Source organism: Phoxinus phoxinus (assembly GCF_949152265.1).
Source record: "Phoxinus phoxinus genome assembly, chromosome: 23".
NCBI classification, from domain to species: Eukaryota; Metazoa; Chordata; class Actinopteri; order Cypriniformes; family Leuciscidae; genus Phoxinus; species Phoxinus phoxinus.
This window is the reverse complement of record NC_136898.1, coordinates 8128914-8417271: the sequence shown is the minus strand read 5'-3', so window position 1 is coordinate 8417271 and position 288358 is coordinate 8128914. Positions and strand designations below refer to the sequence as shown.

Below are 288358 nucleotides of genomic sequence, written 5' to 3'. Positions count from 1 at the left end.
CCAAAAGGTGGCGGTGTCTCATAAATTTTTGAGTACCTTTAGGGCGTTGTACTGATGACCCATACTGAGTTTCGTAACGATACGTTCATGCGTTCATAAAATACAGCATTTTAGCACATAATTCAAAATGGCCGACAGCCAAAATGGCCGATATGGGAAAATTGGATATCAGTCAACTCAGCACGACGCCCTGAATCTAACGAGACCACTTTTGTGATTTTTGGACAAACCGTTCAGAAGTTATAAGCAAAAACATAAATTCTTCATATCTCCGGACCAGTAGGTGGCGCTGTGCCGAAACGCAGCATGTAGCCTCAAGTCATGCTTGTGATGACATGTACCAAATTTGGTCTGAATCCGATAAAGCGTTGTGGAGATACGGCCTTACGTCTGTTTTCGCAAGCGCTACGTAAAATTTATTTGCGCGGTATTCGAGAACGGTAATTCGAATCAACTTGAATTCCATAACTTTTGGTCGTCAAGGTCTGGAGATGATCTGGTTCATTTTTCGTGAAATTCGGAGCAACGGCCTAGGAGGAGTTCGAAAAAGTAGGTTTTTCGGAAAATTCAAAATGGCGGGAAAACTATTATGACGGAAAATGACGTCATAGGGTGCAGTCGAATCGTCGTGAGCTCAGGAATCAGAGGAAAAAATAATGTTGTTTCTAGCCCTTGTGGTTCAAAAGTTATTAGCATAAACATGAGTGAAACTTTGGACAGCTGGTGGCGCTAGAGGGAATGAGTTGGAGACTCCAAATTTGCTATGGTGATAGTTCAGACTGTCCTCTATCACTGTGCCAATTTGTATAAGTTTCCCGCAAACGGTTCTATAGGCTGCCATAGACGCCCAGTCGGAAGAAAAAGAAAAAGAAGAAGAATAAGAACGGGAACAGATACAATAGGTGCCCGCACCTTCAGTGCTTGGCCCCTAATAATAATAAGAACCGGAACGAAAACAATAGGTGCCTCCGCACTTTCAGTGCTTGGCCCCTAAAAAGAAGCAGAAATATAGCTGCAAGCAGCAATCACCGGGGCCAAGCGCAAGCAAGACGACAAGACATTTCAAAGTGGCTGGGAGTGTGAGACCCACTGCAGCAAGGAGCAATTAAAGACATTTGAAGATGAATTTTGGCAAAATGGTTGAAAAATCACATACAATAACTAAAAATATGATTATCACTTTCGACCAATAGGTGGCGCAGTTACGAAACTGATGTGATGTGGTCAGAGTGAAGTGACAATGACACATACAAAGTTTGGTGTCAATATGTCAAGGCATTGCAGATATAAAGCCTGAATAGTCATTTTGGCATCATGCCTCAACTTTGCCACTGCGGTATACGAAAACGGTTTTGTCTATCGACACGAAATCCATAACTTTTACTCGGCACAGTCTGGAGATGACACGATCCGATTTTGGTGAAAATCGGACGTTCGGTCTAGGAGGAGTTCGAAAAAGTAGGTTTTAAAAGAAAATAAAGATGGCGGACAGGAACTTTGATTGACTATGGCAAAATTGGTATCTATGTTTTCAGCATAACCCAAGGAATCTATTGAGATCAGTGTCATTACTATAGGCAAATTTATTCAAAAGTTATTAGCATTTTTGGAAATTTCATTATAACTTTTGACCAAAAGGTGGCGCTGTCTCATAAATTTTTGAGTACTTTTAGGGCGTTGTACTGATGACCCATACTGAGTTTCGTAACGATACGTTCATGCGTTCATAAAATACAGCATTTTAGCACATAATTCAAAATGGCCGACAGCCAAAATGGCCGATATGGGAAAATTGGATATCAGTCGACTCAGCACGATGCCCTGAATCTAACGAGACCACTTTTGTGATTTTTGGACAAACCGTTCAGAAGTTATAAGCAAAAATATAAATTCTTCATATCTCCGGACCAGTAGGTGGCGCTGCGCCGAAACGCAGCATGTAGCCTCAGGTCATGCTTGTGATGACATGTACCAAATTTGGTCTGAATCCGATAAAGCGTTGTGGAGATACGGCCTTACGTCTGTTTTTGCAAGCGCTACGTAAAATTTATTTGCGCGGTATTCGAGAACGGTAATTCGAATCAACTTGAATTCCATAACTTTTTGTCGTCATGGTCTGGAGTTGATCTGGTTCAATTTTCGTGAAATTCGGAGCAACAGCCTAGGAGGAGTTCGAAAAAGTAGGTTTTTTGGAAAATTCAAAATGGCGGGAAAACTATTATGACGGAAAATGACGTCATAGGGTGCAATCGAATCGTCGTGAGCTCAGGAATCAGAGGAAAAAAGAATTTTGATTCTAGCCCTTACGGTTCAAAAGTTATCAGCATAGACATGAGTGAAACTTTGGACTGTTGGTGGCGCTAGAGGGAATGAGTTGGAGACACCAAAATTGGTGTATTTAATGTTGGGACTGTCCTCTATCAGAATGTCAAATAAAATCAACTTTCCCGCAAGCGGTTCATAGGGCTGCCATAGACTTCAATGGCGGAAGAAACGGAAGAATAAATATAGCTGCAAGCAGCCATCACGGGGCCAAGCGCAAAAGCAGACGACGAGATATGCCTACATGGCTGAAAGTGTGAGACAAACTGCAGCAAGGAGCAATTAAAGACATTTGAAGATGAATTTTGGCAAAATGGTTGAAAAATCACATACATTAACTAAAAATATGATTATCACTTTCGACCAATAGGTGGCGCAGTTACGAAACTGATGTGATGTGGTCAGAGTGAAGTGACAATGACACATACAAAGTTTGGTGTCAATATGTCAAGGCATTGCAGATATAAAGCCTGAATAGTCATTTTGGCATCATGCCTCAACTTTGCCACTGCGGTATACGAAAACGGTTTCGTCTATCGACACGAAATCCATAACTTTTACTCGGCACGGTCTGGAGATGACACGATCCGATTTTGGTGAAAATCGGACGTTCGGTCTAGGAGGAGTTCGAAAAAGTAGGTTTTAAAAGAAAATAAATATGGCGGACAGGAACTTTGATTGACTATGGCAAAATTTGTATCTATGTTTTCAGCATAACCCAAGGAATCTCTTGAGATCAGTGTCATTACTATAGGCAAATTTATTCAAAAGTTATTAGCATTTTTGGAAATTTCATTATAACTTTTGACCAAAAGGTGGCGCTGTCTCATAAATTTTTGAGTACTTTTAGGGCGTTGTACTGATGACCCATACTGAGTTTCGTAACGATACGTTCATGCGTTCATAAAATACAGCATTTTAGCACATAATTCAAAATGGCCGACAGCCAAAATGGCCGATATGGGAAAATTGGATATCAGTCGACTCAGCACGATGCCCTGAATCTAACGAGACCACTTTTGTGATTTTTGGACAAACCGTTCAGAAGTTATAAGCAAAAATATAAATTCTTCATATCTCCGGACCAGTAGGTGGCGCTGTGCCGAAACGCAGCATGTAGCCTCAGGTCATGCTTGTGATGACATGTACCAAATTTGGTCTGAATCCGATAAAGCGTTGTGGAGATACGGCCTTACGTCTGTTTTTGCAAGCGCTACGTAAAATTTATTTGCGCGGTATTCGAGAACGGTAATTCGAATCAACTTGAATTCCATAACTTTTTGTCGTCATGGTCTGGAGTTGATCTGGTTCAATTTTCGTGAAATTCGGAGCAACGGCCTAGGAGGAGTTCGAAAAAGTAGGTTTTTCGGAAAATTCAAAATGGCGGGAAAACTATTATGACGGAAAATGACGTCATAGGGTGCAGTCGAACCGTCATGAGCTCAGGAATCAGAGGAAAAAAGAATTTTGTTTCTAGCCCTTGTGGTTCAAAAGTTATTAGCATAAACATGAGTGAAACTTTGGACAGCTGGTGGCGCTAGAGGGAATGAGTTGGAGACTCTAAATTCGCTATGGTGATAGTTCAGGCTGTCCTCTATCACTGTGCCAATTTGTATAAGTTTCCCGCAAACGGTTCTATAGGCTGCCATAGACGCCCAGTCGGAAGAAAAAGAAAAAGAAAAAGAAAAAGAAAAAGAAAAAGAAAAAGAAGAATAAGAACGGGAACAGATACAATAGGTGCCCGCACCTTCAGTGCTTGGCCCCTAATAAGAACGGGAACAGATACAATAGGTGCCCGCACCTTCAGTGCTTGGCCCCTAAAAAGAAGCAGAATAAGAACGGGAACAGATACAATAGGTGCCCGCACCTTCAGTGCTTGGCCCCTAATAATAATAAGAACCGGAACGAAAACAATAGGTGCCTCCGCACTTTCAGTGCTTGGCCCCTAAATACAGTTTTTACAGACAGTGACTTGAATATACTTATGATGACTTAATTAAAATTAGTAATTAATTTTGATATTTCAAAGTCAAATTTCAATCTTTAATTATTATTTATTTAAAATAGTGAAACGCTTTTGTTTTATTTATAAATGGTTCTGTTATTTGAAAATCAGTGCACTAAAGTTCAGCAAATTTCTCAAAAATATTAGGTAATTTCTAGCCTAGGAAAACCCTGACGAACTTCCGGCAAATTTGAGATTTGCAAGTCCGTCTGGCCAATTGTCCAATTTTTCCAAATCAAGGCACCAATCACAAACGTTGAGGCGGGCTTTACACGATGACGATCGCTCTGATTGGCTTTAGGTCTATCCAATTGCGCCCAGAGGCAATGGGCTGTGAATGAAACTTCCCCAGACCCAGAGTGGGTCTGGTGTCAACCAGGCTAGGTAATTTCAGTTCAGCAGGTTGTCAAATGGTAAAACTTTTGACCTTGCAAAATATGTTTGAAAATCCAAATGTTTAAAAATAATGATGAAATAAGATTTTGTTTGTTTTTTACAGGAATGTTGATCTAGGATGTGCGGCATCCTTTGTTTAAATCATTCTGAATTATTAACTCAAGCAATAGCTCAGCATTCTGGAAGGATAATGTTCCCATTCTCTGAAGATCATGTGACATGTCTTGTCTAAATGTATACCGGTACATAGCAAGTGGTCATACACTAATGGCTGACCTGAGCAGATTTGCACATATATCTCCCACACATTTGATTGCAGTGCAGGGGCTTCTGTAGCAGCAGAAATGCCCACCTGACTTAATATCAGGTGGATTTATCTGTCTCCTCAGGCATTTGTATTCATTCTGACATTGTCTACATAGATTAAAGCACAACTGAGCAGTAGTTTGTCCTCTAACACAGTATGTAATGCTTATAGCGCAATTCTACAAGATGACTTAAACAACAAAAGAGCATCTACATCGGCCCCAAACGTATTTTGAAAAAAATGTATGAATTTCATTGCATTAGATGGCAAAATATAAAACCAAGTGGGAATAAATGATGCCAGAGCTTTTGAATTCAAATTAAACTCACTTTCTAAACCATTTTAAAAATGACAATTTAATCATAGTAAAACATTTTTTTAATTTTTTTACTAATTTATTTTGTATTTATATTTCTATGCTGATTGTGGGGGGAAATTTGAGATTTTTCAGAGTGGATTTAAAAGTGGTAACGTGTTAAACGAACCTGAATCCTACACTTAGCTATTGGGTTGCTATCAGTCTCGAAGGCCTGGGAGGGCATTTCCACTTGGGTCTTTAATGATAGCTATCTAATCAGTCAAAATCTATGAAGTTACCAAGCATATACCACTAGTTTAACTACCACAAAGTGTCCAGATTTTCCCCCCAGAATTTTTCAACTATATACATACATTTTAATTAATTATTTTGGTAAAAAAAAGTCAACCATATTTTAGAAAGTATACTTTACCTTCTTTAAAATGTCTCTTGGTTTGCTATTTTTCTATCTAATGCACTCAAATCCGAATATTTTAAGTATGACTTAAGTGTTCAAAAACTTTTTGGAGCCACTGTATGGCCAAAAATTATGGCATCATTTTTTGATGTGCTCTTTAAATAAAAATGGATGCTTATATTGATAATGAAAAGCCATCGATCACGTCTCATATCACAGATCACTGGAGCATCCTGTGTGTGTGGTCTGTTCGCGAGCACATCACAGCCAGCGGAATCATTTGGCCAATTTTCCACAGCTGGTTTCCACCACGTAATTCCATCAGGTAACCAGACCTGATTATGTAAACTGTCTGCATGCAGGTTTTATGATATACTGACTCATGAAGGAGCCAGTCTCGCTAGGCTGAGAGAAACCTCTCGTTCTGACTGACAGCGGAGCTGTGAGAGAGTTGTCAGATCTATGTGTGTAAGAGTGCGTGTTTCGCTGATGTTAGGTTCTCAAACTGTCTGCAAAGCTGCTGAGGCGATGAGTGAGCCGTCCCACCAAGCACAACGCTCGACTGTCAATCAAAGGCAGAAATGTATAAGCCAAGGTCATTCCAGGCAGACAGCGAGAGTGAGAGAGCTATCGCCACCCTAACGTATTTTTCATAGGAAAACTGACTGGAAAACAGGATCCAACTATTAAGTTTGCAAATGACTTACAAAACCCTGATAAATCATGTACAGGGTACAATGTAACCAACAGGATCTGAAAACTGTCATCCTTTACTGACCTTCTGTATGGCGTTTTATGGTGTGTGTGTTTTTTGTTTTTGTTTTTTTGACTGCCTTAGTTATTCTGTATGTAAAATAATGGCCACTGCTTCAGCTTTTGTGTCCCATGTAAGAGAAAAAATATATATTATTTTGGGTAGAACTGTTCCTTTAAGCAAGTGTTCAGTTTTTGCAATTTTTGTAACTGAACTAACATATCAAATGACTGACTGTATATAATACAATCAATAACCATGACCATAATGCATCAGCTGAGGTTTCTCTATCCGGGCCTGCAATGCTGTGGTCATACACTGAGCGGAAGAAACTTTCATATTTGCTGATAAATGAGCAAATAGAAAGGAATACGATTACATGACCACAATTTGGATTATAGTGTGTGCGTGCATGTATGTATAATATATTTTTGTGTGTGTGTGTGTGTGTGTGTGTGTGTGTGTGTGTGTGTGTGTGTGTGTGTGTGTGTGTGTGTGTGTGTGTATAAACAAATATGAACAGTAAAAAAACATTAACATTGTATAATATTATTGCAAAAAATTAATTAATTTGAAATTGAAGCAGCCATTACTCCACTCTTCAGTGGCATGGTCCTTCAGAAATACATTTTTTATTATAATTATTAAAAATTAATATGTCCACCCTACAAGATAAATGTATAATTATTAAAAGAAAAAGCAGTAATAGGATATCATGACCTGCAGAGGTGCTAAATATTAACACATTGTTCATTACACTTTCTTTGACCTTATTTTTCATCTTATTTTAGCAGGCTCAGTGACACATAATGGCTGATAAAGCCGTTTTAATCTCCTCGCATGTGCATAATAAAGTCGTCATTACTCTCCTCATTAGAGTCATTATTTTAATGTATGAGCCAAACGCACTAATTGAAGGGTCTCTGGGCCATTAAACTTTAATAAGGCTACATTTTTACCAGCAAAGTGGGAAGATGTTGGCTTAGATTTGATAAGGTTTCAGTATTGTTAAATAAGGTACATCCATCCATCCTCCTTTTTTTTTTAAAAAACACACACGCTCTCCATCTCTATATAACACATTGAGCTATTTCAACCATCTCCCTGGGCAAGAGACCAGGTCAGCAGAAAAGAATGAGCGAGAGAATTAGAGAGGGCAAACTGAGTCAAGTTTATTTGAAAGGTGATGTAATTTCAGCTGCAGTTTTCTAAAATTGGAAGTTGAGGAAGGACAAAGCAAATCCTCGGAATGCCATGTGTGGACAACGGGAAAGATCTCCTGTAACAGAAACGCAGGCACCATAAAGTTCTAGTCTTTCAGGGACAATGGACCCTTTTCTCATTTCTGGGGTTTTCGGAGTTGGGTAAACTTATGTAATACATTAAATTTTGCATCCCCATTTGCTAAAACAGCAAAAGAAAAATCCATGAGAGTGTTTCTATGACAACAAAAGGGGAGAACAAAATTACTGAGAGATTGATTACATTGGTCAGAAGAGAGAATTTGTCACATTTTTTGTCACTCCCTCAGCTATTGTATCAGAAACACTTATGAAGCAGCATTTACCAGTTTTCTGTAATTTAATGGCAAGGTAATAAAACAAAGTATAGTGCTATGACGGTCTTTGAAAAAAGGGTTGATTTCTTTAAGCAATCAGGCTAACTTCATTATTTTGATTACATAATCGCTTTTTTAAACAGTCCTTGTGCACAATTAATGTTGGTGTGAATAACTTCGCTTCTCTTAATCTCTTTACTGTTGAACAGATGTCCTTTCATTCAGTCATAGTCCCTGGAGCTCTCCGAGATGGATGAGGCATTTCTTCTCAGCAAACAGTTGAGTTCTACACAGCCACACCATAAATAATTGAATTTGTGTGTAGACACTGCCCAGGCCACACATCAGTCCCTCCAAGGTCACTCCCAGAGGCAGAAAGCAAGCACAGCTGTTGTCTTCAGCTTCCAGGGGGGAAAACAGGGCAACCTTTTTTATTTTAAGGCCATTTCCAACAATGTTTTCTAGATTAAATGGTATATATACTGTATATATGGCAAATGGGTTTCCAAAGTTACTAGCCACCCAGCTTTTCACTGGCCACAATTTTGACATCGATGCCATGGGGAAAACCTGCCATATTTTAATATTATCTCTTTAGCAGGTGTATTAGGCCGCTGTCACTTTAAGATCTGACTCAAAGATCCATTATACTGTTACACATGCGTTTTCTTTCTCAACTCTTCACTTAAAACATAACTGACTTTAATCTCTATATTTTTAAGATCAAAAGTTGTATCTGTTAACGCTCTGTGAACTAAAAATACAACTGTGCAATTTTGTAACTATTTAACTCTGAATTTTGCTTGTTAAAACCACTTGATTAAATTAAGTTTAGTATAGGGAAGTAGATCCACACCAGCGTTGATATCTTGTTCATCAGCTGAGTGTTGCCAGGTAGTATCACAGGGAATTGATGCTGTTGTTCCAAAGGTGTTGATGTTCATTTAGAAGCCATTAATGTCAGAGGTTGAACGAGATTCATTATAAGATGGCCATGTTGGAACAAGCAACCAGATGATATCGTGCCACCCTTGTGCAGCTCCCGCTGCCGCCTGGACGAGGCTCGCTCCGTTACAACTGTGGATGACTAATTAATGCCTCTCTGACAGGTGACACCGTTTTATAAGTATCTGTTACTCTCCGGCCAATAGACGGGTATAACACATCCAGAGTGACCAAGCAAAGATGGAATCCACCTCCATTATTAATGCACATGGCTCAGGCGTAGTGTTTAAGTAGTGTGTCTCTGTGCACTCCTGCAGTGTTCATCAAAGACCCGGCTTGATTACAGCCTCAGGGGCCTCCGCCTCGCTGTAGACATATGGAGTCGAGTTGAGAAGGAATCCTTTTGAATTTTTATGACCTGGAAAGTGATTAGGAGGGTTTTTAGACCGTCTTCGGGACGGGGATGAATGAGTTGAGCGGAGCGATGATTGATTTTCCTTCTTAAAATCCATCTGCAAAAAAGCAGTTTGGAGGATCGTGTGTCTAATTCTTACTTCCGTTAATAGCGATTCCTGATCTGTAAGATTCGATGACCTTGAGGGTGAAGCAAAAGGACGCGTTTCCCGCTGAGGGTGAGATATAAATGACCTTGTTGTCTTTTGATTGATGAGGAACGTGTACCTGCGTCGGTGATCCATCAGGACAGATCCGTTTGTCACGCAGACGGCTGATTTAAGTGTACATGGTGGTGCGTGATGAATGAAAAACCTCTTGCTGAAGGTACAGCCTTGCATGTGTGCAAGAATAGTGTACCACAGTCCTTCAACTCCTTACCCTTTGCTTAGAGGCAGCTTTGAAGGACATCGAGCGATGGGAGGGACAGAATGAGCACTATTTACCCACAAATCCTTGCCATTTGGGACATAAGCGGTCCCCTGATGTGAAGCAAATGGAAGCACATTGTGAACACATGAGCTTTAATCTCCACTGACACATTGCTTTTGTAGGTCACTTTCATCGCTGATACTTTCTGCATGTAAACTTTTCATGGCCTCTGTAAGCCTCCAGAGATGTTTATAGAAGCTGGCTGACAGATTTGTGACAAGTCTTAAAAAATAAGCTGGAAACTTATCGGGCTTATCTATATCCACACAAAAAACCTGTCAAAATACAAACCTGCACAGCTCATAGTAATGAAAAGGATATGTATATATTTGATATATACAAATATTTATATGAAAAGCATATATATATATTAAAAGTATAAAAAGTATTAAAATAATACATGTTCTTAATACATGTTCTTCTTGGTATGGTGACAGTCCTTCATAGGCCGTTATTCAGTTTTGAATATAGTATTTGGAATGGTATTTTATTCTGGTATAAACATATATTGCTGAAATATAATGTGTGTGTGTGTGTGTGTGTGTGTGTGTGTGTGTGTGTGTGTGTGTGTGTGTGTGTGTGTGTGTGTGTGTGTGTGTGTGTGTGTGTGTGTGTGTGTGTGTGTGCGTGTGCGTGTGCGTGTGCGTCCGTGTTTCCGTGTTTCCATGACTTCTTTTGATTTAAGAAACACACAAACGTATTACAAACATTAGGTCCTGAATCTCTGTAGTTTAATTTGCCTGAAAAGTGCATGCTTGACTTGGTAAGGTTCTTCATGACTCTGTTTGCCAGAGGAGCAATAAACATGTAAAGGTAGGCTACTCACCAATCACATCTCATTTACATAAAATGCTAAAAAATATTACTTAGTAATATTGTTTTCCTACAGTCTGCATGAGTTCAGAATATATGAGCGTATCATAGTAAGCAGTTTTATAAGCGTATATATTGAATCTGAATGAACATGTCAGGGTTGGACGTCTTTTTAAGGCGAGACGTCTGTTGACATCCTAGTTTGATGTATCACGGCATTTGATGTGAGAGACCACAAAGTGATGAGTGAAATTCTGCTGACAGAACAAGGCAGAGATGTCAGATGCTCACATCTGCAATAACTGCAGTGTATGACACCCTTGTTTACGTCAAGCCTGTGGGTCAATGTGACGGCTGTAATATTATAATCACAATTCTTATCTGTGTTCGGTGTAGACACAGCTTGATGGCAGACATCCTGGTTGAGCACAGGTGCTTGGCGTCTTACAGGTCCTCACAGATGCCCCAGTGTAATGTCCTCATCCTCCGCTCAGCTGCGAGGGAAGCGCCTTGAGTTAATGAGAAATAAAAGCCTCTGTTAATGCTTATCAGAGCCAGCAGAAGAGCAGTCCAACCACAATCACCTCCTCCAGGCTCCACCATCCACACACCAACCCTTTTGTCTGGGTCACGGGGGGGGGGGACAAAACACACACTGGCAGCAGTTTACCTGCAGGCTTTGCCATTACAATGCAGCCCTTTACTATTAAGAAGTCTTTGAAAGGTGATGTTAACTGAACTGATACATTTTAAGTAAATCTGTCAATACTGCAAAACAGGCTGAATCTTATTATCTTTTTCAATAAATAAAAAGTGCATATATTGTTCGATTAAACTGAGAAGTAATATACTGAGCAACATATTGCACTCCTGAAAGTACTTAATTACTGTAATGCATCTGGATGTTTTGATTTTTAGATTTTAAAATCGATCATTTTTTTAATTATATATAATAGTATAATTATTGTATCTACACCAACATAAATATTGCAGTATTTATTATAAATGATTTATCAGTGCACATCATTCTTTTATTCATGTGCACTCATAATGTTTAATCAAACCTCCCCACAACCTCCCCTCCTCTCTTCTTTTCTCTGACAACCTGTCACATACAGTAAGATCGACCAATAGCAAACCACAAACATCCAATCAATTCCCAATGGACAAAATCAAGTCCCGCTCTACATTTTTTCCTTGTTCAAGAAACCGTTTCACTTGATACATCGCAACAGGAAAGAAAAGCCTATCACAACTTTCATGCCGACTTTAAATATTAAATTGAGAGAAATACTAACATGATATATAAATCCTTTACCATTTAAATAATATATAATAAAATATTGATCTCAAAATGATTTTAAAACACCACTATCGCTATAACATTTGAGCTGTATACACATTAGTAATTCAACAGTCTGGTTTTGATTGCTCTAATGTGTTGCAGGAGTGACTTGAGTATGCACTGGTTTGATTGAGTTCTCTTCTCTGACAATTAACAGTCACTCTGGGGTGGATGTTGGACATTTGCGGAAACGTGCGGTTAGGGTTAATGCCGAGCGTTTGTGGAGAGATCGGGTTGATCTGAAGTGAGCAGAATGGAGAATGAGCTATTAGAGAACCCAGAAAGAGGGCACAGTCACTACTGATCCATCAGGCAGAAAGCCATTCACATGCTGCCAATACACACACACTTTGTGTGACAGGCATAGAACAAACGCATAATTGATGCACTTTACAAACAATGCACATGTGATGCAAACTCTCACACACACACACACAAACAATTACCGGTACACAATTACAGAACTAGTGTGCATGTAAAAACACATGTCAATCTAAAAACAAGTTCAGGACACAAATTAGTTTTTTTTTGTTTGTTTTTTTTGCATTACATTAATGTGTGTTCTATTATTTCTATGCTACCGGTAAAATTATTGGAATAATTAGGATATTTGTTTTATGTTTTTGAAAATCTCTTATTCTCACCAAACTGCATTTATTTGATCAAATACACAGTAAAAACATCACTATTGTGAAATATTAAATACAAATATCTTATATAAAAATATAATATATTTTTAAAACTCTAATGTATTCTTGTGATGACAAAGCTGAATATTCAGTATCATTACTCCAGTCTTCGTTGTGAAAGTGTCTTTCAGAAATCATTCTAATCCGGTCATTTAGTGCATTTTTTTGTCAGGATTCTTTGAATGATTCTTGATGGATTATTTGTTCAAAACAACATTTATTTGAAATAGATTTTTTTTTTTTAACATTATAAAGGTCTTTACTGTCACTTTTGATCAATTTAACGCATCCTTGCTGAATAAAATTATTTACCCTAACATTTGAATGGTAGTGTATCATTCTTTCCACAAAAATATTAAGCATCAAAAACGGTTTCCAGCATTGATAGAAATATCTAATGGCTCACGTGACACTAAAGACTGCAGTAATGGCTGCTGAAAATTCAGCTTTGCATCACAGGAATAAGTTACATTTTAAAATATATTCAAATAGAAAACATGTTCTTTAAGATTGTTACAATATTTCACAATATTTCTGTATTTTTGGTCAAATAAATGCTGCCTTGATAAACATGAGTCTTTCAAAAACATTACATCTTAATTATTCCAAACTTTTGACCAGTATAGTGTATTGTTTTGTTTTGGTGGGGCAAATTGTCTATGCAAAAGCGTAATGGTCATAAATAAAGGATTTAGACAATGCTTTATTTCCATTACTAGCGAGTAATTCCAGACAATATTTGGTGTCCCATCACATTTATGCACAGCTAAAAAGCATCTCTCTTACTTTCTGGCTACAGCACGAGTGACAGAGACATGGTGACACTTTACCAACTGTGATACTCCAGACAGACAGCCTCAGGATAAAGTAATGTACCCGGCCAAGATGCCCATTTGGAACATGATAGCTCATATCTGTTATACACCACAAACCGGCTTATAGGTTGACAAGCACAATTAGGCCACTTTGTCAGGTACCCACTGAATAAAATAATCATGGTGCATCACTTGATAACAGCTATCACTTAGACTATAGCCCTTCTGATGCATGCATTTTTGATGATCATGATGCTGCTTCTCAGTCTAGAGTTGATGTAATGCTGAGTTAAGGCGGAAAGCAGAAGTTTAGATTTTAAAGTATAGTGATCAGTAATACATTTCATGTGGCTAAAGGGTGGAGGATGGGTTACTGTAATGAAATACCGCAAAATTGAATTATCTCCAAGCGTTAAAAGCTACATGCTCCACTTGACTGGAGAAAATGACTAAATGCTGAGTGCTCCCGTCTGAACTCGAGTAACCTTTGGTGGAAAAGGGACTTGTCCTGTGACCAGACACATCCCTTCAGCTTCGTCCCCAAAATGAATCCTTCTTTTATGTCCCTTAACACCTGAGAGTTTATAGAGCCTATTACTTGTCTCTATTTGTCTTTATGATTGTGCCAGTAAAGCTATTTTACCGTGTCATTGCAAACATGGTGCCTGGATATTTCCTCATCGCTATTAAACAATGACCCACTGTGGTTGAAATTGTTCTCCAAAAATACTGTTCAAGGACCAATTTTAAGACAGTCAGCAAAATTTGCAAGGGGTTGAAAAAGGCTTTACCTGACAACAGACCCCATAGACCGATAAGGATGGAGTAACGTTAGACCCTGTAGACAGCTGGAGTTCACAATATAGATTGGATTGCAGGGGCCACACTGTGAACAGATACAGCAAATCAAAGATGGCATTACAGAGCGCACATGCGGAGTTATCCTTCGGCTGTACAAGGCTACAAACAATTGACCCTTCGCAGGGAGCTTGATTGACACAGGGTTCCTACACATTTTCCATTTCAAAATTCCATACTTTTCCAGACTCAAATTTAAAATCTTCTCTGTAGATTTTCAGACCATATTCAAAGTGCCCCTATTATGCTTTTTCAAAGATTCCCTTTCATGCAATGTGTAATGCAGCTCTCTGCAAAGGTATGAAAATGAAAGAGCATGCAATAAATTAAGTTATTGTTTCTCAAAAGAAAGAATCGACTTTGAACCACCTAAACGAGTCATCAGGAATTTGAATCCCACTTCCGTGACGGCTACACGTCACTGGGTAACCCACCCGGTCACACTAAATGCGTCCCTAGCACCTATTGTGTTTATCGTGCAATTTATACGCGAGAATGAGTTTTTACGTGCATAGGATACACATAGGTTGGTTAGGGTAGGTTTAGTATTGGTGTGGGGTGCGTGTGTATTATATGTTTGGTTAGGATTAGTGGTGTGATGTGCGTGTGTATTACATGCAATTTTCGCGTATAAATTGCCCGATAAACACAATATGTGCTATAGAGACACATTTTCATGAGATCAGGCTGGGTAACACATTTCCCTAATGCCCACCTATGTTCTACGCTGTCCGCCCGCGAACAACTTGACCTGCCCTCAAACACTGTAGCTGGTTCTTGTTGTGTATGTCGAGAAGACGCGGTTTACTCCTCTGCAAAAGCAAATTATCTTTGTAAACACTTTCAAAGGATGAGGATGTGAAGAGTCTGGTTAAAATATAACCTTAAAAAGTATAACCTTTTGACCAATGCTTCTCAAATCTCCATGAAGTCTAAATTAGGTTTACAAAACACTTATCCATTAAAGATGGGACAGTACCCACTTTATCTGAAAGTATGATTATTGATGTATATATTTTCTATTGGATGTTCTACTAGCGTATCACGTTCTGCTAGCGTATCACTTTCTGCTCAAATCGTGCTTGCGATGGAGGTTCGGGTTGAATAACTAGTTCTTAGTTATTCATCGGACTCGAGCTCGGATTCATATGGCAAATTACTGTCTTTACAGTGTGTACAATCTATACAGGGGGTAATATGGGTGTTTAGCTTCTGAGAAGCACTGTAGACCAATCACAGCAGAGTAGGCTTGTGACAAGGAGAGATATAAAGACCGAATCATCGAACCTGTGTTTGAGAATCATGAAAAATGTGGTGATGTGCAATGTATATTATTAGAAAATGAAAGCGTTTTTTGTAGGAGACCTCCAAAGCAAAATTAGTATTTTCAGTCCCCCAAAAAATGGTTTTAAGCCAGTTATTTTATTCTGCTGTAGTGTCAGTAGACATAGGTTATATATAAAACTAGAAATTGTAATGCGCAAGCATGCAAATCAATTCCCGTGCACATGTGAATAGTTTCTCGAGGGAACATAAAAGTTTATCATATACACTACTGTGCAAAAGTCTTAGGCATGTCAGTATTTTCACCCCAAAAGTGGATTTAAGCCGGTATCACCCGTGTCCCATCATGGCAGTTTCAAAGCACATTTGAACTTGAAAAGTGGAGTGTACTGACGCCTTTCTGCGGTTAAAACAACATTCCTTCCTGTTCATTCATGTTTATTTGATGCAATAAATGAACTAGAAGGAAGAGATGATCGGTTCACGAGCAGCTTTAACTGATGCTCTACAGCGATCTGTCACAACACATTAAAGAGCCACAAAACGGTATTTATTGTTTACATTTTTTTTTTTTTTTAATGAACAAATTTGAAAGGTGAGACTTTGTTTAATATCAAAAGTAACTGAAAAGTAACCTGATCTGTCCTGTCTGTCAGCGTGTTGTCAGTGTCCTCTCTGCTCCGCAATGTATTTTTCACTGCGTGAGAACATGGTGTGGCGTGAGAGAGCGGCGTAGCTTGTCAGACATAGCGACAGTAACTAAGGGGGGCGGGTCTTTGCGAACGGTCAATTGGCCTTGTGCTCGTGTGTTGAATATTTCATCGTGAGACAATTGTTTTCCCCACTAATCATCAAACTCAATTCATTGGTTTATGTCAATAAAATACATCATAAATAAAAATAAAATTAAAATCTACATCCCAATTATAAATGTAAATGTTACTTGACACATAAGTCATTTCTAATGGATTAGTAAACTGTGCACTCAGGTTAGCAGTCCATGAGCATGCAAGTAAACTGTGAGCAGGGTTAATAAGGCATCAATGCATGGGGATTAGTAAAATCTGTATTCATGAATTAATAGTCTAAAGGAGTGGTCACAGTATATTAAGCATAAAAAATAAAAAAAACTTTAGATGCTGCAGCAACTTTATTGTTGTTGTGAACTAGAGTACAATAGGCAGGCAAGACAGCCAGAGGGTATAAAAGCAGAAATGTAAAGCTTGTATATTTGTTTTGTACATTCATAAATTTTTCAGTTTGTTATTTCAGATGTTATGTCCTCTGAATCGTCTTTCTAGGTGGAAGAATTCTTGTTATGTAAAACCTGTGGGTAGTTTGCTCAAAGTCAGCAGTGCTTCATGAATAGACGTATCTGGATCTTTCCATGTCCCCTGACTATACATATAAGTAAACATAATCAGATTTAAATAACCTTAAATTGTTTCAATAAATTATTAAAAACTCACCTTTTTAAATTTGTTTATAAGGTTTGATTGAGTTTATTCCGGTGTATTCCTGTGCATTATTCCAACAATATTTTTGAATTTACTGTACTGACACGGAGTTGGGCGATGACATCCCTGTAGTCTGCAGAATTGCTTAATAGATTCATTTAATTTAATAATTGATGATCTTTACAACAGAACTGAATCAACACTGAACTGACTTCAGCTGAACAATGACACTATTTTCTTTTAAAGCTGCCGTACAGCCGAAATTAACTGTTTGCATCATTGAATCCTGTTTATCACTGTAAAGCGGCTTTGAAACAATCAGTATTGTATAAAGTGCTGTATAAATAAAGGTGACTGGACTTTATCTTTTTTTAGATACTTTTAAATTGTATTTTGAGTGTGAGATTTTGTTTTTTACTTTATTCAATTAAATGTATTATTGTCATTAGTATAGATGTTTTCTTATTCTATCCATCCCCCCAAAAATGTATTACAGTTGGTGTCACATTTCAGTATACATAGAAAACAGCAGTCCCAAAAACGGGTATACCAGCCTTTCTACATAGCTACTCAAACACTTTTAGCACAGTAGTTTTTACACGTTTTAGTTCTAAAGCTAAAAACACTGACTTTTCAATAGCCTACTAATGTACATATGAGGATACCGCCCATATGATAGAAAATTTAAACGAGTACTATTTCTTTATTTTTACATCCCAGTTTAGGTGCCCCATAGACATGCAAGAGTTTCCTAAATGCTTTTGGACACTGTTTTCACATTAGGTTCATTCAGTCTCTGTATATGTCTCTCTCACTGAGGGAAGTGGGCGAGGTTTTGCTCACCTCAGGGATCCTGCTAGACAGACAGCACTTGATCGCATTTGTATTGTAGGCGTCGTCAGGGGAGCTGCTGGAAGAGAAAATGCTGCCGGGCTGAACACTCACTCTCTGGCCTCGCGGACTGCTTTCCTCGATGGCTGAAACGGTTTCCCGAAGCGAATCCGAACTACGAAGAGAATTTATGCGGCTATTAAACCTGACCGTTTCGGAATGACAGACTATTATCCGTTTAAGATTAAAATGGAAATCAACCGAAAACAACTTATATCAAAGCGATTTCATTTTACCTTGGGGCTGATGTGTTTGTTTGTTTTGTCTGCTGACGCTTATGAATGTCCAGATACCTGCAACTGTTCTGACATAACCACCGTGATCTGTGTGGACACGGAACAGATCAAACTACCTCTCGAAGTGCCGAGAAGGACCCAAACCTTAACTTTGAACAGAAACAATATCTCAGTTTTAACCGAGAGAGCGTTTTCAGCCAACGGGACAGATATGGAGTTGCTCGCGCTGTCACTGGAGCACAACAACATTCGGGAGATCAAAAGTTGTGCGTTTTGTGGACTCCCCCGACTTGTTTCCTTAGAATTGAGTTACAACCGTTTAATGGTTATGACTCCTGATGCATTTTGTGGATTGGGACAGCTGCGTAATCTTTACCTCAATAACACCTTAATGGCTTCGGGCGCGAGCCAATTACCAAGCGCGCTCTCCACGGACAGTTTGTGTAATCTTCAAACACTGGACCTGTCTGGAAACCGTTTGAAAGAAATTCCTCTTTCTGGGTTTGGTAACCTCAATTTAACCACATTAATACTAACAAATAATTCCATCGCCACTTTGAATAAACATGATTTACAAAAATTTAATGAATTCAAGGAAATAAGTGTTAACTTATCACAGAACCCGTTCGAGTGCAAATGTGACAAACTGAAGGAGTTTTATGATTGGCTTAAGAATAGCCGCCAATGCGTAGACTTGGAAACTCTGAAATGTGCGCAACCTGAAGAGAAGAAGGATATACCTCTGGTGAACGTATGCAAACCCCAAGACTTGGGTTCTTATGTGCTTCTCGGCATTGTGCTAGCCCTCATCGGAGTTGTGTTCCTCATGGTGTTGTACTTGAACAGGCGAGGCATTAAGAGGTGGCTCAATAACATCAGAGAGGCCTGCCGGGATCAAATGGAGGTGTATCATTACAGATATGAACAGGACTCCGATCCCAGACTAGCAAACGTTGCCGTTTAAGCGGAACCTCGTGACACCATTTCCTTGAACTCTACTGAGACACTATGGCAATGAAACTGGAGTTTTGTGGCTTTTTGTCTGTTAGCTTCGAGACAAGTGTACTCTTATAAGTTGACCAAATACACTTTCAGCAGATACACTTTTAAAATGAACTGTAGCCTATGTCTCGTTTCAAATGTTGCACCTTACGGAGGGCGCTGCCTTCGAAAATGAGACACAGCATGTTTTAGGATAATTGACCTGGATTTTCAATAACTCATCTTGGACTCATGGGCGTGTCCAATTTTTTTTTCCAATAGTATGTTGTTGGAATGAGAATCCCCTGCCCCCCAAACTGCCTGTAACTATCAATAAAGGGGGCTGGGTTTTTGCTGGTTAAAAATGCCATTGAGATGATTGGGAATGCTAACGGATGGCTTTCTTAGATATTATAGATATCATTGCAAGCATTAGAAAGTAGCAAATCATGGTTCAATACTGTGACAAACTGACCCCATTTTTTTTAAGGATCCTTAGCGAAAAATTTGTTCCAAGGAAATAGGTAAACACAGGAAAGAAAAGGCTTGATAAGTGATTTCATCGCTTTAAGTGTTCATTTGTATTAGGCTATGGAATGCAGGCGGTTTAACTGTAAATACATTTATCAGTTTCTAAAAATAATACTAAGACATAAATAACAATCCCAACTAATATAGGAAAGTGCAGTATAACCTTAATGCTTCCCTCAGTGCAGTTACTTACTGCATCAAACAGTATATGTAAACAGCATAAAAATACTAGAATTTCCCTTATAATACTAAAAAACAATAGGCATTAATGAAGTACAAATGCAAATTATCGGATTTTGTGACATAGTATGAGAATGTTTAAGTACATTGGTGAAAGTATATGCACAAAACAGTATATGCACTTCCTGGAGAACTGCTTGAATTTTTTATTTATTTATTTTTTACCCCACATAACCTTCTATACAGTGCCAATTTCAGACACTCTTGGTGTAGAGTGAGACATAATGACATGAGTCCTTTTTTTTTTTCTTGGCAATGTTTAATCTTTTTGTTTATGTGTATGGAGATTTGCAAAATATGTACGATTCTAACCTTCTTCAAATCTTTCAAATCATATTTTAAATTACTGTGATGCAGCCCAGATATCATTGTGATGAAATTACAATATAGAGCAGTGGCATAATACCATTTTATAAAGAAATTTCTTGCATCCTCAATAAAACTCAAGATATCCTCAATTAATGCTTTTTGTGTGTGTGTGGGGTTTTTTTATGGGTCTCGTGTGTTCCTTCATCCTTCATTTTGTTTTTACAACAAACATTCTGGATTTTCATCATTGAGAATATCAAATAATGTCAACTGATTAGAGAAAATACAATTTTCCAAATACAAACACATTTTGAGGCATCATTTGATTGCAGTTAAGCGATTGGCAGTTTCCTATACTGTAAATGGAATGTCATTAAGCACTTTTAAATGCAATACAATGTTTTTTATGTGTATCTCAATCCCTCTCTTTAAATAACCTACTATGAGGCTATCTCTCCCCAATACTGATGATAGTTGGAGATAATTTGCTGCTAATAAAAGAACAGAGGCACTGGCTGAAGACAAATCTTTGACATAATTATAGCTGGGATTAATCTCATCAGGGTCATAACTATAAGAGGCGGATGTCCTATAAATCCTGGGTCTCACCCCTGAGCTGCTTCATTTGCCCAGGTTTAATTAGGTTTCTTATGATTGGGTGTTTGATTTTAAACACAAGGTCAGTCATACACCAGCACAACCCCTGATACAAATCCTGTGGGTGAGTACTGAACAGAAAATGAATGTCCTGTGTAAATCCATTTCCCTCCAGTTAGCCTGCATGAAACATTTTTTAATATAAAGTTTGTGTTATTAATGTTCACTGCATTGCCTGATAGTCGTATGCTTCAATGGTTTCTGTATCCTGTGGAATACAGTTATTAGAGGTTGAGTGTAGGTATTTTAAGCATTAGTTATCAGCGTGTGGGAGACTTTTTTAGTTATTAATTATTGTTCACTCTCAACATTCAATTCGAATTTGAACATATATGACGATAGATGCGTGAGCCAATGAGGTTTGTATACAGTCTTTTCCTATGACGTGCTTAACAAACAAACATTTTTGTGTATGTTACTCGAATGGAAAGGACACAATTTTGAGTGGATACAAGTCACCATGATATCAAAATGGACAAATACTTTTCTTTCTTTGTTTTATTATTGCAATATTTAATATAAATGATTTATCCATGTACACTATACACTTTTTTAGTTCATGTGCCCTCGTGATCTTTAATTAAAGCTACACTGTGTAGGAATTACTCCCATCTAGCGGTGAAATTGTATATGTCAACTGAATATTACTTTCTAGCCCCTCCCATTCCGAGGGCGTTTTAATTCCTAGGGAGGCCGTATTATTTCAAATCTGCCGGCAGTTGTGAGTAATCTCCCCCTCGCATTCGTCATGGTGCCACTGAGTGTAAAAACGTGAAAGGCGAAGCTTAAATTTCCAGGTATGTCCCTCTTTGCCTAATGTATTTTCAAGATGGAGGTGCAACATGGCTTCCGCCATTCGAGCAGCTCACCCGTATGTATTATAAATGGCAGATTTACGCTTACGAGAATACTTGATAGAATAGTTGGTAGAAGTAATTATACATTAATGAGCACATATAATTTTAAAAGAACAAAGTGGTTTCTGCTAAGAATCAACTTAAAAAATTACACAGTGTATCTTTAAAACAATCTCTGATGACGTTTATTGGTTTGAGTAAATGGAAGGTTTTTTTTATTTTGAGTCGATTATTTCTTTTAAATTGCTCCTGCAAGATAGTCTTTTTTTTCAAAAAGTAACTTGAAAATAAGGATTTTAAGAAAAACATTAAATTGTATTATTTTAGCCCTAATATTTTGAGGAAATATATATAAGATATGTTTATGTTACTGTCCCTTTAGGGATTCATGTATTACATTATTTTCAGAAAATGTACTCAAAATAGTTTTAAGGGTTCTCAAAATATCACAAAACTAGTGGTGCTGATTCTGGCCAAGAAAGCTGCAGGTGTTAATATGTGCTGATGGCATACGTTTAAGATAATAAAAAAAGATTCTGCCTCAGCATCATTGAGAAGATAAATCTTCTTTCCCACCCTGATTTTATTTCGCACATATATTAATCTCACATGACCTACTCCAGACCCCAGTCTCTCAGCATCTTTGCAGAGTTAGTCACTCTCTCTGTGTAAAGAATTAGGCCTCTGACTCAGAGTCCATTCCCCCTGTAAGCCTGAGTGAAATTCGAAATTACTTTGTCCAATTCACTGACTTTCTAAAATTGAGGAAACAGTCAAATATTTATGCCAACCGCAGCAAAAAAAAAAAAAAAAACGTAAGAGATAAAGAATGAAGCCTGTTTAAATAGGTTATTTTCTCTTATAATGGCCAGCCATAGCCTTTTGTGCTCCGCTGGTCTCGTGTCAACTCATTTCTATAGTGCTGGGACAACCCATTACCATTCTATACTATCTTTTTATGTACAAGGAACACATTAGCATAGTGCCGGCCAAGCAACTATTTTCAGTAGACGTTTTTCAGGAGTTAACATTCAGGGACTCCTGAAATATTATAGCAATTGATCTATTTAGAGCAAATGATCTAATGTGTTTTTGCCTAAAAAAAGAACGAATACATTCTAAATGAATTTTTTAATTAAATGTGGAACTCAAATAATAACAATGTATAAAAGTGTCAGGGTGCGGTACAGGCAGAAGAAGACGAAGGAGAAGTAAAGTTCCAATACAAACTTTTACTCACAACAATATAACAAACTGGTACAGAACGGTGGGTAGAAGGCTCACACACACGACACCGCAGACACGACGCGAACGGTCTCTGGCTGGGCAAGCATGACGCGAACGGTCTCTGGCTCGGCAGGCACGACGCGAACGGTCTCTGACTCGGCAGGCACGACGCGAACGGTCTCTGACTCGGCAGGCACGACGCGGACGGTCTCTGGCTCGGCAGGCACGACGCGAACGGTCTCTGACTCGGCAGGCACGACGCGAACGGTCTCTGGCTCGGCAGGCACGGCGCGAACGGTCTCTGGCTCGACAGGCACGACGCGAACGGTCTCTGGCTGGGCAAGCACGACGCGAACGGTGAAGATCAGGCTAGTCAGGCACGACGTGAAGGTCAGGCACGACGTGAAGATCAGGCTGGTCAGGCATGACGTGAAGATCAGGCATGACGTGAGGATTCCCTGGGTCTGGCTGTGTTCTACATCAGGACGCGACGCTCTCCAAACACCTGGCGATGGCTTCCCTCCAGCTTAGTCCATCGGTGTTTGGGAGGTCGCTGGTGTGGTGGAAATTGGCCCCGATCTAAAAAAGCAGTTACAGGGTTTCATCGTCAAGAGGGCTTATGACGGCTTGACGGACAAAGTTCCCCACAAAGGCGAAAAATTCTGTGCTCTCTTGAGCAATTGCGACAAATAAAGCCCTGTCGTCCATATGGGCGGTCCGTCCGGCGAAGGAGAAGTAAAGTTCCAATACAAACTTTTCCTCAAAACAATATAACATAAACTGGTACAGAACAGGTAGAAGGCTCACACACTCCAAATACAACGTAAAACGGACCAAGACTGGCTGAACTGAAGTAACTAAATAGATTAACATTGATTATCAGAACACAGGTGAAACAGATTAATTGTCTCATTAAAATACTTAATGTGTTGACTAGTTTGAGGAAAGGGACTCTTGGAAAACATAACCCACAGAAAATGATGAAATATAAGTGTTTGTTTTTCATAAGAGGAATGGTATTCTGTTTTCTTTTTCATTTAAGTTTTGGGAGTCATTCCCTCTTACCCTCATGAGATGAGCAGCTTGGGGCTAATTAGGGCAGAAATCATTCACACAGACTAGACCTGATTTGTTTCTGTCTCAGAATTACTTTAAGATATACGAATGAGTCACTTTGTCGATGTTGTCATTATTTAAAGACATTTTTGGTTGAGAGTTGCAAAGAGATTTTCAGACTTTATTATAAATATGTAAAACTATGTTAAACCTAATGCTCAAAATAATTTATTGGTTTGAGTAGGGTAAACTGTCTTTTTTTCTTCTTTTTTTTTTTTTTTTTTTTTTTTTTGAGTTCACAAAACGATAAGCCGAATGGTCTCATTTTCAAATCTGGCAAATAAATGTATACATGGATTTTACAAAACACAAAAACCCTTTCAGCCACAAACATTTCACGTGCACATGCCATCCAGGTCTCTTTAGTCAATTCTCATCACATGAAGTCTCTATAAGCTTGCTATCCTATAATTTGATCACCGATTGGTGTAAAATATGACAAATTCACTCTATCTGAGCAGACTTGCGTAAAACATTAACTGTTTTGACCCGCCGTTTGGTCTGCGTGATGAGAAACGGCGTCAGTTGCTCCGAAACAATCACAGGATACAAGAGAGAATCTTTGAAGCTAAATACTACACAATGAATGAAGGTACTGTACATAGTTTATAAAGATAAATTGAATAATTGATACTAAATGACGGTACAGTGCAGGTTAATATACGAAAATTACAGGCCTACTTTTGGAGAGGCTGTGACGACTTGAAACACCTTGAATTGGATTTGCTCAATCCAATAACCTCTGGCCAAGCCAAATCCTTTGAGTGGAAGCTTTGATTGAAATGAATGAAGATTATATGTTATCAAAGTTAATTATAAATTTCAAGTAGTTAAAATGTTGATTATGAAGACAAAAACGATAAGGATGGTGAAAATGGCTTTTTACTTTACAAATTAAGACAGATATGGTGATGTTTTTAAGTGCTCATATTATGGTTTTTTCGAATATTCCCTTTCATGCAGTGTGGAATAGGCTATAGCTGTTTGTGAATGGCCTAAACATTCTGCAAATGTGTAAACTTGAAATTGCACAATAAATAAAGTTATTGTCGCCCAAAAGAAAGAATCTACTCAAAACCACATAAACTAATCGTTTATCCCACTGCGTAACGGTTCTACGTCGCTAGAAAATACATTTGTGATGCGATCTGGGAAAACCCGTCGGATGTCGCACTGGTTTTCAGTATAAAAAAAAATTTGATTGAATGTCAGAATGTCAAAATTGGGTTTTCATTCAATTATTATTCTATAACATCTTGTCTATCATCTCTGAATATATCTTGGAAAAATTAGTGCATTACAATAGCGATTTATAGTGGCAAGCAGAAAAGACTGTGTTTCTCTTTAAGAACATAGGTCTACAGCTCTTTCTGATTCTGATGAGTTATGGAGTTCTCAATGCTGTCTTCATAGTATCCCTCTGGGAGATTATATTGTTGTTACAAAAATGAACACAAAAACAAACAGACTAATTAGTGACACTTAAGGCAATTAGTCACACCATCAATAATCTCACATTAGTGAAGCAAAAACCACTAATGAATGTCTTTTCTCTCAAGACTGATACTGGAGGTTCTTTCCTGTTTAATGACACCTCTGGAGGACAAATTTGACAATATATTCCCCGTAAATGTTCACAAGTTTCATTACGGATCCGGAACTGTGAAGCAGAGGCAAAAACGTGTTGCCCACAAACCACCACAAGCACCTTTTCATGTATTATTAAGACAATGTAACATTTTCATTGTTAGATTTCTGGTTGAATGTTTTAATGACTTTTGCCATCAAATAACACAGATGTTAAAGGTGATTTGTAAAGCACAAGCTGTTCCTGTTTCTCGCAGGAATCTGGTTTCTCGTCCACTAAAAGCAAAGCACGCTGCAAGGAAGCTCGGTCGTAAAAGAAGGACGGCCATGCAGAACGGCAATTCTGCCCCCAACGACTCCATCATTCAGCCTGCAGGATTTTACATTGTTGGCATGATTTCAATGCCGTACAAGGAAATTTATGTCATGTTCCTCGCTGTGCTCTATGTGATCACAGTCATATGCAATATCTTTCTGATCGTCATCATTTTCTATGACCACCGACTGCATGTCCCAAAGTTCATGGCTGTTGGTAATCTGGCTTTGGTTGATCTTGTTCTCAGCACTTCTCTTGTGCCTGGCATGATGAAGACTTATATTTTTCTAGACAATTTTGTGCCATTCAAATTGTACCTTGTGCAAAACTTCACTTACTATACTTTTGTATCCCTCGAGTCATTTTCCTTATGTATTCTCTCTTATGACAGATTTGTTGCGATCTGCTTGCCTTTAAGACAGGAGTCTATAAACACAAACGCCAGAATGGCTTACATAATTGGTGCAATTTGGTTATTTTGTATTGTTGTAGTAATCGTTTCTACTACATCCATCCTGTCCCTCTCATTTTGTGGCTCTCTTAATGTCAACAGCTATTTTAGCGATTATGCTCCTGTTTTAGTACTTGCTTGCAACGATATAACGTATCAGTGGACTTTGGGCACTACTTTAGGTACAGTCTTCTTAGGTGTACCTTTTACTTTCATTTTCTTGACTTACATGGGTATATTGACCGCTGTATTCAGAATGAAAAATAAACAGAGCCGTTATAAGGTGCTGGCCACATGCATCGAACACCTCGTGTTAGTGGCCTTATTCTTCATTCCAATTTTAATTATCTTCAGTCTTGAATTTTTTGGAGTTATGTGGAACCCCAATGTAGGTCTGGTGTGCTTGTCTTTGTCATCCCTCATCACACCCTTCGTGAATCCCATCATTTACTCATTGAAAACTAAAGAGATTAGAAGCAGGATTTATTCTTTGTTAACCCGCAGACTGTCTGTTCGTCCTCTTAAAAATGCACATTAATGTATAGAACATAATTGCGGCTCAAGTGTAAAGTGCTGAGATTATTTATAATGCTATCTTGGAGGATTTCTGTGATGCTTTTAGTATTATTTTGTGTTCATATATCAAAATGCATTGGTTTCAATAAAATGTAAATCTCCAATTCCGCATTTGCTCTGCAGGTATCTTGTAAGAACCAGCATACTTTAATTTAATTAATTATTAATTAGATATTACATATCATTTGATAGAAAAACAAAGTGTTGCACATTTTATTGGTTCGAAGATGAGTATGCTGCAGTATGTGTATTTTGTACAACATTTGCAACTGCTTTGTATAACTTAATGAGAAGCACCACAATTGTTTAATTGTCTTCTGTTATATAGTGACTAAAGAGACATTTAGAAGTTTATTTGAAAATGCAATGTATTGAAAATTAAAATACATCTCTGTAAACACTTGCATTTTTGCTACAATATTCATTGGTTTCATAGACAAGGCTTAAGCCTAGTCCCAGACTTAAATGCATGATCTTTGTTTTAACTGAAAGCAACTTGCTCTAACATCTTAAAATATGTCAGTGCCATTGTTTTGCTTCAAGCTGCACACCAGTAAAAAAAAAAAATCTAAGGCACGATTATAAAAGTTGCTTAAATATCCTAAATAAACTAAGGCCTAAACCCTGTCTGTGAAACTGGGCCTACGTTTATTTGTTTATTTGGATCCCAATTAGTAGTGGCTACACTTCCTGGGGTCCCAACAAGTAAAAATACAAAACTACTTTGTTCAACAACAATAAAAGTTCAGTCAATAACACATACAAACCCCAAATTCATTCCAAATATCAAAATTAATAAGTGTGCTCAGGCTCAGTGAAACGGTCTAACGGCGCTTGTCAGTGTCGAAATGCCAATCAAATCAAAGGAGGCGGGCTTTACCGTTCATAAAATTTTGCGTTGCATTACCATTATGTGTGCATTATCTTTATAATGTTAATTTAATGACCCATCGTCCATTCTTCATTATAGGATGTTCCTTTGTGCAAGGAATAGTTGAGATGAGCAACTAAATGCCAATGAACATGTAAAAGACAGCCATTCTGGTCTATTCTTGGAAAGCTACAGGCCAGATGTATGTGTATACGATATGCTTAAGGAGACCTGCATGCACAAGCCAGCAGCTATCAACCTAAACATACATTAAAGCCAAACAGGTTTGATCCTGGTCAGTACCTGTGGATGGGAGACCTCCTGGGAGGCTAGGTGGCTAGTACTGGCTACTGGAATAGGTGTTAGCAGGGGTGGTCATCTGAGTGGGTCCTAAGGCCCCAGTATGGTGTTCAAATGTACTGTAAAAAGGTCTTTCTCAGAAAGACTATAGGGGTGTTACATAAAATAACACCCTCCCCCCAAACTATTGCAGGTAGTTAGTTAGTTTCACATCAAAAGTGATACATTTATATACTTTATTAAGTTCTTACAACTTGGAACTACTTGACACCACTTCTTTAAGTAAATCCAAAAATCCTTTTTTTAAGTGCAAGACAACATAATAGAAAAATGGCTTTAAGGTCATACACAATCAATCACACACATATTCTGAATATAGGCCATATTGTCATGTATTATTTGATCATCTCTGGTTAAGTTCTGTTACAATTACAAAGTATTGCTGCTGAACTATAAGGCCCTGGTTTAGCTCCTGTGTACTTAACTGATCTTCTATTACCTTACAATCCATCATGCTCTTCAAGATCACAAACCTATGGGCTTCTAGTACCTAGGATATCCAAGTCCACTAAAAGAGGGAGAGCGTTTTCACATTTGGCTCCTAAACTCTGGAGTAGCCTTCCTGATAATGTTCGGGGCTCAGGCTCACTCTCCCAGATTAAAGACACATCTCTTTAGCCAAGCATTCATATAATGCATCTCCTAACCTTATATTAGATACATATGATTATCCTTGCTATGGATTATGTTATGAACAGCAGCTACGCTAATTATTTTCTATTTGCTTCTCTGTTTTATCTCAAGATGCCCATCCTGAGGAAAATAGATGTCAACGTCAGTTTGGATCCAGCCTATTATGAAGACTTTAGATGACCAATACCTGTGAAGAGACGGCGCCAACTCCTGTGAAGACTTCAGATGACGCAAACTCTGAATCAACATGCACCAATTTTCTATATGTCATCATAATAATTTGTTAACAGACAAGTATTCATTTTACTTCAATGAGCTCATTGTTTCTGCCTTAAATTATTACATTGATTAAACATTTAGCTAACTGTGATTTGTGTATGTACATTTCTGAAACACATAACTAGACAGTTACCTCTGATAACAGATCACTCTAAATTGTAATGTGGAGTACATTTTCTGTAAAGCTGCTTTGAAGCTATGTGTATTGTGAAAAGCGCTATACAAATTTTTTTATTGAATTATTGAATCTGTGCCTTTCATATGAAACTGCTGAAACTCTAAATTATTTAAGACCTGTTGCTCTGACATCATTGGTGATGAAATGTTTTAAAGGTAAGTGATGTTGGGTGACGTCACTTCTTGTTGACGTTCAAAGTATTGTCAAACAAAACGGAGGCTAGCTAGACCCTCCCTCCTCCTCATCCGCGCACTAACCCCCCAAACCCCACCCCCAAATCCTTATTGTCGGTTATTGGCTAGAACACTGTTTGTTATGTTTCGTGGTGCATTTGTGGAGCTTTTTTACAGTGTGTTCAGGAGACAGACAGCTAGCGGATAGTGAGGAGATGTTTGCTGTATGTGACAAAAAAAAAAAATTGGCCTAAAAATCGTGTGACATCGCTTAGAGCACCTTTAAGAAATTTGTCAGGCATGTAGTTAATATTCTGTTATCTTGCATACATCAGTGCAGCCAACTCAATAATATAAATAATTGTAATAGGAGATAAACTCATCTATCCCTGATGAAAATTATCATTGTTAATGAACAAATAAATAACAAATCTAGGGTGGCGTCAGTTGACTTAAAGTCCGCGTGAACCAGAAGTTGCAAATGACAGTGTTGTGACGTATTTCCAAGTGAAAGGGAGTATTGAACAGAGGGCAGGGTTTTACTTTAGCGCTCCTCCTCTCCATCTCTGCTCATAGCAGAGTAACGGTTTGAGGGGAGTGGTTAAGCGGTTTCAACCCAAGCCGTCAAACTGACGTCATCAGAAAAGGAACGCCATTCCAGACCGGAAGCTTTCAGATTTTGATTAAAGATTACCACGCCAAACAAATGAACTTGCACGGACTAATTGTTCACCACAAGACTAGCAATATGCGCTAACAAAGTAAATAGGGTCCATTTTGATTTCATGTCGACTTTAAATTCCAGATCCAACAAACTGTTTACCGTTTATTTACACAACAACTGCGTTTCGGGAGCCTGCAAATGTAAACTTTTGATAATGGGTTTCAAAGTTGAAAAGTATAACATTATTGTCTCCTTATAAACTACAAACATGTGAATTTGTGAAAACGGTAACATTATGCACATGCGTGTTCAGTTTAGGTGCGTAGTGTTTCTTTACAAAGTGACATCACCAACTACTGGCCTGGCATTAGTACAGTTGCTTTTAGTCATTTTCGCAGATCTGTGTGAATGAGGACCACTTTAAAAATGGTGTTGTCTGTACGTGAAAAAAAATAGTTTTTAGTACATTGTTGTTGTTGAAACGTACACTCAATAAATCTTGTTAATAATCGGGGGCTTTGTCTCAAATTTTTAATTGTATTTTTTTTTTTTTTTTCATTTACGTTTTGAGAGTATTATGACGTCTTTTTGAGTTTGGGGAGATCAATTAGCTCGCTCTGAGGACAAACATGTTTACATTGTGTCTCCGCTAAGGTCATTACCTCTTACCCTCATGAGATGAGAGCAGCTTGGGGCTAATTAGGGCAGAAATCATTCAGACAGACTAGACCTGATTTGTTTCTCTCTCAAATTTGCCTTAATAAGACAGGCGAATTAGCCACTTTGTCAATGTTGTCTTTATTTAGAGACAATTAGATTGTTTGGGAGTCAATAAGTTGTTTATGAGTGTTTATTTCTCCCTTTGGGTTGTAATTTATTTATACAGTATGTGGCACAGATGCAGCATTTGCAAGGATATTTTCTGACTGTATTTTGTTATATTTGTAAAGCCAAATAATAGTCATTCTGTTAACTTCTTGTCTGACCAATGGCAGACTGGAAACATTCGCTTACAGGCTGTGACCACTCGAAACACCTTGAGTTAAGACATTTGATCAATCCAATAGCCTCTGACCAGCTGTAGTGGAAGTTTTGATTAAAATGAATTCTGATTAGCATGTGTTATCAAAGCAAATTATAAGTTGTCTTTATACAGTTAAAATGGATTATGAAGAGATAGATGACTGTGAAAATTATGTTTATTTTACTCTCCAATTGAAGACAGATGACTGCCTGGATGTTTGTTCATGAAGCAATAAGATTCTCAAAATGAAACAGTGCCTTCAGATGTCTCATTTTAATTCAATTTAAACTACTCAAAAATGACACCAACAGCTGGATATCTTTAAATGTAATTATTGAAAGAAAGTAAGTTTCACGGTTGTGTTCATACTTCAGCGAAGTGCAGTCATGCAGTTTCTCTTTTTCTCCGTCTTTCTCCATCACTTTCACGTCTGGTATTTCCTGAAGGATAGCGCATTGTCTTATATTCTATATATTTTAAAGTTAAATATGTACAGGTACAATACCAACAGTAAAGCATGGTGATGTACTGTGTGGCAAGTCTGAAAATGGCAGTCCACGGACAGTCATCACACCTGAATTTGAAGAGGATTTGCTTAGAAGAGTGTAAGAAACCCCTCAAATCCAGCTGTGCAAAGCTTATCACATTATATCCAGAAAGACTGAAGGCTGTAACACCATGTTTTTATGGAGATTTTGAAGTATTGCATAGAAACGAGTGATGGAAACACCAAATTTTGGATAAAAGTTACAAACGCCAAATATGCATACCATTTATTCTATCCGACTAATTTGTGACCTCGTAAATACTCTATATGGCACAGCTGATTGGTTCCCACTATATTGGTAGTCAATGAGCTTGCTGCTCGACATTTGAATTCTTGCCTATTGTTTGCTGTAGTTTGCAGCACGCTTTCAGAAGTCCTCCACCTTCCCCAGCTCCACCTGTATATCGGCTATGGAAGTGGTTCATGCTTGTACAGCAGCAGCATATCGTGCTTGCTCAAAGCAGCATGTCGAATGTATTGGCAGTGGCGAGTTCTGTGCCTGCTCAGCAGCAGCATAGATCTATTCCACCAAGATTAAACATATTAACATTGTCATACCTTACCATGCCAAACTCTCTGAGAGTTTTCATAACAGAACTGTTTTCTATTTTAATATATTTTAAAATGTAATTTATTACTGTGATTGCACAAATTACTGTAATTTTCAGCATCATTAATCCAGTTTGTTACGTGATCCTTCAGAAATCACTCTTATATGCTAATTTTGTGTTCAATATTTTCTGTGGAAACCATGATATAGTTTTTCTCAGGTTTCTTTAATGAACAGAAAGAATAAAAAAAAAACTTATTGAATAGGTTTATTTGTTTGTTTGTTTATTCATTTCATATAAATTAAATCAAAAAGTTACTTTAGAATATTTGTTTTAAGTAACTTTTACCCTTTAAATGTAAAGTTTTGTTATAATTTTCACACTTTTATATAATGCCATCTTTGCATTATCTCACATGAGAAATTTGTATTGTTGTCACAAAAAAATAACACAAAAACGGACTAATTAATGACACTTAAGCCAATTAGCTATACCATCATTTCCCATTAGTGAAGCAAAAACAACTAATGAATGTCTTTTCTCTCAAGGCTTAGATACCCGAGAATCTCTCCTGTTTAATGACACCTCTGGAGGACAAATTGGACAATATATTGCCCATAAAAGATTACCAAGTTAACATTCAGGATTCACAGTGATCCAGAACTGTGAAGCTGCGGCAAAAACTGCAGGGAAGACATTAGTGCGGTGTGCACTATCTACAAACAAACCATCACAACATCGTTGCATGTATGTACTGTATATGAATAAGACAATAATTGTAACGTGTTATGTTTATATTGTCATTCTTGTTGCTGAATTTGATAAAGGCTTACGTCATCAAATAACACAGATGTTAAAGGTGCATTGTAAAGCACAGGCTGTTTGTGACCGTTTCTCACAGGAATCTGCCTGGTTTCTCGTCCACAAAGCACGCCCCAGTCAAGCTAAAGGAAGGACGGCCATGCAGAATGCCAGCAATTCTGCCCCCAACAACTCCTTCATTCAGCCTGCAGGATTTTACATTGTTGCCTTGAGTTCAGTGCCTTACAATAACATATATGTCATGTTCCTCACTGTGCTCTATGTGATAACAGTCAAATGCAATGTCTTTCTGATCATCATCATTTTCTATGACCACCGACTGCATGTCCCAAAGTTCATGGCTGTTGGTAATCTGGCTTTGGTTGATCTTGTTCTCAGCACTTCTCTTGTGCCTGGCATGATAAAGACTTACCTTGTTCTAGACAATTTTGTGCCATTCAAACTGTGCCTTGTGCAAATGTACACTTACTACAGTTTTTTATCCCTCGAGTCATTTTCCATATGTATTCTCTCTTATGACAGATTCATTGCGATCTGCTTGCCTTTAAGACAGGAGTCTATAAACACAAACACTAGAATGGCTTACATAATTGGTGGAGTTTGGATCTTTGGTCTTACTACATTACTCTACGGCACTTCATCCATCCCAACCCTCTCATTTTGTGGCTCTCTTAAGGTCAACAGCTATTTTTGCGATTATACTCCTGTTTTAAGACTCGCTTGCAGCGATACGACGCACCAATGGGATTTTGCCACTGCTTTAACTATACTCTTCATGGTTGCACCATTGATTTTTATTTTCTTGACCTACATTGGTATATTAATTGCTGTATTTAGAATGAAAAATAATCAGAGCCGTTATAAGGCACTGGCCACGTGCACTGAACACCTCATGTTAGTGGCCATATTCTTCATCCCAATTTTTATTATCTTCAATATTGGATTTTCTGGAACTATTATAAACCCAAATGTAAGAACGGTGTGCTTGTCTTTGTCTTCCCTCATCACACCCTGCGTAAATCCCATAATTTACTCATTGAAAACTAAAGAGATTCGAAGCAGGATTCATTCTTTGTTAACCCGCAGACTGTCTGTTCATCCTTTAAAAAATGTAAAATAATGTAGAACATATTTGTGATTCAATTGAGATTATCCATGTTATTAATGTTATTTTGGAGGCTTTCTGTGATGCTTCATTGTATTATTTTGTGGTTTCAAATGTATTGTTTTGTATTTAAATCTCCCAATTCTACATTTGCTCTGCATGTAACAAATGAATTTGCTTGATTAACTTGCACCATTTAATAGTCAGAAAGAGGACATCTCCATGTTTTCTCTCATTAAGCTCTTACTTTACGCAGCCAGTTTTTGTTTTCGCTTTGCATTCAATAGCCCTTTAAATAATGCAAATTCTTGAAGTTCATGATGGATGGACAGAAAGAATATAAGTGTGATGATAACAATGTTTTATATTCACAAAATGTTTATACCTGTGAAAAAGCTGCCAATAATGTGAGTGCAATGCTGATCTGAATAAAACTGCGGCTTTTGATTGTTATTCTATTCCTCTGGAGCTTTATTCTAGATTTATATTGATATACATAAAATGTATAACATAAAGTCTTTCTTTTAACTGAAAACTTTCTTTACCCTGTATCCTTTCTGATGAAAATTAAAAGCTGCTTGGTCTTCCAAGTGCAAAGCTGGTGTCGGGTTTAACTAGCCTACTTCAAAAAGGTCAAAACTGTTGGCTCACTGACCAGCATTTGTTCAGAAAGTTAACCTATAGCCTAACACATTAAAGGGTTTTAGTTCACAAAAAAAAAAAAAAATGATGTCATCATTTACTCACCCTCAAGTTGTTCCAAAACCTGTATGATTTCTGTCTTCTGCTGAACACAAAAGAAGATGTGACTAAATAAGACATAACATATTCCCCCCCCCCCCCCCCCCCCCCACTATGGAAGTCAATGGGGTCCATCAACTGTTTGTTTACCCATATTCTTCAGAATATATTCTTTTATATTCAGCAGAAGAAATCCATACAGGTTTTGGAACAACTTGAGGGTGAATAAATGTTTACAGAATTTACATTTTTGGGTGAACTGTCCCTTTGAGACAACAATAAATCATATGCATGAAATGTGTAGAAAATCTATTTTGACTTTATTTCGTGAACAAACGCTTCAGCCCATTTCTGGTTTCTGATATAACGTTGACATCTAGTGGAAAACAATTGCAATTACATGTACTGTCACTTAACTTAAATAAGACTCGGACTTTTAAAAATGTAACACATTTCCTGTTCGTGAAAATGAAATGTGCCCGGCTAGACAAGTTATGAAACCTTTTTGAAGTAAACTCTTGATATAATTACGAACTGCAAAGGCAAGTTTATTTATTACACATTTAAGAGTTTTTTCTACACGCGAGTGTGGAAAAACACGAATACTGATATATACGACCGGTTTGTTTACATACATTTTCTTCGATCGATATAATAACACACACATCTTTAAATGATCATTTTTCTGACAGTATGGCATCGGCTCCTTCCCCATCTCCTCACGACCGGAGCAGGAGTGAGGATGAGGATGACCCAGTGGATGGGATGATCTCCAGGACAGGCTGTGCTGAGCTGCACTACGCTCTGCAGGACTGTATGGCTGAGCATCAGGACTGGAGGAAGTGTCAGACTGAGGTTCAGAAGTTTAAGGAGTGCATGACAACCCACCAGAATACTCGAAAAGAGCAGCTCCTGAAGCAAAGGACGTCAGCTACACAATCTGCCTGATGCAATGTCGTTTTCTTAACAAAATGCGTAGTGTCAAGAATGCAGAAATACTTCATGAAAGGTGTACATTTCCCAGTACATTTTAATGTATGTTTAATGTACATTATTTATTACACAATGACCAGAAAGATGTCAAATAAAGGCTTTTACTCTAGTCTCAAACATTTTGGACATGTCTCTTGTACGAGGTTAAATATTAAACTCCACAATTTTTTTAATACTTTGGTTTAAGCAGGTGTAGCCAATTTGCAATGTGCTCAGGTGCGACAACTTACAAACTGGACAATTGTGTTAAAAAATACAGTCCTGGTGTTTCTTTTTTTTTCACCTTCAAAATATGTTTAAATGGAATTGGTCTTTAGGTTTATTGTTCATCTTTCTATTGTTTATCCTTTGTGGTTTCCCTTTAACAAAAAAAAAAGAAAAAAGTTTCCTAATGACATCATCCTTCCGGTAGTGACATCATTTTGGAGGAAAAACAACAGCACATTAATAAATTTAGTTGTAGATTTGTCTGGTATTTATTCAGTAGCCTAAGTGCTGCTAGTTAGGATTGAAAAAATGTAATTGTGAGTTTATAACTCACATATCAGCCCCAATTTCTTCCAATGCCAGGCCTCAGTAAGATAGCAAAGCATAAAATGTGACAGAACCACTTCTGTATCTTATAGTTTGACTGAACATTTGGGGTTCATGGTATTATTAAATTACTGTCTTAGTCTTTATATCTTATCTTAGTCACCGTCTGTGACTAAGATAAGATATAAAGACTAAGACAGTAATTTGAGTTTAGTCTGATGACCACTAGATGGCACAATTTTGGTATTTAGGTGGATAGAGTACAGAAGTCAGTCAGGTCAATGCAATTTAATTCCATTTAAATTAATTGTAAAGTTATTTCTGTAGTAATTTATTATTTTTTACGTTTAAGAGTTTTGCCACTCAAAATCTAGTGTGAGGTCTTTCTTCAGTGTTAATTATTTATCTTATGCACACAATCCTGAATTTAATGTGCAATTGAAGACAATTTGTAACAGTATGGTGAGTAAAATGGGTCAAAATAGAAATTTTTGGATGAGGTAAACCATCTACTACTTTCATCTACTTTGTAATCTGTTATTTAATTGAAGGTATTTATAAAGTTGTAAACAATCAATTTCACTGTGTGATCAGCTAGCACACTGTAATGCTATAGCGTAACATAGATTTAGTTTAGATCTTATTTGACTGGATGCAGACAGTTTGTTGCTTTTTAGGGGAATTTATGGTCTGATATTGGACCAATACTGGCATCCCTCAGGGCTCAATTTTAGGACCCTTACTTTTTAGTCTTTATTTAGTATTAAAGGGACAATATGTAAGGATTTTGTAATAAAATATCCCAAAATCACTTGCAAAGTGTGATTTATTTCCTGCAGTTGTGTACTTACAATATCCCAAAAGTCTCCAAAGATATTTTATTTTAGAGAAATTATTTCTTTCAAACATTATAGACCATGGCAAGCAGACTTTGGGACAAAAAATGAGAACTAAAATGAGGATCAATATCGGCTTGGCGTCAAGAGCTCCGTGACTAACTTGGACTTGACAGAGCTTCACGAGTCATGACTTGACAGCGACACCGCTCTTGCACATACTTTATTAGACAGGTGAGTAAATGTACATAAAACAAATCAATGTTATATAGCTCAACATGATGAAATGTTAGAATATGATGTGTATGTTATTCTAATTTTGCTTACTGCTAGTTTCAAATAGCAAACAAAATAATACATAGAATAACATTATAACTTTCAACACACTCAAATGCTGTTTAGTATGATAGTGTAATGATAGACCAAGTGAAACAGCGCTGTGTTACCTCACAAGTTTAATTCGTCAAATAAACTGACCTGTGTGAGTAGTAATTCAGCACTTGCGGGTAGTTCGGTAGAATTAAATCTCCTTATTCCTTTATATCCGCGGGACTCGCGTGTGATATCTGTCTATTATTAGTAATCGTGACCTGCTTCATACCACTGAAATGTTAAAAAACATGAATGTTTTCACTCATCCATAAACATTATTAGATCCATCAGCTTAACAGCAAGTCCATCTTTCAGCTTATCACTGCGTCATAAACCTACGCCTTTGTTATTATAAGAGGTTAGCGACCCCTAGCGGCGAATTTTTTTTACATATTGTAGCTTTAAGAATCAATTTTATGCCGATGACACATCTATATTCAATGTAAACAATAACTGGCTAATAATTTTCTTTGTTTAAATGGTGATAAAACTCATGCTTATTGGTTCTCTTCATCAGCTCCATAAAGCTGGCCAAACACCTCTCATCATTGATGGTTCAGTGCTTGAGTTTCAAAAGAATTTAAGGAATCAAAGTGATCTCTGATTCCTCATTGACATTTGACCCTCATGTACAAAATGTTGTAAAGACTTATTTTTTATCTTGGAAATATTGCAATAATGATATCCCTTTTAGTTGTAGAAAAGTTAAGTAATATATACATTTATTCTCGTATTGATTAATGTAATGTGCTTTGTACTGGGATTTCGAAAGCATACTCTAAATAAGCCACAGTATGTTAAAAATTCTTAAGCTATAATTTTAACTTGGTCGAATACAAGAGATCATATGTTGAATGGGTGACAGACCTTTTCTACTGTATATCTGCTTCAGGTTGTGGAACCAGCTTCCAGTTGAAATTTGGGAAGCACAGTCTTTTGGAATTTTTAAAACATATTTGAAAACATTCGTATTTTTCTTGTATTTTTACCCTGTAAGCACTTTGAGAAGCTCCTTTAAAGGCGCTATAGAAAATAAAGTTATTATTTACCCTTTAATTTATTATTTCATTTATTCTTTCATTTCTTTATTGTTTTTGCTAACAAATGTCTGTGATGTAGCCGCCTAAATTACAAATCCAACTGAAATTTGAACTGAAGTGAAATTTTCTTGGTTATGTCACTGGAAGTTACAACAAAGGAGCCACCCAAATTCTGATCAAATATTTTTATTGTGACTTTAAATTCTAATCACACATGAGAAATTTGTACAATTATTTTATAATATCTAAACATCAAACCAGCCAATCCTGATAATTTGTTATATGATAATTTGATAAATGATTTTAATCAAATAATAGGTTGTCCAATATTTGTATGTAAGAAACAGTATCAGGTTTCTGTCACAATCATTATTATTAATAATAATAATAATAATAATGCAACAAGGACCTGTATTTATTTTCTCTGTTTCACATTTCTTTCTGAAATAGTGTTCACCTTGCGTCGTTTGTACATTTCTTTTATTGCATGACCTCCTCTGTCTTTAGGGTGTATATGATGGGATTCAGCATGGGTGGTATTAATTGTGTTAAGGAATTGTTAATTATCCGGGAGTTTGGATCAATAGATGTTGAAGTGGATTTAACATTTACACTTAAAATTGGAAGATACAAAATTGCCACTAACATGAGATGTGAGGTGCAGGTTTTCATGGCCTTGATGCGATCAGCGCCATGAGCAATCTTAAGCAAAGCCAGACCAATGCAACAATATGTGAGGGTTACCAGTATCACTGGCATGCAAATCAGAAGACCAATACAAATATATGCCAAGAGATAATTTATGAAATTACTATTACAGGAAAGGCTGATAACAGGACCGTGATCACAGAAATAACTATCAACCACATTAGTTCTACAAAAAGATAGTCTGTTGACTAAACCAACAAGTACAGCAAAAAAAGTCACAGAAAAAATCCACATACCGCCTATGATGAGTGACATGGATGTTTTGGTAATAACTGCATGGTACTTTAGAGGAAAACAAATAGCAACCAGTCTGTCATAAGCCAATGCAAGTAGTGTCAAAGACTGCAGATTCATGAAATGAAAGACAAAAAACATATTCATCAAACACGCTTCATATGAAATCTCCTGGTGCTCAAATAAAAACATGTCTATGAGTTTTGGAATCAAAGCCGAGCTTCCACACAGATCAGAAACGGCCAGATTAAAGACGGCGATGTATTTGGCTGTGTGAAGTCTGCGAGCAAAATAAATGACACACATGATAAATGAATTCCCTAAAACAGTCACAGCATATACAAAACACAAGAACACATAGTAGTATTTTGCATGTGGCATATTAGAAAAACCATTGATGAGAAATGTTGCAGGACGAACAAAGGTCTCATTTGCAGAGGAGTTGCCTGTTGTCTGGATTGTTGTGTTACCTGTGATAAAGAACTGTTTTTAGATCATAATGATTTCAGTGTCCGTATTGCTTGGCACCACGATTCATGGAATAACCCTGCTCTTTAGACCAGCCTTGCTAAACATTTTTAATGAAGAATTTAATGAATAGTGTGTCTACAGTACAATACAAATGAATAGGGTAAAAACTTATATATTTAGAAAATCAGACTGGCACAAGATTAAAGTTGCTGCCCTTACAATTTATGCTTCAATTAACACAAAACAAACACTGTTTCACATTTATTAATTCTATAACATTCTGTAATATACTGTGTACTTTAATGATAATTATTAAAAATGTACAGATGAGATGAATTCCATACTGTATAACTGGAACACACCCTTGATATCAATTTGACGTCAAAGTTAGTCAGGACTTGATCAAGATACTGCATTTCATTTTAAGGTCAGTTTGAAAGGCAATGTCTTCCAGTGGTAAAGGTGAAAAGAGAAAGTTAATACCCACACTGAAATTGGTTTATATGCAGGTCGATATGTTTGACATTCAGTTTACTTCAAATCAAATTTTTACGTCAATTTGATGTGCATATTTGACCTGGGTTTTTTTTTTTTTTACGTTGATTTTGACATAAATATGATCTTTTAAACATCAATTGCCCACTGGGCAGTTGGTATTCTTGATGAAAACATGATTCTATTTTTGATAAGCCTTTTCACAGATTCCATAAACTCCTTTGTCATAAATGTGTAGATAGGGTTAAGCATGGGAGGAAGTGCAGAGGTCAGAGAAAGAATAATTATTGTAGTGTTGATGCTTACAAGGACCTGAAAGACATATTTTAGGCAGATGGGCACATAAAATACAGCCACTAATATTAAATAAGCAGTACGTGTCTTTGTGGCTCTTTGTGGGGTTGTGATTCTGAACAATGTCACAGCTATGCATGTATATGAAAAGATAATACAAAATACTGGAAACATGATGATCACCTGAAACAGAACACTCATGATGACACAGATTGGGAAAAAAGACCCGTGATCACAGAAACGAAGGATTATGACGCTAGTTCTGCAGAAAGAAAGTCTAGTCATGAAAACTGATGCAGTTATTGTTTGCATCAGTGCCAATGTCCATAAAGCACCAATCATTACAAGCATTGATCTATGGCTCACAATCATATTATGATACCTCAGTGGTAAACAAATAGCTAATCCATACGAGATCAACTGATTCCCCAACAAAACTGCACCCATAAACTGAGGGATTACAGCGGTATTTTCACAAATGTCGGTCAGTGATAAATTAAAGACAGCGATATATTTAGGAGTGTGAAGATTTCTGTCCGTAATGATAACAAACATGAGGCAGGAGTTTCCTAGAAAAGAAATAAAGTAGGCAATAAATAGGAATATATAATAATATCTCATGTGAGGTATACCAGATAATCCAGCAGACAGGAAGGAAATATTCCTGTTTCCAGTGACCTCTTGAATCATGTTCAAATGCTTTTTGGTTTCATCCTGTCTGGGTAGAAAAGCAGGTTTGCAATTTATATAATAAGTAAATAAATAAATAAAAAAGAATGAATAATGAATATGATATACTCACAGTTAGGCCTTAGTGAGGTTTGCTCAGACTGCAGACTTTCCCTGATTTATTATATATACTGAATAAAGAAATGCCAGTCGCTTCAGCCTATCACTGACTCTGACCGTTTCCAGCAATGCCACACCTCTAGAGCTGTCATCTAGCCAATCAAAGCACAGCACTGACAGTAATGATAAGGAAAGTTCATGTATCCTTGTTTCTCCTGGATGTATTACCATTATTTATTGGCTTATATATTGAGCTGTAAATGTTAACACTGATGTATAGCCTATAAAAAGAATATTTGCTTTCTTTAATTATACTTTTATGGTTCTTTTCTGTCTTTTTTTTTTATCTTGACAGGCCTTGTAACAAAGCTTCTGTGGTTCAAATGACAAATGAGTAAATGATAACTTGATGGCTGTAATCACACCATACAGTGTTTTACATAGAGCCATTAACAAAATATGCATTCAAAAAATATGTATAAAGCAGTTGCCACATCAATCGATTGGCGAAACATAATTTCCAGAAGTAAATCACAATTAGGCTCAATCCATCATCCATGGACAGTTGGTTATGCCACAAGAGGGCAGATTTTTTTAAATTTATTAACCTGTACCACTTTGTTCATTTTCTCTGTCCTTTTTAATATCTCCTGTGAGAATTCCTTTATATTTTACTTCACATACTATTACTGCTGTCTGGGTCGTTTCCATGTGGGACTACATTTAAGTATAGGCCTACATGAAAAAGAATTCGCAAACATTAATTAACAGAGGCATCTGATGACAACATGTAAATAACAATTTTGATATTTATACCCTTTTGCATGGAGATGTGAAGTAAAAATTCTCTCATCATACTCAACTTCATATCATTTGAAAATGATGACTGTCTTCCTTCCGTTGAACCCCATTCACTTTCATTCACCTTTTTTCCATTTTTTGAAAATTAATTGTGGGACTGTTGTTATGGCTAATATGACCTTTTATGTTTCAGGAATAAAAAAAGAAAGTCAAATGGCTTTGGTGCAACATGAGGATGAGCAAATTATTTCTTATTTTTGGGTGAACTATATCCAAACCCATAATCAAATCTGCATGCATGGCATAGAAAGCTTTGTTGCACTACAAACAAACATTTCAATCATTTTCAACAAAACAAAATTAAGTGCATTTATTACTTTATTTCATTTTTGGCCTGCTTACAACACAAATTCTAAATTCTGACATCATAAATATTTTGAATAATTATATTTATCGCATATGAGAAGACGGTGAGATTATTTTTTACACACAGTTCAGTGACTTCTGGTAAATTATATATTTGTTGAATGCTCATAGCTTACAATATATCCAATCAGATATTGATGGTCAACACACAAATACATATTCATTCATGCAAATTAACAACATCAACTAACAGCAACCTGCATCACTCTTTGCATATAACCTTTCTTTCCTTAGTAGTGTTTACATTGTTTCGTTTGTACAGTTCTTTTATGGATTGCATGACCTCCTCTGTCTTTAGAGTGTATATGATGGGATTCAGCATAGGTGGCATTATCTGAGTCAAGGAATTGTTTATTATCCGGGCGTTTGGATGGATAAATGTTGTTAAAGCTGCAATATTAGTACCTATAAGTGGGACATAAAAAATTGCCACCAATATGAAATGTGAGGTGCAGGTTTTCATGGCTTTGATCCGTTCCGCACCATGAGCAATCTTAAGCAAAGCCAGAGCAATGCGGAAATATGAGAAGATTATTAATATCAGTGGCATACATACCAGGAGACCAAAGCAAATATTTGCCACGATAATATTTATGATATTATCATTACAAGCTAGTCTATAGATAGGGCCATGCTCACAAAAATAACTATTGACTACAATTGAACTACAAATAGAGAGTCTTGTTATCAAACTCACCATTAAAGCAATAAAAGTCACAGAAGAAGTCCACATAACCCCTATGATCAGAAACATGGCTGTTTTAGTTACAATAGCATGATACCGTAGAGGGAAACAAATAGCAACCAGTCTGTCATAAGCCAAAACAAGTAGTGTCAAAGATTGCAAATTCATGAAATGATACACAAAAAACATATATGCCAAACACGCTTCATATGAAATCTCCTGGTGCTCGAATAAAAATGTGTCTATGAGTTTTGGAATCAAAGCCGAGCTTCCACACAGATCAGAGAGAGCCAGATGGAAAACAGCGATGTATTTGGCTGTGTGAAGTCTGCGGGCCAAATAAATGACACACATGATAAATGAATTCCCTAAAACAGTCACAGCATACACAAAATACAAGAACACATAGTAGTATTTTGCATGTGGCATATTAGAAAAACCGTTGAGGAAAAATGTTGCAGGACGAACAAAGGTCTCATTTGCAGAGGAGTTTGACTGCATGGAGGTCAAGTTGCCTGATGTCTGGAATGCTGTGACACCTGTGATAAAGAACTGTTTTTAGATATGCACTCATCAACAAAACATCAAAATAAAAATTTCAGTGTATTTGACATTATTGCTCGGCATGGAATAACCCTTCCCTTGTGAAAGAAAACTATACCAAAATATATTTAAAATACATTTAGTTCATACTAAGTATACTACCAATCCATTAACAAATTTACTGGCATATCGCTTGAGACTTATTGAAATAAAAATTATAATTAAACTTTATTTGGAGTACTTCTTTATTGCACAATGCATAGTTTTAAATATCACTATTAGTAAGGATAGTATAATCTCTGTATAATATCAGTCTTTAAATGGAAGATATTTAAAATGTACCTAAAGTATACTTGCAATAGTTCCACTTTAGCACAATCAAATATACTTAAGTATATCTTTAGTTGGACCTCAGCACAATTTCTGGATAACAAAATTTGTTGTTCCAATTTAGCAGACTTTATGTGCTGTACATTAATGTAGTACCAAAAGCAATATTGCAGGGTATTTATATTAAGTACATTGATATTAATACAGATTAATAGAGGAAATCAAACTGGCACAAGATTAAAGATGCTGCAGTTACAATTTATGCTTCAAGTAACACAAAACAAACACTGTTTCACATTTAGTAATTCCATAACATCCTGTAATATACTGTGTACTTTAATAATAATTATCAAAAATGTACATATATGAATTCCATAGGCATACTATAACTGGAACACAGTTGGTATGGATCAAAACATGATTCTATTTTTGATAAGCCTTTTCACATATTCCATAAACTCCTTTGTCATAAATGTGTAGATAGGGTTAAGCATGGGAGGAAGTGCAGAGGTCATAGAAAGAATAATTATTGTAGTGTTGATGCTTACAAGGACCTGAAAGACATATTTTAGGCAGATGGGCACATAAAATATAGCCACTATTAAATGAGCAGTACGTGTCTTTGTGGCTCTTTGTGGGGTTGTGATTCTGAACAATGTCTATGCATGTATGAAAAGATAATACAAAATACTGGAAACATGATGATCACCTGAAACAGAACACTCATGATGACACAGATTGGGAAAAAAGACCCGTGATCACAGAAACGAAGGATTATGACGCTAGTTCTGCAGAAAGAAAGTCTAGTCATGAAAACTGCTGCAGTTATTGTTTGCATCAGTGCCAATGTCCATAAAGCACCAATCATTACAAGCATTGATCTATGGCTCACAATCATATTATGATACCTCAGTGGTAAACAAATAGCTAATCTGTCAAAAGACAGAACAGTGAGAGTCAGTGACTGCACTGAAACAAATAACATATTGGACATGCACAATCCATACGAGATCAACTGATTCCCAAACAAAACTGCATCCAGAAGCTGAGGGATTACAGCGGCATTTTCACAAATGTCGGTCAGTGATAAATTAAAGACAGCGATATATTTAGGAGTGTGAACATTTCTGTCCGTAATGATAACAAACATGAGGCAGGAGTTTCCTAGAAAATAAATAAAGTAGGCAATAAACAGGAATATATAATAATATCTCATGTGAGGTATACCAGATAATCCAGCAGACAGGAAGGAAAAATTCCTGTTTCCAGTGACCTCTTGAATCATGTTCAAATGCTTTTTTTCATCCTGTCTGGGCAGAAAAGCAATTTGACAATTTATTTAATAATAATAATAAAACATTATAAATAATGAATATGATATACTCACAGTTAGGCCTTAGTGAGGTTTGCTCAGGATGCAGACTTTCCCTGATTTATTATATATACGGAATAAAGAAATGCCAGTCGCTTCAGCCTATCACTGACTCTGACCGTTTCCAGCAATGCCACACCTCTAGAGCTGTCATCTAGCCAATCAAAGCACAGCACTGACAGTAATGATAAGGAAAGTTAGGCTCAATCCCAATTCACCCCTTGCCCCTACCCCTTGTTTTCGAGTGTACCCCTTGGCCCTTAAAACAGAGTTACAATGGCCAAGGGGTTGAAATATTCCCCTACGAAATGGAACAACCCTTCATAAACCCGATACGTCACCAGTCGTCGATGATGGCTCTGACGTTATGGAAGCGATGAGGTTTTACAGGATTTTTTCATAACAACGACTGACAATGATACCAATATTCCGTCCTCCACTGTGGCAATCTCTGTCGTATAGGCTACTGGTAGTGTAAAGTGAAAGTAAATGTTTCAATGTGAAATACATGGCCATAATTGAGTTATTGACTGTGTTGTGTTTACACGATAACCACGCGATGCCGGACTGAGTCACTCGTATGAGACTGAGAATGTGAGAACAAATGCTTTTTACTTTAGTTTAGCTTCATTAACGTTACCAGGTAACTAACGTTAGTAGCGAAGCAAGCAACACTGTCTGCCTGGTTACCGAGGCAACATGCTAGCGGCTGAATTAGCTATCTCCTTTTTATGATTGTTTTGAAGAAAACCACCATATTAGGAAATACTTACATTTGTGACTTTCTTTCACCGTTTGTGAATGCATTCAAGGAACTTTCTCGTACCCCTCTGTTTGGAGTGTGCCTCTGAAAAATCTCAGTTTCGAGGGCTATGTAGCCCTACCCCTTCGCCCTACCCCTCTATCGCAAAAAGAATCGGGACACCCTACCCCTAGACGTGAACGCGCAAAATGGAGGGTTAGGGCCAAGGGGTATGGGTAGATGGGGTGAATTGGGATTGAGCCTTAATGTATCCTTATTTCTCCTGGATGTATACAATTATTTCTTGGCCCATATCTTAAGCTATAAATGTAAACAATGATGTGTAACTAGCCTAAAGGATATTTGCGTAACAACCATTGAATATGTAGATATTGTGTGGCTTCAGAATTCTTGGAATTGGAACTCCTGGAGTCATTTTGACTTCTTTAATGATAAGAGTTTCATGAGTTCACACGTACATGGAATCTGATGTAGTATTTATGCGTATTTGGCCCGAACCCAGAGTATACTCCCCCTTATACTGGGGTAGACCCAGCCGAGTGTGAGGTGATGGGGTGGTGGAGGGATGCTGAGAGACTTGTCGTGAGACAGAAGGTGAGGAAAGGCTTTATTTATACCAGCTTCCTCTTGTGCTGATTGGTTGTGGTCGTTCAACCTCGCATATGGTATAGAAATATCTTATTTTAATTAAACTGTTTGAGATTGAATGAACGCTAGATGTTTTGATATAAATTACAGACAGTAAATCTGAGGACTATTTCTCATTTTTCTGAGTTATTTTGCTTTATTTCCAGATTCAATCAAAGGCTCGTTCTGACGTAGCACGTTCGCACATGCGCAGTCTTCAAAAACAGTGCTTTAAATCTCTTCACAAACTAAAAGACGTAAATTACATTTGTATGTATTCTAAATAAAAGACACAGGTTGTACTGAATGTCAGCTTGCTTATTTTGCTCAAGATAATGATTTATTAAGTCCACATGTCATGCAAACTACTGTAGAAACTATGCTTCTAACCACAGGTCAAGAGCTGTCATTCCAAACACACAACTTTGCGAATGTTCGTTGGAACGACCGCTCGACCGTCCTCCCGGAAACTCACTCCACCGCACCGCCTCGAGCGTCCATGGTGACAGACTTCACACAGCCATGCTCGATGGCACCGCGCATTGCCCTCAGCGGCAAGGGCTCGAACATTCACAACTTTAATATCAAAACAAACAAATACAAAACGAAAGTAAAAGACAGCAGCCCCTCACGGACGACTGCTGTCACATAACAACAAACAAACAAAACACAAGGCCAGGCCTGTCCTCTCTCGCTCTTCACTGTCGTCGCTCCTCCTTTTATGCTTCCACTACTCCGTGAGAGACGAGACCGGTGCGTAGTGCAAGTGTCACTCATCATTTAATCACGCCACTAGCCTCGTGCCTTTCTCTCACGGCCTTCGTCCTCGTCCTGCTCGCCACAGATGGTTTCGGGAAACTGGCTGCGTTAAAGCAGATCGGATCATAAGCCAATCATGAGCCGATAACGTTGCCAGCTGTGGTGGGTAAAATGCGCGTTCTTTACAGTAAATGAATGGTTCTGCAACTTTTGGGTGCGAACTGCGAAGGCAAACATTTCAGTATTTGCGATGTACTTCACACTCGACTGTATAGCAAAACCACACAGCTACGTGCAACAATTCCTGGAGAGAGGAGGGAGAATAATGACAGTGGGCGGGGTTTTGTGTGATGTCCACCTGTGAATGCAGACATGATGGCTGGATTGCGTTTACATTACACTGAGATCCGATAACAATGGATCCTCGACTACCTCCGAACCGGGACAAGCTGATCGGATAACATTCCAATCAGAAGCACGTTTACACTTGTTTTTTCATGTGTATGTGGACAACATCCGGATACAGGTCGCATGTTAATGCCAAGTGTAACACACGTTATTGTGGTGCAATGTGGGATAGAATGAGTGCACTCGATTTTCAGACACCACTAAAAATGGCTGTCCCCTCAAATAATGCCCTATTTGAGGGAATAGGGAGCGATTTCGTATTCAGCTCGAGAGAAATCAAAACCTGAGAGATCAAACCTGGCTTAAGACAATAAAGATAGTGACGTGCAGCCACCTACTGGCGGTTTTAGTTTCATATTTTAAAAAGTAGCCTATAAAACATCAACAATCTCTTAAAGTCCCCCTGTGGTGAAAATCAAGTTTTTAATGTTGGTTATCTATGTAGTGTTTTTAATGTGCTTTAGACAAAGATTGTACAAAATAGTCAGCACCATCTTCACTAAACCAAAGTCTCAAAATCGCGGTTTGAAATCGCTGGTGTTTCTGACGTCACAAACTACCTTGTAACCAATCAGGTCAACATGTGATCGTCAACGATTGGATCTCTGAGCTCACTGGATCACTGTGAGTGAGTGGAGGCGGGGCTAATTTGCATATTAAAAGAACCGTGTAGCCTATGTAGAGTTACATTCAAGCTATTTTAAGGCATTTTTTTTTCCAAGGAAAAAGCTTTTAAAGATGTCATTTTGGTGATCAAAGATGAGTTTTTTCTGTGTAAACTGATTCATGCCATCTGAGCTGCATTAAACAGTACAGTATGTGTAAATTTTATTGATACTGATTTAATTTCATTTGTAATAGCCATACAGTGTATTTTTATTCTGATTAGATTAAATTTAAGAATCTGACATAAGTGGACACAGATGACAACAATACAAAACATTTTAAAATACTACTGTTCATATGGCTTTTAATGTGTTATTTTAGGGGTTTGATCTTCTCTCAACTGAGTGAGCACATCCTGCATTTTTTGTATTCGAATGACTTAAATACATCTCAACTTTGATGTTGTAAATGAATTGTTATAAGAAGTATTTCAATTTTTGTGTATTTTTGTCTAGTTGAGGTCATTTGTAACGTAGGGCCCAAACATAAACTCAAGCACAGAAGCCCCCAGCACCCTAAGTCCTGCTCTGGTAATGCCTGATAAAGTGTTAAAAGCATGTGGTCATCGGGAAACAGTTTTGTTCTGTTCCACAAGCACCACCTAACCAGTTGCATAAACTTAGCCACTATATGTTAAGACTGTGGCTACTCCATGGGGAGTAGTAAACTTTACCATACCAGTCTTTTTATTTAATTAATTTGTGTTTTTAACAGTCAATGTTCCTGTTGCTATGTAATATCCTGTGTAAAACAAAGCTGATTTGCCAACCTTGGTTATCGCCACAGTTGCTACAGTTATTGTTAGCCTACCACTGTAAAATCATAATTATTCCATGAGGGATCTTTTTCTTTTGTGTAAAAACAAAGAATCTTTCTCACATTTAATTATATTTATCCAAAATAATAACCATGGTATTGTTTGTATATTAACGCCAGCGTCTTTTTTTGCGTCATTGCGAATGAATGGAAGATAAAGGATTCATGTGCCATATAGCTGACTAATTGTTTTTTATTTTAATGTACAATAATTTAAGGGATAAGTTCACTGAAGCACATGCCTACATTATCTTGGGCCACTCTCAAGAAAATAAATTCACCCCGCAAAAGCAACAAACACCTGCTAATGTCATTACACATAATGGTGGGAATAAGTGACTAATTATAAAAAGAAACATTGAAAAATATTATAAATTCACAGTGACAGGAGTGTTTCAAAAAAACGTTTGACAGTCAAAGAAAAAAAATTAATACAGAGGTTTGTTTATATATAGCATGTCTATTTTATACAAAATACAGAAGGACAAAGTCTCATTCAAGCAGATAATGAAAGCATTTCAACAGTAAAATAAGTTAAATATAATAATTAGAAACAAACCCTTTTAAATCATTTTTGATTTCTCCAATTGAATTTCATATTTCTTTCCTGAGTTGTGTTCACCTTGCTTCGCTTGTACAGTTCTTTTATGGATTGCATGACCTCCTCTGTCTTAAGAGTGTAAATGATGGGATTCAGCATAGGTGGTATTGTCTGCGCCAAAGAATTGTTAATTAACCTGGAGTTTGGATGGATAGGTGTTGTGGCAGCTGCAATGTTATTGATTAAAAGTGGTATATAGAAAACTGCCACCAATATGAGATGTGAAGTGCAGGTTTTTATGGCTTTGATTCGGTCAGCACCATGAGCAATCCTAAGCAAAGCCAGAGCAATGCAGAAATATGAAATGAAGATCAGTACTGGAGGTGTGCAAATCAGAAAACCAAAGCAAATTTTTCCCATCAGTAAATTTAAGGAATTATCATTACAAGCTAGTCTACATATAGGGCCATAATCACAGAAATAACTATTAACCACATTAGAACTACAAATAGAGAGTCTATTCAGCAAACCCACATGTACAGAAAAATAAGTCCCAGACAAAATCCAAATAACACCTATGATCAGAAACATGGCTGTTTTGGAAACAATAGCATGATACCGTAGAGGAAAACAAATAGCAATCAGTCTGTCATAAGCCAATACAAGTATGGTCAAAGACTGCAGATTCATAAAATGATATACAAAAAACATATTTACAAAGCAAACTTCATATGATACGTCATGGTGTTCAAACAAAAATGTGTCAATTATATTTGGAATCAAAGTCGAGCTTCCACACAGATCAGAAATGGCCAGATGGAAAACAACAATGTATTTGGCGGTGTGAAGTCTGCGGGCCAAATAAATGATACACATGATAAATGAATTCCCTAAAACAGTCACAAAATACACCAAAGACAAGAACACATAGTAGTATTTCACATGTGGAACATTAGAAAAGCCATTGAGGAAAAATGTCGCAGGACGAACAAAGGTCTCATTTGCAGAGGAGTTTGACTGCATGGAGCTCATGACAGCTGTTGTCTGGCTTTTTGTGTCACCTGTGATGAAGAACTGTTATAGAAATACACTCAAAAACAGAGAATATTCAAGTAATAATTTAATTTCTAGCCACAGTGCATTTCTGAACGAAAATGCTTGAATGTTCTTTAACATACTCATATTGAATTAATAATAAGTGTCATTTGCAAACTATAGAAGAGAAACAGAGGAAACACGTAGTTTACCTTCTCCTGGTGCCACCATCTCACTATTTCACCAGCCATCAGTCAAATATATAGTAGATTATTCTGTTGCACTTGAGACTTTAGTTCATGGATCCACCCTTCTCCCTACAGACTTGAGGAAAATGAGGCAGGAGTAAATCGATACAAGCATGTGACAACATAAAACACTTACCATAAAGATTAAGAATCTATTGCTAAATGGATACTATACAAACTTATTGTAACAGTAATAACTAATAATAATTACAGTAAAACTGCATAAAGAGATGACTTATGAAATTATTTTCCTCTGACTTGTATGGATAACCTAAATAGCCCTATGTATAGCATACGTATATATTTACTAAGCAGTTAAAATTCTGGGTGGAAAGTATTTTTTGAAAAAATAAGTTCCCTTTCAGTTCGGTCACGTTCAACGTAGTCGACATACCGACTGATTTGGATCACGCTTAGGGAGCCTGTCATCTTCGAGTATTGATAAAACAAGCCAATGCACATTGGCGTGCAAGCTTTGCATCTCACACTCCGCCCCGCAGCGCGGGTATAAATACGGAAGTGGATGCACGCACCAGTTGTCTTTCGATGAGAAGCCGATCTGTCTTCATGTCGATGTCTCTGAAGAGATATGTTGATATATTCAACGACCGAGTGTGTCAATGCTTCTTCTGGAAGTCTATCCCGGTGTTTCTACAGCGCAGGTGCAGCAGTGGTCGCAAGTTTTCTGAGCTCTCAACTGCTCTTTTAATAGCATTCCTTGTGTGTTTGTTTGTCTGACAGTCGGTTGAGGGCGAAGAGAGTGAATTCTTCAGTGGTACAGGCTGCACCATCCCCTGTCAGTGTTGCCGTGATCATTTCCCTGTGTGCTGCGGCACTGGTGAGAGTCCCATTTCCTGAAAGAGCAACACGGGTGCGTTTGCGTCTTTTTCAAGATGTCATTCCACCCGTGCGTTTCTGGATGCGGTCGTTCCCTGTCCCCATCTGACGGTCACAATAGTTGAATCGCGTGTTTGGGCATTCAGCACGCTGAAGCAGCTTTTGTGGATAGTTCATGTTCTCATTGCGGGAACATAACTATCGCGGTGTTAATGCGTGAAGGTGGAGTCCCCATTACCATGACCCGCTCTAGGGCTCCATGTTTGATGGGTGATATAAGGATTATAGTGACGGCTTCCCCACCCGGTAACCAATCCCTGTGGGCCCCTCACTCCTCTACCACACCGCAGCCGGTTGAGTTCCTCCACACCCCTCGGCAACGGACGTGGCGGAGCGTCTGTTGCCAGGCCTATCACTCGTATATGCACTGTGAAACCTGTGTTAGGCTGGGTCCCATATGTTGTGATCCCTACAACAATCCCATATGTGTATTCTTCGACGGTACGGCTTCCTGCGGCGAGCCCGTGTCTTTCCCTTGGAAGAGCCCGCTTTGGCATCTCTAATCGGTGTGTCTCCCCCCTGTTATATGACTGGTGCGTGCATCCACTTCCGTATTTATACCCGCGCTGCGGGGCAGAGCGTGAGATGCAAAGCTCGCACGCCAATGTGCATTGGCTCGTTTTATCAATACCCGAAGTTGACAGGCTCCCTAAGCAAACCAGGGTCTCCAGCATGGCAGACACGCTAACATGGAAGCTGAAGACTGCAGCCACTAGCGCGCCTCTTGAGGCCAGGGGAGTGAGGTTTACACACACAGATCTTACTGGCCTTCATCCGTTACACTCACCCACCTAAGCCTCACTTCCATCTGGGTCACTGCACAAGTGTAACCAAACCAACTTGACCCGCTCCGAGCGGGAATCAAACAGTGGTCTCCAGCGTGGGAGGGGGGGGGGGGGGGGGCTCATCATGGCTTGGCTTCGCAAGCGAAGATTTAGGAAGGACATCCACATCTTCTACAGGCACACTGTGGCTGATGAGGCCTATGCGGGACAGGCAGGGCAGGTCCTTTACTGGCCTACGTCTGTTACATAGACATGACCCCATAGACCTTAGTCAGGGTAGCGTCATATTTAATTTTTGACAAGAAAGAAAACGAGGCTGTGAAAAAATTTGTGAGTTGAAAAAATTACATGATCTAGGACCTTTATACAGTGCATGCCATTGTAACGACTTAGTCTATCCCTCACAGTCCCGTTTTCAATCATCTGCGTTAAATTCAATATGGCGTCTAACCTGACTGAGGTCTATAGCCATGTGTAAACGTGGTTTTCAACCATCAGGCCTACCGGTCGGTTACTGTTGCTGAATCATGTTGTTCTTAACTGACTCTGCATGGCTTGTGTAAAACTATTTGAAATTACCATAAAATAGAGTGTTCCAATAGAAATTTTACTGATACTGACATTGTGCAGAACAGTTCCGACTAAATGTAGAAAACATTTACTTCACATGCGAAGATGAGTGTGTGACATTTAAAAAAAAAAAATTATCTTTAACGTTTTATGTTCTTCTGGGCTTAAAACCAAGCACACCATTGACAATAATTAATATAATTTTTTTTGTCAGGACCAATAACTCTGACCAAAGCTAAAAACACATTTACACTTGCGTGTGTTAGGTTCAGAAATGTTATTATATATTTATTTTTTTACAGAATTATATATCTTAATATATTAGGGGGTACGTCATAAGGATTGCTACATATTGGCCTGTGTGCTGTATTCTGCATTTTTGGCATGTAAATACTGTAATCTCTGGTCTGGTATATCTCTGTGTTATATAATAGAATGGAAGTCTAATTTAAGGATTATGTTTATTAGTTTAGTTCACTGAAGCACATGACTGCATTACATGGTATGGGATCATAAGTGTCATATAGCACAAAATGGTGAGAATTAGTGACTGCATAGATTATTTTTCATGAATACAGCAAATAATTATTCAGAAAGACATTTATAAAACATTTGTTTTAAAGCAAATTTAATTGGGTTATTTTATTTTGACTTCCTGTTAACCTGACATCAATAAATGCAAAGTTACTGTTTGTTTTTGTTTTTAAGGAAATTACAAATCATCTGTACTTGGCTTTGAATATACTGTATATTTGAATATATAAATTATATATGTTTTTTCAACACAATTTCTATTACAACTACAAACAAAATTCATTTTTGTTGAATGATCACAGTTTAATCTCACAAGCAGTGAGATTAATAATTATTATTTTTAAATTCTCCTCCTACACCATTTCATATTTCTTTCCTGAGTTGTGTTCACCTTGCTTCGTTTGTACATTTCTTTTATGGATTGCATGACCTCCTCTGTTTTTAGAGTGTATATAATAGGATTCAGCATAGGTGGTATTATCTGAGTAAGAGAACTGTTAATCATCCGGACGTTTGCATGCAAAGGTGTGATTATAGTTGCAATATTATTGCTTAAAACCGGGATATAAAAAAATGCCACCAACATGAGATGTGAAGTGCAGGTTTTTATGGATTTTATCCGGTCAATGCCATGGGGAATCTTAAGCAAAACTATAGCAATGCATAAATATGAGATGAAGATCAAAATCAGTGGTGTAATAATCAAGAGACTATAGCCAATTTTACTCAACAAAACATTTAAAGAATTATCATTACAGGCTAATTTAAAGATAGGGCCATAGTCACAAAAATAACTATCTATCACATTAGATCCACAAAAAGAAAGTCTGTTCACAGAACCTACAAATGCAGAAAAAAATGTCGCAGAAAAAGTCCACATAACCCCTATGATCAGAAACATGGCTGTTTTAGTTACAATGACATGATACCGTAGAGGAAAACAAATAGCAACCAGTCTGTCATAAGCCAAGACAAGTAGTGTAAAAGACTGCAGATTCATGAAATGATACACAAAAAACATATATGCCACACACACTTCATATGAAATCTCCTGGTGGTCAAATAAAAATGTGTCTATGACTTTTGGAATCAAAGCCGAGCTTCCACACAGATCAGAAAGAGCCAGATGGAAAACAGCGATGTATTTGGCTGTGTGAAGTCTGCGGGCCAAATAAATGATACACATGATAAATGAATTCCCTAAAACAGTCACAACATACACCAAAGACAAGAACACATAGTAATATTTTGCATGTGGGACATTAAAAAAGCCATTGATGAAAAATGTTGCAGGACGAACAAAGGTCTCATTTGCAGAGGAGTTTGACTGCATGGAGCTCATGACAGCTGTTGTCTGGCTTTTTGTGTCACCTGTGATGAAGAACTTCTATAGAAATGCACACAATGAAAGAGAATATTCAAATAATGATTTAATTTCAGTCACAGTTCATTAAGGAATAGCCATAAAATATTTGGATATATGGTTCCTTGATATAACCACATTGAATTATTGTTAAAAGGGTTACAAATAAAGATAAGAAACTCAAGGTTTATACTCTACCTTCCTCAATTTGGCTCATGCATCTCATTCTACCAGGCATCGGACAAATTTATATTAGTTCATTCTCTTGAGCTCTTGGGACTTAATTTTGTTGGATCAACCCTTCTCCCTAGAGACTTGAGGATAAAGGCAGGAGTTTATTTTCTAAGTCTAATAGTTTTAGGTCTAATAAAAAGTACCATGGTTAAAAAGTACTGTGTTCAAAATGTTGCTGTTGTTGTAAGGATGTGTTTAATGTTAATGTTGCAATTTATTCATTTGGCGTTGGGGAACGGTACTATAAGCTACTTTTTCCACTGCAGTACTATTCCATTGTTTTTCTATGTGAACGTGCTAGACTGACGGAACATGCTTCCATCTGGGTCACTGCATCAAATGTAGCGTTCCTATTTGACCCGTTCTGAGAGGGATTCGAACCATAGTCTCCTGTGGGGGGTGTGGGGGGATGGGGGGGCTAACAAGGACGCTAAAGAGAGCAGCCGCTAACGCGCCTTTTGAGGCCAGGGGACTGAGGTTTACACACTCAGCTCTTACTGGCCTACACCCGTTTCGAAGACATGACCCCATATACCTTAGTCAGGGTAGCGTCATATTTAATTTATTGACAGGAATGAAAACGAGGCTGTGAGGGATCAAATACAGTGTGTTTAATGGATTGTACTGTTGTTTAAGAACAATCTTGATCAAAACGTCTTTACGAAAAAAAAACTTTTAGTAGACAAAATCTCCATAAAAGTTGTAAAAGTTGTGAGTTGTAAAAATGATGTGATCTAGAACCTTTATACAGTGCATGCCATTGTAACGACTAAGTCTATCCCTCACAGTCCCGTTTTCAATCATCTGCGTTAAATTCAATATGGCGTCTAACCTGACTGAGGTCTATAGCCATGAGTAAACTTGTAGTGGTTTTCAACCATCAGGCCTAACGGTCTGGCAAATCCGCCGTTATAATAGCAATCCGCCATGGAACAAGCGCACCTGCTCTTAAAGGGAATGTGAGAGGACGCTCTGATTGGTTTATTTCACGTTACGCCCAAACCACACCTGAATAATGAAGCTACTTCAGACCAACCCATTTTAGATTTGAGATACGCCCACAAAGTTACTTGCGTTTCGTGTTTGATACTTGCGTTTCAGATCGTGAATATAGGGCCCTGCATGTGTTAGGTTCAGAAATGTTATTTTAAAAAAAATCACAGAATTAGAATATCTTAGAAAACAAAATATTTTTGTTACATTGGGTGGTATGTCATGAGGATTGCTACATATTGGCCTGTGTGCTGTATTCTGCATTTTTGGCATGTAAAACTAAATACTGTAATCTCTGGTCTGGTATATCTCTGTGTTATTTAATAGAATGGAAGACTAATTTAAGGATTATGTTTAATTAGTTTAGTTCACTGAAGCACATGACTGCATTACGTGGTAGGGATCATAAGTGTCATATAGCACAAAATGGTGAGAATTAGTGACTGCATAAATAGTTTCCATGAATACAGTAAATAATTATTCAGAAAAACATTTATAAAACATTTGTTTTAAAGCAAATTTAATGGGTTATTTTCTTTTGACTTACTGTTAACCTGACATCATTAAATGCAAACTACTGTTTTTTTTTTTCAAAGGAAATCACAAAGCATCTGTACTTGGTTTTGAATATATTTGGACTGTTTTCAACACAATTTCTATTACAAAACGAAATCCATTTTTGTTGAATGATCACAGTTTAATCTCAGAAGCAGTGAGATTAACCTATAATTATTATTTTTAATTTCTCCTCCTACAGTTCACATTTCTTTCCTGTGTTGTGTTCACCTTGCTTCGTTTGTACATTTCTTTTATGGATTGCATGACCTCTTCTGTTTTTAGAGTGTATATAATAGGATTCAGCATAGGTGGTATTGTCTGAGTAAGAGAATTGTTAATTATCCGGGCGTCTGGATGCAAAGGTGTGATTATAGATGCAATATTATTGCTTAAAACTGGTATATAAAAAATTGCCACCAACATGAGATGTGAAGTGCAGGTTTTTATGGATTTTATCCGGTCAATGCCATGGGGAATTTTAAGCAAAACTAGAGCAATGCAGACATATGAGATGAAGATCAAAATCAGTGGTGTAAAAATCAAGAGACTATAGCAAATTTTACCCAACAAAACATTTACAGAATTATCATTAGAGGCTATTCTATAGATAGGGCCATAGTCACAAAAATAACTATCAAGCACATTAGATCCACAAAAAGAAAGTCTGTTCACAGAACCTACAAGTATAGAAAAAAATGTCACAGAAAAAATCCACATAACCCCTATGATCAGAAACATGGCTGTTTTAGTTACAATAGCATGATACCGTAGAGGAAAACAAATAGCAACCAGTCTGTCATAAGCCAAGACAAGTAGTGTCAAAGATTGCAGATTCATGAAATGATACACAAAAAACATATATGCCAAACACGCTTCATATGAAATGTCCTGGTGGTTAAATAAAAATGTGTCTATGACTTTTGGAATCAAAGCCGAGCTTCCACACAGATCAGAAAAGGCCAGATGGAAAACACTAATGTATTTGTCTGTGTGAAGTCTGCGGGCCAAATAAATGATACACATGATAAATGAATTCCCTAAAACAGTCACAACATACACCAAAGACAAGAACACATAGTAGTATTTGGCATGTGGGACATTAAAAAAGCCGTTTATGAAAAATGTTGCAGGACGAACAAAGGTCTCATTTGCAGAGGAGCATGGAGCATGCATGGAGCTCATGACAGCTGTTGTCTGGCTTTTTGTGTCACCTGTGATGAAGAACTGTTATTGAAATACACTCAAAAACAGAGAATATTTAAGTAGGCTAATAATTAAATTTCTAGTCACATTGCATTTCTGAACAAAAATGTTTAAATATTCTTTAACACATTTTTGTGACCTGTAATGAAGAACTACTAGAAAATGCGCACAATAAAAGAGAATATTCAAATAATGATTTAATTTCAGTCACAGCACATTAAAGGGATAGTTCACTTTGAAATTAAATTTTGATATGTTTTAGCTTACCTGAAGTGCATCCAAGATGTCGGTGTCTTTGTCTCCACAGGAGTTTCAATTTTGACATTTTTAGGTCAAACCGTTGTTGTCTGTCAGTCATATAATGGAGGTCTATGGGTACAGACTCCAAGAGCATGCACAGAGACGTCCAAATTAAACAATTCCCCATCGTTAGTGCACATTGATGGCCTAAGACACGAAACGAGCAGTTTGTGTGAGAAAACGAACAGTATTTATATAGTTTTAATCTATTTCAAGCAACCACGTCCTAGTGATCTGTTTACTTAGTCTGCGCAAGCGCCGTAGGGCGCCGGAATGCTCCGGAAGTGCTCTTAGTTCTTGATCTGTATATTCTGGTTCAAATAAATACGGCATACATGACTCCCGAATTTCAAAGCCCCTCCCGAAAATCTCCCGGACCGACCTTTCTCCCGAATTTCTCCCGATTTCCACCTGGACAACAATATTGCTACACCATCCGTCACTGGGCGCCGTTTCAGACCGAACAATAATAAAGGTTACACACCTAGAAGTCAAGCGCGGCAATCAGAACGGAAAAAGAAGCAGTCTATGCGCTGTCAGAGCCGTCTATGGGTTTGCGAGCCTCCGCTGCGCGCGCCTCTGCTGACTGCGCGCGCGCCTCCCCACGAGGCATTTATACTTCGCGCTCGCCGGTGTACTATTCTTTGAAAAGACAGGGTGCGACTCGGTGTAATTGTCCTCTAAACCATCAGGAATCAGCGGTGAGAAGAAGTCAGGTACACTCGTGAATGTTTATTTTAGTACACTTTAGTAGGCTACACCAAAACCACACTACAAAAGAATCGTGCAAAGCAGTAAAACAGATTATTCAAAAAAAAAAATGGATATGAGAATATAATCTACAACTAAATTAACGTTATCTTACATAATTTCTATGTTTTTATTTAACGTTAGTCTTGTCAACCTTTTTATAAAACATGGGCATCAAGGTCTCAAGGTTGGCAAGTATGAAATACGGTTGTGAAAAAAATTCAATGTTGTCTGTTGATGTCTCAAAATCGTCTTCCATTGCGATTTCTTTTCCGTCTAAATAACTTTAGATGTTCTCAGTGAAAGGTAATACTGCAGAAATCTCTGTGTACACAATGAGTGACGTACATGCGCGAGAGAGCACTTCCGGAGCATTCCGGCGCCTGCGCAGACTAAGTAAACAGATCACAGGGACGTGGTTGCTTGAAATAGATTAAAACTATATAAATACTGTTCGTTTTCTCACACAAACCGCTCGTTTCGTGTCTTAGGCCATCAATGTGCACTAACGATGGGGGATTGTTTAATTTGGACGTCTCTGTGCATGCTCTTGGAGTCTGTACCCATAGACCTCCATTATATGACTGACAGACAACAACGGTTTGACCTAAAAATATCAAAATTGAAACTACTGTGGAGACAAAGACACCGACATCTTGGATGCACTTCAGGTAAGCTAAAACATATCAAAATTTAATTTCAAAGTGAACTATCCCTTTAATGAATAGGCATACAATATTTGAATGTTCTTTGATATAATCATATTGAATTAATGGAAGAAGTTGTTAAAAGAGTTAGAAATAAAGAGAAGAAACTCAAGGTTTATACTCTACCTTCTTCAATTTGGCTCATGCACCTCATTACCAGCCATCAGACACATTTATATTAGTTCATTCTCTTGAGCTCTTGGGACTTTATCAACCCGTCTCCCTAGAGACTTGAGGATAAAGGCAGGAGTTTATTTTAATAAAAAGTCTAATAAAAAGTATCATGGTTAAAAAGTACTGTGTTCAAAATGTTGCTGTTGTTGTAGTTAAGGATATGTTTAATTTTAATGTTGCACTTTATTAATTTGACGTTGGGGAATGGTACTATACTTTTTGGTAAAGAGTAAATATAGATAATATTCATTCAGACATAGAACACTTTTTCCATTCCACTGCGGTACTTTTCTATTGTTCTTTAATGTAAAAATGCTAGACAGACATTTTTGACCGTTGTCTGATGTCCCAGTTATCAGTATCAGCTTACAGTCGTGTACAGCTGGAAATCACATCTTGATACTCAGCGCAATTGTGAGTATGATCATGCTTGAAAAGTCAATAAAAAAGTTAAGTTCTAGAGTGTAAGAGCACACAATGGGCTGTACTATTCCTGCTGCTGTGCCGTGCCCATTTCCCATTGGCGATTCAGCACCAGTGAGAGAGTGAATTCCCTAAAAGAGCATTACACGGGTGTGACACTGCGTCTTTTTCAAGATGTCATACCACCCGTGTGTTTCTGGGTGTGGTCATTACCTGGCTCTGGCTGAGAGTCTTGATCGTTGCCTCATGTGTCTGGGTCTTAAGCACGCTGAGGTGTCTTTCTTGGATGAGTCATCTACCCATTGCGGGAAGATGACCATCACAGTGTTGTGGTTTGAGACTCCAATACCTCAAGCCAGGTGGAATCCCTTCGCCTATCTCCCGATCTAGTTCCTCTTCTGGTGGCCATTACTACACTTTGCGTTCGAAGGGCGGACATATCAGTACAAATTCCTACCCTTCGGGCTGTCCCTGTCGCCTTGCGTCTTCACGAAGGTCGCGGAGGCAGCCATTGTTCCCCTGAGAGAACACAGCGTTCATATTCTCAAAATACCTCGACAACTGACTTATACTGGCTTATTCGCGAGAGCAGTTGTGCAAACACAGGGACATGGTGCTCAGTCACCTCAGCCAGTTGGGACTTCGGGTCAACTGGGAAAAGAGCAAACTCTCCCCTGTGCAGAGAATCTCTTTTCTTTGTATGGAGATGGACTCGGTCAACCAGACAGCTCGCCTCACAGAGGAATGTGTCTGGTCAGTGTTAAACTGCTTGAATTCGTTCAAGGGCAGGACAGCGGCCCCATTGAAATTATTTCAGAGGCTCCAGGGGCATATGACATCCGCAGCCGCAGTAACACTGGTCTACGCCGGTCTACACTCCCGCCGAATGTGGCAACTCGCCCCCCAATTACTCCTTTGGATTTAGAAGCATCTGAGGTCGTTTCGGGCCATTCACATCCCAGGCGTGGTCAATCATGCAGCCGACAAGCTCTCACGACAGCATGCGTTTCCGGGAAAGTGGCGACTCCATCCCCGGTCGGTCCAGCTGATTTGGAGACGCTTTGGAGCCGCACAGGTAGACCTGTTTGTCTCTCAGGACATGTCGCATTGCCTGTTGTTTTACTCCCTGACTGAGGGGATCCTCAGCACGAATGCACTGGCACACAGCTGGCCCTGGGGCATACGCAAGTATGCATTTCCCCCAGTGAGCCATGTAAAGTCAGGGAGGATGAGTAGCGGGTCTTGCTGGTTGCGTCGAATTGCCCCAAACGGACCTGGTTCCCAGAACTCATGCTCCTCACAACAGCCCTCATTGGCGCATTCTTCTGAGGAAGGATCTGCCATCTCAGAGGCGAGGCACTCAATAGAACCCGCGTCCAGACCTCTGGAATCTCCATGTTAGTTCTAGTTTCTCCATTCTAGTTGGACTACCACAAGCGGGGGTAGACACTCTCACTTCCGCTAGAGCCCCCTCTACAAGGAGCCTCTATGCGTTGAAGTGGAATCTATTCATTTAGTGGTGTTCTTCCCATGGGGATGACCCCCGGATATACCCGATTAGTGTTGTACTTTCCTTCCTGCAAGATGGGTTGGAGCGAAGGCTGTCTCCCTCCACTCTCAAAGTGTACGTTGCCGCTATTGCCGCACATCACGATGCAGTTGATGGTAAGTCCTTAGGAAAGCACGACCTGGTCATCAGGTTACTGAGGGGTGTGAGGAGGCTAAATCTGCCTCACCCTCGCTCTATAACCTTCTTGGGACTTGTCTCTGGTGATTATGGCATTACAGAGTTCCTCCACTGAACCTCTGCAGACAGTGGAGTTGTCTGTCCGTGAAGACAGACTGGTTGCTTTGGCTTCCATCAAGAGGGTAGGGGACCTGAAAGCATTTTCGGTTGACGAAGCGTTTGAGAATTATGCCTGGATATATGCCCAGGGTTCCTACCACTCCCTTCAGGGACTAGGTGGTGAACCTGCAATTGCTGCCTTTGGAGGACGCAGACCCAGCTTTGCGCTGTCCCATCCGTGCTTTGCGCCTGTACGTGGAGCAAACACAGAGCTTCAGGACATCAGACCAGCTCTTTGTCTGTTACCTAGGCTGTCTCCAAGCAGAGGTTAGCCCACTGGATAGTGGATGCTATTGTCTTGGTGTATCAATCCCATGGCGTGCCTTGCCCGCTCAGGTTGAGGGCACACTCGACAAGAAGTGTTGCTTCCTCCTGGGCGTTGGCACAAGGCGCCTTACTGGCAGATAAATGTAGAGCTGTGAGCTGGGCGACACCCAACACATTGGCTAGACTTTATAGCCTTCAGGAAACAAGGGTTACATACGTAACCGAGACGTTTTGCTCCGTCAACAAAAATATCTCCAAATGAAACCAAAGCAGGGTATATAATTGTTTATGAGCACTAGATATTAGTGTTTTTGATGCTCAATGAATCAGTGTTATTGAACTAATCTTTTGAGTAATGATTAAAAAATTACTAATTTATAAAGACAGTCTAGCTCGATCTACTGGCGTAGCTATGTAACATACAGAAAGTGTCACTGAAAAAAAATGACTGACAGACGGACGGACAGCGCTAAATTCTGAAATAATACACTGTATGAGGTAGGTATAAAAAGTATAAGAAGCTATGATAAATGTATTATATTTTTAATAACTGTGTTAGTAGCCTATAGCAAAGAAAATAAACTTTAGGTATTTCATTTTTAAGGTTACGTCATCACAAAAGTGTTGTCACATATTGACAGGCCTGTGTGTATCATGCTTCTTCTTATGTACATATCGTTTCATTCCGTCTGGTATTATTTTTAACGTGGATTTAGATGCAGAAGAGTAAAGTGTATATTATGTGATGGGGTTGTGTAATTGCTTGTCATTGACTACGTTTACATGCAGCCAATAACCCGTTCAAAACCGGGATATTAGCAATAACCCGGTCGAGCACGGCCATGTAAACACCGGCAAAAACCCGGATATGCTCATATATTATACCTGGGGTACCCCTTTTCTAACCCGAATATTTGGTCTTGTAAACGCGTTTCGGCATATCCCCATCAAAATGTGTGTTCTGCGCATGTTCTATTCGCAAGGAATCTTGGTCTTTTGAGTAGAGACGTCGCATAAAAAAACCCCGCGTGCAGTATAGCGGAAGTAAACAAGCCGAGGTTAACATGGCGAGACGCAGCACATCACCACACTTTTGGAGCGAGGAGGAGACCAATTTCTTTATATGTGTGGCACAGCTCTAGCTATACATTTCCCATCTCTTGCTCAATTTCTCTCCTTCTATTAATAAAGACCATGAGGCACAGTAGTGTCAAGTGCTGCTGGTGGATCAGTACCAGCGCCAAAGCGCAAACAAAGACTATCGCTATCTGCCCCAAACTATTCATTATCCACGCGCTGCTGCTGCTGTTGTTGTTGTTGTTGTCTTTGGATACAGGAAGAAGAATCGGAAATGACGCATATTGCGTCTTAATGTTGTCCGTACGTCCAGACGCTAACCGTGCGTCGCCGTTTACATCGGGATATTGGCGACTGATTACACATTCCATGTATACAGGAGTAACTCTCTCTGCTCACGCATGTAAACGGGTTATCCCGAATGTTTCAGAAACCCGAATAGTGACCTTAACCCAAATTTTAACAGCTTGTAAACGTAGTCACTGACTGTATTAATTTTGTTAAATTAACAGGGACAAATATTGCCTGATGATTTAGTTGCATATACCCACTGAAGCACATACCGATCATCCCATGTCGTTATATAGCAGTACTCCAGGAATTAATGCACATATTCCTCTATCTTCACTGAAGTGCCTTGAAACGCGCAGCTTTGTATGATGCGTTGACGTCTTTCCACTGAAACAGGAAGCATATCAAATGACTCCTCCCCACTTTCAAATATCCAATAGCGTTTAGTTTACCTCACAGATTGCAAGTCGTACTTGACAGCACCTTGGATAGTAGAGGTGTGAATATATTCTAGTCATTTCATTCCTAACCAATGTACAGTTGGGAATAAAAAAACTGAATAAAACTCGAGCAACCAAACACACCAACCAATAGCGTAATTTTGTTTTTAAAAGTGGGTGGCACAGGTGTGTGGGGTGTGAGGAGAGGTTGCTAGAATGTGTTCAATATATGTGTACAATAAAAATGTTCGGAATAAAATACATTGCGATGTCCAGAAATCAATTTCAATAGAACATTGGGTTTAGTTTGCCATTTAATGGACACATTAACATGTTTCAGCTCTAGAACGACTCTTATTTGACAAAAGAACGAAATGAATGCCCTGCTAGTTAACTGGAGATATTTGATTTTGTTGTATAATGTACATCCATGCCGCGAGTTGTTTCAAATAGTGGTCGGGAGAATATTGACCCTGGCAAAAACACATATTGCTTCGCAACGTGTCAGTGTCAACGAACGGTCGCTTTGACCAGAAGTTATTAATAGCATAGGGGGCTTTACATTCTAGAGATTATTTGTTTCGACAGAAGATGTGATGAGAAGCTGAAGTCTGTGGTGACGTCATAAAAATCTGTGATCCATTTTAGTGGAAGTGAGGGACTAAGTTTTGAATGCTTATCTCCTAAATGCAAATTTTGTCATTCATGGCCTTAATCCTAACATAGTCATACTAAAAGCTAAAAAAAACCTTTGTTTTATAGCTTTTAAACTCAAAGCTCCCACTGAGTCCATCCTTTGATTTGGTCTGGTCGTCTGTCATGAAACAGAAGAAAACAACACACAGGTATTATTACCTGTTTTGGCTGTTTATTGCAAGTATGTTAAGTCACCTTTATTTATATAGCGCTTTTTACAATACAGATTGTGTATTGTACAGCTTTATAGTGACAACAGGAAAATAGTGTAACAAAAGTTTGTTTCTAAATAATGAAAAAATAAGAAATGATGAAAATAGCATCATAGTCCAGCTTAAGTAAGCTCAGTGATGGTTCATTTTTGTTGTAAATTTTTGTTTTCATATATACATCTTGCCGCTCTGGAGAAAACCGTGATGTCATTTTCCAGCCCAGTTCTCATATAATGGTCCCCAACTAAGCGAGCCAAAAGCCAAAGGCAACAATGGCAAGGAACCAAAACTCCATCAGGTGACAGAATGGAGAAAAAACCTTGGGAGAACCCAGAGGTGCTGGTAAGGGTAAATCGCAGACAGGTGTGGTGATTGTGGAGTGTCAGCTGGTGTGAGCCAGGAGGGATTCTGGGAAACGTAGTGTGCTGAGGTGGCTGGACTGGTGAATGGAGATCGTGACAATATAGGCCTCCTCTCTTGTTGATTGGATAGGCAATGAGAATGTGTTCCTCCCAAACTTTGTTAATAAAACATCATTAAATGTAATGGAAATGTTTATTTAACTTACTGCTAACATAAAATCCATTACCTTCTAGAGAGAATAATGCTCTAACATTTCTTTTTAGAGTCTTGACTGAAATTATTTCTATATTGTTTTGAAAAAAAGAGAGGAATCACAAAGCAGCTTTAAAGGTTTTAGCCCAGATGTTTTAAACATACTGAATTTGACCTGTTTACAATACAAAATCTATTAGAACATCAAATAGGCCCATGGAGGAAAACCAGTGAATTTTGTTATATTAAATATTTGTTGAATGATCACAGCTGATGCAGTGAGAGTAAATCTGCCATTACTTTTTATTTTTCTTACTACATGTCATGTTTCTTTCTGTAGTTGTCTTCACTGTGCTTCGTTTGTATAGTTCTTTTATGGATTGCATGACCTCTTCTGTCTTTAGAGTGTATATGATGGGATTCAGCATAGATGGTATTATCTGTCTCAAGGAATTGTTAATTATTCGGGTGTTTGGATCAATAGGTGTTGTTAAGGCTGCAATATTATTGCTTATAAGTGGGATATAACCGATTGCCACCAACATGAGATGTGAAGTGCAGGTTTTCATGGCTTTGATCCTTTCAGCACCATGAGCAATCCTAAGCAAAGCCAGAGCAATGCAGAAATATGAAATAATTATCAGTATCAGTGGTGTGCACATTAGGAGACCAAAGCTAATTTTTCCCATCATTAAATTTATAGAATTATCATTACAAGCTAATTTATAGATAAGGCCTTGATCACAAAAATGACTATCGATCACATTAGATCCACAAAAAGAGAGTCTATTCACCAAACCTACTAGTATAGAAAAATATGTCACCGAAAAAATCCAAATAACACCTATGATCAGAAACATGGCTGTTTTAGTTACAATAGCATGATACCGTAGAGGAAAACAAATAGCAACCAGTCTGTCATAAGCCAAGACAAGTAATGTCAAAGACTGCAGATTCATGAAATGATACACAAAAAACATATTTGCCAAACACTTTTCATATGAAATCTCCTGGTGCTCGAATAAAAATGTGTCAATAACTTTTGGAATCAAAGCCGAGCTTCCACACAGATCAGAGAGAGCCAGGTGGAAAACAGCGATGTATTTGGCTGTGTGAAGTCTGCGGGCCAAATAAATGATACACATGATAAATGAATTCCCTAAAACAGTCACAACATACACCAAAGACAAGAACACATAGTAGTATTTCACATGTGGAACATTAGAAAAGCCTTTGATGAAAAATGTTGCTGGACGAACAAAGGTCTCATTTGCAGAGGAGTTTGACATGGAGCTCATGATAGTTGTTGTCGGGATTTTTGTGTCACCTGTGATGAAGAACTGTGATAAAAATGCACACAATAACAAAAAATATTCAAATAATGATTTCATTTCCAGTCACAGTGCATTAATGAACAAAAATATTTGGTTGTTCTTTGATTCATATTGAACTAATAATAAAACAGTTAATGCAGTAAATGCTTTAGAGATAAAAGAGAAGAAACATGGTTCATACTCTACCTTCTACTAAGCTGTCAGAACATTATTATTCTACCAGTAATCAGACATATTTATAGAAGATCATTGTCTTGAGCTTGGGACTTGATGGAGCAACGCTTCTCCCTGTAGACGTGAGCAAGAAGGGGTAGGGGTAAATCAATGCAAGCATGTGAACTGTGTCGCAGTCTAGAAAATACCTTTATTTTCAAGTGTCAATGTATTTGTGTGTGTGTGGGGTTAGGAAGCATACACAACACGTATTGAATCAAAATCATTTTTAAGTCGAAATTATTTCGCTACTTTCCTTGTCGCTTAGTTTGAACGTGCCTCTAATGTGAGCACCTCTCAAGCTTATTAAACTGCAGTACATCTCAGGAAACATTTTGGGCATCTTTGAAGCGCTTAATAAACTTCTCCTGTTGTTGACCACATAGGGACATGTCCTTTTTCCACAGTGACATCACTGAGGGACTTTCTTAACATGTTACACACCTAGATAATTGATAGGCCTAATAGATTTTGTTGTCGATTATTTTCATAACCATATTTTATTGTTTTTATCAGCCCGGTCTCACCCCAAAACGTCATATACTGACGGGTCTTGACCATACGTCAACATACGACGAAAAGGGTACCCCTATAACCTCAATATGAGACGCAGACATAAGCGCACCAGCAGCGACTCCTAGCGGTACCCTAACGCATACCTAAACCCAACCATTCCCGAATCGTCACACATGGACGTTAAAGGGTACCCTTTTCGTCGTATTTTGCCGTATGGTCAAGACCCGTCAGTATGTGACGTTTTGGGGTGAGACTGTGTTATTTTTATCGATGAGTTGTTGCAGCGCTAAAATACTGTCATGTCGCCTGGTATTTCATTTTGTCGTTTACTGTGTGGGTTTATAGATGCAGAATGCTGTTATATGGCAATATGTGAACTGTCTGATGGGATTATGTAGTTGTGTTGTAGTTACTGATTGTATTACTTATGCTAAATAAACCAATTCTGATATAATGATTTATTTCACTGAAGCATGCATCCAGCACATTACATTGTCTGGGATCACTTTCAGTAAAAGAGTTGAATACCTGAAAGTCACTGGTCACAGATTGTCTGTTGGCCATCAGAACTCAAACAAATGATTCACTGAAGTCAACAATACATTCAGAAGTTTAAAGATGCAAAACATTTCTTACTTTGTATTTTTGTCTTGTTTTCCATTACAAATATCTAAACATTTTCAAATCAACATTTAAGTGAGATACAAAATGACAAAGGACGTTTTTTTTTTGGTTGTGGAGAAATTCATCACAATCAAGTGCGGTTTATGCTTAAAATGGGAAAAAATGTCTGTATGAGGTAACACTTTAACTTGTTTCCCCATTGAATTGTTTATTTTTCTTACCACATTGTCAGATATTTGTTTATTGCTTTAAGCAAACAAACATGATGCAGTAGCTTTGCTGAAGCATACTACATGCTAAAGTAATGGGTGAAAAATTATCTTTTGATGTACATTTGAACAAAAGTTATCACATGCTAAAGTGAATAATGTCTTTATTATTTACTCCAATCTGCTCCTGGAGGGCCACTGTCCTGCAAAGTTCAGCTCCAACCCCATTTAAACACACCTGAACCTGCCAGTCAAGGTCTTACCAGGCACAAACTTCCAGACAGGTGTGTTGAGGCAAGCTGAAGCTAAACTCTGCAGAACAGTGGCGCTCCAGGAGCAGGATTGGACACTCCTGATTCAGAATCTTTACTGAAATTATTTGTATATTGATTTGATCACGAAGCAGCTTTTCTAGGTTGTAGCCTATAGATGTTTTAAACATATTTGACCTATATTTTCAACAGTTTCTACAACATTCAAAATCAATCAACTCTTTTAAATGAGATTGTTGAATCTGGCATAGCTGATAATAACTAAGATTGAACCTGTAATTTTTGTTTAGAATTTCTCTGCACTTAGTGTTCATCTTGCTTTACAGTTATTTTATGGGTTGCATGACTTTCCCTGTCTTCCGTGCTGAAAAATCTAGGATTGCTGGTCACCAGCACAAGGTATGTTTTGCACGCTGGGACCAGCATGCTGGTTGTTGGTTTGCTGGATCCCAGCACGGGATGCTGGTGTGCTTGTGGACCAGCATATGTTGTCTTTTGGGTGCTGGTATGATCAGCAAGACCACAACAAAACTTGCGTATGTGTTACATATCACGTTTCTTAGTGTGTGTTCGTAGTTCGAAGACCAAGACAATGTTTACATGTTTACACAGTAAAACAAACATATATTTTCATATATGATCCGATTAAAAGTTACACCAAAGCAATGAAGCAATGTTGCAGTTAGTGAAATAAAGTAGATTCACTCTACAAGTGATGATTAAGCATTAGACACCTGAGGTTAACAAGCAGAGTCACTGAAGATAAGAGGATGATGCAGAAACACAATTACAACTGACTTGATGAAATCAACTGCAAATAAAATCAATATCTCACCAGAGGATATTTAAACGACTCCAAAAAACATTTTCACTTACAGTATTACAAACCAATTTGGCATTTTTCTTTCATATGGTACATGTACAAAAGTTGTTGAAGTCGCCATTATGGTGATAATTGTTCCCTTTAGTTGTGCACTTGGCCATTGTCTTTGGTTAAATTAAATCTCAAAACCCCATGTTATTGAATAAACTGCTTAAAATTATGCTTTTATTAGGAATTTTTCTTTGTTTTCATATCTCTAAATGTATTTGTGTACAAATCTTTTGAAGTAGGAGACCGTTGATGCTTTGAAACATTTTACCAGTTTACCATAACATTGATTAATAAGTTAATCATAACTAAAACAATTTCAGTTCTACTTTCAGCAGAGCGTTTACAAAGTTATATAATGTATAATGAAATATAATTCAATAAATCATATATTTGAAGCTTATATTGTTTTTTACATTGTTCTTAACATCATTAATGTGTTAAATATAGAAATATGCAAGCAAAAACAATGATTTCACTCAAAACACTGCTTGCATACACTCACACTCAACCCTGCAAGACCATGCTGTTGAACCAGCTTCACCAGCTCTGTTTTGCTAGAGAACAGAGCCTTCCATGATCGGCCGCTCTAATGGATTTGTTGCCAAATGCCGAGACGATGAAGCATTTCCTGATTTTTTAAGTTATCATTGTATCATACACCAACAAGCGTTGTGTGCAAAAATGTTGAACATGAAAGAAATTATGGACGTAGCAAACAAAGTAGCCTGCTCTATCCGTGCTAGATCTCTTCAAAGACGACTTTTCCGCTTGCATCTTGAGGAGGCTGGCAGCGACCACTCAGACCTACTGCTTCACACGGACGTAAGGTGGTTGAGTAGGGGGAAATTCCTGCAACGATTCCGCGATCTCCTTCCCGAGGTAAAGCAGTTCATACATGACAACCAACGCCATGACCTGGGGAACTTTAGAAACATTGCATCTGAGCTGAATAATCAAGGGAAGGGCTTAACAGAGATTGACAGTGCATGTTATGCAGAACAGATTGACAGCATCCTGTCAGACTTTGACAGGAGATTTCAAGACTTCGCCTTACTCGAGCCAGTTGCCACGTTTATGTGCTTCCCTTTTCTGGAGAATGCTGAGGTTGATGTCCTCGCTTCCAAAATCGCAACAATGTTTCAGCTCAGTTCTGCTGAAGTTGAAGATGAGATCTTGACACTACAAGCGGATATTAACTTGAAGTCTAGGGCCCATGAACAATTCTGGAGTTTACTCACAGAAGAAAAGTATCCCAACATGAGAAAATGTGCAACATCACTGACTGCAATGTTTGGGTCTACTTACTTGTGCGAATCGACCTTTTCACATATGACATTTATCAAATCCAAATACCGCTCCACCCTGACCGACGATCATTTGGAGGCCTGTCTTAGACTGGCTATCAGTAGCTATTGCCCGCACTATGCATCCCTGGTGGACGCCATCCAATGCAAGTCATCATCTGAATAAGGTACTGACCACTGATGTGAACATGCCATGTATGCAAGAAAATGACTACATGCAACTTATTGTACATAAAGTTAATTCATTGTCTGAAAGTTTCAATGTTTGAACAGTGAATTGTAGTGTGATATAGTGTGTAATGTAGGCCAAATGCCACTGTATATGTATGTATGTTAAAAGAAAATCCTAGTGTTAAAAAAAAGTTACATTTCAGTGTGTGTGTGTGTGTGTGTGTGTGTGTGTGTGTGTGTGTGCGTGTGCGTGCGTGCGTGCGCGCGCGTCTGTGTGCGTGCGCCCTGAATGGGTAAAGTTGCATTCCAATGTGTGGATTTTGATGTACTGTAAATGCACTGAATTGTATGGGAAATGTAATGTAAGTGCCACTGTGTATGAAATCACATGCATGTTGATTAGCTTCTATTGTGTACTATGCTACTGTTGTTATTGTATTTTTAGTGTTGGTAGGGAAATTAAACTCAATCATAAATTAATAATGATTTAAGTGTGAAACATTAAAGCAAAATAGCAGCCAATATGACACTGTGTGTTTGTTTTGATACATTAAAAAAGACACGTAATGTAATGCGAGTAGTAGATCATTCTGACCCAGTCACGTAAAAGGTAGATCATCATTCAGAAAAGCATGGGCACCCCTGTGTTATACCATAAAAACCAGTTTATCACTGCTGTAAATTGACGTAACTAATAGACTTTCTTCGTGCATAGCGCACACATGCGAGTGGTATGTCATTGTGTGGCCTTGGTTTATAGAAAGTGTGCCGCACTCTTCCTGAAAAATGAAGCCAAAGCATTTTAATCGTCCCCTGGCTGGCTGCAGTATATAATGCCTATGATCAGAAACATGGCTGTTTTAGTTACAATAGCATGATACCTTAGAGAGAAAAAATAGCAACCAGTCTGTCATAAGCCAAAACTAGTAGTGTCAATGACTGCAGATTCATGAAATGATACACAAAAAACATATTTGCAAAACACGCGTCATATGAAATGACATGGTGGTCAAACAAAAATGTGTCAATAACTTTTGGAATCAAAGCCGAGCTTCCACACAGATCAGAAAGAGCCAGATGGAAAACAGCAATGTATTTGGCTGTCTGAAGTCTACGGGCCAAATAAATGATACACATGATAAATGAATTCCCTAAAACAGTCACAACATACACAAAAGACAAGAACACATAGTATTATTTCACATGTGGAACATTAGAAAAGCCTTTGATGAAAAATGTTGCAGGACGAACAAAGGTCTCATTTGCAGAGGAGTTTGAGTGCATGGAGCTCATGATAGCTGTTGTCTGGCTTTTTGTGTCACCTGTGATGAAGAACTGTAAGGGAAATGCACATTATAATTGAGAATATTCAAATACATTTTTAATTTCCAGTCACAGTGCATTTAAAATGTTTGGATGTTCTTTGATATAACCCTATTGAACCTTTATGTCATTCTAGTATAAGGATTAGAGAGAAAAGAGAAGAAACAAATGGTTCATACTCTACCTTCTACTAAGCTGCCAGAATCTCATTATTATACCAGCTATCAGACACATTTATAACAGAACATTGTCTTGAGCTTGGGACTTTGGTTTATTCTCCCTATAGACTTGAGGAAGAAGGGGCAGGAGTGTAGCAACACTGCCACTGTCCAGTAAGCTCATCTTTTTTCCTTTGTTTCCAATTAATGCCCCAATTAAAGCCCCCACAAACCAAATTCTTATTACAGAACGTCTCATTATAGCATTTAATGATTCAATCTGTCCTATGTTCAAAATGGGACGGGAACCACCATCTTGGTCAGTGCCCTGACAGTAGCCTATTACGCCGCCATGATCTAGGCCAAAATATTTAAAATAAGGCAACTCACTGCTCGAAGGCTGAGCGACTGGACATATTTGAACAACTTGGGTGAAAGACAGCAAAGCGGCAGCAGTGGCAGCAGCGCCAGCGCTATCGTTTATCACAGTAACGCTGAGAAAAACGGTGACAGTGCCGGTGTCTTACACATCACAGGATAATATAATGCCTAACAACTCCTATAGACACACTTCAAAGGGCTTTCCAATGGTTGCCTCCCATGTGACAATAAAGCCCATCTCCACTTCCTCAGAAGGGGATTCTGGGTGGTTAATAAGCTAAAGTCGTTGATGGTTAAACACAATCCCTAAATGAAACATGACCAGTCACTCATCCAGATCATTCGGCAGGCAAGCTCCACTCATTTTAAAGGTGAGAGAGCCACGATCACACATTCCATAAATGTACACAGAATATTTTCTCATTAATTTCTCATTCTCAATCTCAGAAACAGCCGTGATGAGGGCTATCTGAATATAGAAGTAAGCCTTCCCCAGGTGCACTGACATAATTAGTCCTCGGGCCAACTTGCAAAAGGATCTGTTCCAGTGCGAGCAGTTTGAAGCAAACCAATTTATAATGTACTCATAACGACTGGGGCGTTTCATAGCTTCATAACGCAGTTGAAACGGGGCAACCCTTGCTTTGTATATGTAACCTGCCGCTTCCAGAAGGAGGGCACAGATTGAACTAGAGAAAACAATTCTGACATCGGAACATCACTTCCCTCTGGCTAGAACAGGATGGTATTTCCTCCACAAGTTTTCTGGTTTCATAGCTGGCTCAGGCCCAATGCAAGGGTAGTGCTACACATAGAGAAAGAGCGCTGAAAACAGTGGCATAGCCGGTGAGAGATTAGAGAATGGCGGGAGCATGTTGTGCTTTATACTAGACAGATCATTGTTCATCAGCTATGACGCAATGTCGAGAGACCTACCTCGAAAGGGAAACACAATTTAAACACATAAAACAGCGCATGCACCTGACAGACAATGTTATGCTTATGGGCGCTTAGATGCCTTTAAGTTGTCTCTTGTTTTGACAGCTTCTTTGTCTCACTCTGTGATAGCTGCGATTTTCCAAATGTGTTTTAATATTGTAAGGAACCACCCGTCTGCCCAACGACAGAATCCAACGGCGTGGGCAAGGGTATAATGTGTGTATGCCTTCTCAGCGCTCTGGTGAAGTTCACTTAATTTCTAGAATTTAGTTTAAATTTTAATTTAGCTTGGGGCTTAATCTGACTCCTATTTCGAATTATTATTACATTTAGATTGTGTTTCTAAAGGAACTAATCATAAATATTGATAATGCATAAAGTTAGATATTTGATAATTCTGGGTATCCCATACTTTCAATCATTTGTTCATTAGGGACCCAATGTCAAACAGAAACTACGCATTGGCCGAATCGAGAGCTCACAGACACAAACTCATCAGTTCAGATCTTAGTCAGAGGATGCAGAGTGAACTACTGTATTTACCTTTAAGCAGGTCGCTCCCTGCTTGTCCACAACAAAAGGTGTAAAAAAAAAATTATAGTCACGAAACTGCAATTTGCTTAGTCATTGATAGTCAGAAATTGGAAGGTCCCAGATGATGTGCCCCATGCTCCATTTATTTGGCCTTCAGTATTATTTAGTCTGAGCACAGATTTGCAGTAACACCAGACTCCAATTTATTCCAGAAAAAACGAGTTGTAAATATTTACTACACAAATAGTTTTGGAATTGTGTTGGGCCTATTCGTGTACCCCAGAGGGTTACACCTAGTTTTGGGGTAGAGGAGAGGATTAACAGATATCTTGAAGAGACACCACCCACTACAGGAGAACAGAATTCTAAGTTTTCAATCTTTTTCATAAAACAAATGACTGCTGTGAAATTGTGACAATTTAATGTGATACCAAACATGAAAGGGAAAAAACAATAGATTCACAAGATACACCATATGTGGTATATAGACATTCTTAGTGAGATTTCAGTGACTTGAATCAGGGGGAAAGGAGAGGGAGACGGTAGACGGGGGATGCATAGATAAGCAAGGAGAGAAGTTGGGAGAGAAGTCCTATGCTTTATCTTTGAGATCTTCTCTCTAGATTAGTGAGTTTTATTGTTTTATTGCAGGGGGTTTAATCTCAGCTTTTGTCTTAGCAGGAAAACCAAGTCTTACACCATAGAAACTGTGACTGCTGTAAACTAACGTTACTAACGTAGACTTTCTTCATGCACAGCTCACAGACTCAAGACTTTTTATTATCAAATAGTTGTTGCAGTGCTAAAATAGTGTATTGCCATCTGGTACGTTATTGTGTTGTTTACTATGTGGGTTTAGAGTCCATCCCTGGATATTTAATTCAGAAACTGTTTGTGGGTCACAGTCATCCGCTAATGATTCATTCAAGACATCAATATATGAATTTCTAAATCATCTTTAATATTTAAAACAAATGTAATGAAAAATTGTTCTTTCATTTGACTTATTTTTAAGCTTAAATCAATGGATGAAAATGTAGATCCTATTTTCAAGGCGATATTATTTAGAATCTATACTGGGATTTTATATAGGCCTATGTTGTTTTCAAACAAAGGAAGCAATCACAAAGCAGCTCAACTAGGTTTCAACATATTTGGTCTGTTTACACAGTTTCTGTTACAATATCGAACATACAAAATCAATAAACTCTGTTAAATTAAATATTTGTTAAATGATCATCTGATTAGGTTTAAACAAGTATTTTTTGTTTTGAATTACCCCTAGTACATTTGATTATTTTTGTAGTGTTTATCTTACTTCGTTTGTACAGTTCTCGTATGGATTGCATGACCTCCTCTGTCTTTAGAGTGTATATGATGGGATTCAGCATAGGTGGTATTGTCTGTGTCAGGGAATTGTTAATTAACCGGGTGTTCGGATGGACAGGTGTTGTTACAGCTGCAATATTATTGCTTATAAGTGGGATATAACTTATTGCCACCAATATGAGATGTGAGGTGCAGGTTTTCATGGCTTTGATCCTTTCAGCACCATGAGCAATCTTAAGCAAAGCCAGAGCAATGCAGAAATATGAAATAATGATCAGTATCAGTGGTGTGCACATTAGGAGACCAAAGCTAATTTTTCCCATTATAATATTTATAGAATTATCATTACAAGCTAGTTTATGGATAAGGCCTTGATCACAAAAATGACTATCGATCACATTAGATCTACAAAAAGAGAGTCTACTCACAGAACCTACAAGTACAGAAAAATATGTCACAGACAAAATCCACATAACCCCTATGATCAGAAACATGGCTGTTTTGGTTACAATAGCATGATACCGTAGAGGAAAACAAATAGCAACCAGTCTATCTTTAGCCAAGACAAGTAGTGTAAAAGACTGGAGATTCATGAAATGATACACAAAAAACATATATGCCAAACACGCTTCATATGAAATCTCCTGGTGGTCAAATAAAAATGTGTCTATGAGTTTTGGAATCAAAGCCGAGCTTCCACACAGATCAGAGAGAGCCAGATGAAAAACAGCGATGTATTTGGCTGTGTGAAGTCTGCGGGCCAAATAAATGACACACATGATAAATGAATTCCCTAAAACAGTCACAACATACACAAAAGACAAGAACACATAGTAGTATTTTGCATGTGGAATATTAGAAAATCCTTTGATGAAAAATGTTGCAGGACGAACAAAGGTCACATTCGCAGAGTTTGACATGGAGGTCATGAAAGCTGTCTGGCTTTTTGTGTCACCTGTGATGAAGAACTGTTATAAAAAGGCACACAATAACATATAATATTTAAATAATGAGTGCATTTCCAGTCTCAGTGCATTAATGAGCAAAAATATTAGATTGTTCTTTTATATATTATATAATTATATAATATATATTATTTCATATATTATATAATATATAATTAATAATAAAACACTATTGCAGTAAATGCTTTAGAGAGAGAAAAGAAGAAACATGGTTCATACTCTACCTTCTACTAAGCTGTCAGAATATTATTATTCTACCAGTAATCAGACATATTTATAGAAGATCATTGTCTTGAGCATTGGGACTTTAGGTGATGGAGCAACCCTTCTCCCTGTAGACTTGAGAAGAAAATCAATGCAAGTATGTGAACGGTGGGACGTCTAGATTAAAACACCTTTTCTTTTCTTTTTCAAGTATCAAAGTATTTGTGTGTGTGTACAGTATGTGTGTGTGTGTTTGTGTGTGTGTGTGTGTCATAGACTGTAAAAAAAGATGGATGACGCACCTTCACTCTCTTTAATTGTAGCAAGTGAAGCTGCATGCCAGTGTCCCAATATGTTGTTATATCGCTGTCATCTTGAGTCTCGAGTCTGCTCAGTAGTGAGCGCGAAGTGGGGCTGCGATATCAAGGCCCCGTCCACACTCCCGTAGAATCTGTTAGTACAGTTTACTGCAGCTCATTATGCAGATGTAAAATAAACAGTTGGCGCCTCAATGACTACTTCACTCAGAGAAGCAATCAATATCAGCTGTCAATCATGGCGTCACAGCCCCGTTTTTATAGCATCAAATAACTAACTAAAATCAAACTTATTTAAAGAAGGAACACTTGAACTTACATCAGCGTGCAACTTCATAAAATGACAGAAACCATCTTTGCGAAAAAAAAAATAGTTTTAAGCGTAATACGATTGTTTAGTTTGTCTCACATCCATTACATTAAATGAAGAGGGCGGGGTTTATGACCTATACTCAGCTGCATCCAATCACCTGGGGACGATCGAGATACTTCGGCCTTTCCAGGACTCGTGTGGCACATCTCATGTTGGTGGCAATTTGGTTATATCCCATTTTTTTAAGCTGTCAGTTTGTTAAAGGCAAATGGTACAATGTGTCTGCAGGTCAGAGTAGTGGGAGTGCCTATATGTCTCATGAAAGGTCATGTCTTAATGTGAGAAAGCTGTTAAGACAGCATATGATCATAGTGATAGATATGTTTGACCAGCTCTCCTATTCACTGTCATCATGTTGACAGATGAGGTAATTAAAATTATAGAATAGAATAGAATAGAATAAAATGAGGCATTTATATAGCGCTTTCATATGTACTACTGTACACCCAAAACGCTTTACAATCAGGTCAGGGGATCTCTCCTCAACCACCACTAGTGTGTAGCATCCACTTGGACGATGCGACGGCAGCCACAGAACAATGGCACCAGTGCGCTCACCACACACCAGCTATAGGTGGAGAGAGGAGAGAGAGTGATAGAGTCAATTCAGTGGATGGGGATAATTAGGAGGCCATGATTGGTAAGGGCCAATGGGTGGAATGTGGCCAGGACACCGGGGTTACACCCCTACTCTTTACGATTTTTAATGACCACAGAGAGTCAGGACCTTGGTTTTTTCGTCTTATCCGAAGGATGGTGCTCTTTGACAGTATAGTGTCCCCATCTCTCTACTGGGGCGTTAGGACCCACACAGACCACAGGGTGAGCGCCCCCTGCTGGCCTCACTAACACTCTTCCAGCAGCAACCTGGTTTCTCAGGAGGTCTCCCATCCAGGTACTAGCCATGCTCAGCCCTGCTTAGCTTCAGTGGGCAACCAGTCTCGGGCTGCTGCTACAGGGTGATATGGCTTATGGCGTTTTGATAGTTTGATAATAAAGTATGTTTGAGACAATAGACTAGCTATGTGAAACTATGCCTTTTTCTTTTTCTTTGCATGACACATTGACATTACACTGCAGAATAGCTCTTTCTGCATTATATAAGCATTCATTTCATGTGTCATTGAACTGAAGAGAGGTTCTCGGTACATCCTTTTGATTTTCACAGCAAAGACGTCCCGAGTCCTTCACATGAAAACCAGTCTACGGGCCTTCATACCTAGATACCCAAATAAGTCAGGAAAGGTCTATTTTTTTACGTTTCGTTACAAGCTGTCCACACATTGGCTATAAAAAAAGAGTGATTGATACATGAAAATGTATACATATAGCCTCTTTAAGGAGCTACTCAAATGACGAGGCAAAACTCACAATGAATTATATTACATTACATTACATGAGTAATGTCATCAATGTAATGCCTCCCTGAAATGAGTTTTTGCAGGGTGGAATGTATGTGTATGCCATTGTGTTGTTTACTGTCTGGGTTTATAGATGCAGAACGCTTCGATTTGGCATTATATAGTGGACTGTGTGATGGGGTTTTGTAATTGCTTGTAGTTATTTACTGTATTACTTTTGATAAATAAACAAGGCCTAATATTTAAAAAAAATGTTTTCGAAGAACATGCCTACATTATTTATTCAAGACTGTTCATTCAAGCAATACCGTGCGTTCACACCTCCACCGGCGAGAGGGGCAAAATTCGCTCTCGCCACCCTGCCAACGACGCCGTGGAAAGATTCGTGGACACTCTGACGTAGATCGAATGCTTGGTCTTTTTATTTAAAGGGGCCGCAAAGCAAACAAGCATATCGATCGTTATTTTAGCAGAAAATTGATCGATGAAAAGAAGCACTTCTAAGCACTTCTGCATTCCGATTGGTTGCCGCCGAACCGCGTCATAGCTCATTACCATAAAGTTGACCTGACTTCAACTTTCCTCGCCGCTCTCACGGTACTGATCCACTTGTCCGACACGAATGTCGTGTAGTGTCGCGACGCCTCCCCACATGTGAACGTTGATGGGCGTTCCTCTAGTTTACCGCTATGGGCGTGGTTTTGAGCCAGCGGCCAGTCAAAAACAAAGGACCCGCAAGAGATTCCCTCCGTCTCCATGTGCGTGCTTCTATTGGATAGCCGCGTCGCGTTCAACGGAATTCATTTGCATAAAGATGGGCATCGGCCAGCTTTTTGACGCGTGGCATTTTTTCAAATGAAGCGCCGCCTTCCCGGAATGCTTTGCGGGCGCATCAAAGTCGCTTGACGTCACCCATAGGAATATAGTGGAGTGCAGCGCGACAGAAGTGTTGCACGGACAAGTGGATCACCGCCGTCACCGTCCAAGCCGCGCCGCACCGCCCTCGCCGGTGCTCGCTGCCGGCTCTCATTGAAAATGATGCGCTTTGACGCTCTCGCCGGCGGCGGTGTGAACGCACAGTATCAGTAGGTTGAAGATATCTGTTCATAAGAACATTGGGCAGAACATTTTTTTAAACATTTGTTAAATTGAAAGCAAATGTTTTCATTTGACTTATTATTAAAATTAAAAACACTGAATAAAAAAAAAAGTTAATATTTTTAAAGCTTTATTTTTAGACTGAAATTATTTGTACAGTGTAATGAATAAAGTAAGCAATCACAAAGCAAATGTAGGTAAAATCCATGGCTTTAAACATATTTGGCCTGGCTGCTTATGACACAATTTCTGTTACTTACAACCATCTACATTCGTAATCAATCAACTCTGTTAAATTCGATATTTATAAAACTAGTCAAATATTTCTAGTCAACGTACAAGTAAATATTTCTTTCAGGCATGAAAGTCAACTAACACCAATATTGTAGAAGGCAAAATGCACCTCTTCTTCTCTTCTCGTTTCTTCTTCACACACTGATCAGATCCTGTAAGTAGCCTATATTTAATTTATCCTACTGCATTTCATTTCTCTTTTTCTTGTAGTGTTCACCTTGCTTCGTTTGTACAGTTCTTGTATGGATTGCATGACCTCCTCTGTCTTTAGAGTGTATATGATGGGATTCAGCATAGGTGGTATCACCTGTGTCAGGGAATTGTTAATTATTTGAACATTTGGGTGCAAAGGTGTTGTTACAGATGCAATAATATTGCTCATAACAGGGAGATAAAACATTGCCACCAATATGAGATGTGAAGTGCAGGTTTTTATGGCTTTGATCCGTTCAGAACCATGAGCAATCCTAAGCAAAGCCAGAGAAATGCAGAAATATGAGATGACGATGAGTATCAGCGGTGTGCAAATCAGGAGACCATAGGAAATTTTACCCATCAAAATGTTTATCGTAATATCATTACAAGCTAGTCTGCAGATTGGGGCATAGTCACAAAAATAACTATTAAGTACATTAGACCTACAAAAGGAGATTGTATTCACTAAACCTACAAGTACAGAAAACAATGTTACAGACACTATCCATATAACCCCTATGATCAGAAACATGGCTGTTTTAGTTACAATGGCATAATACTGTAGAGGAAAACAAATAGCAACCAGTCTGTCATAAGCCAAAACAAGTAGTGTCAAAGACTGGAGATTCATGAAATGATACACAAAAAACATATTTGTTAAGCACGCTTCATATGAAATCTCCTGGTGGTCAAATAAAAACATTTCTATGATATTTGGAATCAAAGCCGAGCTTCCACACAGATCAGAAAGGGCCAGATGAAAAACAGCGATGTATTTGGCTGTGTGAAGTCTGCGGGCCAAATAAATGATACACATGATAAATGAATTCCCTAAAACGGTCACAACATACACCAAAGACAAGAACACATAGTAGTATTTGGTATGTGGAATATTAGAAAAGTCACTAATGAAAAATGTTGCAGGACGAACAAAGGTCTCATTTGCAGAGGGGTTTGACTGATTGGAGATCATGACAGCTGTTGTCTGGATTTATGTGTCACCTGTGATGAAGAACTGGAATTAAAATGCTCACTATAACAGAGAGTATTCAAATAATGCTTTAATTCCCAATCACAGAACCACAGTCTTAAATGTTCTTTGACAATAATATTAAAATTATAAAATTGTTTAGTCTCTGCAGTAAATCTTTTTTATATATATATATATATATAAACAGACGGAGCACATGGTTTATACTCTACCTTCTCCAAAGCTGCCAGAATTTCATTATTATACCACTAATCCGACATATTTATAGTAGATCATTCTCTTGCGCTTGGGACTTTCATGGATCATCACTTCTCCCAATAGACTTGAAGATGAGGAGGCAGGAGTAAATCTTCTTAGTAAGTTATTTTCAGGCTATACATTTCTATAAACCCATAGCCACATAAACTCAATTTAATGAATTGGTATGTGTATTGCTCTACACTGTAAATTACAGTCTACAGTACTGTCGAACAGTAATTTCATTGCCTCATACCAAGTTCAAAAACTAATATTTATACTGTGTTAGTAATGTGATACTGTTTCTGTGAACTTATTTCATTTAAGTCCTCTAAACAGAAAATGTGTTAATACAAGTTAAACTAATCACTACTCAAATACTTTGTGCATATAAAACTCAACTGAATAAAGTGAAATAATTAAACCTAAATTACAACTGACTTCCAGCCAAAGCATTAGATTAAATCTACGGAAGATAAAAAATACAACATTGCAGCTTCATTAATTAACAACCAGATTGACTTTATTTATTTCATACGTCTGCAAACATTATTATTGAGAATTAGCAGAGGTTTAGATATTGAAAATGTTTCATTTGAAGTCACCATTATGAACTGACCCAAACATGGTGATGATATGCTTCATGTTGCTTTATTTAAAGGCGATAACTGTTGTTGCCAATGCAGCGATGCCTATACTGTAGTTACATTAGCTCATGCATGTGTGCTATTACTAGCTAATGTTAACTCCAAAAGATTTGAGTTAAATTGATGTACTCGTCGAGTAGTCTATATAGTAAACTAATGTAGGGAACAGTGGATGAGGGTAGAGAAAAGAAAAAATGTTAAAATAAATGGCAAAACTATTGAAAAATTACAGATTTCTTTTACAGTTAACAGTAGTCCCATTTTCTTCAAAGTACCATTTTAGCAAGCATTTATGTATTTAATCCTAATGAGATTCATTGGTGACACACAATCTCACTCCCAAAGCGTCCTAGTTCTGTACGTCCAAATCCACATCAGGCCAAAGGCGTCTTTTAGCGTCTTTACAGCAATGTAGCTAATAATCCATTTATGTCAATAATAAACGTTGACGTCAATATACAGACAGGAAGGGACTATTTCATCATCATGAAATGATATAGAGCTGCATAAAGTATGGGAGGAATATTCAATTTCATCAGCCACAAGATCTGTAGTTACACACTGTTATGTTTTTTTTTTTTTTAGCAACTAAAGGCTTGAAAACAGTAAACAACTTTTAAAATCTGAACATAAATTAAAAAACGTAGCATCATACACTTGCTGATTTGGTAAATGGTTAGAAAGAAAAACTGCACCGTAAACCCAAACAGTGACTAATGAAATAAAGTTAATTATACTGATGTCACAATATCACCCTGTTTGGACTTTGATTGGACTTCGGACAAATGATCGTGAGCGTCATCATCTCAGTTCTCGCGCATGCGTCGTGGCGCTATCGCGAACTCACACCAAAGGCTCACACAGAAGAGAATGAATAGTTGAATAAAGACGTTATTTTTGTTTGTTTTTTTGCGTGCAAAAAGTATTCTCGTGGCTTGATAAACTTAAGGTTGAGTCACTGTATTTTAATGATTGATGTAAAAATGATTGATTGATTGATTGATTGATTGATTGATTGATTGATTGATTGATTGATTGATTGATTGATTGATTTGAGTTTATTTAGAGCAATAAATATATATTGCTAACTCCCATATATAATCTCCCATATATATAAATAAACATCTATACATATACATTGCAAATAATGACTATACACATATGTAGCCTACATATATACCTAAATGCACATGCACACATATACACATTATTAACGATTATGATACACATATCCACATACATTATTTACACATTATATATAATATGTAACACATAATACTTGCTCAACAGGGAGTGGAAAGAAGTAAAACTTATTTGCTCCCACCCCCAATTCATTCCCTTATATTACACCATATACTGTAGCTGCTGCCATTATCTGTTAAATTAATAATAATTTATGTGATATTATAATATTTATATACAAAATACCCAATTGCATTACAACTGTCTCAATAATCACAATAATGCAAAGTAATAATCCTCATTAAACATTCAAATATGTCCTGGTATTTATAATAATCATGTAATATATCAAATATAACCATATCCTAGTATATTGTTTAATCACAGTTTTATAATAACAGTAATATCAATAATGATAGTAATAATAATCTCTACATCACAATAACAATAAATCAATACCAGTGCTAAGACTAAATTAATAGTGCAATTAATAGTGAAATTGTGTTGTAAAATACAACAAAGTGGTCATGTATTTATCTGCTCGTCATTATCATTATTATCATTTACTCAGCTTATGTAATCATATACTCCTACATACATACTCCTACTCACCTGAGATCATCTCGTCCTGTATCCAGTCTCCTATCGGTCTTCTGTCCGTCATCCTGATCAAGATCGCCTGTCTTCATGTTCACTCATCACCTGCACAGAGAATCCACTTCAGTCATCGCCAGCTAAGTCACCATCATCATTCTACAAGTCACCATCATCTGGTTCCCGTTGTTCCACCACCAATCTGCTTTTAATAAACACTGAGTGCACTTAATCCTGTCTGTCTCCTCCTGTGTTTGTGACAATGTTCACAATCCCGAGAACACCAAGATTCCTCCCTCAGCCTTATATTTAGTCAACACAATTTTTTTGAATATTGATTTAAATCTGTGAATATTTGGGCATTGCTTAAGCTGTATCCCCAAACCATTCCAAAGTTTCACACCACACACAGACACATACAAACTTGGTGGTTCTCACCGCCTGGACTTTAAAGTTACCACATCCCCTCAGGTTATTGGCCCTCTTCTCTTCCTATGAAGAACTTTTGAATATTGCCCGGTAGATCATTTTTGTTTGCTTTATACAAGAGTTGTGCAGTATACAAATCAAGTAAATCAAATAGTTCCAAAAATCCCCATTTTGATCAGGCCAATAATAAGAAGTTCCAATCAACTATGTTACAAATCTGCCAGGAAGAGGACGTGTGTCTATATTGTCTTTATGCACAGTGAGGAGGAAAGATTGAGTGGCCAAAGACTCTCCAATGATCACAGATGGAGAATTGCAGAGATTAGATAGTCTTGGGGTCAGAAGCATACCAAAAAAAAAAAAAAAAATCAAACAACCCCCACATGTTGTTTGGGAGGGTTTCAAGAAAAATCCTGTTCGCTCATCAAAAAACAAACTCCGGCTAATTCAGTTGTCAGACACAACTGGAACTTCAAACGGCACAGGGTTTTGTGGTCAGATGAAACTAAAAAAATAGCTTTTTGGCAGCAAACACGCTAGATGGGTTTCCAATGTAAAAACAAGCTTATTTTTAAAACTGCAACACATTTTAAACAGAATTATCCTGACTATGTGCCATATCCCACATTATAGCTGAGTTTCTCCCATTTTCAGGGATACATTTATGGGAACATTTTTAAAGTTTTGTAAAACAAGTTTTTATTTAGATTTAGTATACAAGTATTTATTATGATGTGCATGCCCAAAAACTAATGTTTCACATTTAAACGTATTGGGGGGGTACCATATTCTGTAACAGCTTGATTTACCAAGTCAGTTCACTGTAATGATTTGTATAACGTTAGTGGTATAATGAAATATCAGTAGAAAATGTAATTAATATAAAAATAAATGCATTTATAAAACATCAAAAGAAAATCTCTTTAATCTTTTTCTGGGCTATTTTGTAACATTTGGAGTATATCTGGGACTACACAGGAAAAAAAATGCCCTTCTCATTCATGCATGTTCTTACAAACCGAAACACCAGACACAAGTGCTTTGCTTTCGAAGGACATACACAACTTTTTTATTAATATATAATGCGCATTCTTTATATAGCCTACAAAAAAAACTGTATATTAATATGAATGATAGGCCTATTTTTTTTTTTGTGCATCGTTGCAGAATCGTTTATGTCAGCATGCACCGTGATGCATAGAAAAAAACTATTATATTCACAGCTCATCACCAATACCACATATAAAAAATAATCCTCTAGATTAGAAGACCGATTATGTCATAATTTGGGGCAATTCCAAAGTGTATAGGCCTAGCATACAAGCTGTTTAAACAATCCGCTGTCATGTCAGATAGGGAATTTATCAAACACTTTTCATAACCTGTAATATTATTGAAGCATAAATTATTCTAAACACAAAAAAAAACACAAAAAAAGCGTCTAACAATGTAATTACAATGTGGAAAAAGAGGTTTATTTTGGAGATGGAAATATGATTCTCCGTTTAAGAAGCCTCTTCACAGACACCATGAACTCCTCTGTCTTGATTGTGTAGATTATCGGGTTAAGCATTGGAGGAAGTGTAGCGCTCAGAGAGAGATTAATGATCCTCGTGTTAGTGTCTATAATGTCCGAAAGTGCATATGTAAACGTGATGGGAGCATAAAATATAGCCACTAATATTAAATGAGCAGTACATGTCTTTGTGGCTCTTTGACGGTCTTGTGGGGTTGTGATTCTAAACAATGTTACAGCAATGCATGTATATGAAAAGATGATAAAAAATACTGGCAACCAGAGAATCATTACCGGGTACAAAAAGCTTATCACAGAACTTGGAAAATTATTGCTACAGGCAGAGCGATATATAGGCCCATGATCACAGTAGAAACTCTTTATGATGACAATAACTCTGCAGAAAGAAAGTCTACTGATGAAAACTGTAGCAGCAATTACCATAAGCAGTGCCACTACCCATGTGACTCCATTTATAATAAGCATTGATCTATGAGTCACAATCATATGATACCTCAGAGGTAAACAAATGGCTATGAATCTGTCAAAAGACAGAACAGCAAGAGTTAGTGACTGTGTTGTAATAGATACAAAGACAGAGAACATATTGCACAAACACAATCCATACGGAATCAACTGATTCCCAAACAACAATGTGGCCAGTATCTGAGGGATTACAGCGGTACTCTCACAAATGTCGGTCAGTGATAAATTAAAGACAGTGATATATTTAGGAGTGTGAAGAGTTCTGTCTATAATGATAACAAGCATGAGGCAGGAGTTTCCAAGCAAAGAAATAATGTAAACAAAAAACAAGAATATGTAATAGTATCTTATGTGAGGTATGCCAGAAAAACCACTGATATAGAAATAAGATGGAATAGAAATATTCCCATTTTCAGCAAAATCTTTATTCATGGTCAGTTCACTCACTGATCCTCTATTCATCCTGTCTGGGGGAGAAAAAAAAGTACATTATTCAGAGTTGTAAGAAATGATTTCATTATGCTAACTAATACTACTGCAACATGGGAATCTAAGATAGATATTTTTTACTCCAATTTGACCTTAAGCAATTATAATACATTATTTTTTCCCATTATACTTAATACTCTTAACTTGATCCCTGCAAAACAAGACCAAAGCATATAAGATATTCCAAGCAACCAATTATATCTTAACATACATCTTCAAACTTCAATTGCCTAATTGGACTGACATTTTCTGTATAATATGCAAGATTTCAGGATCAGTAGCTATAGTATACTCACAGAAAGGTGAAGTGCAGCACAATACAGTAAAGCTAACAGGCACTCATATACTGTAAAAAGACTTCCCCAGACCTCATACATATTGAACTATATAACCCTCAGATACAAACGGCAGGCCTCTCCAGACTTATCAGTCGACCAATCACAGAATGATTAGTTACATCAGAAACAGTGACTAATCCACAGAGATGCTGAAGGGAGCCCTTCACCTAAAAAAAGTATAGAAGTTACAGGCACCTACCAAAAAAAGTATGGACTTTACAAGCACCTGCAAAATCACTGAAGGAAAGAGGAAAAACTAGAAGAGAACAGTGGTGTCAATTCACCAAAAGCCAAAGTATGGAAAACTCTGATGACGTCATCCAATCTTACTCCCTTGACGTGACAGTCCCACTTTAAAGAAGCCTACTTCACACAACTTTTTTCAGCACTTCAAAGCTCAAAAGTCTGAAGTTCTGCAATGTAGGAAAACTAACACTTGATTAAAAAAATATATTTTTATATTAAAATCTAAAAAGACAGTGTAGAATAGACATAGACATAGAATGAAATATTTGTCTATACATTTTTCTAATCTATCATTACATAGTTTCTCTACATTTTTTTAAAACTGAGGTAGCAGAGAGACACGTCTATAGTTTGTGAAGATGTGTTTGTTTCCATTTTCATACAGTGGTATTATTTTTGCAATTTTAATTGGAAATGTTCCAGTCTGAAATTATACACTGCATGTGTACGTTAGAGGTTTTAAAATACTATTTATTACTTTTTTAATTCATTTCATATCTACGTCATAACAATCAGTAGATGTTTTATTATATTTAGATGTTTTAAGAGAAAGATGGTGTAGCAACATTGAAAATGACAGATGCTTATCAAATTTAGTGAATCGTGATTTCTTGCAAACACTTCATTCGCTGTGTGAACAAACAAGAGGTCTCTGTCTCTTTCTCCATTACACACACACAAAGAGACACGTAACACGACACCCCAAAAATTCCAAGGAACACACGTGACAGAACACCCACGTCTCCAGAGAGATACGCTGTAGTAGCAATTTTAATCTTTTCTTTTGTTTCTGTGTTTTCTCAATGATAATATATGAATGCCATATGTTCTGTATTTTGAGCTTTATGCTGGAACGTTGATACAGCTGTGATTGTGACACTGAGACAGAAGACCCTAGGCTAGGGAGGGGTTGAGGCAACCATGGGGGTTCCTCAGGTCCTGCCCTCTGGGGTGGGTGTTTATAGAATGCTTTGATGAGAACATTATAAGACTACCAGAAAAACACCTATCTTAGTCTCACTCTGCCTGCATACTGGGCTGTTAGGGTTGGTGGGTTTTACCCTCACCCTGCAGCTGGCCTGTGTGGCTAGACTGGGAACTATTCTGCAGAATAAATGTATATTTTCTTTTAAATACAATTTGAATATTGACGTCTCTTTTGCCTGAGAATGCTGCGTTTGTTAAATATTGTTTTGCCACAACAATTGGTGTCAGAAGTGAGGATTCCTTGGAAGTGACCGCTGGCCCTGAGCGAACGGTGATTGATCAACCTGGACCTAAAAGTATAATCCAGCCCTACCTCGTAGACTTAAGAGAGATGGGGCCGATCGTATCAGAGCCAGTGGGTAACTCCACTGGAATTAAGGAAAAAGAACCGTGGCAGTAAGAGCATTTCAGGTAAAGAAGACAATCAAATTATTTTGTTTTGTTGGGGTAACTTTTGGTATAACTGTGGGTGAACCATAGTGGCTGGAACTATCTCTTTGGTGCGGGCACAGAAAGTTTTCGAGGGGGAAATTGTAACCAATTTTATGCCGAAAACTAGCTCGTAAGTATGGACGGAAGAGCCATACCGTGGACGGAAGAGCCATATCGTGGACGGAAGAGCCAACAGAGCATATTTGCTACCCTTGCCGATTTGAGGTGACAAAATCGGATTTGTTGAGAGACGTCTCACAAATTATTAGACGCGCGTCGAAGGAAAATCCAGGAGAGATAGGATCAGCCAATATGGGGTCACACAAGAGTAAGCTAAATAATACTTTTTAATACACCGGTTGTTTTGTTCTGTAAAATGGGGAAAAGAATTATGGCCAGAAAAGCATGCAAGAAATTGGGGAACGGATAATTGTTAACAAAAGGGTTTTTGTGATCGTGTTCAGCGTGTGTGTAAAACTGTGAACAGACAGAATTGTTGAATTGAAGATGAAAGAGAAGGAACTGAAAAGTAGCAAAGTATAGAAAATAGAATGTTTGTTTTTTTTCTGATGGAAAATTACAAAAGAGTGAGTTGTTGAACTGAATTGTTGGATTGTGAGCAAACAGTGTTGCTTGAACTGGTTAGATGAAGCAGAGCGAAAAGAAAGTCAAATTAAGTTGAAATGGTCTGAAAAGTGAGTTTTTTTAGATAAAAATAAGGCATTGAATATGATTAACAGGAATTAACATGATATACAAAGGGAATGTTTCATTAAGCAGAATGGGCAAAATTCTATATGTCAGTGTTAATTATGATGTGAATGTGCTTTATTGTATTAATGTTAGGAAAACAAGGATATTGAAGAATAGATTTCCATATGTTTATAACAGAGTTTATAAAAGATTTGATTGTGCAGGCAGCTATGAGAGATGTCTGTGTAATAAGTGGGACTGAGGAATAATGTTGAGAAGTCTGCAGATTAACTATTTGATAAAAGAAAAAGCTTCCAAACAGTGTTAATGAAATTGATGACATGCTAAATGTCTTTATACTGTATGAACAGTTCTGATAAATAGTAGTGAGACAAAAGAGAGCAAATGTTGTAACCAGCTGAAGCTTTAACCTTAAAGAGATTTGCAAATGATGGTTTTGTAAAAGTTTGATTCTGATTGTAAAGAAACAATAAACATAGACTGGTTTCAAACAAAGAAATGCCAAAATGATACAAATTTGAAGAAAGCTTCTGTGTTAACATGGATTAGTAAAATAGAGTAATGTTACTATGATTTGGCTATGTAATTGAATTTGCAACTGAGATTGCATTATAGCTCTGTTTTGCATTGCTGAATGGGATGTTGCAGTGAATGGGGGAATTTAGAATTTTATTCTATTTCATTCCAGTTAGATCTAGTTTACGGGAACTGAGATTGTAAAATAATATAGAGAACTGCTTACCAGTGGCTCTGTGAATATGCGGTGGGTGCATTCACAGGCTCTGTGTGAATTCATGAATGGGACACTGGTTCAAGGAGGGGCAGTAAAGCGGGGGTGAATTCAGAAGATGATAGGGATCAGACAGTATGAAACTCAAAAAGTAAAACAGATGGTCAGAAAGAGGCTTTGAACTCTTTAGTGTGGTTGACTTGTAAAGAAAAGACCCTGGGGGGTTTTCGACGGTCCTTTTCTGTAAAAACAGCTTGATCTGGTCTTACTAGAATAAACAGAAAATTTACAGAGAGATCTGAAGAAGATTAAATGATTGTCTTTTAATGAAACGCTTAAAAAAGGTTCTAGATGATCATAATTGCAGCTTGATAAACTCATAGGAGAAAATATGGAAGTAAGATATTAAAACTATGGTAATTTGAGAACATGACAACTAAAATTTAGATGAAATTTGAAACGTTATTGAGACTCAATAATAATTATTTGTTCTCTAAAGAATCAAATAGGCTACGTAGAAGCAGTGTTGATTATGAAAGAACTACAAGCTGATGTGCTGTTTGTAAATAAGATAAAGTTTATGATTTGGTTGAAAACAATTTGATAATCTGAATTTGATGTGTGCTGAAACAGTTTCAGTGCAACAGAGACTCATTCTGAGTAGGAATTTATAATGTCTAAATTCCCTATAGTGGCAAAGGAAACTATAAAAATTATGCTTGAATTGAAAATGCATTTAATTTATGGAAAAGATAACGCAAGCTATAGGCTAAAGTTAACAAGATGATAGATGAAGTCTTAAGTTAGTTTATGAAAGTGAAAATATTAGTCAGGAATGGCTCTAAAGTCTCTCTTATTCGAATGTCAGCTAAAAGCTGTTATCTGAGCCTGCGTTGTAAATGCTAATGAGCTATTTATAGTAAAAGCACAGTGTTTCAGTTGAAAATCATAGGCACAGAGATATTTAAAGAAATAATGTTACAGGATCTTATACAATTAGGGCAAATTGTAAATGTTTTAGAAGTAAAACTGAATGACTTTAAAAGAAGTCTTTAAAATAATACTGCTCTGATTTGTTTATTTTAGGAAAAGCTACAGCAAAATGTTAAAATTTTGATTTAAATGTAAATCTTTTTGAAGAAAAGACAAGAAATATGAACGGTTAATAGTCAGGTGTGTTTGATGATGACTGCAGTTTATGTCTTGATAAGAGTGAGTTAGGTATTAGGTAGTGAAAGCTATTCATAGTCTGAATAGTGTGCATAGATGTGTCATTAAATGTTTTATCAATTACAGATGGGTGAATGAAAAATTTGAGAGAAGTTGATAATTCTGAATCGATTTGGTCATTTATGATATACAGTAGATTTGAATGAATTTCTAGATCGGTTTAAATTCTGATGGAAGTTGGAATTGTGGAGTTGTAGATCACCATACATGGATTGAAATAAAATAGGTTATAGATTTGACGGCAACAATACAGTAAAAATTGGCTAGATCAATATCAAATTATTGAGAGAGCCTTTAACATTTGTGTGAAAAAGGGCAAGAATGTTGTTCGACTGACAAAAGAAAGGCTGTAAAGAAAGATCTGTAAAGAAAGTAAGAAATGTTTGTAGATGACTAAGGGCCATTTGCATCTTCAGGGAATGTATGTATGCTTCTGCAAAGTTCACACCCAGCATCCTGCCAGGCAGGAAAAGACAGGGGTTAAACCAGGGGGGGTCAAGGATCATTATCTTCAGAGGACAGAGGGGTCATTTTGACCATAAGATAACACCTTTGATCTTACAGATGCAGGGACAGTGAAGCCCACGGAGGAGGGGAAATAGAGTGACAATTGTATTCAGTTTTGCAGATGACTGAGAATTGAGATTGAGTTGAGAGACAAACTGTTGAGAGCAGTCTTGAAAAGCAGGATAAGCAAAGAGTGCATTTGCATTTCAAATAATTTGATAAGAAGATGAGATTGTGGCTTGGAGTGAAGAATATAAAATTTTAAGAGACTTAAGACAAGAGTTAAGGTCAAGGTTAAGAGACAGAGAAAGATGTCTACAGAACAGTGTTTAGTTTAATAAATCCAAACACAATTATGTTAAATTGATGCACAAGTAAAATTGTGCATAAAAAAGGGGGAAATGGTTTAGAATTTGCTGAAAGCCATCGCACAGGTGGACAAAAGTGTGCTAACAAGAAATGTTTTCAACAGGAAACAGGGAAGATGCAGCAGCATAACAACAAAAGAATTAACTATTTGACATTTGTTTTTCTTTACAGAGGATGCAGACTTTTTGATACACGGCAGACCGTGCAGTAAAATAATGGCTATGGATGAATTTTAGCTAGATATCCTGGCTTATTATTGTGACAGAAAGGATGTCAGGATGGATTGGATCAAACAGAATTGATTCTGTTCCAAATGTATAAATATTGTTTTGTTAACATGAGTGCTTTTTCAGGGGAAAAGGACTCTGGGTGCAAGAAATTATCTGGTGATAATGTTTCAGGTTGATGATTCCACAGGTCGAATCAAGAGGGACGACCGACTAGATAAGCAGTCACTAACAAAATCACTTAAGGTTTTCGTTCGCAGGTGACAGCAGAAAGTAAATGTTTTATTCCAGTGGGGGTACGGTCATGATCTAAGGGAAAATCTTGTTAGAATCAGAAAATGATTGGAGAGTGTGAGACCCGAGTCCAAACTTCTCACCTTAGACTAAACGAACAAACACATGACAACGCGAAGAATAAAGTGAGGGATCAAAGGCTTGTGTTAGTAACAGCATCCATTACGTACGAGGGAGAAAGACGATTTGACCAACTAATGGTTTAGCAGAAGAATCTGTTTTGTGATGATGTTGATGATTTTATTTGATTGATTCAAACTAGGTATTGATTTGATTGGTGAAAATGTAGAAAATCTATTAATTGATGTGTAATAAGCAAAAAAGACGGTCCATAATGGAAATATTAGAGTAAATTTTGAAAAACTACATTGGTTAGAAGGATGAACAAAATTATGCAGACGATTCGAGTAGCGGAAGTTACAGTGAAATGTATTAATTGAGTTAAGATATGTTTTTGTTTTTCTTTGTTTTGTTTTGTTCTGTTTTTGATTTTCTTTTCTTTTTCTTTCTGAAGACGATGAAATATAAAAAGGGTTATTTGAAATGAGGGGTTTTGTTATAATTTTTACTATTTTGTATGTTTATTCAAATCAACCAGGGGTGTTGAATTGATATGGTTTTCATACTATGACAATCTATACAATTTTTTGTTTATACTGGAGTGAATGCGGGCCCGAATTCGGGAATGTGGTGACAGAGCTTACCCATTTAGCCCTGCTTCAGTTAATATTTAATTGCTTGATACTTCAACAAGGTTCAAGTGATCAATTATATGGAAAATTGTTTGTTTTGTTTTTCACAAAAATGTAATGCATAAGATTTTTATTAAGTTTTTAGTTCTAGACTGAATGATAACAGTGTATTGCATCCAGTAATTGTTTGTTTTGTTTTTCTTTGGATTTACTTTATCAATGAAGTAATGATTTGTCTGACCAAGTTATTTTGAAATGTATGTCAGTATTTCTCATTTTAACCGAAGTATAACTATTTGTATTATCAATGATGATTTTGAAACTTTTCTGAAACTTATTTGATTTTTGTTTATTTGTATTTTGTCCATTTGGCTTGCAACAATGTTTTGGACATCAATTCAATTGAATCTCTGTGCTTGCACTGAATATTTTGCTGATACTCTTCATGAAATGGTGTTTTAAACCAGCAGTTGTTGTTTGTTGTAATGCAATTTATTTAAATGTTTCCAGAAACAGTGTAAGAACTTGTAAAGATCTTCTTTTATCAATTCCTTGACTATATTTTTTTAAGTACATCAATTTAAGGGCCTTTTGCCAGAGACTAATTTCAATCTGACCATATCAATCCTCTGACCAATGACAAATGACATGTGTCTGCTTTTGTGTCGTGGTGCTAGATGTTCTTTTAAATCACAGGATCACTGCTACCGAAGTTCATATCTTGTGTTCTGGTTCAGAAAGAGACAGCTGCCAGACTGCTGTCCCACTCGTTTGCTCCCAGATTCAGTGACTGTTCTTGTGCAGGTATTCGATGGATGATTTGCATAACGGTGCAACCCAATTTGATAGAGCCTAATCCTGCAGGGCTGGATGGGGAACAAAGACTGAACAACTGACAAACTGTTTTGCTACAAGCTTGGACGAAAAGTCTGAAGATGTCACTTTTGGACTCCATGTGTGGCCAACGGGACCAATGGGAAATTGTAGGATTGAAAATAATCCAAGATATTTGAAATGAACAAAGACATCTGCTTTACTGTTTTTGACAACCTATTTCCATAATGACAATTTGGAGTCTGTAAAGGCACCGAGGTGCTGATAGTTATCAAGGCCTGTAGGCCTAAGATGCGTGTATTTTGGGGGTATGAAATTGTCCGACATTTGGTACAATGAGGGAAGTTTGTAATTATCTGATTGGTCAGTTTTGAATGTCTAAAAATTTGGGTTTTAGTCACATGGTCAAGGAAGGGATAAAAAAAAAGGAAGATTGAAATGAAAAATGTAAATATGATGAAATGACTTAAAATTGTTGCATTGATTTAGTTTTCAGATAATGAAAAACAGGGAGAAATTGTAGTAGCAATTTTAATCTTTTCTTTTGTTTCTGTGTTTTCTCAATGATAATATATGAATGCCATATGTTCTGTATTTTGAGCTTTATGCTGGAACGTTGATACAGCTGTGATTGTGACACTGAGACAGAAGACCCTAGGCTAGGGAGGGGTTGAGGCAACCATGGGGGTTCCTCAGGTCCTGCCCTCTGGGGTGGGTGTTTATAGAATGCTTTGATGAGAACATTATAAGACTACCAGAAAAACACCTATCTTAGTCTCACTCTGCCTGCATACTGGGCTGTTAGGGTTGGTGGGTTTTACCCTCACCCTGCAGCTGGCCTGTGTGGCTAGACTGGGAACTATTCTGCAGAATAAATGTATATTTTCTTTTAAATACAATTTGAATATTGACGTCTCTTTTGCCTGAGAATGCTGCGTTTGTTAAATATTGTTTTGCCACAACATACGCACACACACACAAGAGACTTTTCTTCAAACGAATCATATTTAAAACATTACCAAATGTATTATGTGTTGCCATTTATATGTCATGAAAGTTTTGGGATTTAATGTAAGTTTTATTGTGTATTAATCAAAATCTAAATGCTTCTAATCTGTATATCTTATGTAACTTCGTTATCATATAATCCAACCTGAATGTGTTTGATACCATTTTAAATCTTGAGACCTAACGGAGTTGAATCTCGATAATAGACTGCAATGATATGATTATTACTAGATGAATCCTTTTTAGTCATAGAAATGACTAAGGCAAAGCTCGGTCATAAACTACACAGACTGGGGTCTTCTGGCAGGACAAAGAAGATTCTCCCGCTCCCAGATCACTGAAGGTGATTGGACAACGCGCCGAACGAAGGAGTGACCCATACAGTCTTTAAAGGAAAGAGCAAAGCTCTTCCTGCTCTCTCTTGCTCTCGCGTCCTGCCTTCGTCTGCTCATCATGTGAAATCTTCGGACCTGAACTCCTTCAGGAGTTCCCTCCTTTTATTTGCTTTATCTCAGTCTTTTGTTTAATTTTCAAATTCCACTGTGTTCGTTTCCACCTACGAGTCAAACGAACGAAGCCTGAATTCCTTCAGCAACTTCCCTTCCAAAGAGGCGCCTTCTTCAAACTCCCGCGAACAGCTTGCTCTGGCAACAAGCACGCGCGCCTCAGCACGAGCGCGCGCACTCTGCTCCGAGAACACGTGCAGGCTGGACACAGCTCGTGCACACAAACGAACCTTTTGCAAGTATATCAAACTCTAACGGGTTTTAATGTTTTAAGGTGTTTCGATTGATGGCTCTCTCAATGGTCTGTGATGTTTGCTGTTCTATGGTCACACGCGACCATTTTCTCTCTCTCTCTCATCCTCTCTTTATCTCTCTCTCTCTGTCCCGCAATCAAATCGAGCGCGGGCCCCAGAGCACTCTCTCCCTCGCTCCCTCTCTCTCTGTTCCGCATTCAAATCGAGCGCGCCCCGGCCCTCGACCTCATTCTCTCCCTCTTATTCTCTCTCTCAAACGCACGACCAAAAACCTCTGTAAATCGCTCCCCGCGCGTGCGAGGTGTGCGTTACTACTGCTAAAGAGCACCAGCTTAAAGCAGAATAATCTCTCTCTCTCTCTCAACTTCTCTCTCTTATCCGCTATTCGTGTCTTGTATTGTTTACTGTAAATTATGTACATAGATATAATCGGTGTATAATCAATATGTGTAATCCGTTATATTCTGTAGTTTGCATTTATTAAAACAATATATTCAAGACTGTGTCTGTGAAAAAAACGCTCGTAAAACCACAAACGTCAATGAGATGAAAAGATCCAAGAGCTGCCAGAGCTCTTATTATTTACTAGTTTTAATTTTATAAACACAGGAAAATTAATGTTCACGGCCAGAAAATTAATGTTTCTTGGAGGTTATAAGGAGATAGCTTTACTGAGAGGTTGATGGGTGATCTTTGATGGTTTTTGCAGGACAAACACCTATTTGATCATTACATGAATTTCCCTTAAAGGTTATCTCATAATCGAAATTAAATAAGATTATTGATATCTGAATGAGGAATTATAAGACGTTGTGATCAATTATTCATATATTCGTATAATCTAGACATTTTCAATTTCGATAATTTAATGTAAAGTAATATGCAGAATATTAATCATATTCATGATTAGTTATTAAAATTCCCTATAGATCATTTGAGCTAATTCATCCGGACCCAGAGTCCGAAGCATAAGGCATATAAGGTCTACAATGGTCTTTGCATTTGTTGTGGCAAAACAATATTTAACAAACGCAGCATTCCCAGGCAAAGAGACGTCAAGATCCAAATTGTATTTAAAAGAAAATATACATTTATTCTTGCAAGAATAGTTCCCAGTCTAGCCACACAGGCCAGCTGCAGGGTGAGGTGAAACCCCCACCCTTACAGACCAGTTTGCAAAGCAGAGTGAGACCCAGATAGGTGTTCTTTCTGGAGTCTTTATAATGTTCTCATCAAAGCATTCTTTAAACACCCACCCCAGAGGGCAGGAACAAAGGAACCCCCATGGTCGCCTTACCCCTCCCTAGCCTGGGGTCTTCTCAGTGTCACACCCACACAGCTGTATCAACGTTACAACATAAAGCTCAAAATACAGAACATATGGCATTCATATATTATCATTGAGAAAACACAGAAGCAAAAGAAAAGATTAAAATTGCTACTACACATTCCTTTCTATGATTTATTAATGTATTACTTCCACACTCAGGAATTTATTCTGAGACATTCTCAGAATGAATTGCACCCCTAGTAAATATGATCAAAAATGGCTGTAAAAAATAAATCTGCATTGTTTATCCTTTTGATCTTTCATTTAAAAAAATAGCAAAAATATAAGCTTTCATTGAAGTAAAAGAATTGAAAGTGGGGTGGGGGGGGGGGGGGGGGATCACATCTAGGCACCCCTAGAGTTTTTTACAAATAAAACATATCTGAAGTATATTCCATTAATATTTACCTTTTTTAGCACACCAGGGTGACTATAGGAACATTGTCTAGCTATGTTCACAGGAGTTTAAATATGAGGAAACACAAAGGCCAAATTACCTTAATCATCCATCACAATGAGTAAAACCTAAGAATATAGTTCTGATGTGCATCAAAAGATTGTTGAGCATCACAAAATAGAAAGTGGCTGTAAGTAAATAGCTAAAGAATTGAAAATCCCCATTTTGATCAGGCCAATAATAAGAAGTTCCAATCAACTATGTTACAAATCTGCCAGGAAGAGGACGTGTGTCTATATTGTCTTTATGCACAGTGAGGAGGAAAGATTGAGTGGCCAAAGACTCTCCAATGATCACAGATGGAGAATTGCAGAGATTAGATAGTCTTGGGGTCAGAAGCATACCAAAAAAAAAAAAAAAATCAAACAACCCCCACATGTTGTTTGGGAGGGTTTCAAGAAAAATCCTGTTCGCTCATCAAAAAACAAACTCCGGCTAATTCAGTTGTCAGACACAACTGGAACTTCAAACGGCACAGGGTTTTGTGGTCAGATGAAACTAAAAAAATAGCTTTTTGGCAGCAAACACGCTAGATGGGTTTCCAATGTAAAAACAAGCTTATTTTTAAAACTGCAACACATTTTAAACAGAATTATCCTGACTATGTGCCATATACCACATTATAGCTGAGTTTCTCCCATTTTCAGGGATACATTTATGGGAACATTTTTAAAGTTTTGTAAAACAAGTTTTTATTTAGATTTAGTATACAAGTATTTATTATGATGTGCATGCCCAAAAACTAATGTTTCACATTTAAACGTATTGGGGGGGGGTACCATATTCTGTAACAGCTTGATTTACCAAGTCAGTTCACTGTAATGATTTGTATAACGTTAGTGGTATAATGAAATATCAGTAGAAAATGTAATTAATATATAAATTAATGCATTTATAAAACATCAAAAGAAAATCTCTTTAATCTTTTTCTGGGCTATTTTGTAACATTTGGAGTAAATCTGGGACTACACAGGAAAAAAAATGCCCTTCTCATTCATGCATGTTCTTACAAACCGAAACACCAGACACAAGTGCTTTGCTTTCGAAGGACATACACAACTTTTTTATTAATATATAATGCGCATTCTTTATATAGCCTACAAAAAAAAAACTGTATATTAATATGAATGATAGGCCTATTTTTTTGTTTTTTTGCATCGTTGCAGAATCGTTTATGTCAGCATGCATCGTGATGCATAGAAAAAAACGATTATATTCACAGCTCATCACCAATACCACATATAAAAAATAATCATCTAGATTAGAAGACCGATTATGTCATAATTTTGGGCAATTCCAAAGTGTATAGGCCTAGCATACAAGCTGTTTAAACAATCAGCTGTCATCTTTTCCTCACGTTTCGTGTGTCGACATGTCAGATAGGGAATTTATCAACAGGTATCACCAAACCCATCAATAGTTTGTAAGTGGTTTCAAAATTTGATACCTGTTTTCTGACTTTTCATAACCTGTGATATTATTGAAGCATAAATTATTCTAAACATCCACAGAAAAAAAGCATCTAATAATGTAATTACAATGTGGAAAAAGAGGTTTATTTTGGAGATGGAAATATGATTCTCCGTTTAAGAAGCCTCTTCACAGACACCATGAACTCCTCTGTCTTGATTGTGTAGATTATCGGGTTAAGCATTGGAGGAAGTGTAGCGCTCAGAGAGAGATTAATGATCCTCGTGTTAGTGTCTATAATGTCCGAAAGTGCATATGTAAACGTGATGGGAGCATAAAATATAGCCACTAATATTAAATGAGCAGTACATGTCTTTGTGGCTCTTTGACGGTCTTGTGGGGTTGTGATTCTAAACAATGTTACAGCAATGCATGTATATGAAAAGATTATAAAAAATACTGGTAACCCGAGAATCATTACCGGGTACAAAAAGCTTATCACAGAACTTGGAAAATTATTGCTACAGGCAGAAACAAATATTGGCCCATGATCACAGTAGAAACTCTTTATGATGACAATAACTCTGCAGAAAGAAAGTCTACTGATGAAAACTGTAGCAGCAATTACCATAAGCAGTGCCACTACCCATGTGACTCCATTTATAATAAGCATTGATCTATGAGTCACAATCATATGATACCTCAGAGGTAAACAAATGGCTATGAATCTGTCAAAAGACAGAACAGCAAGAGTTAGTGACTGTGTTGTAATAGATACAAAGACAGAGAACATATTGCACAAACACAATCCATACGGAATCAACTGATTCCCAAACAACAATGTGGCCAGTAGCTGAGGGATTACAGCGGTACTCTCACAAATGTCGGTCAGTGATAAATTAAAGACAGCAATATATTTAGGAGTGTGAAGAGTTCGGTCTATAATGATAACAAGCATGAGGCAGGAGTTTCCAAGCAAAGAAATAATGTAAACAAAAAACAAGAATATGTAATAGTATCTTATGTGAGGTATACCAGAAAAACCACTGATATAGAAATAAGATGGAATAGAAATATTCCCTTTTTCAGCAAAATCTTCATTCATAGTCAGTTCACTCACTGATCCTCTATTCATCCTGTCTGGGGGAGAAAAAAAAGTACATTATTCAGAGTTGTAAGAAATTATTTATTTATGCTAACAAATACTGCAACATGGGAATCTAAGATAGATATTTTTTACTCCAATTTGACCTTAAGCAATTATAATACATTCTTTTTTTCCCATTATACTTAATACTCTTAACTTGATCCCTGCAAAACAAGACCAAAGCATATAAGATATTCCAAGCAACCAATTATATCTTAACATGCATCTTCAAACTTCAATTGCCTAATTGGACTGACATTTTCTGTATAATATGCAAGATTTCAGGATCAGTAGCTATAGTATACTCACAGAAAGGTGAAGTGCAGCACAATACAGTAAAGCTAACAGGCACTCATATACTGTAAAAAGACTTCCCCAGACCTCATACATATTGAACTATATAACCCTCAGTTACAAACGGCAGGCCTCTCCAGACTTATCAGTTGACCAATCACAGAATGATTAGTTACATCAGAAACAGTGACTAATCCACAGAGATGCTGAAGGGAGCCCTTCACCTAAAAAAGTATAGAAGTTACAGGCACCTACCAAAAAAAGTATGGACTTTACAAGCACCTGCAAAATCACTGAAGGAAAGAGGAAAAACTAGAAGAGAACAGTGGTGTCAATTCACCAAAAGCCAAAGTATGGAAAACTCTGATGACGTCATCCAATCTTACTCCCTTGACGTGACAGTCCCACTTTAAAGAAGCCTACTTCACACAACTTTTTCCAGCACTTCAAAGCTCAAAAGTCTGAAGTTCTGCAATGTAGGAAAACTAACACTTGATTAAAACATTTTTTTTTATATTAAAATCTAAAAAGACAGTGCAGAATAGACATAGTGTAGAAAAAAATAGCGACTAGCAATTACTATTATAACATTTGAAAATATTTTTTGTAAAATGTTTGTACTTAAGTATGTAGGATGGAAAAGTCACTAAGTCTCATGAAAAACAAAAACTTTTCATCAAATTGCGAATGAAATTAGCGAGTAATCAATGAAGCTGTCAGTCATTTTGGCGCAAACTCCAATTTAATTAATCAATCTGTCAAAACTGCATAATTAATCTTTCATTTACATCGTGTCTCCGCTTTGTTTGTTATAACGGTACGTTCACACGGGGCGTGAGCGTCAACGCTTCCCATTGACTTTGAATGGGTGACGTCAAGCGTTGCCGAAATGAATTGTGGATCCGTCGGCGGCGCTTCACTGGCGTTGCTCGCGACGGAAGTTGAGAATTTTTCAACTTCTGCCGCGAGCAACGCCAGTGAATCGCCGCAGGCGGAAGCGTCAGCCAATCAGGATCGCTCTATGCAAATACAGTAGCCAGGCGGCAGCCAATAACGTTCTTCACGTTCATCCTGTCATTCCTGTCTAATTTCATTGGCTGACGCTGCTATGACCATGGCGTCGTGCCAAACTTCAGCCACGCCTTCCGTCAAGCGTTGACGCTCACGCCCCGTGTGAACGTACCGTAATGAGAGGATTTGTGCACGTGCAGAACTTAGTAAACTTGCGCTAAATATAAAATTATTCAGAGTTTTGAGAGATACTGAGTGGATTCTCACCGGTAACTTAAACACCTCTGATTTGTCATTATTTTCAACAGAAATACCTTAGTGCAGCAGATTAACCCTTTCACACGTAAGTTTAAAATATTCTAACTGACCCCCCAGCGTGAGTTTTTCAAGGCGACCGTTATTTACACCTGTCACTTTATCGTTTCCATGGTGACGCGTCATTGCTTGTCACGTGACACAGCGCAAACACAACACAGCACTGAATGAATGATGATCTGCTTTTATGTAATTTTCTCTTTTTGATTCAAAATATTCAAAAATATGTTAGATATAGCATGAAACACAGATATTCCGATTGTCAAATATGTGCATGTGGATGTGTTTGGTTGTTTAAACACTTTTATAACGATCGCATTAGTTGAGCTGTATGCGCGATGGGCGGCGCCATGTTAGTTTGTGCCACAGATCTGTTGGATTTACAACACGTCAATTCATCCGCTTCTCACGAAATACATGAAAGTAAGTGGCAGGTTAACTGGGAGAAGAATGGGGTAAAATGTAAAGCTAATTACACATTGTGTATCTGATATGAATAAAATGTGTCGTCGTATTATAATGGAAAGGATTATTGCCGCTTCCATAGACGTGTGTGTATTTTACAAACTCAAATTCATTGGTTTGCTAGTACTTGTGTGATTTTAAATGCCTGAAACCTAAAATAAACATTATGTGGTTGAAAACACTGAATAGTTGTGATATATGACAAGCGCGAGCACGTCCATCTCTGGCTCAGCGCCAGCCAACGCGCGAAAGCACATTTGAATTTAGCAGTTGATCACGTGATGCGCTGACCGTTCTAATCACACCGGTGTGATCGTACGTGCGAAAGGGTTGATGGCATATTTCAAGAGAATCGTTCAAATTGGTATAGAAGCATGTAATTTAGCACAGATTCTCTCTAAGGGTCACTTTTGGAAAAAGGTGTTGGCCACCCAAAAATTCAACATGGCGGCCATTTTTTTGAAGATGGCCGCTATTTCTGTCAAATGCTCATTATGTCAATCGTTCAAACAGTGATGTAGGCATAACATTTTGTGAAAATACTCTTCAGAATGTTTTTTTGACCATGACAAACCACCCTAAAACATGGCGCGGTGACTGTCAGCCACACAATTATCATCAAAACATTGGATTCATCCGCCCTGTTCCTTGCCGAGGCACAACTCAAGTAAAGTTGATAATTCCGCGAATAACTGCAATTATAGATTTCGAACAGAGATGGCGACAAAGATGAAAAACTGTGGACTGCAGCTTTAAAATCAACTGCAAATAAAATAACGCATTAAATCTCTTAAGATCTCACCAGAGGATGATTAAACAACTCCAAAAACAGCATTACCATCTTCACTTATTACAAACCAGTTTGCCTTTATTTCTGTCATACAAGTTCTTATCGAGAATTAACAGCTGTTTAGCTCTAGTTAATGTTCATGTTTTATTGAAAAACGCGAGATCCGAGACAGTCACAGAATCTTTATTGCAGACCCGTAATCTTCACGCTCAGCCTTCAGCTGTGGTGCAGCAATTGTGGTGACGGGACATAACGTCTTCGTTCCCTCCTTCAGGGAATGGGGGTTACAATAGTAACCTAGACATTCCCTTTCAGTCAGTCAAATTCAACGTTACGTCAGAACTGAACTGACAAATCAGGATCCCTACCAAAGCGCCACTTTTGCTGCCCCTTCCAGCAACCCACATAAGCCACCTGATCCCTCTGCATGTACTTAGGTAGAAGATGGGACAGGTAGATCACTACTGTGCCTTCTGACCCATAACAGGAGACTATTGGATGACACTGGGAAAGCGTGCCTTTTCCAAGCAGAAAGAAATGCTACAGAGACCACATCCTGCCTGTAGGGAGGTATCATGTGAGAATTACACATATGGATTGGCCAATTGGGCTGTACTACATTTGTAAGGTCTCTGGGGTAGATCCAGCCTGACTGAGGGTGGAAGTCAATACCGGCAGAGATGGCAGAGCGGGCTCTGCTAAGGGAAAGACACGAACTCGCCAACAGGGGAGCTGTACCGTGGAAGAATACACATATGGCATCGCCGTAGGGAACACAAAATATGGGCAGCCTAGTACAGGGGATGACCTTCTGGGCATGAGTGCTGGACCTAGCGTCTGACCCCTCCGTCTCTCCCGAAGCATTTCTAGATCAGCTGGACCGTCTGGGGGTGGAGTCGCCATTCTCAGGGGAGAGTGGGCTGTCGTGAGAGCTCGTCGGCTGCACAATTGAGCTCGCATGGGATGTGAACGGCACAAAGCGACCTCAGACGAATGGCGCAAAGTGTAGACCGTAGTGTTGTCCGTCTGGACTAGTACGTTCTTGCCTTGTAACAGTGATTTGAAGTGGCGCAGAGCAAGCCATACTGCTAGCAACTCGAGGCAGTTGAAGTCCTGTCCAGGAGCCCGATGCTGCACGCCCGTTGCAAATGGAGTCCCAGTCTGTGGTAGAGGCATCTGTTGAGACAACAACATGCCTGTACACTTGTTCCAGGGGGACTCCTGCCCGTAGAAACGCAAGGTCTGATAACAGTTGAAGGTTTAGTGACAGGCCGGGGTGATTGTCATCCGGTGAGTGCCGCATTGCCATGCCCATTTCGGGACTCGGCCATGAAGCCAGTGCTGAAGCGGTCTCATTTGAAGCAATCCGAGGGGCATTACTGCGGATGCCATATGCCCCAGGAGCTTCTGAAACAGCATGTTCGTTCGTGAGACGTGCTGTTAGGTTGACTGAGTCCAACTCCATACCAAGAAAAGAGATCAAGATTTTGCTCTTTTCCCAGTTGACCCGAAGCCCCAGGTGGCTGAGGTGCCTGAGCACCATGTCCCTGTGTTCGTACAACTGCTCTTTCGAGTGGGCCAGTAAAGCCGTTCGTCAAGATTGTTGAGAATGAAAACACTGTATTCTCTCATGGGAACAAGGGCCGCCTCCACGACCTTTATAGAGACGTGAAGCAACAGGGACAGCCCAAAGGGGAGGACTTTGTAATGATATGCTCAACCATCGAACGCAAAGCGTAGGAATGGTCTGTGTCGAGGGAGAATCGAGACATGAAAGTATACGTCCTTTAGGTCAATCGCTGCAATCTTGGGGTTGAATGTATTCGAAAATGCGTCTCTGCATCAACATTTTGAACGGGAGCTTGTGAAGGGCCTGTTTCAAAATGCGCAGGTCCAAGATAAGTCGTAACCCAACGCCTTTCTTAGGAACAATGAAGTAAGGGCTATAAAACCCTGCCTTCATATCTGCTGGAAGGACGGGCGATTTCTGCCCATAAGACAGGAGCATCCTTGTCCAACACTGAGGTGAACTGAATGCCCCTAAACTTGGGGGACGCTGGGGGAACTGAATCGCATAGCCAAGTCTGATGGTGCAGATGAGCCAGCGAGACAGTCTGGGGTGTCTAGCCAGGCCCCAAGAGACCATACAAGTGGGATAATCGGAATTACAGATGTACACGCAGTGGGGCAGTGAGGTGGAGCACAGGGACCTGATCCGGAAGGCACAGCGTCCCGGAGTGGGGTCTGAGTGTGCGGTGCGACACTTACCTGGCTCCATGGTTGGGCAGTAAATATATATTTACATTGAAAATATATTTTGACCCTCTATGGCAGTGTTTCTCAACCCTGCTCCTGAAGGACCCCCAAGACTGCACATTTTCTTTGTCTCCCTAATCAAACACACCTGATTCAACTCATTAACCCATGTGATAATGAGCTGATGAGTTGAATCAGGTGTGTTTGATTAAAAAATAATTTCAAAATATTTTTCTCCTCTGCGGTATAATTTTTGGGTGGGACAAATGCGAATGTCTCCAATATTGGAGGGTACACGTCCCGAATGACGTCAACTCAGGTGGACACAAATCGTGACCACATGATTCTTTTTAATGGTGCAATGCAGGATGAAGGCTCAACCCACTGTTTAGCTGACCTTTAGAGATGGTGTGGGAAAAAAAAGCTTGCATTATCATTTTGTCTGTGTCCATTGCAAAGCTCGCCGTTTTTACTTTTCGGCCTAAGTATTTCTGGGTCAGTACATATACCTTGGGTGTTTTTGTCAAGTTAATAGTGTAAGTGCAGATATCGGATATGGGTAACTTTCAAAAGATGATGTAAGCTGGTCGTCAAAAAAATCTGATATAGTCAACAAATCGGAATTGTGCATCAAGACCTGCAGTGTAAATGTGGCCTATATGGCCCTGTCCCAAATGGCATACTTCATGTGCACTTGCGGACTTGTGGCCAACATGTGCGCATGTAAGACCACAAGACCATAGGGTGTCGCATGGGTAATTTTAGGTGTCAGAAGAGTGCTCGCGACTCGCGAGTGCCTACTTTGCGGTCGATATGCACCCTTGATGTGCACTTTTGCCAAACCCACACTGAGGTGAGCTCAGCAGAACCCTCAGCAGACTTCTACCCGACAGTCAAAGCGGCATTATGCCACAAAAGACTGTGAGGGCTTAGGATTCCATTCCTATCTCTTTACTGATTCCTATCCTCTTGGTCTCCAAGAAGTAGCCGTTTGTAATGCAAAATTGATCATACTATTGCATACTATGAAGTTCATATATTTACTCTATTAAGTTATATTTTTGAAATTTTTATTACATAAGACAGTTAAGGACAAACAGCAAACCAATGGAAGGGCAGAGAGGGAAACAGGATCAGGAGGATAAGGATCAAGTCAAGGGGCAAAGTCTATTCACCTGATGTGTGACAATTTAAAAGACGTTTATTTTCATATTTACATTGTTGAGGTAACATATAACATGAAGCGATTTTGTAGAATTTCTAATCAGTATTTCCATTAAAAGTTAAGTCAATTAAATCAATGTGGGGTCCGAGAGCGATAGGATTCTGCAGGAGAATATTCCATCATGAGGTGGCAGATTTTAAGCAGAGACAAAGAAATGAGATGATGATTCGTGTTATTGGAGTACCAATCCATATAAATAGGGTGGACACAGGTTATTGTGCAAATTAAGCTGACATTGTGATACCCGATAATGAATTGTTGAAATGCATTAAAAAAAAAAAAAAAAAATGTTTTACAATTATTGTAAACATCATGAAGAATTCTACATTGGAAAAAAACAACAATGAAAAACCACAACAATTAATATTATTAAAATGGGGAAAAAATAGGTTTATTTCCGAGATGGGAAAATTAATCTTCTTTTAAGAAGTCTTTTCACAGACACCATAAACTCCTCTGTCATGAATGTGTAGATTATCGGGTTAAGCATTGGAGGAAGCACAGAAGTCAGAGAAAGATTAATGATCCTTGTGTTAGTGTTTATAAAGGACCAAAATGTATATGTAAATGTGATAGGTACATAGAATATAGCCACTAATATTAAATGAGCAGTACATGTCTTTGTGGCTCTTTGACGGTCTTGTGGGGTTGTGATTCTGAACAACGTCACAGCTATGCATGTATATGAAAAGATAATAAAAAACACTGGGAGCCCAATGATTACTGCCGGAAACAAATTGGCAATCACAGTACTTGGGAAATTATTGTTACAGGCAGAGCGATATATAGGCCCATGATCACAGTAGAAACTGTTAACAGTGACAATAACTCTGCAGAAAGAAAGTCTGCTCATGAAAATTGCTCCAATGATTGCTAGCAACAGTGCAAGTGTCCATGAAGCACCAATTATAACAAGAATTGATCTATGGCTCACAATCATATGATACCTCAGTGGTAAACAAATGGCTACTAATCTGTCAAAAGACAAAATAGTTAGAGTTAGTGACTGCATTGCGAAAAATAAAAAAACAGAGAACATATTGCACAAACACAATCCATACGGAATCAACTGATTCCCAAACAAAAATGTGTCCAGTAGCTGAGAGATTACAGCGGTACTTTCACAAATGTCGGTCAGTGATAAATTAAAGACAGCAATATATTTAGGAGTGTGAAGAGTTCGGTCTATAATTATAACAAGCATGAGGTAGGAGTTTCCAAGCAAAGAAATAATGTAAACAAAAAACAAGAATATGTAATAGTATCTTATGTGAGGTATACCAGAAAAACCACTGATATAGAAATAAGATGGAATAGAAATATTCCCATTTTCAGCAAAATCTTCATTCATGTTGATTTCACTCACTGATCCTGCCTTAATGCTGTCTGGGAGAAGCACAAATTGGGTTAAAATTGATTTTCGTGCAATGCAATTATAATATATTTAAAAAAAGATCTACATTATTATTAAGACTTTAAATTGGATCCCAACCAAAAGGGCCAGACAAGCATATTAGACATTCTACATTCTAAAAACATGCATACACATTTAAAATCTGAATCTTACATTGTTACATTCAATTCACATTTGTTATAAAATATGCAAGATTTAAAGAGAAAGCTACAGTGCTATTCAGGTATGATATATCCACAGAAAGGTAAAGAGCAGCTCAATAGGGCCCTGGAAAGTTGCTTATATACTGTCAAAATACAGTAGACAGAGACAGCTGTTACATACTTAACTATATATATGCCACTGATTGTGATATGAATGCCAGGCCTCTTCGGACTTGTCAGTTGACCAATCATGACTTTGATATAGCATAATCATCTACGCCACATACAGCCACTAATCCATAGAGAGGAGAAACGGTTGTGCTGCTGCTTCTAAATATTTAGACAAAAAGGCAACTCTCGTATTTTCAGATTTTTAATTTCAAGAGTACGCTTTCACCTTTCACTCTATTTATTCCAAATAAAAGAGACTTAATTTTGGAAACTCTAGCCTCTGGAGAGATTCTACACCCTTGACAATGTGAAGGGCGCCCTTTGCCTCAAAAAGTATGGAAATTGCAGCTATGTTGTTTGTAAGTGAAGAAGTCATGATAAATAAAATTAAACAGTAAATTTTTAGCAAAGTATAAATTATATACTGTTCTGTGGCAATATGTATTACGTTATGCAGCCAAAAGTCAAATGGCGATGACAGAATAGATTAGCTAAAAGCTGGTTTATTCATAATATTTTGTTTGTGGTGAGGTCATTTAAATTTAAGTCATACATCAAAGTAAGTTCATGATTTTTTTATTTTTACCCACTGCAAGTCTGCCCTCAAATGTGTGTGTTGAGGATGTGTAGTGATCAACAAGTGTTACATCATCTAACTAGGTGAGAAACGTGTTAATTATCCTACTAATACTACTGTGTTTGCTCAGGTAAATCTGTGGAGAGGTTCACATGGAACCTAAGAGATTTCATTCTAGTGTCTCGAAGCTCATTAGTGTGAAGCAACAGTGAACAAAACAAGTGGAGCGTTTCTTGCAGTGCAACCACAAGAAAACAAACACAGAGGGGGCAGAGGTCACATGGAATTTAACAGAAAAAATACCCTAAAAGTACCCTACATCATTTAATGTTGAAGCATTATAATGGATGCACTAAAAAAATATGTTACAGCAACATGGATTACATTTAAAATATACATTTCCTATTAGTGTCCCAGTTTTAGCTACCAACTAAATTAATGTTAACGTAATCCATGTTTCTGTAATTAAAAATGTTTGAGTGCCTCCATTATAACGCATCAACTATAAATGATTGTCACACTATATGGGGTAGGTTTTCACATGGAACCTGCCATTAAATAACCTATTATTTATATATATTTTATTAGCTTAATTAAAATATTTTATGTTTGAAACATACAAATATATCAAGCCATTGTTATGGCCAACGAAATTGACTAATACATTATATAAAACTAAAATAAACGTGATGATTTGCCTCAATCAAAATATATAGATATCATAATTAATCAATTCTATAAAAATACAACATAAAACAAGTGACAACTTCCATCTACTCTGACATATGAAAAATATCACTTTCCTAAGAAAATGGTTGGATTTTTTTACAAACTTAAAATGTAAAGGACTCTAAAGATATGTCTCGTGTTGACCTGTGTGAGAAACAGTCTCCCAATATCATGTCTGATTATAATTTCTGAATAAATGTGCACTTTAAAATCATACTTTAATAATGCATTATGATATTGTTGAAGAATTTTCCTTAAATGTGTGTGTGTGGGGGGGTGGGGGTTTTACCACAAACTATATTTGGTAAAAATGTTATATGTTGTTGATTACTAGCTTGATCACGGGTGCTAGGAAACCATGACGTATATGTCTCACAATATAATATAAAAGGCAGCATTTCTGTCATATATTTATCAGGAACATCTCAGATGGTTTATTTATGGAATTTTAATGTACTCTAATTGGATTTTTATTTTATTTTATTAAGGACCCAAAGAAGTAAAGGGCAAGAAAACATTTGACATAATATCTTCTTTTTTTGTTCTCAAGAATGCATGAAACTCTTTTTATATTTTTGTTAAAACTATACTTCAACATTCAGAGTTTTCATCACCTTGCCGACGCAGATGCTGTCTGCATCTTTCTGCCATTTTCCTTCACAGGAGCTTTTTTTATGTGCATTGATGAGTACATTGAGGATCTAATTGATTTAATTTTCTCATCTATACAAACTGTATTTTAAAATATTTGTGTCTGTATGTTAGGAATTGGGTGACTTAAAATGGCAAAAGAAAATTACACTGTGAATAATGTAGACAGCTTCATAATCACTGGATTTGATCACCTGCCGAACCAAAAGCTCCTCGGATTCCTCATCTTAATAGCCTACATGCTCATATTGCTTGGGAACAGCATCAATCTGTGTATCATCTTGACTGACAGACATTTACACAAACCAATGTACATATTAATCTGTAATCTAGCTGTCGTTGACATAATGTACTCCTCTACCTGCAGCACAACCATGATCTCAGTGCTGCTGGCTGAGATTAAAACTGTGTCATACTACTCTTGTATCTCAAGGGTGTTCTTGTATAGTCTTGGTGATTTTACAGTATGCATGGCTCTCACATTAATGGCAATAGACAGACTTGTTGCAATTAGGCTTCCTTTAAGGTATCACAGCATTGTAACAAATTCACGAACATGTGGGTTTATTATACTGACTTGGCTCATTGCTATCTCTCTAATGGTTGTTGTGACATTAATGGCAGACAATGTCCCATACTGTCAGCCTGTTATCAGATATGTCTTCTGTGAATATTCTGCCATGATCAGAGCTGCTTGTATCAATCCTGAACCATATTTTTTCATACCTGCAATGTTAAGTCTGTGGCCATTGTGTGGACAGTTTCCCTTTATATTGTGCACTTATGCTGTGTTGGCATATAGTGTGACCAAACTCTCCAACTCAAGCAGAAAGCAAATGACCAACACTTGTTTGAGTCACCTCGTGGTTCTGCTCAGTTTTTATTTACCAAAGCTAGTCTCTATCTTACTAACTCGAATAGGAGTTGTGCTAAATTTAACAGAGAGAAATGCAATATTTATAATAGCCTCTCTAATTCCTCCCTTAATAAATCCCACTGTTTATTGCATCAGGACTAAGGAGATCAGGAAACGATTAGCAGATATATTTTTGCACAAAAAAATTGTACCAACTCATTTAAAGTCAATATCAATAGCTTTATCATCTTAATTCTGATTGTTATAATGTTGCTATTTGGTTGTTTGGATCATTTGTTTTGTGATATTGTTGCTTGTGTTAGATGTCAAAGCATAGACATGCAGATGTTGAATTGTTTGTTTTCAAATAAAGTAAATGAAAAATAGGAAAAATATTAGGAGCTCTGATTATTTTTTAAATGACAGTATTGGCAGAAATTTTAAATTAAATGTTAAATAGAAATACTTTCTATGCATTTGACAAAGAGTTGTTAAACAAAACTGTTTATAGATACATTGTATGTCCCATCTTTGTATGTGAAGCATGAATTATACTATGTATGTGAAGCATTAATAATAACAATAATCATAATAAACAAATTAATTATCTTGTCCCTGAGTCCAAACATTTCAATTACTAAATATATTAAAACATTTGTGCACTACATCACTTATCTCCTCAGTTATTAATGGGTGATTATGTGGACCCGTGTGTAAGGAAAAAAACATTGTAGATATGTCCCAATATTGGGCAAGCTTAGCTAGCTAACTAAATGTAGCTAGCTATAAGATACAACTGAATCTTCAGAACTACAACCTACATGGAAAAGGAAGCTTGCTATTTGGAAACTATAGGCCATTCAGTTATTGGAACTAGCCACCAGGACCCTAGTTGAAAAAAAGTATACTTTATGGTATTTGAAATATATTCACTTTTTCACTAGTACATTGCAAATATACTAACAAAAATGTTACAACCCAAATCAGAAAAAGTTGGGATACTGTACAAATTGTGAATAAAAACAGAATGCAATGCTGTGGAAGTTTCAAATTTCAATATTTTATTCAGAATACAACATAGATGACATATCAAATGTTTAAACTGAGAAAATGTATCATTTTAAGGGAAAAATAAGTTGATTTTTAATTGCATGGCATCAACACATCTCAAAAAAGTTGGGACAAGGCCATGTTTACCACTGTGGGGCATCCCCTCTTCTTTTTTTTTTTAACAAATATTGAAATTTAAATATTGAAATTTATTAAAATATTGATCACAAAAAAAAAAAAAAAAAAATCCGTAGTTTTGAGGAGTATATAATGCATTTTTTGCCCCCGGTTTTGTCCGTGGTGAATACGATTTCTTTTCCAAATTTTTCTTGTAAATTTATGATCAAATTATTTTTTCAAACATTAATATTATTGTAACCATTGAGGGACAAGACATGGGAGGCTCCGTTTCTGAATTTATAATCGGAACGCAAGAACCACTGTACACAAACACAAAAGCGGAACTCACTCGCTTGTTTCTCTCTACCCGGCCATTTCCGAACTCCCCGCATTAACCCTATAACTGCCGGAGCAAAATAAAAACAGGAATTTCACAACAATTATAGAGAGTATGTGCGTGCGCTGCTACACTATTAAAAGTTATTAATTCAGGTTGGACATCACTGAAGGCCTAGGTGTGAAATGCACGGCCCGCCACTGGTATACGATGAAAGGCGTCGTATTCCTATAGGTAGATGTGGATCAGCTGATAGTCAGCTAAAGCGAGCTTGACTAACGTGACCTACCAGAACTAACGCTACGCTTGATTACAGTGAACTTTTAACGTGATTACCAGTTCCACTCTTAAGAACAAATAAAAAGTGGGTACAAAATTCTCACTTCAACAAAATAATTTTATTTGCATAAGCGCTTACAAGCACCTGCTGCCTGCTTCATAGACCAACGCTACTTTTGCGTCATCGAAGGGTAACGCCCCTTTTTGGGGGAAGACAAACGGATTCCCCTGAGAACAGAACTCGCTCTAATAAGTTTCTTGACAGCAAAAATGGCACAAATATACACACTCTTTGCTGGCCGAGGACCGTGAGTGGTATTTAAAGAAGCTACTGGATATGGGGATACAGAGGTGTCCCTTTGAAATGGTCGAAAACTGGATTAATGAGCCCACGCAGTGGCCAAATATGAACTATTCAGAGTTTCAGACATCTAACGTTACCACTGTCTCGTGGAATCACCAAATAACGTTAGCCTATTTTTGTTGTCATTAACACACTCACAGTATGACAAACTAGACGATGTCTAGAGGAGTCGGTGGTTTACTTGGATCATATTTCACTTGATTTAAGCTATTGACATAGTTTTGTTGTCGACTAGCTAACGTTGTTACTAGTTAACGTTAGAAAGACGAAGCTGCTAGCAGCAGTTTAGTTGGTATGATAACGAAATTAAAGCCAGTAACTAGCAAGTACACTACTTCATGTAAAATACAGATAGTTTGGGGGGTTGAATTAGTGACACAAGCAGAAACCAGCCAAGTCCACTTTAGTCCTAGCCTGCCACTATTTCAACAGTAAAATCAGTTAACAGCCAAGGTAGCGTGCCTAGTGAGAGCTAATCACGTAACTTTAACGTTAGCTGCTAGCAGCTTCGTCTTTCTAACTAGTATAGCTAGTCGATAACAAAACTATGTCAATAGCTTAAAATAAATCAAGTGAAATATGATCCAAGTAAACTACCGACTCCTTTTGACATGGCTTCATCGTCTAGTTTGTCATACTCTGAGTGTGTTAATGACAAAAAAATAGGCTACTTACTCTTTAAATACCGCTCACGGTCCTCGGCCGGCAAAGAGAGTGTGTATGTTTGTGCCATTTTTGCTTTTAAAGAAACTTTGCAGATCTAGAGCGAGTTCTGTTCTCAGGGGAATCCGTTTGTTTTCCCCCAAAAAGGGGCGTTACCCTTCGATGACGCAAAAGTAGCGTTGGTCTATACAGACCTCTATTTAAAGGAGAACACCGGCGCAAAATGAACCTTTGGTCTAATTACACATTGTTACCTAGTCAACCGTTATCTGAGATTTGTTTTCATGATTATCGAATGTAAATAGTTTTATCTCTAAAAACAGTTTAGCCTATAACGCTAGTATAACGCTAGTATATAGGGCATTGAGTAATGACAAATAAAAATCGCTTGTTAACCCTTTCACACGTAAGTTTAAAATATTCTAACTGACCCCCCAGCGTGAGTTTTTCCAAGGCGACCGTTATTTAGAACCTGTCACTTTATCGTTTCCATGGTGACGCGTCATTGCTTGTCACGTGACACAGCGCAAACACAACACAGCACTGAATGAATGATGATCTGCTTTTATGTAATTTTCTCTTTTTGATTCAAAATATTCAAAAATATGTTAGATATAGCATGAAACACAGATATTCCGATTGTCAAATATGTGCATGTGGATGTGTTTGGTTGTTTAAACACTTTTATAACGATCGCGTTAGTTGAGCTGTATGCGCGATGGGCGGCGCCATGTTAGTTTGTGCCACAGGTCTGTTGGATTTACAACACGTCAATTCATCCACTTCTCACGAAATACATGAAAGTAAGTGGCAGGTTAACTGGGAGAAGAATAGGGTAAAATGTAAAGCTACTTACACATTGTGTATCTGATATGAATAAAACATGTCGTCTTATTATAATCGAAAGGATTATTATTGGCGCTTCCATAGACATCTGTGTGTATTTTACAAACTCAAATTCATTGGTTTGCTAGTACTTAATGTGATTTTAAATGCCTGAAACCTAAAATAAACATTATGTGGTTGAAAACACTGAATAGTTGTGATATATGACAAGCGCGAGCACGTCCATCTCTGGCCCAGCGCCAGCCAACACGCGAAAGCACATTTGAATTTAGCAGTTGATCACGTGATGCGCTGACCGTTCTAATCACACCGGTGTGATCGTACGCTCCAGGGACCAGCCAAGACTGATCACACCGGTGTGATCGTACGTGCGAAAGGGTTAATACCACTAACAAGGCTCAAAATAGCCCCACACTAACACGGTAGCATAATGAGGGTCCCTACCTTCAAACCGAAGCATTGAGAACTTTGACAATGTCCAGACAGTTTAATAAGAAGATATTTCATACATACAGTCAACTTCGCGAATATAGGCAGAAGCCATCTTTGAAAAACAGACTCTATCAGTCGATCAACGAAACGCCGATCCAAATGCGCTGAACTGTGTAGAATCTCATATGGTCCAGCGCATTTGGATCGGCGTTTCGTTGATCGACTGATAGAGTCTGTTTTTCAAAGATGGCTTCTGCCTATATTCGCGAAGTTGACTGTATGTATGAAATATCTTCTTATTAAACTGTCTGGACATTGTCAAAGTTCTCAATGCTTCGGTTTGAAGGTAGGGACCCTCATTATGCTACCGTGTTAGTGTGAGGCTATTTTGAGCCTTGTTAGTGGTATTAACAAGCGATTTTTATTTGCCATTACACTATGCCCTATATACTAGCGTTATAGGCTAAACTGTTTTTAGAGATAAAACTATTTACATTCGATAATCATGAAAACAAATCTCAGATAACGGTTGACTATAACAATGTGTAATTAGACCAAAGGTTCATTTTGCGCTGGAGTTCTCCTTTAAGGAAAACTATCACTGTGCACAAGTGCGTCACTCTCGGTATTACATACCTGGGCATTGGAGCTAATGTGTATCTGATTTAACCACATTTGCAAGTGGCTCAGATCAGATGCGAAAAAAATATCTGATCTTGTGCGGGGTTTTTGTGTGTGTAACAATATCTGATCGGTCTCAAAAATATGTAAAAAAAAAAAAATAATTATATATATATATATATATATATATATAGATATAGATATAGATATATATATATATATAGATATATATATATATATAGATATAGATAATATATTTGAGCTAGTGTAAGAACAGCCGAAAAGAACACCATGTTATGCTTTATGCATTGATCCTTAAACGTCATCACATCCTATCTCTGCTTTCATTGAAACATTGAAAAATTGGTCCCTTAAGTATTTGGACACAGGTTTGACGTCTGTGGTGGCAAATATTATTGGCATTAGCGAGTCTTGTAGTTGATTGCTATGTGCATGATTTTGTATATATTGATTCATCAACAGAAATCATGCTGAATTAAATGTAAGTTATGATGTGAAATTAGGTAATTGGATTTAATCAGCATGATGGCACTGAACATATTTATATTTCTTTTGTTATGTTTGCCAGTAAAGCGCATTGAGAAAGCAACTTTTAAATGCGCTATATACAATAAATGTATTATTATTTAATCTCATTCAATAATAATGAAATCAACCTAGGCTAAAATAATAAAATAGGCTGCGTAGATACTATATCAGGGTCTATGCAAAACAAACAAATACAAAAACTTAAAAAAATATTTATTACAAATTTTTTGTCAATTTATTTAGTCAATCTTAGATTTATGTTTAACTATGGCTTGTGTATTATCAGCCTTGAACTGTTATGAACTATTGTGTTTTAAATGAACTTCCATGTTTAATCACGGCTGCTAAGAAACCATGACGTATCTACTCACAACATAAAAATATAAAAGGCAGGACATCAGTCTGTACTGGATGAGAAGAACATCTCAGAATCTCTTGCATGCTATTTTAAAATTTGCTGATAAGAAATTCAAATGTTTTTGAGTACCTAAAGAAAAACGCCTAAAGAAGAATGTTATTCATATTTAATCTTTAACATGACTGAAACTCTTTTTGTATTTCTTCTGAAACTATACTTCAACTTTTCCAGTTTTCATCACCTTGCTGTTACAGACACTGTCTGCATCTTTTCCTTCACAGGAGCTTTTTTCCTGTGCATATATGAGTACATCAAGACTTTAATTGATTTTGTCTTGCCCCTTGTTGATAGTGTATTTTAATGTGCTTGTGTCTATTTCTTTATCAGTGGACGGAAAATGGCAAACTACACTGTGAATAATGTAGACAGCTTCATAATCACTGGATTTGATCACCTGCAGAACCAAAAGCTCCTCGGATTCCTCATCTTAATAGCCTACATGCTCATATTGCTTGGGAACGGCATCAATCTGTGTATCATCTTGACTGACAGACATTTACACAAACCAATGTACATATTAATCTGTAATCTAGCTGTCGTTGACATAATGTACTCCTCTACCTGCAGCACAACCATGATCTCAGTGCTGCTGGCTGAGATTAAAACTGTGTCATACTACTCTTGTATCTCAAGGATGTTCTTCTATCATCTTGGTGATTTCACAGTATGCATGGCTCTCACATTAATGGCAATAGACAGACTTGTTGCAATTAGGCTTCCTTTAAGGTATCACAGCATAGTAACAAATTCCCGAACATGTGGATTTATTATATTGATTTGGCTCATTGCTATCTCTCTAGTGGTTGTTTTGACTTCTGTGGTAGACAATGTCCCATACTGTCAGCCTGTTATCAGATATGTCTTCTGTGATCATCCATCAATGATCAGAGCTGCTTGTGTCAATCCTGAACCATATTTTTTCTTACCTGCAATGTTAAGTCTGTGGCCATTGTGTGGACTTCCCTTTATATTGTGCACTTATGCTGTGTTGGCATATAGTGTGACCAAACTCTCCAACTCAAGCAGAAAACAAATGATCAACACTTGTTTGAGTCACATCATTGTTCTGCTCAGTTTTTATTTACCAAAGGTAGTCTCTATCTTACTAACTCGAATAGGAGTTGTGCTTACTTTAACAGAGAGAAATGCAGTATTAATAATAGCCTCTCTAATTCCTCCCTTAATAAATCCCACTGTTTATTGCATCAGGACTAAGGAGATAAGGAAACGATTAGCAGATATATTTTTGCACAAAAAAATTGTACCAACTCATTTAAAGTCAATATCAATAGCTTTATCATCTTAATTCTGATTGTTATGATGTTGCATTTGGTTGTTTGGATAATTTGTTTTGTAAAGTAAATGAAAAATAGGGAAAATATTTGGAGCTCTGCTTATTTTTTAAATGACAGTATTGGCAGAAAGAGAGACAAAGAGTTGTTAAACAAAAAATTTGTATAGATACATTGTATGTCCCATCTTTGTATGTGAAGCATTAATAATACTATGTATGTGAAGCATTAATAATAACAATAATCATAATTGTCTACTTTTTTTCCAAATATGTCACACCACGATAGTCTTGTGGACAAGTGCGCTGACTTGTGCTTCGAGACCCGAGTTCGAGTCCCGGCTCGTGGACTTTTCCTGATCCCGTCCCTCCTCTCTTTTTTTCTCTCTCTCCCACCTCACTTCTTGTCTAGCTACTGTCCTATTCTAATAAAGGGCGAAAACACAGAAAATATATATTTTTAAAAATAAAAAATACATATAAACACGCTTATGGTATATTGCTTGTATGTTTCAAAGACACTTGTAATGAGTTTGTAATGTACTTGTAACACAAATAAAATACACTTTAACCCTCAAGGGTCTAAGATGTTTTTGGGGTCCTTGAGATGTTTTGACATGGCCTGACATTTGTGATTTTTTCTGTTACTTATAAATATATAAATGGAAAAGGTGTCATTACACTCTATTTAGCACAAACGGGGCTACCATAATATCAAGCGTAGCGTTAGTTCTGGCAGGTCACATTAGTCAAGCTCGCATCAGCTGACTCTCAGCTGATCCACATCTACCTATAGAAATACAACACCTATCACCGTATACATATATCAGCTCCTTCAGTATTATCAGCACTGATCTATATAGAATGACTGGATAGCTCATGACGTCAAACAGTGAAGCCACCGCGCCGCCATATTGGTATTCCCTAGTGAGCTCAGGCGTTCTATTGAATCAATCGGATTTTTTATGATTTGACTGAGAAAACATTGCCTAACGAGACACCGTTTTTAAATCTAAAGTCTCCCTGTACATTCTTACAACGCAAACATCCTAAGTATTTAAATGGGTATTTGTTTATAGTCGGAAATATTTCCTTCTTATTAAAAATTGCTTTTAAAAGCTGGGGAAAGGAGCTTGGAGAGTGTCTGCAGGGCCGGCCCTGGCCAATTTGCTGCCCTAGGCAAGATTTCACCTGGTGCCCCTGGAATTTTGTTCATAAACTTACACAGAAACAAACTGCACAGCTTTGTCTTGTTTTTCTTTATTTTGAAAATATTTTGGAAACACACACACAACGTATTATAGATACAATATAAATATGTTTATATTATATTATGTTAGTGCAGAAAAAACTATATTACAGAAACATTGCTGAAGTGGAGGGAAGAGATGTGCTTGACGCTGAATCATTGGGCGGTGCTGAGATGGAGATGTCTGCAACAGGTGGCCCAGGATTTGCAGGAACGGGGTTCAGATATTTCAAAAGTGCATCTGAAGAGAGAAGAGGAGGATTATATGTGACCATTGGGTGTTACATTTTATTATTAAAAAGCTGATGATAGTGAAACTATAAAAATATGGCAGCACCTAAACCACATTATAGCTTAAACACACAAACAGCAAGAATAATTACATCTGGTATTCATGCACAAAATTTTATTAATTGAGTACTTCTCTAGCATACAGTAGTTATATTTTCAAAATTAATTCTGAAAGTGTTTGTTTTCCAGTATATCTGGCATGGCAGCAATGTCCTACTAACTACACTTTATGATGTTATAACCATGAAACAGAGGAGAAACGTAAATCTTTATTCAAATTGAATTTTAATGTTGCTATTTTTAATAAATCCATATATATAATACATATATATAACAACATTTTATGCAGAACTAATTTTAAATAAAGATTTATATGCCACTACTTTCTACTCAAGGACCTTGACAGAATTGTAGTGGAGTAAAAAGTACGATATTTGTCTTTCAAATGTAGTGAAGTTAAAGTAAAATATCTCCTGAAAAAATAATACATATAACATAAACATTACTAATTTAGCCAATTCAAATAAAAATACCATAAAATACTGCACAAGTTCAACTAACTATGTCATAAACTAATTCAAATTAGCGAACGTTACAGGCATCGTTGAACTAACTTAATGCAACATAGATAAACTGATCATCATTACCTACCTCTGTCTTTTTCGCGTTTTTCTTCCTCTTCTCTTCTTTTTTTTCTTCCCTGGGCACCAGATGGCTTCGGTCTTTTTGACATAATGACAACTTATCAGTGTCAGTGAATTCGGCCATCTGTCACTCACTTTTTTTTTCAGCAGGGCGGGGGCGGGGGAGATTGATGCGTCACTCAGTCGGACCGGGGTGGATCGGGATTCGGGAAAGCAATGTTGTAGTTTTGTCTTTATCGGACGATCGCTTTTTTTAATCCATAATATTTAAGTAGTATTGGTAATAAAAAAATATATATATATTCATAAAAATAATAATTTGGGCGCTCGGGCGCCCCAAGGGGTGGGCGGCGACCTTAGCATTTGCCTATTCCGCCTATGCCCAGGGCTGGCCCTGAGTGTCTGTCTAGGCTAACTGCAGGTGGCAGTAATGAAAGTGTTTTATTTTGTGATTTGCCATTTGAAAGAAAAATAAGAAGCTTACCTCCTCGTTAAAATACACGTTTAAAATATAATATTAACCAGTGTTCGTTATTCACTCATGGAACTTCCGTGTAGCTTAAGATCAGTGGTATAGCTAGTTAAAACCCCAAAACGTTACCTAAAACGGCCATTTATTTGCAAAAGAAACAAATAAGTCGTCGTAACAAAAAATTATTTAGATCAGTGGACAGGAAGCATATGAACGAGCAGAGACAGGGGAGCCTGGAGCTCTGCTGGTAGGAAATCGTAAGATGGCCGCTCGAACACTTCCGGTGGCTTCACTGCCTGGTGGCAGTTTAGAACGTCATGAGCTATTCAGTCATTATATAGATCAGTGATTATCAGCAGCTATCTCGTTTCTCAGGAGCAAATTACCCTCCTCTATCCCCAGCTCCACCTCTCGCCCAGTCAGGATATTTGGCATTCTGATTCCCCTTGAATCAGAATAAATTCTCGAATTATGTTGTACTTTAAAATCTTTAATTAAATATATTTGCATATATTCATGTTGGTTCTGTTCTGTTTACCCCAAGGGGGGTTATTGCTGCTCTATCTGCTCTTATCCATGCTAGGCTACATGGATGCGCAGGGAGTTCTCGCCCAGAACGGAACCATACCGCCAATCCAAACTGTATGCTAATTGTCAATCATATTTGACGATAGTGGTCCTGACAGAAATGTGAGCAACATGTATGTACATGTTTGTATTTTTTAGAGAATAATGTGTATGCATGGTTATAGAAAATAAAAATGTAAGTTTCTGAAATAAGGCCACAAAACACATACCAAGTATCCACAAGACTTTTGACTAATGGATGTTATCGACTAGAGTTTTTGCTTCAAAATGATCTGAAAATCATCCTGCCTAATCATTCACATAAAACAATACATTGATTTTCATTTTGTAAAACACTTTTTGTTTGGGAAGGCAATATCCGCAGGGGCGTGACTGAACTTAACACATCATTAATAGTAAGTGGTTCACACCTGAGAAGACAATGACCCGCTTAATGACCCCGCATAATGAGCTTGCATAATGAGCCTTTCAATCAGGTGTGTCACACAAGAAAGAATGTGAGGACAAAATAAATATATATATATACATGTATAATCTAAAAATAAATTAAAGTCAAAAGCACATTTTTAGTACATAGTCATACCTGGAAACCAATCCTGTTCAAATAGGCTATATGAGCCATTCTACAGAATTGGTTCAAAGTTAGATTTGGAAACTTTTCTCTTTTTGCACAATTTTTTGTTATGCAAATTGAATAATATCCAAGGGAAACATTTCTAGTAATTGTGCAGTTAATTCTCATACTGTATTTTCAGAAAGTTTTGGAATACATCCTCTGCCCAAAATGTGTCACTAATAAAAAACAATAATAAATCATTTAATGAGAAGGCTTATATTGACCTATAAAGATTATTTTACATCTACCTTGTAAATATATTTTTTGCTATTTTATTAAAACGTGTTCATGTAAATCAACAACAATTACAATTTTAACAATATTTTAAGTGTAATCTTTCTTTTTTTAAAGTATCATACATATTTCAAAGTTTAGAACGTCATGAGCTATTCAGTCATTATATAGATCAGTGATTATCAGCAGCTATCTCGTTTCTCAGGAGCAAATTACCCTCCTCTATCCCCAGCTCCACCTCTCGCCCAGTCAGGATATTTGGCATTCTGATTCCCCTTGAATCAGAATAAATTCTCGAATTATGTTGTACTTTAAAATCTTTAATTAAATATATTTGCATATATTCATGTTGGTTCTGTTCTGTTTACCCCAAGGGGGGTTATTGCTGCTCTATCTGCTCTTATCCATGCTAGGCTACATGGATGCGCAGGGAGTTCTCGCCCAGAACGGAACCATACCGCCAATCCAAACTGTATGCTAATTGTCAATCATATTTGACGATAGTGGTCCTGACAGAAATGTGAGCAACATGTATGTACATGTTTGTATTTTTTAGAGAATAATGTGTATGCATGGTTATAGAAAATAAAAATGTAAGTTTCTGAAATAAGGCCACAAAACACATACCAAGTATCCACAAGACTTTTGACTAATGGATGTTATCGACTAGAGTTTTTGCTTCAAAATGATCTGAAAATCATCCTGCCTAATCATTCACATAAAACAATACATTGATTTTCATTTTGTAAAACACTTTTTGTTTGGGAAGGCAATATCCGCAGGGGCGTGACTGAACTTAACACATCATTAATAGTAAGTGGTTCACACCTGAGAAGACAATGACCCGCTTAATGACCCCGCATAATGAGCTTGCATAATGAGCCTTTCAATCAGGTGTGTCACACAAGAAAGAATGTGAGGACAAAATAAATATATATATATACATGTATAATCTAAAAATAAATTAAAGTCAAAAGCACATTTTTAGTACATAGTCATACCTGGAAACCAATCCTGTTCAAATAGGCTATATGAGCCATTCTACAGAATTGGTTCAAAGTTAGATTTGGAAACTTTTCTCTTTTTGCACAATTTTTTGTTATGCAAATTGAATAATATCCAAGGGAAACATTTCTAGTAATTGTGCAGTTAATTCTCATACTGTATTTTCAGAAAGTTTTGGAATACATCCTCTGCCCAAAATGTGTCACTAATAAAAAACAATAATAAATCATTTAATGAGAAGGCTTATATTGACCTATAAAGATTATTTTACATCTACCTTGTAAATATATTTTTTGCTATTTTATTAAAACGTGTTCATGTAAATCAACAACAATTACAATTTTAACAATATTTTAAGTGTAATCTTTCTTTTTTTAAAGTATCATACATATTTCAAAGTTAAGGATTCATTAGTTTGATATAGCCTAACGTTACATTGGAACAAACACTATAACATCTTAGTTGAGTTTATTTTTGACAAAACATACTTTATATTTAACATATGAGCAGAAACTAGCTAACAAAAGCTTATTTGATGTCTATTTTACAGTAAAAACTTTATAGTCTATCCAAAACTAGTCACAACAAGTAGCAACAGCGCGCATATATGCCGTTCATTCATCACACACAGAAACGCAATTCATATTTAAACAGTCTTTTTGCGGTTTACAGACACTATTCCATATCGCGATTAGAACAAAGCATATAAGAATAAAAAACGTACTACTAATCCTCAACTGGATCCATTGCTCCTCGAAGTGAAACAGCACTTCTGAGGTAAGTTTCCCAGGATTATTCCTTGCAAGATGACAGTACATTCATCTGATTAAACTTGATGTGTTTTATCGAGCTGATGTGGCCGGTTTGCATGTTTGCCTGTATTGCCTCAGACCATTTGCGTTTGAATAGCGTGCGCTCTCCGTGGGCGTGGTCACATTAAAAGATAACTAGCTATAATGAGCTGAAATGAGAACTCACTCTTTTTATATAGATTACATAAACAGAGAAGTTGTTTATGTTTGTTTTAGTTTTGAATTAGATCATTTAAAAGTACACACTTAAATGATTATAAAGATATATTGCTCATGCCTGGGTAAATAGTATTCGCTGAGTTTTGTTTATGTTTAGAGACGTGCACCAGAACAAAAGTTCACTGAGACGGAGAGGCAGAAAACACACCCTGTTTATTTTCTTTATTTTACAAAAGCAAAATGTTTTATTTCGATTGTAAGTGGACACATAAAAATTTAGACATTTAACAGCTTATTTTTTTATATTTCTTAAGTCTGTATGACCAAAAATGACGGAGTATTTTATGTCTATTTTGCTGCTATGTAACAAAAAAAAACTAGCAAAATGCGCCGGCGCGTTTGCAGTCCCCAGAGGATTAAGAACAAACAGAGACAATGCTTCATTGGACCACACAGAGCAGTGCCACATTGGGCCATACATAGACAGGGCTCATTGGACCACACAGAGCAGTGCCACATTGGGCCATACATAGACAGGCCTCATTGGACCACACAGAGCAGTGCCACATTGGGCCATACATAGACAGGCCTCATTGGACCACACAAAAGGCGGCCACCTAGGGCCATACATAGATAGGCCACATTGGACCACACGGCCATAATTGACCACAGAGACGAGGCCTTGAAGGGAAGCTAATACCACAGAGACAAAGTAGGACTAGACGAGCACATAAAACGAAGGCCGCTAGGCCTTTTTTTTCTTTTTTAAGCAATGAATGCTATAAGGCCCTGGTAGACCACACATAACCTATACCCGAAGGGCCACTGGTCAACCATAGGCATCTTTTATAGGACAAGACTAAGCCGCTAAGGCCAGACATAGACAAACCATGCAGAGACATGCAGGTTTACGGTCTCATCCGAAGGACGGCAGCTTGGAATAGCCATATCTGTATGGCTGCATTTAAACTGCAAGGCTTAATGCACAGATCCAAAATTTTGACTATACACAATTTTTTGTCCCACCTTATTACATTGATTGAAGACACAACTCTCTGATATCAGTGTTTACAGTAAACTCTCGCCTAAACTGAAGATTCTATTGATGTTTGCTTTTATTATTAGTGCCACGATTTATAAGAAGTGGGTACAAAATTCGCACTTCAACAAAATAATTTTATTTGCATGAGCGCTTACCGGCACCTGCTGCCTTCTTCATACAGACCTCTCTTTAAGGAAAACTATCACTGTGCACAAGTGCGTCACCCTCTGTATTACATACCTGGGCATTGGAGCTAATGTGTATCTGATTTAACCACATTTGCAAGTGGCTCAAATCAGATGCGAAAAAAAAATAATATCTTGTGCTGGGTTTTTTTGTGTGTAACAATATCTGATCGGTCTCAAAAATATGTAAAAACAAAATTATATATATATATATTTATTTATTTATTTTTAACTAGTGTAAGCACAGCCAAAAAGAACACCATTTTATGCTTTGTGCATTGATCCTTAAACGTCATCACATCCTAACTCTGCTTTCATTGAAACATTGAAAAATTGGTCCCTTAAGTATTTGGACACAGGTTTGACGTCATGGTGGCAAATATTATTGGCATTAGCGAGTCTTGTTGTTGATTGCTACATGCATGATTTTGGATATATTGATTCATCAACAGAAATCATGCTGAATTAAATGTAAGTTATGATGTGAAATTAGGTCATTGGATTTAATCAGCATGATGGCACTGAACATATTTATATTTCTTTTGTTATGTTTGCCAGTAAAGCGCATTGAGAAAGCAACTTTTAAATGTGCTATATATAAAATAAATGTATTATTGTTTAATCTCATTCAATAATAATGAAATCAACCTAGGCTAAGATAATACAATAGGCTGCGTAGATACTATATCAGGGTCTATGCAAAACAAACAAATACAAAAACTGCTAAATAAATATTTTAAAAATATTTATTACACATTTTTTGACAATTTATTTAGTCAATCTTAGATTTATGTTGAACTATGGCATGTGTATTATCCGCCTTGAACTGTTATGAACTATTGTGTTTTAAACGAACTTCCATGTTTAATCACGGCTGCTAAGAAACCATGACGTATCTACTCGCAACATAAAAATATAAAAGGCAGGACATCAGTACTGTACTGGATGAGAAGAACATCTCAGAATCTCTTGCATGCTATTTTAAAATTCACTGATTAGAAATTCAAATGTTTTTGAGTACCTAAAGAAAAACGCCTAAAGAAGAATGTTATTCATATTTAATCTTTAACATGACTGAAACTCTTTTTGTATTTCTTTTGAAACTATACTTCAACTTTTCCAGTTTTCATCCCCTTGCTGTTACAGACACTGTCTGCATCTTTTCCTTCACAGGAGCTTTTTTCCTGTGCATATATGAGTACATCAAGACATTGATTGATTTTGTCTTGCCCCTTGTTGATAGTGTATTTTAATGTGCTTGTGTCTATTTCTTTATCAGTGGACGAAAAATGGCAAATTACACTGTGAATAATGTAGACAGCTTCATAATCACTGGATTTGATCACCTGCAGAACCAAAAGCTCCTCGGATTCCTCATCTTAATAGCCTACATGCTCATATTGCTTGGGAACGGCATCAATCTGTGTATCATCTTGACTGACAGACATTTACACAAACCAATGTACATATTAATCTGTAATCTAGCTGTCGTTGACATAATGTACTCCTCTACCTGCAGCACAACCATGATCTCAGTGCTGCTGGCTGAGATTAAAACTGTGTCATACTACTCTTGTATCTCAAGGATGTTCTTCTATCATCTTGGTGATTTTACAGTATGCATGGCTCTCACATTAATGGCAATAGACAGACTTGTTGCAATTAGACTTCCTTTAAGGTATCACAGCATAGTAACAAATTCACGAACGTTTCTGCTCATTTTTCTGACTTGGCTCATTACTATCACTCTAATGGTTGTTTTGACTTCTGTGGCAGACAATCTCCCATACTGTCAGCCTGTTATCAGATATGTCTTCTGTGATTATCCATCAATGATCAGAGCTGCTTGTGTCAATCCTGAACCATATTTTTTCTTGCCTGCAATGATTAATCTGTGGTGGTTCTGTGGACAGTTTCCGTTTATTATGTGCACTTATGCTGTTCTGGCGTATAGTGTGACTAAACTTTCCAATAATGCAAGCAAAAAGCAAATGATCAACACTTGTTTGAGTCACCTCATTGTCTTGTTTAGTTATTATGCTCCGAAAATGGTCTCTGGATTACTAACTAGAATAGGAGTTGTGCTTACTTTAACAGAGAGAAATGCCATATTAATCATTTCCTCATTAATTCCCCCCCTAATAAACCCCACTGTTTATTGCACCAGGACTAAAGAGATCAGGAAACGATTAGCAGATATATTTTTGCACAAAAAAGTTGCACCAAATCATTTAAAGGTTTTATCATTATAGATTATTATTTTCATTCTCATGTCTGATTGTGATTGCGGTTTTGCTTTTCAATAATGTATTTTGTGATGCTCTTGCTCATGTTTGAGATTGAGCCAAAGTGTAGTGTAATGTACAGTATTTGACGAAATTGATGTAATGTAACAAGAAAACATCTTGGAGAGTGCTTTGGCAATTTCACATAATGAAAATATTTTTTAATTTACTTTGTAGCTATACGTATACTTTGTCAGATTTGTTGTCATGGTATGATTCAATAAATGTTTGTGTCATATCTAATACACTGGTATTCATGATGATTAAAACACTATCAACAAAAATCAACAACTGTATGTACTGTAAGATTGTATATTTTAATTACAATATTGGAATAGAGCAGAAACTCATCCAAAATGTGCAGTGGGTTTTCTGTGAGCTTTTTCTCCAGGTGTCATTTGTATTTTCATGAGTACAAATATCTAAAGACATGGAAAGGGCAAGCACATAATACAGTAAAAAACATTTGAAATGCTGTAACAGTTTTAGTTTTAAAAGTCCATGATTACATTTTTGCATATTTTAAAGGGTTTGCATATAAATCTTTGGATCAATATTGCTAAATATAATATACAATATGTGACCATGGACCACAAAACCAGTTTATTATTGAGATGTATACATCATATGAAAGTTGAATAAATAAGCTTTCCATTGATGTATAGTTTGTTAGGATAGGACAATATTTGACCGAGATACAACTATTTTAAAATCTGGAATCTGAGTGTGCTAAAAAAAATTAAACATTGAGAAAATCGCCTTTAAAGTTGTCCATTTATGTTCGCGATTGTGCTGCATTCACTCACAAAAATAAATGTTTTATATATTTACGGCAGAAAATTAAAAAATGATCTTCATGGAACATGATCTTTACTAATATCCTAATAATTTATGCCATAAAAAGAAAAATCGATAATTTTGACCCATACAATGTATTGTTGGCTATTACCACAGATATACCCGTGTGACATTAGACACTATTGACACATTATTGACTTGTGCCCTTGTTGAGCAATGTCACTCAAATGGGACTTGAAGTCTTCTAATAATATTATTATATTGATAATGATTAGATTTATTTCTAGAGCATTCCATAAAAAGCTCTACACATAAAAAATATTTATTTATCATTTGGTGCAGTCTTTATACCGAGATACTTATGTACCCCTCCGGTTCTACTCGCACCACTTTGAGCGGGATTCAAGTCGTCATTGAAGGCAGGCACGCTAACAAGGATGCTAAAGGGCACAGCCTCTAGATTGACTTGCGAACGCCTGTTATATCCCTACAGAACATAAGGCAGTGACAATCTGCTTCCATCTTGTTATATCATTGGCAGCATGTTGTGCTTTGCCCCAAGTGTAGCTCTTTCACTTTTTTTCCCCTTTGTGCTACTCATAACTACTTTTGGGCAACGGTCCTGGTCCATCCGAAGGACATGCCCAAGCAATTTCATTCAACAGTGCTTGATCTTCATCACCACACTATGTAAGTTGGTCTTCTTATATAAGTCAGTATTTGAGATCCTCTCTGGCCAGAAGATATGGCAAATTCTCCTGAGGCAATTCTTGTGGAATACCTCAATCTTCGTCATGTTGCTCTTAATGACACGCCAGCATTCTGACCCATACAAGGGTATAAGGTCTCATCTTTGTTCTGAGGCTGTATTGTGCAGATTTCCAGATGGGCTGGAGTCTAGCAAATGCTCTACGGCCTTTCCCAAGTAATTCCTCAACATCTTCAAGTGAGCTTGAAGAAGTGAGCAAAAAATGGGTTCATCATCTTGAGTCAATTAGGTTTTGGTAGTGTTTATGTTGAGGCTTATTTTCCTGTCAAAGTTGTCCAGTCTATTAGTCTTCTCTTGTAGATGGACATGCGTATATGACAAAAAAGCTATGTCATCTGCAAAATCAAGGCCTTCAAGCTGTTGGAAAAGAGTCCACTGTATGCCTCTAGGCTTCTCTGATTTTGTTACATTTAGTCATTTAGCAGACGGATTTGTCCAAAGCGACTTACAAATGAGGACTAAAGCAAGCAAGTCATCGTGAAGAGGCAAAAACAATGCAAGAAGTGCTCAAAATACAAAGTTCAGGCATTGCTCAGAGTAGCATAAGCCAGACAAAGGAGGATTAAAAGAAAAGGAATATTTTTTTTTAAAGTTAAAGGAAATGGAAAGAATATTTAATCTTTACTGTCGGTCTTCACACGAGGAGGCTGAACGAGAGCTGAACGCTTCTGCTTATGCTTCCGCGACAGCACGCACACTACATAAATAGCCTATAATGCTTTCAAACGCTTGAGTGAGGACAACAATCCCCACCCTTGCAATTAGCACAGCAAAAGCAAATATCTAGAAAATGTGAGGAATCGAAACTAGCTGTTGGACAGCACTACACTTAAGTGCAATAAAATACAAACCGCAACACTTATCAGACAAGGCTGTTATTCAAAATAGGAATCTATTAAAGAATTTTAAGGAGTCTCAATAAAATACAGATTTTTGTGAAGGCAAACATTTTAAATAAGCAGAGAATCGAAAATAGCCCTCTCTAGAGGCAAATAGTAAACTGAGCTACAGGAGAACTGGATATCAAGAAAAAAACACGTAGGCGCTCTCCCTAGTATTCACAGACTGACCGATTTTCCTGACTTTCTCCTAAATATCCTCTAGTTTTTTTATATATTCGTCTACAGTTGCGGTCACTGCCCTTGCAATTAGCACAGCAAAAGCAAATATTCCAAAAGGAATCGAAATTTCAAAAATGAAAATTCTGTCAGTAATTAAATCACCCTCATGTTGTTCCAACCCTGTAAGACTTTAGTTCATCTTCTGAAGAATCCGAACACAAATTAAGATATTTTTTATTAAATCTGAGAGCTGTCTCACTCCTCCATAGGCTTCTGTTGTAATTTAAACTTGCCGGCCCAGAAAGTTACCAGCTTTAACTTGCCGGCCCATTGTTAAAAACAATGTTTAAAATAGTGACCACAGTGGCTCAACCATAAGTTTATCAAGTGACGAGAATACTCTTTTGTGAGCAAAAAAACAAACAAGAATAATGACTTTATTAAACTATTAATTTTCTTTTGTGTGGGCCTCTGAGTGAGTTCCCCCCAGTATAACAGCAATAGTGGGTCTACGTTCTGACGTACAACCCAGAAGCGCTGCGCTGTTATACTATGTGAACTCACTCAGAGGTAATCGTGTTACCATCAGGTGATTTCCATGTCATCTTAAGAATGTCCTTATGCTGGATGATGGTGCCTCTGACCACTACTTTGTAGTCTAAGCAGAAGTCAATTAGTCAATTTGGGCTAGGCAGACAGTCTGTCACACTCCTAACATCCTGCTGGTGGCCTTTGTCAGAAGTGGTCATACTGCAAGTTGTTTGTGCCGTTTGGCTAGTGTTCACTGCAGGCTTTGTGTTGTTATTTGCAATTATCTCAGATTCTGTAACAGAATGGAGTTTTTTTACAGGGTGTGGATGTTGGCCCCACACCTAACCCCCAACCTGCAGGACCAGGTGTTATCCTTAATTTGCTCCGTTGCCTGAGACCAATCCACAATGGTTGAACCTGCCAGGGTTCTGAGTCCCTGCCAACGTAGCTCCCAAGGTTACTAGGACACACAAACCCTTCCACCATGGCAAGGTGAAAACACAAGTGGGCTTCATACGAGGTACCAGGTGCAAACTAATTTCAAACACATACGTTTTCTTTTAAATAAGGCAGCAATATTGTTGCCCAGTTCGGCCCAAGAACCATGTTACAAACTGGTGTGACCACAAGCTGGCAAATCACTAAAACATAAGCTGATGTATTTGAGTTTCTAAATGTCTGATTAGGTTTATAAAAACTGCAGCCTATAGCTTTATATCATTTACACAGAAATACTATATTCTTATTAAACAGATACTGATGTTTTGAGAGGAGGGATGCTCATTGATGAACACAGAGGTTTGATATCATGAGTTTTCATGTAACTAAGTGCAATAAACCCTGCCACTGTTGTTTGTCTGAAGAGTGTCAACATACTTGATACATGTCCCTAATTTGTTCTCTGGAGATACTAGACAGACCCTGAAGATTGTACTGATGGGAAACCAGACCTGAGAGAATTATCACTCAGTGATGAAGTAAATAAGTGACAACACCCAATTATGTAGACAATGACACTCAAACCTACATCAAGAATTTTAAAGACCAATAAAGGTCAAAACATAATTATGAATTAATTTTGGATTTAAAATGTAATTTAACATTAAAGTAGAGATCAGTAGGTTTATGGTTATTTTAAGTTTAATAAAAAAATAAAAAATAAAAGAGTGAATAGAATATTTTTGGAAAACACAATGTTTTTTGTGCGACCCAGAGGACAATACACATTGAAACTGTAGTCAAACAGCAATATGGTATGTTTTTAAGTTTTTCATAAAAATGTGTGCATAGTCACGTCTCATGCAATCAGTCTCATGTTTTTGTAAAAGTATTATCACACACCAAAAGAAATAGTACCTTTAAAAACAGATCATTTGACTTCAACATATGTTTTCAAATCCTCTAAAGCCAAACAATAGCTTTGTGAGGAACACATTAAAATGTAAACTAACAATTTAAAGTGTTTTAGGTAACAAAAAAAACACTATAATTTATAATTAATGAAAATAAATCTTAAATATATGTATGTACGTGTATACCGATTTAGCAACTTTGCGTTTACATAAATGATGGGCCTCAGGAATCATAATAACGTCTTGCTACACTCTCAACCAGGGTAGTTAATATTCAGCAGACCAAAACCATAAGGACAGCAGCTGCTGTAGAAATACTAATTTGTACATAATACATAATTTGTTGTGTTATCCCATGTGAATTAAGGGATGGTAATCAACAGTACATTCACTTTTTTTGTCTTGTTTTGTTTTCCCAGCTGAGCAATTAATATATTATTCAATTATATCATCAGTGTATTAGAAGCTTGGCACCACTGAGCCCTTGTGGCTGAAGGGGGATTGTAATTAAATAAATATACTATGGTCTGGTTTCACAGACAGGGCTAAGACTATTAGGCCTAAGACATTTAAGTAGTTTTTAAAAATGTTCCTAAGCAAAAAAACATGATGCTGATGTGCATCTTGAGACCAAAAAATGGCACTGACATATTTTAAGATATCTCAGTGCAAGTTGCAATCAGTCAAAACAGTTCAAACATGCATTTTAGCCTGAGACTAGGCTTAAGCCTTCTGTGTGAAACCGGAGTATGATGCTTTGGACTATGAGACATCACAGGCAAGACACCACAGGTGAATAGTGTAAACATTTTGTATATATTTTAACCTTTGTTTGCAATTACAGAGATCATACGTTTCCTGTAGTTCTTGACCAGGTTTGCACACACTGCAGCAGGGATTTTGGCCCACTCCTCCATACATACCTTCTCCAGATCCTTCAGGTTTCGGGGCTGTCGCTGGGCAATACGGACTTTCAGCTCCCTCCAAAGATTTTCTATTGGGTTCAGATTGGGAGACTGGCTAGGCCACTCCAGGACCTTGAGATGCTTCTTACGGAGCCACTCCTTAGTTGCCCTGGCTGTGTGTTTCGGGTCGTTGTCATGCTGGAAGACCAAGCCACGACCCATCTTCAATGCTCTTACTGAGGGAAGGAGGTTGTTGGCCAAGATCTCGCGATACATGGCTCCATCCATCCTCCCCTCAATACGGTGCAGTCGTCCTGTCCCCTTTGCAGAAAAGCATCCCCAAAGAATGATGTTTCCACCTCCATGCTTCACGGTTGGGATGGTGTTCTTGGGGTTGTACTCATCCTTCTTCCTCTAAACATAGCGAGTGGAGTTTAGACCAAAAAGCTCTATTTTTGTCTCCTCAGACCACATGACCTTCTCCAATTCCTCCTCTGGATCATCCAGATGGTCATTGGCAAACTTCAGACGGGCCTGGACATGCGCTGGCTTGAGCAGGGGGACCTTGCGTGCACTGCAGGATTTTAATCCATGACAGCGTTGTGTGTTCTAATGGTTTTCTTTGAGACTGTGGTCCCAGCTCTCTTCAGGTCATTGACCAGGTCCTGCCGTGTAGTTCTGGGCTGATCCCTCACCTTCCTCATGATCAATGCCCCACGAGGTGAGATCTTGCATGGTGCCCCAGACCGAGGAAGATTGACTGTCATCTTGAACTTCTTCCATTTTCTAATAATTGCGCAAACAGTTGTTGCCTTCTCACCAAGCTGCTTGCCTATTGTCCTGTAGCCCATCCCAGCCTTGTGCAGGTCTACAATTTTATCCCTGATGTCCTTACAGAGCTCTCTGGTCTTGGCCATTGTGGAGAGGTTGGGGTCTGTTTGATTGAGTGTGTGGACAGGTGTCTTTTATAGAGTTCAAATAGAACAAGTTCAAACAGGTGCAGTTAATACAGGTAATGAGTGGAGAACAGGAGGGCTTCTTAAAGAAAAACTAATGCCTGGTTCAGATTACACAATTTTTTTGTCTGTTACGATGGTCACTGTGTCAGATTACGCGATTTTGACTCCTAAAATCTTGTTGTGTCGTGGACAAGAAACATGTCAGACTACACGTTGCTTTCTGACCAGTCATCGCGTGCCGTCTCACACGCACACATTCATTCACTCGCACATATACACACGCACTCACTCTCACACGTATACACACACACACACACCACACGTACACACACACACACACACACACACTAGGGTGAGGGTGTGCAGTTTTTTTTTTATTTCCTCAGTGTTTGCTAGAACCAATATAATAACAGCTGCGCATATTCAGTGTTTTCTTATTAACATTTTTTATTGTAGAATTGTAATTTAAAGGACGATTAAATAAAATGATGCAGACACAATTAAAATGCGCGACACTGCTTATGACTTGTATTTAATCGTCCTTTAAATTACAATTCTACAATAAAAAATGTTAATAAGAAAACACTGAATATGCGCAGCTGTTATTATATTGGTTCTAGCAAACACTGAGGAAATAAAAAAAAAACTGCAACAGAAAATGGATCTATTCGGAGCTTCCGAGAAGAAAAAGCGTCTTTGTTCGTATGATAAGGAATGGGAGAAAAAATATACATGGTTAAGACAAGTTACAGGTGACCCTAAAAAAGGAGATTGCAGTGTATGCCACCGAAGTTTCACCATCACGCATGGAAAAGACACAAAAATATAATTAATCCGGTAGGAACGCATTTAATCTTTCTAGTCTTTCCTAATGGAATTGATGTGCTAATTTGGAAATGTGCTTTTTTGCGATTGGATTATTATTTTCACTTAATTATTTAGATTGAATAGACCCGTGCTGTTAAAATGCGTTTTAGATTAGTGACGTTCACAGCGCTATCATTAACATTTTTATAAAGCCTATTAGCAATTTAAAGCATGTTAACATCGCTGCAAAAAGACTAATATAAAATCAATATTTATTCACCTACCGGTAGTAATAATAGTAAGTTATCTCCCTCGTGTCCCGCAAAATCAGGTCTGACCTGCAACAGAGCAATAGCCAGGTGGTCACCCTAACACACTCACTCACTCTCGCTCGCTCACTCACTCTCGTCGTGGAGGACCGAAAAAAAAAATCAAACATACTAGTCTTTTTATCGTGATGTCATGAAGCATCGCAGACGCGACGTAGGTTGTCGCCCACTATGACACACTATACGAGATGAAACGATGAAATCTTGCGTCCTGACGCCCGTTGTCGTTTACGAATCCCCACGACACCCTACGTCAAGCGAATCGTGCCAAAATCGGGCTAAAATCGTGTAATCTGAACCAGGTATACAGGTCTGTGAGAGCCGGAATTCTTACTGGTTGGTAGGTGATCAAATACTTATGTCATGCAATAAAATGCAAATTAATTATTTAAAAATCATACAGTGATTTTCTGGATTTTTGTTTTAGATTCCGTCAGTGTACCTATGATAAAAATTACAGACCAGAGTAGTGTGACAATTACTACCAGCAATAGTAGACAGCAGGTAGTAGTGTGACAATTTACATGTATCTAGCTATTATTTATTTCAATATTTAGTTAGGCGTTTATGTGTTTTGAGAGGATGGATGCTCACTGAGGAAGACAGTTGAGGTCTGATGTCAAGGGTTTCCATGTAACAGAGCAGTAAACATTGTCTCCTTTGTTTGTCTGAAAAGTGTCGACATTCATGCTACATGCCCTTAATTTGTTCTCTGGAGTAACCAGACAGACCCTAAAGATTGTACTGATGGGAAAACAAACCTGAGAGAATCATCAACTTAGGAATCCAATAGATAGGTGACAACACCAATTAAATGTACTGACACGCACACTGGAAAACCCATGAGATATGATGAAAGTTCTGTATCACTCTTAAAGATGACGCCAACTTTAAGATATTTTTATATTATAATTATCACATATATAATTGTAGAAAATAATATAATTTCATAAGCATCTTTAAGAAACTTGTGTAAAACAACATTTCAATTGGTTCAGTGTCTATTGATAAAACAATAACCTCATGAATGGTTAACCGAACAACTATCATTTGATTAAAATAATGAAACAAATGAAAAGCTATATATACAGTCCAAATATCTGAGACCACAAGTGAAAATATTTCTACTTATGTCTGTAGCATTCCAATTTGTGTAAAAAGTTGAATTGAAAAAAACCCCACAAATTTCACAATTCTTAGTATTTAGCATGTTATAGTTTTGCTTTAAAGGCAGAAGAACTTGAGCTGACACTAGGCCTGTAGAAGACTTCATGAGCTATGAGTGACATCCAGTCCCAAAAGCCACCCTGACCCTGTCATCATCTAAAAGGGAAAAAAAAGGTGTGTGACTGGATTGATTCCCAACGACATTGTACATAACAGTGAACACTACAGTATATAAGTGATAAACAATAATGTATTTGTCATCATTTAGGGCAAAGAGTCAATATACCAGGTGCAAATCCACTTAATGTCTGATGTCTTGCCGTTTACTGATAATGAATTTATTGACATAATCATGCCATAAATATTAACCTTAATACTTTTTTAATTTTTTTATTGTATCATTTATTTATTTTTGATATGTCTTTTAAGGTCTCCCTGTTTTTAGAAAATATTGTGTGTATATATATATATATATATATATATATATATATATATATATATATATATATATATATTTAATCAGAAATAAATTGACATTTTAACAATGTTTAATATTATGATTTTTAAATATTTTATTCAGATTATATTATAATTATGCAATATTCATCACTTTTGTCCTACAATGCAGATTTTGCAAAATGCCAGAGAAGAACTGGACGACAATCACTGAGTTTATCATCGTGGGTTTCCCTGGACTCCATCCAGACTACTATGGCCTGGTCGCTGCTATTTTCTTCATCGTCTACACGACCACAGTGGCCGGGAACACTGTTTTCCTGGCGCTATTTTTCACTTCGCAGAGCCTCAGGAAGCCTATGTACATTATCCTTGCAAGCCTGGCAATATCTGATACGTGTTTCTCCACGGTTGCCTTACCTAAGATCATATCCAGGTACTTATTTGATGCGGGAGCATCCCCTTTCCATGCTTGCTTTTTCCAAATGGAACTAATCCACTATTTTGGAACATTAAACTCACTGATAATGATGATCATGGCCCTCGATCGCTATGTGGCTATCTGTTATTCTCTGAGATACCAGGCTATTATGACTAATCGCATCACGTACATCATAAACGTAACGGCTTGGGTAACTGCTTTGATCGCTCCAACAATAGCCACCCTACACACTCAACAGCTTCCTTACTGTGGGCCTAAACTGATCATTCATTGCTACTGTGACCACATCTCTATTACCAACCTGGCCTGTGCTGAAAACAGCAAGCAGATTTTGGTGGCCCTGTGCGTGGCCCTACTCGTGCTTCTCCTTCCTCTAGCCTTCATCATTTACTCTTACTGTCACATCATAACATCTGTCATGAGGCTGTCGAGCTCTCAGAGTCGCTGGAAAAGTTTTGCCACCTGCAGCACGCAGCTGTGCATCACCGCCCTGTTTTACATGCCTCGCTGTGCAGTGTATATAGCCAGTTTCCTGCAAATCCAAATCAGCAAAGATTTCAGGATAGTTCTCATACTGCTCTACAGCCTCGTTCCACCACTGATAAACCCCTTCATTTACTGTTTACGTACACAGGAGATCAGAACCATTGTGAGCAGGTGGTTGAGCAGGCAAAGGGCCATGAGAGAAACGTCCATAATTAATGTGATCACGCTGTAAAATATTGTTACGTTCTGTGGGGTTTTAATGGAAAAAACATACAATGATTTATCAGAAGCAACAGAATCAATTCTTGTGATTTGTAATAGTTTTTATGTTCATCTTAATTCTTGTGTATTGTGATGCATTCCAGTGAAATCTGGTGGTGACGATGCAAGAAAAAAATATCACAAAACATGCACAAAAGATGCACAAAATATCTGCTCTGTTATGAATGACAGCATTAATCAAAGTAGCTCCCTTTGTATGTATAACAGACCTGTTAACAGAAAGTAAGTTATTGATAAAACTGTTATATTTGGGCCTAAATTTTAGGTTTATGCATTTGAATTGCATATAAAATTTTCATCCATTTGGATTACACCATTTTAACAAAGCAAAGAATAAACTTAATGTGTCATGCATAAAAGAAACAGGTAAAATTTCTATACTTCAAAAAATTAACTATTTGCATCTATTTGATTTAAACAATCGTATTTGCAAAAGCCATTTTCAATTAGTTAAAAAGTTTGAGGTTTAAACAAATTGGATTTATTGATGATATCAATATAAAAACCTGGTTATTGTTTATTTAAAACAGGCAGTTTATTAGTAGTTAGTTACAGAATTTATGTATGACAAATATACATTTCATTAAATGTATTAGTTTATGTTAAATCTGTGTAATCCAAATTAATGGATATGTAATATGCTATTCAAATCCCTAAATCTTAAATTTAGGCTTAAATACTTTTTTGAGTGCAGACGTGCCATAATATGTTGTACCCATGCAGCTAAGCATTTAGTATGAAAACGTGTGTCACAATAAAAAGAGCTGTTGAAAAGCCTAACTTGTTTGTGCATTAAATTAATGACAGTTAAACTGATGAACTAATAAACTTTGTGTTCTTGTTGTCATGATTGTCCTGTAACTTTTTAAGGGGGTGACCAGATGTGGACAGTGCAAAAATCTTTTTCCTGGGGTCAATGAATCACTGCCAAGGATTAGCTGGGAATCCTAGTTTGGGAAACCCTGGCCTATGTAATGTACAATTAAATGAAAAATGATTAGTCTAAAAAATTATGAAGCTGGTAAAGCTTATTTATTATTCCATCATAATCAGAACATAATCAAACATCAGTAATTGTATAGAGACAGAAAAAACATTTGTTTACCTTTCCTCATAATTCTATGTGACTGACCTCTTTATATGTTATAGGGCAGTACTTGTGGCCTAAAGGTTATAGAATTGGACTTTGAATTTGTAGAACATTTCCTGTGTTTTATGCCAGGGGATTCAGGTAACAAAGACAGATTGATCTGCATTCATTTACTTTCCACTTGTTTTTGCACCACCTGCTGGTGACCTTTGAAGATGTGGGTGAAAAGATTAATAAATAAAAAGATATATTAGGGGATATTTGATTCACACTTTTTCCCCATCTATGTTAATGTGTGTGATGCAAACACAATCACTTAGGCAACCTCAACCAATAAACCCCAAAGGTCAGCCCAGTTTCACGACATCAAATAATTCAAAACATGATCCTTCATGACGTGTTGGACCCTACAGGCTTTAACACTGGTCCTACGCCTATAAAACAATGAAACCACAAGCATCTGCTGCACTGATCACTGAAAAACGTGACACACTGAGCCAGGAGTATTCTAAGCAGATGTCACATATGTCAATAATCAAGGTAATCATGTGATCAGCTGAAATACAAACCAAAATTACATTTAGATTTTTTGCAAAGCAGAATAATTTAACAACACGTTTTCAATCAGTAACAACTTATCTGTAAGTTAGCCATTTCATTAATTAAATTATTTTTTTCCATTTATATATATTTATATACTGCATTTTTAATGTTGCAAATATTTTAACATTTTGGACCAAAGCAAAAAAAAAAAATAATAAAGTGCGAGTAGTCGGTAATTTCAGTGTGAAAAAGTTAAAGTTCACTGTATGTTTTAGTATGTTACAGGAAAATAAAACTGCAGCGTCTGTTGTAACCGAGTTTTTCATCATGGGCTTCCCTGGACTTCTGCCCAAATACTACAGCCTGATGGCAGCATTTTTGTTCTGCATCTACATCGCTGTAATCACTGGAAACTCTCTCATTGTGGTCCTGTTTGTGACTGAACGCAGCCTCTTTAAGCCTATGTATATTATCATGCTGAGTTTGTCCTTGTCTGATATTGGTTTTTGCACAGTTGCTCTGCCAAAAGTCATTTCTCGCTACTGGTTTAATGACGGTTATATTACCTTCTACGTTTGTCTGTTTCAAAGGCAGCTGATTCACTATTTTGGGACACTAAACTCTCTTATTATGATGATCATGGCTCTAGATCGGTACTTGGCGATCTGTTACTCACTAAGATACCCTGTTTTAATGACTAACCGCACTATGAGACTTTTAATAGGGCTTTCCTGGGTTACTGCAATGATTGCCCCAACCATCAGCTCAATGCAAACAGTAAAACTGCCATTCTGTGGGCCAAATATGATCAAAAATTGCTTCTGTGATAGCACATCTATGAACCAGCTCGCCTGTGCAGATGTCAGCCAATCAAACCTAATTTCCTATGGTTTAGCAATGTTTGTGCTTCTTGGGCCATTCTCTTTCATCATCTTTTCATATGCATGTATCCTCGTGTCTGTGCTTCGAATAGCAAATGCACAGGGTTGTATGAAAGCCTTTTCTACCTGTGCCACACAGCTGACTATCATTATTATCTATTATGTGCCACGTTTCGTTGTTTCCTCCAGTTCTAACATCCCGAACATTCAGATAAACAGCAGTCAGAGGATAGCCCTGGTCATGTTCTACAGTCTGCTTCCACCACTAGTGAACCCCTTCATCTACTGCATCAGGATCAAAGAAGTCAGACAGTTCTTTCTCAAATGGTGTGTCCAGAGAAACAGGATGAGTCTAAAAGTCCATAGGTTAACTATTTCTAAATGAGATCATCTGCCTATCGCTGTTCTGATGCATCACATTACATGCTGTTTATATGCATTTACAATATTTGTTAATCTAGTTTATTCAGACACCTTCAACATTTCTCACATCACCACCGTTTATTCGCTATAGTTTAGAAAATGGTAATAAAATATGACAAGAACTCAGTTATTTAACTGGTTTTGACCATCCTTCTGGGACTGTCTCGCAAATGAATTAGGTTGAATAGCTGTCAGCTGTTAAATGTAAGTACACAATTAGATAATACCAATTTAGGTCAACCAATTACCAAGCAATGCTTAATTTTGTTCAGTCTGTGGTGTAAAAAGGTCGTATTAGCAATTAAAGAAAAAACACTTAAACAAAACATGGTCAGTTCAAAGTGTCTGAATAGTTTTTGGTGCCAAATGTGTAAGCTACCGTATACATTTTACTGGTAGTCCACTGTATGAAGAATGTTTGGGTATAATATGTCAAGGTTTAATTTATTTTTCTATCTTCATTTACATAAATGAACTATAGTGTCATGCACCCACTAGTACAAAACTATTTTTACAAAATCATATGAATGATTCATTTTTGGTTTGACTATATATATATAGCCTATGTATATATATATATTAGGGGTGTAACGATACATGTATTCGTATTGAACCGTTCGGTACGAGGCTTTCGGTTTGTTTTTTGGTACGCATTTTCAAATAACGTGGACCATTCGCGGACCAGTTTGTGGACCATTTTTCCTGCTGACCAAAATTTTGTTATTTTAAATGTAGGCGCGTTGTTCATGGCAGGTGCATTGCGCGTGGCAAGCGCGCTCGTAATGTAAAGGCCTGTTCACACCGGGACGAATTTCGCGCCCGATATTCGCCGACGTTTAACGAGAAAGTCGGAAATCGCTTGGATGTGAACACAAAAAACGCGTTGAAAAACGCTGACGAATAATGCGCGCCGATATTCGTCCCGGTGTGTACGGCCCTTAAGAGACGCTGGCGCGACCATAACATTGCCCAACATCAAATGGCATGGCAAATGTAATGTAAGCGGAACGAAACTGAGCTACTCGTTATTGTGTGGTTGGCGGACCGTTTATCAGTTTGGACCACTGCAGCGCGAACTGATCTTGATCAAGCAGCATTGTTACTACACAGCGAGCTCCAGTAAAGAAAGCATTTGAATTCGCCACTGAAGTAATAACATCGCTGCGAGATCTAGTGAGAAACATTCACATTTCTCCGTTATTAACGGATCAAACAGCGCTGACGTGGAAACCAGGAAGAAATATTGTGCCATGAATGAACTATTCAGTTTTTCACAGATCAGCAACATTCACCATGGATTTACTGTAGTAACACTAGGCTACTAACTGTAACCATGGAAGTTTGGCAGGAATAGTAGGCTATAATGCTTTCAAGTACCATTTCGTCGGTTTTATTTTGACATTATGAATATAATTGCTGCCCTCAAATGTTAATCTGAACTCAAATAAACCTTTGTTAATAAACTACTACAATATTACATTTCATTTTGTCCAAGGAGCTGTTTTGTTTTATATGCTCCTAAGAAAACTAAAATATAGCTCCACCATTGCTCAAAGAAAAAAAAAAGATAATATTTTATATATATATATACATACATACATATATGTATACATGTATATACAAACACACACACACACATTAAAGCCTATATATTTATCTAACCATTTATCCAGTTATTAATTATAAAAAAAATTTTACTACCAAACATACATGCAGCTTTGTTGTTTCATTAGTTTACTATTAATAATGTTCTATTATTTTATTTATGCATCGAAGATCATGGTTACAAATGATTTTACCTGTTTTCATTAGTATTTGTCATAAATTAAAAGTACATGCGAGCTAAAATTATGATAATTTACTCACTTCTTAGTCTAAAGTCACATAAGCTTTATATACCACAGATTCTGTAGTTAAACGTGTGTGTATTAATGAATTCCAAACATTTGTAAATTCTTACATTCATAGTAAGCATAATCCCCACCCATGAGTTACAACTAAGCAAATTACATGTCCAGGAACACTGTGGAATCTTCTGGACTTCCTTCTCAGGTTTGGCATCAGTATTTTGCATAAATGATAAAGAGATTAATTGGCCATATGCCTAGCAATAAATATGTGATAAATATCATGTGTTCCCTGGTGATATTCTGCAAACGGCCAGCTGGTGGCGCTTAAAAGCTTAGATACTTTGGAATATAGATACTCTGAATATAAAAATGCAGTAACCAGCAATATAAACTTCTCCATTGTTGTTCAGTCGTTGTAAAAGTAGGTTGATTGGTCGGTCTAGTATTTGTCCCGCCCGTCCCCCACTGTGATAGGAAGGCTGGGTAAAAAGTAAGTGACAGTAAAAAAAAAAAAGTAAAAAAAAACAAGGCAGATCAACTCGTGAAAGATTAGTATGGTACATCAAACTAAATGCAATGTCATCAGTTTACCTAAATTAGAACGTTCAAATGTATTACACATCATTTACACATAGTATTAGCCTGGCAAGCCAGACTTACATCAAGATGTTTAGTCTGGCAACTCTCCATAGACGCGGCTTAATCCGAGGGGCGGGATAAACGGTTGTCTCAAAATCTCTCTGCACGCAATAGGATAGCTCTACAACCAACCAGAGCAACGAAGAAGGTGACGTAGTCAGAGCGGCAAAGATCCGGTCCAGCAAAACTCCGAACACTTCTTCCTTTTTTAAGAATGACTTAACCTGTTAACCTTCACCAGAGCGAGGACGCTCTGAAGCGTTTTTTTTTTTAAATAGTTCAAAGTTACTACAGAGCTGCCAACTCTCACGCTTTCGCCGTGTGACACACGGTTTTGCCTGTTTTCACACGCACTCACGCCACACATCACATTTCTCACGCAAAAAAAAAAAAAACTCCCCGACCATAGATGGCGCTGATGAGCGTCACTGAACCCTATGCGCTGCACCCCGAACTTAGTAACAGAAGAAGAGATACAAGAAAGACGGAAAGACGGCGGGGAAAACCGGAAAACCGCGACGACTGGTGATGAGAATCTGAGCTCAGCTGAGAGATATTAGTAAATAAACCCGAACTTACCGAAATGTATGCCTCGGATCAATCAGTGTTTTTCAACCGCGGTAAGAGGTCAATAAAACAGGTAAATGGTAAATGTAAATGGACTGCAAAACAGGTCGGCTAGAACAATGTCACATAAGTTACATTTACATCAGGAAAGCAATTTAATGACCATTTATAGGCTGGAAAAATTAGCTAGAGAGTTTTGTTAAATATGTCCACTATATTAGGCTACATATATTTTTACTTATATCATTAAAATATTATAAAGTTGTTATTATAATAAAGAACGCATTATATTTTATTTAAGTTGTTATTTTTAACCTTTAATAATAAAATAGGGCTCTCTATGTTTTCAGCATTAGTGATTTATTTGTTAACATGTATCTACTGTAACTAATAATTATCAAAATGAATCGATATTGAATCAAGATGTCAAGCAATAATAAATACAGTAACCGGCCAGTAATTGTAATCATGCAGCTAAACATTGTAACATGTTGTCAGTAAACTTAATAAAAATAAGTTACCAAATGTTTTGACAATCACAACTTATTGTGATGCAAGTTTTTTTTCTCCCACACACAGAAATGTGGGAGAAATTTTCTCCCTTTTTTTTCTCCCATAACCCCCCTCCCCCCCCCCCCCCCCCCCCCCCCAATCTCACTCCAAGCTAAACTCAAAAGTTGGCAGCTATGTTACTATCAGATTTAATGTTATTACCTTGACAAACTATACATCATTAAAAATATATAAGTCTCACGTTTCAGTATTTGACCACTATTGTATTCTGAGAAACTTATAGTGACAGTTATGTCTTAATTTGTGTCAGGATTTATGTAATGAAAAAATGAGTCGATACCTTTAATATGAATTATGAGCGTCAGCTGCTCCATTCAGAAAAAAACTCCGGTGCTGTTGTCTTGAGAACGCGTGACAAAACAACGTTCCTCAGGGCTTTTGGCTCAAAAATGTGCAGATTTGGAGAAATATTGATATATTATCATAGGTTTACATCATATTTCTATAGACAGGAATAATATTTATTGAATTTATATCCAAATGCGTCGATGTATACATAAAGAGCGCTGGATACTCTGATGTACTGTGTTTTCAATCCATACAGCAGGCTGAGGGCGCCATTTGCACAGTTTTTTCCAAATATGAAAGCTCACGAAGAAGAAATAACCTGTGACCTTCCAGGACGTCACTGACATAAATACAGCTAACGTTAGCTTTCAGAGATCGCTATAACATGCAGATAAAGATGTTTTGAAGACAATAAACATGATTGCAATGATATTTGATTTACCTGTGTTCTTCGAGCCATGTCAGGTATTTTTATAATAATAGATTATATGTATAATGTAATGCTAATCGGTATAGACTTTACAATAGTGCAGAATAATATCAAATCATATATTTTCTGTCTGATTTTCTTTTCTGAAGCCAAATAAGCTCATAGAAGATTATTTAAAACACTCGACTTGCACTATAAAGTAAGTTTGGAGCACAAAAAGGGTTTTAATCTCATAAATTGTCGTGTATTGATGGTGTGCTAAGCTAACATGCTAGCTAGCTCTCTAGTTGCACCTGCCATCTAGCTGTTATTTTTTATGATTTTTTTTCTAAATCGGAATGCTTACTGAAATATTTCTTTATTTAAGAAAGGCATTTGATACAGTTTCAAATGTGAAGTGAAGATTATGAAAGAAATTAGGGGGTGAAACACCGTGATTAGCCAGTCGTTAGCGATTATAATGGAGACAAAGGAAAAGAATATTTATGGCCATAAGCAGGCTGGAAAGGTGTAAATGTGTGCAGGAGAGACTGACACTGAATGGGGCTCGTTTGCACCACAAAACAATAGAGACAATAGACTGAATAGATGCTAATAGATGACAATAAACACAAGTTTGCATTTTAGAGTCAATTCAAAATAAAGTCATTTGAGATGATCTTGAAAAACATTTAACAAAATACAGAGTTTTAGACTTATCACCTTCAAATTTTAAATATAACATGGTCAGACATGTGTCTTTAGCTGGAGTGCATTTCTAGAGTGCTGACGGGCCAACTTCAATTTAATTTTCATGAAGATGTTTCATAAAAATACATTTCTAATAACTTACACAACTTTGAAGCTATTCATAATTTTTTTTTCATTATGACAATAATTCATTCTACATTTCCAATAAAGTGCCAGGTGTCAGCTTTCAAATGAGACCGTACTTGAGCTTTTAGGACAAAGGGTCAATTAATTGAATCTTTTTTAGGTTGGGTATGCTATTTCTGGGGATTTTTCAAAAGTGGCGCTGAAGGCTAACAGGTTAAGTGCCGTTCTTTACTCTTTTCTTAAAGAAAAACTTAACTCCAAGTCCTCCAGAGTCGCGGCCAAAGCCGATCGAAAGACGGCTGTTCTCCATCCGCAGCCGCCATTCTTTGTCTTCAAGTGGCAGCCATCGCAACTCTGCCGTCATATGTTAAGCCCGCCCCCACCTACTCTACAGTATACACGACGTGATTGGCCTGACCCAATTTAGGTTTTTGCAGCTAGGAGGTCTATGGAGAGTTGCTAGACTGCCCTGGCTGCAAAATACATTTTGCTGCCGCTAGGGTGCGTGTAGATTTCTAGGCTAACATAGTATGGGAGCAGGTGTAAATTTGTCATACCAACTAACATGTTCGCGAATCCGAACATTTACGTCAGAATGGCTTCAGGAACGGTTTACACAAAAATTCGTTCTGTTCGTGTTTCATGAATGAGGCAAAATTGTTCACACTTTTTTTTCTAATGATGTGACCAAACCAACTGTACATAATGCAAGTCAGTTCAGAGTGCCAAAATTGACTCTTACATGTTGCACTAAATGTCGATACCTTACCAACAATGGATGGAAACCATATAGGAGGGAGAGTAGGAAGAATACGTGTAAGAGGTGGTGAACAACGAGGATGAGGACGAGAAAGAGTAAGGTGTGTAGAAAGTTGTCAAGACTGGATCGCATACCAGAGGGTTTTTCCTTATGCCTGGCAAGAGAACTTGGCTGTGATGTGGACAATGTCTAGACGTGATGCTGTGGCAGAATGAATCTCTCACTGACTTTGATTTTGATTCACAGACTTTTGAGCATACTGTAACATGCTTTTCTGTGGCTGGGCCCAAGAAAGCCGTATCATGTGAGGTCGGCTCCTTCATTGGACATTTTTAAATCTACTCTTAAATCGTATTTTTATTGTTTTAGCTTTTGGAAACTTTGGATCAATCTATATTAGAAATATATGTTGTTGTTGTTGTTTTCATTTAGAGTTCCCTTTCATTCGGTCACGTTCAACGTTACATCGCAACACAGACATCTTTGGGATCACTTCTGGGAGCCCAAATCACCTCAGAGTGTATACAAAACGAGCCAATGCACATTGGCATGCAAGACTTGCATCAAGGGCTCCACCCTGCAGCGCGGATATAAAAGTGGAAGCGGATGCACGCACCTTTGCTTTTTCGCTTTGGAGCCGAGCAGTTGTACTGTTCCTGCGTCCTGAGCCTCTTCAAAGCCGGTGTTGGATTCACAGCTCTCCAGAACGTTGCACCTTCAAAGAATGTGCTGATTAAATCAGCTGATAGAGGTTGCGCCTTCAATGAGAATGTGAGTGCTCACATCAGGCTTGCACTTCCGTCTTGTTTGTGTAGCCGCGGCATCCCCTGTTCGCTTCGGCACCAGAGAGAGCAGTTTCCTGAAAGAGCATACACGAAAGAGCATACATTTTTCAAAATGTCATTCAATACGTCTTTCTGGGTGAGGTAGTTTCCTATCCTTAATCGGCTACGATCACAGTTTCACATGCCTTTTTGAAGAAAAAAAATTAACCAGATCTGACCTGCGCATATGTAACTTTTTTTCACTTGACTGCCTAGACTCCACCCGTACATGATGTTTCATAAACAAAGTTCGGGAGGAGCACGTTCAAATAATCAATCCAATCAACTTGTCATCCAACAATTACCATGTCTACCCTATCAGCATGAGAGGAAGCATATATATTCACACTGTCAACTCACCTAACAATTGACAGTTTTCAGCATCCCTCCACCACCCCAACTCCTCACTCTTGGCTTATTCTTTCACAGCCAGGAATACGGGGGGGTACTGTATACCGAGCTCAGAGCCCTCTCCTCGGACAGCACGCCAAATACGCATTTATTCTATCTGACTTATTTGTAAGTGTGAACTCGTGAAATGTGCAGCGGAAAAAATGTCTGAGACAGAGGCTGCGAATTCTAATCTCTATCCCCCGCCGAAAAGTTTAAAATCTGCAGTGTGGGAATACTTGGGTATCCGAAAAACGAACGCGGGGAACTGTCCTTGAAGATGGATATCCAGTTGTGTCCAGAAATGTGGACGAAGAGTGGCTACAAAAGGAGGAAAACATCGAACATGTTCTCCCATATTCGCGAACACCATCCCTTCCCTGTAGATAAAGTTCCATTTATAACTTAAGGCTGTATTACTTCCGTGTTGCTGATGGAATTTACAATATAACACAGATGTCATGTAAAATGCACGATTTGATAGATGGATGAATAAATCTAAAATATAACTGTGCAATAAATCAAATCACTATATGGGTGTGTCGATTAATATACAGGCCAAAAAAAAATGCTATATACTGTAAACCTATATTCTGCTTGTTCTGCGTGTCTGTGTGAATGAGCAGCGCCGTTTCGCCTAGTACATAATCAAGTATGTGTGACGCTCATGGAGTTTAAAGCGTCTGCCGTCTCACTCAATATATGAGGACGTGAACATATGAACATATCCAGAGCTACTCTGAGAGAACTAAATGAGCATTTCATAATTGTATTCAAAGGGGTGGTAAAATGCCATTTTCACAAGATGTAAAATTAATCTCTGATGTCCCCAGAGTGTGTGTGTGAAGTTTTAGCACAAAATACCCCACAGATATTTTTATATAGCATGTTAAAGTTGTCACTTTTTGAGGGTTTGCAAAAACGCACAGTTTTGTGTCTGGCCCTTTAAATGCAAATGAGTTGCTGCAGAGGGCGTAGTTTCAAGAGCTTTTAAGTGTGTTAGCACCTGCGATTACCTCACGTAGACACACTAAAATGACAGAAACTGTTCTGTCTTTAATGTTAAAACGGAGTCAGACAAAGATGGAGAGAATCAAGAAGAAGTGACAACATGTAGAATGCAACAGGACGTCTCTGAATGGGTAGTTAATGAATTTATGTTGCTGATGTGGAGTTAACTATCTTCAATTAGGATATTCTGTCATGGTAATCTATAAATCGCTCGTATAGGAACTGTTGTGAGATGCACACAGAGTGACTTTCTATTGCATGTGAAAAGATGGATGCTAAAGTGTGAGCTGACTCACAAATGTACACTTATACAACAACTTTTCTGCGTGTTCCAGGGGGCGGGGTTTATATTTTAGGCTTGCTGATGTCACTAACCCCGGAGTAATATCGTGTAGTCCAATAATTTAATTAATTTACTTAAATATAATTTAGTAAACATCTGTTGTGCATCCATGTTTGAGTCTGCAAACAAACAAAAGTTGTTACATTCTGTCACGATTTGGTCTTGTCTTGGTCACGTTTCATGTCATTGTCATGTTTCTGTGTCTTGTCATGTGATTCCCTGTTTGTAATGTGATCCTGCCATGTGTCTTGTCATTGGTTAATTGTCTGATCATTGTTCACAGGTGTCCCTTGTTTAGTAATTAGTCTGTGTATTTGGCTACGTTCACGTGGACGGCTATTTTCATAAACAAACATTTCACCCCTCTTCGTTTTCAAAAATAACATTGTGCACACGAACCCGTGTATATGCCGTCAAGAGCATGCCAAACCTGTGGGTGGCAGTTTAACGAGAAGCTCAAACCCACGTGAGCCAACCAGAATTCGAAAATAGTCACAAACTCACTGACGTCGCTGCCTAAAACTCTGTTTCTCTCAGTTTACATGCAAACGAAGTTTTCCAAAATCTCCACTCTGGCCGGAGTTTTTTGAAAGAATAGTTTTCAGAGGCAAATTCTCCGTTTGCGTGTAAACAAAGGGCACAAACGAAGGGAAATGTCTCCGTTTTTCAAAATAACCATGTACGTGTAAACGGGGCCTAAGTCAAGTATTGTTTCCTGCAGACCACTATTTGTAAGTTCATTCATCAAGTCTTGATTTTTAGTTTTTCATGCCACGCCATGTTTTTGTTTCTTGTTTATAATAAACTGCACTTGGGTTCTCAATAAGCTTGCCTTCAGTGGATACTTACGTTACACATTTAATCTGATTGCATTTTCAATAATATATTTCTATTAAATCATAGAATCCAGACAAATTATATCAGACAACCCAGAATTTCCAAGGAAATAAAGCACATTTCATAAGACACTATTATCTTATAATTATCTTAAATAATAATTAATAAATTAAGAATAAAAATTAGTTAAGGTTTTATGAATTCAATTGATTAGACATGTTTGTTCAAATGGGAGATATGCAGCTTTATTTTTTCAAAAGGTTTTTTTTTTTTTCATTAAAAAAAAGTTTGTTTTAATAAACCATATGTTCAACCAAAAAACCCTATCTGTTTTCATTCATTTAAGGGTAATTGTAATGTAATTGATTATAATAATAATGATTGTTTAATACCGTATGCCGTGAAACCGTGATACTTTCTGAGACTATTTTTATAACATGAAAATCTCATACCGTTACAACCCTAGTGCTCAGTCACCTCAGCCAGTTGGGGCTTCAGGTCAATTGGGAAAAGAGCAAACTCTCCCCAGTGCAGGGTATCTATTTTCTCAGTATGGAGTTGGACTCGGTCAACCTAACAGGACGCCTCACAGAGGAACGTGTTCAGTCGGTGTTGAACTGCTTGAATTCGTTCAAACTCAGAACAGCGGTCCCACTTAAACTTTTTCAGAGGCTCCTGGGGCATATGGCATCCATTGCCGCAGTGACGCCGCTCGGATTGCTTCATATGAAGCCACTTCAGCACTGGCTTCTCGACCGATTTCAGAGATGGGCTTGGCAGCGTGACTGCCAAGGTTGAACCGTACCGGGTTTCCATTACCCCGCAATGTCATCAAACCTTTTACCTGTGGTCGGGCCCTTCGTTTCTACAAGCAGGAGTTCCCCTAGAAAAAGAATGAACAGGTTCGGACCAGCGAACTGGCTCCAGGACTTCCAGAAGTTGTTGACTATAGTTTGTACTTCTTTGAGTCTTTCGAATGGATAAATGGTGTAGTCGACAGTTTTGAAGTCTCCACTTTGTGAGGCTAGACCAAGCAACAGGTTGTTCGGCGTGATGTACTGGGTGCGCTCTTCTCGGCTCTGAACTCTGGTGTCAATGGGTCTCTCATTAGCAAGATTTGCAGCTAGCTGGAGCACAGTTAGAAACTCCCTGAAGGTAAGGCCTTCTACATTTCCAAGACTTTGGAGGGCTCTCTTCGTGACTCTGACAGCAGCTTCGGCGGCCCGGTGAATCGGCCGGGAGGATTTTCCACGTCCATGTGCTCTCATTTCTGGCAGCATACTCTTCAAGCGACTTGTTTTGTTGATTTAGTTAAGTCTCTCTTAGGACAGGTCTTGCTCTGACAAAGTTCGTACCAGGATCAGAACAGATTTTTCGGGGATGACCACGGACAGCGGCAAACCTCTGGTAGGTAAGCAGAAAGCTCTCTGTTGATAGTGTGTTTGCTAGCTCGACATGGATGGCTCGGCTGGACATGCAGCAAAATACGACGCTCCATACTTTCATAGTCACTCTCTTCTTGACATCATCCTTCACATGGTAAGGTCCAAACAGGTCAACAGACGTGAACTCGAATGGTGCAGCAGGACTTGACCTCTCTTCAGGTAAGTTTTCCATTATATGCTTGCAGGTTCTTGCCTTTGCATTCCTGCGTACGATACACTTGTCAACGACTTTTTGGGCAATAATTCTCCCTCTTATGACCCATGCCTTCTTCCTCATCCGCAGCAGAGTTCCCGCCACTCCGTCATGTCCCCCGCTGTGTGCTTATCTGGCTATCAGGGTGGATAACCAAGCTTGGATTGGTAGAAGAGGAACAGCTCTGCTGTCTTCTCCGAAGGTCTGGACTCTGCCACCAGAAACCAGAAGTCCACTTATCTGGTCCCTGTAGACGACTAGTCTGTCTATTGTGGCGCTTGGGAAGTCGACGCCCTCTTGTGCTGCTAGGCAAAGGAGGCATTTTCCTTTTTTTCTTTGAAAAGTTCACTGCAACCATGACATGAAACTTGTCATCGTCGATGGTGTAACCAAGGCCAAGGGCTTTGTTGTCGTCTTCCGTCAGCTGGTTTGGCAGGATCATAGTCTTTGGTTCTGTTCTGGGTATCTCACTCTTGAGATCTTTCCTCCCACTTCGACTGGAGTAGACCCAGGGCTTCATGTAGAATCCTCCAGCTTTCAGGATTTGCTCGATGTTGGCTGTGAGGCATTTCAGATGGTCAAGGTCGTTATGCGAAGTCAGAATGTCGTCGACGTAGGCATCTTCTTCCAGCACGCGTCTCTCTTCTTTGAAGTGACTGAATGAAGGCAAGTTTGCAGTCTCTCGCATGGCGACTTGGGCTATGCAACCGGCAGGTTTGTCTCCGATGTTGACTTTTGTGATGGCATAATCTTCTATTTCAGTATCTTCACTGTCACGCCACAGGAATCTGTGCAGGTGGACCTCTCGATCTTCCAGCCAGACGGAGTTATACATCTTGCGGATGTCACCAAGGGCAGCGTAGACACCAGTTGGGAACCTCAGCAGGACAGCTCTGATCGGGTTCAGGACGTCAGGACCTTTGATGAGGATGTCGTTCAGACTGAGACCTCTGTACTTTCGGCTGCTGTTCCACACTAGTCTGACTGGGGTGGAGACTGAGTGTGGATTTGGCGCGATGAGATGGCTAATGTACCACACTGGCCCAGTCCAACTCTGCAGGACGTCTTCGGACAGCTTTACTGCAGCTCGTTGGTTCACCATCTCATGGACTTGTGCAGTATAGGCCGCCTTCCACTCGGCCTCTTTTGACAGCTGCTTCTCACTTCTGAGGAATGTTGCTTCTACTGCTTTCTTGTTGTTTGGCAGAGTTGCTGGATCTTCTGCCCACGGATACTTGGCGTACCAGTGTGGTTCAGTGCTGTGATCATCTCCAGTCGTGTATGTCAGGCCATTTCTCACGATCTCCATCTCCCTTTCCTCTGCGAGCATCATTTCTTTACCCCCTGGCTGGCAGTTCCCACAGCGACACCCTCCACATCTTGGCTGGCAGGCAGCTCCAATACTTTCCCACTTCCACCACTTCAGAAAGTCTCTGCTGCTGGTGGCTGTGCTAGATTGGGCTCTGGGGTGATCAGGATACTGGCAGGAAGCTGGGTCTGTCGCAAACTCTTGATATTTGACTGCTGCAGTTCTCATAGATCTCGCGAAGTGAGTCTTGGACGTGTGGGCAATCTGGATGACTTCCTCGAAGAGATCTGGATGCGTGCCCCCGACTGTCTTGCCGAGTGGACCATCCCAGAGCACCAGGTCACCAATAGAGCGGACTTTTTGTGGCACCAGCTGGCCTTCTTTGTGGCTGATCAGAAGCTGGATCTCTCTGGGTTTAATGAGGTCTTTGATGGGAACATTAGGGAAGAGCTCCTGCAACTTGTTAGGTGGAACATGTCTGTGCACTTCCGCAATTGTGTCAAATCCGTAGCAGATCAGCTGGTGATACTTGAGGGTCCCTCTTAGAGTGCCGATACGGATCTTGAGGAGGTAGCGCTTGGTTGCAACAGACACCTTCATCCCTCCGACACCATGGACGACTAGTGTGACATCTTCACTGCGGAGGTTCAGTCTGCTTGCAGCTTTATGAGTTCTATAATTCGTGTCAGACTCCAGGTCAATAAGTGTCCCGATTCTTCGCCCGTCATTGGCGATAACGTCAAGGAGCATCAGGATCACGGAGTACTCGTGCAGGCCAAACTTTTCCAGAAGTCCTCTCTTCGCTGCAGTGGAGTTATATGCTCGGGATGCGATGTTGCAGAAAGCATCGCGATCCTGCTGCGCTAGCTCAGGTGGAAGTTTAGAGAGGAACTCTTCCTGGGCCTCAGTGCATCTTCTCCCCTCAGCTCTCACTGGACCGAACTTGGGTCTCTGGGACAAATGTCTGGGCTGGGGACAGAGAAGGTAGTGGTGTTGGTCTCTGCACTCTGGATTCCCACACAGGTAAGTAGTTTCTCTGCAGGGTTCGTCGTGGACTTCGAGGCACCTCTTGCCTCGTTGCACTGCGTTCCTCTTCTCCTGAAGCTTTGTGGTGGTTCTAAACCTTCTGCAGATGTAGTTACCTCTTGTGCTTTGGGTCTCCGCAGATAATGCAGCCTGCTGATCCACTGCTGGATTTGGTTGTCTTTGTTCAGGCGTACTTAGTTTGAAACCTGATCTTCTCCTTGGCAGGGTCGATGTCTCTCAACTGTTCTAACTGCTCATAGATGGACTCTTGGGATTGGAGATATGCGACTTGTTAAAGCAGTTTTGGTGGTTCACAGCGTTGTTCAGGTCAGCAGTGTGGGTAAGCCAGTCTTTCTTCAGAGACTCTGGCAACTTGCTTTCGATAGATTTTATTACTAGTGGGTTTTTTATGGCATCTGCATTGTTCAATTCATTTAAATCATAGAGGGCTTTTCCAACTGCTTTGATCAGCTCTATGATTCTTCTCGGCTGGTTACCACTGACAGGTGGGATAGCGTATAACTCTTCGACAACCTCGATGGCGATAGTGGCTTGGTTCCCGTAGCGGTTCTCTCACATTTAATACCAAAAAGACAAAAGATCCAAAATGAGAGTCCAGGTGAAACAAGAGTCCACGTGAGCTTACCGATAGCCCGTCATAATCAAAAGTCCCAGTTCCTCACAGTGAATGCGTTTGTGCCTGCCGCCTTCTTTGTCCATCGCACTCCAGTCAAATGACTGATGCGCGTAATTGAAACCACTGACTAAATTAGGCGCGAGCTTCTGATTTCCCCAATTTAATTCACCTGGTTGAGCATGCACCAGAGCGTGCACAGTCACGTGCGAGCTGCCATGCAGAGCGGGCGCAGGGGGGCGGCGTGCAGGAGAAGAATATGACGGGTCTACGGGAGATAGCCACACCTCCACCGGTTTAGTGCGACACATATGTTGTAATCCCTATGGCAATACCATGTGTATTCTTTCACGGTTAGCCCGTGTCTTTCCCTTGGCTGAGTCCGCTCTGCCAGCTCTAACCGGTGTGGTCTCACCCCTACTTAGGCTGGTGCCACCTCAGTGACATTCCATATGTTGTACTCTGCAGCCAGTCCATATGTGTAACCACCACATGATACCTCCTTACGGGCAGGATGTCGCTTCCGCAGCATTCCTCTCCTTTGAAAGGGCACGCTTTCCCAGTGTTACACTGGTATTAAAACTTAAACGTGGTTTATGAGGACATTTCATGAGTCCTCGCAATTCAAATAGCTTAAAAAACATAAAAAAACAATGTTTTATTAAAAATGTAAAAATGCAGAATGTTTCCTGTGATGGGTAGGTTTAGGGATAGGGGCAGAAAGTGGGTTTTTTGAGAAAGTGGGTGATGGTTTTGAAAAATGTGTTTTAGCAATTCAGAAAAACTGTAATACCATGAAATACTAGTTTCTCAACAGTTACTGATACTGCAGTAAAACTGTGGCAACTTGATACTTGTCACCGCTGTAATTTTGGCAACCACTGTAAAAAGTTGTAATTGAAGGGAAAGTTTAAACAACGTTTCTAGCTTTTTTCAAACATTATTAAATTCATAAAATCCATTATTGATTATTTTTTCATTATAAATGATCGTTAAAAAATGTTTCCTGTGAGACAATCAATAGTGTGTAGTTATTATTTACCCACAGGGTGGCACAGAAAGCTAACATTCATGACATAAAGGAGCTGTCTGCTGTCCAACTTAGGTCATAAAAGAGACTTTTAATAATAGGCCAAAGATACTTTGGCCTGGAAAAAAAATACTTATGCAGTAGCACCCAATTTGAAATGAAACGGCTGATGTTTCTGTGTTGTGCAAATAAATGTTATCAGGAAGAAGAACCAAGCCAAAATACATTCCATAGTTATCTTCTAGCAAAACACATTCACCACTCCCTAAACCCCAAAGGTCAGCCCAGTTTCACGACATCAAATGATTCAAAACATGAACCTTCATGACGTGTTGGACCCTACAGACTTTAACACTGATTCTACGCCTATAAAACAATGAAACCACAAGCATCTGCACTGATCACTGAGAAACGTGAGTGACACACTGAGCCAGGAATATTCTAAGCAGATGTCACATAACATAACAGAGAAATAATCAAGGTAATCATGTGATCAGCTGAAATACAAACCAAAATAATATTTAAATTTTTGCAAGTATTTGAAATCACAGAATGTGTAAATTTAAAAACTAAATAATGTTTTAAAATTATTTGTATATTTTACATGTTTTATGAAAAACAATATTTATAAATTATATATTTTATCATTTAAAATAATGTATAATTTAATAGGTGAACTTTATTTAAATAATGTTATATCATTATTATATTGTATTTTTAAATGTTGCCAAGAATCAATTAACTTCAAGAAAATATTTTTTTTTTTTAACTAGCAAATCAAAGCCATTTTTACAAGGTATGTCATGTGTAAAAGGCAGATACATTTGGTTCTTTTGTAAACAGATGTTAACTGTATGTTTTAGTATGTCACAGGCAAACGCAACCGCAGCTTCTGTTGTAACCGAGTTTTTCATCGTGGGCTTCCCTGGACTTCTGCCCAAATACTACAGCCTGATGGCAGCATTTTTGTTCTGCATCTACATCGCTGTAATCACTGGAAACTCTCTCATTGTGGTCCTGTTTGTGACTGAACGCAGCCTTTTTAAGCCTATGTATATTATCATGCTAAGTTTGTCCTTGTCTGATATTGGTTTTTGCACAGTTGCTCTGCCAAAAGTCATTTCTCGCTACTGGTTTAATGACGGTTATATTACCTTCTACGTTTGTCTGTTTCAAAGGCAGCTGATTCACTATTTTGGGACACTAAACTCTCTTATTATGATGATCATGGCTCTAGATAGGTACTTGGCGATCTGTTACCCACTAAGATACCTTGTGTTAATGACTAACCGCACTATGAGACTTTTAATAGGGCTTTCCTGGGTTACTGCAATGATTGCCCCAACCATAAGCTTAATGCAAACAGTAAAACTGCCATTCTGTGGGCCAAATATGATCGCAAATTGCTTCTGTGATAGCACATCTATGAACCAGCTCGCCTGTGCAGATGTCAGCCAATCAAACCTCATTTCCTATGGTGTAGCAATGTTTGTGCTTCTCGTGCCATTCTCTTTCATCATCTTTTCATATGTATGTATCCTCGTGTCTGTGCTTCAAATAGCAAATGCACAGGGTCGTATGAAAGCCTTTTCTACCTGTGCCACACAACTGACTATCATTATTATCTATTATGTGCCACGTTTCGTTGTTTACTCCAGTTCTAACATCCCGAACATTCAGATAAACAGCAGTCAGAGGATCGCCCTGGTCATGTTCTACAGTCTGCTTCCACCACTAGTGAACCCCTTCATCTACTGCATCAGGATCAAAGAAGTCAGACAGTTCTTTCTCAAATGGTGTGTCCAGAGAGACAGGATGAGTCTAAAAGTCCATAGGTTAACTATTTCTAAATGAGATCATCTGCCTATCCCTGTTCTGATGCATCACGATGCTGTGTATATGCATTTACAATATTTGTTAAAGGAACACGCCAACTTTTTGAGGCTTAAGCTTATTCACCATATCCCCCAGAGTTAGATAAGTCCATACATACCTTTTCATCTCCGTGCGTGCTGTAACTGTCTAACGAACCCACCGCTAGCCTAGCTTAGCACAAAGACTGAAGGTAAACGGCTCCAGCTAGCATACTGCTCCCAATAAGTGACAAAATAACACCAACATTTTCCTATTTACATGTTGTGATTTGTATAGTCACAGCGTGTACAAATAACAAGGTCACATGAGACACAGCCATCTTCTAACGTATACATACTGGGAACTATATTCTCAGAAGGTGAAGCAATGCTACTTCTGCAGAGTGCGGTGGGTGCGTCAGACAGAGTTACAGCACGCACAGAGGTGAAAAGGGTATGAATGGACTTATCCAACTCTGGGGGATACAGTGAATAAGCTAAAATCCCAAAAAGTTGGCATGTTCCTTTAATATAGCTAGTTAGTATAGTATATATATATATATATATATATATATATATATATATATATATATATATATATATATATATATATATATATATATATATATATATATATATATAGTTATAAATGCATAAACAGCATGTAATGTGATACATCAGAACAGGAAATTGTATGCATGTATATATATATATATATATATATATATATATATATATATATACATATATATACACACACACACATTATAGCCTATATATATTTATCCAGTTTTTAATAAAAAAAGAATACATGGAATATTTGTAGTTTCATTTGTCACACTGCCAGCACATTTATCAACTATAATATATTTTAATAATAAATAAACCACACATTTCCTACTAAATGTGCATTCAGTTTTTGTAGTTTCATTACTATTAGTAATATGTTCTATTATTTTATTTACGCAGGTCTTGGCTAAGAATGATTTTACATGTTTTCATTAGTATTTCTCATAAATAAAAACCAAATGCCAGTTAAAATTGAGATCATTTACTCACTTCTTAGTCAAAAGTCACATTATCGAACTGGCAAATTTCAAATAATATCACACTTAATTTTAGTTAAATATTATTAATTGATAATTGATGCACATGACAGTGTCCTGCTGAGCTATGAATTACTGAGCTAGATTCTGTAGTGGCGATTTTTAATATTTTATTTCTTATTCTGTTTCTAATGATTTAACAGATTAATGCTGTATGTTCTCTGTCTGTATTCTGAGTTTCCTGACGTAACGTTTTTACAACAATTCTTACCAAAGACAATAGATATAGAAAGACGGTTCCCCTTCAGTCAGTCACGTTCGATGTAGAGATGAAACGGTGTGCAAAATTTCATATCACGATTACGGTTTCAAATTTTAGTTACTTTGCGCGTGAACAATTCACATTGCTCCATCTACTCCAGTGTTGTGATCTAAAGACACCTTAAGATGACATGATTTAGAAACATAAATAAACTCCAGCAAGATGGATGCCTGAGGAGAGATCAGTTTCCATTAACTTTAACGACTTAAATATTCATTCGTATCTCACATTTGAATGGCTTTAAAAGTCTTTAAATATAGTGCACGAAAACTTTATGGTGCTTTACAGTGTTTGTTATGCCTTTAGTGGGGCTTAACAAGAACACTGAGAAGCTGCAGTTGTGGCAGGGAGGATTTTTTTGGGCGATTAATCTCCCAAGCACTGTCACTGCCTTCCACCATATCTTCTCAAACAAACAAAAAGCTTGAGTGCCCACTGCAGCCTGCACTATAATCCTACAAGCTGTACCACCTCCCCTGTGGGCTTCAACACTGTAAAAGAGCTATTTGCCTAAAAGAGCGAGCTATGCCACTCTCATCCACATCTCCTGTTGCCGGCAGGCAGCAGCATGCAATTCGAGGAAGTTATCCCATCTCACGCACAAGGCTGCTGCCCCACTGCCGGTACGTCTGTGGTCCCTCTGATCCCGCTTGTACAGTCCCTGAGAGCCTGGCTAGCGCTTCCCAGACCATCTCGCTGGCTCATTCGGACCATCAGACTCAATGCAATTCAGTTTGCCTCACATCCCCCCAAGTTTAGGGGCATCCAGTTCACATTCATGCTGGCCAGCGATTCTCCTGTCTTACAGGCAGAAATCTTAGTCCAACTAGCGGAGGACGCAATAGAGCCGGTCCCTCCAGCCAATATGAAGTCAGGGTTCTACAGCCATTATTTCGTTAAACCCAAGTAAGGCAGTGAGTTACGGCCAATCTTGGACCTGCGAGTTTTGAATCTGGCCCTTCACAAGCTCCCATTCAAAATGTTAATGCAGTAACACATTTTCCAGTGCATCTGTCCACCTCAATCAGTTGGGACTTTGTGTCAACTGGGAAAAGAGCAAGCTCTCCCCCGTGCTGAGGAACATCACGATGCAGTAAGCTGTAAACAGTAAATCTGTGGGGAAGCATGACCTGATCGTCAGGTTTCTAAAGGGGTGCGAGAAGGCCAAATCATCCTCGCCCACACACATACCCTCTTGGGATCTTTCATTGGTGCTTACAGCATTACAGAGAGTCCCCTTCGAACTGCTGCAGTCAACTGAGCTAAACATTTACCTGTTTCATTGAAGACTTGATTCCATTCAAGAGGGTAGGAGACCTGAAATAATTTTCTGTAGACGAATCATGCCTGGAATTCGGGCCACCAACTCTCACGTTATCATTTCAAGGACCAGATGGTAAACCTGCCAGCGCTGCCCCTGGATGAGGCAAACTCAGCCCTTGCTTTGCTCAGTCCTGTCTGCACTTTGCGCCTGTATGCAGACCGAACGCAGAACTTCAGAACCTCAGACCAGCTCTTTGTTGGTTATGTAGGCCAGCAGAAGAGAAAGGCTGTCTCTAAGCAGAGGTTAGCCCACTGGATAGTGGATGCCATTGTCTTGGCGTACCAGATCCCAGGCGAGCCACGCCCTATCAGGTTGAGAGCTCACTCGACCAGGAGTGCCGTTTCCTCCTGGGCGTTGCCGCACGTCGCCTCACTGGCAGATATATGTAGAGCTGCAGGCTGGGCGACACGCAACACATTTGCCAGATTCAATAACCATCATGCAGAGCCAGTGTCCTCCCGTGTACTCGCCTAAAATAGCCAGTAAACACCGGAGACACGCTCTGTGTTCTCGGTCATTCCCCTCCTAAAGCCCGGATACATCCGCTTATCTTGTTCCTCAGTTGTGTTCCCCAGCTGGCAAACCCTGTCGAATGAATTCACCAGCATTGGCAGTCAGACGTGGGGGAGTGTCCAATGCCAACTCTAACACTCTTAAGTATGCCCAATGGTTGACCCTGTGCTAGGCTAGGTGCCATATGTTGTGATCCCTACAGTGATCCCATGTGTGTATTTTTCCAGGCTACGACACTCCTGTCGGCGAACCTGTGTCTTTCCCATGGCAGAGTCCGCTCTGCCGTCCCTGTCGGTGTTGCGGTCTAACTAGGCCGGAGCTACCTCAGAGACTTTCCCTATGTAGCACTGCCCTAATGGCCAGTCCATGTGTATTTCCCACATTACCTCCCTATGGTCAGGATGCGGCCTCAATAGCATCCCTTTCTGCTTTCCCAGTGTTATCCAAATAGTCTTAATGTACGGGTCAAGCGGAACAGCAGTAATTGACCTTCTATGCGTAAGCCCTGTCCCATCTTCCACCCCAGGAGGTGCGGGTGAATTAGGTGGCTTACACGGGCGCTGAAAGGGGCAGCAATAGTGGCATCTAGTAGGGAACTCATTACGTCAGTCATTCCGACGTAACCCCGAACGTGAATGACTGAAAGGGAGACTCTAAGTTACGCATATAACCCTCGTTCCCTGCAGGAGGGAATAGAGATATAACGTCCTGTCACCACAATTGCTGAGCCACTGTGGAGCGGCCAGGTCACCGGCTCTGACCTAAAAATGTGAGCGCATTCGTATACACCCGCGCTGCAGGGTGGAGCAAGCGATACAAATCTAATGTACATTGGCTTGTTTAGTTTACACTCAAAGGTGATGGGCTCTCAGGTGTAACCTAGACGTTCACTCCTATTATGAATGGGAGAAACTGTAATACACAAAATAGCTGAATAGTCCTGCCTTCTAAAGTAAAAGAGCCAATTAAATACCAATTACCAATAAATCGCTGATTGGTAAAGTCATTGCGTCACTGCAGCTGCCGTTAGAAGCTCCGGTTCCCATCGAAACCTTAAACTCTGAGACTGCACCTGCGCATTGGCTGGTCTAGCCTGAAAATTATGCTTTTTTTAACACTATTTGAGCATAAGTAACAACATTTATTGGACAGTTCATGTCAGATGTTTTTGCTGATTTGATTATGTTATAAAATTGTGAGTTCGGCAAGCAGTTTTTGAGATTCAAGGATTCCATTTAAATAGATAGGCTTTGGTCTTGAATGGAATTGTGGAATTGTCTCAAAGGCCATATTGTATGAGCTCGTTAAGTTCCCATGGTTAATACCTAGATACTAGTTCCAACAAGTTCAAATTCGAGATATTTATTGTCAAATGTACTTGGTACAATGAAATTCTTATTTTGTTATCTCCTCAAGAGAAAAACAGGGTAGAAGGGCAACAGACAATAAATTACAAAGACAACAACTGATTGCTCCTGTCTGCCTTGCTGCTGTTGCTCTGTTGAGTTTGGTTTGCGTCTGTAAGCTTTGTCTTTCTGTTTTGAATCATTATTTACTATCATTCCCTGTTGTTTATACGGCTAAATATAACTAACTCAACATCACATATTAACCTGACATCGCTAGTTTCAATCTAAATCGTTGCTAGCACAAACACGCTAGTAATTTGCTAGCCTGTTAGCCTAACATCCGTGCACACTTTATTTATTAATTTATTTATTTCGCTGAACATTTATTTATGCTTTTACATATCCAACAACTGTGGTGAGTCATATTCTCGTCTTATTGTCACTTGCACTTCATGTAACACGTATAGCATAGCCTTTTCTGTCAGCACAGGATTTACATGTGATAAATGCAGGGAGATAGTCAGGCTGATGGAGAAGATTTCAGAACTAGAAACACGCATCCAAACATTAATTGAGGTTTATTGTAAGAGTGCAAGGGCTGTAGACTACTTTGGATGCGACTAGCTTAGTGAACTCTGTGCATTGTTCGGTTCCGGCTGAAGTAGAGCCTGTGCAGTAGGGCAATTGGGTGACCGTGAGACACTGTAGTCGCGGGTAAAAAACACCGCTCTTCCGTTCCGATTACCATATAAAATAGATTATCCCCACTCAGTGAAAAACCCACTGAGAATCCTGTTGAATGTGCCCTAGTTATTGGCGATTCTATTACACGGAACGTGAAAATAGAGACACCAGCCACCATAGTCACATGTTTGCCGGGAGCCAGAGCGCCTGACATCAAAGCAAATTTAAAAGTGCTGGCTAATGCTAATCGTAAATCTCTAAGATTATTATTCACGTCAGCACTAATAGCGAGAACTACTGGACAGAGATGCGTAAACTTTTGGAAACTGGAGCTGTCTGTGTAGATCCTGATCCTGTTCCTGATACCCCTGAGTGTTGGTACATTCCTTACCACCTTGTTACCCACAATGGAAAGTCCCGCTTGTCTTTAATTCTTCCCATTAGTACAGAGGTCAGAACATTAACCAGCACTTATTGCCCGGACCTACCCTTGGAGCCTCGTGTCCACATTCCCGTTGTCCTCCTTCGTTTCCGAGAGCATCCTGTGAGCGGAGATATTAAGGCGATGTTTCACCAGGTTCGCCTCCTGCCTGAAGTTCGTCCTCTACTCCGCTTTCTATGGCGAGACCTGCAGATGGATGAGGCTCCTCCTCAGACCTTCAAGTGGTTAGTCCTACCCTTTGGTACCACTTCCAGTCCTTGCTGTGCTATCTATGCACTCCAGCGCCACACTCATAAGCATCCCTTGACAGATGTGGAGATTCGTTTCTCTGTGGAGAGATGTTTTTACGGTGATAATTGCTTCCAGAGCCTACCTACTGCTGATGTAGCCAAGAGTCTGATTGGTCGCCTGCATACTATCCTTTCCGAAGCTGAATTTGAGATCCGGCAGTAGGCCTGTAACGATCCTGCTGTATTAAGTCACTTACCTCCCAATGCTCGAGCTACTAGTGTGGAGTTGTGGCTGACGCAGGAGAAGTCTGACGTCCCTGAGTTTGAGTTGGAATTGGCAGTCCGATACCTTGTCCTATAAACACTGACCTGTGAACTATGAGACCGCCACCTTAAGGAATATTTATAGGATCCTTGCTACACAGTATGACCCTTTGGGATTGCTCCTTCCTTACACAACCCGTGCGAAAGTGATCGTTAAGCACCTTTGGAACCAACAGAGAGAGTGGGATGATCCTAACCTACCTCCTGACCTGCTCCACTCCTGCATGCAGTGGGAATTTCCCACTGAACTTCACCGCCTTCCTAGTGTTTCTCTTCCTCATCCTTATGTCCCTCCTGCAGATGGGATTGGAGGAGTTACTCACGAGGTCCATATCTTCTCAGATGCCTATGAACAAGCTTTCGGAGCCAGAGCTTACCTACATACCATTGACCTTGCCGGTCAGACATACCTGTGAAATACCTGTACCTCTGAGCTTATCCTTTATAAATACATAATCTAAACTTGCATACCTGTCTCCTCATCCTTATATTAAACGGTGCTCTGACAGGCACCCAGAGGGGTTCACTAATCTAATTACAAATCAGATCCAGACAGTCAAAGTTCAAAATGCAGAATCCTCCAGTTGGATTCATCTACTGTAATATATAAAAAATGTTGTCTTAAGATAGTTGCTTTAAAATATATGACATAATATATGAAATTATAAATTAAAATAAATAAAGCAAAACAATGCAATGCAATAAATCTTTCTTGTAATTCGATTGGTGTTACGGTGTGTAGTTATCATTTACCCACAAGGTGGCACAAACAGCTCACATTCATGACGTAAAGGAGCTGTTTGCTGTTCAACTTGACAAGTCATAAAAGAGACTTTTAAAGGTACACTATGCAAGAATTGTACCTTAATATAACAGCTTCAAAGTAATTTCGATGGTAAACGAACTCGTAGTTGGGCGAATCATCCCTATAGCAAAGCTGGGGGGGGGGGGGGACGCCGCTGAAAAAAACAGCAATGCAAGTTTGAGAGGTGGCGCCCCCGACAAATCTCGCGAGAATCACGACTTGCTTTACGGCACGACGTCAGATACAAAAACAATCTATGAAACAGACTATGGAAGACACTAGCACGCATTTCAGACGTGAATCATGGTAGAGTCGATGAAGAAAACGCGGTCGGAAGAGTCAAGGAAAAGAAAACGAGAAACTGACCACGTCAGGAACTGGACAAGAGTCTCATTCGGTCAGGCTTTCACTCGTTGGCGAGAGCTAAAGAGCAGCAATGGATGCAACAGCAATGCTTACCTGGCGTTCTTGTTGTTGGACTAGTAGACATCTTCGGAGGCTATCTGTGCCTGTCCGACGCTTTGTAACGCGTTGTGTTAGGAGGAAAGATAGGCTCACAAAAGTTATTACAGAGGCCAGACAGACTCACGGAGGCGATTGGCATCTTACAACTTGCACTTTATTCCCCAATCGAACTCGCGTAACTGTCTGTCACACATTCTACCATCCACAGCGTTACTTGATGAACAAAAATAGGATAAGAATGAGCATCAAACAGAAATAACCCGGCGCCGCATACATGGGGTGTTTGAGGCGCACATACAATACAGACTGCCGACAGATCAACAGGGCGCGCGCAGCTCTTAAAGGGGCCACACCTTATTTCCACTCGTTACAGCTTCCAGGTACCGGTATACAGAGGGAGGGGATCAGGCCGATAGTACGGGATGCTATTGAGGCCGCATCCTGCCCATAGGGAGGTAACGTGGGAAATACACATATGGACTGGCCATTAGGGCAGTGCTACATAGGGAAAGTCTCTGAGGTAGCTCCGGCCTAGTTAGACAGCTACTTTAGGGGTCGCTGTTTGACAAAAACAGAATTCCTACATAGTGTACCTTTAATAATAGACCTAAGATACTGGAGAACATTTTTTTAACTTTGCACCCAATTTGAAATTAAACATTTGTGTTGTACAAATAAATGTTATATCTATAAGGGAAGAGAGAACCAAGCCAAACACCCCACTCCCTAAACCCTAAAGGTCAGCCCAGTTCCACGACATCAAATTATTCAAAACATGATCCTTCATGACGTGTTGGACCCTACAGGCTTTAACACTGATTCTACGCCTATAAAACAATGAAACCACAAGCATTGATCACTGAGAAACGTGACACTGAGCCAGGAATATTCTAAGCAGATGTCACATAACATAACAGAGGAATAATCAAGGTAATCATGTGATCAGCTGAAATACAAACCAAAATAACATTAGATTTTTGCAAGTATTTGAAATCACAGAATGTGTAAATTTAAAGGAAATTATTTCATCTTATTTAATAACTAAATAATGTTTTAAAATTATTTGTATATTTCACGAAAAACAATATTTATAAATTATATATTTTATAATTTAAAATAATGTATAATTTAATAGGTGAACTTTATTTAATTTTTAAATTTTAATTTCCAAATTTTTTAATTTTATATTGTATTTTTAAATGTTGCCAAGAATCATTTTAACTTCAAGAAAATATATATTTTTTTCAATTAGCAAATCAAAGCCATTTTTACAAGGTATGTCATGTGTAAAAGGCAGATACATTTGGTTCTTTTGTAAACAGATGTTAACTGTATGTTTTAGTATGTCACAGGCAAACGCAACCGCAGCTTCTGTTGTAACCGAGTTTTTCATCGTGGGCTTCCCTGGACTTCTGCCCAAATACTACAGCCTGATGGCAGCATTTTTGTTCTGCATCTACATCGCTGTAATCACTGGAAACTCTCTCATTGTGGTCCTGTTTGTGACTGAACGCAGCCTTTTTAAGCCTATGTATATTATCATGCTAAGTTTGTCCTTGTCTGATATTGGTTTTTGCACAGTTGCTCTGCCAAAAGTCATTTCTCGCTACTGGTTTAATGACGGTTATATTACCTTCTACGTTTGTCTGTTTCAAAGGCAGCTGATTCACTATTTTGGGACCCTAAACTCTCTTATTATGATGATCATGGCTCTAGATCGGTACTTGGCGATCTGTTACCCACTAAGATACCTTGTGTTAATGACTAACCGCACTATGAGACTTTTAATAGGGCTTTCCTGGGTTACTGCAATGATTGCCCCAACCATAAGCTTAATGCAAACAGTAAAACTGCCATTCTGTGGGCCAAATATGATCGCTCATTGCTTCTGTGACTCTTCATCTATAAACCAGCTCGCCTGTACAGATGTCACCCAACAGAAACTCCTTGCCTATGGTTTAGCAATGTTTGTGCTTCTTGGGCCATTCTCTTTCATCATCTTTTCATATGCATGTATCCTCGTGTCTGTGCTTCGAATAGCAAATGCACAGGGTCGTATGAAAGCCTTTTCTACCTGTACCACACAGCTGACTATCATTATTATCTATAATGTGCCACGTTTCATTGTTTACTCCAGTTCTAACATCCCGAACATTCAGATAAACAGCAGTCAGAGGATAGCCCTGGTCATGTTCTACAGTCTGCTTCCACCACTAGTGAACCCCTTCATCTACTGCATCAGGATCAAAGAAGTCAGACAGTTCTTTCTCAAATGGTGTGTCCAGAGAGACAAGATGAGTCTAAAAGTCCATAGGCTAACTATTTATAAATGAGATCATCTGCCTATTATATGTTTTGATGCATGCATACATGTTATTGTTAGATTGTTATGCATTTTCAATGTCTTCTAATATTATAGTCATTTTCTATTGCATATCAATAATAAATTGTATTATAACAAATGTGGAAGGCCATTTATCACAACTCAATAGACAAGTTCTTCTCTCTTTAACCAGCACAGTAAATCACAGTGGGTTATTAGCCCTCAATGGTGATTTAACAAACAAAAAAAAATGCTCAGAAGATTCAAGATTGAATAAAGAGACATGTGGAAAGGTGCATGTCCTGCTGCACATGTAAAACAGTTTTATTATAATTATTATGTGTTCAGGTTTTTTAGCTTCTTTAATTAAAATACTACATGGAATATTTGTGCTTTTAAAGATCATGGAAAGTAGCCTATATCATTTATTATATTTTATATATATATATAAAGTCTTACTATAAGGCGGAGTGGAGGTTAGGCTACCAGTTTTCATTAGTGTTTCAAACTAATTAAAATTAGGCTACATGCGCGTGTTATGCTAAATTAAATCAAAATAATTCAAATCTGGACAAACTGTCACATTTCAAAGAACTTCACATTTCCAATCTCATTTGAATAAAGTAACATTAAACATGAATTGATGCACATGACAGTGCTGCTGAACAGAGCAGAATAAATAAATTATTCTCTTACCGTGTTTCTGTGGAAGGCCGTGGATTGTGTGCTCGTTAGATTCCCATGGAAGCACACGTGGTTTGGTTTAAACTTGATACTTGCCATGCCAAATACTTCATTGTAATGAACCGTTAAACAATGTTGCTAGCTTCTCATGATTAAATCCATGTTTTGTATTACTATAAATCGCGTGTCTTGGTGTATATTTGCTCTACATTGAAATCAATTCCTTAAAAAGTGTTTTGTATTAGATCAAAATTTTGTTTCCACTAGGGGGCGAATGGCGGTTGAATCAATCGGATCCTTCTTTTAGTCGTTAGTTATTTTTTTTAATTTTTGATATTTCTGCACAAAAACACAATTACAATGAGCAATATTAACATTAATAAATACTTATAAATAGATATAGATTAAAAGTATAATACATTTTTTAATGTGATTTTAATCTGTGAATGGGAGGTGTAAGGGTAATTATCATTTTACCCACAAGGTGGCGCAAAAAGCTCACAGTAAGAACGATATTTGACATTCATGGCCTAACGGAGCTGTTGTACAGGTGAAACTCGAAAAATTAGAATTTCGTGCAAAAGTTCATTTATTTCAGTCATTCAACTTAAAAGATGAAACTAATATATTATATAGACTATTACATGCAAAGTGAGATATTTCAAGCCATTTTTTATAATTTTGATGAGTATGGCTTACAGCTATGAAAACCTTTTCACAATATTCTAATTTTGAATTTGGAGTTTTCATAAGCTGTAAGCCATAATCATCAAAAATATATCAAATAAAGGCTTGAAATATCTAAATTTGCATGTAATGAGTCTATATAATATATTAGTTTCACCTTTTAAGTTGAATTACTGAAATAAATTAACTTTTGCACGATATTCTAATTATTCGAGTTTCACCTGTACATCTGATGTTTTTATTAATAAAATATAAAAGAGAAGCTAACATTGATGACTGTATTTTTATATAGTCCCTTTTAGAGTAGCCTACACTATTTTTTGTTATGTTTTTGAAAGAAATCTCTAAAGATTGCATTGGACAATCAATGTCCTCACAAAGAATGGGTCTCATTCATGAAACACGAGCAGAACGAATTCTTGTGTAAATCGTGTGTAAAGTGGTTCTGGCGTAAATTTTCGGATTCATTAAAATGTTCGTATTTTCCAAATGTTAGTTGGTACGAAAGAAATCTACACCTGCTCCCAACCACGTGTAAATAGTGCGTTTAACTTCCGAACGTTTTGCTCATTAATAAGGCTGCATTTTAATTCACCTAATCAGGTACATTTACACACAGCATTTTGAAAAAATATTATTAGCCTATATATAGCAATACATATGGTTTTTCTTTTTACTTTTATTATGAGAGCCAGTAATAGCATCTGCAAACAGTACACTTTAATAAAATAATTAATTGCTTTCAATAGGGCTGGGCTATATTTTTTCGAAGTGAACTAATTCGTTTTTTGCAGTCGCTTCATGTCGAACCATTTTCTTTTCACTTCTGGGACTGTTCGATTAACAGATGAAACTCCATTAACTGCATCTGTAATATGCTGCCAAGCTTCCTTTTTTTAGGACCTGATACGCCACTATAGGCTACGCTTGAAAATAAAATGTGGCGTTTTTAATGAACTTCTGATAATAAAATTCTGCATCTGAGAAATTGTTCTTTTTCATTCGCTTTTGAGAAGACATGTTGAAATCCTTCGTTTGGTGTCATAATATGATGCCCATATATAGTTGTCAGTCGGATTTAATGGGCGGGATTTATGGTAATTGAGAATGAGCGTGCACGCGCGTCCCATTTACGACTGATTGGAATTCATAACACACACACACACGTTTCACTATCACATCTGACGTTTACGAAGTATTTGTGAATCAGGAGAAGAGTTTTCGGGAAGGTCTCTTTACGCGCAAATCACTCACATATTTACTCGTATATTTACGAATGTTTCATGAATGAGGCCCATTGTGTGTAAATGTGTGTAGCAACTTAACTACATTTTGGGGACCAATTTGTACCCAGAAGTGACCAAATACCTCTCTTTGAGGACATCCTCATTTGTAAATCTGGTTTAAAAAAGTAATTAAAGGTTTTTGAAAATGTACAAATGCAAAGTTTTGTGTGACGGGTGGGGTTAGTGTAAGGGGATAGAATCCGTTTGTACAGTATAAAACCCATTACTATAGAATGTCCACATTTAGATAGCTAAATAAACGTGTGTGTGGTCCAGGTAAACCCTAAATTTTGAGGACAAAAAGTCCACAAAGATGGCAATATCTGAAATCACACGGGACATTTTTTGGTCCCCATGAGGGAAATCTGTGTGTGTGTGTGTGTGTGTGTGTGTGTAAATGATTTAATTAATTAAAATGCTTTATAGAACGCAATATAGTATTGCATGGACCAAGAAAGACAGTATGTTTTTATTTATAAATATAGAGCTAAAATCCAAACAGGATTTCAACTCCTTATATGAATTTAGCCCTCTCAAACTCATAAGCAATCTGAAAGTGAACACATCAAGCAATAAGCATTTCACTTCAATATTCTGGATTCTTTATTCAGTTTATAGATGTATTTCCATTTGTAGTTTAGAGAATGAGAAGCATTAGTTTTATTTACAATCATATTTTTAAAAACTTCAGCTCTGTACAGATTTGAACCCTGATAAGGACCAATATTTTTCAGACCTAGTGCGGTGTTAAAACAGAAAACACAAAAAGCAAAGACCACATAAACAGAAAAAGACAAAGGAAGAAAAAAGATATCAAATTATGAACATTTGAAGAAGAAAAAGAGAACAGTACAGTAATTTGTTCAGCCATTAGAGAGGGGTTTGCTGCTGTTAAATTACATGACATTGTCAGCATCTCACTGCTCCAAATGCTAATGTGCTAACTGTTTTTAGACTATCATACACTAGACACCAATATATATCAACAATCTATAGTTATGTTCTCTATAAGATTCATATTAAATATACTCTACACATATGTAACCTTCGAATACAATTCCCATTTGGAAAAATATTAAAAAGGGAGGAGGAGAAAGAAAAATTACACAGATTTAGAAATGAAACAGCTCATGTTTCTGTATTGTGCAAACAAATTTTATATCTAACAGGGATGGGGAAATAGAAACCAAGCCAAACTTCATTCCATAGTTATCTTCTGGCTCCAAACGCAAGCATTAATTTACACCACCACACTTAGAAAATAAAGGGATAAATCTTACCCTTCCTGAAAGAGAGCAGCTCAGATCTATCTAAAGAGGGCAGGCGCAACACTGTTTGACTGTCAAAACACAGCCGCAAATGTCACTGATTATTTAGACTTTCCATGAGTGAATCAAACCAACATCTGGAGATCTACCTTCCTGCAAATTCCTGACTGCTGCGCTCGAAACACACCTGGACAGGCTACTCGAGCACCGGAACTTGTTAAAGCAGGACGCTGGATCTCCATGACCAGAATGGGGCATTTAAAACGCATGGAAACGTATAATCAACATTTCTAAAACGTTCATCAGGCACATCAATACTTGTTCTCCTGCGCTGAAATCAATAGACTACATGTGGCGATTAGAATTTTATCGGGGGGGGCGTGTGTAGCGGAGGTTACCGCCAGTGAAGTGTGTGCTATTATTTCAGATGTAGATGACGGCATGCCTTTCCGCCTCCGCACCGGATCCGAGCCAAGCTTGGTGAGCACGTGGTGCATCGCTTAACGTGAAAAGTTCATCAGACCCGTCTCCCTTGTGCAATAAAAAAACAGCGAAACAAGGGCCTCTTCCGTGTGCAAACCGGTAGAAAGGGAAGGAGTGAGTGTCTGTGTGTGAGAGTGAGCATGATGAAACGAGTTACAGGTCTGCTGGGTGTGCATGAAGGTAGAATGACCAGAAATGTGTGTGTGAGGGTGTTGGCGGGATGGGTTTTATTATCTGCTGCTCTCGAGGTTGGATTTTCTTGACATCTTTTGGCTTCAATAAGGACTATGCGTTCCCCGAGCCTGGTCTCCTCCTCGCTCGGGTGTGATGTTTTTTTCCCTTTCCAGGTGAAGTGAAGCTCTCGTTCTGGTCAGGTGTGAGTAGTTGTGTTTAAGCAGCATGGGCGAAGGGTGACAGGACACACTCATTCTGAGGGATGAAGGGATGTATTTACAGGATCACACAACAGTTGCTCTCTCCAGTCTTTTCCCGGTTCCTTTGACCTGAAATGAAAACACATGCAAGTTAATACAACTGCACAAAAACAAAACAATGGTTCTGTTCCTAAACCATAGTAGCCTGCCTAAACTAAATTTGAAGGCATCATAGGCATTCTGTTTTGACTTTTGTTCTCAGAGACGCAGGCAACATGGTTATGTTTCCTTCTAAGATTAATATTTATTCTGGATATATTCTTTACACCAGAATCCCAGAATGCATCCTTGAAAAGCTTGGTGAAGGATGATGGGCAAAGTGAGAGAAATGTAAGTAAATCTCATTCAATATAAAAAGGTATTGTTAAAAACTGCTTAAAAAGACTATTTTAATTGTTTACGGGTGTGAGTTTGGTTATAGAATACGGTTGTCACTCTCGTAAATAACTGAATTGTGTGTGAACGTAACCGCATTGAGGACTCAAATACAGGACTGAAAACCGTATTCTGCTGCTGTGTGAATGTGGACTATTTAAAAGGTTCCAAATCAAACATTTATGAGGTTCTTGACTTAAAAGGCAGCTACCCATGTAGGCAGCATGGAAGCTCACTAGGGTTTGGAGCAGAGCCATTATCTTCAGTACTGGTAAATAAGACAGCAGGACCCAGCAAAACATTTGTCAGTGCACAGAGTGCTTCAGCATACATAAATAATGATATAAAAGACATTTGATTAAAAATATACATTTACAGCACCTTATTACTAAAGTAACAATTGAAGACTTCAATTTAAAATTGTATTGTATTTTATTTTGTTATTTTATTTTATGTGGGGTTTACTTCATTTCATTTATGTATATTTTGTTTTATTTCACACTGTAATATTAATAGTTTAACAAGGTACTATGTAATTGTAAGTGGTTTATACACAAGTAAATAAATAAAAATTAATTAGAAAAAAAAATATTTAAAAGAACCCTTCTATATTTAATTAATGTTCGTCGTTAACAACAATGAATTCACCTGAAAATTATTATAACGACTTTACAATAAGGTCTAATTTGTTAACATTAATTAATGCATTAAATAACATTAACTAACAATTAGCAATATATTTTTTACAGCATTTATTAACCGTCGTCAATGTTAGTTAATAAAAATGTTCTTGTTCATGTTAGTTCACAGTGCATTAACTAATGTTAACAGATGCAACATTTGATCTTAATAAAGTATTAGTAAATGTTGAGACTAACATTAATGACGATTAATAAATGCGGTAGAAGTATTGGTCATTGTTAATTCATGTTAACTAATGTATTTAACTAATGTTAACAAATGAAACCTTATTGTAAAGTGTTAACTATCTTTCATTTAAAGTGTCCCCTCAAACTTAAATGAATAACCACAAATATATAATATACATACATTCTCATATTTCTTTCTATGTTAAAACCATACATCAATAAATAGTGCATCTCTTTTTTCGTGAAAATGTGCCTTCAATTCAGAATTTAAATAAAAATAAAACTTAAAATAAGGCTTAAAACTAATATATTTTGGTGATACAATACTTTAAAACCTCTGAAAGAGAATGAGAATGATCCACATATAAACTGGTGATTTTTGAAGACAGTGAAGGCTGCAGTTAGGCAGGGAGCGTGTGAAAAAGTGAAGGAGGACTGGACAGAAAAGAGAAAGGGCAGAATGGTTACCTTGGGAATTTGGCTCGGGCAGCGTCTCTCTGGCAACTAAATGCATCACTGTGGTTTTTCCGAGAGGCAGTTTTAAAGCTGCAAGACACGAGCAAAAAAAAGTGTTAGACTGAATGGACAAACGAGAGACTAATGCAGCTGTACATCTATGATACCAAAGTAACTTTTCAAGGGGATAAAAAAGTCATAGGACAGAGGAACAAGATGACAAGTAAACCCCTGGATGAGTGTAGCATTTAAGCCTGTGCCTTATTGCGAGCCGTCACTGAGTTTGAGACCACTGCTGCTGCCTTCTGCCCCACAGATTCATGCCTTGGTTCTCTTCAATCAAGGTGTCAGCATGTATTATCAAAGTGACACTTCTTTGGCAAACCCTGCCTGCGCACCCCCATCACATCATCAGCCAAACAGTTCAGAAATTGAGTTTCTACTCAATTATAGTTACTCAACTATGGGAAAAAGTTTGCCCAGGCAAAACACCGCAAAACCCATTAGATATGAGTAAATAGTAAACTTAAACTATTCACATGTCACAAATATTTATAAAAGACAAAAGAGACCTAATTTATTAGAGTATTGAGTGGAAAACATACTTCTATAGTCGTAACTAAACACAATTTAGCCAAGATTGCCAGACAGACAGACATAGAGATGACATATATATATATATATACACACACTCATGCATTTTCTTACACACATTCACAAACCCACTCAATCTGTTATTGTTGCTTGAGTGATGACCAAAGAAATAAAAAAATTCTTCCTGTTCACGTCCAAAGAATTTCCTCTCCTCCCTGTTTTCTTTCCCTGATGACAGGTCTGTCGGACAGTGCTTTCCTACTTTCATAGACAGCTCTTTTCCCTCAAAGCTAAATGAAAAACTCGCTGCTGAATTGAACAAATATTTCTGACTTCATTTCATTTCATGAAGTGAGTTTTTTCATGACTTGAGAATAGTTACTTTTAAGTGTATAGGGACTGGGAGCTGAATTTGTGGGTACATCCTTACAATCAGCTGACCTGTGATGGAATCAAACCGCACTTCACCCTGGCCCGAAATAACCCAGGACACAGCCAAAATAAATATTTGTGCAGTCATAAAAGTGAAATGGGACACAGCGCATTCACCTGGCAGAGAAAAGGCCAGGCAACTTCTTATCGGTCAGACTCATGATTCGGGACTGATAAGAATGATTTAATGAATAATCAACAGTAACAGAGCATGTGTGATGTGATATAAATAATGGTAAAGAGGAGTGTGGGAGGGCAGCTCACCTCCTAGCGTCACATTGCCGTGTAGGAATCGGCCCTGGTAGATGAGGCGCAGGATGTTCGGACTGCTCACTTGTTCCTCTTCCCAGTCTGTTAAAGACAGAACGAATGAGAGGCATTCATGTTTGTGTTGTACACAAAATATACAAATCTGAAGCCAACAAGAGACAGACCAAAATGTAAGTTCTAATGCACAGAAGAAAGAAAGTCAAAGGCTTGGAACAACATGAGGCTGAGTATATGATGAGTAAATGAAGAAAAAGTATATTTCTTTTTGGAGGCACTTTTCTACCCGTCTTTCCACATTACTCATTCCTTTGTTTTGCACGTCATTCATTTATCCATTCATATGACCCACCGATCTCTCTCATTCTTGACTCAATCCACATGGAGGCTCAATCACAAGACTCAAGTGATGGTCATTCTGTGTCCTCGTGAGGTCGAGCTCTGCTGTGCTCGTCTGCTATGAATAAAACTCTGATTCAATCCCAGACCACCCCGATGGAGTTTACGAACCGTGCAACAAAGAAAGCCTTTCTTTTCACAGTATTCCTTTTCTTTTTTTCATTAATATTCCTTGGAATTAAGGGCTGATGACTTTCATATAAGAGCTATTCAAAGCAAGAATTAAATTAAAATGACACACTTAAATAAACCCTTGATGGGAAGAAGAAATGGTAATAAAAATGTATAATTCCTGCTAAAACTGCAGCCTAAGTTGGCTTGCTGGTCTCAGACTGGCTTAAGCTGGTCAGTTAGCTCCGAAAAACGAAAAAACAAGCACCTTAGCTAGCTTGACCAGACGATATCCACATATTGGTATTTATTGGTAAAAATATAGGCTAATGTTTTTTGGAACATGGAACCATGGTAAAACCATGTTTGTTTGTTTTTTGGACATTTACCAAAGTAATGCCCTTTTATATTCCGTTCCGTTCAACTCTACCGTTCATAAATTTGGAGTCAGTAAGATTTTTGTAATGAAAGAAAGAATTTGATAATTTTTTATTCAGCAAGGATGCCTCAAAACTGATGAGTGACAGTGAAGACATTTATAATGTTATAAAAGATTTCTATAGATGTCAAATAACGCTGTTCTTTTGAACTTTCTATTCATCAAAGAATCATGAAAAAAAAATTGTGGTTTCCACAAAAATATTAAGTTGCTAATAAATAGTTAATAATAATCAAAATAAAAGTAAAACAATATTAACTGTTTTTTTAACATTGATAATAAGAAATGTTTTTGAGCACCAAATCTGCTTATTAGAATGACTTCTGAAGGATCTTGTCATGTGACACTGAATACTGGAGTAATGGCTAAATAGCATTACTGTTTTTTTATCAAATAAATGCAGCCTTTGTGAGAAAAAAAAACTCTTTAAAAAACATTAAAGTCCCCCTGTGGTGAGTGTTTTTAATATGCTTTAAGACAAACCATATGCACATTCATAAGTCAACACCATTGCTGAGTATTTTCTCTTTAAAACTGCAGTGAACCAAATACAGTTTCAAAATCGCGGTTTGAAATCGCTGGTGTTTCTGACGTCACAAACTACCTTGTAACCAATCAGGTCAACATGTGATCGTCAACGAGTGGATCTCTGAGCTGGTGTGAGTGAGTGGAGGCGGGGCTAATTTGCATAATCATAGAACCGCGTATACTAAATGAGGCAAGGGTGTAGTTACATTCAAGCTATTTTATGGCATGAATTATTATTATTTTAAGGAAAAAACGCTTAAATGTCATTTTGGTGATCAAAGATGAGTTTTAAGGGATACAATTATTGACTACAGGGGGACTTTACCATCACTGCACCATGGTACTGCAACAGTATGTTTTTAACAGGTTAGTCAGGTGGAAAAAGCTAAACTTGTGCTTGTGGCCAGATCCCTGAAAGCACTTGCAGTTTCAGATGGGTTGCCAAGACAGTGTAGAAACAGATGAAAGAGTCTGTATACCATCTGCTCTTCTCTACAATTCAGAGGTAGCAGCAGTATGTGTGTGTATAATCGTACTAGAACAGTATGTGGAATATTTGAATGCAAACCACATAGTCCTCCGGCACAGGCGGAGAGACGGCCAGACAGATGTACAGTATAAACGCACAAACACAAACTCAGACGCTCTGTTTTTTCCCCTGAATAATGTCATTGACTTTAGGTCAGTGTACAGTGAGTGGAATCTAGCTCTGCATGGGATTACCACTCGGTCAGACTCAGATTTGTCTGCAGCACAGATTATCTGAAAACAGAAAAGGGTTGTAAAGAGGAATCTACTCAAAGGCAGGAAACAAAAGCCTGACAATCCTTCACAAGAGCCAACAGTTTCTACTGGGGGATGCATTCAAAACAATATGTGAGTGTTTTAAGATGTGATCATCACACACCCATTGGCCAGTTGTCGTACACGTGCTTGGCGATGTCGGCCGCAGAGTCGTTTGGCGAGAACAGGAACTCTTTTGTTTTTCCACTCACCAGGATGAGCCTCAAGTTGATCTGAAACACAAACACAAACAATAGAGCCGTTAGAAGCTCGGTCAGAATCCACAACACACTTCCTCGTCAACATGAAATGGCATTTGCAACCCATTTGAACTTGTAGCGTGATCATGTATTTCTGATTTTCATACCACAATGGAGCCAGAACTGAATGTTGGTTTGCTAAAACAATACCTAAATAGTTATGCTATTCGCAGGCCTACATGGAATCTGTGCACACAGAACTTTGGAGAAAGATCTGCATTATTTTCACAGAATTAAAAAGCCTGTCAGACACAAAGCTTCACAATCTCATGACCCTTGTGTACATTCATTTATAAACATGACTAATTTAATTATTCTTATAGCTACCAATTAGAGTATTGTGTTTTTATTTTTTTTATAAAAAATCTTTTTTCTTCTTCTAAAGAATCACTTTTGAGGGATCATGTGACACTGAAGACTGGCGTAATGGCTAAACAATATTACTGTTTTTTTTATCAAATAAATGCAGCCTTGGTAAGTTTAAAAGACTTGAAAAAAAATCGTACCACCCCCAAAATGTTAAACGGTAGTGTATATATATATCAAAATGCCATGGTATTATACTGTCACTGTTGCATGGTACTGCCACAGTACATTTTTGAGAGGTTTATGAGATGGAAAAATACTTGAGCGTTGGAGTAAGCATATTTTCACAGAATTAAAAAGCTTGTCAGTGTCAAAGCTTCCCAATCTCATGCTCCTTGCATGTTCATTTAAACAATACATTGACTAATTTGATAATGATTTTAGCTTCCAATAATAGAGTATGGTGTTCTCAGTTTCATTTAACTGCAAAAAAAAACCATTGGTTTACATTATTGAAGGGTATACATGCTCTGCTTAACATTAAATAAAAATAAATAAATAAAAATAATGAAGATTGGCGGTTGAGAAATTATTTCATAAATCTTTTATATAATTCTCTCCACTTTATCCCTGCGAACCACCAGTGATTCAATCAGCACAATTATGCTTGTTTGTGCAAGCACTCAAGCAATATCATTTGCAAAAAGTCCATTATTATATTCATTCACATCCCAGAGTGTCACCCATTTTAAAATTTTAAGGATGTATCAAGCTGAGAAAGAGAGATACGGACAGGGCTCGGGGCAGTGCATGTCCAATGCACGTGTGTTACTATGCGAGTGTCATTAGAAGATCCAGTATTAAGCTCCTCCCTCTATACGCACACACACATTGCCAGCTGCAGTGATGTAACAGAGTGAAAACCAGCAGATGGAAACAAAGATCCTCCTAAGCACTTTATAGAATCAGATTAGAGCCAGGAGCAAGAGCCTGCACACTCAAACAACTCATCTAAAGATCACAACACACACACAATCTTAAGTCTCCTCAAAGGAAAGAGTATCAGTCAACAAACAGACGCACATTCATGCACAACAATGGTTGTTTGATCACGCAGAAATACACATGCAAATCTAATTTAGGCTCGGATTAGTATGTGGCTATTTTATGAAGCCACCACACAGGAAGGAAATACCAGAGGATATCTACTTATCGCAATATTTCTGTACACATTTTTGCCAATTCACTCCTCCATTTCAGAGCTTTTAAAATACATATGCTGATTTATATAAGTCAGAAAACAGAAATAGTGTAAGGTCCAAAGAAGACCCGTTTCTTCAAATTAGTATTCGTATCCTCCAAATGTAAAGAGATGAAACCTATATTTCAATAAATAAATAAAAATCGATATATTGTGAATAGTATTATTTTGGTAAATATGTCAAATATACACTCTTGTTAAAAAGAGTGTATAATGAATAGCATAATGACTCGTGATTTTGAGTCAGTGAGTTTTCTTCTAAGAAATGAATACTTTTTTCAGCAAGGACTTGTGTGTGATAAAAAGTGATAAAAAAACATTTCCTGTTTCTATTTCAAAGAAATGCTGTTCCTTTGACCTTTCTATTTCATCAAAGAATCCTACAAATAAAATGTATCCATTTCCACAAAAATATAATGCAGAAGTCTTTACTGCATTTGCGATCAAATAAATCCAGCATAAATGTCATATTTAAGCATCAATTGGCTGATATTTGGGTTTGTTTGACATTACTAGCATTGATTAACAGACCAAAGTGTAATAATGCATCGATTAAACATTGATTAGCTTACATTTACTAACAGCTTTAATGATTAATACATGTACATTATTTTTTTTAATATTTGTTGTAAATTTCAAAGAAATTTTACCCATATATTACCTAAAAAAATTACCCATTTAAATTACATTACATACTACATCTAGCCCATACTTTATTACATTGGTTATCAGTACTGGTGCTTAAACTAAAAATGAAATTAAAACATGACAAAAAAAGTATTATTTTCTAATAAAAAATGCTCCATCTGTTCCACCTTTCCTTTTCCGATGACATCACAAAGTCCTCACTATACAATGGACTCAATGGACAAAGTCTAGTCCAAAAATCTGGTAAAAATGGGTTGTTGTTTCATGGTGACTCATCTGTCAGCCACTGGTTATGAAGAAACAATGTTTAACTCAAAACTGAAAATGAGTGTCATTCTGCCATCAGTGAGTTGGCAATCGCCAGCTAAAAACATCAGGATGGCAGTTTTAGCCATAGACTTGTACACATAGATGCCACATTGGACACATCGGCACGCCCGCCATCTTGGAGCGGTCAGCATGTCGTCACTCACAGTAAGAATCATTGATGCCACAACATTGCGCAGCTTCTGGTTATGAAACCGCTGAGATAAAAAAATCCAAAGAAATGGGATAACCTTTCATACGTGGGAATGTGTTGGTTTGTGTTTCTATTTGTATTATAACTCAATATTACAGGTTTTTATACTATATGGTAACTTTTTAATGTTAGCTGACACCTTCGCCTTATAGATAGACCTTATTCAGACAGGTATGAAAGCGAAGCTGTGAGGTATAGTCTATGGTATATTTCAATGGCATCTGCTGTAAAAAGCTGAAAAAAGCTCTTAGATCACTTATGATTTTCCGCAACTTACGCTGTCTGGAGTTTTATGTCTACTGAAGTTTCTTGGAAAGATATTTTTGGCAGTGTGCCGTCTGTACAACAATCCAAAAACACATTAAATAACAGTATAACCCACAGATGAGATGTATCATGTCCATCCTTTCATTCCCTTTAAAAATCAAAGAAGGCGCTGCTGTGGAATAAGGTTTATTTTGTTACTTTAGCTAAATCATCTGCTGAAGTCTATTAAAGCTCTAGATATTCATTCATGCCTCTAACTACGCTAGCAGACGCATAGTAAACTTAACCTTGAGTGTTCAGACCAGCTTTGACGGTTCAATATAGCGAAAAGCTTACGTATAGCGACCCATGGAAACACCCGCTAATGAGGCATCTATGCTTATATCTATGGTTCTAACACAATGGAACACCTCCTAGTTTCCATAGAGATGGTAACCGTGGCAGCGGCTCCTCTATGAGAGCGTTGACCTGAATCACCTGCAGGCAGTCTTTCTTCATCTGTCTCTTTCTCTCTCGCCGTATCTCATCTTTCACTATGTCACTCCATCTTTTCCACATCTTTGTCTAATGATGACATATCATCTTCACCTGGTGAATGCCAATGAGCAAAAACCGGAGGAAGCTGATTTATACACTGTTTCCAAATGTACGCAGAAAGGAGGAAGAGCCGCTCTAACCGCAGAAATATGTGTTATGCAGGGATGCGTCTGCTCGAAACATTCCTCCTCCATCCATCTCCTTGGTGAGCAGACAAAATCTCACAATGACGTAATACGGCATGCAGCACTGCTTCCAAGGAACTAAAACAACAACAAGCTCAGCAAAAAACATCCGCCGGGGAATGATTTCATAGGCGAGGGTAACGCTGGTACTAGTCTTAGCCAGGAGCATGTGGTTCCCTCTGAGTGAAGACAGCAGTTGCTATGCCAAACATTATTATACCACTCAATATTTATCTCTACTACTGCATCCTCACAGAATATGTTCACCAATCCCAGCATAGGAAGACCCGGCTCCACGCAACCAACCCTTCAGGGTGAATGTTTGATGTAATGTTTGATGTAATCACCCCCTAGCGCTCTCCTGCACAAACAAACACACTTTCTTAGGGACACAGGCGACACGTAGCATGTCCCTCGTGAGGCTACAGGCCGGCGATGGGATTTCCACTGTGATGGAAAAATGTATACAACAGAAACACATAAAGCACAACAAAGGCTCTGCCAATAGACATTAGATGTAGAAATTGTTTATCAGGCACGGTTATTAGCGGATGCTGGTAATCTTAAAATATTAGCTGAATATTGAAGATGTATTGGTCTGCTGTTGTCATTATGATCATGCATTTTTGTAAGCATGATTTAACTGCAATATTGCACTGAATAATAATTCATTGTGACACCTGTATTGTTATATGGCACTGCAAGCTACTAAAATAACACCTGCAATAGTCTTTCCATAGCTGACATGTTGAAAACAGATATGTCATCCAGAGCAGGTGTCTCAGGTTTGCTATAGTTAAACAGAGCGTGAAGTACTAGAGATTTTTCTAAGGGGTTGTAGCGTTTGGGTATCACAAGTTGAGCAGGAGATTCTCTGCTTTAGAAGGATAAACAACTCGGTAGCGAGCGAGAAAGAGAGAGAGAGAAAGAGAGAGAGAGAGAGAGAGAGAGAGAAAGAGAGAGAAAGAGAGAGAGAGAGAGAGAGAGAGAGAGAGAGAGAGAGACAGTAATGAGTGTGTCAGACAGGACGTCTGAACTAAAAGCAGCCACAACAAATGCTGACCACAGTGGATGTGACATGTCGACCGGCTTTGACCATCCCAGAATAGAGGTCTGCCAGATTGTTCTGGGAATGACATTTATGCAATAGGGAGCAGCAGCAGACACACACTCACAGCACTTACGCAACCACACATCAATGAAAACAATATTAGAAACGTTGCCTCCAGCAGGGATTTGTCCGTTTTGGAGAGAGAGGAAATTAGTGAGTTCTATGGTGAGATCGGTTGTGTCTGTATTAAGCTGGTTAAAGAACAATGATGTAGCGTTCCAATACAAAAACAAGTCACCTGCAACAAGGAAGAGCCATTGGGGATTAAAGACCACACAAGCCTAATGCAAGTTTAGGATTGTTGATCCGTGTCTTATCAACAAACTCAGGACTTACTCAAGTTCAAGTGACTGGATCATGAAGCGTCTCCAAAATAGGACCCCATTTATACCTATATTAAGTGCTGCAACAATAGCAATTGTTATATATTAAGCCGCAACAATAGTAAAAAGTAAAAAGTAGTAAAAAGACAAAGTTAGACATGGCAAAGAAAAATTGAGAGGGGGGAAAAAAAGCTAGGAGAAAACCACTTAGCCCAGAAATAATAATCATTCCACTCTTCATTAGTAAAGATACCAATGAAGTTTCACACTGTTGTAAAAACCACTATTGCCTTATTATACTGTAAAAAATAAAGGTACAGTATATTATGATTATATTTGGCTAATCAGCAAAGCTTGATAATACAGAATTTAAGTTGTTTAGGTGATATTTTAACAGACCCCATTAAAATAAGTCTCTGATGTCCCCAGAGTGTGTATGTGACGTTTTAGCTCAAAATACCCCACAGATATTTTTATATAGGATTTTAAAATTGTCACTTTTTGAGGGTGAGCAAAAACGCAACGTTTTGTGTCTGTTCCTTTAAATGCAAATGAGCTGCTGATCCCGGCACAGGGGGCGGAGCTTCAAGAGCTTGCACTCACACAGACATGCACTGAAAATTTCAACAACTTTTAGCCTTTTTTGTTCAAACCGGATTCAGACAATGATGGAGAGACTTAAGAAGAAGTGACAACATGTAGAATGCAACAGGACATTTCTGAATAGTTAGTTGATGAATGTATGTAGCTTATGTGTCATGGGAAATTATGTTTTGAGATATCATCGTGTTGAGGGGGCGGGGTTTATGTAAATTCTAGGATTGGTGATGTTGCTAACCCGGGAGAAATTACGTGTAGTCCCTACCAGCCGTTTGTTGTAGTCCTTAAAAAACTATTTCTTTAAAAGCAAATAATTCCCTTTGCTTTTAACTTTGAGCATTGTAACTTTACAGATGTTGTTTATGCTCAAACAGCAACATTACACTGCACACTAAGTTAAAAAAGTGAAATCATAATCAACCACCCCTTTAAACAAAGAATTACCACACAATTGAGAAAATATGATCATACTGCTCAACAAAAGATGAACATTTTCTCTTTGTGTGTACCAAAAATTCACTTTGCTCAGTGTATTCGGAGTCAGCTTCTGTGTGCGAACTCAACCTCAGTCATAAACAGACGAGACAGAAAAGGGAAGCCATCCATCTTCCCCCTGACAGCACAGTGTTGGTTCAAACAGTGTCATCTCTGTCTGTCTCCAGGAGTCTGTGATGTAGTTGAGACCGAGGTGGTTTTGAAGACTGTGATCACACTCAGTCATCTCTATTTCATCAGTCAGGGCGTTAGTGGGATTTCGCCCGCATATCTGAGAGCGTGTGAAAAAGCTTCTCAGAGCATCTCATTCTAAGAATGGAAGTGTCATTTCTTTCCTCAGTTTGAAATTAGGGTTTACCGTACCTATACCTAAACTGACTGTCTGCATTCTTTAAATAAACAAAGAGTCAACAAATCACAACTTACTAACCCCATTTAATTTCTTAATACATGTTCCTGGTCTTATTGTGAATGATTTATCAATGCATATCATTCCAAAGAAAATGTTTTTTCTTTGTAATATTTCCTTTAAAAGAAACACTCTACCACTTTGGTCAGTACGTTTTTTCGTTTATTTTATTCAGCAAGGATGCATTAGACTGATCAGAAGTGACAGTAAAGACATTTATAATGTTACAAAATGTTCCTTGATCTTTCTATTTATCAATAAATCCGGAAGAAAAATGTATTAAGCAGCACAACTGTTTTCAACATTGATAATATTAAATAAAAACTAAAGTTTCTTGAGCCCCAAATCAGCATGATTTCTGAAGGATCAACTGAATGTAGTGAGTATGAGAAACGTATGTTAATTATTTTTTTAAATCTAATGACCCCAAACTTTTAAATAGTAGTGTACCTTGTTCTACCTCTATTTTCCTTTCAAATTACATAATTTTTAGCTATTTATATTCCAGTCAATTCCCAATAGATTAAATGAATTCCCACCCTATACAGAACATCCTGTTTCACTGAGAAGTACGTCACACTGCAAAAGTCATTTTTGAATCCCATTTCCTGTCTACTAATTACATAATTGAGAGCGGCAAAAGTTTATCCATTAAATTATTTTGCTGCAAAATTGTTAATTTTATAGCAAAATAATTTAATGGATAAACTTTTAATGTAAAAGTTAAACATTAAAATAATGTTTTCTAAACTTTAGAGGACAAATATAGAAAAACAAAGTTCTGTCAGGTACAGTACAGCCCGTACAATCCAGTTTTTTTTATTTCTCAACATGAGACAGAACAGGTTGTTCCGCTTTGCAGTGGAGATCTGATTCATTCTCTGGTGAGAAAGTTAAAACCACTGAGTACGGTAAACCACCCTTCGTTAGGGATTTGCATAGATATTCAACATTACAGGTCACCTTGACTTCAATTCTGAGCAGAATATAAAATGGTCTGGCCTATTTGCATTAGCAGGAGTTGAAGCAATGAACATGTACAAGATGACACATTGAAATGCATTTGGACATGGGAATGGAAGGATAAATGTCTCACTTCAGCCAGGGTCAAAAACACAATGACCATTGGCTTTGGTTTGATAATAGCTAGCTCATTTGGCCACTATTCTCAAGGCAGAGCTTCTAAATGAATAGATTCCAGCCCACAGAATGATTCCTTACTGAAATGTTTCATATAAAATCTTCTTTTCATGATATTGGACAGACTGTTAGGGGACCGAAAATCTGAGAAAAAGAGACCCCGCCATTTATTAATATGTGATATCTTTCAGATGTGCGTCAGACACTTAAATTCTCATTATGAAGAGCGCGGCACATGAGAAAGAGATAACCGCATTAAATGACATGAGATCTGAGAATAAGATGGCACATTTTAGACATGGGAAATTAAACTGCAGGGGATATAGAGAAATTGTAAAGTTCCCTGTCTATTTCCAAGATCTCTGTGGATGATGGGACAAATGAATGCAGGAATTTGAGAACTGACTCACAGCCATGGCTGTGCGCACACACATGGGCAAAATTGCCATGTACAAGCAACACAAAAAGAGCCTGGATGTTCCCTGCATGAGTTGATGTGCGATAGGTTGAATATAAAGTGATTGATTTTACTCTCAGCTGCGTTTGCCTTGTCATGCTTATAACAAAGCAAGAAATGGAGGGAAATAACATGTTTTTTCCCAGATGGATGGATGGATGGATGGATGGATGGATGGATGGATGGATGGATGGATGGATGGATGGATGGATGGATGGATGGATGGATGGATGGATGGATGGATGGATGGATGGATGGATGGATGGATGGATGGATGGATGGATGGATGGATGGATGGATGGATGGATGGATGGATGGATGGATGGATGGATGGATGGATGGATGGATGGATGGATGGATGGATGGATGGATGGATGGATGGATGGATGGATGGATGGATGGATGGATGGATGGATGGATGGATGGATGGATGGATAGATAGATAGATAGATAGATAGATAGATAGATAGATAGATAGATAGATAGATAGATAGATAGATAGATAGATAGATAGATAGATAGATAGATAGATAGATAGATAGATAGATAGATAGATAGATAGATAGATAGATAGATAGATGGATAGATAGATAGATTTCAGCTGTTGGATTCAAAACTTCCTGTAAAAACACACCGCACACACACAGAAGGTGGCCAAAAAATTCCTCACTTCCTTGATAGATTTTTTCCCCATAATGGACCGGTCTCAATAATACGGTAAAAGTGATCATTTTGCAATCATTTCCTCTATGGATGTCTAGAACTTCCTTTACTCCCGTCCCATTATCGTTTTTGGTCTTCTCCCCGACTCACTCACTCCGCTTCCGTACTTAATCATGGCCACAGCACACCAGCAACTGCAGTCTCAGCCTGTCCAGATGCCCCATCAGCAGTCCTGAAGGACAATCAGTCACACAGACATACTCACACACACACACTCATCCGGCCCAAACGATGCATCTCACCGGATGAGAAAACAAGGGTACATGGATGGTAATGGTAATATCACTGAAATCAATACAGGCCCGTCTGATGACGTGCCAATCACATAAGTGGACGTGTCTTCACACTGGTGTTAATAAATGCTGAATCTGAGAATGACTCATCTTTGTACAAACTTTCCTGATCTTGAGGCTAATTACACATCTTCTATAAAACACATTAGCAATGTGCACTCAGGGGCGCTGAATAAACACAAACCTAGAACTCTGACCTTTTTAGAACTGAAACAAGATTCCTTTAAGGTGCTTTTAAGGACAATGTGACACATCTTGAAGGTCACAATGTTAGATGATCTCTATTAATTAAACACATTATACAATAGAGAATGGCCAGAAAATACAACCAGATTTCTGCCTCATGAGAATAATTAGAAATTATCTATCTCTCTCTCTCTCTATATATATATATATATATATATATATATATATATATATATATACTCCATATAAAAATAAAATGATATATATAATAATAATATTTTTGACATACTATGATTATAAATAATTTCCTGACGGAGCTGTGGGGAAATATGAGAACAGAAAATACACTCAAGATGAAAAGAAGCAAGACGAGTGGAGCGTGAGAGAACAATATCTCATCTCCTGTAGCCAGATGAAGGCAGGCAGCCTCTACCCTGCAGGCCCTGTCCACGTGCTACTGCTGAAAAAGGGCAGACATCTGTAGAAAGAGAGAGAGTGGGGGGAGGGGAGCCATTCACTTACCTCCCCATCAGTGAGGTGGCCGTCTGATAGAAATGGCCTTTTGATATTGTATTACAGCCACGTATTACAAACCTGAAAAACACCCTTCTCATCACTTATTATTACTATCATGCACATGTTCTCAAGCTGAATTATTACAGCACTGCAGACAAAGCTCCACAGACCAACTTCATGACTGAAAATCTTTTTTTATCTTCTCTTTGGGGCGAGCCCAGAGAAGATTTTCCATTGAAAGTCATGACTCTAGTTTGTCCTACAGCTTTTTCTTGTTATTTTTGTCAAACAGGGTGCATAATGGTATTAAATAAGCACCAGTTCTCAGCAAGCAGACTATGTGGCAGTACAATTGTATTTCAATATTGATGTATTTATATGTATATGTCTGATCTTTTTTTACACAACACTGTATTGATACAAATCCATGTGCCTTGTATTCATTTGTGCAAACACAAATGTCCTATATTTCAGTCCACAGCAGAATTGATAAATAAGAAAAAATGTAGGACTGTAGAAAAATATGACCAAAAAATGCAGTTCAGGCACTTGGTTCAATCCATCGGTTGTTGACTTGTTGACTGAGCTTGCAGTTGATTTTAAGAAGGGTGGGGTTTATGAGGACACAATGTTTGGAGTCATACATCACCAGAGACAAGTCTGACGTTTCACCGAAAGATTGAATTATGATTTTTGATGAAAAATATTACAAGGTAAAAATATATTCTCTGAAATGGCTCTGATGATTCATATATCAAATATTAGCCCATTTTTAGCTATAGTTCACACCTGTCGCCTTAGAAGTGACTATCTTTAAAAACGAAGTCAAAATGTTGTTTAGATCACATCTTATGATCAGAGAAAAAAACATTTGGCTGGCTTGGAGGAGAAAGAGGGAAAGGTATGAAGGAAGAGAAGGGAAGTCTGGCCTGAGATTTCTATCTGTGACTTCAACTACAAGAGAATGCTTGTGCAATGATGTCATAAAGGCGAGCGAGAGCCACTGTTTACAGTGGAACAACCCTTGCAGTCAGTCTCTGCCCAACTCACACAAAACTTGAACAGAACCACCTTTGGAAACATGTAAAAACAGATATATGTTGACTCACATCCAGTAATGAATATGTAGAAACACCGCAGAGAAGTTAAAACAACTTATAATAAGGCACTGAGCACTATTTACACGAAACTGACGTTGAATCACTCTAAATTTCCATGACAGTGTGTGTGTGTGTGTGTGTGTGTGTGTGTGTGTGTGTGTGTGTGTGTGTGTGTGTGTGTGTGTGTGTGTGTGTGTGAGCACCTCTCTCTCAGAGCTGTTGTAAATTGTTCCTCACTCTACTGAAAGGATCCTTTATTGAGTGAGTCTGAGCTACTTCCTCCCCCTCCTTTCTCTCTCGCTCCCTCTTTAGCCTTTTAACCCTTACTGACCCATAAGCACTCTCTGGACTTGCAAATCATACTCACCATGTTATATGTGTCACATTTATTCACACAAACACATATAGATACAACAACAGATGCTAAAACAGACTTTTTTATGCTGTTCTTCATTTTAGGACTGTGCTTAGAAATGTATATATTGTGATTCTTTTTCTCACAATAGATTTTGAGTATTGGCAGCAGGTCTCAAAAACGAGTACTCTGGGGCGTGTGCGGGCCACGTCCATCACTGAGATAATGAAAATACTTTAAATAAAACACTGTTATGAAAATTAATGTTGACAAATAAAATGATGACATGAAAATATGTCGATCAAAATATGACTAGAAAAATAACACTGCTAGATCAATAATGTAACAATGTTTTCGAAAAAGAAACATCTAAAAGGAATAGCTGCATGAGGTGAAGCTAAACAGTGAACGAACAGCAGAAAACTGAAGCCAGTTCTATATGACGACACGTCCTATGAGATTGACAGTGACATCCATATTTCAATATATGCATTTCAATATACATATATATTAGTCCTGTCAACGTTAACCTGTTAACACCTGCGGTTAAAAATATTTAAGACAGTTAACGAGGCATCCGTTTTTTTCCTGGCATTCTTTGGCTAGCGTTACTCTCTTATTCAAGCAAATGATTTTAACCCATTCAAGTGCGACAAGACCAAATTGAACGCGCTGTCAGTGAATGTCCTGTCTATGTGACACACAACGCACAGACGTGCGCCAGAATCAAATTCTCTTTCGCGCTTGAATGAACAATAACACACACAATTACGCCCAAATGTCCGTTTTGATCAGATAGCCTAAATACAGAACATAAACGTAAAGGGCTACTGCATCACACACTGTCTACATGCTACAAATATCTGCACTAAAGGACGCAAATGCAAGTGAATTTGAACCAAGTTACTTGCTAGCCAAGTGTTACTTGGCGTTTTCTACAACTTTTCCATCTCTCATACAAACAAATACCTTTTGTTATTTATACCCTGTACATTTCTCCTGTAGTTATGTCACACATTGGCTACCTCTCATTTCACTGTTCGTAGCGGGTGGCTGTTTGGGTTCAGAAGAGGGTCTGTCTGTCATGAAACAGATTTTATAATTCCCTCAAAGGGACTGATTTGTGTAGCCACATCCTTCTGTTATCTGGTTCCCTGATGAGCTTTATTGATTTGAGCTTGGTTACATAATTTTGCAAAAGTCTCGATGACAAATCAGGTTTGATTTCACATCAAATATCCTGTTTAACTCAGAAATGTCACATTTACAGAAGTAAAATGCCATTTCATGTCCAGAGGAAGTTTAAACATATCCATTTTTTTACATAATTTAAACTTCTAAAAGTGCTGAGCAACGCTACTCAAGTGTGTGGACAATATAGGGGAGGTCTCTCCTTGACATTTCTCCCGATGGTATCCCCTACTAATTCACCCCTACACACAGAGGACACAATACCACATGACACCACACAAAGTGACACAGTACTGTCAGGGAGTATTGAGTTCTCCTTCACACCTCTGTCTCACAACTGATCAAAGCGAACTCTTTTAAAAGAGCATATCTGATGTAGCACCTACAGGCTTCCACAACATCTCGTTTCTTTTAAACAGTGAGAACTCTCAACAAAAAAAGCCCATTCATTAAAATGCCCACCCACAAGATGTGTATGCACTCACACACACACACACACACACAAACACTCTCATTGTTTGACAACCCTACCCCCCAAATGAATGCCCCTCAGCTGGAGACCACACAATGATTCAAAGTTTCACAGAGTGGACATTTCATCCTAAAACTAAACGGGCTATTCCGAGAGACCAAAAATAGACACCTAAACCCAACGTAGAAAAAAGAACTAACAGTCTGTCCTGCATTAAAAACCCTTGATTAATTTTAAAGCTAGTAATGGATTATCTTTATCGTTCCTTTGCAAATCCACATAAAAGTATTTCCCGTGAGGTTTGAATGTTTAAAGTTTTCAAAGCCGGCCTTCTAACGCTACAATCTTAGATAATCAATACCTGACTTTAGGTTATAACATAGCACTTTGTTCCCTGTTTGGTCCCAGTTTGCATAATGTGAGAAAACCTTTTCTTCCTGTAGAGACGTCAAGAGATGCAACGTCATCATCAGCGTCGGCTCTCATTTCTGCACTTAAAATCAATGAACAATACGTGCCGTTGCTCTTTTAATCTAAAGTTGCCAAGGAAGCCTTTCTGAGGGCCAGATTTACATTTTAGTGCTACTCAATTGCAGAAACGGAAGGGCAGCCAATGTGCACTGTAAAGGCCAATCTCATCAGCCCTCAGCGCACATTACATCAAACAGAGTCTCTGCAATGTCAGCGCGTCGGCATCTCTTGAGTTTGACAGCCAGATCAGCTGTTTGGAATATCCAAAGCATGCTTGACTCACAAGCAGGAACAGTGTTACAGTTTGGTGCCAAAAGGAGGAGTTGATATTTGTTTTGATATTAGTTTCAATGTTTTAATACACAATCAGGGCTGTATTTTATGGTTGATAAGCAGATTCCCCACGTCCTTGGATTCAAACCACTTACACTGGCGAATAGCAGCATTACCACCACCCACGGGGTTTAGAAGTCTCAATCTATTATAGCCTTACATCACAGTGCAAAGCTCGAAATGTCATTCTCTACAGGCATGTAATGAGGATTAAACAGAACCTATATTAAATCTTCCCCCTGGACAGCAAAGATTCTAATGTTAGAGTTTCGTTTTGAACATTTGCCTTGATTAACATTTCCGAGGCATTTTCAGTTGTGCAAATGGAACAGTGACTGTTTTGAAGTCTCCCTGATCACACTTCCTCATTATCAGTCAGAACAGAACTATGTAAGCCATCTGATAGGATATCTTTACATTACTGCAATTCCTGATAGAGGTGGAATTTTGATGGGGTTATTGCCGAAACAGCAAAAAGAGATCCAAAGCATTTAATAAATAACACTGAGTCGTCCTTTATGTCTATCTTGGATTAATCTATTTGCATGAGCAACAATGAGATCAGTTGACCTTCTTTGATCTTTGACAAACACTTGTTTATTTGAACATATTTATTCCTTAAAACTAACTACTGTCTAATTTTATGTTACATGTCCTCATTTGTTTTTTAAGTACTTTACTAGTAAATAATCCAATAATGTCTAGTATGCCTATTTTTTTTATTTTTTTTTTCAATATTAACTTACTACTCATTAGATTGAAGTACTCCGTCAACATTCCTTTGCTACAAGTCAGAATCCCAATAGTGACAAGTAACTATTCTATTGATACTAGTAACATTTTTAATTAAATGAGCCGGTTGAATGTGGTTCAGATATGAACTATCAACTTCTAACTAGTATTTACATTTTTGCAGATAACGATTCTAGTTCACTACCAAATATACAGTAAAATTATTATTTCGTTGAATAAACTGTTCTAATCAATTTTGGTAAAATATTGCCATTTGTTTTCAGTAACAGTGGAATAATAAAGTTGTCAGTATTAGTATAGTGACTAACTTAGTAACAACTGAATAAGTAACTTCCTACTACTTAACTTACTAACTGAAATATTAGTAACAGTTCGAATTAAGTTAGTAAGAATAAGTAATGTCATCTCAAGAATAGTTACCATAAACAGATACTGATCATTATTGAAATCATTTTTAGTAACAAAAGAAAACAACTGGTAACACAAAAATAGATACTAGTTAGTTTCAACAACATTTACACTACAATATTTTACCATATAACGTACACCGTTAAATCCTTTACAGAATAAGTATATTCTTACCATGTCGGCAGGGATGTTGCCCGTCATCTTTGAAATGTGCTCTGTCAGATCTTCACTTTAGATTAGATTAAAAGTCGTTTTTCTATCTTCAGTTTGCTTAAGCAAAGTTTTGACAGCAGGTGACTCGTGGTAAAGCAGTTAATCACGCAGAGATCACTCGTCTGGTTATTCCTGTAGGTTCGCTGGTAGAGGTAGTTAAGCGCAGGCAGGAATAGGTTCTTCTTCAGATAGGCTTCTGTGTTTTTGCTTTTTCATGGTATAAACTTCAAAACGGAGGAAAGAAATATTTTCTGGATTTTATATTTATGTGGGAGGACCCCCTCCCATCCTGAAATAAAAAGGATATATATTAGGAAAATGTGCCTACGCCATACGAAAACAAAACCACACTACAATTAGCTGCTAAGCCATTGGTTTTTGCAAATATACCGAGAAATTAGTTCCTCGGACTCCGCAATAAAAACAGTCGCCTGGTAGAGTAAAAAAATTCTGTAATTCGACGTTTTTTCAGTCTTATATCCGTCTTCGTCTGCGCTCACTCTCCGCTGTCATTCTGCCTCAGAAAAACATGGCGGCAGTTGACGGGGAAAGGCTGAACGGGGGGAAACCGGAGCTGGTGAGGCAGATAAAAACGGCGCGATGTTGTCGATCGGTATGTGTGTGCGCGGATGAATACGCCCCCCAGCAGTTAAAGGAAGAGGCGGGGAGAGAGGCGAGCCCACGAATCCATGCGCGCCCAGATACGTTTCATTATAAACGAATTAGTTGGAAGGGTTTGGGAATTAGGAACTTTTATCAAAATGCTTTATGCTTAATCCTTTTCAAGGGCAAATATTTTTAAAATCATAATCAGCCTATTGTTCGTTTTGTGTGATAACATTTTGTTATTTACCACATAGGATAGCTCTCTCATAACCAATTTAACTGTGGCATTTACTAAGACCATAGTAACCACTGGTAAAATCATGGATGGATGGCTCCTCATTGGTTAGATCAATGTAACTAATGGTTTATACCCTGCTAAAAAGCCTAAAATGGTTTGCTGGTTTAAGCTGTTCTAAGCTTGTCTCACAAGTCTTACCAAGCTGTTACTCAGCTGGTTTAGCTGGCCGGCAAGCTGGTACCCTCCTAACCAGCTGAAAAGCCTCAAAAATCCTTCTAAAATCTATCAGTTTTTAACAAGATATGGAATGTTATGAAAAGTAAAAGGGTCTTCAACCACTTTGTTTTAACTAAATAAATAAATGGATATAAAATTGACCAATCAGAAGCAAATTTTTCTGAAAACTGTTATTTTTTTTCACGCCACGTAAGTTATAATTTCTCTCAAAAAATGTAATTGTTATTAAAGATAAACCATTATACATTTTCTCATCCATTGAGCCTGTCTTGTTTTCGTAGTTGCCATCGTCGGAAAGAGCACACAAGACATTGATTTGCTTTTAGTCTAAGTCAATTTAACAGGGGTACTAAGAACTTCAATTATTTTCTTTTTAAACTTTTTTTTTTTTTAACTCATCTTTACTATTCTAATGTAACTTGACAGGTGCACTTTTGCATGCCTTCAGCTATTCCATGAATTAATTTACCTAGAAAGTGTGTGTGTGTGTGTGTGTGTGTGTGTGTGTGTGTGTGTGTGTGTGTGTGTGTGTGTGTGTGTGTGTGTGTGTGTGTGTGTTGGGAGCATGAGGTCTTTATCTGTGTTGTTGACTCTACCTCTATTGTCTTGCACGGTGTTGAGAGGAATTCATCCTGACGTGGGGTGTCGGACCCACAGATACTCAAGAGGATTAACTGTTTAATCTGTCACTGATTCTTATGCTGCCTCCAAATGCGCCTTTGTTCTCCTGCGTGCCATTTCAGTCTCCTGTCAGAACAAAATATTGCCACAAATGCCATCAAAACCACCCACAATGTGTGAATAAATATGAATATGCGAGGGAGTTCGAAACAGGTGTGTTTTTGTGTGAGTGTGTGGGGGGCTGTTGGGTAGACAGAGACCGTAATCTGTTTGTGATTGTGATGACGTTCAGACTAACATGTAACTACTTCCTTTGTTTGATTGTGAATGTTAATCTGTGTAATATGTGTTTACATAGAAGCCATTACAAACTCAGACGAGGCTGGGACACATCACACAAACACACACAGGGAAATCAATTACTGTGGATTATATGTGACAAGGTCCTGGGATTGAATGACATAGGAAGCCTTCTATGTTGCAGACATAAGAGTGTATAGGTAGAGCTAAAGTAAGATTACGTCCAGAATAAGCACAGGCTCTCTGAGTGGCAGCTTAGTGTTGTGAGACCAGACCGGAGGGTTTTACATGACTGCCTTTGATAAACAAAGACTTTCCAGACTACTGTTAGAGTTACATGCATTCCTCGAAGTACAAAAAGAGAGCTCTGATTGCATTATCAACATGCTGCTTGGTCCTTCTGGCGTTTGTTGTTTCGTATTTGCAACTTATGACATTCTCACAGCTCTCACAACTGAGAGAAGTTCTACAATGCTAGTCACAATGCCCTTTCAGATAGAGACATAACCCAGAGGAAAATGTTATTGCTCAGGGGTTCAAACGTTAAACCTCAGGAGATCTTAATTATGCTTTATAAAGAACCTCTGTCTCGGATGCTTCTCTTAATATGATCAATCAAATCAGACAATTAATATGTATTTATATAGTTGTTTATATAGGCTACAGTAGCTCTAGGCCTACAATATACAATAGGCCTATTGTTTCAAAGCAGCTTTACAGTGATAACAGGAAAATGATTCAATGATGCAAACAGATTTCAGCTGTACAGCAACTCAAAAAGAAAATAGTTGTGCTGCTTAATACTTTTGTAGAAACTGTGATACATTTTACATTTCAGGGTTTAAAACATTTCAAAAGGAGAGCATTTATTTGAAATATAAAGCTTTTGTAACATTATAAATGTCTTGACTGTCACTTTTGATCAATTTAATGTGTCCTGGCTGAATTAAAGAATTTATTTCTTTAAACAACAAAATCTTACTGGCCCCAAACGTTTGAACGGTACATTGGACAGGAAAAAATATATAACATTGTATTTGGACTCGTGTTTCGGGTTGATAATTAACATGTTAAAAGTCTACTTTTAAACTGCCTTGAACATTGATCCTTGACTCAATATTTATTGTGGTGAAAACACAATAATCATGTAACCAGTTTCTAGTTCTGTCTGAGATTACCAATAAATAGTGAGGAACTAATTTAGATTTAATTTATTTATAGAGGTGTGCATGTGCTTGCTTGTGTGTGTGTGTGTGTGTGTGTGTGTGTGTGTGTGTGTGTGTGTGTGTGTGTGTGTGTGTGTGTGTGTGTGTGTGTGTGTGTGTGTGTGTGTGTGTGTGTGTGTGTGTGTGTGTGTGTGTGAAACTGTGCTTAGTCTCCCATTACATTATTTCTAAACATAAACCTGTTTGTGCCTTCCTCATCACGTGTCTGAACATTTCCATGAATCTTTTTACTGTGTCAGTTTGGTCTGTGTCTGAATGATCATTTGCAGCACAAGTACCACAGGTTTTGCTGTGTGTGACTATTGCCCAAATCGCCATGACAGCCACCATTTTCTGTTTTTCTTTCCAGCTCAGAGCAAAACTTTCTGGGGTACTCCCTAAACATTTCCACCGTTTCAATCGCAGCTTTGAAACTGGCCATTCATAATGCTCCTTAAAGGTATAATTCATCTGAAAATATAACTTCTGCCATTATAAACTTACCGTCACGTTGTCCCAAACCCGTATTCTGTTGTTCTTCCATGGAACACAAACGGAGAAGTTTAGAAGAATGTTCACGCTGCTCATTTCCAAATTAATTCTGTCAAGGTACAAAAATTAGAGCATAACAACATTCAAAAAGCTACCATGTGTCTTCAAAAGACCTGGATTATAATATATAAATCATTTACACAACTTTTATAATACTTTCACGGTGTGTTTTTGTCTTTTAAGCGCTTGACGACCCATTCTTAACCAATTATACTGAGAACAGCCCAGAGATTCAGCGAGAATTTTGTGTTCCTAGAAAAAAAATGTCATGCCATAAGGGTTGGTAAATGATGACAAACACACAGGAAGACTATTAATGAGTTTCATTTTGCACTACTTCTGTGTTTCGGATCATAAGATTATATAAATTGCCATTTAAAAGAGTGTGGGGAGCTTCACTGAATCTCGGTGACCGCACAGTTTTTAACCATTCGGCTTCGTTTTACTGTAAAGCCTGTGTAAAGTCCAGCCAGACACAAGATTAGTGCATATACGGTCGGGTGTGGCTGTAATGACAGTATTACCTCAACACAACAACAGCGATAAAAACACTGTATTATAAAGGGTGGAGACACACAGTGTGTGTTTCATCTGTTTGAAACGGAGCCTTATAGGGCTCATGTTTACATTTTCCCATGAATCCTCAGTGGTTTTAATGGTGTCTTGCAAACAATCGCCTCTCACAAGTGATCAACCTTTTACCTTTTACCAGAAATATTCCTCAACTCAACTGAACAGATGTTTCTCCATGGCTTTTTCCATCAGCTGTGACATCATTAGCTGACATCATGTGGGCAGCCCCCTCTAATACCACTTAAACCCGCCTCATTTGTGGGGAAAAAATCCCACATCATCCTGCACAGGATGACCAAACACCTTGACACCCCATTTCATGTTTCATGACATTGTTGATGGTGACAGGAAGCTGCAAATAACCAGACCACCTCGCAGGACCTCAATTTAGAATTGGCATAATGAGAATCCTCTCACAGGTCTAATATCGATCATTATCTAAATGAGGCCTCAAGTCACGTGTGGCCACAAATAAATGAGGATTTTCTAGATTTCACCAAGGGGTCAAAGTTGTTTATGTAAGCTGACCTGAGACAGACAAGTCAGGTTCAGGATTCAGGTTAGGAAGCATATCAATTGAAATAATTGCAATTATTATCGGGAATATTATTCAGATGGACACAAAGAAAGGCAGAACAACACAAACACACATGCATAACAAAGTTTTAGAGAGAGTACTCGTTATGTCAAGGTTATATAGTTAACTAAAATAAAAAATTTAAAAATTCTTTACTTGAACTAAATAATATTAAACTCAAAGTTATTTTATTAACTAGGCCTAGTTGTCAAAGCAACATTTCTATGTTTAATTTGATGTACTAAAATAATTAAAACTAAAACTGAAGTAAACATGAATATAAACAATGACAAAAACGCACAACAAAATTACTAGACCGTTAAAATTAAAACTACAAAAATAAAAAATTCAAAAAACTATAATAGTATCTCAATGATACTAAAATAACACTAGTGTCCATGATACTGATGTAAACAAGGCTTCCGACTGACTTAGTCATGTCGTTTATTAATATTTGATGATTATGTGGTTTGTTTGAACAGCAGTTTTACATTTTTATGTTCTTCACTCCATTAGGTGCATGACAGAAGTACTGAATTAAGGGTTGACTCTGAACTTGGCATAAGTTTACTGCCAGCATTTGATATTCCTATTTGTGATTAAAACACATTATAAGTCCATATTGAAATGTTGCCTGGGGGCTCACGGCGTATTGTTTATGTAGGCTATGTTGGGCGTGGCCGGGGTGTTATATCATCGAGAAGGATGTCTGGCTTACTGTTAACAAACAATGTTGATTAGGTCTGATATTGTTTAGCCGTCTCTCCCCTTTAGGGATATCCTGTGTCAGAGCACAGCAGTTGGACAGAGCAAAACATGGGTTGAGGAGACCTATGCGATTTGAATTCTGGCTCTGCCACTGATTATGACGGGCAGCCCAGAAACGGCAGTTCCGTCTGGTGATGTTGGAAAAGTACAGCTAGAAAACCAGTGATGAATTATTTCCAATTTGTATAATTATTGAAATATATTTCCAATGAATTACAATATGCAAGATAATGTAGCCTACATTCAGCCGGCATTTTGCCACAAATAATTATGGGGATAAGTGATATTGATTTGAGATTAAACTGTTTTACAATCTTACCTGTTTGTTATCTCATAATCTGGTGTAGGCTAGAATCAATAGTTGCAAAATGGCAGCAGCTGCGTTTCTATGAAACATGAGAGAGAGAGTCGCAATACCTCGATGACATAATTAAATTATTGTAGGCTACACAAATTATTGATTCGAGTTTTAATATTTTATTAGCTGACCAAACGCAAAACTTCCATGAAGAAAAACCTTTCATAGCAAGCGTATAGCGCTGACTTCAGTTACCCGGATGAGCCCATGTGTTATCAGTTTTTTTGTAGTAGTGGGGAATAACATACCGCTGGATGGCTAATTATTATAAATAACATTCATATTACACATACAAGTAATAAAATATACTTTTATTCTATGATTGTAATACAGTTCCAATATATATATTAATATATAGGCTACAACATGGCGAAAAGTGTGTTCATAATTTGTATGAGAGCCTGGCCAAGGATTATGTCAGCAAAATTTGAAGATTTTTTAATTGTATTATCACAAATAAAACTATTATCTTTCCATCCATCTATCTATCTACAGACAGACAGATGCCCTCAATTTCAATCAAATTCAACAAAGATTTAATGTTAGGCTACTAATGTAGGCCTTTCTAAACTCGTCCCACAGGGTTTCAAGCAGGTCATATTACAGTGTCTATTCATTTCAGGAAACTCTGTTCTCTCTAAAGGCACTGGGTGTCACATGTGTACAACAGGAAATTTGGCGATGAAGAGCAACAACCAACTAAAGCATCATCTCTTGGGGCACATTAGAAACTGCAGCACAGCTGAGGTCTGAAACCGAGAGCAGAAACACACAATGCAAAGAAGTATCAGATGCATCACAGTAGCCGCCTTCCTCTAAAAACCACCAGATTAACTTTCAGAACAGCATAAAATCAAATGATGCTGCTGAAGGTCATGTGAGATTCTCAGAATGCAGTACATAAAACTGTGAATATTCCAACTCCCATTCTACAAAAAAACACAAATATTCACAGAAAAGGCATTTATGTTTAGTAGGCTAGTTTACATGTGCCTGTCCAACATTATCAAATGCTTCCGTGTAAAATGGTGCCATTAATGAAAGAACAAATTCATTATGTAATGTACACATTATGCTATCTAAATGCAACAGATTTAACTACTCTGCAGTTTTAAAATATATAAAATCCATTAAAGTATCTACATCTGTCTGGGGCCAGATGCTGTGGAGGAGTGACTGATCTGAGTCTACCACTAAATCTTCAAGTCTACATACGATATAATCTATATCACTAAAGATAATCTCCCCAGAATGCATTTATGAACGGGCAGTTGGTAAAAATAGATGCATTTGACGCCATCCGGAACATATGCCTTTAATCCAACACCTTTAATGTATTGCCTTTAATCCAATATTATACGTGTTGTTTTTATTAGTAGTGGCTAAAAGTGATGTCCGGAGGGGATTTGTTTTCAATGACCCGACAAGTTTGATTAAACCATCAAATTAAGAGCACGTATATGAAATACTGTGTACTGCTGTTTTATATAAATGTCATGTTTTTCTGAACAACATGCTCGGTGCAGAAAAATCATCAGAGTAAATAAGAGCAGCTGGGTTGTTTCATAGCCATGTGTAGTGGCCTTTACAAAGCCACGCTTCAGGACAAGTATTGACTACTTCCTCGATCTCCACTGCACACATGCCACGTCATGCCATCACCGGCCCTCTCGTCAGCCGGCCGGACTGTTGTCCATACTTATGATTCATTCACACTCTCTTTATATACGCTATAGCTGCCACGTCCATCTGTGTCCACACAAACCCTCTAGGATGAATTCACATAACAGAACAAAACCTGCATCTTTTTGACAAACCAAATTTAATCAGATGCCTTCTATGCTGGTATATAAAAAATAAAAAAGCAGAACATGAATACTTTCATAACAATCATGAACCTTCAGGCTGACAACACATCATGACGGTTACCGTATTAACTCAGAAAACAATAAATTCCACACACAGCACACCCACACAACAACAGTCATCTTCTCCCCCCACTGTCCTCCCTCCTGACCACTGAGTCACACCCTTCTGCTGCTGTAGGACACAAGAACTACTTCATCGCCCATCACGGACCCAGATCTGGCTTTAACGGAGTCATACAAAGCGTAAATGCCTCTTTTGAACAGAAGATGTGTTGATGATGCCCCATTCCAATTGTGAAATTATATTTCTGTTAGTAATCTAATACAATAATGAATGAGTATTAATTAAGGATTTGTTGTTTTAGACATTTTGGACAATGTTTCTAATTTGTAGTGTGTAAAGATCCGGTCACAATTACCGTGTCTTGGTGAATTTTAACGGGCAAAACCCAGTCATTTCAAAAGGAATTCATGCGATCTGGAATTTGGCATGAGTGTGAAAGATTTCGCAACAGGTTCAAGTTGGTCACGTTGATTCGCTGCGATGGCCAACAGAAAGTTGCTTTGAAAGGGATTCTGTGTCTTTTTATGGAATATTGCAGTATTTATTATAAATCTGTTTTCTTGCTCGAGAAGCCTTTTCACTAGGATATACGTCACAAAAGGAAAGAAGAATATCCCACTTTCGTTTCATACCGACTTTAAAGTGCAAACCACTTTAGTTCTGCAATGTTAGTATATTTCTCAGTGAAACAGGAGAAACAAAGCGCAGTGGGATTTTATCCACCAGAAATGTATAAGATCACACAAAGTGGGTGGAGTTTGAATTAATCGTTTAAAATGATCTAATTTCTCGCACAGTCTTAGCGAGATCAGCCGAAAAGAAAGTTGTTTCAGAGCTGGAGCAAGTTATTGTATTCTGATGAAAGATTATGAAGACAAAAATGTCTCTCTTGTATGACATAAATCAAACATTATGCACTGATAAACCATGTACACACTGTAAAAAAAGATACTATTTCATTCTTTCTACTTCAAAATGTTACATTTAATTCAATTGAAGATTTATTTATTTTTTGTAAAATGTACTGTGAAAATTGTTTCAAAGTAAACTCTACACCAATTTGTTCAGTGCTATAGACCTTATGTAGCCCCGCCCCTTTTCAGCACTGCTTCTTGTGTTCCGTCTTCTGGTTTGTATTTCCACAGCATGAAAGTAAGATCTTACGGATTTATGAATGAGACGATCGTTTTAAAATCTTCCCGGTCAAATGACATTTGTTATGACATCCGCTTCAAACATTAAAATGCTCATGATAACTTTCGTTAACTTAACAATACTGTAGGTACAGTATATCCACTTCACCAGGTAATTACTCTTCGACAGAACACATGTAATAGGTAGAGAATAAATGTTAATTTTATTAGAACTATCAAGTAAAGCAAATAAAAGAACACAGCACCTACGAGTGTCTACACACTATTAAATATTTAAAAACACATCCAGTACAGTACCAGGATTACGCTGGTCTCCCTTGTCAAGTATAATTCACAAGCTTTTCAGTTTTTGAAACTTAAGCATTAGCAAATCATGTGATTTCCATCTGTTAGAAGAAAATAAAGTTAGAAATGACTTGAAACTGAGATGCTAGAAACAAATAAAAGTGTCTCAGTGCCATACACAGATCGGTAGTGCATTTATGCAACTCTTCTCGGTCCAAACATGTCCAAACACATCTGAACACTGGTTTAACTAGTTATCAGTAGCATATTTGAATATTAAAATGTCTAGAAACATAAAATCGTGCCTTTTTTTCCCCAAGTATTGGTCCACAATCTGCTCTCCCACATTCACACTTGTCTTTTAGCTGTCGTTTGTCTTTTACACAGACCCAAACTCGGACATCCAGGTCTCATACTTCTCCAGGTCTGAAGCCGAGACGGACTTTGAGATCTTTTTGAGTGTCAGCTCAAAGTCCTCCATGGTGACTGGCATCTGCAGCTCATCTTTCGAAAGAGCACGGATCTCCTCCAGACTCAGACCCTGGATCCTCCTTCGCATGGCCATCATTGATGCGTCTCTGAGAGAACAAACACAAGTTCATTAGTCAAATCAACATGTTTAAAGCTTACACAGCTTCATTTAAAAAGGACCTATTATGCTTTTTTACATTTTCAACTTTCTTTAGTTGAACTGACCAAAGTATTTAAAAGGAGAAGGTTACATTAAAAACAAACATTTTAACATCAGAAAAAGTGGATTTAACATCAACATTTCTATAGTATACAGTATTTATATAAAAGTAGCTGTAATTAAATTACAAGAAAAATAAGAGTAATCCCTTACTTTACTTTTTCAAGGGAAAAGAAATGTAATTACAGTAATAATTACTTAGTAATGAGTTACACCCAACACTGCTTGTTAGAATGATATGGACTTTAATAGACAAAGACTCCTGGACACAATAAGCAAGCTAACATGCAGAGCATTCTATATCGTTTCAGTCTATATATTTTAGCATGTCAACAATCAGTGCCGCTTTTTTAAGAGCGGTGTAAATGCACAAGGGATCCCCGAGTATGATGCATGAGGGAACCCAGTGAAGTAGTCATACCCCCGGTTTTACAGACAAGCTAGTCCCAGACTTAAATGCATGTTTGATCTGTTTTAAATGAAAGCAACATGCACTGACATGTCAGTGCCATTGTTTTGTTTCAAGATGCACACCATGTTTTTTTCGAAGGAACGTTTATAAAAGCTGCTTAAATGTCCTAATTTATCTAAGGCCTAATCCTGACTTAATCTAAGCCCTGTCTGTGAAACCAGGCCATTAGGTGCCACGTTCATTACAGCATTACTCCTCTACCTGCGCGTGACATGATTAACAACAGTCCTATATTATTGAACCAATGTGGTTCAAACGACAGAGGTGCGACCATGTTACTACGGTTTTAGGTAACTAGTTGGTTAGTTTTTTCCAACAATGCATCATACTCTACAGTTATGTAACTCGCTGATTAACTACCAATGTAAATATTTGAAAAATGATTATTTTTCAAGCTTGAATGTAAAAAAAAAAAACTTCTAGTAGACCCTTAAAACAAAAATCAAGACTAATAATATGACCTTATTTTATATATATGTAATATAATATGCAAATACAAAACCTATAAAGCATATATTTTTCAGTGCTATTTGAGATTAGTCCCTCTTAAAACACACTTTGTCCTTTTAGCTGAAGCAGCTGGAGCTGGTTGGGTTGGTTCAAGATAACTCTTCTATTCAGGAATTTTCTGCAATGCTGAAGGAAAAATGAATGGAAAATATACTAAAGGGCCCCAGGTAGCCACGGTTGAGCTTGAGTCTGTTTGGCTGTGATTTTGTCGCTTTGCACTGTATTACATTTTTACCAAGGGCAGAAAAATGACATAATGCTTGAAGCATTTAGTTTGGACAAGGTGTTATCTGTAATCCTGAAAACATACTGTACCTGCAGACGTTGGTGATGTCAGCTCCTGAATAACCCCCAATTTTCTCGGCGATGAGGGTGAGATCCACGTCAGATTCCACTTCAACTTCCCGTAGGTTGATCTTTAACAGTTCTACCCGTCCTTCAACTGTGGAGTTCAGTAATAGTTTGATGAAAGTCTTTTTTTTTTTTTTTTTTTATGATTATGCTTGGTTTACTTTTAAAATATTATTTTGACTACCACATTTCCGATATAAATCACTTTTTTTAAATAATCTGAAACATGATGAGACTTATATTCCAAAGCGATTTGTATAATGCAATTATAGTAAAAGTAAAGCAAAACAAAGCCAATACATTTGGATTCCAGCTAAATGACAGTGGTATGCGAGCCCAAGTTTATTTGTATAGCGCATTTCCCCACATACTGGTCATTTAGTTTGCCTTTAATAAATATTGTTTACAATGAATTCAACAATAATTTATGTTTGTTTTATACTTATATTTCTCATTCCTGTTCTATGAACACCGTTAAATTGAAAGGATTTGTGGAGTGAGGGGAACTAATACATGTTTATAATGTTATTTTACATTATTTCTGAAAATTAATAAAATATGATTTATGTGACCAATGTATTCTTTCTCTCTCAACAATGCAATATTGATCCAGTGCAACTTATAATCAGGTACGACTTATTTTCCATAGAATCTGGTAAATATATATATATATATTAATTAAATTAAATGTTATAATATAAGTTATTTTAAATCAGCAATGAAAATTCAAATAATTAATAATTTCAAAATGTGCTTAAGTATCATGAAAAATGCCAGTTTCAAAAATCCTAGAAATAATCAACAATTTTTTATCCAATTTCTAATTTTGTCCTTTTGGTTTCAGGGAGAAATATGACCTTTTTGAAATATGAAATTTTTGTCTTCCAACATATTTGAAATTCTAAAATCCAGGCCCTTTAACTATAACAAAAGAATTGCATCAGACAATGAAAGCTCGTGAGTAATGACTAACTAAATGAACTACACAGCACAGTGTGAACGGATAGAAATTAGTCAGGCAGGTTCATTTATGAGTGGGTGAGATGCATGGAGAAATCAGAGGAGCCGTGACTGCCTGGAGAATGTTGTCCTGTTGATGGGCGTTTGTGTGTGAGGGTGTTAGAATACCAGTGGGCAGTGGAATGTAGATCCTCTTCTCCAGTCGTCTCCTTAGAGCCTCATCAATGTCCCAGGGGAAGTTAGTGGCAGCCAGGACCATTACCATTTTAGAGGGATCGTCACTCTCTTGAGCACCTCCTACACCTGATGCCATTACATGGGTAGGCGTTAAAATACGGCTGCATTATTCTATCATAATAACAGGGTCGTTTACTACACAAAACTCACCATCCATCTGCACGAGTAATTCGGACTTCACTCTGCGACTGGCCTCATGTTCATCTGATGTGCCCCGCCTCCCGCACATAGAGTCGACCTCATCAATGAAAATTGTTGTGGGAGCATAAAAACGAGCCTGTTAAAACAAAAAATAAGACTATAACAAGACCAACAATTTTAGTTCAACAATCAGTTCTTGTATTATCATGTTATCATGTATGTACTTAAAGGGGATGTCTAATGCTATTTCATGCATTCTGGCTTATTACACTGTTAAAGAGTTGGATTATCATGCTAAACATGGCCAAAGTTTTAAAAAAATTGTTGGTCGTATGACGGAGTATTTCTGTGCCCAAATACACTCCTTCAGGATTCGTATAGGTTTCGGAAAGTTTTTTTTTTCCAGAGTATTGCCCTGTATGACATCATAAAGGGCAGAATTCCTTGTATGGGCACTTATCCTGGAAGAGAGCGTGCACACATCAACCGGAGCAAGAGCAAGAGCATCAACGTGCTTCGTTCGGGTGACGGAAGCCGTCGGCAGCGCTGTCATATTGTTTTTAGACGACAAAATCAGTGTGTTATCCAGGGATAATGCGATGATGAATTGTACGTGACTCTTATGGCTCCGCCCGCCTCCAGGAACTCGACTGTTTTTGGAAAGAATCGGTGCAGCGTATCTGTCTTTTATAAAGCTGATAAAACTAAAGACTCTTCTGAGATATGAAGGTGGCAATACTACTCTATAGGAACTCAAGATTAACCTGAGATTGGCAAACAACTGTGTGTTATATCCCCTTTAATTAATTTCAGGACGTTTTGTTGTAAAGTGGGTCACAATCAGCTCAACATTTTTAAAGAAGCAATATTTGACCCCTGAAATTGATTTTGCCTTTTGTAAAGGCATATGTTTTTTTCTATAACTAACTAATCTTTTTTGCTATACTGTTGTCTAACTAGCTATAAAAGTACCTGTAAATAATACTAAAGATATCATGGTACAGTAAATAAACTTCAAAAATGTGTTTGAAATAATTGGATTTTGTATGTTTTTGCTGTTTCAGTTTTTGATGTTGTTTGGAAAGTATTCTTTATATTCTGTGTTTAGCCGTCCAATAGACAAACACTATCACAGTGTCTACATTGCTTCCTTGGAGATCACTCACCATTTCAAAGAGGAGCCGCACCAGTTTCTCAGACTCCCCCCTGTACTTTGAGGTCAGCGTGGAGGACGACACATTGAAAAATGTTGTGCCACATTCGGTCGCAACTGCTTTAGCCAGCATGGTCTTCCCTGTACCTGGAGGCCCCACCATCAGCACCCCCTGACAGTTTAAAAACAACATGCATTGGTATCATCTTCACACGGGCACATATTTTAAAAACAACAAAGATGCAGTTGATGGTTTGTGGAAAAAAACACTTCAGTTGACCAGATGGTATGTGAAAAACAAACTGAAGTAGAAATATATCAACCCGACTCAATCTGTGACGAATGATACAGTACTAATGAGAGCTTGTGTTGAAAAAAAAAGTCTGTCCTACATAATAAACTAATTTAACAGTGTCCCCTGGTGGACAAAAAAAAACACCACCACAAGAATTAGACATACATTTTGGCAAAAAACAATATGACAGACTATGCATCCATATGCATGTATGCTCAGATGTCAAACTCTGGCATCAGGTGTCATCTAACATATTAACCTTCCACGGGCGGCGGATCCCCTTGAAGAAGTCTGGCATCCACATAGGCAGGACCACTGCCTCTCTCAGCAGCTTTTTGGCATCTTCCAGATCTGCTATGTCATCCCTGCAGGAACAGTAACACATGACAGCTTGCCTGAATCACTGTCCAGCACTGAATCACTAACCGCCACTGTGACTGACAGCTGTCGCTGACTCAACACACAACAACTACACTCTGGAGAAGTACGAAAACTAAACTCACTGCATCGCTATTTGAAGGAACTTCAAAGGCCCAGAAGGAACTTTAAATTTTTTCACATTTTCTGGGCTGATTTTGATTTTTAAAAAAATGTGCAGAATGGATTGGAATCTGAAAAAATTTGCTACAGCGAACTGAAAGTACAAACTCTTTTTGGATGCTGAGAGGATAATCAAACTCATGTCGTTCCAAACCTGTAAGACTTCCGTTTATCTTCGAAAACAAAAAAAGTATGATTTTTTTAAATGAAATCTGTGAGATTCCTGTCCCTCCATTGATAGCGAAGCAACAACCACTTTGTCGCTTCAAAATGTTCATAAAGAGATCGTAATACTAATTCATATTATTCGAGCGGTTTACTCCAAATTTTCTGAAGGGACACGATCACTTTATATGATGAACAGATTTAATTTAGGCTTTTATTTGATCAGCGTAAAAAGAAGCTCAACCGAACGTGCTTGAAACATGAGAAAAAACTTCATTGGTTTTTGCGGAAGCTCAAACTTTTGTTTAGCATATCTGATGTGAGCGTTGATGAATGTTTATATGTGAATGAAAGCCTAAATTAAATCTGTTCATCATATCAAGTGATCATGTCTCTTCAGAAAATTTGGACTAAACCGTTCAATTAAAATGGATTGGTTTTACAATCTCTTTATTAACTTTTTGAAGCGTCAAAGTGGTAGTTGCGTAGGTGTGTATTGAGGGACAAAAATCTATCAGATTTCATTAAAATATCATTATTTGTGTTTAGAAGACAAACGAAAGTACATTGACATATTGACACATTTTGTACTTTAGTATGTAGTGTTTAACAGTTATAAGGTTAAATGTTAACAGTTATTGATTAACTGTCTGATGATCTGATCATGGTTATTTGATCTAATCACAGTTATTTGAAAGAACTGTGATAATTGTGCAGTTTAAATTTTAATACAAATTTGAACTGTGATAATTGTGCAGTTTAAATTTCAATACAAATTTGAACTGTGATAATTGTGCAGTTTAAATTTCAATAAAAAAATTCCAAGTCAAATAAGGGGAATTTAGGAAATGTAAAGAAAATGCTGTTGCGTCTCATTTTTCTGCACGGTAGGGAAACGCAAGGGAGTCAGATTTCGGCACCACATCGATACATTATTTAAAGGGGAAAATTCAGTTCTTTACTCACTCTGGTGTTGTTCTATTGAGCCCCTAAAGGGACATGGTGATGAAAAACAATATGAGATGGGTAGAAAAATTATATATTTAAAATTTTTGTGTATTTGCTCACTACAGAGCCCCACACATGACATAAAGACAAAAATATTAATATAAATGCCACTGTGTAGTTTATAATTTAGTGAATTAAGGGAATGAATTCTTAACACATGACCACGACATATAGATATACAGTATAGGACGTGTTGGGCTCCCTAGCTCACAAACCTTTTGTGTTCTCTCACAAAATGTATCATAAATTATTGAGATTTGCTGGGCTCCAGTGTGAGATTAAAGACCTAGATTTAAGTTAATTTAATGATAGCAAATGATCGATTAAAGTTGCATAAAAAAACATTTATTTTGTAAACTATATGATCAGAAGTACATAAAAAGTAAAACTAGTAGTAAAATGGCACAATACCAGTGGATATTGAGATTCCGGGACACAATATCTCTCTCCAGTGCAACCACCAGATCGGTGTCATAGCCTGTGCCATCAAACTTCCGAAATTTTCCACGGCCGTCACGGGTGTTCGGTCTATCTGATTTGACGTTCGGCTGACCCCTCCCCACAGGTCCGCGATGCTGCATCCCAGGTGACTCTTTCCTCTGAGGCTTTGATACAGGAACCGGCTTCTTCATCTGGACAGGTCCCCTATGACCAGACAGAGTCATATCATCAGGGCCATGTGACCACATGTGCAAACAGATTCACTAAATTTGTGTTAGTTGAACTGATTTAGCCAATCACAATTTACATTCAAAAGTTTGGGGTCAGTATGATTTTTTTTAAAGAAATTAATACTTTTATTGAGCAAGAACGCATTAAATCAGACAAAAAGAATCCTGAAAAAATCCTGGCTTCCATAAAAATATTAAGCAGCACAAAAGTTTTCAACACTGATAATAGGAAATATTTTTCAGCACCAAATCAGCATATTGTACGCCGCAACAAAAAAACTAAAACAAAAATTCAGGATACTCAATTAAAAAATTATTTTGGAAAATCCAAATAACTATTACAGATCTTAATCGGAAAAGGTTTAAACAATGTTTTATATGTTATACAAAGTTGTATATGACTTTCTTCTTTCAGCCAAACACAATCGAAGTTTACAATCGGAGGATATAAAAAATATCCTGGCTCTTCCCAGCTTTATTATTGGAGTGAATGGTACCTTAGATTGTGATAATCACTGGCTTTCGGTAACAGCAGTACGCAAGACTAGTTCTTGCAGAAGAGTGACCTCTGAAGTTACTGGAAGTCAGTGACTTTTAGTTTATAAAGCTATAAATATGGATATTTTTCTTACAAAAATGCATCGCTAATCCTAATTAACTCCCTGAAGCAGTATGGATTACTTTTATTATGGATGGATGTTCTTTTTTGGGCTTCAAAATCTAAGGTACCATTCACTCCCATTATAAAGCTTGGAATAGCCAGAATATTATTTAATATAACTCTGATTGTGTTTGGCTGAAAGAAGAAAGTCATATACACCTAAGATGGCTTGAGGTTGAGAACTAACCCTTTAAGGTCACAGTTCCAATAACTTAGGACATTAAAGAAACCTTTCTACTGACTGCCAGTAGAAACACCAGAAGAAAAAATGCCCAGGGTCCCTCATCACCTGTGTGAACATGCCATGTTCAGGGACTCATTATTCAATTTCTGTTCATTAAATATGTGAAATTTGTTCAGTTTATGCCGTAGTTGTTGAAGTTTTTTATGTTCATACAAACATGTACACGTTAAGAAATGTGTGTAAATATAATCGACATCGATATAGATAGATATATACATATATATATATACACACACACACACACACACACGTAGGCTACATACACCCGTATATAAAATGTGTGAAAAAGTGTATAATGTGTTTTCACTGAGCTAATTCCATTTTGTGCTGCATGACAAAACAGCGCATGAGTGAACATGGTAGTGACAGCATGAAGATAGGAGACATGTGACATGCTCTGCAGCTGACAGAACTCCTCAGGGGTTTATGTAATCAGCTGCCTATTCTACCTGTGCTCCGCTGGGGTTGGGGGAGGCCAGACATCAGGGCCCCTGGGGCTCTCTTCAGGCAAAGGGTTGGGGAAATCAACTGGTTTGTCCATCTTGAAACTCTCCAGAGTGTTTACAATGCTTTTCACCTGCTCATATTCCTCTGCCAGTTCCTGCCGAATCTGGGCTCAGAGGGAGGGAGGGAGGGAGGGATTGAGTCCTTCAGATTACATATACTGTACCAACACAACTATATTATTTAGCTAAAACCTGTTCGAGCAAATATAAATGGTCATGAGCACATATCAGATTAAATCAGAGCCTTACTTGTTGCCATTTGACTTTCAGGGCAGGATCTCTGAGGGACAAACAGTGCTTATGGATCTGTTGTATAACACCTTGGTAGTACACCATGGACGAGTCATAGTTCCCCAGTAGTGCATATTCTCTTCCTTTCTTAGCATTGTCGCAAATCTCAGTCAGATTCATGATGGGAAAGAAATCAAACCGAATGTTGCCTCAGCGCTTCAATGCGACAGGAATTCACAGCGTCATTAGAGAAGCTGGTTTGAGTGCTGTTGATTGAAGGCCATGAGTCCTAAACATGTAAAAGAACAGATAACCTGATGAGATGATGCAGAGCCAAATCAAACATTTATAATGATATTAACAGATGAGGGGTGAAGTTGGGTAAAGCACATCACTTTCTGGCAAATCACCTAGAGCAGCATTAAAATGTCTCTGCAGTCTGCACATTTCCAGACTCACTGAGTGTAAAGTCAGGTCTCGTCTTTTATTTTGTTTAAAATATTTAACAAAATACAACCCAAAAGCTATTTAAAGTACTATGATGCTAGAAGTCAACCTTTGTGTCAAAACTATTTTGCTTGAGTAAAGTGTGCCAGGGAATCTGTAGAGCAAAACTTATATAGAATTAGTTGGATTTGTTGGTGTAAGAATAATAAATGTTTATAACATTTAAAAAACAAGCAAATTCAATTTACTATTCTGTTCTAAACTTGTATGTAGTGTGTAAACATTTCTATGTAGAATTACTTTTAATCTTTTTTCTTTAAATTATTAGTTTAAAAAAAAAATCTTAAATTTTAGATATCAATCAGGATGCCTTACTTTTAGATGTCCAATAGTTTCTTATTAATATAAAAACCTTATATTGAAGGTTGCAATGTTAGTCCATACATAGGTTTTCCATTTGGCATCTATAAAATGTTTTTTCTTGCTCTTTGTCGAAAACAAAATTTACTAGGACCAATCAAATCAGGTTATAAATATAAAGTAATATTATTGCATAGGTTTAAAACGCAGTGACTAAATCTTTATTCATTGATAACAATCACAAGATTTATCTACGGGTTTGGATGCAAAGCTGTAACGTTAACTACACTTTGGTTTGACCACACAGTGACAGTCAAAAATAAGACCATTTTGTTCGTTGGACACATGACGTAAAAGCACATAATAAATACTGTTTGGGACACTTTAAATCGCTTGAATAAAATACATTTCTTTTTTTTCCCTTCAATCATTCAATCATTTTTTCCAATAAAATCAAATTGATCAAGTCGTGTTTGTATGTAAAAACAGCTCAAGCGCCACCCCTCTTACATATTCCTTCGCAAGGGACTTGTAGTTGTTTTCTGTTTGACAGAGTACAGACAATCAGCGAAAACTGCAGTAGGGAACTACATTACCCATAAGGCAACAGTGCAAGATGCTTAAGATGTAGGTAACGTTAGGCCACCATTGGTAACAAAAAGGATTTGCAAGGAAACAAAATACGAAGTCCATTTGTTAGTTTATGAGTCCTTCTAAGGACATGCGATGTGACAGATATGTTCTACGTTTTGTTCTACGTTTGCATGGGAATGAGTAAATGTCTTACCTTTATTTGAGGCACTTTTACATTCGAGCGGTCCACAGTCCGTTGCCCACTGATGTTGCCATGGCCGCGGAAAGACGCTGACTAATGAATGAGTGCATGTGTTGTAGGCGGGGCCTGGGCAAATACAGCTCAAACGGATTGATAACCTGAAGGTGAGACCGGGACGGGAGCCCGTTCCTCGTACGTGGGTTACTCAGTTATCAGGACTTTACCGTTTTGACTGTTTGACTTGATCCAGGATTGTTAGGATCTTATTCTGAAAATAATATTATAATGTTGTGTAGTCTACCATAATATACACAGACAGACAGACAGTTTTACTCACCGAGAAATGTATTTTAATTACATAATAATTGTATTGGAGTCTTACACACAATTAGCATTCATTTGAATGGTGACCCCTATTGGGAGCTGCTTATGCAGAGATGCAGATAACTGATTTAGTCTAATGTGCCATTAGAAAAAATTTTTAACCCATTAATTTTAATCTTAACCCATAAGCAGTGCTGGTCGTCTCTATACGCAAAGTACGTAAGTTGCATAGGGCCCCAGAGCCCACAGGGGCCCCCTTTCTCTCAACAATGATTTAATGACTAAGGCTGAGCGAGCAATTGAATTTTAGTTTCATTTTTGATTTTGGCTTCCAATGATTATGAAAACATAATCCCACATTTCTTTCCTTTCCTTTAAACCAGAGCACTCTCCCATCCTACGTAGTTCAAATCAGTCTAATCATGTAACGTGAATGTCGTAATATAGGGCCTACAGTCTCCTGTGCTCGGCTAAAACAAACAAAAAAAGAGTTAAAAGAGTATTGAGCTGAAGAAGCTGTTCCACAGACCGACTCGATCTGAGACAGAGAAACACGTACAAGTATTAGGCTAGCCTAACTTTGGACTTATACGTGCGTGTGCTTATTTACAAATACTCACAAAAATATGTCAAAATTCAGTCAGTTATGTCTTACGTGAAAATAAACAGTTGGGAAGTAATCGAATGCTTGTCAGTGTATAAGATCTGTGCATTTGGTCTTAAAGTGACAGCAGCCAATAAACCTGCTGTTGTCTTTGTCATTTAATGTTAATCAAACAGAAGAAAAAGAGAGAATCACTCACTGCTCTTCACTGAATAACTTTAATATAAAATCAATGTAATTCATACTGAGAAGACTGCTGGGTTTTATTTTTTACATTTGATTACTTTATAAAATTTTTGTATAGTATGCTACTATTAATAGGGTAAATTGTTTATTTCATTTGTCCCTTACAAAGTTTTGTTTAGGCCCCCCAGATGTCTAGGACCGGCACCGCCCATAAGAAACTGTAATTAAAGCTGTCACATAAAAAATCTACTTCACAGGTAAATTAATTGCTAATTACAACATTAAAGTAAAAATGTAAAGCCTGTACAAGAAATCATGAAATAATGGGAATCATGTAGCAAACAGTACACATTTTATTTATCTATTAAAACTTGTGTCTTTTTGGTCGCTTGGCACCACCAGGGGTTATAAAGTAACGGTAACAATATTTGTTTGCTTTAAATTTCAATTTACCTCTAATTTTTTTTTCATGGGTTATTACATAAATGTTAATCATGTTATTGTTTTTGTAGCCAAGATGAAGGGGGAAAAAATCATGATAAATATCCACTGGAGTAAAAAGTGTGACAACTAGCCCCAGTCTCTTCTATAACATACCAGTTAATAGAAATGAACTATTCATAATGAGAGGGGTTGTTGAAAAGTTTTCTCTGCTGTTTAGTTGTCTGCATCATAGACTTTCCCCAGAGTTTTTTTTTTTTTGTCATCATGTCAAAGAATACAAAACTAAATAAAATCCATCCCGCCGAGACGGCTGTATATTAACCACTGAAAACGCAAGCTCAAAAATAAGGGAATGAAAAGCATGAATGTAGAGCTGCTGATCTCTATATTAATCTGATTGAAGTGTCATGCCCTGTATAAACATATGACAGTACCACAAAATAATCATAAGATGGCGCTGTATACCGCCGTAATATGCAGTTTAACCAGATGAACAGCAGGCGGCTCGGATTAATCGAGATTTTCATCTGGTGATACATTCATGTGTTCTTTTTAAGCCTCTATGTTTGTCACGAAAAACATGAAGGCCTCAAAACAGACTCACTGGTTGGTGTACTGTAACATACATTCAAATATACTGCCCAAATAAAACGATCAATATGATCAAATTAGGAAATAAATACAGACATATAAAGATAATTGAGTTTGGAATCAATCTTCAGTAATGAAAAACGACAAATTACATAACAAATAAAAGGTTTTTAATAATAGTAGCCTACATGATGCTCTTCTGTTAATGTATTTACATAAATAATCAAAAATTTTTTACATGAATAAGACTAGATATGACAAACCAATAAAACTCACCATGCAGTATTCATGAAAACCTGCAAGTTAAATAGAAAAAATATTTATATCCAAGTTTATTAAAATGTATTTGAAATAAATCCACTTACATTTTAAGTTCGATACAATGAGCTCCAAATGCCTTTACGCTTTTTATCACAATTGGTGGTAATTACCGGTAGATGGTAATCCGATTCTATGAAGGAAAGTAGGGAAAATTCTTTATTTAAAAAAAAAAGTTTATTGATGTCAGAAGCATACCAGAACAAAACAATTACATTTTTTTTTTTTATCATTTCTGCAATTACAGTGGTATTCAAAATACAGTAAAATAACTTTGATACGGCCATTTACTAATGATGATAATATTTGATCTGGAAAAAGAGTAAACAAACAAAAGTACATTAAGATATGAACTACAACCTCACATGAAACTAGGTTGTGTGCTGCGCACGTCTAAAACTCCACTGACCCCAAGACAATTTTACAACCCCCTTTTCTTTTTTTTTAATGTACCAGGTAAGGATAGTGGTGTTGGAACCATCTTTAAGAAATTAAACAAAAACTAAATTAAGGTTTGGGACATTTGGACGAACACAGATGACACTTCTGTAGTGTTAACTATACAAAAAAGGAAAAAAAAAAGAAACTGTACAGCTTAAAAACATATCATATACACAGCCTTATTTATTTTTTTTGTTTTGCTTTTCAGGTTTTTTTATTTATTTCATTTACCCATTTTATGGCCTCAATAAAGTGTACAGGGGGGGTTAAATGCTTTATAGACAACAAGCTAAGCTCTAAACGTTATTTATCTACTCGTCATCGTCGTCGTCATCATCATCATCCTCCTCATCATCATCATCATCGTCGTCGTCATCATCATCGTTAGCCTTGTCCGGCTTGGAAGGGGCTTTGGCTGTGGCGCCTCCTACTTTGCCTTTAGAGCGATAGGCGGCAATGTCCTAAAAGGAATATGAGACGTTTGGTTAACATTGTTTTTTTTTTTTTTTTATGCTGATTAGTAGGCATGGCATCTTTTCTCACCTTCTCATACTTCTCCTTCAGCTTGGCGGCCTTCTTTTCAAATGGTTGCTTATCCTCAGATGCTGTTTTGTTCCACATCTCCCCCAGTTTCTTGGCCACATCTCCAATAGACAGACCAGGGGTATCTTCTTTTACCTTGGGTCGGAACTCGGCACAGAAAATGAAGAATGCTGACCTTTGATAGAACAGAGGATTAAAAAAAATTATAAACTTTTGAATGCTTCACAAATGTCAATGCATCTTAAAGAACAAGCAAGATGCTTACGGGGGTCTCTTGGGAGCATTGGGGTCTTTAAACCTCTTTTTCTTCTCGCCTTTGGGTGGAATGTAGTTCTTCATCTCCCTCTCGTAACGTACCTTGTCAAGTTTGGCCATATCTTCAAACTTCCCTTTTTCCTTAGCTGACATAGTCTGAGGAACGGATGAAAAACAAATCATTGTTGGAAAGCGAGGGAAATGGCATTAACACAATGTAAGTGAAAGGTGTGACTTACCTTCCATCGCTCCGAGCACTTTTTGGAAAACTCAGAGAAGTTGACCGATGCCTCAGGGTGTTTCTTCTTATGCTCCTCTCGGCAGGTCTGGACAAAGTATGCGTACGAGGACATTTTGCCTCTTGGTTTTGTTGGATCCTTCCCCATCTTGGCCTAAATATCCTGAATTGATAAAAAAAAAAAAAAATTATTAAAATTCTTTTTTTTTTATTTACATGCATATAAAAAATATTCTTGGTATGAAAGTATCCTCCCTAAATATCCTATTTAAATTTGTAGCGATGTACTCTTAAAAATGAACTTGAAGAGCGAAATTGTTCTTTTGACGTGAAAACATTAACATATTTTAACTAGTTTTTTCTTCTTCTAGTATTTAGCATATAAGGAGCGCAGTTTTTCTTCGAGACGAATTTGACGATTTATGATGTAAACATGGTCCCTTCCAGTTTATTCCGTTTGAAAATAAAGTCTTGTGTGCACTTTTGAAACATTTGAAAAGTTGTTATAAATACTCACTTTCCAAAACCTTATTTTTTCAAAGTTAAAAAAGGGTTAAAACTGTACAAAATAAGTAAGCTGATTTAAGTTATTAAATGTGCCAAAGTACGCGAGACATCGAAAAACTCGTAAAATTTCTTAATATTCAAGTTCACTTTTGCCGTGTTCCCCGTTGAAAAGAGCCCATTTCTCTCTATGTACCGTTGAAATAGCAATGGCGCACACTCTTGTCTCGCTGAAGGAAAGGAGGTCAACAACGACGGCAATATTTCTTCTTCCATTTTGTGAGAAAGCAGTCTTCATGAAAGAAAGTCCCTCTAAAATGTCTCCACCCGCATTCCTGCTCGCTTTTGGACACGACAAACAAACGGCACGGTCAGTTTTCCTGACCGAAAATTGTTTCCTTCGCAAAAAGCCCAGTGCATTCGCCTGGTGTATAGTAATACATTGGGTCTGTGCTGTGCAGTTGCAGTGGGCTCGCAATGGCCGCTTGTCTTCATGCACTAACACTGAGAATATGGCTCCTTCTCTTTGTGTCAGCGCTCAGCCATTACACTGCTTTGCAATAAGGGGGAGCAGCGCGACCGCATTACTACCTCACTTCAACTATCAATTTAACACCCTTCTCACGCACGGAAAAATATCAAAATACCAGGGTTGGAACGACGAAAGATTGAATTTTTATTTTCCGCCTCAAAAACCGTTTACTTTGAGCTTGGCGGAGTAGAAAACACGATTTGAAAAAGTTGAAGCGAACTGCGCCTGTCTATGGCTCTATGGCTTTGCCTTGTTTCCTATGCGAGTACAGTCAGCCATTACAGTAAAGCGCAGCTTCTGAGGTAATTTTTTTCCGCCCGTATCTTTGTCATTTCAATATCACCGAGCGTATAAATCCATACACATAAGAATGGCGTTATGCTTTAATTTTTTCGCTTGTCAGTTTTTTTTCTTTCTTATCATTTCTCATAGTTCACTGTCTTCTTCTGACAGACATCCCTTATAAAGCGCTGCAATGGCTGCTTGCTGGCACTATCACCGTCCATAGACCTTGTTTGTACGCAATTCTGTCACCTAACGTTAGTTGTCCGCTTAACGTTACATTTCGAATAGTCTGAATAATTTTTTTTTCTTCATAATTTAGGTATTTCAACCTTCGAATAAAACCGACTATTTTCCGTCATTTTTTTAAGGTGTACATCAAGACAAATTGAAATAAAAACGGTTATTCTATTCTGAGGGGATAATACCATATTTTTTAACGTTTCATAAAAATCCCCTCACCAATAAAATAGCTTTTTTACAAGGTAAATTTCAATTCCATATGGTTTCCTGACCTTTTTTCGCAATTTTTGTACTTACCTCACACTTTGAAATGTCTACAAGCTTGACACTTACCACTGTCTTGTCTGGATAGTGAATGTACTGCAATGGCTGTATGTGGATGTAATAGCGCTACGCAGTAGTCTGCTCTCTCAACCCTCTAGCATTACTCTCAATAGGGCTTCCATTCCATTGGCTGCCGCCACGGCGAATATTCCTGCGATTGGCTGAGCGCTTTCCATTGTCCTAATAACAGCCGGGCTGCGATTGGCTGCCTTTTGTGAAACGTCACGAGTGTTTTAAATGGCGGGTTAATACAAAATACGGAGTGTATGTGTGTGTTTCTTGTCTCAGCTAAAGCAAAGGCTGTGTGTACTATGTTGGCTGTAGTAGTACTGTGTTCTATGTGTTGCGCGCGGAGTGCTGAATGAATGAGTGAGTCAATGCGGAGTGTCGGGGTTGCTGTGAGGTGGAAAACATTGAATGAAAGAGTGGTCGGTCCAGCTGACGCCCCTCTTAGATCAAACACTATATGGGCATCCAAGTCAGATTTTAACGAAAATATGCAATTATAAGTTATATTTATTAAAGTGGCTTAATCGGCGGGATTCGTTTTTGAGTATGAAAAGCTGATTAATTACTACGTTTCGATACGAATCAACATGATACAACGTCAGAGGGGCTTTCTGCAGATCTGTTAGTTAGTTTTTGATTTGAATAATTCAATGACAGCACCCTAAAACAATGGTAAATATTTTTTTATTTCAAGTGTTAGATTAACACTCCCAAAACATTAATCTCGTTATCATTGCATTTATATTTAGTTAGACCACTGATATATTTACCTACATTTCATAATTACAATAGTAATTTGAGCAGATAAAATATAGATAGTATGGAGTAGAAATCAAAGAGCAAAGTTGGTGCACAATTATTTTATCTATCTATCTATCTATCTATCTATCTATCTATCTATCTATCTATCTATCTATCTATCTATCTATCTATCTATCTATCTATCTATCTATCACAGATATAGAAACGACACTGATGCAATGGAAAAAAAAGACAGCAATAGCTTAACATATGCATTTCTATCTAGGCCATAGTTTAGAAACAAAATTAATGGCATACCATAAGCACACGAAAGAACCAAAGCCTATGCATGTTAATGGATAAATCTTGGGGGGAAATTATGCAGATTCGTATTGTGTAGGAGTAGGACGGAGGGGCGCAGATAAACCGCAAAGGGAGCCTGATGGGGAATTGATGCCCATATAGCCTTCTATTGTTTCACAAGAGAGCAGCTGTAGACGACTCCTCAATACAGGCGCGTCGCCGCTCGAGCACATGCTCACAGACGCACAGGCATATGCTGTAGCCTACTGAGCAGGCACTGTTACCGAGTGACACTGAAAAGGTATTATCGATAAGAAATGCTGATCTAATTATATATATATATATATTTTTTTTTTAAATAGCTTGCATGAATTATGTGGTATGCATACTTTTGTTGAAATATCACATAAAAAAACAAGGTTTAAGAGAGAAAAAAGTTTTAATTAGGACAGAAACGTTTATTTAAAGCGATTGCGTCCAGATACAGTAAACAGAAATCTACCGACTCCTGGGGTCGATTTTATTTAATCAACAAGCTAATAAGGCATACAAATATTTAAAAAAGTAATAATAGGTAAGGTAAATACGTTAATTTACCAAACAATTAATATCCAGAAAATGAGTCACCAAAGCCTACGTTATTTATGATAAATGTGCATTTTGTAACACCTCCGTTTACTATTTTTCCATTGCCCTTATTCTGTCTCGTCAAAGGGAATACGACAACAAATGATCATGGATGGATGGATGGATGGATGGATGAACTAAGAATGTACAATAGCCTACTTCTACAGCATTTATTAGGCTAATATGCCTATTTGTTAATGTTCATTTCAACATTGACTAACACCTTATTACAATAAATCAAAATTATAAATTGTATTATAAATAAAAAAAGTAGGCTATTTACTAATTTTGGTTAATGCACTGAACTAACATGAACAAACAATTAACAGTATTTTTATGAACTATTAACAAAGATTAGGTTAATACATAAATAGGCTATAACAATTTTTGCTCATTATTAGTTAATACATTAACTAATGTTAACAAATTAAACCTTATTGTAAAGTGTTACCCAAATATGAAAACTGAACGCTAAAACAGCTGCTTTTAAAAGTAGGCTAATGTATGAATTTTCCTATCTTTTATCTGTATGTTTATTTATTAACGTATTATTTAAGCTGTTTGCTCTCTCCATTCGTTTATATAATTACACTCGCGAGGTGCAAATACAAATACAGTTTGAGAGAGAAACTGTGGGTAACAATATGTTAAATGCTCAAATTAGCTTTAAAGTCTACCTCGCTTTATTTAGCCTACACTATATTTACAAACACAATCAACATTCTAAATAATTTATATCTCATTTAACACATTTCTGCCTGTCTATTTGCGTGTTTCTACTGTTAATTATAGCCTAGGTGTTTTGATGTTGTTGTTTATTCAATCCCTGCTGCTGCCTAATTAATTTAATGCACGCAGACTGTCCAGATGATGGCGCTCTTGTGCTGTAAAAGAAGCTTTGTAAAAACTTTATTACGTCTTCCTACAAAACCGGAAGTAGTACGTTAAGCGTACGACGGAGAGCATGCACGTTGAAATGTCTCCTACCGGCGTGCTGGAACTACCGAATGCGTTTATGAAATCTTGTGTGGAAATTGTCAACATTCGATCTGGTTTTAAGGTATGTGTTGGTCCATATTATTTGCGCCCAGTACATCTGTTGTGAATGCAATATTTTAGATGTAACGTTTGGCGATCTGCTTGTCATCTCAGCTCACTGGTGCCGTGGTTGTTAGCGCCTGAAATTAGCCAGCTAAGAAACATTTAAATATCTAAAGTGTAGATATATACTTCGTATGTGTTTTTATTTAATAAGGCAGTTATCGGAAGAGTCGTGTGTATTCGACGCTATGCTTGTTCACAAACTCAAATGTCAGTAAGAAAACGGTAACGGTACAAGATCGATTGAAAACCAATAATTTGGCTGTCAGTATTTGCAAGGCAGAACGTGTTATTCCTTCAGCATTCTGGTCAGGGTATGTTATAAACCCGTAACATTAAGTATTACACTTCCGCCACTGGTTCAGCCCAAACAGTTTATTTAGCAGATTATTTCAATCTTGGGTGGTGTGTTTAATTTAGTTTTTATCAATTTAAGATCACTTGAAATAAACTAGCTGATGAACGTTCTGCATTCAAAACCCTTTGTGGCAGAAATGATTTATTTGCATTCTGAATTGGTCGTCGTTTTAACATATATTTGCATATTGCATTGTGATTGGCCTAAAAACAAGTCGCGCGCTGATTGTAAAGTAACGTTAGCCCTGAAACTATGCTCAAAGTCCCCATGAAATCATAAAGGACAATTATTGTGTTTTCTTATGGAATATTGCCGTTTTTGTTATAAACGATTAAAATTGCCCGTGCAAATTAATTATTTTTTAAAGTTAATGAGCCTAAATAGTTAATATAAATAACTTGCCTTTTGCAAAATTTCTTCTCTGATGACGTGTTTACTGGCGCGAGGGCGTGGCAATCTGTCACTCACATGAGATTTAAGCAGTAGCAAACCACAATGATCCAATCAACTTCCAATGAACAAAATCAAGTCCTGCCCTAATTTTTTTTTTCTTGTTTGAGAAGCCAATCAGATATACAGATATCATAATATGGAAGAAAAGATGATAGCAAATGAATGGTAAAAAATGAATATCTTGATTTTAAATGATGTTCTCTTACTGACTGACATGCACTTGTATTTCCTTCAGTAAATGTGGATGTAGTTTGAAATGTTTGCTTTGTGTATCAGCCTGGAATGGGTCAGTTGATGTCTCAGAAATGAAATATTCTTTCTCACTGCAGTGTGTTCAGGCGGTGAGCCAGGTGACAAGGTTATGTCAAGTTTATGGCAGCAGGACTCATCAAAGAATGGAAACTTCAGTGGCGTGAAAATGAACAGCAAAGGCACTGGTATAGGGGCTCCGACCCCAGCAGTGGTGGGGTATTTGGGAAAAGTCAGTTATGCTCAGTTCTCTGCTCTCCCTCTGTCACTCGTGCAAAGCTCCCCTGTCACCTTCCAAATTATTTCTATATTGTATGGACAATTGTATTGATTTGATGCCCACCACAAACGAGAAACAACACGGAAATCTGTGATGTAAAAGGCGAAAGAATAGTCATAGAAGCACTTTAGTTATGTACTGTACACATGTCTTTGTATTCTATTCTATGTTGTCTTTAAAACAATTGCTTTCTGTGATTTCTCATCTGTTGTTTTTGGTTTTTACAGTGTGAAGACAGAAATGCCTCACCTGGGAACTGTCCTTGGTGCTTGGTAAAAGGTCAGACAAATGCCCTCCGCTTTTTTGCTCTCAACTTGGAGGAGACTGTTATGCTCTGTACAAATCCAGTGGTGAGGCCGGTTATCCATTAACGCTTGAGTTTCTACAACATTACAAATGTTTTTTTTTCCCTGTTGATTATCAGGAACTGACATTTTAATAGATAATCGTGTGAATCTCACAAAAACCTGTCAAGAATGTATCTGGGTCATTTTACCCTAAAATCAAAAGGACTAAATTGTTTTATTGAATTAAAAATAATTCATAATTTTGCTTTGTGAAATTTAAGACTATTTTACACTGAGCGCGGCGATTAAGGGACGTGACTGTGCAAGATGTTTCCCCCGCAGATGTCTTAATGGTTCTATGGGGCAAAAATTCCAATCAGAAGTGAGCATCCCTATGCCCTACTCACTCCGAAGGGCAGAACATAACCATAAATTATTAAATCACTTCCTTGAAGTGACCATTGCATGTTCCCTTTGCTAACGGACCAGTGGAAGGGCCCTCCGTGAAGGGATTTAGTTGTTCGCTTTCGTTTGGAACGCTCCTAAAAATGGCGTCCCCTTCCCAAAGTGCCCTTCAAGAGTGCAAAAAAACGCTTTTTGAAATTTGCTCGTGGTTGATGCTAAGCACCAACATTTCAGTGATTCTTCTTCTCAGTGGTCAAAGATGGTCAGCTGAATAATGAGTTGCGCCACCTAGTGTGCAGGCGTAAAATGCATTTCCGGCCAGCGCCACCTATCGTGCAGGCATGAATTAGACTAAAGCAATCAATCGTTTTGCAATCGGTGTGAACACCATTTGTCGCCGCTTTTCTTCCCACTTTTGTGTTCGTGTCACGTTCATTGTGAAAGGGCATTTACAATTCAAAAAGACATTGGGAAAAATAAAACATTTAAATTGTATTTTCACAGTAAGGTAGTGTTGTACCTCGTTTGATTTATGCTGCTGATTTTAATAATAATAATAAAATATATGTGATGACAATCACCTCTGAAAATCTTGTGGCTCAAAATCTGAAGTAAAATGCATGTGCACATTGCAGTAAAAAATTGCATTACAGTGTGAGGGAAAATGTGCTTAATTTGTCATGAAAATGTCAATATTATGAATACATTTTATAATAAATATAATTAAAATCGAATTAAATTTTACGTGGCGGAAAAAAATATTGTTCTAAAGTTAGCCTTTATTTACTTACTGCAAGATATAATTGTCCTTTTAATTTTGGTATGAGATGCTAAACATGTTCTTGACAAGTTTTGTGATATTGACCAACTGTATTGTTTTTGGTAAAATGATATTTGTCATATTTAATGCTTGTGACTCATTTTAAAGAAGACTGATGGGCCAGTAAAATGGTCATTTACATCTGTGGTGTGTTTTTCTGTCGCTTTAGTGCCTTTACCCATTGGTTAGCAGATCTCTGGAAGATGTGCGTGCTGGTTTGTCTAAAGATGGATGCAAGAGGAACATCTCTTCCCTGTCCGATGTCGATGATGCATCCACCCCTCCAAAGCGATCGAGAGAGGAGAAACTGGATATTTTGTCGGAGCCTGAGCCATGTGGTGCTGATGTCATTGACGACACCCTTCCAAAGGATGCTGGTGAACAATCAATACTTGGAAAGACTGTCTCTATTAGGGGCACTGAGGAACAACATCTTGAAGAGCTGCCTGTTGCTACCCATGAGGATTTAGATCTGTGTGACAAGAAGGATGTTTGTGTATCTAGTACTCAAGATGAGGTCGAGGAGATCTTCGGAATGGATGTAGATATGGAATCATCAGAGCTGGTTCCTGTGCAACCTCATCTCTTCTGGAAGAATGAGGACAACCTGTGTTGGTTGGATTCGTTGTTGGTGATGCTCGTGAACTGCAAGACCATCAGAGAGGCTTCATGTCAGAATGTAAAACTCATAGACAAGTTGACATCAGAGCTTTGCAGCAACTCTGCCATCTGGAACCTTTGCTCTACATATGATAAGACATGTGCATGTCTAAAAGCCAAGGAGCAACAGTGCGAAGGTAAAAGGATTAAGGGACCTTGTGTTGCCACACATATGTATTTGTATAATGTTATGGGAGTTTAATATATAGTTATATTACAAATTAAAATTATTTATATGTATTCATATATATCAAGATCCGCAGTGCTTCACTAAAAAAAAAACGCCAGTAGCATGCTCCTCTGGAACAACGTCACACACACTCATTTCACCAAAACATTTAAGTTTTATCATAAAACTAATCAGAAAGAAATAACTGGAAATTAGTGAGATTGCAAAACATGCATGATAAAAGTGGACGTTTGTTGGCATTTTTGTTGTTTACCTAAATAATTAAAACCCAAGCATAGATGTTTTACCACAGTTTTATACTAAGTGATACATTGATCATAATACATTTAATTTTGTCAAGATTGCACATTAGTCGCACAGAAATAAAGTGGTATACCGTTCTCTCACAAAAGAAAGGACACACTTGTTCAGCCGCTTCTGTTTATTTGTAGTCACAGGACAGTATGTTTATATCACATTTAGAACAAGTTTACCAACAAAAATAAGACCTGAGGAGCTTTAGCAATCCCAATTCAGTTATATTTTTAGTCAGAGGAACACTGGAAGCTCCCAAAAAAACGGAGTTGCTTTATTTTATGACCCGTGCAGAGCCAAATATGGATATTAGAGAGGCCGGTATAAAGAGATGAGACGTACTGACAGATCAAATAAAATGGTAATGGTTAGCGTGCATAGTCTTTTGCATCGCATATAAATATTTCTGCCTTGTACAGTGACCAGAATCCACATCGGATCACAAACGAGGTTATTTTAAACGCTGCTGTCTGGAAGTGAGTTTTGAGCTAAAATGATTTAAGTGATTAAAGAATGAAAGTCTTCAAAGCTGATGATAGCTGGTATATGAAATCATCCGGCGCTGCCATCTCCTGACTCAGATAAACTCCGCCCCTGTTCATGACCACTTCTCAAGCCTGAGCTGGCCCGCTTTGGACCAAGGTATTTGGCAGGCCAAATAAAACCCTGGCCGAGGAAGCTCAGACGAGGCCCGATCAAGCCCCGGAAGTGCCAGTGGAAACGCGACTGGCCCTGGCATGCACTAGCATGCCCGCTTTTGGCCCGATAGTGGGAACGCGGCTAGACCATAGGCAGTTTTTACATTGCTACGTAGATATGTAACAGGAAGTGAGACTGGAATTGCTGATGACTCGTTTCGGCAGTATCCATTTTTTTATAGGAGACTTTTTGTCGTGCACTTTGATCTTTAAAAACTTTTACATTTAGAAAAAGCTATTACACACTCCATGAAATGTAAAAGCATAAAAGGGGCAATTTGATAAATTTATATTTTTTTAATGATTTGTTACCATATATCAATAAACTTAAATTTTTAATGAAATTAAAAGGTTTTTATTAGTTAATTTTTTACTTCTAAGAGCTTGCCTGTTTTTCTCTTTGCAGATAAGGTAACTAGAGTCCCTGCTGATGTCCTGAATGAGGCAGAGCGGCAGCTGTCTGCGCACCGTCTGTCACTCTTCAAACTCCTCCAGCCTACACTGAAGTGTGAAATCGGTAAAAACATCTGCTCATAAAATAATTATTTTCAATGTGTTGCTTGGCATTTGTATTGATTGATCATCTTTTTCTCTGTCATGCAGGTCAGCAGGAAACACCTGTGTTTGCGCTCCCACTCCTTTTACGGTCAGACAAGTGGGCTCAGGATCTTTTCCAGCATACTGTCCGTTGGGAATTTAAGTGCACTTCTTGTAGTTATACTGTAAGCGACAGGTAAGGATTTACTCTTTTATTTTTAAATCATTTGTATTTGGTGATGAAACGTTTTTTGATTTAGTAGATACTTGTTTTGGTGTCAAGCACACACACGCATGTAACACAACCCTCCCTTTGTCTTGCAGTGTGGAGAAGACTCTTACTACATTAACTCAGATTCTGAATGATTGGCACCCACTAAAAGCCATCCACCGCACTCAGTGCAGTAACTGCAACCGCAAAAACCAGAGGAGGAAAATGTTGCTTGAACGGTAAGAGTTGGAATAACTATAAATTTCCTTATTTCTTTCTTCCTTATCCCCTTGCTTCATTACAATTGAATAGTTGAAACTGTTGGTCATTGTGGTTGATTGATAATTGTCTTTGTTAACTTTTTTTGCAGGTTGTCCCCTGTGTTTGCACTGCACTTTGTGGAGGGCTTGCCCAGGAAAGACCTCTCTAAATACTCGTTTGAGTTCCAGGACGTGCACTACAATGTCAGCACTGTTATCCAGTACAAAAAGCATCTTCAGCACTTCGTCACTTGGATCCGTCAGAGCGATGGTGAGTCTCCAGTTTGATTCTGAGTTCATTAGCTTATCTACTTACACTACCATTCAAAAGTTTAGTCAAAAGTTGTTACAAAACAAAGTATTCATATTTCAATTAAATGCTGTTCTTTTAAACTTTCTATTCATCAAAGAATCCATAAAAAAAATCTATCACGGTTACATAAAAACATTAAACTGCACAACTACTTTCAACATTGATGATTATGATGTCTCGAGCAACAAATCAGAATATTAGAATGATTTCTGAAGGATCATGTGACACTGGAGTTATGATGCTGAAAATCCAGCTTTGCCATCACAGGAATAAATTGCATTTCAAAATGGATTAAAATAGAAAACGCTTCTCTTGACTGTAATTATATTTCACACATGCATTTTTTTCCAGCACAACTGACTTAAGGTACTGGTATCTATAAGGTCGTACATGATTTATTTTATTTGAGCTAAAAACACCACATCATTCCTGCTTGGATGCCTTTTGAGCCTAAAAAATAAGCTAAAAAAAACCTTGGATTTACAGACAATTTTTCTGGTGAATTTTTATTTTTTTTTATCTCTGATTAGTTGCTCTGGAAAACATAGAAATGTTTATCCCAAAAATGTATGATTTGAACTTAAAGGGGACCTATTATGCGCCTTTTCACAAGATGTAAAATAAGTCTCTGATGTCCCCAGAGTGTGTATGTGAAGTTTTAGCTCAAAATACCCCACAGATAATTTTTTTACAGCATGTTTAAATTGTCACTTTTTGGTGCTAAGAAAAAAATGGGCTGTGTGTGCCCTTTAAATGCAAATAAGCTGCTGCTGGACGGCACAGGGGGCGGAGCTTCATGAGCTCGCGCTCAGTCTCAGGACAATTTCATCTCCCGGAATAATGATAATATCAGAAACTCTCAGTAACGGTGTTATTTCGACCCGGAGTCGGACAATAATGCCTACAGAGTCAGAGAATATATGCTGTATGGAGATGGAACAGATATAGTTTAGTTTAATTACGGTTATAACGTATTTGTCATCTGCTTGTATGTATCCACTGTTTAGCCTACAAGCCTGTTGTTTCGGACCCCGTCCAAATGATGATCAAAAATATACTGAGTTTAATAAAGTTTATTGTACATCACACAGAAGATGAAGCATCAGTTTTACTCCAGAAAATCACCGTAAGAGCGGAGTAAACGCAGTATAAGAAGTGCGTAAGTAACGTTATATAAAAAAATTTCGGTTGAGTTGAGGGAGCGTTTTCTTTGAAAACAAAATGAATCCACCTCGTCTTCAGCGGCTGCCTCAGATTTCGGGAGTAAATAAAGAGCTATGTACATCCAGCCACACAACACCTACAACGCTTGGGAGGCATTCTCTTCAGTGCAGCAATGGTGGATGTGTGTACAACTCGGTCAAATAAAGACTGCTTTTGTCAAGTCACCTTTATTTTTATAGCGCTTTATATAATACAGATTGTTTTAAAGTAGCTTTACAGTGATAACAGGACAATTATGCATTTCGGACATTTGTCAGTTCAGTGTTGATTCACTTCCGTTGTAAAGATCATCAATTATTAAAGGGTAACTGTCGCAAAAATTGAACCTAGGCTCTTTTTGTTAATCTACCAAAGTCAGCACTCCCATTCAAAAGGCATTTTGACCGAAAATGAAAATCTTAAAAGTGGCGTTTCCATTCTAATTATGCTTTTACACGAATGTTTGACTTGGGTAGATTAACAAATAAGCATAGGTTCAATTTTGGCGACAGTTACCCTTTAAATAAGTTAATTTCATAGAGAGAAAAAAACAGTTCTTCATAAAATGAGGTCATCGTCCAGCTGAGTTCAGTTCTCAATAGCATCAGTACAGTCGGATCAATAAAATTGTTGAATATTAATTGTCCTTGAATTTTAATTGTTAATGCGTTATCGTGTTAACTTGCCCTAAATTCAATAAAAGAGAGATTTTCTTCACAAACAATATGAGTTGCACACATTTTTCCACCCCCTTTTGATTGACAGGATATAATCCTAGTTAATTTACATGTCTGTGTTCTGTCTTAAAGGCTTGTGGATCGAACTCGACGATTTGAAACACCCTTACTGCAACATCCACAAGAGGTTTCCATTTCCTGCCAATGAAATTCACATTGTTTTCTGGGAGGCAGACTCCAGTAAAGATGAAGCTTCAGAGGTTTGCTCACTGACAGCTCCCTCAGCGGTCACAAATGTCGATGATAAACTCTCGGACAAACTGTCAGACTCTGTGGCCAATGACACGTGTGTCATCAGCGCGCTCACTGTGGGAGACTCCAGTGCTGTCAGCACTCTGGATGCATCCATTGGCAGCACCACATTACTGGACACGTTTGAGGGTCTGTCACACACAGACATTGTGACCCTCACTCTGGTTGATGTGAACGGAGTCACTGAGGATCTTCAGATTTGCCAGAGCCCAGCCGTGGTGCCGGTCACTCTCCCTAGTCTTCCAGTAGCATCTAGTTTGTCCAGTTGTCAACCTTCAAACCCTCCAAAACCTTCTGGTTTGAAGGACCTACTTCCTGTGGCCGATCCAGTTGTGGTGAAATCATCAGAGGCTACAAAAGTACATGCACCTTCACCACTTTTGTCCTCATTACTTCAACGGCATCCATCCTTCCATTCTACACCAGTAAGACCTCCTCCTCCTGCTCCAAAACCGAAACTCAGTCTGAAATGCGACAATGAAGCTCTACCAGCAAAGCCGGCCGACATGTTTGGTGGCTTCATAACCAAGAAATTGGCAAATTCAATTAGTGCGAATCCTGCTGTACCGCCTCAACACAAACCAGTCACTCTTCCTGGTGGTATGTGTCCACCTGTTAAGAAAACTCCAAGCTTTTCAGCAGACCAGCAGCCCATTAACACTACAGAAGCCCTCAGGCTAAAGTTAATGAAAAAGCTCAAGGCCAAGAAAAAGAAACTGGCCAAGCTAAACCAGATTCTGGGAGGCGGAGGAGAAGCTGCACCCAGACCGGACAGCACGGCCCTCTCGTCACCCTACTCCGTCACCTCTAGCACTTCGGCTTACGACAGCCCGGCATATGACCAGTTCTTCGCTGAGCTTTTGTCACCTGCGACGACCGCCAGCAACCTCTCACCTGACAGCACTGGTCTCCTGGAGATGTTGAACAATGGCCAGAATGGCGAGACAACAAATGGAAGCGCACAGCAAAATTCTTCAGTAGCAACTGTGGTTCCAGAAGCAACTTTAAACTATTCATCTTCTACGAATGACTCTATATTTGATGAATATATACAATCAGGGATGGGCCAGACTCCCATCGAGAACAATGATTTTAATGGCTTAGATATATTTTTCTGATTAAGAAAAGACTTTTAGACTTTAAAAACCATGAGATTGGTCTGGTGTCTCAAGTTGTTTCTAAGAGTTGTTCTTTGTAGTTTTTTCTATTTGGAAAGAGATACTTTTTTTTATTTTAGGAAAGCGTGTGGTTCATCATTCGTTGAGTGAAATCAGTTCGTATTTTGTCTGATCTACTTGGGAAAACTAAAGAACATTTAAATGGTGCAGTGTATGCAATGTTTGAAGATCTAATTGTGAACAAAGTAACTGTAAAGGTTTGTACAGCGTTGTACAGATGTCTGTTTATAAAAGTTTTTTGAGTTGTCCTTTTTTTATGGTTATCACAATATTTAAGCAGTTCACATTAAATGCTCTCAAAAACTGAATATAGTGTGGTTAATGACATTTGATTTTGAGTAATAAGCACCCTCACAATGTTTGAAATCCTACAATTGGTTTTAATTTGGTCATTAATTGACATTTTCCAGAGTTAATACATGATTTTGTGTGTCAGGGCTGGACATTAATGCTTGTCCGTGACATTTATTTTTTGAAGGGGAAAGTGAACTTTACTGCCACTGACATATATAAGAGCAATTTCTAGCCAATAAAAAAATTGCTATTTTAATTCACATTTACCGATATAAACAGAAATACAGCAATTCTACAAATAGGAATGTTAATGTTTTCACTGAAATCTACCTTTTCGGTACAGGAGTGTTTTGTTTTATTCCAAGTATTTGCTGCAAAATATAAATCGTGCAAAATACATTTGGACCAATAAGATGTCCATTTCCTCATTAACTGCCCTTTAACAATATTCAAATCAATATAAAAATGATCATTATGATTGATAATGCAATATTGAAGTAGTCTTGGTTTCACAAAAAAACATTGGACAGTAAACCGACCATGTCACTAAAATGAAACGAAAATAGGTCCACCAAAAATGTATGCACCTCTTGATGGAAATTAATGTTGTGATGCTATTTCCATCTAGAGGTGCATACCTTTTTGGTTAAAAATGACAAATTGAATACAATGGTGATGTATTGTGCATCAGCACACTGAATTCACCAGGCCTGGTGAACTGCATGAAGTTGACTAACTTATATTTAGTGTTTAAATATAAAAGTGACAATACGAGTTGGTCTGTTGGATGGGTTTGGAGCAGATATCATCAGTCCTGGGGTCCGTTCTTCGTAGGTTGCTTAAAACATCCGAGATCAAATGAGACATCCAAGATGATATCATCGGCCTAATCATGATCTGGCTAATTAGGTTCTTCGAACACACCTGCCGGTTAAGATTAGTATAGCTGGATAGAGTTATCTGAGATAATTGCGCGTTCATGCGCTGGTTTAAAAGGGGATATGTATCGATAGTAGAAACATTGATCAGCAACGCTGCTATTGGCTGCTCACCATGGCCAAAGAGCGCGCTCAATTTTTCTCCGCAGCAGATCAAGAGCTACACTTATTACAGTATATATTTTAGTATTTTAATAATTTCATAATTATTTTGTTAATTTTTAATGTCAGAGCCACCGTCCAATAGAACATGGGAACAAGTAAAGGTGAAGTACAAGAATATTCTACAAAATAATAATATTTACTAGGTAGGCTATACTTATACTGTAGTCTCTTAAAAAAAAAAAAGCACTGTTAAATCATGTGTTTGTCTGTTAATAACAGCAACCAAGAAGGCTGAGCAAAAAAAACCCCCAAAAAAACAGGTGGTGGTCCTGCAAACCTTGGGTTGAATGTGAATCGACCCATTGTGAAGGGCATCCCGGGTTTAGATCTTCATCAGACCCGCAGCCAGGGACCAGTAGCAGCAACAGATTTAAATGTCCTTACTAAACTGTCAAATAATAAAATTAAGTAGGTAAATTATAATCCTATAATCCAAATGGCTGGTACAGTCATTTAAACTGTTAAATCTTGAGTAGTGATGAGTTGCTTTGACTTGTGAAAGTGAAAACTGATAGACTGATTTTGCCATGAGTTATTGATCACATTTCTTCCCTGTGTGGTTCATTAATGACATTCTTTTGTTTTACATACGCCAACACTTTAATCTGTTCCCAAGAAAGTGGTGGCTGAAACGTGCAGTAAGTGGACTTTCTCAAACGTTTTACATCAAATGGGACGAAAGTACAACACTTTGTAATAGCCATTTGTTTCCATTGCACAGAACAGTGAAGAAACCCTTTCAGATCAGTATCCTTTGGAGGAAGTACCTGTATGTGCACAAGTAACTTCATATGATTTATACTAATTTATACTGTGCCTATTATTTCTGACTGCAATGTGAGTTGCAGGAGTCCACATCTAGGCCTACAGAAGAGTCTGCACAAAGAAGTGATACAGACATAGGTGTCATTTACACTGGGGACGCTGGGGACATGTCCCCACCACTTTTTGAAATGGCTGATTTTGTCCCCACCACTTTTTGAAAGCATTTGGTTAAAATGTTCTGAAAAATCAAGCCAACCAAGAAATGTTAAAGGTTTATTTGCACAAAATAAAACATGCAATGCAGTTTAGATACAGAAAGAAACAATGTACATTGTCCAAAAAAAGTAACTTAACCAAAATAAACTATTACTGATTCTAAAATGACCCAAAAACATGCAGGCCCCGATCAGTAACTTGAACAAATTCTTGAAAACAGTTTCTTCTTGTCCAAGTTATACATTCTCTCTCTGTGAACATGACAAACAGCCACACTGTTGTTATTTGATGCAGATATGTTGCATTGTATGCTTATGGTGTGTTTTCTTTATGTATGAATTTCATTGTAATCATTGACTTAACACGCTGCAGTTTTCTACAGTGCTTTGGCACTGTTCGGTTGAGCTGGTGTTGCAGGGACTTGTTACATGTGCAGTCGACACTGTTGAGGGTTTTATGCTGAGTATGTTCGTGTTGTTGACTGGCCTACACTATGCCCATTTTTGATGATGATATTTTTGAAATATTCAATATTTTGCTGTAATGTTTTTTCATCTGATCTTTTGTCCCCACCACGTTTCAACACAAACTGACGCCCCTGGATACAGAGGTGGGCAGTGTAGTACTTTTCCTTTTTATTTGTTGCAAGAGGCATATGTTGATAGTTTTTCAACAGAAAAAGTAGTATTTTGATCTGAAAACCCCCAAAAGCTTTTGGGGTGGGACCCCAGAAACTCACACATACCAGAAAACTTTTTAATTTCTAAAAATAATAGAACATTAAAATCTAAAAGATCTCCCCCTATATTAATATTGAAGAAAACACATTAAATAACTCTTAATTGTAACACTTGCTCTCCTTTAACAGTCAGAAGCAAAGCATATGGGAACTAGAAATCGGTAACTCATTGTGTGAACATACATTCACATTGCATTATTTTGCAGTATAATCCCATATATGTTTGTTCCGTAAGGGACTTGCAAAGAATCTCAGGGCAATGCACACAGTTTGTGCTGTTGTTAAAGCCAGACTCCGACGAGTCGAATATTAAATGTGTGGTTCCAACAAATGAATGATGTAAATGACACTCTCACGAGTCACGAGAAAAACGATATCTCAAAAAGAACTCTAACGCGCTGCGCTAAAGGACTTCCCGTATCATAAAGCCGCAATCTAATCTTGTTTACATGAAATAAGCCTGCTCCCGAGCAGGTTTAAGCTTATAGAACTGTTGCTATGGCAGCAAGTCCAGGATGAGCGTCGAAGAACCAAACAATCCAAGATCATGCCAAATCGCCAACAATCAAATCCAGCTAACTGAGTTAGCGACGTACGAAGTACGGACTACTGATCAAGAAGGTCCTCTGAAAATGCACATTTTGGATGTTTCCCTTATTTGACACAACCATGTCAGGACATGGCACCTCACTGCTAATAAGCTGATGAGGAGACACCCAAAATATGCAGTGTAGCCTAATATGCATATTTGCATTTAGAGCTTAAACCAGCTAAGACCAAGGCAGTCTGTAACAGTAACATCAACAAACTGTCAGTTTCCACTTTAGATTCAGTGTGTGTTGGTTAAACTGCATTTTGTCCTGAAATAGCTGATCGAATGAGCTGTAAAACGAAATGCAGCTATACCAGGAACCGGTTTTTCACATTGAGATATTTTGTTTCAAACTGACCAAATGCACCACAGTGAAGCAGAAGTGAGTTCTAGTGGCCCTCCCACCAGGAAACGCATCAGTTTAGTGATGTTATCTATATTAAAATGATCAGAGAGCAGTCAGACCAACAGTGCTGAAACAGACCTGGTGAGGTTTATACTCTGAGAACATGGATGCTGAAGTGATGGACAACATTATCTTGCTAGTGCTGGTCACTCTTCTCAGCGTTGTTCAGAATGGTAAGACATTTAGAATGATGTTTATGCAGATCATCTTTGAAAACATAGTGCTGTATTTATACATCTAGAAGGAATTAGTCCACACTAGCATCTACATAAACATGCAAATTCATTAAAATACCCATAATACCTAATCTCTAATATATTGACTTCTCCTTTAGTGTTCTTTGCCCTAAAGGTTGAAAAAGAGTGCACAGGGGTTAATTCTAAACAACATTCTACAGCTTTTGAGCGCTTGTCCTGTGCAAAGTGAGTATTGATTTAAGTTTACACTCTGTTCATCCACTATGGAATTTAACTGAAATAATTTAAGATGATCAATGACTATAAGCACACCAGAAAAGGAGTGGTATATATATATATATATAAGAAGAATCTATTTATGAAATAGTGATGGTGTGACGACTTTTGCATAACCGCTCCACATTTTCCTGTTGGTGAAACTAACTTCCTGCTTTATTTACATAATCTTAATGTTGCACGAGGGTCGCACTGGTCTGTCTGTAATTGAAAGCCTTTTTGTATTTATTTAAACACATTTCTCAAAACATTTCTTACATTAAAGTAAATTGGGCTAATGTGGGCTTTAAGCAGATATACCAAACTGAAAGCATTTATTATCAGTTGCATCTCAAGACTGTTGGGTTCTGGTTTGGTTGTTTGTCTCAATTTAGATTCAATCATAAAAAGTGTCATGAACCACCACCAGAGAGGAAGTAACAACTCTTTCACAATATTTCTCAAAGCTACATTGATGTAAGAACTATCAGCACATTTTGTACATCAGTGTTTGGTCAAATGGAATACCCGCTGCGTGACGGAGTTCACGGAGACGATAAGAGTTAGTTTTTGAGACTATAAAAAGTTATGCTTGCTATTATAATTGAATGAACTGCTTCATAATGCTTTATGTACTTATTGTTTTTTACTTCACAATTTAAGTCGAAACTGCATGGATACATACCCCACATTTCTGGCAGTGCTGTGGTGCGCTGGTATCTGCCTCAGCCAAGGTACATGAATTAATTCATACCAACACTTTCATCAATAAAAGGTGCAACATTTCTTTTTCACATTCTGACTAAATTAACACATTATATAGAATTAAAAGTGCTTTTGTTATTTTATCATCAATGTTCACTATATGGTGGAAGGATAACAGAAACTACCCCTTTTGTAATGTGATAGAAATGGTTTGCATTTCTCTGCCAATAATTCATGCTGACCCATATGCAAATATTTGTCATCATCATCATAAAAAAAAAAAGAAGTAATCCTGTTGCTAACCAACCGACGCATACATAATGTGAGTCAGCCCCAATAAAAATTCTATGAGTCAGAGAAATTACCTGTACAGCAGTGGTGGGCCGTCAGGGCCAGCAAGGCCTTCTCTGCTGGCCTAAACATTATCAGAATCACTGACTTGAACTTTAATATATATATTTTATGAATGAGTATTACATGATTCCCAATAGTCCATTCTCGTAATGTCATAGTTTTTCTCTTGGTTGCGCTGCTTCCAGTAGTGTATGTTTATTTTAGCGCTTTTATCCAATCATATTTCAGTCATCATGTGTTGCCAGGACAAATATATCTGCCTCGAGGCCTTCAGAATCGATAGTGCGGGCGCCTGTAGCTTAATATGAATGGCAATGAAACTGTTGCTTTAACCAATCAGATAATCAGTCAGATTTAATAAGCCAATCAGATTTCGAGTTGAATGCACCGGGGCCATCTAGCAGGCATACAATAACGTAAGCATTTTCACGCCCTTTGATTGGATGGTCAGAGCGTGTACTACTATTACTGGTAGTCAGAGATAGCTAACCGCATCAGTAGCGAACTGTGTAAACTAAAATATATTCCTGTAGATTTAATAGTTTTTCAACCCACAAATTAATGTTTCTTTCCTTCCTCGACCACCAGCAGGTTCAAACCTACCGGAAAAAAATCCCTTATTCAGCTTTATTCAGCTTACGCAGAGTCACGGGACTCTATCGATCTGTCCGGGTAAAAACAGAACTGACTGCAATGTAACGTTATGCCAGGACTGATTTTAAAGCCAAAAGTCGCGCTGATCTCATTGATATCGTTCAAAAATCTGTGTGAGAGTTTGTGTCGGCTGTAACGTTACACATCGTCTTGTTTTGCGGTGTTTTCCCGGTTTACTGCTTCTGTCGAGCAGACACTCTCAGCACTAGAGCGAATTAAAACTCATGCCAGAAATACGACGGGACAGACTCGACTTTCAGCACTTTATATAGCCTCGATGGCGATAGAAAAGGTTGTTGGGACTGAAACGCACAGACAACCTGTACATCCAAGTAATTTAAGTCTTTTTGAGGAAAGAAATTAGAATGGATTTTGTATTAAAAAAATAGGCAGTAGTTTTGGTGAGTATAATGCATTTTTTTGCCCCCGTTTTTGTCCGTGCATAATATTTTCTTCCTAATTTTACTTGTAAATTTATGATCGAAGCAACTTCTTTTTTCAAACATTAATACTATTGTAACCATTGAAGGATAAGACAAGGGAGTTTTCTTTTCTGAATTTATAATCGGAACGCAAGAACCACTGTAGCCAGCCGAACGCACTCGCTCGTTTCTCTCTACCCAGCCTTTCCCGAACTCACCGCATTAACCCTATAACTGCCGGTGCAAAATAAAAACAGGAATTTCACTGTTTTTCGTTATTAATTCAGGTTGGACATCACTGAAGGCCTAGGTGTGAAATGCACGGCCCGCCACTGCTGTACAGTAACTGTACATTCATTTCTTGGGAATTAGCCAGCTAACAGACATGTTTTAAGAATGTTTTACTAATGTTCCTATTAAGTTATAAAATTTATATTTTGGAAAGTTCTATGAACTTTTATAACGTTCAGGTTTAAAAAATGTTTTTCTTAATTATGCCAACGTATCATTTTGCAAACATTTAAAATGTTTTAAAAACATTCTAAAACATAGAATGTCCAACTAAAATGTTTCAGGGGAAAAAACATTCCATGAATGATGTATAAATTATGTTTTTGTGCTAATATTTTGAGAACATTATTAAATAACAGATACATTTGAATGAAAGGTCTGTTAACGTTCCTGAAAGAATGTTTGTTTATAACTTTTCCAGAACATTATCCAAAGTTCTGAGAACGTTCCCTGTTAGCTGGGTAGCCAAATTAACTATAATAAGAACATTTTTGAAGTCATTTTATAACCATAAACTATTTTTGTTACAGCTCCAGCTGCCTTTTCTGGCATTCTCTACCTTGTGGTCCGGCAGAAGTATTTTGTTGGCTACTTGGGGCAAACTTGCCAGAGGTACAATTTTAAAAAGTCATAATCCACTGTGAACAAATAAGCCGGTTTGGACATAAAACAAAAAAAAACTTTCCCCTTGTGCTAAAGTTGCATTAGTCAACTGAAACATTGTAAACTTTTACTGTTTACAATGAAATAATTCAACCCCCATTGCAAATCAGGTTTATTGGCAAAATATACAAACTTTCAGCTGTATAGCTCAATACAACATATGTTTCCAGTGGTTTCGCCAAATTCAACAGAAGATTTCACTTTTAATGACTTCTGTCTCAAAATTATTCAACCCCCTGAATAGAATCCCTCACAACAGCACAAATCTGCAAAACAGGTGTTGTCTCAAGCACACCTGATGCAACTAATCAAGAGCTTCATTAGTTGCACCAGGTGTGCCTGAGCTAGAACACATGACATATATGAACTGGCTAGGTTTGTTAAATGTCACGTTTGACTGCATGTTAGAAATATGGCTAAGTCTAAAGAATGGTCCAAAAAGTTAAGAGAAGATATCATCGCCCTTTACATACAAGGAACACGAAACAAAAAGATAGCGAAGGCACTAAATGTTCCTAGAGACACCGTTGAAAGGATCAGTGGTTACACCACCTGGACAGGGCAGAATAAGGAAGCTATTAACGGCTGCAACCAGAGTTCTGAGAATGCAGGTTCAGAAAAACCCTTGAGTGACTGCAAAAGATCTGCAGCAAGACTGTCAACAATGACTGAGGTTTCAGCTTGCACAGTAAGGCGCGTACTAAACGTATGCATTTTCCATTTCGGCCCTATGGATCAGCGGTATGTCTAGAGGGAGAATAATAAAGCATATGCTGAAAAGAACACTTTAGCGTGTGGAAAAATCCAAGATGGATTCATTGAAGTATCAGAAAATCCCAGGAGAAAATGTCATGCTGTCAGTAAGGAAGCTGAATCTTGAGTGTCATTGGACCTTCCAATAGGACAATGATCCCAAGTATACCTCAAATTCCACCAAGGCTTGGTTGCAGAGGAAGTCCTGGAAGATTCTACAGTGGCCATCACAGCCACCTGACTTGAACCCCATAGAAAATCTCTGCTGGGATTTGAAGGCAGTTGAAGCACGCAGACCCAAGAAGCACGCAGATCCAAGAATATTGCTGAACTGGAGGCCATTGCTCATGAAGAATGGACTAAGATTCCTCAAAAACGCTGCCAGAAGCTGGTGTCTGGTTATACATCTCATTTGCAGCAGGTCATTACAGCAAAACGGTGTTCAGATGCTTGCCATGAAGGGGTTGAATAGTTTTGAGACTGCAGAAGTCATTAAAAGTTGCATTTTCAGTTGAATTTGGGGAAACCACTAGAAACATTTGTTGTGTTGAGCTATTTCAATTACTTCTGTTTGATAAACAGAAGTAATTTAAATAGCTCAACACAACAAATGTTACCCCAATTTGGTTTCCCCAAATTTTGAGATGAATCAATGATTTGTTCATTGCAAACAGCTAAACGTCTGTCAATTTTGCCAATAAACCTTATTTGCAATGGGGTTTGAATAATTTGGATTACAACTGTACAGTAAACTTTTCTTAAGACACTAACCTTAAAACTACATAAGACAAATGTGGGCTGTTCTGCATTCCCAACATCATTAGCTAATCTAATTACAAATATTATTGAACCAATCCAAACGGGCTGAACTTTGATAAGATCAATGTGTCTAAACAGTTTCAACCCTGGATATTACTTTATACAAACGTCCATTCACCAAATTGTGTAATCCAACTGTTTTTACACACCAAATTTGTTGACATATATTCTCCTTGTATGCTTGACAGCACCCCTGGCTTCCTGTTCGGGAAACGAATTCTCTTTTTCCTGTCACTCATGTGTATTGTGGGAATCATAAATCACCTGATGCTCACCTATGGCAGCAATGACTACAAAGAATACATTCAGACCATCACCAAAGCATCATCAACCCTTCTGCTCTTGCCATGAACGGTGCCAGACAGATTTAACTTCCCCTGAGCTGAAACAGTAGAGTGGAAATACAGAAGTCAACATTTAAAGTGCATCAAAACAGTTCATCAAAGATGTCCTAAGACAAGAACGGGTATTGTTAAAAATTAATGTATAACTTTGATGAAAGGTTTTGGTCCACTTCAAATGTTGACTACCGTATATCGATCGGTGTAGATAAACTATTTCAGTTAAGGGTTTGTCAGTTAGTCAGAGGATGTGACAAGAAAAGAGTAAAACATTGATCACATTGATGAGTCATAAAAGCTTTTAATTGCAAAATGTTATATACATATTATAAACATTTAAAAATCAACAAGAGGATTAAAAAAAAAAATCAAAAAAAAAAAAAAATCACAAGGCTGATTTTATTAGTACCATCTTAGTAAAAGGTTTTAAAATAAATGTCTTAAAGGGGCATATAATTTTTAATTTATTATTATAATTTGAATATTTTCATTTTTCATGACCATTTTCACACCTCTCTCTGAACTTTAGATTTAAATTTGTCAGTTTTTTGCTACTGTGCCTTTAAAGGTACCAAGTTCTGCTCATGCACTGGAATGCGGGTTTCCTGTGGGGTGAAATATAGTTTTGCTCTGTGACATCAGAAATATTCAAAATTATCCAGCTTGCTTAAAGTCTCTAGTTGATCATTTTATCCCTTAAAACTCATCTTTAATCACCAAAATGACACATTTAAATGTTCTTTCCTTGAAAAATGTAGTCATGCCATAAAATAGCTTAAATGGAACTCTACACCCTTGCCTCATTTAGTATACGCGTTCTATAAATATTCAAATTAGCCCCGCCTCCACTCACACCAGCTCAGAGATCCACTCGTTGATAATATCACTCGCCTCATAATATGACCCATTTAAAGCAATGAATGTACTTACTGTGAAGTAACGAATGTAACCCATTTTAAAAAGTGCTATAACTACCTTGAGTTTGTATTTATGAAATTAACCTTACTGCTTCAACAGAATTAAAATTAAGATTAAATTCCTATGATCTCCATTTCTTTATGATCTTATGTATCATTGCTAACATGTGCAAAATTACATTTTATTTACAATAAAACAGTCTTTAATGAATTACAGTTCCACAGCTCTCATGGTCTCCTCATCTGTGGGTTTTAATTCCACAGACTGAAGTTTTCAGTAGATGTTTGGGGTCTCACATTTTGGATGTTGACCTCATCTCCCATGATAAGAGATCTGCAAAATCAGATTCCCAGTCACATTCTCAATACTATACACCCATCAGAGACGCCTGCTGAATTATTAAAACACACCTTAAACTGTCGTTTGCTGAAGCCAAACCAGTAGGGAATGTCAAAAAGGGCATCCGAACAGTACTTGATGGTGAAATGCGTGTCTTTCCAGGTGGGTTTCACCTTTTCTGCATCAACAAGGTTTTGAAAGTTCTCACCGACCCATCCCTGTAGTGCAGCACTAACATCAACCTTTACACACAAAAAAAGCATTTACTTTTCAGTATTTTTTTTTACCTTGCCAGTAAAATAACACTGAACCTGTACATCATAAATCATTGAAAACAAATCTCCACCACAGAGGAACTCACATCAACTGAATAGCTCTCTCCAGCAACAGATGAAATAGTCTGGTCTAAACCTCTCTCCATCTCCCATCTGATCATTGGATGACTGCCATTGATCGCCACCACGTAATATCTGAGATCTATAGACAATAATAAGAAGGGTGAGGCATTTGACTTTAAAAATACAGTATGCAACTGTGTCAAAGTTTAATGATGTCTTTGCTATTAACATTGTGACCTATAGCTACATTGCATTTCCTATTTACTAATGTTTACCACTTTAGTGATGTTAATATCAACAAGACCATAAATATCACTGTTTCAAGTTCATATTGAAATGGATAAATAATGATAAAACATGTACATATATCTTCTGTTGAAGTCTCAGGACCAAAATATGTTCGTCCAAATCATTGCATTCGGTCCGATACAATGTCCTACCTGCCTGTCAACATACAGGTGAAACTCAAATTAAAATATGGTGCAAAAGTTCACTTATTTCAGTAATTCAACTTAAAAGGTGAAACGAATATATTATAAAGAATCATTACATGCAAAGTACGATATTTCAAGCCTTTATGTGTTATAATTTTGATGATTATGGCTTACAGCTTATGAAAACCCCAAATTCAAAATTAGAATATTGTGAAAACGTTTTCATAAGCTGTAAGTCGAGTTTCGAGTTTCACCTGTATTTCCATACCACAGCGCACCTGCTTTTGTAGAGCTTATGCTGCATTCACACCATGTTAAAATAACCGTAATTATAGTCTCAGCCTCAGACGTCACGCCCACGGAACGTTGGCTAAACGTCTGATGCATATGGTACACTTGACTGGAAACACTTCAGGAATGTCAAAGTCGTCATGTGATTGGTTGAATTTGATCGGATTTTCGCGTTTGAGTCAATATCACTATAAAGTGCCTTTGGTGTCCTCATCACAATCACTCAGTCATCATGAACATAATGCAAAATAATGAAATTCTGAGGTTTTATTATAAGTGGCCAAACATTTACACACATACAAGTACAATGATAAGTCTCTTGAAATGTGTTTTTCTGATTTTATACCATTTTCTTTGATTGGATATATGTGATTTTGTAATGTCCCACATGCTGCTCAGCTAACTTCAGTGAGTGTAAAAAGTGGTTAAATGACATACAATTAAAACACTATTTGAATGTACTTATTGTCCTCAACAAGTTATTAAATAAAACAAGTCATTTTGATTATTTCTATTTTATTTTCATAATAATATTAAGCATTTTGCATGTGTCCCTGAAATTGGCGTCCACCCTGTCATTATGGGGTTAACGCTCCTTTAAGAAACCAACTGATGTTCTCAGTGACCCCCCTGCCCCATTTGGTCTTTCTTCAGTGGAGGTTAAAACATCTGCTGCACACACAATACGTATCTACACTTATATTTCCAAATTTTTATCATATTGTGTTTGTAGTTGCGTGTTGTCAAGCTTAACATGTCCACCCTGTCATTGTGAAATATTAATTAATATAAAAACTTTTCAGAAATTCAAAATATATATTTTAAACAGTGCACAGTCAGCTTCAACAGTGAATGACTTTGCTAACTGCATGTACACCATGTGCTAATTAAATGCTAACTTTAGCCAAAAATGTCCACCCTGTCATTGTCCACCCTGTCACCAAGCCTGTGTCCACCCTGTCACCAATACATATTTAGGCAGTAATTTCATTATTATAAAAAAACTTTTACCATTAACTAGAATGTTTTGTTGGGAAAGGGACACATTATCTTTCTTTAGATCTACATTTTATAATCCCTAAGCAATGAAAATGTATTTATTCTACTTTGAATTTGTCCATGACAGGGTGGACATATTTTATGGTTTGCCCGTATAGTGTCAGATTGCAGTTAATTTATAAAAAGTGATGGAGCTTGACCAATATGCATTTCTAACAGCCTAAGGTCTCCTTAATACAACACATATTAAATTAAATGGAAAATCTCAGATTTTTATTTAGGAAATTGTGAGGTCTCAAAGGCACTGTATGGTGATTTTGACCCGTTTATTTTCGGTCTGCCGGGAAACAAAGTGCAGACGTGTGCATTTCATGTGTTTTGAAGGAGGCATGGCTTAGGGGACGCTCTGGCTGAATGGAGGGTGGGATCTCATGCTTTCAAAACTAGCTTGCTATTGCTAGCCGCTAAATTGCCTACCCTACCTTTAATTGCGGAGTTAATATACAGAAGCAGGTTAAAGACATTCACTGTGTGAAATATTAATAGCAATAAGAAATCATACCTGGCACATCTCTGTTTCTCTTTTCTTCGACCGTCGTGTTGGTGCACGCAGACACCAGTATGTATATTGTCATTGAGGTAAGTTGTCGTCTCAAATCGGTGTACTCTCCCAAAGTACGTACCGTGATTTCCCTAAAATCGCCATAAAGGATTAAAAAAAGCAAACTATATCTAAACATGTATATTACCATATGACGTTATTTGAATCCATTTACCTTCCTGGAGAATTACAGAAAATCACGTTTCCTTTGCTAGACTGGATTTCATCGATGAACACGCAGCTGTTCTCCTGATCCCACTTCACGACTGTGCAGCCCGCGCGGCGCTCGGTACTGAATCCACGAGGAGGGCTGTTTAAAAACGACTCGAGCTCGATAACGTCCATAACGCACCGTGAAAGGGTGTTTTGACGCATGCTATTTCTTTTTTAACTTCTTGAAGACGTAAAGAGTGAACGTCCTCATGAGTCGCCCGACTTTGCTTTGTTTCGTTTGATGGGCGTGGACCTGGTTTATGAATCTGGGCATCAAAAGAACTTGAGTCATATCAGTAGAAGTTTAACGAGTTTTATCACGTGTCATACTGATAAATAACTGGGTTAATTAACCCAGTTTTCTTTTTAAACGACAAACAAAGTTGTAAATCATGGCAAATTTAGTACATCTTTCCATTAGTCACTTCAAGGTCAGTGTACGCTTCAGTGCAACGTTTCCCTGAGGTACAAAAAAGTTTGTTACCTTCGGAAAATATAAGTCATTCCCCATGCAGGAAAAAACAGCTTAACCAGACTACGCGGCTGATGTGTGGATGGTTTTTAGAGAGGTTTGTGTGCGTTTTAGGCTGAAATACCCATCTGAACACCAGTTTGGCCAGGCTCGTTATGTATGCATTATGCATACATGTATGATCATCCAAAGAAGTATACTGATAGTTTGATAGTTTTAACTTAGTTACAGTGTCAGTTTTACATTAGCCATAAAAAACACCCATATTTCCCCCCCTATTTAATTGTTTAATTTCCCACTTACTCAAGGCAGGCAATGATGGTGCAGGTTTTCCACAATTTCAAGCTGTTCCAACTCCAGCTGGTTTAGATGGTGAAACAAACTACAAGTGAGGAGCTAGAAGGCCATGTGACCTAGTTAACCACAGCTTGAACAAATTGACCAAAATTTTGAAATCTACGATTTCCAGTAAAATATTACCATTGGGAAAACTCTGTTTCTTATTAAATTATCAACAACTAGGCATAACACCATTCAAAGTTTGGGGTCAGGACACTTAAAAATAAGAAATTAATAATTTATTCAACAAATATGCATTGAATTGATCAAACTTTACAGTAAAGACATTTATAATGTTATGAAACCATTGTCATTGATGTTTTTTGAGCATGAAAGCAGCATATTAGAATGATTTCTGAAGGATCATGTGACACTGAAGACTGGAGTAATGATGCTGAAAACTCAGCTTTGCCATCATATGAATAAATTACATTTTAAAATATAATAAAATAGAAGAGCCGTTTTAAAGAGTTTTTTTACTGTATTTTTGATCAAATAAATTCAGCCCTTGTGAGCATGAGAGACTTTCAAAAAAAATTTTTTAACGTACCAACACCAGGAAGTGTATAAGTAGGCAGATATCTACAATAAATCTTAACATTTAAGTCATAAAATGCAGACAAGCCAACAGCACCTTTACAAACGTTGTTTTTTTAATAATTTCAAAAAACAACTAAGGTTAGCTTATCTTTTAAAAATAATTCCAAAGATGTAAAAATCAAAGTCAAATTCAAACAAGACAAATAACAAAGAGAAGTAAAAAATTTATTGCAGTATTTGCTCCTCCACACATGCTGGGGTTCCCTTGTCCCGCTGTGGGGTGTAGAGACCCAAACTCTGACCCAATACATCAAAATCTACATTTACAAAAAAAAACTCCCTTCCATGTCGGCAACAGATACTGCATGCTCTGCTTTAACTCAATAAATTATGTCCAGGAAACTCCATTTTACAGCACAAAAGAAGTAAAACAAAGCAGAGGAGATGTTTAAAAGTTTATTTCCCTGGAAACGGAGCTAAGCTAAAGAAATCCATCCGGTGCTAGGTTAAACTCCAAGGTCACTTTATTAAGAACATCAACAGACTAATTTCCAACATTCACTTTAAGTTTATTTCTTTAAACAGATTTTTTTTTTGTCAGAGATATAAACATTTTTTGATTCTGTTTTGTGTTAAACTATGATACAGTGGAGGGAAAAAAAATTCAAACAACCAAGTTGCTGCAGAACAGCGAAGGAGCTCCATTTCTTTCTTTTCCGTTTAACTTAAAGATGTACAGGATTCACATCTACATTTTCCAAAACAGACCACTCTTTTAAAACCGTCGCTCCTTAATTCGACCAGCTCCGCACTGGATCTTAAAACCTGTGAGTCTGTAGTACTTTTCTCTCCAACTTAAGTTTACAAAACGTTGAATCCTGATGAAGTTTGGCTGCTGAGAGTTTGTTGGGTGCAACAGTTCGGGAGTCATTACAGATTTAATTAGCTGGAAGTTCCTTCCTTGGCTGCGTACAGTGAACGTAAAGTCTGCACTACTTTGTTGGTCAGTTTGTGCGCGCTCGTCAAGGCAATTTTCTTGTAAATAATGTCAGACTCCTTTATAGTGTCCACCCAAGGCACCAGTTTACGTCCGTCACGTTTCTTGGCCTCCGCCCAGGTACCAGAGTACGATCCGGCCATCCAGCGAATGCTGTAGCCTGTGCTTGTCTTCTGAATAACACGTGCTATCTGCGGCCGGTCCTTATACTTGGGGCAGCAGATAGCGATGACGTCCTTGGCGTTTACCGTTGAGTTCATGTGACCTGATGCCTCTGCGGAATCTCCGCCTCTCCTGGATCTCCGTGACGACTAGAAGAGAACAAACAAATGGAGTTTTAAAGTGACGGTAACACCAAGATGCGAGACATCAACGGTCAAATAAAAAGCTTTCTTACCCCAGGAGTCTTTTCGTCTGCATCACTGTCGTCATCGTACGAGTCAGCAGCATTATTCTTGGGGCTGGAGCCTCCAAGTAGAGAAGTGATGGCTTTATTTCTTGCGTGGGCTGAAGCCTCACCCTCCTCCTCTTCCTCATCTGGGTCCAAGTGTTCCATCAGTACTTTAAACTGGACAGTAAACAAGTTACAGATGGCAAGTTAGATTCATTGTTGTGAGTCAGTTTAATAAAACAAAGTTTTTCTTTTTTCATACAGTTTCTTAAAATGTTGCAAACAGTGTTATTTTAGTATTATTTATATAGTATTATAGATTTTATTTACATTTTTTTATATTTTCAGTTTTAGTCAGTTAGTTTTAGTAATACTAGTACTTCAACTTAACCATTGTTTTCATTTAGATGCCAACAGACATTTATAATACTCATTTAGGTACGTTTTTCATCTAATATTTCATCTATACATTTTATTTTAACGAAAATGATTTTCAATAGTTGTAGTTAATACCAACACTTGCTTTAAATGTTGGAAAATTGTAATGCTCATGTATATAAAACTACACAATAAGCCCTATTTTCATATTATGCATATATTCAATTATTCTTTCTAGTCTTTTAATGGAAACCACTTTAGAGCACATTTGAGCCACTTTAGAGCAAATAAAGAGATGATCAAAAAGACTGAAAAAATATTAGCAATAATAAAATACATTTGTAAAAATACCAAAAAATATACATATATTCAGACATAATCATTTAGCTGCACCTAAAACAGCACCTACGGTAATTATGAGGCAAAATACAAATCAAAAGAGGAAAATCAGAATGTTTACATCTAAATATTGTCTGACGACTCTCCTCTTGACATCGTAAGTTAGATCTGCATTGGATAGGCTGTTCGTCAGGTAGTCCAATGTCTGCCGTGGGTTGAAATGCACATTGGCCTTCCTGTTTACAGCCTTGTCATAAATTTTCGCAGATTCTGTAGGCGAGTACTTCAGAATTTTACTGCAGGAAGAGGAAAAAAGGCATTCGTTATGAAGCCAGTGATCGGTATTAGTTATTTACAGCATTTGGACTAGCAGTTAAAGCTCACCTGTCAGAGAAGCCGTAGAGGTTCTTAAGGTGCTGCTTGAGCATCAGGAGCAGCAGGATGCCCTGAGAGGCATTGGCAAAGTCCAATAAGGGATTGGGATTGTCAGGAAGACGCAGCATCACCTTGTCCACATCCTCTAAGTCGAGGTCTGAATCAGAGTCTGAGTTCACTGCAGCAGCTCGCTTGGGTTTCTTGGGCCGGCGAATGACGTCGTCATCACTGCTATCACTGCTGCTTTCCCTGCTACTCTCATCCTCTTCTTCAGAGCCATATTTTTTCCCTCTCTTTTTCTTCTTTTCCTTCTTTTCCCGTGGCCTTGGCTCTTTCAGCAACGACTACAATACAAGGCAGGTTTGTTAGAAAAATAAATGTCAGCTCACAAAAAAAGTCAGAGTGAAAGATGCAGAGTGAACAACAAACCCTGTTGTTATTGTTAACAAAATCTAAAACTGTTAAAAATATTTTTTGTTAATTGAAATAAAATAATAGATGAAAAACTTCAAATGTCCTAAAAAAATTAAAGCTAACACTGAATTAAAATAAAGCTAAATATTAAAAAAATAGTAATATACATGACAAAAGCACACAATAAAAATCACAAAAAAATAAAAATAAACACTACAATTGTATGTTTAGAAAAAATATGTTTTTTTTTAGAAATAATTTTCTAGCATAAAACAAAAAAAGTTTATCGTATCGACTCTTCCTTTAGCCCCTTGTGATAAATGTCCCGACCAACAACTTGGATCCTTTTTTCATATGATGTGGGAATGTGAAAAGGTTAAACATTTTTGGATTGAGGTATGTGCTTATCTTATCAAAAACTATTGAATATCCGATACCGGTGATCACTTCTGTATTATTACTGAATGATGATTCTCAGTTTGATTTCTCTAAACTGCAAATAATGGTCTGACTGGCCGGATTAACGTCTGCAAAAAAACGGATAGCTCAAAACTGGCTCCCACCACATACCCTGGACATATTTAAGTGGTTGATTCAACTTCGGAACATTATAATGTTAGAAATATCCACAGCTCGGGTGAACTCGGCACAAATCTCAACATTAAAAATCTGGACTATAGCTGCTGAGAAGCTCAAAGCAATTTTTGTGCAAAGCAATGATCAGGATTTAAGATTTTTTTTTATGTTTTATCCTTCCTGTGGCTTTTTTTCTGTTGACTTCTATCCATTATGTACCCCATTGTAAAGAGACCACGGGGTGGTGCTCGGTGGGGTGGGAGGGAGAGATTGGTGGGTGGTTGGTGGGTGATTTCATCCGTGTTTTCATGTTCTCATTCTGGCATGTTTATTGTCAAAAATTGAAAATATATTTTTTTAAAAGAAGAAGAAAAAAGAGCTTGGAATCAAATTTTGTAGTTATTGACCAAGAAAAATCTACTGTTCAGAAAGCAACGCACCTCTTTGAAGGACTGCAGCAGGTTGCTGCCGGACACAGACAGTGTGATGTCTACATGGTGCATAATGAACAGCGGCTCTTCCTGACTCTGATATGGGAAGCAGGCGAGATTGTCTGCGATAAACAACAGCATGTTCACGTCCGACTTCTGCACGAGAAGAAAACAAAATGTCATTATTAATGGCCTCCAAAACACAAACCACTCAAAAAGGCTAACGCTATAGGGACAAATGAAAACACACAAGAGTAACATATGATGCAAAACATTAAAAAAATGTCACTAACTGCATTGTCGTCAAACAGGTTGAGCAGCGAGATGAGGAAAGCCCTGCGGTGTTGCCTGTTTCCGCGCACCATGGTGTAGAGGTGGGAGCAAAGAGCCGCGTTGGTCTCATCCAATCGGAAACCCCTGATTACCGTGTCCTTTGAACCCACGATGGCTTGCTGCACCTGATAGGACATCTTCATCCCCGCCACGGCCTTCATCTGTTTAGATAGCAGTTAGTGTTAGTTTAATAGGGCTGGGTAAAAAAAATTGATTTCTCGATTTTAATCAGTCTTATGAAATCCCAAGAATAGATCTTTTAGTCTATGCTGTTTTCAGTTAATGAATGAACAGAACATTTATCATTCATAGCAAAAAATCAGCATTGAAGGGGTTAACTGTAAAAAAAATATACTTATATATAGGTATTGGGGAAAAAAAATGATGGATTAATTCATTGTATTGTAAAAATTGTATAATAATTATTGCATAAATACTAAGTACCATAAAATTCCCTCAACATACAAAATATTAAATTAAGAATATTATTGAACAAAAATATATTACATTGATTTTACTGGAATTTTTGATTGGGAGGAATATGATTGTGACCCCTAAATGAGGAGCACCAGAGAGTTAAATGTCTATATAGTTTTCATATTTTTTTAGTTTTAGTTATTTTAGAACATCAAGTTAATAAACAAATGAAAAAGAGGAACGTTGCTTCAGAAAACCGCTGAAATACGTTTAAAAAAAATATTTTATTTAAATTAACAAAACTTTTTTTATGGTTTTAGTTAACTATAATAGTTACGCCTAATGCATTATAAATTATAATACCATGGTCTCCAAAGAGATTATTTGCCTCCACGTCATGCATTAAAATAGTTTAATGCACAGCTAGCCATGGATTATCCCTTACTTGCATCATCACACATGACGAATGCACGTTAGTTGCTTGAATCTACTTACGTGAATGAATCCTGTGTATTTCTTATCAATTTCCACCAGCTGTTGATCGGATTTATTCCTCATTGTGGGTTCCAAATCCGTTCCCATGGCGATAAGATATGGAACGCACTGATGGAGGGAAAGGAAACAAGGATATTAAACTAAAGACACTTTCAGACTGGTTTTGGGAGAGTTTGTGCAGTGGATACGTACCTGTACGGGATGAATGAGGCCTTGGTTGAGCGTCAGGGCGATTACATTGAGGGCAAAGTGCCGCACACTGGATTGCGTGTGGAAAAAGCTCTCTAGCACCTGCTTGAGGTAGAGCTGCATGATAGAACTGCTCATGCCAGAAGAGATGTCACCCATCTCCTTCAGGTCCTCCTGCTTGGACAACTTCTTCCCTGTAATCCAAAGAAATAGAATGAGAATGGAAAAGACTAATTGGATAGCTACTGCCAAGCTGTATTAAACACAGACAAGAATGTCCTTTATAAACGTCACTCACACTCCCTGTCGGCTTCCTGCATGCGTGAGTCCTCCTCCTGCAAGTAGGTCTGCAGGTTCTTTAGCACCTGGATCTTGAGATTTACAGAGGTTTTCCTGTCAGCCAGGAGGAGGTTATAGAGGTTTTTCACTTCTAAAGCAAACATTAGGTCTGGATGCTGGATGAACAGGAACCCTGGAGAACCAAAAGATCCGTTATGTTCACCATGAGAGCAGTCAAATGTAAAAACATGAAATTCAATGATCATGGAGAGCAAAGATTTACCTAGACCAATGATGGCTTTGGTCTGGACCTCCTCATCATCGTTCTTAGTGAAATACAGCAGTAGTTCCAGCACTTTGTCTTTTATGACCACCTAAAAGAGAGGAAGACCATTAACCAGAAAGGTAAAGGAGTGAATCTCATGAAAACATGTCCAGGCTACATTTGATAGAAAATAAAACAGACTTTAGGACAAATAAGATGTAAATTAAGCACATTTTAGCCAGAATTCTTATTACTATAATGTGTCGGGATGTTTCAGTTATTTTTTAAATATTATTAAAAAATATATATATTCTCATTACTGTCAATTGTGTTTCTTATTAGATTCTTATTTCTGTAATACAGTACCTGCTATAGTTTTTTTAATGATTTAAATCAGCATTAGAAGCAGAAATTATTTATATAACATGTACATTTATCAACTTATTCACATTAACAGCAATGAGAGATTTTTTGAGAAATTAAAAAAAACTGATAATTGATTAAAACAAAATTATAAATAAAGCTGTAACTATAATACATATAAACTGAGTAGAATTTATTCATTTAGATTTTTGAATTAATAAAACTCATCCTTGAATATAATTAAATTACTTAAATGTTTTTAAATGAAATATGACTGAAATCATTTAAATAAATTAATACATAAATTTGACTACTTAGTTTCATTGCTGTATTACAAATAGCGGTCAACTGTTATTAACGCATAAAATATTTCTTAAATACAAAAAAAACAAATTATTAATCATTGTAATTATAATATATTTAAAATAATACGATATAATTTATTTGTTTGCATTTATTAATATTTATGTGAATAGAAGAATTTATGCGTTTTTGATTTGGGGAATTCATAAGACCTGTTTTTTCTCTAGAAAACTCTAGAAACATTTTGAGTAACTGAAAAATGTAAATTTAACGATTAACTAAAGCATTCCTTGATCTAAAAAACCCCCCAAATAAATAAATATTTCAATTATTGAAACTTGACTACTTTTATTAATGCATTAAAAAAAGGAGGATCTAACCTTATTACTGCCTTTGAAGTCCTCTTGGTCAAAGTCAAAGTGCCGGCACAGGGCCCCCACAGTGAAGAGTGAACGCAGCAGTGCAGGTTTATTAGAGGCCAGTACGGTGCTGTTTGAGTCTTCCTGATGCTGCAACTTCAGCTTGCTTAGTGCTCCTTCACATGGAAGAAGAAGAATTTTTGAGTGATTAACAGTAAGGATGAAAGAAGAGCAAAATGATCCTGATAGGTTTTAAAAAAATGTACTCACCGTAGTATCGGTTGAAACAAGACCACACAAACTTGAAGTTATGGGTGACCTTATTGACGACCGCACCGAGACAACTCACACAGTGCTGGACAACCTGCGGAAAACAAATGAGATGGCATCGTGAAGCTGCTGCCGTGCAAAAATGCTGGACATCAGAGCTGCTGATACTCTCACTTCAACTGACCGTCATGCCGTATTTGATGATGAGTTTCATCAGGTCTTCTTCCATGGTGGTGAGAAAGTTTTCACTCGGATGATCCATCAAAGGAACAACAAGCTCCAAGATTTTAGCCACGTTACAGATCACCATAAAATCGCTCTGAGTCTGTAGGGACACAATAAGCACCGTCACTCTCTGGCCTCTAGATGGCAACACAACACCACTTATTGCAATAAATCCAGAGTTTCTCTACAGCACACTCACATTACACTTTGTGGTCAGGTACGGCTGCATAGTCATGGCGTGTTTTACCATCAGCTGGGGTCGGATCTTGCTAAACAGGTACAGCGTTGTAATACAAGCCACTAGGCAATTGGACATCAACCCCTTATTTTCACAGTCTGCCAAACAAGAAAAACAACTCACCAAAAGTTCAACTAAGGTAAAGCTTTTGCTTCATAATTCAATACAGGTCTTACCAGCGAGTGACTCCTCGTATTTCACAATATGGTCCACGAGACTGTCCACCAGCTGAACACAAGCCTTCCTGGCCGGTTTGTATGAGGCGTCCTCCTCTGACTTCAGCAACTGTGAAGACATAGATCACAACAAGGGTTAGGATATCATTTTTATCCAAGTAAAAGTGCACTGATTACAGTAAAAACTTGCTCTGGAGTAACGCCGCGGACACAATTATAGATGCTCTGCGAAATTTCGTGGGCGAAATCCAGTCATTTCAATAGGAATCCGCACGACGGGAGTTTTGAAAGAGGGAGAAAGTTCCCCAGGCAGATTTAGTTCATGTTGAAGTTGGTCACACAAATTTGCTGCACTGACCAACAGAAAGCTGCTTTATACGCTGTGCTTTATACGTGCTACGATATTGACAATAGACATCTTTTGCCTGTGAGATTTCACCAAAAATTAGCTTATTGGACTTCAGCTTAATGCTTCATTTAATTCAACTCTGAAAGTCGTACTTCAAATAGTGTAGAAACAGAATTAATTGAAAGTATTTTGCTTATACATCATCCCTTTGAGGTTCAAACCTACATCCTTTCCCGTTACAATCCCATGCTGCGTTCACGCCATGTCATAATAACTGTAAACGATTGCTTTCACAAAATGACACGTTGTAATATAAAGTTTCAAAAGCATGTGAAGTCTTTTTTACAGTTCAGAATCGTTACGGTAATCACAACATGGCGTGAACGCACCTCCAGATCTCTGAGAAGCTCTAAATGAACTAACAACTAAGCAAAACAGTCAAAACATATCGAAGAAATCTAAATTGTCCTTGGACCATAGATGGGCAACTTACATTCTGAAGCAGCTGTTCGAACCAGTCGTAACCAGAATCCCTGCAGGCAGCGACCTGAGAGACAAAGATTCATGTCAGAGAGACATAATGTGACCTTTAACTTAATGTATTAAATGCACACATCTTGGAATCATACGGTTTTTAGCTTGCTCTGCAGATCCTTACCACGTCTGTGATGTTGAGAATCTTGCGAGTCATGGCCTCTTTATCATGATTAGGTGTAGGAGTGAACCAGAGCTTCTGAAACGTCTCATTCACCAATTTCTGAACAAGAGACAGAAAAAGTAAATAAATAAATAAATAAAAGTATATTTAGTATAAAAAAGGGCTGTCTGAAATTTTTGAACCCTAATTAATTACATGATGTGGCGATTAATTAATCGCAAATAAATTGCACAACCAATTTGGCAGTATTTAGCCCCAAAAGGTAATTTAAAGTCAGTATTGTGTTAAATGAGAAAAGCAACAAATAGACATTACAAAAAGTACCTTTAGAAAAAATATATTTTATTTGATTCAACATAGAATTTATTACACAAACTTTTAGGCTTAAATTTTCATGAGGTTGAGTAAATTACAGAATTTAAATTTGTGGGTGAACTGTTTTTTATTATATATATATATATATATATATATATATATATATATATATATATATATATATATATATATATATATATATATATATATATATATTAGGGGTGCAGCGGTACAGATAGCCCACGGTACGGTCCGTACCTCGGTTTTTGGACCACGGTCTCGGTTCGGTTTCGGTACATGTTTTGTGCAGAAAGAGACTGCTATTTCATCCCAAAAATATTTTATTTTTCTTATGAGCATAAACAGAATGCCACAGTAGGAAAAACATCAATGTGTATGGAATAAATTAACACTCTAGTCTGTACTGAACAACACTAAGTAATACAACCTCTTCAACTATCACTTATGAAATACAAAATGTAAACAAACACACTTTAGAATATTCAAGCGTTTTTTGGGGCTTATTAAAAAAAATATGGTTGCTTGTTAGGAAAATCTGACAAGCAACTTCGTTTTCTTTACATCTATGGTCACGGTTGCCGTTTTCACAATCTCCAATACATTGATTGACACTGTCTGCTCACAGCTATAGCCAATCAGTGCAATAATATAAGTGCTGTGGCATAATTCGTCAAAACATTCCGCCGAATCCGCCCCCAAATCCCCCTCATTGGAGGAAAAATCACGTTCAACGTGCAGGCGCGCCGACGCTGTAAGCTATGATAGACGTAAATAAACACACACATTGCGAGAGTTGGCAACTGTGGCGGGCTTTCGTCTGCCTGGACAGGCAAACGCACGCACCTGATGGCGTGTAAAGCAAAAACTAAAAGGATCAGCGCGAACTCAATGGCAAAACCGAAGTCCCGCGGGACACGAGGGTAGATTGTCCCGTTCAGGGCTGACCGAACGGTCCGGGATATTACCGTGTACCGTTGCATCCCTAATATATATATATATATATATTCGATTCGTTCAAATGGCTGATTCATTCAGGAATTAAGTAAATGTCTCTTTCTATGAAAAGGCCATTGAATCATTGGTTCAAAATGTGGATTCATTCAGAAGTGAAACACCGCTGTGTGTTGCTCAAAGATGCACAACAGTTCTACTCTGGCTTTATAGGTAATATTTTCGTTGGCAAACTTGAGCAAAAGCAAACAATACTGTGTCTAAAATATAACAATATTACATTTTTATTTTTTTAAAGTTCAATATCACATTTGCACTCGTGCTTTTTGGGACAAAAAACAGCACTTGTGTGATATTGTGTTACTCGTGTGATATTGCTTAACTATATCATGATGAGACAAAAACTAATTTTTGCCCTGATATCTTCTAACCCTCTAAGGGGCATTCTAACTGTATTCTATAGGCTACATCATGCAGTGAGTTGTTGCCCTGCTCCATGTTCTTCATCAATCAACTTTTTGAAAAAGATGAACTACGTAGGTCTGGGGCAGCTTGGGGCAGGTGGGTTAATAAGTTTAACACGTTAATTTAATTAGTTACAGGGGGAAAATAATGAGTTAAATTGACAGCCCTAATATATATATTTTATTTTTTTCCCCCCGGTTATAATAGGGCTGCACAATAATAAAAAATAATATAAAATAATATAAAAATGTAGGGGTTACATATTTGTATTTTTGTGCATTTAGGCTCCAACAATTTTTGCATATATATATATTAAATAAAATAAAACCTCACAAACCTTGATGCCTTCTTCGTCATTGACCCTCCTGATCATCTTTACACACATCTCTGTGATCTTGTTGAAGGTGGGCTGCTCCAGACAGATGTCTCGCAGGATTTTAATAACTCTCTTCCTTACACTGATGCCAGTGTCCTGAAGAAAACACATTAGCCAGCACAAATCAGCCTACATTGCTACCTGGAAATAACATTATGTATTAAATTCACAAAAGTAATTATCACTATATAAACCCAGACAGAGTGATGGATGTGAAGCGGAGGGGTCTTGTATCATCCTGAAGTGGTTTATTTCATGACTATTGCCAAATAAATAAATAAATAAATTGATGTGAAATATTGATTTATAATTAGCTGTTGTTAAAAGGGGGGGGGGATACAAAACATTTGGAAAATATATTGATTCTAAGATTTATGTCATGCATACAGAATCTAATAACAATGTTGTAAGTAACCAAAAATATATATTTTTTATTTTTTTATTGTAGAAATAATTCCTAAAGAAAAAAAATTGTATAAAAGGGAAAAATTTAAATAAAGATTTTTTTTTTTAAATAAAATAAAGTTAAAATAATTGTTTTATATGAGACTGCTGACTACTAATAGAGACATTAAACTACCAATTAAAGAAAATCAAAGTCAAATAAATATTTTTGCTACCATTATACAAAAAATATATATTTGTCTGCAAAATGCTACAATGCTGAAGTATATATGTGCAAAGAAAAAGCACAAACCAGGATGCGCTCGATCAGCATGTCGTAATACTGTTCGGTTAGCTGGGGTCGACTCAGTACGAAGCGCCCCAGCAGCTCCACCGCAGCCTCTCTCACACTGGTGGAATTATCCATCAGTCGGCCATGAACTCCCCGCTGCATGTCCGACTGCAAACGAGAGCATTAAAAACATGCACATGAGAACATTACAAAGCATAAGATTTTTCCAAGAGTTAAAAAAAAAAAACTGCACTCACCCGCGCCAGAATGCTCGGATCCACCGCAACCACTTCAGAAAGACACTTCATCGCTTTAGTTCTCACTGCTATGGCACTTTCACCAAGAACTCTCAAGATCTACAGACACAAATGGGGAGACGAGTTATTGAGATGCAAATACAATGGGAAATACTGAGAGATGTGGTGACCTCTAACCTGTGTGAGATAAATATCAAAGCTCTGTGCAAACGGCCTCATGGAGGCCAGATATCGCACAATAAGACACGAGTCCTCATAGTCCACAGTATCTGAGTTGACTCTACAGAAAAATGCAAAGCAGGTTTCAAAACACTTCCAAACAAGTTTTTTAACTGACTATTTAAAGAGGTCATATTATGCCCTTGTACAGTCTTTTAGCGTCTACTTAAAATAGGTTTTCATGCTTAAATGTAAAAAAATATATATAAATTGTTTTTTTACATTGTTGCAGCACCTCTCTTCCCAGTCTGGCAGTAACGCTCTGGGGTGCGTTTCACAAAATCATCATTAGCCAACTATGGTCGCAAGTTCTGTCGTTATCAGCATAGTTCAATGAGTCTGTGTTTCGTTCGCAAACAGCATCGCAAAGTTGTGTGGTTGAAACGACAGCTCTCGACCTGTGGTTACAAGCAGTTTCTTGTTTGCGTGACGTGGACTCAACAAATCCTTATCTTGAGCCAAATAAGCAAGTACATTCAGTACAATCTATATCTTTTATTTAGAATACATACAAATGTCATTTACGTCTTTTAGTTTGTCAAGAGATTTAAAGCGTCATGTTCGAAGAGTGCGCATGTGCGAACGTGCTCTTGTACATAAGAACTCTATGATTGAATCTGGAAATAAAGCAAAATAACTGAGAAAAATTTGAAATAGTCCTCAGGTGCCATGTTCGTAATTTATAGCAAAACATCTAGAATTAATTCGATCTCATATAGATTCATTAAAAGTAGTTATTAGGCTACTCATACACATGCGTGACATCATTAACCAACGTGGTTGAACGACCAATTTGCAACAATACGGTTTCGGGAAAGAGTCGTGATTAGCAAGTTGATTTCTTCAACAATGCATCATACTATAGTTGTGAAGCAGCGAGTTACGTCGTTGTACGGGAAACGCACCCCTGTTTAGTTCCAGTCTCTATGAAGCCACTCCTTCCAAACAGCATAATGTGCTCTGATTGGTTGGACCAGTGTGTTGTGATTGGTCAACTGCTTTGAGCGTGTTTTGGAAATGTCACGCCCCTTACCAAGTAGCAACATCATACACTAAAGAAAGTTGAAAATGTAAAAAAGCATAATAGGTCCTCTTTAACAAAGTTGTTGTCATAGTAAAAATCGCTGCCGTTTGTACCTCAGTGAGCTGAATTTCGATGCCGTGGTCTTAATAACAGACCGGAGGAACTTCTTGCGTGCTTCAGCTTTCTGCAAGATCTCACCAGTGGTCTCGACATCTCTGGCGTGGTGCGGCCCATCGGACGAATCGTCGTCCCTCTGGCTCTGTGATTTCATGGCTTTCTCTGTCTCAGTGCTGGTATCCCTGTACCACTGTGCGATGTAGAACTTCCGTGCAAACTGTTGGAGATGAAGATATCACAACAACATTAAAACCACCAGAGGCACTAGTTTTCCCAGAGAAATTCAAGTTTCACAGGCAGGCTTTGTGATTTTGATACCATCTAAATGAGCCTGTGTCTGTGTCTGTGTTTTTCTCACACAACCTCAGTAAAAATTCCAGAGCAAATTACCTACTGTTCTTTAGCCAACTCAATTGTCCTCTGAGAAATCTAATCCCATCCGAACGCAAATGTTTGTGACTGCTGATGTTGTATTATCCTAACGCTTCTCATGTGTTTTTTGACCTGAGCTACCGTTTGGGCACCAATCTTCCGCATGCTTTCATTTAATTTCAATATGGATGGCATCCGACAAAAAAATTAAATGATAAAATTAATAAACAGAGTCAAATCGCGGAAACTGCTAGGACTGCCCATTTTAATATCAGTGTCAAGTAAGTTAATTGTCTAGATTTCTCTCCTCACTTATGTGGGTTTAATATAAACAGCCACTTCTGTAACTCATGAGAAGTTTACTTAAATAGTGTTTTTATAATATAATTTTAACTTATCAATAAATAATTAATTAAAAGACATCATACATAATGCTCACAAGCACAGCACATGACTTTCTGTAACGCCTACATGTAGAAAACCTTTACTATGAATAGCTTGTGTTAGTCCTGTTTGAATTGTTACATGAAAATCACAGAAGTTGGGTGATAAGAACTGTAGCTCAAACATCATTTAGAAAACTAATCTAGATAGGGCTTTCGTTTTTTTTTAGCTTGCAATATTGTCTGAATTTTCTCACCAATAGTGACGGGTCAGTCTCTACATTCTCGTTCAGGTAATTCAGCAAAGCCTTCTGCAACTGCTGAATCTCATCACTGCCTGAGCTCTGTGAAACACAAAACAACATCAGTTTCATTCAGACCAGGAGGGATTCGTCCATGTGATGCACAGATGGGCGGACTCAGCCTTTTACCTCTCCGAGGATGCGGTTGATGGAACGCTGGTCCATTTTGCTGGTGACAGCATCTTTGCGAAGGCGTGCAGCCACTGTGCCCAGATAATCCAAAGAGGCCACTCTCAGAGCCATTTCCGTCTGTTTATTACTGAACTGGTGAACCTACCAAGAGAAAACAGGACTTCATTTGAGTTAAAGTGATCTAACTGGATAAATTGCAATCATCAAAGCCTGTCACATTCTACCTTTGAAATATCAATCGGAAACTCACCAGCAGTCTTCCCAGAAGGCTTAGCAGCAGCTCTGCAGCCGGCCAATCAGGTTTATTCACCGTGGACAGTAGATCCTGAACAAAGTTCTCAAAGAGTGGCCTGTAGTCGTCCTCACCTTGCTTACTACCACACCTTAAATAAATAAAAAACACAAATGAAACCATCTTAACCTTTTTTTCTTTTTTTTTATGAAAAATTATATTATGTAGCTATTATCAGAGCATCTGCTGCTTGAAACTATGCAGTAATGTTATTCAGTATTGTCCCTGACAAATACACAATAACATTTTTAGAGATGCAGGTGCTGTTTGTTCTAGGATGGCATGGTTAAGCATTCTTAAAAAGCATCAGATGAGAGTAAACCAGGTGTTTCCTGAGAGATCGTAAATACTCAGCTTAAAGCTACGGAGGGTAGACAAAAAGACATACTTTATTGATTACAGAAGGACATTGTTTAAATATAATTGACTAAGGGTTATTTTTTATGGTGTGTTGCTGGAATAATGTAGTGGATTTTCTTACTTTTTGAGGAAAACAGAGAGGAAGTTTTGTGCTGTCCTCATTGCAGTCTCATACGAGTTTGTGATCAGTACATCCTGATCAACCTGAAAGAAAGAAAAACATGTAATAACTGTATAAAATATGCCTAAAAGCTATAAATATAAAATATGAAACATTCTTGGAAAGAACTTTCTTACCAAAGAGACTAAAAATCACATTGTATTGTGACAGTTATTTCAGTATGTAGCTATTAGCCAAGATTAGAAAACAGAAACTAAAATGTGTTCAAAATGTTCTTGCTACTGTAACTTTAATATCCCAGTCAATATTAAATACGACAACATTAAATATGTAATTGACCTCTGCTATGATTGTCTACAATATTTGGGGTCAGATTGTTTTAAAAGAAATGAATGCTTTTATTCAGCATTATTGATAAAATTATATACTTTTTGATACAAAATGTTCTAAATGCAGTTCTTTTGAACTTTCTATTTAAAGAATCAAGTTTCATGAATCATGAAAACAAATATCATGTCTTTGACAAAAAAAATTATTAAGCAGCACAACTTTTCAACATTGATAAGAAGAAATGTTTCTTGAGCAGCAAATCAGCATATTAGAATGAATTCTGAAGGATCATGTGACTGAAGACTTTTTCAAATAATATTTCACAAATTTTAAATAATATTTCACAAGACTGTTTTTACTGCAGCCTTGTGTAACGTATGAGACTTAAAAAAATAAATAAATTTGGTCATATACTAGTATGACATCATAACTGTGACATTCTGAATTAATCATTTTTGCAGCATAGTTTTCGAAAATGTTTTGGATGGACTGTAGAAGCTACAGTGAAAATCAGGGTAAGTCAAAACAGTAGAAAAAATCCACTTTTCCATGATATGGCCCCATTAAAGAAAGTGCCATGTTCTTAAAGAGGCTATATGCGTTTTTCTGAAATTTAAACTCGCGACTGACACCTATGGCCAAAAAACAGAACTGCTCTTCCTTTCTGCTCGCTCGTACGTGCACACTTCACAAGTCATCTGCTGCAAGGAGGTCAGGTCAACATTATGTTTACAGAGGTAAGAACAGTCAAATACATATATTGTTTGAGATAAGTGTTCTGAGTGATCCGAAACGTTTAACATGAACACGCTTGACGTCACATCCGCAGTCAGCGCGGGAAAAATCTGACCCGACAGAAAATAGGATACAGGCTTATAGGTGCACCCACTGTGAGCAGACAAGGTGTCAGTATGCTCATCAGGAGATGTTTGAGTCATAAATGGTAAAATAAAAAGGCTATTGTTTCGTTTATTTTGGGGAAAAAGTTCCATATAGCCCCTTTAAGTCAAGAGCAAAATGTCACTACAGAGCCACAACACATCTGAAGATCAACTATCACTCTTACCTTTCTGTCATTATCATCATCCGAGTCCTTATCAGAAGGCAGATGGACCACACACTGAATGAGCTGCAGAACCAACGCCGTCACCATCTGAATGTACATGGGCTCCCCATCCACATCACTGCTATTCAGTCTGAACACACAATAAAGTCAATACACACGCTCAAAACATGCCCTTGAAAACTGGTTGACTCGACAGCAGCAGATACCTGAAATTTCGTAAGTTTCTCTTGCTGGTTGGCAGTCTGGCGAGTGAGGTAAAGATCTCCTCCAGGATCAGCTGCCTGTGCTTCTCGTATCTAGAGAACACCTGGGAATCGTACAACATAACCGTGTTAGACGCAGTTAGCACAGTAAAAGATTGGCAAAAAGAAATCTGAACTGCACTGGTACTTACAGCCGTCACTAGTTTAATGGCACAAAGCTGCAGTTCACTCACATTCTCAACAAAGAATGGAGTGATACCCAGAGACGAGATCTGTATGGAGAGAGAGATACAAGTGCGGATTTCATCATTTTACTAATGGAAAAGCGGATTTTTGAGTCAGCGTGAAATGAAAATTTACTACAATTATATTCTAAATACATCTTTCTCTGCTCAATTCATTGACTCTCAATCTGACTCTTACCTGAAGGATGGTCGTGTCAGTCAACAACTGAATCTCCAGGAGTTCAGACAGGTTACTGATAACATCACAAACTTTGTTGTAGAGCATGATAGTAACTCTCTGCTTGTGCGTTGAGCACTTTGCTCGCTTGGCTTTTGAGCTTAGTGTTCCACCTAAAATAGAGCAAGAATGGATATACTAGAATTTAGAAAATTGTGGTGATGACAGGCATGCGATCAGATAAGGAGCTATGGACAAAAAAAGAACAATGATAATAATAATAATTGTTATTTTATTATTATTTATATTTTTTTTTATGTATTTTATTATTATGATTATTCCAATATAAATATTTATTCTAATATAATGTAGTGTTGTCAATCGAGTGCCTTTGATATATCAGGGCTCAACACTAAGGTTTTTTTCTAATGGCCCAGTCAGGCCAGTTTAGATTTTTACCTGCCCTGCTAAAATTCACAAAAAAAGTGATTGTTTTCATTGTTTTTGACCCATGCAACCTTGTAAACAGTGATTTAAGATTTGCAGGTAGGTCTAACAGAAATGTAATAATCAAACATTGCACAGTCTTCACAGTATAAATTATAAATTGAATATAAATGAATCCTTCATTTTCTCTTTGTCTTTTGTTTTTTTGGTTAACATTAATGACACTGAGAGCAGCAGGCTCATTAGGCTGCTGTCACTTTAAATTCATTTAAGTGAATACGTTTCTGTGTTCACGACGATACTCGACAAAACGAGAATTTTTACATAATTTTTGACCATTCAAGCGTGGAAGAGAACTTAATGCAGCACTGGAGCGCTGTCTAAAGTGGGATTCCTTTCGGGTGCGTGTGTTTCTAAAGTTTCCTCACAGAGAGCAGCTTCACAGAGAGCGCGCCAGTACAGATTTGAGTTATTTTTCGCGTATTATGCTTGAATGGTTTAATAGGACGTAAGACAGAAAAAACAGATAATGCTGTAATTGCGTTAAATATTGTTAAATTGAAGAAAAAGAAGGAGAGCATTACTGATTATAATGGGTTCTATTTTCTTTTGTCATGTTGTGCCGCTTATGTCTGGTTTAGACATGGAGAAAGGGTGTTCTGCGCATAGCCGGTAAATAGTGCCACTAGCTTGTGTAGTGTTGTCAAAAGCTAAGGTATACATGCCACTCTAAAATACATTTATTTTAAAAGCATTTGAAAAAAATAATTTTCTTCAGATTTACGCAGGTCATATAGTTCAGGCCGGAAAAAGACGGAAATTAGTATAAATCACATCCCTAGATGGTAAATACACTATTTTTCATTCCACAATGAAAGCAATACAATAAAATTGCAGCCAATGAGAACATATTTAATGGAAAGGGATTTTTGCCAATTAATTTTACGGTAGGTGGGACGGGATAAAAAAATATAAACAAAGCAACTGACAAGACATCTGGTTGTACAATACTTTGTGGCCCTGCCTCATAAGGACAAAAACTGAAGTTAGCATGGAACAGAAAGGATATTGTACGTTAGGACACTGTATCAAGGTGCTGCACTGACCGCCATGAGGGTTCACCCTGTAGACTGGGTCATACTGCGGGTACAGCGTGTTCTGTAGATGGAACTTGGTATACTGCACGACCCTCTCAATAACATCCTCAATGTAAACGGCCTTCGGCATTCGCACTGAGGTCATGATGTTAAGAGCCGTTAGACAAGCATCAGCAGATTTGGTGACACGTTCCATGATGAGGTCACGCCACAAACGCTCCTCGTCGTCCCTGTCGTTGCCCTGAAATCACAAGGACAGGGAAGTTGTCAGCGAGATTTGACGGCAAAGCCATTTTGCCAATAGAAACTATAATGATACTTACATGATTCATGAGGGTGGAGAGCTTCGCACCATCTTGAATGTTTTTTTCCAAAATACTCTGGACTTTCACCATCTTATCAGATGGAATCTGAGGATGAAAGCAGTAAGCATTAAAAGATGAGGTACACATAAACATGCTTTGGTATTCATGTCTCCCGTCTCTTAAAACTGGTCTCAGTCTCTCCTGTTGAAAGAGTAATCCAGTACCCACCTTATGCATGATGTTCATGGCCTTTATTTTGGCTGATTCACTGCTTAACTCTGTGAGCTGATGTTTTCCGAGCAGCAGTTCCTGAGGAATCTCGTCATCATCTGCCGCCACAGAAAAGTTCATTAAATCAATTGCTGTCAAACTCTCCATGTCAAATGTAATATTTTCTCCATATTTGCACATATACCTAATGACGTCAAGTCCACATCTTCAAGGTTTTCAAGAATGTTGTCAACACTGGTGGAAAATCTCTTAAATGTGGAGGAGTCCATCATTTCTGAGAAGCACAAGGTGGATTACTAAAGATCTTAGCATCTCATATTGCTCATAGCTGATTACAAACTGCAAACATACCGTCCTGAGTCAGTTTGGGCTCGTAGGATTTCCTCTTTTTCTGCTTTTCCTTCTTCAACTTTCTGGCGACTGGATTTGAAGGATGCAAGAGATCAGTTATTTGATTTCCACACTTTGACCCATTTTTTGCAACAAAACTGCCAACATTACCAACATAATAAATGCCAACGCATCTATCTGGTCACTTACGGTCACTCAGGCTGGGAGGGGGCGAATCTTCTTCTGAGTCCACAGGGCTGCATTCTCTGTAACGACTACCTGAACCTCTCCGACTGTCGTGATGACCGCCACTCCGCCGGTGCTCTCCAGAACCCCTCCTTTCCTTTTCTTCACATTCCCACGTTCTGTCTCGGTCCTTTTTTGACCGCTTTGGCGCCACTAAAAGCCAGAAGGAAGAAAATTTCAATGGAAATACATAAATCTCTAATATCTATGAAGTTCTCAACTCAAATAATTAAGCAGAGGAGACATTATAATTCAGAAGAACGATTGCTGACAGCCAAACAAACTGTCACTTTAAAATTAAGGATTTTGAAGCAGACACAGCTTTGATTATTCAAGATTAAGAATCAAGATTCTTATCAACTGCAAACAGCTTCCAGTTGTAATAACAATAATGATGAAACCCTGATTTCTAAGTGGACTAAGTGTGAAAACTACATTAGATTCAGCATAATTACGTACGTTCTACAGAGCTGCTGTCATCATCTGAGCTGACTTCGGCATACTTGGGCTTCTCATTAGTGGCACTGCGTCTGCGTTTATTCATTTTCACCCTCTCACACAGTGGCATACGGGAATCCATTTCTGGCAGGACATGACGAAGTTCCATCAACATTAAATCATCGAATCCCCCTACAGAGAGGGCTACTCAAACTTCAAATGCATATTCAGATAGTCTGTCAAATCTATGTACAATAAACTAAACACTCCCCGGTCACGAAAAAGCATAAAAAATAGGGACTTACCTCCGAATGATTTGCCATAAGACGACTTGCTCTTGCTTGATTTAGAGCTGCGCGAATTACTGATCAACTTCTGGACTTCATCAATGGAAAGTTTCTTCAGAACCACAACAGGTTTAACACCCTTATTGAGGTCCTCCACCAAGTCCAATTTTTCTAATTTCACACATGGCTCGGAAAACAGCTCTCTTCGCACTTCCTGCATGACATTACCATCTTTGTCCCGTTTTAACTTGGGAATTACAAAATTCTTTAATGCACCCGATTTGCCCCCCAGTAGGTAGTTGGGAAATTCTGCGGTTTTACTGTCTGAGGATGGAGGCTTGTGTCCATCGAGTCGGTTCTTGTTGTCGCCGTTCCGTTTCTCATCTTTGTTGTTGGAAGTTTTGTGGACTGACCGCTCAGGTTTTGTTCTGGATTCTGCTCCCATGCGGGCTTCTTGCTTCACTCGAGGGCTGTCAGGGCGCGAGCGCTGCTCAGGGGAACGTTTGTCCCGGTGCTCTGTTGATTCTGTGTGGCGTTTCTTTTCTTGGTCTTGATCTCTGTCACGAACCCTTTCCCGATCTTTCTCCCGTTCCTTGTCCCGATCTTTCTCCAGTTCCTTGTCCTGATCTTTCTCCCGTTCCCTGTCCCGATCTTTCACACGTTCCTTGTCCCGATCTTTCTCCCGCACTTTGTCCCGATCTTTCTCCCGCACCTTGTCCCGATCTTTCTCCCGCACCTTGTCCCGATCTTTCTCCCGCACCTTCTCCCGATCTTTTACCCGCACCTTGTCCCGATCTTTTACCCGCATCTTGTCCCGATCTTTCTCACGCACCTTGTCCCGAACTTTTTCTCGCTCCTTGTCCGGATCTTTTTCTCGCTCCTTGTCCCGAACTTTTTCTCGCTCCTTGTCCGGATCTTTTTCTCGCTCCTTGTCCCGAACTTTTTCTCGCTCCTTGTCCGGATCTTTTTCTCGCTCCTTGTCCCGAACTTTTTCTCGCTCCTTGTCCGGATCTTTTTCTCGCTCCTTGTCCCGATCTTTCTCCAGATCCTTGTCTCGATCTTTTTCCAGCTCCTTGTCTCGATCTTTTTCCAGCTCCTTGGTCCGATCCTTCTCCAGCTCCTTGGTCCGATCTTTCTCCAGCTCCTTGTTCCGATCTTTCTCCAGCTCCTTGTTCCGATCCTTCTCCAGCTCCTTGTTCCGATCTTTCTCCAGCTCCTTGTTCCGATCTTTCTCCAGCTCCTTGTTCCGATCTTTCTCCAGCTCCTTGTTCCGATCTTTCTCCAGCTCCTTGTTCCGATCTTTCTCCCGCACCTTGTTCCGCACTTTCTCTCGCACTTTATCCCGATCTTTCTCCAGCACCTTGTCCTGATCTTTTTCCACCTCCTTGTCTCGACCTTTCTCCCGCTCCTTGTCCCCATCTTTTTCCTGCTCCTTGTTCAGATCCTTCTCCTGATCCCGGTCTCGGTTGTGCTCTACCCGGTTGGACTTAGATGTGTCTGGTCGACGGACTTTAGAGCTTTCACAGTCTCGATCTCTGTGCCTTTCCTCTTTGCCCTCTTGAGTTGACTCCAATCGTCCTTCGTGTTTTCGGGAAGTTTCGTGACCTTTTCCCTCAGGCCTCACTTTGTCAGGTTTTCCATCATGTCTGTGCTTGGAGAGATCCGATCTCTTTTCCGAACTCACTTTGTTTGAGATCTCCCGGCGGTTCTCATGCTTGTGTTTAGGAGTCTCTGGTCGTCCATCTGAAGCGGTTTTCTGTGGAGTGGTTTCTACTCGTTGCTTGATGACCTCTGGTCGACCGTCTAGTGTCTTCTGCACCTCTCCATCTGTTTTCAATTTGAGCCTCAAGACCCCGGTGGATTCAGAGCCTTCCTCCGGCCAGCGCTGGGCCTCTGTTGCAGGGACAGGACAGGAGTCCACTGGCCCTTCCACCCTGCCTGCCTGTTGCAGGTCAATACTGACCATCAAGGCTGGCCGACTGGCTCCATTGCTAGCAGCACAAGCCTCTTGAGGTACCAATTTGTTCCCAGCATTGCATCCACCACCCACGGCAGGTGTTCCAGAAACTCCTGCGGTGCCAGCAGCTCCTGAATCCTGCTTTCTTTTCTTCAGAGGTTTATCTGCAGAGTTACAATCAAACAGATAAGAAGCAGTGGTCAATACTAGCTATTTACACTTTCCATCAAGAAATTTGCTAACTCTATGCTAAGGGTTTCTGTGATTGCAAGGGCACTGCTATGCGGTTGTTAAGGTATTTTGAATGGTTATTAACATTTTACTATGTGCAGGGCCTGAATTTCGTTTTGGGAAATGGGGGGGGGGGGGGGGGGGGATCCTGCCTTACGTGATTCTTAAGGGAGGGTTTTTTTTTTATTTGAGGGGGGAGTTGGGCATTTGAGGGAGAGTTTAATTTGGGAATTTTTTCAAAAATAAAATTACTACATTTATCTCGCCTTAATGTTTGCGCTCATTGTATTTTTACAATAGGATAATATTGTTGTTAAGAATTTATACAACATAAGGATTAATTAAATTGAAAAAGTAGCACAAATAAATATAAGAGTAAAGATACAAATAAAGAGAAATAAAGAGAAACGTTTTTGAATAGGTCTAACACTAGTATTCAGAAATATAGAAACTGAATAAAGTAATCACATGGAAAATAACACTGGGTAGTATTTTAGTCCTGACTAAATTAAATGCATAGGCTATTAATCCTGATTCCTTAAACTTAAAGCTATATTTTGTTGTTTTGACAAGACAAATGAATGACAGACACATATGGCTGCCGTCACTTTAAGAGGTAGTGCACGGATCCTGTGTTCATTATACGGTCACATGCGTTTTATGTTTATTAAAGACATAACCGACTGTGTTTAGAGGATACTCACGAAAACCAAAACTGAGACAGTTTTGCGTGTTAAAGCAATATAATCCGTAAAAAATAACTTTAGTTACTGGCGAGCTGTTTTTGAGGGGGCTTTTCTATGTAGGCTATGTGCGCATAGAAAACCTATCTCTCAGAGAGAGCGTGAGCATTGAATAGTTTAAAATCGCTTAAATGTTTAAACTGGTTAAGACTTAAAAAGATGTGCAAATGGTAAACTGCAGTCACGATGCACTGTTGGCCCGATTGTGCAAATGAATATTCCGTCATGTTCCCGACTCCCGAAACCGAGAGTCTAGAATTGCCGCCTGCATCGCACTTGGCGCTTGCCTTGAGCAACCCATTTTGAGAGACAGAGAGAGGCGGCAGCACTGCTGAAATCACCCAGACTGTTTGGGAAATTGCGTCTCGCAGATCGTTTTCAAAAGACTGATTTTATAATCTGTGTGGATTCATTTACTAATACAACCTACATGCTAAAGTGAATCAATGGTTGCAGGAATTTCCCGCATTATAAGTGGGAGACCTGCGGGAATGATTAGAAGTATGCGCAATACACGCAATCCTGTGCCAAAATTTGAGCCCTGATGTGGTTATTAAGCTGTTTTGTTAATAACATGTTAATATGCTGTCATTATGATGTTCTGGGTAGTTACCAGGACCCTACTTTGTGTTCCATAATGTGTTCTGATTTGTTGATAATATGTTACTATTTGGTGACTAGGATGTTCTGGGTGGTTTCCAAGATGCTGCTATGTGGTCCTTAAGGTGTTCTGAATGGTTGCTAAAATGTTACTATACATTTGCTAGGATGTTCAAGATGCTTGCCATGGCACTGCTTTGCAGTTGTCAAGTAAGGTGCTACTATGCAATTGCTAGGATGTTCTGGGTGCTGCTTTGCAGTTCCTAATGTAAGGCCATGTGACCATCAAAGTGTTTTAGCCAGCTGAAAACGCCAGCACTCTACTGAAAACACCTAGCTGTCAGCGGGTGAGCACTGAGGCAGCGCAGCATTGGTTCTTTTCAGTTGAAACGCTTTGGTTGCTATGATATGGAATATCCACGGAAGTGTTATGAGTATCTGATTTTGCAGAATGTTTGTTTCTTAATATAAAAATGCCAATACTCAATACAATGTACATTTTTTGCTCTGACTAAATGATCTAATCTAATCTAAATGATTTTGTTTCCGATGTTTTGCTTGTTGTTGTTGTCGTCCGCTGCCGCTGTACAAGTAATTGATGTACTCACGCTGTCTGACAACGCACACAGAAAGCCACCTCTCAGACAGCGTGATCCCAAATTAAATTTATTTTGTGGCTTATTGCACTTGAACGGTCAAAAACACAGTAATGTCAGAGTATTCACCAACATAGTCGGTAATGTCTTAAGAGAACGTAAACTTTGGGAAAGAAATCGGATGTGTCAATACGATCCATGCATTAGGTCTTAAAGTGACAGCAGCCTAATACAGTATACATGTAACCTTTAAAACAACAGAAGAAAAAGAGAAAATAACTCACTGCTCTTGACTGAAAACCTTGATTGACTGTAGCTTTAATATGAATCAATATGTATTTAATTCATGTAAAGACAACGCAGTTTATTTGATTATTCAGTTTCTGTATTGTTTCTCACTTGAATGCTACTGTTAAATATAACTAATGTAGTCCTACCTGACAAACTTAAAGCACTGTTCATTTCATTTGTATCTTTGTTTTATTGTATTTGTCCTATTGTTTGTAATTTGCCTCTGTTATTATTTTAACAACAAATATAAATTAAAATACCCAAAATAACTAATCATCCACCCCTAGTTTTACCTGGATGTTCTTGATGTTAAGTTTTAGGTTTATATAACTAAATATTACCAAGTTGAGCAACGAGTTTTTTTTTTGACATTGATGTGTTTTTTATATTTTTTTACAAAAGACATTGTCAGATTTGTGACATACATTTTTATGTAATGTTAAAACACTGCTGTTCACTTTCAGAAGTTGAAGTGATACTTTCTTTTCCCAGAAAGACAGTGAATATTTATTGGTAATATATTTTCAGTTTTTAAATTAATTTTACACACTTAAAGCAATATCATATTGTATATAGCATTATTAAACAAGAAAAAGTATATCACATTTTTCGTCAATATCGTGCAGCCCTAGTAAAAAGTTATTTTTTCAACTCACGTTGACCGTAAAAAAAACTACCATTGAGAGAAATTGAAAAAAAAAATACGCTAGCGTCAGAAAAAAATGCTTTGGTGGACACAGGGCCTACGGTGTTACTTGCTGTTAACAGTTGTGGTTCTGAGCGTTGATACATCTTTACAAGCACCACTAATAAAAGCTTCCATACAGATTAATGCATTTAGATGAATTGATCAAAAGCATGCACGTCAAGTGATAAAAAGAAAAAAGACAACCTTTATCTTGAACTTCCTTAGAGCAGCGTTCTCGTTCTATAGCGGATTCCCTCTCAATCCTTTCGATCTCAGCAAGAGCGTCCAGCTCTGCCTCGTCGTAGGGGGTTCCACTAACGACCCCAGGTTGCTTGGCTGCAAGTGCCCCAGTGTTCTGTAATACAGGAACCTGCTGGTAGGCCGACTGCTCCCCCGAAAGACACTGGCCAGCGGAGAGCCGCTCCTGGGGGTTCCGATGGTATGGTAAGCTATTGCACGATAGCTCGTTCTCAGCGTCTGAGCCATGCTCTAGCGCTGACAATGGCTCAGCTGACTGCTCCGTCTCTGATGACTTCACTCGAGACAACTTTATCGTTAGCTTTGTGGAGTCTTTAGTGGGCGAGCTGACAATGTCATACATGGCACCTTTCCCCCCCTCCTCTTTCATTAACTTTTTCTGCTTCTTTTTCCGTTCAGGCGAGTCTAACAGGAGGTCAGGAGCAGCATCTCTTGGAGAGGTGTAGGGTGGAGGAGACTGAAGAATCAAGGGCGGCCGAGATCCAACTGAAATTGAAACATAAATGTGTAAATGTTTTGGTGTAAAACATTTTGTCAGAGTTTGTTTTGGGGTTTTTTATGGTTGGTGCAACTTCTGCATCTTTGCACACCCCATCAGACTCACTATCCAGTTAATTCTGACATCACACATCTCAGCTTCCTGGTCCAAACGCTCTATCAGATCCCAAAAGCAAACAACATGCGGAGCTAATATAGTCAAGTCACGTCGTTTTATATAGTGCTTTTTACAATACAGATTGTTTTCAAAGCAGCTTTAGAGAGATAACATGAAAATAATGCAACAAAGTTTGTTTCCAGAAGAAAATAGCGTCACAGTTCAGCTTAAGTAAGTTCAGTGAGGTTTCATTTGTTGTAAAAAAGTTATTAATTTAGTTTATTTATATATACAGCCGTTCTGGAGAAAACCGTGATGTCTGTATAGCCTGATGAATAAGTGATGAATATACACTGTAATAGTGTGTGTATCCAAAAATCATGATCCTTACACTACCTACATAACAAAATCTCAGTTGGCCAAACAGTGATTCATCTTTCATGATTGTTAAAGGGATAGTTCACCCAAAAATGAAAATGCTTTCATCATTTACTCACCCTCATGTCGTTCTAAACCTGTAAGACTTCCGTTCATCTTCGGATCACAAATGAAAGATATTTTTAATAAATCCAGAGAGATTTCTGTCCTCCATTGACAGCTACGCAATTACCACTTTGATACTACAAAAAGTTCATAAAGAGATCGTAAAACTAGTCTATATGAATGGAGCGGTTTAGTCCAAGAGCCATGATCGCTATATACATAACATACTTAATTTGAGCTTTTATTCACATATAAACATCAACACTTAACGTGTGAGAACCAATGAGGTTCGTTCTCACGCGTCAAGCATGTACGGTTGAGCTTCTGTTTAAGTTCACCGATCAATGTTTATATGGGAATAAATTCAATCTGTTCATCATATAAAGCAATCCTGTCTCTTCAGAAAATTTGGACCGCTCAATTTATATAGATTAGATTTACGATCTCTTTATGAACTTTTTGAACTGTCAATGGAGACAGAAATCACTCATATTTCTCTTCATTTGTGTTCAGAAGATAAAAAAGTCCTACAGGTTTGGCACAACATGGGGGTAAGTAAATGAAGACAGATCTCACCCTTTAAAATATTGGTGTCCGGGACACTGTACGCCCGAAGACTTTAGTTCTGTCAGGATAGTGGTCCTATCCGTCAATCGTATCGTCAAATACGATTGACAATTAGCATAGTCAGGATTGGCGGTTTGGTTCTGTTCTGGGCAAGAACTCCCTGCGAATCCATGCAGCCTAGCATGGATAAGAGCAGATAGAGCAGCAATACCCCTCCCTCAGGCTAAATAGAACCAACATGAATGTATTGCAGATATCATTAATGTCAATATTTTAATGTACAACATAATTCAAGAATTTAGTCTGAATCGAAGGGGAATCAGGATACCAAATCCTGACTGGACGAGAGGAGAAGCTGGGGATGGATGAGGGTAATTCGCTCCTGAGAAACGCAATAGCTGCTGATAATACCCCTTATATGGATTATATGGATGCTGTGATAGTCATTGCATTTCTATAGGTAGACGTGAATCAGCTGATGCGAGCTTGACTAATGTGACCTGCCAGAACTAACGCTACGCTTGATTTTACAATAGCGTAGATTTTTTTTCTTTAAAGCTTAGCCTAAATGTGTGCTATAAACAAAGTGCTCATAAACAGCTGTTCTCAACTGAAACGAGTAGAGGATTTGACCAGATACAGTATTCCTTACATCACTACTTAAGTCAATTTCTCACAGCTTCTTGTCTCTGAATATATTGTCTTTGGGAACAGCAAGCATACTTATGCTATACATCCACGACAGACAAGCACAAGTGTACCTATAAAGTGTGTACATTCAAAATGAAAATTAATAAATGAATAAATGATTGCATTATCTCACCCGGAGTTGTTACCTACTTACTGTGGAACACAGCTGCCGCTAGTAAACACGATGACGCAAATGTACCCAAAGTACAATGTGAAAAGAGACCAATGGGGAGGAAGGAGAAGCCTAAGAATTAAAAAAATGGTATATGTAAAAAAAATGGAGGTGCAATCCACCTTTCGGGGTCCCTTCACTTCCAGCAGGAGAGCAGACGGAGCGTACAGAAAAGGAGGCATTTCTCAAAGCGGGGTCACTCTCCTGTGAAAACACAGACAACATGAGTTGTCAACATGAAAAATGTGCCAATCCGGGCCCAATTGAATTAAGAAAAATTTATTTGGAGACTGAAATATTTTTAGGGTTATAAAACCTTTTGTTGGCAAGCACTCACTTCATTTCCGAGTCTCTGGACGATGCTGATGTACTCGTCGTTGGAGCAATGCCTTGCATTGTGGTTGGAGTTGCCCGACACTTGACCAGAAACCTTGTTGTCATGGATGTTTCTCATGCCACTAGGAACTATTGGACTGGATACGGACACTGTAACACACACACACAAAAAACACGATTTTTATTTTGGAAAAATCTCCACTGATTAATCGTTCACAATAAAACCAGGAACATGCATTAAGAAAGTAAATACACATTTAAGTTTTCGATTTTTACAGCCAGGGATGGTTTTCAGTAGCATCATTCAGAAAAGGATTGGATAAAAGAAGATTCACAACTAGCAAATCTTATTAAAACCACTTTTCCTTGAGCCTTGAGGTGTTTTAAGACTACAGACACTGAAAATGGTGACAATCCTCTTGATGTTCTCATCAGAGAGGAGAGCGTGGACTCACCTTGCTGGATCTGTTGGTGCTGAGGGTAGCTGTACTGCATGTAGCCTGCGGGGCTCTGTGGTGCATATGGGCTGGGCACTGGGCTGTTCTGCTGGGGAATGTACCTGGTACCAGAACCCGCCTGAGGTTGAACATATCGGCTGTGGAGTGAGAGTGGAACTGGTCAGCATATGAGGTGGAAATGGAACCAGTTTCTTTTTCTGCATATTTTAATTTCTTTATTCACAATGATTGCAGTTAAAAATGGTAAGCTGATGGCCATTTACCTATTTAACCCAAATAAAAAGGAAACTGGAACAGTACCTGGGAGGGCTTGGAGTGATAGTGGTTTGCTGGTAGTTTGGCGCCGGACTTCCATGCATGGAATTCGGAGGCATCTTGTACGGTGGTATCATTGGCTGTTGCATTAAACCTTCGAAACATAAAATAAAGAGTAAACAAACCATGGTTTAAAATGTTGACTTCATGTGGCAAGCTGTCTGACTAGAACTCTAACAAGTAAAATTTGTTTTTATGTTGTGATCCAAATGTAAACTAAATAAACAATAATACAGTACAGTTCAAAAGTTTTGGGTCAGTAAGATTTTTGTAAACTTTATATCAAAGAATCCTAAAAAAAAAAAAATTATCAAGTTTTTCACAAAAATATAAGGCAGCACAATTTTTCAACATTGATAATACGAAATGTTTCTTGAGCACCAAATTAGCATATTAGAATGATTTCTAAAAGATCATGTGACACTAATTTTTTTTTTGCCATCACATGAATAGAATACATTTAAAAATGAAAAAAAATTATCACAATATTACTGTTTTTATGCCATTTTTTAATTAAAACTGTTGTCCATAACTTTTTTCCTGTTCAAAATGAACAATTTATATAATAACCGAATCCATTTTCCAAACCGTGCTTTTGTCTTATCCTGAATCACTACGTTATACATATAATAAGTGTTTATATTCAGACTATTTTAGACTGGTTCGGGTCGTACCACTGCAGAGTAGACTCGTCATAGATATAAACAGAGAGAAGTAGCTCCGGCTACAATATTCTTCTGCAAGGAGCATGCAGTTCGGTTTATTAACCGCTAGAGCGCCAAAAGTTACGGACTGCGGCTTTAAATAAATGCAGCCTTAGTTAGCATGAGAGACTTCTTTTAAAAACATTTTAAAAAATCTTACCAACCCTAAACTTTTAAACAGTAGTGCATGCATAGAGCCAAAATGTAAAAAAGATTACATAATGGTAGTTTCAAAGGCATTTTTGAATTTGAATGATTTAATTTGTATAAAAATTATAATTGATGTTACCACTAAATAACACTAACTACAGTCTGGGAACTAGGAAAATGGGATTTCTAATCCAGGGAGCTCAAACAGAGGCCACAGAGTAAAAGCATGCCCAGACTAAACAGCTTTATTTCTGCAGTTTCTCCTTACCGCCCTGAACCCCATATCGGGTGGGCGTACTTTTCTCCCTGAAGATATTGGGGTTCCTGGACAGCACCGTCTGTAGCAGTAGAGGCACATCTCCTTCCGGGTCATCACTCCCCAAGTTGTCCTTCAGCTCTCTGCATGCAGAATTACAAAGACGGAATGAGACACACAGATATTTAACACATCATGCAAGAAACTCATTTGGTGAGGCAGAGGTGAGATACCCACATGTGCTCAGTGGACACCTGGTTGAGGCTGTGAGCCAGCTGGGACACGAGAGTGTCGTCCCGCCGGGAAAGCAGACAGCTGACCTCCTCGGCGATCCTCCCATTATAAAGCAGACTCTTAGTGGTGGTGGCAGGTAAAGGGGAGGGGAGAGGCAGCTGATTTAACACTAAGAAATAAACACAAAAACATGAGTTATTCCTTATCACAACAGGAGACATGAACTATTTCACTCATTCTTCAGGACTTTCCATTTCGATTCAGGCACAAAGAACTGTATTGCCTTTACAAATCAAGTCCAATCGATTTGAAAGGCACGAACAGACATTTAATCCAAATCTTCAAAAGCCAATCAAAAGAGGGCATTCATCAGTATATACTTTTTCAACTGACTTTTGAAGGTACACCAAGTAATTTTCATACCCAAAAATAAATAAATAGTCCTTCAAATCGGGCTGCACGACATAGGTAAAAACTGACATTGCGATATTTTGTTTTTCTGCGATATATATTGCGAAATGAAGAAAATTCACCAGATTACTTGAATAGCTCTATTTGGAAAGAATGAATCATTCTAGAATGATTGGGGTGATTTTCTTGGGGGAGTAAATCGGCATAGAAAATAATAAACAATTTACAAGCAAGTTCCGAATTGAGTTCTCTTTCGTGTCGTCTTGCACTCAAATGGTTTAAAATCGCTTGAATGTTTATACTGACAGGACCTTAAACACAATGATAAACTTTCTACCTATGCAATTAATCCGAGAATCACATGCGTTTTGACCCGTGGTGCCTGGTCCGAATGGATAAACTACGGTCAATATTCTTGACTTCGCACATCTTCCAATGTGACTAAAAATGTATTTACAATGACGTAAACTCACATGATACATTTCTAAATTCATATTTAAAAAGGTACAACGTGTATAATTTGTTATGCAAGCTTTGGATTTGTCATGAGTTCAGTTAACTAAAAGTTTGCACGACTTACGGTCGGTGAGGCTTGCGATCCCAGCGAGAGTGGTGATAGGAACATGAGGCATATCCCCATTCATGCTGAAGAAGGGAAGGGCGCTCGCGTGGATGCACAGGTCGCTCAGTGTCGCTGCTCACTGATCCACCTTTACATCTTCTGCTGCAAGAGGAAGAAGAGGACACGATGACATCATCAGCATCATTTTCAGCATCCACGAACATTGTAATAATAACAGCGCTTCCCTTTCTGAGATATGGAAACAATAACACAGTGACATTATCAGAATAAAAATATTTTATTTAAATCTTATGATACTACAATGCTTAAGATGAGGAAAGGAAGGCTCCACAAGCAGGTTTAATTAATTGTTCATAAATGTTTTTTATTGTTTAAATCTTTGACAAATTACCTTTTTATCTCATTTTCATTACCGTTCAAAAGTACGGGTTCAGTAAGATTTGTATTAGAAATGAATACATTAGTTCAGCAAGGATTAATTGAATTGATCAAAAGTGACAGTGAAGACCCTTCTACTTCAAATAAATGTTGTTCTTCTTGAAACATCTATTCTATTCATCAAAGAATCCTCAACAAATGTAGCAAACCATTTTTTCAACATTGATAAGAAATGTTACTAGAACACCAAATTATACACGCATATTAGAATGATTTCTGACAGATCATGTGACACTAACAACTTGAGTAATGTCTGCTGAAAATTCAGCTTTGCCAACACAGGAATAAATTACATTTTTTAAAAATTATTTATATAAAAATAGAAAACAATAAAAAAATATTTTAAAATTACAAAAATATTTCACAGTATCACTGTTTTTGCAGTATTTCTGCATAAGAGACTGTAGTCGATACGATAGCGTATCTTTTTCACTGCCACTTCTTGCATTCATAATAGTTTAATAGCAATAACTTTGCAAACCCTCGTTTTTCTCACAGCATGACTACTAGCTCAAAATAACTCAATGTTTTGATCATCAACATGATAATGTTTGCTAGCATTGACATCTGGAAATCTGGAAATTAAAAAGTGGAATTTCTAAAGGAAAGTAGCTATCCACAAAAAAAGAGAATCAGGTCTTGTGTTCAGTAAAACTCTGATCATTGTCAGGTATACATTACTTTTGTGAACACAATGTTACCATAGCCATATACATAAAAACAAAAAGTGTAATTTTAAACTTACCATATTCATTATGCTCAGAACAAAAGAGGTACCAGGCATGGCCAAAACTACACGCGCATCTGCTCATCAAATGGGCTTTATTTTGTAGTTCCCCCTCCCCCTATGCTGCTAGAACTGCCTCCACTACTCTAGGAGGGTTTCCCATCAGGCACTGGGACAGGCTGCAGGAGACACTGTCCTGTTGAGACAGGAAGGTCTTCCCCAGACGGCTGCAACAAATTTGGAAGAAGCCGGAGTTTGGCTTCAGTTGCATTGAGCTGCTAAAGAGCCAATCACTTCCTCTACTGTAAACCACCAGAGTCTCTGTGAGACTCCAACATCAATTCCAAAACATAAAAGGCATGCAGCTGCCTGTGGATGCCCTGCGTTTTACTGCTATAAGAGCAACTGGAAGCAGTAGAATGGAGAAAACATTCATAAAACACAACCAAAGAAGGAAGAAATGACTTGAGAGTAATTGCAAAACCTATTTTTTTCTGATGATAATGGCCTGTAAACAAGAACTGAGATTGACCGGTTTGCTTTCCAAATCCAATATTGATTATTTTTTATGTTTAAATGTTCAATAACTGACATTTTTCATGTCTAATTTCTGCATTTTAATAAAAAAAAAAATAATAAAAAATAAAAATAAAAAATAGGATTACTAAACTAAATATATTATTACTATTAATAATAATAATAATAATATAATATGAATGCACAATGAATTTATTATTATTATTATGCATATTATATATTATGTAATAATTATTATTATTATTATCATAATTTGCACAAATGTTTTGTAATCTGAAGAGAATGGATGATTATTATTTGCATTTAGAGAAAGATTTGTAGAATCTGTACTTTTAGGTTATTTCTTACGATGAACCTTCAGCATTCGAGAACATCAGGTACAATTTTTATATAGCAGGACAAAAAACTTTCAGAATAATCCTCTACGAGTACGTTTACGATATACTAAAAACAGAAACGTTTTTTCGCTGTATTAATCATGCCAGGCCAGTAGTTGGCGATGTCACTTTGTAAAGAAACACAAGTATGCTCCTATAGATTGAACATGTAATACGCATGAGCATGCCGTCACAGTTTTCACAAATCGTGTTTTTGTAGTTTACACGGAGACTATAACGGTATCGTTTTCATAAACCTGCATTTTGAAACACATTTTCAAAAGTTTGAGTTTTCAGGCCCTGAAAACTACGTTGTCGAGAGAATGAACGGCCAAAGCACATAAAAAGTTTTGTGGTTTTAGTTGAAAGCAGTATCGTGTAAATGGCCCCTAATTCTTCAGGTGGTATTCTCTAATTGAGGGACAAAATAAAGTAATATTTAGACCATAATTGCACAACAACAAATCAAAAAGGATGAGAGGAAACAGCGCTCCCGTATACATTTTGTCTGTCTTTGGATTACATACTGGTAGGTATATACGCCAATATAGCTCAAATATGAGGGCCGCTGTATTGATACTCCCAACAAACAGACTCTGATCAGTTCTAGATTATCTATATAAAGCTATAAACAGTTCTGAGTAGATAAATTAAATTGTACTCCATTACTGAATACAAATTACATTATAAAAATTGTAGTTAGTAATGTAATATATTACATTACACTGTTAGGTAATGTAATGCTCTTTCATTACGTATAGATTACTTTTGACCCAACTTGTTTTTATAATATTGATTTGAATAGAATCTTGATTCTATTGATAAAAAAAATAGAGAGAAAGAAAAATGTTTCCTTTTTTTATCAACAAACATGAAGTGCATAAAAAATTGCATTCCGTCAGGGTTTCCCTATATGGTTTGGGAAGAAACTGCAGAGTTCATACATTTACGAAAAGCAAATATAAAAAAGTTAAATTATAAGAAAAATTATAATTTGAAAATAAAAACAATCAAAATAAAACTATTTAAAAAAAATTAAATATGTTATTTGTTTATGCTGTGCGGCCTCTTGTTTTCCATGTTATTATAGTCTCCTGATTAGTGAGTCTGTGTGAGCAATTTCATACAAATTTTGAGAAAGGAAAATTGAAAAGATAAAAATGAAGAATTAGGGAGAATCAATGAATTCTGAATAATTTACTGCCATTTTGTGAATATTAATAATCATGTAATCAATAAAAAAGTAACTGCATTCTGACTATGAGTATTTTAAAAAGTAATATAATTTAATTACAAGTACTTCATTTTTGGAATCTGATTACATAATACAGATTTACATATGATCAATCACTACCCAGCACTGGCTATATAAATAAATATAAATATATAAACACACACAAAATATCATGGTGCCTTATAGACTAGACAACAGTGCAACAAAATTCCTGAGAAAAGTGCGACTGTGAAGTTATGTACAGTACAGGAGAAGACTCAAAAAATATATATTTTCTTGAGTGCTTATACTTGTTATTACACAAACATTGATCCAAGTTGTGACGGTGGTAATCATGAAATGAACCTATCACTCGTTACAGAACTGCACACAAATGAAATAAAGTGAAATGACAGGAAAAAAATCTACAGCAAAAGTATCAAATGATGGTGAACTGGCAAGTTATTCAAAAACACTAAAGTTCAGCTCAGGACAATCTCTATCACCTGTTTTTTATTCGTTTTTATTAAAGGTTAATACATTAATATTGGTCTGCTATGTGAAAACTCACAGATTACAGCCACAGCTCAATGTTTCTCCAGCACTAGCTGCTCCAATAAAACAACACAGCAATTTAATAAACCAAATCTGACCAAACCAAATCATAAATGCGAGCGATTTCAACTGTATTCCTTTCTCAGAATCTACAGCAATGGATCCAGAATATTGTCAACAGACACAAAACTTTGAATTTAGTTTCAGTTTTCCATTTGTGCACATATTGGATACGAACAGCTAAAGCTAACTAACCCCAAGCAGCATTTCCTTCATTCATTCATTCCTTCATTCCTAGCTGTCAAAATAAATCAACTTATTTTTCAAACCCAAAATGTTTTTAAATGGAAAAATCTCCAAAATTCCATTTAAAACACAAACTATTTAAATAATATATTTTTATTTTTATATTAAAATAACTGTTTATATATGAGTTATTGACAGTTTTTTCTGTTGATAAAAGAAGTGGTTTCATTCTGTTATTTATAAAGAAATATTAATATGTTAGCATAGCATAGAAACTCTTCGCCTTTGTAAATGAAAAGAATATTGAGCTGCAGGTAAATGCCTTTACATTTCAATAATTCATTTATATCCCCTTCACGCGACCAGCTAGTTATGAATATTTTGATAACGATTCTTTTCTGATTATAAATAGTCTCTGGTTAATTAAAGGCCAGTATCACTCAATACAGAGCTGTATACTTTACTTTGACAGATGCTCAAATGTTTGCTTTGCTATAATGCGAGGTTTTGATTCTCATTAATGAAACTATTCTGATGTCTAATAAGTGCAGCTCTAAGAAGTGTGCTTAGTTTATTCTGATGGATAGCTGATCAGGTTTGCTTTCTAATCTCGATGTTTATGTTATTGTTTACTTAGCTAGATGGTAAATAAGTTGAGCGTATTGCTTTTTTTTCTGTCAGACAGTTAATGAGGGTTGCTGTAGTATGACTATTGTTTACTCTGATGGCTAGCAAGTTTTGCTCTAATATGAGAGTATTGTTTATTCTGAATTCAAGTTATTAAGGATGGTTCTGGTATGATTTTGCCTCCTCTGACAGATGCTGAAAGCGGTTTTACTCTAAAAGCACAGAGTATTGTTTACTCTGATAGAAGGTGAATGAGGTTTACTCTGAGAGGACAGTATTGTTTACTCTGGTCTGCGGAGCTGCAGGCCTGTATGACTCTTATCTCCGGGCTTCGGGTTCAGCTCCAGACCTGCATCTCCAGACGAGCCCCCTGGACCGGTTGGGTCCGTTTAAACGGCCCGTTTTGGCCTTTCGCTTGCGAACCATCCGAACCGCGGATTCGCCTGCGGGCCCGCACCGAGCTAACGCGTATGCTAACACTGAGCGAGGGCTGCACAACACTGATAACCTTTCGAAAAGTCCGAAGCACGTCTCACCCCGACACCTGGCTACTGTGCTCCCCCACTCGGAACCAGCGAAACGGGTCCGGCGCGTTTACCTGAGGCTCTGTTGTTGAAAGCTGAAGGTGGAGGGGTTCGGGCTCGCTGTGTCCCTCTCACAACAATAATCCGGGTCGCACCGCTTCCTCTCACTGCGAACATGAAGACGGACGGGCGGCGGTCATTCCTCTCGTAGGCGCCCGCGGAAGCTCGCACTTTACTCCGGACGATGGCAGAAAGGATTCGGTTCCTAAAGGCTCCTGGGCGCTCATAAAAGAATCCACACAGACTCACTCTCTCTCTCGCAGAACAAAATGCCGACCGGAAGCACTGCTGCAGGAATGACTCCCTCCACCGGCGCCGAACCAACCAGCAGCGACCCGCCGACTTCCGCTGCCTGCTCTCCTCCCCTTCCCTCCTTCTCCCATCCGCTGCTTCCCATCCTCTCCTCTATCATCCTCCACTCTGCTTTCATCTCCCTCCTCTCTTCTTCTCACTGTAATTCAAATATCGGAGGTGTGTGTTCAGTAAACGTGTAAATTTGTATCCCGTGTATACAATTAACGTGGAGCCTTATAAGCAAAATACACTTTTTTAATTAAGGTAATTAGACTACAGGCATTGTTTTTTCATGCACAAGAGATTTTTGGGCTATTTTTCCATAACATGTCTTCTTTCAGAATGCAAAGGAAACATCCAAAATACACATTTAGGTGTTTATTACAGTAGCCTATCACACTTGATCTCTTTGTATCTGTAGCCTACATTTCAATTACAATACATATATTTTGTCAAAAATTTTCTCATGCAGTGATCCAGAAATACACTTCAATAGCACTTTCATGCACCAGACTTTCTAGTTTTATTTTAAAGGTTTTTAGAGGGGTTTGTTCATGACATTCTCCTGATTTCTATATCATTTTACTCCTAAAAACATGTTTGTTTGTTTGTTTTTTCTGTTGAAAGGATTATCTAAAATCCCCTATCTACAAACCTCAAACTCTATGTCACCTTAATACATTTTTAACCTGGCTGTATCCAATCATTAGATTCATGGTCTGTAAATGCAAATTTGTTTATATGATTGTTTTATTAAATAACACCCTATTTGCCTTAACATAACATTTCAGAAAACTTGTAATATAAAATGTAATGTCTTAATTTCCTGCGAGGCTAATTAACTGGGGAAGAAGTATAATATCAATTAGCTAAAAATATTTACCCTATTCACCAGTGGTGTCTTGCCTTAACTTTTTCACTTTTTCAATTGATAAAACTAATTAAATGTTTTGATGAATGAAAATGTGTGTGAACGTATATATTACACAAATATTTGACTGACCAACGTGATATTGTTCATGGTGTGTACAGGCATCTGCATATATGAGTTCAATATCGCCCCCTCACGGTACTAAACTAATATTTCAGGCATAATAGTTTTTACACCACTCTGAAAATGTATCAGTTAGCTTCTGTATAGGCACACAATCTTGGCTACAAAAAAGCTTTTAAACATTTCCACCAGGGACAAAAATATGCAGTTCGTTGAACACCAGTTGACCTTCTGTGACAACATGCCCCAATGACAAGACATATTGTCACACTATGGGGCTAATTGTCACTATGAAACTTGCAATTAATTAACGGTTAAACATTTTTTAGCCTGATTTGAACAGTAAAAATGTTAAATAAAACGTTAAACAGCAAAACCATAAAAAGGTAATGAAGAAAAAATGTCAAGCCATTGTTTTTGCCAGCAATTATTGTAAATAATAAATTGTATGAATGACAGAAGTCTCGAAAATATTCTAATTTAGGAGGTTTTGATCTAGATTTGTATTATCTAGATCTGGATTTGATCAAGATTATGATCTCTAGAATATAAACCCAATGTGTAGGCTAACTGGACTATGGTTTTCTTTCTTCAGTTGAAAACAAAAGAAGATTTTTTTTGAAGAATGTTGGCAACAAAACTTCGACTTCCTCAGTATGAGAAAAAATACTAGGGCCGTCAATGGCTACTGTCAAATGAACTCTTCAAAATATCTTCTTTTGTGTTCAACAAAACTCACACAGGTTTGGAACAACTTGAGGGTGAGTAAATGATGACAGAATAGATAGTTCCTTTTTGGGTGAACTATCCCTTTAAGGAAAAAGTTTGCTTGTCTCTGTCATAATAACGTCTTAACTCCTTTGTGCTGAAGTGTAGTTGGACTTCAATGAAGGCACATATGTTCTTTAAAGACATCATAACAGAGACAAGCACGCCTTTTCCTTAACTATAGCACAAATACACCTTCAATAGAGCTTTTTAATAACAATGCGGCGCATAATGCATAAAAATACACCTATCAACTACTAGAATCCCAATGAATTGAGTTTGTTTGTTTTTTGCCTGAATACAATTATTGCCCACTAGATGGCAGCATGAGTCCATTTATAATTATCCACTAGGTTAAAAGTTTGTGTTTATTGTCTATTGATCGTTTTAATCTTTCCTTTATTTGCAGAAACTATTAATCAACTTTTTCTGGCCTTTTTTAATAAATAGCCTACATTTGAATATATTAATTACATTCCACATTCTATTCATGTTTAAGATTAATTCTCCAATATCAAAAGAGTTTGTTGAAAAAGTTGGACTCTGTGAAAAATATAATAAACCACAGCTACTCATAAATCAAAATTCCAACACAATGCATCACCACTCTCCATTTTATTCAAAACTATATTTAACACACAACATGCGTATGCTCTTTCTCTATAGTTCTAATCACCCATTTTGCTTTTAAGACAGGGAATATACAGCAACATGAAAAAACTAAGAATTTAAAAAAGGCAAATATAAGATCACAGTTTCCAGCCGAGTACATGTGAGTCCAACCTGTGTCTATAGCATGTTTTCAAAAGATTTACATTTTCAAAATGACTTCTCACTGCAATCACAAGACTGTAAACATTCAGTCCCTTTTCCTTCTATTAATATTCAGTAGCACTTATTATTTCTATGTATCATTAATGTTAGCAAATGGCAATAAAAGGGTCAGTGGATGAACTATAGGAAAATAGAAAACAAAAACAAAAAAATCATAAACGCATAAGTATGTGTTTGTTTAGTTAGGATTAGTTGTGCGAGCTGCAGAAAAAAGTCAAATAGCTGCTGAAACACATAAAGATGTGTAAAGCAGCTTTCAAAGCTAAACATAATTTTCTCTTGATATTTACAGTAATACATATTTTATACTCCACTTATAGATGATCACATTACAAACGCAGCCCAAAAGTTTTTAATCTTGGTCTCCTGCTCATGTTGAACA

General features: G+C 37.8%; 27 protein-coding genes across 34 annotated transcripts; 13 read left to right on the top strand and 14 right to left on the bottom strand.

The window, feature by feature from the left end:
- Positions 1–18080: 18080 nt before the first annotated feature.
- Positions 18081–20478, top strand: tpbgl (trophoblast glycoprotein like). Its single transcript, XM_079598749.1, has one exon. It carries the CDS (start codon positions 18200–18202, stop codon positions 19238–19240), a length of 1041 nt encoding a protein of 346 aa, XP_079454875.1. The 5' UTR covers positions 18081–18199; the 3' UTR covers positions 19241–20478.
- Positions 20479–26108: 5630 nt separating this feature from the next.
- On the top strand, positions 26109–27086 carry LOC306991963 (olfactory receptor 1M1-like; the record flags this gene model as incomplete). Its single annotated transcript, XM_079600303.1, has 1 exon — positions 26109–27086. The coding sequence occupies one exon, from the start codon at positions 26109–26111 to the stop codon at positions 27084–27086; it is 978 nt and encodes a 325-aa protein (XP_079456429.1).
- Positions 27087–33365: 6279 nt separating this feature from the next.
- Positions 33366–34346, top strand: LOC306991340 (olfactory receptor 1M1-like; the record flags this gene model as incomplete). Its single annotated transcript, XM_079599071.1, has 1 exon — positions 33366–34346. One exon carries the CDS (start codon positions 33366–33368, stop codon positions 34344–34346), a length of 981 nt encoding a protein of 326 aa, XP_079455197.1.
- Positions 34347–35488: 1142 nt separating this feature from the next.
- coa4 (cytochrome c oxidase assembly factor 4 homolog) lies at positions 35489–36417 on the top strand. Its single transcript, XM_079599025.1, has 2 exons — positions 35489–35614; positions 35765–36417. Exon 2 carries the CDS (start codon positions 35766–35768, stop codon positions 36018–36020), a length of 255 nt encoding a protein of 84 aa, XP_079455151.1. The 5' UTR covers positions 35489–35614; position 35765; the 3' UTR covers positions 36021–36417.
- Positions 36418–39327: 2910 nt separating this feature from the next.
- Positions 39328–44251, bottom strand: LOC306991548 (olfactory receptor 51F2-like; the record flags this gene model as incomplete). The annotated part of the gene is made up of 2 exons (XM_079599497.1): positions 39328–39897; positions 43907–44251. 2 exons carry the CDS (start codon positions 44249–44251, stop codon positions 39328–39330), a joined length of 915 nt encoding a protein of 304 aa, XP_079455623.1.
- A 6351-nt stretch (positions 44252–50602) lies between these two features.
- Positions 50603–51607, bottom strand: LOC306991339 (olfactory receptor 1468-like; the record flags this gene model as incomplete). Its single annotated transcript, XM_079599070.1, has 1 exon — positions 50603–51607. One exon carries the CDS (start codon positions 51605–51607, stop codon positions 50603–50605), a length of 1005 nt encoding a protein of 334 aa, XP_079455196.1.
- Positions 51608–54984: 3377 nt separating this feature from the next.
- On the bottom strand, positions 54985–55986 carry LOC306991338 (olfactory receptor 1E16-like; the record flags this gene model as incomplete). The annotated part of the gene is made up of 1 exon (XM_079599069.1): positions 54985–55986. One exon carries the CDS (start codon positions 55984–55986, stop codon positions 54985–54987), a length of 1002 nt encoding a protein of 333 aa, XP_079455195.1.
- A 1986-nt stretch (positions 55987–57972) lies between these two features.
- On the bottom strand, positions 57973–59063 carry LOC306991337 (olfactory receptor 51E2-like; the record flags this gene model as incomplete). The annotated part of the gene is made up of 1 exon (XM_079599068.1): positions 57973–59063. Exon 1 carries the CDS (start codon positions 58972–58974, stop codon positions 57973–57975), a length of 1002 nt encoding a protein of 333 aa, XP_079455194.1. The 5' UTR covers positions 58975–59063.
- A 17772-nt stretch (positions 59064–76835) lies between these two features.
- LOC306991336 (olfactory receptor 51E2-like) lies at positions 76836–170313 on the bottom strand (the record flags this gene model as incomplete). The annotated part of the gene is made up of 5 exons (XM_079599067.1): positions 170076–170313; positions 85391–85480; positions 78386–78534; positions 78104–78218; positions 76836–77882 (listed from the first exon to the last, which is right to left on the bottom strand). Exon 5 carries the CDS (start codon positions 77841–77843, stop codon positions 76836–76838), a length of 1008 nt encoding a protein of 335 aa, XP_079455193.1. The 5' UTR covers positions 77844–77882; positions 78104–78218; positions 78386–78534; positions 85391–85480; positions 170076–170313.
- LOC306991545 (olfactory receptor 1C1-like) lies at positions 81696–83306 on the bottom strand (the record flags this gene model as incomplete). The annotated part of the gene is made up of 2 exons (XM_079599494.1): positions 82925–83306; positions 81696–82723 (listed from the first exon to the last, which is right to left on the bottom strand). Exon 2 carries the CDS (start codon positions 82692–82694, stop codon positions 81696–81698), a length of 999 nt encoding a protein of 332 aa, XP_079455620.1. The 5' UTR covers positions 82695–82723; positions 82925–83306.
- On the bottom strand, positions 87276–88235 carry LOC306991547 (olfactory receptor 13C2-like; the record flags this gene model as incomplete). The annotated part of the gene is made up of 1 exon (XM_079599496.1): positions 87276–88235. One exon carries the CDS (start codon positions 88233–88235, stop codon positions 87276–87278), a length of 960 nt encoding a protein of 319 aa, XP_079455622.1.
- Positions 100680–101991, bottom strand: LOC306991546 (olfactory receptor 13C2-like). The gene has a single exon (XM_079599495.1). It carries the CDS (start codon positions 101960–101962, stop codon positions 101003–101005), a length of 960 nt encoding a protein of 319 aa, XP_079455621.1. The 5' UTR covers positions 101963–101991; the 3' UTR covers positions 100680–101002.
- Positions 108752–109711, bottom strand: LOC306991954 (olfactory receptor 13C2-like; the record flags this gene model as incomplete). The annotated part of the gene is made up of 1 exon (XM_079600286.1): positions 108752–109711. One exon carries the CDS (start codon positions 109709–109711, stop codon positions 108752–108754), a length of 960 nt encoding a protein of 319 aa, XP_079456412.1.
- On the top strand, positions 112177–113154 carry LOC306991944 (olfactory receptor 10G4-like; the record flags this gene model as incomplete). Its single annotated transcript, XM_079600275.1, has 1 exon — positions 112177–113154. The coding sequence occupies one exon, from the start codon at positions 112177–112179 to the stop codon at positions 113152–113154; it is 978 nt and encodes a 325-aa protein (XP_079456401.1).
- Positions 118867–119886, top strand: LOC306991624 (olfactory receptor 10D1B-like; the record flags this gene model as incomplete). The annotated part of the gene is made up of 1 exon (XM_079599663.1): positions 118867–119886. Exon 1 carries the CDS (start codon positions 118918–118920, stop codon positions 119884–119886), a length of 969 nt encoding a protein of 322 aa, XP_079455789.1. The 5' UTR covers positions 118867–118917.
- Positions 128458–129420, top strand: LOC306991333 (olfactory receptor 6N1-like; the record flags this gene model as incomplete). Its single annotated transcript, XM_079599066.1, has 1 exon — positions 128458–129420. One exon carries the CDS (start codon positions 128458–128460, stop codon positions 129418–129420), a length of 963 nt encoding a protein of 320 aa, XP_079455192.1.
- On the top strand, positions 138770–139747 carry LOC306991294 (olfactory receptor 1E16-like; the record flags this gene model as incomplete). Its single annotated transcript, XM_079599024.1, has 1 exon — positions 138770–139747. The coding sequence occupies one exon, from the start codon at positions 138770–138772 to the stop codon at positions 139745–139747; it is 978 nt and encodes a 325-aa protein (XP_079455150.1).
- LOC306991332 (olfactory receptor 1E16-like) lies at positions 141707–142696 on the top strand (the record flags this gene model as incomplete). Its single annotated transcript, XM_079599065.1, has 1 exon — positions 141707–142696. One exon carries the CDS (start codon positions 141707–141709, stop codon positions 142694–142696), a length of 990 nt encoding a protein of 329 aa, XP_079455191.1.
- LOC306991331 (olfactory receptor 2AT4-like) lies at positions 158490–159553 on the top strand (the record flags this gene model as incomplete). The annotated part of the gene is made up of 1 exon (XM_079599064.1): positions 158490–159553. Exon 1 carries the CDS (start codon positions 158498–158500, stop codon positions 159551–159553), a length of 1056 nt encoding a protein of 351 aa, XP_079455190.1. The 5' UTR covers positions 158490–158497.
- or30bu1 (odorant receptor, family 30, subfamily BU, member 1) lies at positions 168383–169389 on the top strand (the record flags this gene model as incomplete). The annotated part of the gene is made up of 1 exon (XM_079599062.1): positions 168383–169389. The coding sequence occupies exon 1, from the start codon at positions 168400–168402 to the stop codon at positions 169387–169389; it is 990 nt and encodes a 329-aa protein (XP_079455188.1). The 5' UTR covers positions 168383–168399.
- Positions 170314–172621: 2308 nt separating the features above from the next.
- Positions 172622–195722, bottom strand: ubl3a (ubiquitin-like 3a). The gene is made up of 6 exons (XM_079600752.1): positions 195398–195722; positions 194969–195296; positions 179599–179707; positions 177212–177298; positions 175934–176011; positions 172622–174290 (listed from the first exon to the last, which is right to left on the bottom strand). The coding sequence occupies exons 2-6, from the start codon at positions 194993–194995 to the stop codon at positions 174238–174240; spliced, it is 354 nt and encodes a 117-aa protein (XP_079456878.1). The 5' UTR covers positions 194996–195296; positions 195398–195722; the 3' UTR covers positions 172622–174237.
- An 8592-nt stretch (positions 195723–204314) lies between these two features.
- Positions 204315–214974, bottom strand: katnal1 (katanin p60 subunit A-like 1). The gene is made up of 10 exons (XM_079600751.1): positions 214844–214974; positions 213268–213538; positions 212962–213122; positions 211348–211581; positions 209483–209588; positions 208942–209100; positions 207785–207911; positions 207566–207700; positions 206402–206528; positions 204315–204991 (listed from the first exon to the last, which is right to left on the bottom strand). Exons 2-10 carry the CDS (start codon positions 213427–213429, stop codon positions 204793–204795), a joined length of 1410 nt encoding a protein of 469 aa, XP_079456877.1. The 5' UTR covers positions 213430–213538; positions 214844–214974; the 3' UTR covers positions 204315–204792.
- A 2486-nt stretch (positions 214975–217460) lies between these two features.
- On the bottom strand, positions 217461–220842 carry hmgb1a (high mobility group box 1a). 3 transcript variants are annotated; one of them, XM_079598746.1, is made up of 5 exons: positions 220670–220842; positions 218777–218938; positions 218548–218693; positions 218283–218457; positions 217461–218200 (listed from the first exon to the last, which is right to left on the bottom strand). In XM_079598746.1, exons 2-5 carry the CDS (start codon positions 218921–218923, stop codon positions 218051–218053), a joined length of 618 nt encoding a protein of 205 aa, XP_079454872.1. In that variant the 5' UTR covers positions 218924–218938; positions 220670–220842; the 3' UTR covers positions 217461–218050. The 3 variants fall into 3 exon arrangements, with proteins under 3 accessions (XP_079454872.1, XP_079454873.1, XP_079454874.1); XM_079598747.1 differs by having other exon boundaries at positions 220634–220740; XM_079598748.1 differs by lacking the exon at positions 220670–220842 and adding an exon at positions 219476–220323.
- A 2370-nt stretch (positions 220843–223212) lies between these two features.
- Positions 223213–233511, top strand: uspl1 (ubiquitin specific peptidase like 1). The gene is made up of 9 exons (XM_079598745.1): positions 223213–223400; positions 224582–224733; positions 225009–225131; positions 226463–227090; positions 228542–228652; positions 228739–228868; positions 228997–229122; positions 229254–229414; positions 231469–233511. The coding sequence occupies exons 2-9, from the start codon at positions 224614–224616 to the stop codon at positions 232764–232766; spliced, it is 2697 nt and encodes an 898-aa protein (XP_079454871.1). The 5' UTR covers positions 223213–223400; positions 224582–224613; the 3' UTR covers positions 232767–233511.
- A 3379-nt stretch (positions 233512–236890) lies between these two features.
- Positions 236891–242745, top strand: alox5ap (arachidonate 5-lipoxygenase-activating protein). The gene is made up of 5 exons (XM_079600498.1): positions 236891–237114; positions 237276–237363; positions 238057–238127; positions 240350–240431; positions 242243–242745. The coding sequence occupies exons 1-5, from the start codon at positions 237045–237047 to the stop codon at positions 242403–242405; spliced, it is 474 nt and encodes a 157-aa protein (XP_079456624.1). The 5' UTR covers positions 236891–237044; the 3' UTR covers positions 242406–242745.
- Positions 242679–247065, bottom strand: medag (mesenteric estrogen dependent adipogenesis). Of its 2 annotated transcripts, XM_079600497.1 has the most exons (5): positions 246491–247065; positions 246277–246407; positions 244014–244129; positions 243724–243894; positions 242679–243646 (listed from the first exon to the last, which is right to left on the bottom strand). In XM_079600497.1, exons 1-5 carry the CDS (start codon positions 246688–246690, stop codon positions 243626–243628), a joined length of 639 nt encoding a protein of 212 aa, XP_079456623.1. In that variant the 5' UTR covers positions 246691–247065; the 3' UTR covers positions 242679–243625. The 2 variants fall into 2 exon arrangements, with proteins under 2 accessions (XP_079456623.1, XP_079456622.1); XM_079600496.1 differs by having other exon boundaries at positions 242835–243894; positions 246491–246781.
- A 911-nt stretch (positions 247066–247976) lies between these two features.
- nipblb (NIPBL cohesin loading factor b) lies at positions 247977–285487 on the bottom strand. 5 transcript variants are annotated; one of them, XM_079600493.1, is made up of 47 exons: positions 285101–285487; positions 279780–279923; positions 278792–278957; positions 278597–278697; positions 277430–277538; positions 277127–277266; positions 276673–276821; positions 276458–276539; positions 273775–274314; positions 268483–270585; positions 268199–268369; positions 267704–267892; positions 267515–267583; positions 267348–267437; positions 267161–267261; positions 266951–267037; positions 266637–266868; positions 265105–265256; positions 264873–264953; positions 264685–264785; positions 264479–264608; positions 263083–263165; positions 262560–262692; positions 262307–262450; positions 262133–262219; positions 261117–261337; positions 259938–260040; positions 259761–259859; positions 259525–259671; positions 258789–258923; positions 256700–256798; positions 256535–256588; positions 255693–255801; positions 255478–255614; positions 255238–255378; positions 255054–255147; positions 254805–254959; positions 253777–253867; positions 253513–253686; positions 253218–253408; positions 253026–253133; positions 252074–252274; positions 251790–251936; positions 250369–250703; positions 250106–250280; positions 249274–249444; positions 247977–249187 (listed from the first exon to the last, which is right to left on the bottom strand). In XM_079600493.1, the coding sequence occupies exons 2-47, from the start codon at positions 279841–279843 to the stop codon at positions 248822–248824; spliced, it is 8757 nt and encodes a 2918-aa protein (XP_079456619.1). In that variant the 5' UTR covers positions 279844–279923; positions 285101–285487; the 3' UTR covers positions 247977–248821. The 5 variants fall into 5 exon arrangements, with proteins under 5 accessions (XP_079456619.1, XP_079456621.1, XP_079456617.1 ...); XM_079600495.1 differs by having other exon boundaries at positions 268199–268321; XM_079600491.1 differs by having other exon boundaries at positions 278567–278697; positions 285101–285467.
- Between the last annotated feature and the right edge of the window lie 2871 nt (positions 285488–288358).

What these genes read in the sequence shown, in the direction of transcription:
- tpbgl (XM_079598749.1), top strand. Translation starts at nt 18,200, where the DNA reads ATGACAGACTATTATCCGTTTAAGATTAAAATGGAAATCAACCGAAAA.
- coa4 (XM_079599025.1), top strand. Translation starts at nt 35,766, where the DNA reads ATGGCATCGGCTCCTTCCCCATCTCCTCACGACCGGAGCAGGAGTGAG.
- LOC306991546 (XM_079599495.1), bottom strand. Translation starts at nt 101,962, where the DNA reads ATGAATGAAGATTTTGCTGAAAAAGGGAATATTTCTATTCCATCTTAT.
- ubl3a (XM_079600752.1), bottom strand. Translation starts at nt 194,995, where the DNA reads ATGACGGGCAACATCCCTGCCGACATG. An exon ending in GCAACATCCCTGCCGACATG is followed by an intron (nt 179,708 to 194,968) that starts GTAAGAATATAC and finishes TTTGTGTTTCAG; the next exon opens with ATCAACTTGAGGCTCATCCT. An exon ending in CGGCAATGTGACGCTAGGAG is followed by an intron (nt 176,012 to 177,211) that starts GTGAGCTGCCCT and finishes CGTGTCTTGCAG; the next exon opens with CTTTAAAACTGCCTCTCGGA.
- katnal1 (XM_079600751.1), bottom strand. Translation starts at nt 213,429, where the DNA reads ATGAATCTGACTGAGATTTGCGACAATGCTAAGAAAGGAAGAGAATAT. An exon ending in TGAAAGTCAAATGGCAACAA is followed by an intron (nt 213,123 to 213,267) that starts GTAAGGCTCTGA and finishes CTCTGAGCCCAG; the next exon opens with ATTCGGCAGGAACTGGCAGA. An exon ending in CTACATTCCACTGCCCACTG is followed by an intron (nt 206,529 to 207,565) that starts GTATTCTAACAC and finishes TGAACTCCACAG; the next exon opens with TTGAAGGACGGGTAGAACTG.
- hmgb1a (XM_079598746.1), bottom strand. Translation starts at nt 218,923, where the DNA reads ATGGGGAAGGATCCAACAAAACCAAGAGGCAAAATGTCCTCGTACGCA. An exon ending in AATGCTCCCAAGAGACCCCC is followed by an intron (nt 218,458 to 218,547) that starts GTAAGCATCTTG and finishes GTTCTATCAAAG; the next exon opens with GTCAGCATTCTTCATTTTCT. An exon ending in TGAAGGAGAAGTATGAGAAG is followed by an intron (nt 218,201 to 218,282) that starts GTGAGAAAAGAT and finishes TATTCCTTTTAG; the next exon opens with GACATTGCCGCCTATCGCTC.
- uspl1 (XM_079598745.1), top strand. Translation starts at nt 224,614, where the DNA reads ATGTCAAGTTTATGGCAGCAGGACTCATCAAAGAATGGAAACTTCAGT. An exon ending in TACACTGAAGTGTGAAATCG is followed by an intron (nt 228,653 to 228,738) that starts GTAAAAACATCT and finishes TCTGTCATGCAG; the next exon opens with GTCAGCAGGAAACACCTGTG. An exon ending in TTGGATCCGTCAGAGCGATG is followed by an intron (nt 229,415 to 231,468) that starts GTGAGTCTCCAG and finishes TCTGTCTTAAAG; the next exon opens with GCTTGTGGATCGAACTCGAC.
- alox5ap (XM_079600498.1), top strand. Translation starts at nt 237,045, where the DNA reads ATGGATGCTGAAGTGATGGACAACATTATCTTGCTAGTGCTGGTCACT. An exon ending in GAGCGCTTGTCCTGTGCAAA is followed by an intron (nt 237,364 to 238,056) that starts GTGAGTATTGAT and finishes TCACAATTTAAG; the next exon opens with TCGAAACTGCATGGATACAT. An exon ending in TGGTATCTGCCTCAGCCAAG is followed by an intron (nt 238,128 to 240,349) that starts GTACATGAATTA and finishes TTTTTGTTACAG; the next exon opens with CTCCAGCTGCCTTTTCTGGC.
- medag (XM_079600496.1), bottom strand. Translation starts at nt 246,690, where the DNA reads ATGCGTCAAAACACCCTTTCACGGTGCGTTATGGACGTTATCGAGCTC. An exon ending in TTCTGTAATTCTCCAGGAAG is followed by an intron (nt 246,408 to 246,490) that starts GTAAATGGATTC and finishes TGGCGATTTTAG; the next exon opens with GGAAATCACGGTACGTACTT. An exon ending in GAGAGAGCTATTCAGTTGAT is followed by an intron (nt 243,895 to 244,013) that starts GTGAGTTCCTCT and finishes TTGTGTGTAAAG; the next exon opens with GTTGATGTTAGTGCTGCACT.
- nipblb (XM_079600491.1), bottom strand. Translation starts at nt 279,843, where the DNA reads ATGAATGGGGATATGCCTCATGTTCCTATCACCACTCTCGCTGGGATC. An exon ending in CCGATATGGGGTTCAGGGCG is followed by an intron (nt 277,539 to 278,566) that starts GTAAGGAGAAAC and finishes TATGTTTCGAAG; the next exon opens with GTTTAATGCAACAGCCAATG. An exon ending in CAGGGTGAACCCTCATGGCG is followed by an intron (nt 265,257 to 266,636) that starts GTCAGTGCAGCA and finishes GCTCTATTTTAG; the next exon opens with GTGGAACACTAAGCTCAAAA.